Here is a 288,358-nt window from a genome sequence, read left to right on the forward strand (position 1 = left end):
GTTGCTGTTAGCTGCTATTAGCGAGTGTTAGCTGCTATTAGCGAGTGTTAGCTGCTGTTAGCCAGTGCTAATGAAATTTTCTTTGAAGTGGATCTCTCATACCATGTGACAAAGTAATCCAACTATTTATAAGAGGGAAAGTGTGACTTGAGCCAAACATTAACTGGCACATAAGGAGAAAGGAGGGTCGCATGTCTAATCTGCTGACAATAATTACATTGATGTGGGGAATAAATTAGCATGTTTATGCACCTTTTCGTGTGTTAGAGCCCTGACACCAATACAGCTTCAGGTGAGAGGGAAGAGAATGACGTGTTGTCTCTTTCCTTTGTGTTTTCACTTTGGGTACCATATATAGGATGGGTCTCTAGCCACATACATAAAACACCATTAGGTAAGAACGCAGATGTCCATCTTGGTCACTGTATTCAAGATAATTGGGCAATACTTTCGCAAATGAGCACCTGCTCCTGTGTATTTAATTCTTTATAAGAATGCATCAGTATGCTGGAAGACATAATTACACACTAATCAATCTACATTCTAAAGTACTAATTCTTTTTTCTATTAAATAACCTAAAAAATGACTAACTGTGCCTGTAACTCTAAGATGACCAACAGTCCTCAGGGAGCAAAATTAGCATTGTCTTCTTTCCCATTCATGTGTACAACTTGTGTTATTTTTGCACTATTATTATTATTTGTCATTTGGTTTGCACATCTATTCTACACTATTGTATTACATCAGCCAAAATAGATGCCCTGCATTTTTAGAGCCACAAAGCTGGACAGCCTCAAGGTTAATATTTTCAGATTTCAGAAGTCTGTCTCATTTGTGTGTACCAAGTAGGTCAGACGCTGAAATGCTAAATAGGATACTTGTGTAAAAAAAAGAATTTACATATTTTTTCACACAATATTTTTAAACCAAAGAGACAGCATGTTATTTCGGGACCGGCCCACACACTGCTCCTTTGTGAGATTTATCTTGCAGAACAACAATCTAAAATAGCCAAATAAAAGAGTGGTTCTTCCCCCCCCCCTTGGACAGTATTTACAAGAAGGCTGTCTTCAGCTGTGGAGTGGAGGTGTGTTTGTTTTCACACTGCTCCAAAGAATATAAGCAGAGACACTATCTCCATTCCCATCTGATCTGGCCAGGTAAAGCTGCAGCAGAAGTGTTGGCAGGCAAAGACTCCTCTGGACCAAATGGAGTTGAGGTATTTGCCTCTAAGGCATCTGAAGTAGGACAGTGAGAGGTGTGTATGCAGCTCCTTCAATCAAGCCCTTTCTTTGCTAAATTAACACATTCCCCATCAGAGGAGAGTAATTTAAGGTAATCACTGATTAGAATTCATCATATTCAGTTATAAGTCTCCATATGTTATAGCTGTCTGGTAGTAGAAAATCTTTACAATCTTTTTTATTGTAGGTGGGATTTATTGGGCAAACAAAATCTTCTTGTGTGGTTCACATCTTGACTGAATAATTCAAAAAATAAATAAATAAATAAATAAAACATTTTTATTGAGCTATGCTATCAGAAACACAAATCGGGAATCAATTTTGTAATTTGATCAGATTTCATTAACAGTTATTGGACATTAGCAAACAGCTTCACCACATGTGGATGCAATCATTGCTGTTTGATGAATTCAAATATGTGGCATCGGTTCATTTAACAGGAAGCTGCTGAAATTTTTGCTGAAATATTCTATGTCCATGCGAGATTATGCCAATCATACAATATGTGGATAGAGAAAATAGGTCCTTGGGGATTTTTTTAATCAACAGAAAATCCAAACAGTGTCTTTGATGAATGGATCAATAAAAACACCAGAATGACCTTAAATTACCTATTTAATGTGCATTTATGAAACTCTCATGAGAGTAACATCAGAGAAAACTGCATCAATCACTTGATTATGTGGGCATGTGTTAAAAGTAAAAGTCTAAAAATACTTAATTTCAGCAGGCGTTGAGTCAAACCCAGACCAGTGTTCCCCATAAGGGAAAGCAATAACTATGACCTCAGTCTGTTATTTTGGTAATGGCTAATTAGAGGGGGCTTGTTTCCGATTAGCTCCTAATGTTACTTACACAGACCATTGCCTTGTTTCCGTGTATATTGAGTTATCCCCCCTTGCTGCTGTGCTACAGGAATAACTGGTCTGACTGTTCCAATCAGGCTGTTTGTTTATGTCTTTGATCACATACGCAATCATGACACTGTCAGTCCATTATTCTTGCTTTTCAAACCCTTGTGTTTTAATGTATGTTTCTCATTTAATCTAATCACTTCTCTGAAGTGATCCTGAGAAGTTTCCGGGGGAATAAATTATTCTTGGCAAAGTGTGATTTGGCTTATCATCGAACAAGTCGTTCTTCTGCATCCGTTTCTACGTGTTATTTTCTTTACTGGGCGATTAGAAACTATAATAGAAGTAAATCTTTAGAATAAGTGGGACCTCCTCCCTAACGGATTTATCACTGTCTTCCAAAAGAACTTATGATCTAGCACCCAGTCTGTTTTTTATCAGTGCCTACCCAAACATGACTGTCACAGAAACCAGACCCGCCACCTTTATGACTGGGGTTTGGTTGTGTTTAGGCAACTGAAACTACTTAGGGAACAATTATCATGATTCAAAGGCAGCAGTACTGCTGCAATCATCAGCTTCCACTAAACATCTACACCAAGTAGAAAGTAATTATCAGTTGTTCTTTTGACCACTGGATATTATTCTCAGAAATCTGCTGCCTCAGACGATGCTCTTTGTGCTTTAATACAGTCAGTGTTGTGTGGAGATTCTTGGATAGCATCGGAGTGAATGTCTCCACCTCCCTGGCTGTTGGTTCCTACAGGGCACCGGGGCACCACCTTTTCTTTTTCAGTTAGTCAGATAGAATAATTCAGAATGAAAGTATAAAAGAATAATTTTCATAATTTTTTAATATATGATAAGTACTTTCTGTCCAAGTACACACATTCATCTTTTGAATTTAGTCATAAATTTTGTATGTTAACATTTTTTGCCATAAGTGCTGATAGTTTTGGAAAGCTGCTGACCTCCTCTGTGTTGGTTGCTTCACATCCTACTTTTATTGATGCTTTTTTTTAACATTTCCACTTTCCACACCCACCATTTATTCATGTCTTGTTGTAGAGCAGTTCATTATTCGAATAAACTGTTCACCTCCTGTAGTACCAAATAGTTTTTGAATCACATTTCTTCACTAATATAGTTATACTGAACCCAGAACCACTGATTTTGGTACCAATTTGTTGTCTATGTCAGCGGTACCCAACCTTTTTTGCACCACGGACCGGTTTATGCCCAACAATATTTTCACTGATCAGCCTTTAAGGTGTCGCAGATAAAACAACAAAATAAAACCAGTAGTGGTACCAAAAAAAGATTTATTCATAACAGACGGGAAAAGACCCAGGGAAACTGAGTTAACGATAAAAACAATAAAACTAATAAGGATAAAAACCCTGAAAACCATAAATTTCACACCCGAGCCTCAACTCTGGCGACCCGGTACCAAACGACTCACAGACCGGTACCAGTCCATGAACCGGGGGCTGGGGACTGCTGGTCTATGTGACTAAGCAGTGGGAATTCATGATATGCCTTTGCCAGAGTTTTTAACAGTTACAATGAGTCCATAGACTGTAAATAAAAGATGGTTGCTTCCAGGTCTGTAAAGTGCAGTCAGTGCAGAAATGCCTTAAACATGCATTCTTTAGGCAGCAGAATTTGACTCTTCTGGTTGTAAATGTCTAATTTTAGCGTTCAGTGTACTTGCCACTCGGTTTCTCAGTCACATCCAGTCCTTGCTCAGTACCCACTTTCCCATGTGTCCTTAAACTTCACTGAAATATACCATCTGCAACATGCACTACTCATTCTAAAAGAGACAGCCTGGGGAAGTTGGGATCTACAGAGTCCAAGGAATCATAGTCTAATCCGGTTTAATCACCTATTGCCATGTTGATGGCAGGACTAGTTTGCCAACTTACAGATAACAGAGATGTTCAAAGTCTTTTCTAGATGTCTTAGCTATGAGCTGTCACCAGGGGGCGGTGTAAAAAGTATGTACAATCATTATTCTTGCCCATGGTTGTGCATTCATGATTACACTCTCTGGGGGACTATAAATCCTGCATTAGGCTGAAGTTGCATTTGCATTGCAAAGTATCTTTGGACTGAATTTATAATAAATTATTCCAACATCATGCATCATGCCCATTTTTTTATGAGAAACAACAGTTAAGATTCAATTAAAAAAAAAAAAGCCAACTTTGATGACTTTTGGCGTCTAAGTGAACAAAGAAGGAATGTTTTTTGTTTGGCAGGAGAATTCTCCATTAGAAACACCATCCGTTCTCTTCCCCTTATCCAATTCAGGGTCACGAAGACTGCATAGATCATTAATGTAAAAGACACATTGTTACTGTTGTGGAAAACTGCTTTATATTTCCACAAAACATACTGAGCAAGAGGTCCCAGCAGGATGAGTGTGTCCTTATTTCCCCTTTCAACTCAGTGAAAAGCTGATCGGTGCACTAAATTTAATGGGATCCCAATATTCATCTTCAGCTGACCCATTTGGAACACCATTGCACTATACACCTGGGATATAAGATAAATGTGAAGCAAACTCAAGCCAAAACAGGCCTTTAATGCACCGTCAGAAACAAATGTGAATAATTTCTTTTGCAACTGTGGTAGATTTAATATTTAAGATATAAATAACAGAAGCTTGCAGTCAATTGTTTATATGCAGTGTTTGTCTTGTCACATTCATATATACTGCCTTATTCAAATATAGCTAATCTAATGAGCTACTTGTAGATTTGCATAATAAAGGACTAGAAATGTTGACAGCGCTCAGCTACTATATTCAGAATTGTCTGTGTTTGCTTAAAATTGCATGCCTGAGCTAAAACTCAACTGCATCTGCATGTGTCCGATCCTGTCTACCAGCAGCTGCTTTACAGAGAGGATACACTGTCACTTCCATCGGCACTGGCCCACATATGATGTGACACAAATGGAGGCAGAATGGCCACTGAACTGAGAGCCTGCAGTGTTTGCAGTGAACAAGTGCCAGAGAAATGTGACTTCCTCTCATGCCGTCAGATCGTCTGTTTCGGTTGAGTTGAAATCTGGCTTCACTTTCTGCTGGAACTCAGCAAACTCTCGCTGGATCAGCAAAAGCAACCGATAAGGATTCCACTATCAGTTTTAACCCTTCCCACAGCTTTTAAATGCGATCTGCAGCAATGCAAGAAGTCCTTGTTAGTTGGGCTTCTTGTGTGCATAATTAAGTTTTTTTTTAACTTGTGGTGTTAAAATTTAAAAAATTAAAAAAGAACCTAGCAGTTCACTTGCAAAGTAAAAAAGCTCACATCCTGTTCATGCTCCACGAATGCGTGGTTTGTGGGAGTGTGCAAGTGTGAACTATGCCTGTTGGACGACCTGTCAACACTATAGTCACAGCTTGCTGGTTCATGGTCGCTGCTCTCATTATCAACAAGCTTTCAGCATAGCAGCTTTTATCTGCAGCTCCAGCCCTGCTGTCACCCTGCTTCAGGTGTTAGGCAAGAGCAAAGAACAGCTTCTCCAACACCACACATTGTTCACTCAACAGAGAAGTTCTGTGAAATCAAGCGACACTCGTGACACTCGCCGAAAAATATGAGCATGTCTTAAGTTTATTACAGTCTTTCTTTTTGCTTTTTTTTGTGGCCACTGCGGGGCTAAAGGTGTGGAGACTACGTTGCTGTATTATTATCACCTTTTATGGCAGCTGTGTTAGCAAACAGTTGATAATTTGCACATTCAACATTACCAGTAATTTGTGTCTTTGCGATATCCACACTACTTTTGATTTCTGCCAACACCTGAGGGAAATATGTGTCTCCTTGGCTGCTAAAACCTCCCTTATATTCACCTGATGTGTCTGATGTTTGGTGTTGAAATTTGTTTAATTAGATGACTTTTCATGCAAAGATTGAGTAAATTCCAGTGCCCCCTAGAGGATATGAGGATCATTAAATACAATAACACTGCATTACACAAAAAGGAAAGCTCACTGAGTATGCAAAGTGGAAAGCTGCCCTTCTTCTAAAAAACTAACTGCGCCTAGAAAATGTGATTTTTCTTGCATCAGCCAAATGTTTGCTTTGCTGAGAACGTTTGGCTGATGCTGTTACTGCAGGAAAGATCAGGCAGAGATTGTGAATGCTGAAAGCGAGAATTCTAGTGACAAATGAGCAAAATACTTGAAAACAAAGTTTTCACCAGATTCTTTGTAGTCCTGTGAAAAAATAAATACACCCCATGATTCAACAGCTTGTAAGACCAGCTTGAGCAGGACTTGTTTTCTGTATGATTTTATCAGTCTCTCACATCATTGTGGAGGAATTTTGGCCCACTCTTCTTACAACATTGCTCCAGTTCATTGAGGTTTGCAGGCATGCATTTCTGCACAGCTCTCATAAAGTCCTGCCACGTCATTTCAATCAGGCTGAGGTCTGGACTTTAACTAGCAACACCTTGATTCTTTTTCCTTTTTTCCCTCAGCAGTTCTCTGGATTTGCTGGTGTGCGTGGGATCACTGTCATGTTGCATGACTGAGTCTGGGCCAAACTTTAACTGTCAGACCTCACTTTTTAGTCTATGGTGTTGTAGTTTTTACATACACCTAACATAAAAAGAATCCCCAGTTCAATCCCAGAAGAAGATTAAAATCCCATTGGGGTTGCAATCATGTGGCAATACCTGCTCCTCTGCATGAAGTGCTACAAACAGCATTTCATGCAGAAGAGCGGATGGTCGATTTAGGCCATGTCCACACTAATAGGTTTTTGTTTGAAAACGCATCTTTTCTCTCTGTTTTGGCCTTCCGTCCACACTGAGATGGCTTTTTTGGTCAAGAAAAACTGAGCTTTTTTAAAAACGCTCTCCAAAGTGGATAAATTTAAAAACCAACCAATTCAATTAAGACGGCGGACAGCATTGTACAGCAGTTGTTTTGTTTGGTCTCAATTTTAACAGTCCTATTAAAGATTAATATCAGTTTGTACAATGTCCAGATAGCTCAAGATAAAACTCGGCAATTTTCCTTGAAAGTTTGCTGCAACGTTTCAAAGAGCTGGCAAGTAAACAAACGGCAGACGGAAATGACGCCGGTCGAATCGTCTTACGTTTCATGCATGCGCGGTACAGCAAGGTAGCTTTTTCAGTGTGGATGAAAATGACCGAGATGAAAACGATGTTTTCGAATTTATTAGTGTAGGCATGGCCTCAGTGACTACAAGGCGTCTGCAAAACAAGCCCAAATCATCATCCCACCACCACCGTGTTTGACACCTGGTGTGAGGTGTTTGTGTTGATGTGCTGTGTTTACTTTTCACCAAATATGGTGTTGAGCATTATAGCCAAACAGCTCCATATTGGTCTTGTATATTTAAAGGATGTTTTAGCAGAAGTCTTGTGGCTTGTTTAGATGCAACTTTACAAAGCTAAGCTGTGCTGTCACGTTCTTTTTAGAGAGCAGAGGCTTTCACCCGGCATCCTTTCAAAGAAAGCCATTCTTGCTCAGTCTTTTTTAGTTGTACTCTCATGAACTTTAACATTTGACATGCTAACTGAGGCCACACTGAGAGTTATCGCTTTGGTTTTTTGCTGTTTCTCTGAGTGTGGGTTGAATTTGCTGGGACGCCCCCTCCTGGGAAGATTGCATCATTGCATTAACACACACCTGAATGCTCCAGAGCAGCCAAGTGCCCAAACATCTGCTTTTATAGAGGTGTGAACGCTTGCTGATGATTAATTAATCAAGAGTATTTGATTAGCAGCACCTGGCTGCTACTTACCCTCTTAATTGCTATGGAAGCAGTAATGGTGTACTCAGTTTTCCACAGGGCTTCATTAAAATCCAGTGAAAACTTTCTTTTTCCACGACTGTATAGCTCCTTGAATTTTGCAAATGTGTTTAAGGCAAAGTTGCCAGGGTATATTTGTACTGATCAAAGTAATGGATGGACCGAACAAGTAAAGGACAAAGCTTTGAATTGCTAGGCCCTCCGGAGTGCAAAATAAATGAAAGATATTAACTATTAAATGTGTCTATTATAGATGTAAAATCAGAACCTTTAAACTTTGTGTGGTTTATCTTTAAAGTTCCTTCGTTGAGCATTTTTTTTTCTTTAATAAGCCACAGGGATAAGATACGCCAAGTATATTTTAAATGTTATTTATGGACTCACTGGGAACAGAGCTTCCAGAAAATCAGCAGTGCTTCACAGGCTTCAGAAAGGAAGATTTGATTGGAGATTCTCAAGTGCCTTCCTCCCCTCTTCTCCCCTGCAGAGCGACTCATCTGTTCCTAATATTGCACACTTGTGCCTTGGAAACCTCTGTAACTAATGCATTATGCTAGTCCTTTTGAAAAAATGCAGAAGGCTTTTTACAAGATCTATAGCGAAACACGGTCTGCAGATAGTGTCAGGTAGAGAATTTGTGATTACACGTTCTCGGTCCTTGAGTGTATGCGCTCTGATGCTACATAAGGGATAGCTATTTGATTCACATTATTCATTGATGGCCACACATTTTACATGAGCTTAGAAAGTATGGCTCTTTCAAGAGTAAGTTATAAAGTCTTACCCTTGGGCAGACACCGTTTTTCTTAGTAACCTTAGGTTAACAGACTTACAGGAGCAAATCAAAACTTGGTCAGAATTTTAAGGATGATTTTTTTTTTTGGCCCTTCTGTGGTAAAGGCCACAGAACCCTTTGTCTGAGTGCTTCTCTTTACGTGACATTAGTAGTACAAGTCTCAAGGCTGTATTTATTCAAAGTATTTATTTTTATTTTTTTAAATCTGACTTTAGGGGCACATTTGTCCTATAGTTCTCTATTTGCATGCTAAATGTAACATCTGTATATTATACGCCATTTTCCATGTAGATTTTTTTTTCCGTGAACCCGGTAAACCTTTAAAATACCGTTAACATTTGACTGAATATTTCTGGGTGCAGAGACAAACAGAGTAAAGATAGATTGTGTGAGAACTAGCAGTAAAATGATGAATTGCTGCTCTTTATCAAGCCCCCTTTACTTTTCTTTCTCTTGGTTTTTTCCCCATCCTGGGAAAATCTGTTGTTTAGCAATGTTACCTTTCATGCAGTCAAATTAGTCTTTGGGAAACCAACTATAACAAAGCGCCAACCAACAGCACCTACACGGTGATAAAGAAACCTACATGTTCATTCATGCATAAACCGAGGTGTAGGGGGGCAGGTTTTCTCACAATGATTATAATAATAATAGCAGCATCTGCCATATTGGCAGCCAATACATCGTGTGATAAAGAAAATTATTATTTTTATTTGGTCCAAAAGATAAGTCGAGCCACAAAGGGCAAAGCCACAGAGTCTTTATACTTTATCTGCACGTCTTTGCCATGACATTTTAATTAGCTACTGTATGTGAAAGCAGATTTAGTTTGGCAGTTTGACTGAGGTCATATAAAATGGGGATTTTTTTTCCTCTCCTTGTGCAGTTTTGCTTTTGTGTAAATCTGGGTTCCACTGACCCACATCCTGTTTCTAACCTCCTTGAGAGAATTCAAAACAGGCAGCTGTGAGAAGCGAAGCAAAGCATTTATTGGCTTTTCTTCATTTACACATAACCATCTGTGATAAAGATCTTCTTAGCAACAGCAAATATTTTGCACATTGTTATCTCTACTGTAGATCTGTTTAGCCTTTTTTCCCCATTTCACGATCGATTTAGCTTGGCCAAAAGTTGGCCATGTGGCATGACGTGTAAACAATCAATCGGGAGCGCCGTGTCCGCGTACTGCTCCGAGTTAACTTCAACCACCCTGCCGCTGACACCTGTGTTGTGCAATCATTCGCACATTTACATGTTTATGCCTGCGAGGATGTTGTGACGGTTGAGCTGCTGTTCTCTGTCATAACAGTTCGACGGGGCTAGAGTTGTTGTTTGGTTCATGCCATCTGTCAGAAGTGGAGGCAACTGTAGCCTTGTTGGCTCCCAGCCACAAGCCCAGCCTACTCATGGGGTCACCGTGAGACCTCTTCCAACAGCCTTTAAAGTTACTAATCCACTCAATGTGCAGGGGCCACAAAGCTCCAGCAAACCCTTGCAAAAAGCTCAATACGTTGCTGATGTTTGTAAGAAAAACAAACCATACTATTGATGTATAAATCATTTGGAGGTTACACTCAGTTTTGACAATATTACCGACTCCCAGGGGAGTTGGAGGCATATATGAAACCACAGCGAGATGGATAGTGTATTCCTTTTGTAGGAACATCATGTTTCAGTGCAACATGAAAAGGCATCCCGAAGTGCAATAACTCATCTTTGCAGTCTCCCACATGGCCCTCATGTCTTTGACATATCTAGGGGAGAGTGGTGATGATTACTAAATGGCCCGGCTCCAAAGCCCAAGCACACACAAAACACCCTCATCTCACATGCTAAAACCTACATGCCTCTGTTGCTTTACAACAAAGGCTTCGAGTACAGAGGATTAACAATGACACCAGGACAACTCTTCACGGCACTCAGAGTGTGCATTACTCTGTACACTTTTTTTTATTTATTTCCCCGCTCAGACTATTTGTGGCTTTTTGTGAACAAAACTGTGGTGACATTATTTTAAGTTACTAATTTGACATTTGGGGCTTATTGTTATCTTGACGGCAGTTGGCAATATTGCTGCTGCCTCATGTTTGTACACTAAATACAAATCTACAATGTACACATATATCATTGCTAACATAAACAATGAGAAATATTAATACACAACACACACAAAAAAACTGCCACGACCATTGTGAGTGCTGCCCAATGTCATCTTCAGAAGTAGCGTTATTCCCTTGGTTGCTGAGAGCTAATAGTTAATAGCAGCTAAATTTGGAGCTACAGCTAGCAATCATTTAGTTTAGCCTAAGGACTGTAAGAACAGCTAGCCTGCTAAGTAGTTAGCTAAAACATTACATATAAAATCTTTACACATTAAGTTATTGTTTAACATAAAAACAATAAGAACCTGAAAAGTAACCGCAGTCTAATGTATTGTGTGTGTCTACACACTGTATAAGTGTATTGTGTTGTTTCAGCTTCAAAGGTGAGTGAAAGCTTTCCTATTATGCTAGTTAATGTTCTTTTAACTCTACCATAAGTATTCTGATTACTTATTGTTGTATTTTTGTCTTGTTTGCTGTATAAACCCTTATCTTATTTCTGCTGATGTACATTTATTGATTTCTATCTTTGTTTGAACTTCCATGCTTTTTTTGGTTGTTGTTGTTTTTTTTTGTTTGTTTGTTTTGGCTAAATTAGAAAGGTTCCCTGCTTCCTGTCTTTTTGCTAAGCTAACCTGACTCTTAGCTGTAGCTTAGCCCAGAGTTGCATGAAAAAAGTTGCTGCCTGCTTATTTTCTTATTCTCATAAGAATGAGTATGTTTCAAAAACTATTTCTTTATATAGGAATTAGGGTCACAATAGAGGCAAGCAAGTGTAAGCTTGGGTTTTATCTCCCAGCACTATTTTAACCTGGAGGCCTGGTGGGAGCATTCAGGCCCAGTCTGTCCTGATGCTTCACTCACAGTTTAGCTTGGAGGAGTGGAATTAACTCTTATCTCCACAGGGATGAGGTCTGTCTTTTGGCGCAGCCTAACATGGACTCGTTTAAACCGCCCCTGTTGCCACTTCACATTCACAAGCATTCCTTAGCGGACAAGTCCTCCAGATAGCGGCTTCTTTAACATACTGTACCATGAAAATTCCAGAAGTTGAGCTTGCCCCGGCTCCGACAAAAGCCCATACAAACAACTGTTAATTTATTCTCACTCCATTTTGAGAGCAAACATTCCTGCCAGTGAGGCAGACCAAACAACCTCTCACAGTAAACATCCACGCACAGACGGGCAGGTTGTTTGTTCCCGGACTGAAATAATAAATCACAGCCTGTAGTTTGGTCCACAGGTTGAAAACCCCGAGCGTGGCCGGCAGGTTGCTGGTTAAATTCTGCAGAGTTCCGAGCACAAGATTTAATAGCAACCTCAAGCTCCGAACTGTGAAATAATATATGGCTTTATACAGCTGATGTGTAACAGCATGGGAAAAAAATCCAATTATTCTGTGAAAACTTGCTAAAGAAACAGGTGCTAAAGTAAAACCCCAGCCCTCTATTTTTCATTTCTCATCCATTCATTTTTCCACATCTGTCTAAACATTTCTTAACTCAAAACGCATTAAGTGTATTAAAGATGATCTTTTTTCTATGAATCTATGAAATACTCAAGAGCCAACCTGATTCCAGACATCTTATCACAAAAATTGTACAATTATTTGGCGACTCTATTGTAGTGCATACCGTTGAGATTAGGCAGGCTTGGGAGAAAGAATCGGGCATGAGGGTGCCCGAATCTATGTGGAGTAAGCGTCTGTCCAAAATTCATTCCTGCTCTATAAACAGTAGACATCAATTAATTCAATTTAAAATCCTCCACCGGTTACACTATTCTAAGATCAGACTGCACAAGTTTTATCCTTCTATTTCCCCAATGTGTGACAGGTGTAGACGAGCAGAAGGTACGTTGTTTCATGCCTTTTGGTCTTGTCCCTCATTAAGAGGCTTTTGGTTTAAAATATTTGACTGGTACTCCAAGGCATATATGAAACCTTTACAGCCTGAACCTGAACTTGCAATTTTTGGATGTTCTCCGACGTCAGAGCTACTTCCGGTTAGATTGCAGGGGCCACTGGAACTAGGCCTGATTGTTGCCAAGAGAATAATACTGAGGGAATGGAAGTCCCCCACCCCTCCTTCCTTTCAGTTGTGGGTAACAGACATGATGTTCATAATACATATGGAAAGGTTCAGTAAATACTCAAAAGACTCTTTTCTGACTGTCCGGAACCCCTTTTTGGAACACTTTGCAAAAGCCAGACTGGGCTAAACTAGATTTGTAAACTTTCATTAATTTCAGGTTTTTGTGTATGTGTATGTATGTATATATGTATATATATGTGTAGATGTGTGTGTGTGTGTATATATATTTTTTTTTCTTTCTTTTTTTTTGGGGGGGGGGGGGGGGGGGGAGGTTGTTTTTGTTTTTGTTTCTGTGTTATACTTTGGAAATTTAAAATAAAATAATCAAAAAAAAAGATGATCTTTTTTAAAAAAAAATGAAGTCATGACCTGAAGAATACTGGCTAAGAAATATATAATATAATCACATGCTGTAGTATATGCAGTACAAGAATCTTCGAGGTGTTCTGCACAGGGAGTTTTTATTCCACTCCATCTAAGCCATCCCATAACATCAGTGTAGGATTACCCACGAGCTCAGACTCTCTCTATCACGCGTTGTCCATGAAGTCTTTGATAAGCCCGTGTTTTTAGTTCTGGATAACGCACATATGGAAAGGTTTTATTGAGCATGGCATTGCATAAAACTGGATTTCCGAAAGAGGAGGCAACCAGTAGGAATGGGTATCTAATCACGGCAGGGTCAGGTCCGACACAGACTGTCTGCTTTAGCAACAGAGGCTATTATTTTCCTTCTCTAGGGCGAAACCAGTGTGTCCACTGGAGTTTACGTTAAAATTCAAACGCATTCAGAGCTACATGCCCTCCTGCTGGTATTGGAAGTGGACTCAGATCAGAGTGTCAAAGTGGTAAAACAATATCACGCTTTCTTTAGGTAAGGCCTCTGGTGAGGGGTGTGTTCAAACACGAATCCCTCGGCGGCGCCTCAGATATTCATTGTCATACCTCGCATTGTGATCTGTGTTGATTTCCCCAACTTTTACCTGATCTCACCCCCTCTTAAAGTGTGTTGTAACTTGAAGTCTCTCTTGTGGTTGTACTGGGTAATGTCCTTCCAAAGATGCTTGTTTTCACAAGTGTTGTGCATGCCTGAACGCTCACCCTCTGTGTGGTGAGTAACATTCATAAACTAACATTTATGAAATGAAATGGCTGTTTATCCTCTAAATATACAGCCGTAGACTTTATAGGTTTATGGGATTTTATAAAGCATTGTATCATTGTTTTTATATAACATTTGAATGATATATTCTGTTTGTTTTTTTCTTTTTTAAACAATTCAGACTTTGTATATAAGTAAAAAAAAACCTAAAAAAAAACCTAAAGGCATTGGTAGGTGAACTCATAACCGCACAGTTACTCATTATAGTTCTTTATAATTCTTTGTATTGTTTTAAATGATCATTTATTCTATTTACCTATTTTATATGGGATTTATTTTGCTGTTTAGCGTCACGGATATCAAAGGAAGAATGTAATTGTATAGGAAAACATGTTTCTTTACTGTGCATATGACAATAAAACTTTGAAAACTTTAGTTTTAGACTAATAGTTTTAGTTCCCAAAACTATTAGTCAGACTCTATTTTTTGCAGAAATAAATAGAAATAAATAAGAAAAAAAATATTTTCACTGGTTACATGGATAAACAAATGACATCTCATCTTTATTTCATTCTTCTATTTGAAAAGAAATGCGCAAGCTACTTTTTATCCCAGTGGCTGAGTACTCTGTGCGCCGTTAGTAGAGTAGTTACGGCAGAAAACTTTCGGAATGTCGCCTTCACTGACTATCAGAAGTGTAGATTTTAAAAGCTGAAGTCACGCAAACGAAGTGAAGATGCGTTCGAATTTGATGTTTTTCATGCACTGATCACCTGTAACTTGCTCCAAATGTAGAAATAAAGGCTGAATTGTGACGGAATAAAAGAAGTTTGCCGTTTCTCACACTTTGGTTCAGAAATTGTTGCTTTTTCGTGTCATAAACGGCCCTAAAAATTGTCACCTTTTCCTGATTTCACCTTTTCCTTTGCAGTTACAAAAAACATTTTTTTGCGTGCAAAGGAAACGAAATATATCTATTTTTCAGGGTGAAAAACTTCTAACTTCTAACTTTAGAGAGTTCGCGTACGAGGCGCTCCTGAAGGCACCAAAAAGTCTCGGTCAATTAGTAGAGTTTAGACAGTGAGGAGAGCTCGGAGCAAGTAGGTCTCGGCGAACGCTCCACCAATGACCAGCTAAGAGAAAAACGCCCCACTGCTCCTCCGACTTAGATCTGCGGGGGTGGGGAGTCCACAAGTTTGTCTCTGGATTTAGGGAAACCATGGGATTCGAGTTGGACCGCTTCAAGGGGACTGTGGACCCGGATTTCAAATGCAACTTGTGCAATAAAGTCCTGGAGGACCCGCTGACGACTCCGTGCGGTCACGTCTTTTGCTCTGGCTGCGTGCTGCCCTGGGTCGTCCAGCAGAGCAGCTGCCCGGTCAAATGTCAGCGGATCTCCACCAAAGAGCTGAACCACGTCCTGCCTCTAAAGAACCTCATCCTGAAGCTGGAGATTAAATGCGATAACCATACGAGGGGCTGCGATGCCGTGGTGAAGCTGCAGCATCTGGCCGAGCACGCCGAGATGTGCGACTACTCCCCGGCGAAGTGCAGGAACAGAGGATGCAGCGAGGTGCTCAACCTGCGGGACGTGGATGCTCACATGCGGGAGACGTGCGACTACAGACCGGTGGAGGTTTGCGAGAGCGGCTGCGGGCTGATGCTCACCCAAAAGGAGCAGAAATCAAATAGCCACTGCTGCCTGAGAGCCCTGAAGGCGCACAACAGCGCGCTGCAGTGCAGAATGATCATCCTGGATAGGGAGTTCAAGAAGCAGACCATAGAAGCAAACAAGAGGGAGAAGGCTCTCCTGGCACAACTTTCCGCCGTGCACAGCGAGCTGCAGATGACAGCGCTCAAGTATCAGAAGAAATTCACAGAATACAGCGAGAGGATCGACTCCCTCACCAAGACCGTGGCTTTCTCCTGCAAGGTAAGCAGGAAAAGTTTTTGCTCTGAGTGATTCCCAGTAGCTTCTCCCTGCTGTCATCCACAGTGTGACGCCTGGAAAATCTGTGTTCTGTGAGAATAAAATAATTCCACTGCAACTTAAAGTTGATCCTGACATGCACTGCGCATAAGGCAATTGCCTTAAGGCCAACTTTTATAGGCTGTAAAATATCTTCCTCAGCATGTTTTTGTCGGCACTATGGGAGTTCTTAAAATGTTACTTTAACTGGGCCTCCTTGTTGTTTGGGTGGCTGCCTTTTTGTTTAACTTCAACCCAACTGGAAAAGGAAGTCAATGTTGTTGGCGATTCTGCTTTTTTCTTTTTTTCCCCTGGTGTTTCCAGGAGAACTTCGTGCCTTGGCTGCCTGCTTTGAGACATGGATGTCAGCTGTGCCTCTTGGCCAGCTGGCAGTAAATGTGGGGTGGGGGGAGGGCTAAATATTTACTGCAGTTCTGTACACAACAAGAACCAGGTTCCAGTTATAATGCCTCACCCCCTCACAGCATGCTTGTTTGAGGCTTTTTGTCATCGGATGTTCGCCCTTTCCCCCGAGACCATCATAACAAATTAGAATCAGGGCTGCAGCAGAGTTGCTGGCACCAAAGTTGAATGAGCTAGTAAGGGCTTATGAGGTCCCAAAAGGCCTTAAAAACAGTAAAGCTTGATCTGTGCAAGGCCCCTGCGAGGTGGGGGGGCTGAGGAAGAGCTGATGTAAGGATGTTTTATGGTTCAAATTTATAAACCCAGTGGCCCATTATCAACATCATAAAGGATGCAGGAGTTCATAAATCTGGTAATGAATTGAATTAGTGTATGGTGCTTGCACTGCTGCTGGGATTAGCAAATGGGAGTGGTCAGGGTTTTGTTTTAGAGGAGAAATAATTATTAGTAGAAATATGGATGAATGGGATGTGCCTTTAACAAAAAAAAAAAAAAAAAAAAAAAAAAAAAAAAAAAATTACACCCTTTTTATGTCCCAGAAGTTCTTTAATAAATCACCTATCAAAGATTTCACTCTCTTTTCCTCCTCCTGCTTTTGCTGGGTGCTTTCATTTGTTCATTACGGGCTCAGCTCCCAGTAAAATGTGTTCTAGTAGACTGGTAAATTGCGCATCAAAAGCACCGATGCAGGCAAATCGGGAAATCGCTCATGCTGGTATAAAGAAGCTTCCTGGGCCTGTAGCGCAGCAAGTTATCATAGCTCATTTGACAGCGGCATCTCAGTCCTGCCATTGAGCTCTACATTAAGTGTGTTATTGCCATTGTGGCTGTTCTAACGTAAAAACAGAAGGAATAACGTCTGCACTTGAGGCATGCTTTGAACATATGTATGAGATACAGGAATGGTTGAGAACTTTTCTGAGGATGAGATTTAATATCTGTGGGTGATATTGCAACTCGTTAGAAGAGGTTTCTTTATTTCTTTCTATCTCGAAAGGCCTTTCATTGGATCCAGTCAAGCAGTGAACAGGAATGAGGTTCTCTCACAAATGTGAATACGAACTGGGATTAGCTGTTAGAGGCAGTCTGTCCAAAATCTTTGCTCCCTTTTTTTTTTTTTTTTTTTCTCATGATTTCAGTAATCAAGAGCCTAATTACATCAGTGTGTTATTGGTAATTTCCGAAAAGGGATATTTTGACATGCCAAAGCAGCAAAAGCCCAGGTAATGACTTGTCTGATGGACCTACTCCTTTGAAGCCATGCTAGTGAGCCAGCATTCACAATACCACGGACCTGGAACGCGCTAAATGGAGTGCATCCAATGGGAGGTGCATTTCACAATTCAAAAGATCATTGGGGGAAAAAGGTTTTAATGCAGTTTTATGACATGCAGTACTATGCAGAAGTCTCAGGCTACCTGATATTTCTTTATATTTTAGGTTATATTAAAGAAGCCAGACTTTCTTGCAACCTTTGTGGCATTCTTCTTTTTTAAAGCAGTTTTTGGCACTGTCCAGGCTTTGTAAAGTTTTCTTTGGATATTTGTGGTATTTTCACTCGTTTTCAACTCTGCACTTGACCATTTTCAGAGATTTTGAAAGTAGACAAAGGGAGAAGTGGGAAGCCTGTTAAACTAACCAAGCAGCAGCTGAAAATCATGTCCTTAAAAAAATATTAAAAATATAACAAGTCCTGACACGGGACCTGAGAGATGCATCTGGCCCTGCAGTTAACCCATCTGCTGTTCATTGAACCCTCATCAGAAATGGTCTCAGTGGAGGGTGGCATTCTTAAGGAAGGGAAACGGGGACGAAAGACTGAAGTATGCTAAATTACACAACTGAAAAGCTGAAAATCATCTTCTAGGCTGTGGAATTCAGATTTGAAAATTTTGTTTCAAATTATTGAACCAAAAATAAAAGGTCAGGAAAGAGGTATAACAGTGAGTGCCGGTAGTTACCTGTAAAACACGCTGGGGGCTCCGTCATCGTTTGGGCTGCATCTCAGCTGGTGGTGTTGGAGATCTTGTCAAAATTGATGGAATTATGAACTCCAAAAAGTACAGTCAGATTTTGATCAACCATGCAATACCACCTGGAAAACATCTGATTGGCAACAACTTAATTTTTCAGTATGACAGTGTTCCCAAACACATACCTGGATAGAAAAACATACTGTGGAACACTGTCAGTCATGGATTGGCTACCCCAAAGCCCAGACATCAACATTACTGAAGCATCTTGACAGAGAACAGGACAAAAGGCAGCCAACATCCAAAGAAGAGCTCTGAATGTTGTTCAGGGAGCCTGGAGAACTAGTTCAGGGTGTGCTGAAGAATAAAGGTGGTCTTAGCAAATTCGAGTTTTCAAGCTCGTTAGAATTGCGCAAACTCTGTGCTTGCCTTATAAACTGTGTTTTCCTGTATGTTTGCACATGTTTCAATAAATCGCTGCCTCCTATTTCCCAATGTCCTAGCAAACAGAGTGTTGGCTCAAAACCTTTGCTCAGTACTGATCATCAGATCACTACCAAAGGATGAATGCAAGTCCATTGTTACAGCTGACTGGCAACTTACTTTAGTTTAGAGATTCCACCACTCCTCAACTTCAATGTCTTTTAATGCCAAAAACTGGGAGATGAGGAGTAACTGACTGGTATTTAAAAGAAAGATTATTTAATACTAAATGCAAGAAAGACAAATAAAACTGATGGAAAATCAATGAACAAAAAGCTCAGATCTTTACTGTGGTTCATTGCAGGGCTGTTAGAAGTGTTGTCACACTCTCCATAAAAGATTGGATCTGTGTTTTTGAACCAAGATCCCCTTTGGCTGCAGATGACAGCATTAAAGGTTCTTGATCTAATAACAAGTGTCTTTTAAAATCACAAGACATCAAACTGATCGATCCTGCATTGAATTTGATTGGAGTAATTGTGACCTCAAACTGATTAGGCTAATTGTGGACTTTTTTTTTTTTTAAAGCAGGGCTCTGTGAGATAGCTTAACAGAACAAAGGAAGCTATTAGTTATTTCACAAGCGTGGCTATCAATTGAACATGACAGATCACATTAATAAAAGCCATCATGTATTCATTGAAGATGCCCATTTCGTCTAATAAAAATGCATTAGGCTGCTGGTTCCTTTGTGTATATACATTAGCATTGAGTGATAATCCTTGTCATTGATTTGAAATAGACTTCACTACCTCATTAATGGGGTAAACTGCCCTACATTTACAAGGTCACTGAGTTTCTGTCTCTTGACCACATGCCAGTAGTTTATAAATCAATATGTTCCCTTTTTGTTCTGTATTACAGTACCTACACTATAATTAGGTGAACTATATTAAGAGTTAGACAGGGGGAAGGCAGCTTGATGGAGGACAGACTCGGAAAGTGTGACGAGTGCTGAGGTGAAGGCTCACCGTGAGTGTGCCAAGTCACAAGTGAGCAGCAGACTAAAGTTTCACTGCCAGCGTGCCATTTCTTACCTCACCAACAAAGTTTTGTTGTTTTTTTTCTCCCCACGGAGCTTTTGTTTACTTGCTGTAGCGCCCATGTCATTGTGTCTCCACGGTTTTGTTTTGGTGGTGTTTAGCACATCAGTTTTTCTTTTTAGTCTTTAATATAACTCAAGCACACCTGATGTTTTTAGTAAATTTGCAACCTCATCCTGAAGACGTTTACTTCATTTTTGGGGGGTTGGATCATTGTTAGAGTGTTTGCAGATGTGGTGAGAGGGGAAGGGGGGGGGGGGAGAAAAGCTTCATAATTGTTCATTTTAATGGTTCTTGTGGATGAAATTTGAAGACTAGTTTGTTTTGAGGCCTGTGACACATTCAGCATAAGTGAAGAGGATGGAAAAGCCAATTGCTTTGTACCTTTTTTTCATTTGTCATATTAATTCCACTTTGTCTCAACAAGCATAATGCCCAACTGTCTTCTTGTTGACAGCGACGGCTGTAGTTCACTATAATTCGGAAGCATGTGCCACTAATGCTGTCGTGACAGAAGCGCACATTCCTGCAGGGCCAGACTTGCACATGCTGGTGTTTTTAGGCTATATGGCAGTCAGGATGCTGTACATGCCAGTAATATCTGCTTTATATTTAGTCTCAGTGTTTCGCAGAATACTGGAGCGGCAGCTGAAATTATGTTACCTCATAGCTCCCCTCTAAGTCCTCCTTAAAAAAACAGATTAAGGGCTGACTCTGCGAGTTTCCCAGAGGTTTTCATGTCATGTAGCTTCTGAGTCAAGAGGCCCGCTGGTGTATTCATTTACATAGGACAACGGTTCGTGAGAGAGCGGTTCTCTTCTTTGACCTGGTCATCATTTCAGGCTGGGTGTGCTGGCTAAGCCCTGGAGAATGGTGAAATTTGAAGAAGCTAAAGTAACTTGTTACATTACAAGATTCCGGCCATTAGAAACTACATACCAGCTGTTATGTTGTAGCGAAAAATTTGTACCATCCTGTGCTCATTTATATTGTCCAGAAGGTGTGTAACCCACTGTAAATTTACCCGAGTTTGTCCACTTTAGCTCACTGCATAACAGGTTGATATAGGCAGCAGTTTGTCCACCACCTAACTAGAAAGAAACTCGCTTTTGCTAGTTTTGCAGTTCTGAACTGTAGCACCAGCATCTTAGTCCTCCTCAGCAGCGACGTCGTGGAGCTGTGCTTAGCTTGCAGGTACTTCTTCAACAAGAGGAATTGAGCTTTGTAGCAGCTGACAGACTCTTATTATCACCCTGGGTCAGGACAATGCGAATGCTCCAACTGTGTAACTGCAAATCTCTTTGTCATCTCACTAAATGACCTTCACATGCTGACCGGCTCAATGGCCAGATTCCACTCTGCACAACAAAAGGAGCAGGGAAATGTTGGAACACTTCAATAGCAACCAGTTCCTTCATTGGAATAAAATAACAGTATTTGAATTACAAAGCTGACCTTTTGACTTTAAAGTTACAACGAACAAGTAATCTATATACATGGATGCTGTAGTTCATATGTTACACCAACACTGGCTAGCACTGGATTGGCATTTTTTTAAAAAATGGTTGTGGGCCTGAGACTGAAGTTGTCTGTTTTTAGTTATGCACAACTGTTACTTGTAATCAAATCATTTATGATAAGTAATTCAGAGTTAACTTGAATAATGACTAGCTTAATTTGTAAACGGACTGGTACTTGTGAAGTGCTTCTACTCTAGCTGAGCACTCAAAGCATTTTCTAGTACAAGTCTTTATTCACTCATTCACACATATACATACACATAAGTGCTTTGCCTGAAGCCATGTCCACACTAATACGTTTTCATTTGAAAACGCATCTTTTTCTCTCCGGTTTGGCCTTCCGTCCACACTGAGACAGCGTTTTCGGTCAAGGAAAACGCAGCGTTTTCAAACGCTCTCCAAAGCAGATACATTTGAAAACGCCGTTTTGGCGTTGCAGTGACAGTGAACCCGGAGCCTTTTCGAAAACGATGACACGTTTTAGTCATGTGATGCAGTCATGTGACCAATTAAACAAAGATACCGGAGGGCTAGTGTGGATGTAGCCTAAGATTCATGCAGACACTCACACTTTGATGGCACATTGGGGGCAGCTTGAGGTTCAGGGTACTTTGACATGCAGATTGATGGACATGCATATTCCAGCAGCTGTGGCAGACTATGTAAAATTACAGAGCGAGGTTGGTGAGTCATTAACACCAGCACACAAATGGTGCGCTGGGAGCTTCATGGTGTAATGTGTTGATAGCCCGGTTCTTTTGGTCATGTGCTGAACTTTTTACACGTAAGATTTCCTTTAATAGTTACACAGCAGAAGCAGTACCATAATATACAAAGATGTCTAACCAAAAGATTCAAGGAACTGCTGAAAAGATCTGGCTACTAAGCTAACAGTGTTTGTTTGCTTTCTGCTATGTAGTGAGTATTTGGCCATTTTGAGCAGCAAGTGATATTTTCTTTTGAAGAAACCATGTTTGGCTGGATGTTAATGACAAACACGGCATGAAGAGAGTTTATTGACAATAGAGCAGTCAATAGTTTCTTATTTTGTTGTTGGGCTACCACAGAGAATTAGGAACATCTGTTTGCTTGCAGCAGTTGTAGCTGGTGAATACAACCTGAAAGTTAGACAGATGCTATCAAAATATGAGTACAATATAGCCCCTGTGTTTTGAAAGTTTCACTCTTTGAATTTAAAAGAATAAAAAGATTAATTAAGATTAATATTGAGTTGTTGTCTATGTTGAATAACTTCCTGCCATCTCTTTGCTCACGTGTGTCTCTCCTGTCTGTTTGTAGGAAGGCGAGACTAAAAGCGTGACCGTTGTCCTTCTTCGTGAGGGCGGCTCTCTGGGTTTTAACATCATAGGAGGAAGGCCATGCGTGGTAGGTTGAAAGCTGAGCAACTTGGAGGTTCCGTCTCCCCCACCCCCTCCCCGGTGATCAGCCAAGTGTCAAATGGCAAATAGTGGAAGTACCACAAGCCTCCTCTGTGCTGACTGCCGCAACTTAGACAGTCGTGCATGTTTTTTTTTTTTTGACTGTGGATAGATGGACCGCATCTATCAAGTTTTATTGTGTTTATATATTGGTCTGGTTTAGCGGATTTGGCATTACAGATTAAAAAAAACTATAATTACTTTTATGGGAGTTAAATCTGGGATTATGGCTTCCACCACAGTTGTTTTGTCTCTAATTGAGGGGATTTTGGTGGTGAGGTAAACACAGAGGAGAGGAAAGGGTCTTTTAAACCCAGACTGAACTTTTCTCAGCCGCTTTCTGCCTCGAGGCCCCTGAAGTTAAAGTCATTAATGATGCCACGCGCTCTGCCGAGTGAAGGGTTGGAAAATATCTCAACACTGGCATCTCCCATACACGGAGCTTCTTTCTGCAGCCGAGGTCTTATTGAAACGCCGTATCTGTTTCACTTCCACTGTTGCAGACTTGGTTTTCCACAGCCACAGTGACGCACTTTTCAGCAGTGACATAGATTATCGCAGTAAAACTTTTTATAGCAGGAAGCTATAAAAAGATCGACATTTAACCGTAGATTTGCTCGTGGAGTTGCTGTGACAGAGCCATGCATCAAACTTGTACGACAGCGGAGATAATACTTGGCTTTTGCTTTCCTAGTGAGCCTCAAATCATCAGGTGGTGTAAGAAGCTACTCATTAGAATTGGAAGTGGCTAATATCCTAGCAGCCTTTGAAATGTGTGTTTCATGTGGCTGTTATACTGGTATGGCATGGTGAGCGCAATCAACTGCCAGGATTTGTGGTCTCCTAGATGAGCTTGTTTGTCTGCAGCTCATGTGATAGCGGTGAGGCAAAGTAGTAGTAGGCATGTTGTGGAACTTGCAGCAAAAGCACTGCAGTGTTAACACTGTACACGATGTCCCTGAAAGAGGAAGCAGACCAGAAATTATTAATTAGCATCTGTTCTGTAACTTCTGGGGTTTCTTTAAGTACCTAGTAAAATGTAGTTGTGTCACAGAGCCCAGCAGGAGTGTGGTACACATTTACATGTGGTTTTAAAGAGAGTACTAACATAGCTGTTAACCCAGACTTAGCTCTGACTCTGGGGTCACGGCCACAGAGTCGGATGTAGGCTACTTCATGCCCCTACAGCATGTCCGCGTGTCAACATTTAGGCCCTTCTGTAGACCAGGGTCAACCCTTTAAGGCCTGGGAAGCATGTGAAGTTAAAGCTTATCCCTAAGTCCACACTCAAGGGTAGGGTTAAAAGGGCATTTCACAGAAATTGCAAAAAGCCATATTTTTTCACTTAGTCTTGTTGCTGTTGAGCCTTCCAGATATTTTTGTTTTCTGTGTGCCCTGATTTGAGATATCTGCCTGGAAATTACTGCTGCCAGTAAAAGAAACTGCTGGCAGTAAAATTTTGTGGATTCACTGGAAATCTCCCTTAAATCTCAAGGCCAAACTAAATGTTGTTTGTGTCATTTATAGGGGTGGCAGCAATAGTTTGCTTGGGATTTTTTTTTTTCTTTGTTATTTGGGTGAACTAAACCTTCAACTTTGTAGGCTTGCAAAGCGTTGTACAGACGCTCATGTGGTTTTGCCCACAACAACCAAACCCAGTGTTTCCAGTGTTTTTTAAAAGTACTTTTATTGCGCGATTTATTGAGACTTCTATAGGCTTTCCTTTCCTTAACGAGCCCTGTGAGCGCTGTGCTTCCATTAATCCGCTGAACATGCCTGCAATTTATTCCCGCAGGACGACAACGACAGCACTTCGAATGAAGGAATCTTTGTGTCCAAGATCGTGGAGAAAGGTCCAGCAGACAAAGAGGGAGGCCTTCAGATCCACGACAGAATAATAGAGGTATGTGTGTCCTCCTCTGTAATGCTTCATGTAAATGGGAGGGGGGGGGGGAACTACTGATGTAATGACTGTCTGCACCATAAAGAGGGAGAAACACCAAAGAATCACTCCATCTTTGTGTATGTTTGAGCTCTGAGCTCAAGCTGAACGCAATGCGTGACGTATGGAACCTGAATTAGCATTTTGGCCTTTTGTTGGCGCTCCCGAAAGTCAATCCTGCAGACGGTGAACGTCTCTGATACGATTCTACCAGTCGACATTGGCGATGTCAAGTAGGGCATCATTGCAGATAGGCCGAGATAAACCTGAGGCGAGGCTGTCTGTCTTTACTGTTGCTGGCTGATAGCGAGGGAGAGGAAAAGATGTCTTTTACTTCTCTCGTCCCAGCAAATAAATCCCTTTCGACAGAGCAGCCATGAAGCGTCCCCCTTTCGTCTCTAAACAGAACTTGATGTGGAAAGGCCAGCTCACCCTGAGGTCAACTTGAGGGATCCATTGAAAAACTCAGCATCACAAAGGTTGCTTTTATAGAATGGTTGTCAACCAGAATCGCTCACAACGGCTGCTTTGAAATGAGTCGTTTATGTCAATTGCAAGTGTGTATTACCGCCGGCCGCAAGATGACAAATATGGCTTGTCGCTGGCTTTATTGTTAAACCTCAGTGAAATTGCCCCCGGAGCATTTTTGACCAGCTCATTGCTCACAGAGACGCTTGTGGAAAGTGTTTACACACACGAAAAAAAGAAGACTCCCAACATCTGGACTCCGCTGATCGCTCTATCCTGTCATTTATGCAGTCGAATGCTAACTACTTGCAAAAAAAATGCCACAAGTCCTCTGGAGAAAGCCTCACGCTGTTGTTCCAAATAATATGGTTGTAAATCTGGCGACGTCGTGACTGAGAGGTTATGATGTGCTTGTCTTTGGTTTAGACCTCCTGAGCTAACACAGTCAAGTGTCTTGGTGCTCTCTGCAACTTAAGACCTCATAACGAGGGCCGGTTGAACCAAAAAAGCCACTCAGAGATCAGCGACTCGAGACCTAAAGGGACTTGCCGTGGGCTGCTAGCTGATGTGTGGGGAGATTAGCTCATATGTCACACGAACGTGTACAAGTGTGTGTCTTTGCGAGCATCTGCCCTGCTTGGCTTTATGAGTTTGCGTGCACATGTTTGCCTGGGCGCGTGTAAGCACAGGATGCATGCGTTAATGGGCCAGATGTCGCTGTATTTGGTTACTTGAGAAGGTGTATCTATGGGGTTTAATGCTGTGATAGCCAATCCGGAGCGGAGAGGACGGAATTTGCTATAGGATAATGCTTCCCTCGTGTTTTTCATATTGTTTTCGCGCTATTGTAGGTGAAGCCACAGAATCTCTCCAGTGCAGGAAAGGCCTAAGGAGGTAGCACAGGTTCCTATAAAGTAACCTTTTCTTGACGAGAAGTGAGGGATTGCCATACAATACCCAGCAAATAAATCATCAGATTTAATAGACCGTTAAAGGCCGATACTTCACATTTACGCCATTCATCGGAAGGGAAACCTGAGAGCGAGGCAGCTTATATTTCCAAGGCTGCTTTTTTTTTTTTTTTTTTTTTTGGTTGACTGGTTGAAGCAAGAAAGTACAATGTCACGGATTCCTGGACCACAATAAGAAATGTGACATCAAAACACAATTTGCTGTTGCACAGCTTTTATTCTGGACCTGAGGTGACTGGGTCTGTGAACTTTGTTTGTTCGCTGTCAAGAATCAAAGACGATGAAGCCCAAGTGCCTGAAGGCAGTTTCACGGTGTTTGGTAGAAACCAAGCAGCCTGTAACTGTGTCCTGTTTAGCATCCTGTGATGTATGCTGGAATTGCAGGAACAGTCAAACCTGGTTTATCTCATGTTTTACCAGAGATTGTTTTTCATGCACATAAAATATGATATCCGTGACTGCTGTGTTATCCTTTTTTGTAGTAGTAGTAGTAGTGGAAATCATGCTTGCTTAAGACCTTTGTTTAATTTTATCTGTGCTGCTTTTCAGTATGTTTGCAGGATGTGTAAATATCAGGCAGGGTGTGAGGTTTCCTTTTCTGATTAGGCCCACAGCTAATCATCGGCGCTCAATTTTTACGAGTAATTTTCCAGTTTATCTTTTTAATCCTCCTGCCTGCCCGAACGTTCCCCGAGGCCAAGGTGATATCTTCAGATTGGTTTTTAAATCCATGTTCTTACTTCTGAAATTAGCTCGTTTTTCTTAGACAAGTAGATGGAAAAGTGAAAAGCAGACGACAAACTAACAATCTTTTTTTTGACTGAAGTGGTCCAAGGATAACTTTGCATCAAAGCACGTTTTGATGCATGACGATGGCAACGGAACAACAATAAGAATGAGTCTGTCTATCGTTCTGCTGTGTATTTGTAATTGAATAGAATCAAGTTGGCAGTGAGACGCAATCTGTTTGTGTTAACACGGTAACTAACTGTGATAAACTGGTAAAAGCTGCCTGTTGCCATCTGATGGAAACCTGTTGCTGTGCCCACATACAGAAATTGACATTAACTTTTTCATTCACAGTCCAAGCAGCCCCTCATAGATTTGAAATGGAATAAGAGAGAAGAGGATGGCTACATGTCTGCAAAACGATGACGCTCAACAACATTACTTTTACAGAGGAATGTAACAAGAATCTGACTCAGATTGATTGCAAACCGTCACCAATCTGTCTGAGAGCGATTGCACTTACTCTGAGTTGGGATGTGTTGTTTAGAGGCAGGTTGGCTCTCAGTCGGCGAGAGCAGCAAAAAGCAAATTAGCCCAGTCACCAGGCAACCGCTAATTTATTTCAAAAGGAGGCTGCCGTCCTATTTTTTACTCTAATTGGCTGAGCCTTAAGAATATAAGTCTCACATTTGCTTTCCTTTTAATTCTGCCATCGGTCTTTTTAACTGCTTGATGCTCTGCTGTGTTCATCAACAAACCAACACTCTCATGTGTTGTTTGCGAGTCTGATAAGCTACTTGCAAAACAAAGTACTGGAGTTTGAATATCAAAACTCTGGGCTATAAGAGGTTCTAAAAAGCCTCAGTCATTCTCAGTGGGTTGTAACTATAAACGATTTTTCATAATGCACCTTTGCACATTTCCTCTGCCCTAAGAGGGGAAAAAATATTGATTAATACAGCTTTAATAAGAAATAATTAATAAATGTGGAATCCTTTATTTTTAGCATCAGTGCCCTCATTTTCCATTATAGTGGAAATGGGGGGAAAAAAATAGCTTTTTGGGGTTTTTTTTGGTTTTTTTTATCCTAACTCATGAAATCTGATTTGCAAGCCTATAGATGGGATCGTTTTGACAGCCCTTCAAAATCCTGCCATGGGGGCTCAACTGCTCTGTAAAGGACCAATCACATTACGGAGCAGTGAAATGCTCGTGCACCTGTGGAGACAGCGCTGTCATCAGCCCCGCTGTTTTTCTCTACCTGTAGTAGAAGTGTTAGTTCCAGTAAATCTATATGGATGTAACATGTACCTGATGATTCGTGGCTTGTCCTGCTATAACAGGCTCTTAGCGGGGGAGTGCGACAGCAGATGGCTGTCCTCTAACCGAGCTGCAGGCTGGTATGAATCAGCACACGAGTACCTTCTTGTTCAGACACTTCTTTTTTTTTTTTTTCTTTTTTAAAAAAAAAAACAACCTTGAGTTGTGTTTGCTTTGGCTCACCTCTCTGCAAGCTGCAGAATCTTAGCACTCTGGTCAGGATCTGCTGGGATTGTGCCAGGATTTGATAAATAAGTTCTGATTGAACCTCGCACTGGTACCCGACTTCCCTAATCATGTCTTCGGGCATGAGTTGACTTTTTAGATCTGATTAAGAATGTTTTTCTCGTGTAAATGTAATCCCAGCATTTTGTCTTCAGCCTCACTTCACACAGATAAAGAGCCTCTTGCTGCTGTGCGTTTTCCTACATAAATGAACTTCCACTCTCTTCAAGCCTCTTTGCTATTCAACGTGACTAAGCCAGTGTCACAATCCCAGGATGGCTGCCCCTGAGCTCTCAGGGTGAACGGGATGTTTTCTGTGTAGGCTCCAAAGTGTGAAGCTAGGAAGAGAACGGAGACGCCTGGGCTGCTGTTGTAAATGTCACCTTGTAAAACCTCAGCAAGGCTTTTTTTGTTTGTTTGTTTAGGTCAGAAGTTGAACAGAAACAGTTACTTTAAAATAAACAGACACTAGGATAGGGTTGTTCGATATAACGATATATATCGGATGCCGTGTAACTCCGTGTAATAAATACTCACAAAGAAAACGGCGGCCGTTACAACTTATGTCTAAAAATGTATTGTTTCATGCATCGGTTAAAACACTCGACTCCAGGTAAAGGACGCGCAGCTGGAAACACTTCCCGCAAGTAGAGCTGCACGAGATTCACAGAATTTACAGAAAATGTTACATTTTTGTGATTTATATCGTTATCGGGACGATAGAATTCTTATATCGGGATATGAGATTTTGGTCATATCGCACAGCCCTACACTAGGACATATCCGCCTCTACGTGTTACGCCTGTTGTGTTTTTGATCAGAGCAGTGGCTAGCCTGCAGGAATGTGTCCCAGCTAACACAATATTTATATGAATGTGTAACAATGTGTAAACTTGAGCACTAGTCCTAAAACACCCGTATCATATTTATTATGTTCAACACAAGCTTATGTTACTTCAGGTTGGAATAATCGATGGGCTTTGGCCTTGGAGCTGAAGTTAACTGCATCGTAGATGCTACAGCTTGAAGAATTAATTTCAGTTCAATATTTAGAATATAGAACTGTAGTGCTTATTAAGGCAGCACATCTGCAGCTTCTTACTTGGTACTAGCTGCAGGGCTCAAAGGTCTCCTACACTTTGCCAGAATTCTGGCACTGGGTTGTATAATATATGACTGTAGATCATTATTTCTATGGTAAATCTTGGTTATGTTTTTTTAACTTTCCCACAGCTATGCTATGGCTGTTTGTCTATGTATAAAAACAGGAAGTCTTTATTTTGTGAAAATTATAAAGTCCTGTTTAAAACAAATAAAAATAACATTAAAAAAGACCAGAAGAGAGAGTGGAGGTGGACGGATGGAGAAGTCATAAACTGGCGGCTAATTACTGTAGTCTTAGTAACAGATTAATAAAACATTAGAGTGTCACTCACTAGAAAATAAACACAATATGATCCAAAAGGCACCAGAATCTCAAAGCAAAGCTTCTACACATTCATATAAATATTGTGTTAGCTGGAGAGGAACAGCTAACACAATATTAGTCTGATGCTTAGGTCTAACGATCAAAACATCCACACCTCCAGCTCCCACACCTTTACACCAACATTACTGTCATCATATATGATGAACTTGTAATCTTGTTGCCGTTGTTAATGGTTGTTTCCAAAATGGGTCCAGTTCTGTGACAAATTGCAGTCAGTTTCTGTCTTCAAAGTGATTTTGGTGTGTCGGGACGGCGATAAGGATTGAGTCGGTCCGTTACAAGTTTGCAGCTGAATGAGCTCAAGTTAGCAATTACGTTGTTTGTGCAGCAAAAATTGATAATCTGTTTACTGTCTACATACATAAAATACAAACTCACTTAACTGCTTACATTCAGAGTCCATCCATATTTAAAAAATAAAAATAAATTCTTAATAAAGAAATGGTGACAACCACAATTTAACTGCTAAATTACAGACGCTCTTAGCAACCTGGGTTTTCGATAGCAACCCAAACAGTTTGCAACCTGTGGAGCGTAGTCCCCTATTGCAAGAAGACACGTCACAGATGAGTTGCGCTCGTTATTGCAGACTGTCTCTTTGCCAACGCGTTCCACTCAATCTGTCTGTGGTTATAAATTAGTCAGCGATTATTTGCAAACCTTCACCAGAGTGATTACAGTCAGTCAGGTCAGACCGTGACTGTTTGGACCAGCCCAGTCACCTTGCAATCGAACGTGGTTGCCCACATGGTGATGATGTCGCACGCTTAATCTCTGGGCAACCATAACTACTTGCAGTCTGTCACCGAATGTGAAAAAATTCAGTTCAGTTTACTTTCCTATTATCACTCAAGAGTAACCGAGCGATTAGGTTGAAGGTGGAGCAGGATCATTTATCTTATAGTCTCGAGACCAAGTAGGCCATGACCCAGTAGGGGTTTGTTAGATTAGAAGTCTCGTTGATAGCTTACTAATTAAACTAACAGGCTATGCGCCCTTTTTTTTTCTGGTTGGCTTCAGTAAGGAGGTTGAGATAAAATTGTTCCATTAAAAACTCACCCAAGACGAAGAGATGCGACTTGATAGTTTGGAACGAGTCCAGAAATCTCACAGAAACACTCTGCAGCTATCAAAGTGTGCAAGTTTAAAAGTGAATGAATGAATCTTTGACACCAGTAGGTGCTTTGAGCAAATTTTTCAAAGCAGAGGACACTAAAGAGAACAATAAACTGAAATCTACAAAAAAAAAAATCAGCACTGGTCTTCATTTTGTGATGTTCTTTACAATTATAAAGACAATTTTAACATATTTGTAATATGTGTCAACTGGTTTATTTTAATTGAGTGAAAGCAAATTATATTTTTTTTCCAAAACCTCAACTCTGATTTATTTATTTATTCAAGCATTCAGTCACATTCTGTTGTGCACACAGTGTCTGAAAGAAAAACGTCTTTGTTTTATACCCTGACCACCACCAGCACCACAAATATATCTCAGCCACAGAAACACTCCTTGCTTTAAGCCTTGACACTGTATGAGTTGTGTGCTTGCCCACAGTCGAGCATTAAACACCTAAAGCCTCCCCGCAGCTCCTTGAGTATCAAGTCACCAGGTCAGAGAGAGCATAAAACCCAGCCAGATAGCATTTAGCAGTGACTGACATGAAATGTGAAGTGAGCTCTGTTGGAGGTGAGTTTGAAGCACGGGTGTCAATGGCCCTTTATTCCTCCTTGGTGTGAGGACCAGCAAAAGCAAAATGCTGCCTTTTGTCATCGACCCTGTCATTCGTTTCCCTTCAGATACTGTTTGCTGGCAAAGCTTGGTTTCATTGGAGTTGATGTAGTAGGCGATTAAAATTGTGGGATTTGTTGGCTTGTTGCTCGTGTCTGGATTTATTTTTTTTTAAATGCCATCTTATGACAGACCGGTATGATTGGCTTGTCCCTTATTGTCTCTAACCAGTTGAAACTGCACATGGCCTCTCTAACAGGACATGTGTTAAGAAGTTCCCCAGGCGTTATTTCTGACCCGGAGGCCTATGAGGAGCAGACATAGTTATTTCCCTTAAGGGGATCACATGTTGTTTGGCATTCTGAGGCAAGAAACGGGCCTTTGTCCGGCCCTTTATTGGATTTTGGGCCCCCGTGCGGGAACGACGTGTTTATTCCCCAGATAGGCGAGCTCTGTTGCTCCTGACTGGCCCTGGACAGGATGAATCCACCACAGGCTACGTGGGCCAATCCTAGCAGCGGGCCGCATTCCTGTGCCCCCGTGGTCCAGCTGAGGCAAGAGCAGGACATTAAATCAAATCTAACTTTAAAAGAGTCCATAATCAGCTTCTGGTAGTAGCCAGTGCCCTATGCAGAGCTGGCTTTAAGAAACAAGGACAAGCACATCTTTGTTTCCACTACTCCATATTGGGGGAGAGGGAAAAAAATTAGATTTTAAGATGTGGAGTCATGTCAGTGTAGCGTTAGTGTGAGGTGTGCTTAAACTTCACTGTAGCCAGAAAGCTGCTCCCTTTGTGTGCTTTTTTTTTTATATTTTATTTTTTTTATTAATTGTATTTTCCACTTACTTTAAACAGCTTCTGCCCTTAAAGGCGAGCGGGCGCGTGATGATTTTTTGTGGAGACATACAGTCTGGGGCACACTGTAAACGCGCTCACTCTGCTCCGACACAGTCCCGACTGGCTCCCTCGCTCACAGCTACAGTGGGCTTAATTTATGGTTCCTAAAAGGTTTAAGAACGGGTAGGGACAGATAGGTGCAATTTAGACCAATTTTCCTGTCAATCAATCACTGGCGTTGTGCAAATACATCAGCAACAATCAGCTCCGGTTGCTCTGTCAGCTGCTTCTCATGTCAGCCCCTGACCCCCGAGCACAGACTGCCCACCGACTCCTAATTAACTACCCTCAATTAAACCCTAATAGGCTGATTAACAGACCCTTAGTTGTGCTGTAATGGCCCGTCGTTTCCTCCCAGTGCCCCTCTGAAATGCATCCTGACTCTAGCATGTTAATCACCGCCCACTCCCTCTCACTGTTCCTGCCAATGTCTCTCTCTCACGCTCGCATTCTACCATAGTAGAGACTATCAATGAAATTGCCTTGTTAAATAGCAACAAAAAGGCACACGAGTCACAGTAATTATACCATAACGACACACTTTTCTTTTTTTTTTTTTTTGTGATTTGCCTTTTTCTTCCCTTTTGGAGCACGACAATTTAATCATTTCTATTGCATATCAAACAGCAGCGCTCCCCCTCCAAACTGGAAATAGTCAGTCAGTTCAAGAAAACATGTAACTCCTTCCCCGGGGAGACTGCAAGACCACAGTTTAGTACGCACATTGCCACTTCAAACTTCAGTCCTCCCGTCATCCATTCAGCTGCACCAAAAATAGCGCCACGCGTCAGCGTAGCTTTCTCAATATTTGACATGATCACAGCAGGGATCTCACAAGAGAGCAGATCTGAAACAGTGGCACAGTCCTAAAACCATCAGCCTAATGAAAGCGATGACAGTCGTCAGCAGATTTATTCTTCATTGTGCAGACCACAGTTTAAAAACTTACTGTTAGTACTTTTAAGAAGTTGTAAATCTCTCTGCTTGGTTTCTGCTGCAAAGAAGCCAGAAGTCTTGAAGTCTTTGACAAAAAAAAGACTGAAAGTACTTACTGTAGCATGTAACATTAGGCCTCTATAGTGAACTCCAGTGAACTGTGATAGGAGCATTACAGCAAATAAATAATAAAATAAACGGGGACTGGCAAGGGAGGGAGTACTCCTTGCAGGGAAATCAATTAAGTGGAGAAACAGGCTGCTGAGCTCCGGCAGCAAACTTAAGAATACATGGTAAGGTGTTCCTATGCATGCAGCTTTTGTTTGTTCCATTTTGTAGAGTAGAAATTGAGCCAAACGGTGCCTGCAGTTGTTTCTTGCCTGACACAAGTCTGTTTTTTACGACCGGTGCGTTGATACACAGGGACTTTCCTGTTTTATGACATGGATTCCATCTCTTGTTTGTTGGCGGCAGACACTCTGTATATTTGTTTCTATGGAAATTGCTACTGACAGTGATTTAAACATGGTTTGTGTGGCACCGTGTGATCCAGCGTCGGTCCTCCTGCAGATTATAGGCTATAGATTTTGCTCATCAATCAAAGTGCCAGAGTATGCTTGTCTTCCTCTCATATGGAAGGATTACAGTTGTCGTTCCAGCGAGATGATGAAGTGGACTTCATTTCTTTTCCCACAGCTCTGTAGGACTCTAATCTCAACTTGCTTGTTAATCATGCTCACTTCCCTCTGTGTGGTGACATCAGAGATGTTTTTCATGCGTCTCCAAGTCTGCCTGCCTTTAAGATCTCCCTACGTTCTGAAACACTTCATCTCTTCTTAACTCCTGAAATCATTAAACTTAATGGTTCCCCAGAACTTAAAAGGTCCACGACTGACCATCAGCAAGGACAACACAGGAGGAGTCCAGGGTCAGAGGTATTGATTTTAGCATTAAGCCTCCTGGCTTTCTGAGACTTTACATTCTTGGCGAGGTGAGAGGGACGTGCCTTAGGTGGCTGCCCATTCAACCGATAACGGCCAGCAGCACATGATGAATGTAGCGTGGCGAGCTGTAGTCCACGCCTGCACTGTATCAAGTGCGTCAGTCGTGCTGTCAGTCTTGGTATTCCAGATCAAATGTGATTGGATTAAACCATTGCATTTGCCAATAATTAAAGTATGTATTCAGGAGCATGTCAGAGTAAGCTTGCAGTGTGTGATTTTATTTATTTATTTTTTAACAGTTCTCATATTGTGCCATATTCACGACTTCTATTCTCATGTTCCAAATTGCATCGAAAATTTGCTTACATTTTAATTAACCCACCAGATCGAGCCTAATCAGGCACTGCACACTGCTGCGGCACTAGGGGCCGTTGATAGCACTGCCAGCAGATGTTAGGTTCCTTTTTTTCTTTTTTTGAGGCTCCATTAGGATTTAACAGATGCAAAACACACAAGGTTGACATCACTGTGCATAATTGTCCCTCCTGTACAGACAGATGTTCTGTAATATCTGGGCTAATTGGGATATAACAACACATGCCAACTTAAAGAGAGACCTATTGTCTGTTTTTTTTTTTTTTTTTTCCCCCCCCCTATACTTTGTCACATATGTACTGTTATGAAAGTGGAGGCTCATGTTGAACATTATTTGAGTTTCAAGTAATGAGCTAATAATCCCAGGGATTATTTGAAAGGATATATCCCTAATATGGCCATCTCAGGAACTCTGCTCTGGAGCCTAGAAGCCCCACCCACCTCCTGACTAAAACTTGATTACGAGGGGCAGCCAATTGCAAGATGGTTGGTTTAAAACGAGAGTGAAGGAAGCTAAAATGGCTTGCTTCACACAGAGGATGGACTGAATGGTTGCAATTTATTCTCATCCAAGAGTGTAAGCATGAAACTTTAGGTGGAATCATTTTTCTCTTTAACAGAATTAATAGCAAATACCTACCATAACATTTTTGCGCACAGCAGTCATGCAGTGCAACATTAGCATTACACCTACACCTGTACACCTGTTTAAACTTCAACATGTTTGGCACCTCCCCTCAGTGTGAGGTGTTCAGCAGTTTGTTGTGGTACAACATGCCTTCAGTTAGACTCACAACAGTAGTTGAGAAGTGGAAGCCTGGCGTCCCTTATCAAAATGTTTTCTTCACTCTACCAGCTAATCCTGACAACACGCCCCACTTTCACCACTCCCATTCTCCCCAGCTCCTCTTTAGAAGGTCTAGCGTGCCCATCCTTTCACCAGCCGACTAGGGGAACTGGTGGCTGCTGTGCTGCCTTTTCTTATGCAAATGTGTGCAAATAGAAAGCATTGTTCATCGGCGTGGCTCTCCATCTCAGTTACGCCGCTTTGCTCTGGCCTTTCTCTTGTTCCCCTGAGAGAGATGTTCCCTTTCAAGTGTTACCTCTCTGTCTCATTCAAGACTTCCTCTTTCCTTTTTTGACAAACAGCCCGGAGGAATGGTCGGAACCGGCTCATTGAGCAAGCTTTTCAGGGACGTGGAGAAATGGGGAGAGAGAGATGTTCTGCAGGCGCCTCCCTCACACATCCTTGCTTATGTCTTACTTTTTCCCTGCTCTCAAGAGGATGAGTTATTCTATAGCGGGAAGTACAGTGTGCTCTCTCTTGATACTCCCCTTTTCTCTGAGAAAGTACAGGTGCTCTCCCTCCAAGTGCACAATTCTCTGTGCTCTGATTCCACCTGTGTTTATGCTGTAATATATATCCCACATGTTCTGTATCACAGAGTAATATATTTCTAGTGATGGCTTAAAAAAAGCACATTTAACTTAGTCACAATGTTCAAAGCTCATCTGTGAAAAGGTGTTTAGTTATGTAGTTGGGGGAGGGAAAAAAAAAAGGAATTTGGGTTGGCTTGAGTTGGCACTTCTGTTATTCTTCTTTATTAAAAGCATATGTTTAATAACTCGTCTCTTCTGTTAACCCTGATCCACTACGGATTCTGTGCTCTCCTGAAAACGGTGCACCGTGTATCTGGGGCTGAATAGATTGTATCCACAAATTCCTGTAGATTATGACATACGATAGCTCTGAGGCAGAGAAAATCACCGGCAAGCTCAGGAGAAGGCCCGGACCACCGACTGAGAGCTCAGAGCCCCGTGCCAAGGTCAACGCCAAGATATCAATAAAATACCTTTACTCCGTGTTAACAGAGCGCTTCTTTGATTAGAACCTCCGCGAGAATATGTTGCATTTGCCACATGCCAGAAGACGTGCAGTCGCAGCCATTTTGTCTGCTTGTTGGAGAGAGATCCAAGCAGTTTTTTTTTTTTTTTCCCCCTCTTCTTCCCTCCATATTCTCGCTGTGTGATTGATATATGCAGGTGGTAAAGCATATTCCCCTGGGTAAGAATTCCCAGCTAACTTGAAAGGGAATGTTTTCCCTCTTAAACCATCTTATGAAAACAGTAGTCTCACAGCAGAAAGTCAGAAAGACCAAGAAAGGAAAAAGAAGTGTAATTTAATGTGTAATGTCTCTAACGTCATGCCAATTCTGCTTGGACAATAGGCCTCTGTAAGTCCATTGTAGGCTCTTTTAACACTCATAACACCATAAGCCCAGCTGCCTTGGGCTTACTTTTAAATACTGGGATATTAAGCCTTTTGTCACTACAGTTTCCACATTTGCTCCATCTGTGAAGGTTTACCCTGAAAATAAATGGAAGGAGGCTGCATGTGCCAAGAGGGAAGATGGAAAACTATTGCAGGGTAAGGCAGACATTGTTTTTGTCTGCAGTGTTCTGAAGTATTTAGGTCTATGTGTACATCAGTGAGTCCAGAACATTGAGCAGGGATGAAATCATGTTTTACTTTAGATAGTATTTTCTTAAAGAGGCCACAGGATCTTTGGATATGCTTCAGAAGAAGACTGAATCGCTTATGTCTACTACTCAGAATGTTAGTTTTTCTCTAAGAAGTCTTTAGCATTTTAATCTATGCAAAGGTTAAGTGCAACTTGCCTAACAGCATTTCCACAAAACTAATGGAAAGAGCCACAGTACTCGTTGGTTAAGTTACTCACACAGTTAGAGAGACTACGCACATATGTAGTCATGACAGTGGATCCATACACAGTTTAGGAATTGTAGATTTTAAGAGCTCACCTTTCTCAAATGAAGAATATAAAATAACTGTTAGAGATTCATTTATCCTTTGTCATTGTCAGGGATCATTTGTTAAAAGCAATTGATGATGTTTGAAACTCGATACTGATACCCGTAGGAGAAAAAAATCGTTTAAAAAAAAATAGAGTCATTATTCATTTTTATAAAAGTCAACCAGTGACAAAATCTGGGACTTAAGTGCATGTAAAAACAAACATTGTTAGTTGCACTTAACTGTGTTATCGTGTTAAATTACTGACTTTGTTAATGACAGGTCGGACTGATAGCATTTGCAGCCTAGCTTCCACATTAACACTGTTAGCCATTAGCTATATCCAGTTCTTGCTACATTAATGAGAACTTAATAGAAGGGTAAATGCTAATAGTTAAATGGCTAATGCTAACGTATGCACCAGCAGTGTTATCATTTATGTTAATGCTTTAAATGTTTTAGTGTTGTTGAATGGGAGCTTTACTGAACTCTCAGAATTCCTTATAACATGGGCAGGGATAGCTCAGTAGGTAAAGTGGTCGCCCCATGATCGGAAGGTCGGCGGTTCGAATCCACTTAACGGCTACCCTGAGGTACCCCTGAGCAAGGTACCGTCCCTACACACTGCTCCCCGGGCGCCTGCTTAGTGGGCTGCCCACTGCTTCACTGAGTGAATGGGTCAAATGCAGAGAAAAACAAGTAATTTCCCCATGGGGATCAATAAAGTATCCATTATTATTATTATTATTATTATTATTATGTTGCTCAGTGTTGTCAGCTACTGTTAATGTGTTCAGCTACTAGTGAGGGGAGGGGCCGTGTGACTGCCTGTCTGCAGCACTGATGTGTGAAGTTATATGTCAGCTGGAGGGGATGAACACGGCACTGTTGGTATTGTACCGCTGCAAATCGTAGTGATCTAATCCAGGAGTGATTTTTAGTGCTGGTTAGCTTAATGGTATAGTGGTTTACACATTCACCCAGCAGGCAAAGATCCACAGTTCGATTCCTTTGGGATTGTGTCAGGAGCGGCATCCAGCATGGAAAAAAAAATCAGCCAAATACAACTCCTGGAGCTACCTGCTGTGGTGACACGTTGTGAATAAGGCAGCAGCCAAAAGTAGACTTTAGTATATCGAGTAAAGTTTTTGGATAACCCTGCTGGAAACTGCCATTTATGAATAATGCTGCTGTAAACTCAGAAACGATGACGGAAGCGGTGAACAAACTTCAGGTTTTTAACATTTTGTCAACACTCAACTTGTCTTTACTGGTAAACTTCATTAGTGTAGCCTGTCAGAGACACTGTGAATATTGTGGTGGTGTGGTTTAGTATAGTTTATATGTTATGGGCATTTTGATTTATCAGTGTGAAATTATAAGAGCTCAGTGAATGATACTTGAAAGATGTCTCGGCATTTTGTGTGACCAGCGATGATACTGAAGTGTAGAAAATGACAAATATACATATCCTTTGTGTAAGGGGGAAAAAACATGGACTTTAACAATATGACCAACTCAGGACAAAGGAGAGACACATGCAGACACTCGGTCTGACCTGGCAAGATGGCTGTCCAGGGTTATGGAAAAATACCGCATGAGTGCATTTGTATACGGAATAGATATGTTCACATATTGTCAGATTAAGGGAGTGCATGTCTGCAAGGGAATTTTAATTCTCTCTAGCTTTGCTAAGCATAAGGACCCGCCATATCTCAGACACAGCTTAGATTTATACCAGATATCTATTCCTCTTTTGTTTTCATATCGTACAGCATCATCAAGCCTTATTCTGCCAGGGCATGCACTTTGGGCGATAACAGAAGAAAAAAAAAAAAGGAAAATATGAGAGCTCAGGAATCCAGCCATCAGAAGCAGGACTGATGTAGATAAAGCAGAATTGGGCCACATTAAGGGGGAAACTGCCTCACTTTACTTGGCTTTGAAATCGTTGCATGGAAATAAGAAATCATTTTTTAATTAGTTTTATTTATTTATTTATTTTTTGGTTGTACGCCAAATGTGCTAGCTAACTTTTTTTCTGCTGTTGTCGTTAAAGAAGACCCTTGAAGGGAAAGGGAGGGCAAGCCTGTGAACGAACAAGGCTGGTTGTAGCACCGTGGCCTCTTTCCTCTCTAGCCATGCTATATCAGGCCAACAGCTGCTGTCTCTCAGCAAAGGCATGCTGGCTGCTGGAGCTTGGCTTCCATACACAGCGGATCTTACACAAGGCCCTTTATTTTTGGGCTTATGAGTTAGAAAAAGCACACACACAGAGGCCCAGCTCGATCCCGGACTCGGTAGAAGAAATAAAAAAAGCATTTGTTCATGTTCAACATGACAGGTTATGCTGTGCTGTCGTAGCCTGGAGTTTGAGATTCAAACAAGGTATCTCAGGTAAAGGGTATGCGTTGTGCTCCTCAACTCAAATTCCTTGAATCGGAGCCAAAGAAATGTAAGCCCTCCTCCAGCTGTCCCTTGGCACATCTAGACAAGGCCTTTATCTGATTTTTGGAGAGTTGGTGCTGTTTGAGCACTCGGCCCGTTCAGAGACAACAGGCTTGCACAATACAGGGCGAATGCCGCAGGGACGGCCTCCCAAGACAAAACTCCCCGAGCATCTGTAGTTTCTCTGTCAGCATTTTGCTGTCCTCACTTTTGTTTTTTTGGCATGCAGCAACTTTTTTTTTTTTCCACGTTCCTACCAGATTTGATGGTTGGTGTAATATTTTTCAAACATTATTGCCTGGTGCTGTGAAAATAAGAACCGCATGTCTGTCTGCATTTTGCACATAAAGGTAAACTAAAAGCTCCTCTGTCTCAAATGAACACCCCCTCACCAAAAAAATCTCTATCTTGCGAGTCAGCTTCTTTGAGGTAAGGGACCACAACTGCAGCTCTTAACTCTGTCATTCGTCCCCAGGAAAGCATTTCAGCTCCTGTGAGAAACATTTCCACGTCCAGAATTCACACAATTCAGGCAACCACCCACCCCCCCACGTTCACATTTTCATTTAGGGCTTGGTTAGAAAGAGAAGTGGTTCCAGACTTTTAATGTCTGTCACAGCAGAAGTCAGCACAGTGTGATTATTTTAGTGCAAAGGTCCAAATAAACCCTATGTGGGTCACGACCTTACTGATCTGAACCAAATGTGCTGCACTTTGTGAACTTTGTTGAAAAATTGACTGTGCAGAGTAGCTGACTGTGAGCAACAATAGGCATTTTTGTTTTGTATGTTTTCCCCCCACAGTCGCTCTCCTTCCAAACTTTTCTCTGTCCAAAAACTGTCTCAACATTGAGAATGGTGCCGCACACAAACCTGGCTTTCTCCACACTGACATTTATGTGCCGTCGCTATTTGTCAGGGAGTTATCAGGCAGGTTTTTAGACAAATATACAAATCCTTACTTGAGCCAACATTTGAAGGCTCCTTCAAAATGCGTCCAGACAAATGCCTTTGTCATCGATCACTGGGCATTTACAAGTGTTGAGTAAGTGGATTTAGTTTTTTTGATGTTGCCCGCAGCTGCATGGAACTAGCGGACATCGGCATGTACGCTGCCATTCAAGTGGACAAATTTGGTTCGTTAAATTGGGGGGAGGGGGTTTCTTTGGAGAGTGAGTAATTCATCAACTGGTGAAAGTCAACACTTTTCAAACATGTTTAAAGCCTAGAGGAATTTACCAAACATGCTTCAGCTATCCCAGCAGTTTTCTACCACTCGACAAATTACTTGGCCCTTTCAAAAAGGAAAAAAAAACCTTGTCAATATTTATGTAAGAGTGTACATTTAAGGGAGACAGACGGATCTCTGATCAAACATCTTTCATCTGCGACCTTCCTCTGACGAGACTCACAGAAGCCTTTAACCAGGCTGAGGGTAATCAGGAGTGCTCTGGGTGTTTGCTAGGAAAGTGAACTTCATGCTAACTTTTTTTTTTTTTTTTTGCATGTACCCACCCCTTTCCACTACTATTACTATCATTGGCTTGCCTTAGGGAACCAAATGCATTGTAGACTATAACGATACAACATAGAGATATAACTGCTTAGATTCTGTAGACTGCAGCTGAATTCTGTTGTTTTACTCCTGAGCAATTCAAGTGCTCAATTCTTGCTATTGTGGCTACTGCCAACTCTGGCCACCATTTATTTGCAGTGAGTGTAGGCTGTCAGTCAGCTGTTTACCACAGCCAGGTCTCCACGTCTATTTATTAAGGAGGCTGTGGTCTGAAAAGAGTAAGTGAGTCAGTGATGCTCATTTCTGTCTGGTGACATTGATACTGAGGTGAGTTGTTGAGATATACTTACCAAACTTTTCTTTCGGTAAGTGCCCACTGTTTTTGAGGCTGTTAGCTGCTGTTAGTCCCTGTTAGCTGCTGTTAGTCTGTTAGTCCCTGTTAGCTGCCGTTAGCTTCTGTTAGCAGCTGTTAGCCTCTGCTAACATTGCTGGACTTTGACACCAAAGTATGATTTTTAGGACACTTAAGTCGAACAGTAGGTGACATAACAAACAGGTGCCCACTCCTAAGAATTTTTAATGAATCAATTCAAAGTTTATGATAAACTGATATCTATCAGTTTGTTTGAAGGGTTAATTAGACTCCACTCCAAGGGTGGGGCAACTCCAGGCCTCAAGGGCCGGTGTCCTGCAGATGTGTCCTTGAGCCAATACAGCTGATTCAAATGGCTAAATGACCTCCTCAACATGTCTTGAAGTTCTCCAGAGGCCTGGTAAAGAACTAATCATGTGATTCAGGTGTGTTGACCCACAGTGATATCTAAAACCTGCAGGACCCTCGAAGCCTGGAGTTGCCCGCCCCTGCTCTACTCAATATATGTTTATGAGTACAACAATATTGTTTTCTGTTAAATAACCTAAATAGTACTTACTGTACCTTTTGAACTTTTCTAGACATGAGCCAGCAGAAGTGCATGTGATCCAATGGCAATTGAATTGGGACATTTAACTGTTTTCAATTTGCCAGCTTCTCGGTACAAAATTCATGTGATGTCTGATTGCAGCCAAGGAACAATTGTTCAGAGATTTCACAGAACTGAGTGGGTGTCACGAGTCCTGCCCTCCTCCGTGGTCTATTCCAGACAGCATCGTTGCTTAATGTGGGACTGATGTTCGTCAGTTTTACTTCACTACAAAGATATTCTTTATGTATGGTGAATTAGGTTTTCATCAAGGAAAGAGCTTAGCTTAAAGAGCCAACTCCAGCAGAAAAATGAACAATAGCAGCCCACATTTGCCAGTTCAACTTATTTTCACTTTGTAACACCTACAGACTACAAATGCACAACTGTGTCGGGACTTTAAACCAAACAGAGTATTTTCAGACCTGAGAACTGCCGCGTGTGAGAAAAGATAGCTGCAGACAATGTCCCGACATGATCCTCGCAAGATTTTCCAGTTCAGCTTGACCGTCCTCGACATTTCACTTCACCGTGACACATTGCAGTGACAGAAGTTAAATTCCTTTCAGTGTTTAGAACATAACAAGGGACAAAGACTGTTGGCAGGATTGAAACGTTCAAATCCATAGAGGACATTTGGCTCTGCTCACATTTCCAACTGTGTTTGTCCGTGTGGCCATCACATGCTTCTAAATAAATGATTCATCTAGATAGCTGTAGTTTGTCAAAGCTGTCTTTGAGCTATTTTTCTGTAACTATAACGCCATTAAAACGGGTAGGATGAAACAAATCCTTCACCATTTTGCGTTGAGAACGAGCATGCCAACCTGATGAAGTCGAGGGCTATAAAAACGGCCACCGCTGGTACAGGTATGGCACAGCCTAAATATAAGCTCTCACCGCAAGCCGTAGTTGCAGCTCATATTCTAGAAACCCATGTTTATAGACTAGGAAAGGGATTAACTTCACTATTAGAATCCCTGGAAATGTTTCCTCCAATATTTTTGCACCCATTTGTCTGGCAGTAAAAGCAGAAAATCACCGCCGTTTGTGAACAGGCGCTGCGGTTATGACTCTCTCGGTCCTGTTTGAGCCTCACTCGGGCTTGTGTTTCACAGCCCATGAATGAAATTACATGATGCAGAAACTCTAGGGGGCCAGCCTGGAGACTCCACTCACTCAGCGGTGACTGGGGCGGCGAAATAACTCTCCTGGTCTGCCTTTTCTAGCAGGATTCTCTGCCATCTTGCTGAAATGACAAGTGGCTGCTTTTGAGAGCCTCGTGCTCTCTCTCTCTCTCTCTCCTCCAGCCTTTAGTGTCTCTTTAAATGTTTTCTCAGATGGTTCACTCCTCATCTTGAGCACACATTTATTCCCACCCCCCAACAACCTCTGATTAATCAAGTATGACTCGTCGAGGAAAATATGCAACTCGGTGGTTTTGATGCCTTAGTTTGTGTCAGAGTCCAAATATGGAATGTTTACGGCTAAATATTAAGTCTGGACTTCACGGTGGGGGTGTGTGAGTGTCATCACTTTGGAGTGTTAACCGTAAATGATGGCACTGTAATCTTACATTGGAGTTGCTTGGGCTAGTACCTCACAACGCTCCATGAATTTCACTTTTTTACATATTGTGGGAAAGAAAAGCCAACTCGAGATTCAAGTTCCAAAGGCAGAGTTCATTTGGGGAGACACCCGGCTTGTGTGCTGCATGTCATTTGCATTCCCTTAAGCAGGGGTTACCGTAAGCTTCAACCCGCATCACCTGGCTATAGTGTCACTTCGCTGTTGTCGTGTCTCCCGAGGAAACCGCTAGACGAGCTTTCACAGCTGACTGAGCTGTTTGTCCAGCTCCTACACAAGAGAGGAAAAGTCAACACGCAGAGGAAAAACTGCACTCCCCTCATCACAAGAACAAGAGTCATCCAGCTGGAACCGGAGGAGGAACGCTCGCCCGCAAACACATGATTCGCTTTAGTCAATTAGCCTGTTCGCTCAACAAAGCTTTTTATACCTCCGAGAAAATATCCAGCCTTTGTGCACTTCATTCCAGAGGTTAATCTGTAAATCGTAAACAAGCGTGTCTTGAAGGAGAAGAGCAATAACCTTGCAAAGGAATGAGGCATGTCAGGAGGAAGTGATCAAGGAGCTGAAGGGGTTTCAGCAAAGATCCAGCAGCACCTGAGAATAATTATAGTCATAAAATTAATATTCAAGCAAATGAGTAAGAACACAAACCTGTTTCTTCTTTCCTTTCCTTTGCCACATAACATTCACTGTGCTCCCTGCATATAATGCACTGGTGCAGAAGCCATTGTGGGAGAGTGTAGCCCGGCTTCATTTTTCATAGCTTCAGTTTGTAATATATGGTCACATGCAGACAATCAAGAAATTACTGTTTTGAAAAGAGGATATCTAGAAGGGTGTACTCAATGAATGTGTGTGTGCCTGTTTAAAACATGGCTGTTCAGAACAGTGTGATTGTGGCTTGCGGCTTTCTCAAGAACCACTCGTCCAAACAACATGAGCGAGTGAGTAACTGATGTTATTAGTCACAGGAAACCAAAAACGCAAGAATGATTAAAATTAGGTTTAAAACATAAATAAAATTAGGGATGATTTGGTTCTAAAAATTTGAATTTTTTTACCAGCCCTCATGATTTTTACACCCTACAAAGACTTTGAATTAGGTTTAAGTGAGTATAAGGTTCTGGCTCTTAGCTTTAATGGTAAAACTGTAGGGGTAAGAGGTTTGGGAACTCATATTTGTAACATGTATATGTATATATAATGCCTCCCTCCATTTACATATATAGTGGAGCAGGTAGTAGTTACTCTAGGGGAAACACTGGCAACAGAGAGCAACTTTTAGCCAAAATATAAGCATTGCTCATCCAAACAACCTCAAACTTGGCGCTGCATGGCGCTGTGATGTTGGGTCCCCAACATCACACTTGCCATGTCTAAAGCAGATCCAATAAGCAGTTGTCAAAACAGGCAAAGAACAGATGGACAGATGAACCGAGATTTCTGAAGTTATTAGTAAGATAAACTTTGTCACAATCTTTTTGAGAAGTACAGAATACAGAAGTTTGTGCTCTTTGTTCGGCTTTTTAGGATTTGTTGGTGTAAAACATGGACTGCTTGCTTGTAGATCCACTGGAGTCTTGTTTCTTTAGATAATCTTAAAGATCTGATTAAAAGGTTAAACAAAGAATATACATTGACTTGGGTTTTGGCAAATGAAAAATAGGGCTGATAGCGTTTTGATGACTGGAAAGAGCCACCTTGTTAACATGTTCATTTCTGTTCCCTTTTTCGTTTTTTTTAAAGGTGCAACATTTCTGCTGTGAAAGATTGCACAAAGTTGTACACTGATTAGCAAGTGTGACATCACTCTCCTGTCAAGCGTGGACAAAGATTGTGTTGAAGCACTGAAAGGAGCTTTGTACACTGTAAAACAAGAAGGCACAAAGGAGGGGATAGTGTATGTCTGGTCACCGTAGAGAAGGCTTGAGAAAACATTCCTGCACAGGTTCCCATCTGGAAAAAGACTGCAGAACCATATTGGCGAAAGAAAATATGAAGGAGACAAAGAAGGGAGTGGAATTAAAACTCTTCCAGTTCCAGCTGGTCAATTCAAAAGCTGCGTTTCTTCGGGGCTGTCTGCTGGGCACCCGGCTATGCTGTATTGCTCTAAGGGGCAGATCCCCTCCGGTTCCGCTTATCTAAGCACATCCAGCCTGGTCCAGTTTTTGACCCGCTGCTCACTTTCAGGCCTGATGTTTCCTCCTTTGAGCTGGATGTGTGGTCCATTGTGAGTGTGGTTAAAGAACTGGCAGCACAGAGACCACCAAAGTGATAGAAAAGCCTTATGGCTTGTGTCAGCAGGCCTGCACCTAAAACCAAATGTGACAATATTGAACATTGTCCTCTGTCTTCCTCTTCGCCTTAATATGCGGGTTTCCACTAGTGCTGGATAAACTGAAAGGTGCACTTAACAGTTTTTCTGTTTTTTCAGTCAGCATTTATTAGCAAAAAATATCTACCTCGATTATGCTTCGTATGTTCTGGTCAGATATCGTATATCATGTGTAAGTACAACCAAAAAACACCCAAAACAAATCTTGTTACTCTCTCCAGCTAATGGGGACCCGTCATGATTTCATGAATGTAATCCAGTGTATCTGATACCACGCTGTAGTTTGGGATTTTGAGAGCACCACTAAAAGTCACATGTGTAAACATTGAGTCTTCGGTTCTTGTCGTGACCTGCTGAAGACAGACTAATGACCACTGCAGCAATGAACTTTTCCAAACATCGCCCTGCAGAGGGGAATGTGAGAACACAAATCTCAGATGCAATGCGATCCGACATTAGCTTGTCTTTAACCTACCAGCCCCCTGAGACAAAGTCTGTTACTGGATATCTGATAGTACCAATCCGCAATTAGTGCAGCTAATATTCCAGTGCATTTACTGCTTGGGAGTGGCTATCAGGCAAGCTGCCTCCTGCACACTCTATACAGTCAGCTCCCTCGCCTCAACCACAAAGTGGACGATTGCTGTTTGCTACAGAGCTACAACAACTGTGGGAAATTATACTGCCCTGGATTTTCAAGGTTTGGAAATAGGAAAGTTCAGTTGTCCAAGCTTGTTGAAGGACACTCAAAGCTCTTCTTTGGATATTTGCTGCTATTTGTTCTGTTCTGTGTCAAGATAATCCCACGCTGCGTCAATAATGTTGCGGTCGGGGTTCTGTAAACGCCAATCCCTGACTGATTGTGTTCCATTGTTCGTTTTTGTATCCAGATATGCTTTTACTGCATTGGCAGTGTCTTTGGGATTGTTGCCATGTGGAAAAATGAAAACATTGCCAATTAGACATGTTCCAGATGGTGTTTCATGTTTGATTAAAATCTGACAGTACTTTTCTGAGTTCAAAATTCCATCGGTTTTGGCAAGACATTACCACTGAAGTGCAGCCCCAAACCATGATAGAGCCTCCACCATGTTTTAAATGCTATTGTAGCTCTGTTATACTCCTTCGCCGGACATGTGCCATATATATTGAGGACAACTTGAAATAATTGGATTTACTTGGGCCTACAACTTATTTTTTTATACTCCTCCCAGAATGTCCCAGGATGGAAATAACATTGACAGGCATAAAGCAGTATTTGTGCACCAACAAACTGTGATGTCTTTGGCAAAGAAATGGGGAAATGAGTTTTTGCGACAGTGTGCTAGTAACAAAGATCCAACTTAAAACTGGTTCTTTGCTAAGTTGTCTGTTATATGTAGACACAATACTGGTTCATCTATTATGCTTTAATGATTCATTGGTCAGTGTTAGGTGGCTTAAATAATTTCACTGAAAATTGTCAGGTGCAATGGCTGGACTGAAAATGAGGAAAAAAGCAGCCAATGCCCACAGAAAAGAGGTCTTGACAAAGCCTGGAGAACTATTGCTCAAGACCCCTTAAAATATGAAGAAAGTCTGGCTCCTTAGCAAAGCAAAGGCAAAGCAAAATGTAAATAAATGAGGGCTGGCTTAAGACTTTTTCAGAGCACTTAATGTAAGGGTTATTGTTTATTATTTCCCGTATTTTATGGGAAGATTGCACCACACTGGCCAGGTCTACAAATCATGTCATCTGCATATTCATTTGTTTTCATATTGCACCCCTAGTGATCGAAGATTTAACTTGGTTCATTGAAGCCACACTAGAGAATATTAAAAAGTCATTAAAGTAAAGCCATCTTATTGTAAATCAAAGTTGAAACTGCAGGAAAGTAGTTCATCCTTGCTAATGGAAACATTGGAGATAATCTATGACATCATGTTTAATTCCTACGCCTGAAGCCATCCATACCTGATTTCCATAATAATGTCCATGCTTGTACTTTTTGGTGGTTATTGGATCTTAATATGTCAGCAGTGTACTTGGCAAGGTTACTCTCATGCTCTGTTACAGATCCACAGCCATATTCATTTTCCTCCAGCACACATGCTGACTCATCCAGCCTCCACAGCTCTGGATGGGAGCAGCTGGGAGGCTCACATGTCCCAAACACATTATTAATGTGTACAAGCAGAGCAAAACTCACATTGCCAATGGAGATCTCAGTTATCACTGTGTCCATATCCTTGATGTATCAGCTGGATCTCTTTATAGTTTTGAGTAATGGCCCTGAGACTAATGGATGTTGTTGTGGGGGGGATCAAGTTCTGTTGCCTATCTAAACATCAGATTTCATACTAGATATGCTGCAGTCTGTTCATATTTCATCAGTTTGATGTCAGCTGTTCTTGATAAGTTCATGTGATATCAGGATCTGGAATTTGCATTTTTGGAAAAGAAGCAGCTTGGCAGGGAGTTTAAGGCGCTTCATTTTTACAAGATTCTTTAAAGAGATCTATTTTCAGAACTTCAGCCCAAGTTTTTCACTCCAGTTTATTTACTAGCAGCATCGCTTTGTTTTCAGCACCGCAACAACCCCTTTAAAATTATTTAACTTTCAGACTGAAGCTTTGCCAGTCCAGTAATCCCAACCTCAGACTCAGGCTTATCTCACGTATTTCTTGAAATTGTTCTCATAGGACGCTAAAGCAAAACGGGATAATCAAAGGAAATTTTGGGTTGTTAGTAGGTGCAGAATGTGTGTGTCACCCTCCATGCTCTGCATAATCGAGACATCAGTCTCAGATTCTCAGAGACCGCAGTGATGACACGGGCCCATATGCTCCCATATGTGCCTCTGTGTGCTTTTTGTCCACAGAACGAGTGTCATTCCTCACATTCCTGAGCGGAGTCTCTGTTCTCTCGGGATGACCTTCAACTTATCTCTCCATCAGAGCATGTCGAGGAGGGAGAGAGTAGTGGGGACAAAAGAGGGGGTGGAGTGGTGGTATCTCATACACACAAACTAGCCTAGCCTGTCGGTGAGCTCAGGAGACTCACAGGACTGGCTCAGTGTTGTTTCACTGGTCCGTTTGTGTGTCTGTTACTGCTGTGCTTTCAGTCATGTGTGTGTGTTCCTGTCTTTCCATATCTTTGAGAGCCAGTTTGAGCTTTAGTCCTGTTTTTTTGAGTTGGAGTTTTATGAAGTGAAGTCATTTTGGCCGGTTCCCACTCCCAACATTTTCCTATTTTAGAACTAATCCTTTGGTTCAGGACTTCATTTACATGCAGTTTTACCACAGAAATGGAAATGAACTCGATAAGTATTGTTTTCAAGCGTACATTTAACAGCTTTCAAGGTTAATGTCAACCCCCGACGAGCAAGCTCTTGCATCATGATGAAAACTTGAGGTTCCAGTTGGGTTGAGGTGGCTCCTGTGGACAACGATCCCATCTTTAATTTGGTTTCTCTGGTCGCCCCGGGCTTTCCCGCACTGGAAGCTCGCTGGAGAACTCTGTACTGGCTGCCAAGATCGTCTCCATAGTAACAGCTCCGTCCCCGTCCATTAGAAGAGGGGTCCTGACAATTGCTTCATCTGTAATTGTAGATCAGAGCCGGTGGTTTAAGCAGCTCTGAGACTCTCAAACACGTCTGACTGAATAGGAAACAGCCGAGGCATCTCTGCTCCAACCCCTCAACTTCGGGCTTCCACTTCTCTACTCAAAATGTCAACTTCACTTTATTAAGCCATTTCAGCCGCACAGGATCCAAGAACAGCACTAAATCTGTCATTTGTCTGCAGAGCATGCCAAGAAAGCACTGAGCTTGCTTTGCTAGATTATTACCCCCCTTAAAGGTAATGGAGTCATTTCGAGGATGTTAATCGAGGTAGGGAGTCTACTGCTGGTGGCCCTGACTATAAGGTTTGATTGGCTAATCTGATCTGGTAGCTATCTCAACACATGCTAGCAAATATTATCTGCTTGTATTTTTTTTTTCTTGGCCTCACCAGATATCTCGAGAAAAACTCCAGCTGGATTATCCCGACTCAATCAGAATAAAACATTCTGGCAAAACCGTGGCTAACGTTTTAAGCTGCAAGCTCACTAGCTCTTTGACTGTGAGGATGGAAATTCCACTTTGTTTCCTGCTCAGTCAGACCAGCCTTTGGTCTGAGAGAGTCTTATTAATGGAATTCAATTGAATGTTTAGATGGCTATTGATTGACTCCCACAAGATGAATTCTAATAGCTTTATTGATGAGAGTGCCTTCTCATCCAGTGCTACTGGCAGGTCAGATTTGTCATTTACCCAGTGAAATGCCACAAGCTTTACAAAGTGAATCTGTATAGACATCCAGGATTCACAGACGATATGTCCTACCGACTTTGGTCACCCCCAGAATTTGATGAGTTGTAGTAACTTTTGTTCCCTGCAGGGGAAAGGGAGTAACCGAAAATAGCTTTATCAGCTCACCTATGCCTCCTCTGTCTAAATACAAGCTTATAGAACCACAGGCATGGCAATGTCATGAAATTAATACAAAAATAATGGCACATTGTGAAACTATTAGGATGATCAACATGAACCTGGATGAATCAATAAGTTTCATTATAAATGAATCAGCATTGAATATCTTGTTAAAATGCAATGTTCTGATTGGAAATCTTGGGTTTCCTGTGGCATCTTGTTACTTTTGACACATAAAACTATCATAATTAGAATTATAAATTGATTCGATTTGTGGCCGTGGCAACCCTGTGATGGCAGTAAACATGACAAAGGATGCTGACCCAGCCTCCAAACATCGAAACCCGACTAGGCAGCTGTGGGATACGTGATAATAAGCAATAACCACAGAGGTGCAAGCCCTGCTACCCGCAGGACCCAAAGGCTTATCAATATCAAACCACAACTCGTTACCGGAGATGTGCTGACCTACACACTTACTAAGCAGTTGTTTTTTTTTTTTAATTGTGTGACTCAGTTGTGTTTCCACACTGCAGACATTTTTTCCGAAGATGTTTTAACATTCACCAAATTGGAGCATAATCGCTACCACGCAATGAAAAGTTAGTTAAGCTGTGAAGCAGGGGTATCAGGTACTGCTTAGCCTTGTGTTCTTGTTGTTTTTCACACCACTACTCTGACTGGCAGATTGAATTACTTCACCCTCCCAGCAACAGCGTGCCTGGAAAAATAAGGTTCCCTCAGAACAATTTTGCTGTTATGAGTTCATATTTCATTTATGTAGGGGATAAGAGCAGTTCAGTGGGGAGCGGTGTAATAAAAGAGGAACGCTGTACACTCATTATGCTGTATACATCATTAGCTGTGTGGATGGAGTTTTTCAGTGAAATTCCGAATTTAAGTAGAGTTGCTGCTTACATTCAGCAATGCAAATGACAGGAGAGATCACAGCATTACTTATTCTGCACATTAATTTTACATGTGCAACTGTCTATTCCTGCTCGTGTGTGTGTGTGTTGTGTGTGTTGTGTGTGTGGGCCTGAGTGAAGCCCTGTAGACTTTACACATCACCCCCTCTTATGGCCCCTGTAATGCCTGATAGCCAAACGCTACAGGGCTAATTGGAGACTGTGCGTTTGTGTGCTTGGCTAGAGCCAAGGTTGCAGGGTGTCATAACCTAGCTAATCAACATCAACTGCTTGCAAATTACCCACACATGCTGCCTGGTTAATGTAGGTTGTGGGCCTGAGCTTAGTGCCGGAGATGTAGACTGACTGACTAATGTGTGTTCTGCAGGGTGGGACTGTATTTCGTTATCTGTCTTTTCTTTCTTTTTCTTTTCTTTTAAACTCTAGGGTTAAACTTAATTTCTGATTTGCTGTTCAGTTATGAGCCAACCGGAACTCTGACAATCCCTGGTGTCAAGACAAACATCCTGGAGAAGCAGCAGTCAGTTGGGCTCCAAAGTTGGTTGTTTTAAAGAACAGGGCTTTAGTTTTCTTTGTTTCTTTCTGTTTTTAAGTAAAACAAATTTGTAAAGTAAAACAAGTTTTTATTCATATCTTACATCTTCATCTTTAAAAAAGAAAAAAGGTATTTGTGTTTTTTATAATGCTTGATTGTTATAAAACTCATACTTCATTGTATGAGAGCTTATTTACAAAGCGCCAGTCTCCAAAAAAGACAGCCTCAAACACAGTTTCATAAACACCAGCTAACAGCAACTAACACAGACTTAAAAGCAGCAAAAGCAGCAGCTCTTACTGAGAGGAAAATTCAACATATCCTCAGCAGCTCACCTCAGCACCATAGCCTTCAGTCAGAAAGAGCCTCTTTGACTCCTTAAGCTGTACTGGACTCTTTCACAAAGTTTTACAGTCTATTTTCAGAGTAAATAAACATAGACGTTTCTCACCCGTTATTGACAGCTGAGGTCAACAGTGGACTGACAGCCTTCAACAGACAGGAAAAAAAACTCTGGTGCAGATCTGATGCAAAGAGTAGCAGAAACATGCCGGCCAGGCATGGCCGTTAGCGGTACAGTCTAAAACAAAAGGTTTTCAGTTCTCTCATGGGTGACTAAAACAAGTTTGTCCTGTAGGAACCACCATAGAAAAAATAACTCATTTGACTGCAATCTGAGATCCAGCGGTAAAAACTTTACACACTGTAACTTGAACTGATTTATGTATCGTCTTTGATTTCCTTTTTTTTTAATGTCACTTCTTTGACATGCCTTCTAAATCTTTGTGTTTCCTTGTAGATGTTTATTTGTTTAGCAATTTTCATGCCTCGCCTCAATAAACTAGAGTGAAAGATAATTATTGGCTGATAGATTTCTTTCCTCTGAAAATCAGTGCCTCCTTCATTCTGCCGCAGTGCGGATGAAAACACTTTTCTGCTGCTCTCAGTAGCATAGCAGAACTGCCATTTAACATTATGCACACATGAGTCCCAGTTCACATCACACATTTGTCGAAACCATGAACAAATAGTAGCTCAGAGCTCTCCGGGTAGCGCTGTGCCTAGTGAAATTTGCCCAGATGGCTACTTCACTATCACCAGAAGAATTTGACTTGGAGTCGAGTCTGCACTCATGTTCCAAACCAAGCTCAGCGTGGATTTCGGCACGCTTTGCACTGCTGCTAGCTACCAATCACGGCAGGGAGAGGTTTGTCGTATGAGGCACAATGCTGAGTGGTGGTGGACCTACTGAAAACCACACAGTCCCCAGGCTGCTGCTCCACCGCTCTCCTAATTAGCTCCTCGTAGCTTCAGTCATGTTTTAGGTCTGGACCAAAAATCCCCCTGTTCCCCCTCTGGAGACCATAAATCTGCTTAAAACCGGCCCAGTCAGAGCACGGGCAGCTCGCCGAGATCCGTGCACTGTAGCTGTGTTCACGTCCACACAGATGAACCTTTCTAATTTCATTAGCAGACTGCATATAAAGCCTCAGTTTTCCCCCTCCGTTTGCCCATCCCGCTGGACTCAACATGCAGTGAATTATTGCATCTTCTCGGGAGCTGATTTAGAGGGCTTCTGCTTTACGTACTGTAGCAGGCAGCCATGTTAAACTTGGCAGTAAAGGCCTGCGCTGAGCTGCGCTGGGCTCAGGGAATGGCTGACTGAGTTAAAGCTTGCCTCAGCATCCAGCTGGAGCTGAGCTCATCCCCGTGGTCTGACTCAGGTCTGAGTAAAGAAGCAGATGATGTGTTTGTGTGTGCGTGCATGTGTGGGACTACACTAGGCAGAGGTGTATTTACAGACATTGTTAATAGCTCGCTGCCCCGTGTGGTCACATTGTTGAAGTTAGGCATCATCAGTCGGATTAGGGAGAGCGATTGTTAGCAATGACCTAAATCTCTTTCTAGTGTTTCTCCAGCCGTCCCTTCAAATTATGCTCGTTACAACAAACATAAAACCAGCACACTTTGCTGCTTTATACAAATCTGGACTCTCAGAGTGTCAGTGAAGGATTTTGAAACACGACTATAAGAAAAAAAAATGATGGGCTCCTACTTTAAAGTACAATTTTCCTCTGAAGTTAAAACCATCCTGTTTGAAACTTGGAACATTTTCACATCTGCCTAAGCCCGATATTCATTCCACCAACTCCTGGGTGAAATATCAAGCTCTGTGTTGTTGCTGAGGGTGGCGGGGTGGATGGTGGGTTTGTCTGGACTGTTGCATGCTGCAAGAGAGTCTAAATATGACTAAAAAGCCCCACACAGTTACAGAGTTTGGCGATAATTCTCTGAGGGCTTCTCACCTTTCACGTTACACACGGCCATTTGATCCACTGTTGATGTAAAAATATTGATTAGTGCAGCTTCGTGTTTGGTATGCCTGCTCTAGTTGGCAGTCATCCTGGCTGCGGGACTGAATGCACTTCTTTTATTTGTTTTTTTTATTAAGCTAATCTTCAAAAAAACAAAATACAAGATGATGTGTGAAAAACAAGCACTCAGGGCTCAAAACAGCAATTTAGAGAATGATAGCCTAACACCAGCACCTGTAGTCCCTGGACATTGAGTGGTATCTATCTAAACATTAGCCACTTTGGAAAGCTCTCTCATTTAAAGCGTCTGTGATCTTTGAAAGGCGGCTTAAAGCAGTTAAAGTGTCACATTATCACGAGGCATGGAAGCTTGTTCCGTTTTTGGTCGAGGCCTTTTGGTTGGGGGAACGACACAGAATTTGCCCCCACCCACCAACAGGTGCGGCTGCTATTCTCAGCGTGCTCTCGCTCCATCGTGACCAGCCTTGCATGTTACTGCAGAGCACCCTATCAGGCCCTGGGTGCGGTTTCGCCGCCGTCAAGACATCAGCTTTATCTCCCTCGGATCCTGAAGTTACATGTCTGCGGCTGGTTCGCACGCTCTGAGGCGAGCACCGATACTTCACGTCGAACGAGTAGCTGTATATCAGCCTTTAATTTGGCACGAGAGAAACTGATCTGCGTTTAACGCCACGCTTGGACGGCACAGAGTGTCAAAGCAATCAGCATTGATGGAAACTAATAGCACTGATGAGCACGCAGCCGTGTAACTTCATCCTCCAGCCTGCACATGCCTTCGTGTGGATTTACGCTGATAACTACCTGCATAAACTAGTGCTGAGTGCATAAAAAACACATATCCAAGAGGCTGTGCAACGGCTCATAAACGGTCTTTATTAATAGGCAGGTCTTTCAGGTATTTGCAGTGTAATTGGGCTGGAGCAACCAGGAGGTATTCTGGGTAGTGTTGCCTCCTAAAACACTAGCTTGCTGTTCGCCCCGTAGAGCAGACATATAAACTTTCTTCTCTACCTCCCAGCGATATGTTTATCCTGGATTAGGTCATTTGTATCCTTACACCTCGGAGGCCCGCTTTTAGCGGCGTGGCTCAAAGTGAGAGAGGCCTCTGTCTAAGCGTTTGAAGTGTTTCTCTCTTCCACGCCGCCTTCCAGTTGGAGTCGCGGCGTGTGGTTGCTCTCTCCCATCACGGCTCAGGTTCTGCTTGCGTTGCTTGTTTATGTGTTCCTCATGAGCGGCGTGCTGCCCGCACATTCAAACATCTTCCGTGTGACACGGGGTTTTAATTATGAAAAGTCGTAGCTGTCATTTTTTTTTCTTCTTCCTCCTCTTCCAAACAGAGTGTGTGCCTCTCTGCCTCCATTCATTCCTGTGTGGGTGTGTGTGTGTGTGGGTGTGGGTGTGTGTGTGTGTGGGGTTTACTTTTAAAGGTCCACATTCATCCAGACAGGCTCAGTGGTGGCCAGGAGCTGGCCAAGTGCACAACAGAGTGCCTGTTGTGTGATAGGTCTGAAGCTGCGTCAGCTCCTTTGGGGAGAGACGTTAAAAAATGGCCTCTGTCAAGACTCCAATTTCTCTCTGCAAGAATTAGTCCACCCCAAAGCCCGGAGTGCGATGATACCAAGTCGATCACAGTGGGTCTGAGTGACGTTTGCACAGATTTGGCCCAACAGCCTCGAGCAAAGTAGCAATGTTTGTTTATTAAGTGCTTTGGTCAGCTATTAAAAACTTCCCATTGTAGCCAAAATCCCTCCCTACCTACTCTTCCTCCTTACAGACAAAAGAAGGTGCATAGCTCGTTACACTTGCGGTCATGCAGTGCTGGTCATTACTGCCATCGATTAGGTTGTGACAGCATTTAATTTTTTATTTCAAGTTTTTAAAGAAGCCAAAAAGCTGCTGCAGCTCTCACCCGTATGCGCCATCGATCACTGCTTCTCCCTTGCGTTGGCGAGACTGATTTCTCACAGCAGAGTTGTTTGTCGTCTCTACTTACTGTGTTGTCCAAAAAAAATGCAACATGAAAAAAAATGAATAAATGTAATTATGTAATTATTACACAGGAAAAATGTTGTCGAAATGAGATGTTTTAATCAGGTGGATTTTACTTGGATTAAAGAACCGACGCGACAGTCTTACCATAATTGCCTTGAAGTAGAGGTACATACCCACTCTCTAATTCACTGGGAGAACGACACAGTGAAAACAGTGGACTGTAGCAAACACACTGGTTTAAATATCCACCGTTTTTTGCCGGAGTACAAGTTGAGAGAGTGCAGAATCGTCCATATAGGTACACTCGGCTCATCTCGTCCAGGAAGTAGCATAAGTTTTTTGGGTTTTTTTTGTTTTTTGGCTGACCTAAATAAAGTAGGGCGAGATTTAATATCTTTTCTGTTCTGCATCTCCTTTTGCCTGAGGAAACATCACATCATTTTATCTAAACTGTCTGGCAACGTGCCGCTGTGTCAGTCTGCCGCAGCTCTATCTTAATTTGGTCAGATTGCTCTTAAGATGGCCGGGGAAGGGAAAGCGGCAGGGGGAGACGGATGGACAAAGGCAAGAGGAAAATAAACACGGGAGGAAAAGTAAGCAAGCCGTCTGTGCTACTTTTCCATTTCGAAGGCCAAGGGAAGATATGAGCCCTCTGCGAGAAAGTTACAAAACAAAACAAGTGAAAAGAGCTGCCTTTAGAGAGTTGGGGCAGGGGAGGGGGATTAAAAATAAAATTCCACCAAACTGCAAACTTATTCGAGTCAAGTGACATTTTCTTAATACAACTGAAGTCGTTTGGCTTCCTCTGCCTGGTTTCAAGCTCCCTAGGTGCCAGAGAATCCCTGAAATACGTGGCGAGGGAATTATTTGACCTTTTCGCAAAGATTTACAAAGTAAGAGGGAGTGAATGTCAAAATAATAACTCTGAGAAACACTGTCGCAGTTCATACCGCGTGCATATTTCCCACGAACTTATGCATTATTCAGAAAAAATGTCGCCTCGCCGTTTAATCAGATCGAGATCAAATGCACGCAAATGCAGTCGACACGTCGTACACCGTGCCTCCAAATTTTCCATCTTTTTGTTGCTGTTTTTATGAGTAGTAGCTTTTTTTTCTCCTCCTCCTCCATCACCCCCACCAGGTCCCTCTAGGTTTGAATTGTATTACGTCTCCCAAATGCACAGCTCTCTGTGATGGCATAACTCTTCATGATGGCTGGATTTGGGTAAAGCTGCTGTCAGAACGGGATATCTTGCTAATGTGTTGAGCAGGCCCAGTCCTGGCACAGTAGAGAGCGAGCAGGAGGGAGAAAGGGACAGGAAAAAGAAGGAGAACACAACAAAAAAGGAGACTTGAGACCCAGTGGGAAAGTCTTTACTGGGTTCAGCATTAGAGGAGGGTGGAAGATGAATCTGTCGGGTGATGTCTGTGATTTGATCTCAGTTGATCATTTTAGGACAGTATGGCTTTTTCATCTCCCTCCTTCTCCAACTCTTCTTTTTCCCCCCAGCTCCCCTCCTCTCTCACTTTCTCTCTCTGTGAGCAAGCAAGCTGGCCTGACAGCCATGCACAGCTGCACCTACAGCTGTGCGTCGGTCCACAGCAGACCCTGCTCTTTATCAGCCTGATTGGTCGCATCTGGCGTCATTACTTCCACCTTTGTGCTGTCCGGTGGGGAGCAGGGAAAGGGGAGTTAGGGTTAGACCCACACAGGGGCATGGCACTGGATGTAAGGCTTTAGCTAAAAGCAACATGGCTCTGATTGTGTTTGCTGGCTGGTCCCCCCTTGTTTGTTTTTGCCTTCCGTGCCCTCGAGGATTTTCCAGCAGACTGGGCCACAAGTTTCCTCACACTCACATGCATCTCTTCCTGAGGTCTCATACACACAGTGTGTTTGGGGGGGGAATTGCCAATTTGGTGAAAATAATGCAAAACGTCCTATTAGTCCACAGTAGATACCCGCAGCTGCAGTAGGTAGGACTGGTTAGTGGACATCAGAAGATATTTGGTGTGTGCCAAAATGTTTCTGTAGTATTGAAAACTGCCAAGTGTTAAAGGCTTCAATGAAACAAATGAAAGTTCTGGTCAGAATGTGCTTTAGCTTTTACCTTAATCTAGGCACAAACCCTCTTTAACGAAGAGATAACTTCTTACCCGAATATTACCATCGTTTAGACTTCAGTGAGTATCCACTGGATCTGTAGGATTGTTTCATGTTTTTTATATTTTTAACTGATCCTTTTGTGAGTTCTACTCAAATTCATAATATGCACAAACAGAACGATTGATGTTATGTTTGGACAAACATCCAATATGCTGTTAATGTTGATTAAAAATGACTGGAGCATGGTCATTGGCATTGATATTCACTTAATTCTGAGGTAGGTACAACAAAGAGCGGGGACTATACCTTCTTACACAAACACATGGCATGAACATGTGTGATACTGGGACAATTTGTCATTCCAGTTCTTTATTTTCTTTATTGGTCTCATGTTGTTTAGACATTTAGCGTTTGAGAAGCTCGGCTTCCTTGTGAAACGAACAAAAGGCTTTTGTTATAGAAATCCATCCTTAATCCATTATCTCTTCCCAGTATGAAACTCTTTTTGTTACGTGTTGAATGTAACTGCTGTCAAATTGCAACTAGTATTGCAAAACCTTTTACAGCCTTAATGGTGCATTTTGTGTGTCTGTGTGTTTTGTTTTAATTTTTCTTTATAGTGAGAACGGTTCTTGTGCCGTGGCAGCTCTCTGTGAGCACATTTACATGAAACGTGGTGCAAGACTAACAAAAGCAAGAGACTACTTGTTTTGTTTATGTAGGAAATGACTTTCCTTTGACACTGGCTTCTCGTTCCCCCTCACACGAGTTTCTCCATTTCTAAGAAAACCTCATCATAGCTCACACCCTCTGAGACACAAAAAAGCTTTATTTTCCATCATCTCCCCCCCCCCCCCCCCCCCCCCCCCCCCTCCTCACCTCCACTTACAGCTGAACTCGACCCTCGCAGTGAAGTGCCAGCAGCTTGCTGCTACCGCAGAGCGCACTGGAAGTCGATGTCACTGCGAAGCTGCCTAGAAGCAGTAGAAAAACCGAGCCAGTGACAAATAAGATCAAGACAGTTGTGCATGTGCAGAGTAGCGTGTTACATGGAGGCTAAGTAACAAAGGGTTTTTAAACCTCTGAACGCTCCGTATCCAGAGCTAATTCCCTGCACATGTGCTCTGAGTAGTATCCCTCCAGCTCCCCAGCCGAGCTGTGATGCAGATGCAGATACAAATCACTGAACTGAGCTGACCCCCGTGTGGCATTAAGGATATGCATCAGGGGCTCGTGCCCACCTCTGTGAACGCTGCAAAAGGTGACGCGGAACAGCTAGATCCATCTACACGTCAGCCATCCTAGCTCGGATGACTGTCCTCTTTCCATTTCTGATGTTTAACCCCCCCCTTCACCCCAGAGGAACCAGTTTCCTGCCATGCCTCCAATGCTGAAATCAGATCCCAGCGTCGCTCCGGCCTTGTTTTTCTTGGCAAGAGCTGCAAACAGACACTCTCAGAACCGAGTCTCCCCAACAATTTCAACCCCACCGTCGTTCCCCGGCTCCCTCCCTCCACCTCTGTTCCTCATCTGCAACGTACAAGGAAGCGTGGCCTTATTTATTTATTCATGTATTTATTTTTATCTATCAGCTTTGCCTCCAAACCAGTTTTCACACCTGCGGAGCCTGAGTATTTTGCTGATAATCGCCGAATGCGCTCACGAAGTCTGAACGATTGGGAAAAGTTTGCGACGAGGAGGAGAGATGCTTGACTCGCTTGTTTCTCCAGCCATTTCGGGGCTGTAATTTGAGCCCGGCTCCGTTCAGCCAGCGCATATTTTAATGACATTTAAACGTCTCCAGATGTAATTTGAAATGAGTCCAAACAAATGCCTCGTGATGCTTTAAAGATGATATTTTTCCTCCTTGTAGCAGACCAATGCATCATGTTTTAGAGATAATCTTTACAGTAAATTTGCTCCTTTTTTTTGTTTTCCTGACACCGAAAAACCCCAGAACTTCTCAATGGCTCGTCTTTGTGGAGCAGGGCAGCATTCCACTGAGTTCAGGAGTTTTTTCTCCCCCTCTCTCTTCCCCCTTCCTCCAGTTTTGGACTCTACTATCCCTTCAGGTCCTAGTGAGCACAAACCTGACAAAATGTGAGTGATGCAAAGTCAGTGTATTGTTTTCCAGCGTAGCTCTGCGGCTTGTGGGAACAGGGCTGTAAAGAGGCTTTGAATGACAGAAGCGTGCACTCTGGTCAGTCTGCTCATTGTTGTCTGGTGTTTACATGCCTTTGGCCCTCGCACCACTGCCATGGCCCGGGGCAGTTTAACTGCAAAACCCATGAGTTAGTGCTGTGTTGAAAAGGTGCTCTGTTTCAGGGCCCAGCGGTGTGGAGAGGCGCTGTCTATGTGTGCTTTTCATGGATGGATACACAAGGCTCACGTCCCCCCCCTCCAATTCCCTTCCACCCCTAACTTGTCTGCTTGTGTTTGTTTGGTTATGCATGCTCCAACAACAAACTGGGCTCATCGTGACATTAAACAGTCCCCGTATTTTAGGAAGAAGTCAAACAGGACTGGCTGTTGCGTTTGCAAGTCAGAAAAATTAAAAACAACCCTCCTCCCCCACCGTGCAAGGACACTCAATCCAGAATCAAAGATCGGTGACGGGAGCTTAGTTGTGTCAGGCAAGTCTCCAGCTTCCTTTTGTCTTTTTACCTACAGCAGAGCTCAGAATGAAACCCATATGCCAATCGAACAGGCAGTGTGACTTACCGAATCTCAAAAAAAAAAAAAAACAGACCTATCTATTCCTCATGCAATGTTTCCCACTCAGATGAGGGTGGGTGTGGTGGGGGAGACAGACAGAGGAGCGGAGGCCCCTGGTCGTCTGCTCCACGTCACCACTCCCCCCGTGCAGCCCGACGGAGTTATCGCACAATAATAGCTTTTTAAACACATAGACAGGCCTTGTAATGTAGCCGCCATGCTCTGACCTCAGTCCCAGCTCATCGTAGCGATCATGTGTACACCCCTCTACTCATTGCACAAGCATACAGCTGTGCACAGCTTTTCTTTTCTTTTTTTATCCTCCTTATTGCCTCGGCTCTCTAATTTGATTTTCAGCTGCTGCTATAGGTCATTGCTGTTTTTTCCCGGTGTAGAGATTTTAAAGGCCTGAGGTATGGAAAAGGAGTGGATGTTAGGTGAGGTGGGTAAGGATGAACCCCCCCTGACAATCCTCCCCCCCTGCACCCACCCACAACCCCTCCACCTGCCTCGGGTCTGCGCGTCTCTCAAGGCCAAATTAAAAGCCTTGGCAACTTGCATTCACGTTCAATTAAAAGCTCCCCCTCTGTGGCCGCGCAGAAACAGCTGCACAGACTCCGTGCTGTCTGTTCCCCTCAGTTGTTGTGGAGAAGGCCACGGCGGCTCTTCTTCCGTCACAATTTTACACCCCCCTGACACACACACACACACACACACACACACACACACACACACACACACACACACAGGCATTAGACACCAAGAGAAAACAGCCAAGATAGCACGGGGCAAAAATCACATCCAAATGTTTACATGAGAGGCGGTGTCCCTGTTTCATCATCCCCTTATCGCGCCAGCAAAATGAGGCACAATTACAGAAACGATAACACGGCCGGGACAAGGAGCAGGAAAGAGAAAGGAAGTGAGTAATAGCTTGTAAACAGATCCTCTCCTGCCGGCGCACTTTTGATGGGAAAAGATGGCGCACCTCAGAGAATGAGACTGTCCGCAATTATGCCTTATTTGCTGATTCGAATATCCGAATATCAGAAGCGCTGATAAGACATATCACTGCCTCAAGTTGAGAGTGAGTCGCTCATTTCTTTTTAAAAACTTTGTTTTTATTGTTGTCAAAGTAAAAACAATAACAATAAAAAATGAGCCACTGTTTTCCACAAGGTGGAATTTTAGAGTGGAATGCATACAGGAGGCTAAGGTTTTGGATTTAGAGGTGGGAACTATTGCGTTGTAACATCAATGCACCGACTTATGAATAGAACTCTTTAATTCCCGAGGTTTGTTTTTCATGCACCCAGTCAAGTTTAATGTTGGGTGGTCGTATCTTTCTCAGCAAGAGGTGAGGCGGCGGGGGGACGGCAGTGCGGTCGGCGATGGAACTTCCACAAGTTCCTCGTTGGCTGGCTGGCTGCGAGGGCCGAGGCGTCACGTCTCATCCAGCCTAAATTTAAACCTGTGGACAGACGAGTCTAGCCAGCAGCCAGCCTCATTCCAGCCACTGATCACGGAGAGACAAAGACAGAGAGAGAGAGACGACCTCAGGCCTTTTAAGTCCGTCTTCCCACACCTCTCACTCCCTGCCCTGGTCTCCTTCACCTCCTTCATCTGTTTTTTCTTCTGCTTTCTTTAAACTCCTGCTTTGATACGATACCTTACAATATCTCTAACCTCACCGACCCTCTACCAGTGGGTGAGACACTTGTATATATCAGAGTACTTAAAGCATCGCTGAGGTGAAATATAGTGGAACCGACAGGCTTCGCTTGCTATTCAGTCCCTTCTGGACTTTTCTTTTTGCTTTGAAAACTTGTCAGGTTTAATTAATTATTCACAAAATTCTCCAACGGTCACATCTGGCTTCTTTCAGCTACTGATGGATGTGACACCAGAGCGATTTAATTTGAAGCAAAGCTGTTTTTCTTTGTTGTGATGGGTACAGGGAAATGATGTGATGTTCCCAGTTTAAACTGCACTGGAAGTGGTGTGTTTTTATAGTGTTTAACTCAACAATTGGTTTGTCTGGAACAGAAGTAAATAAAACGAGGAAGAGGCAGAAGTGTTTGACACTGTGCCTGGAGAGCAAATAGACTGGTACACGTTTGGAAAAACTACAAGGGCTGAAAAATGAAGCAAAGTTAGATTTGGTGAAAGCTGCAATTCCTCTGATGACCACTTGGGGCCGGCTCGAGAAGTGAGTCAATCCCCATAAGCTACCATGCTAAAACGGCCAACTTAAAAGTATAAATTAACACATTTAAGGACTGGTCAAATCAAACTTTGCTCTCTATAGCTAGATTAAGCATTTATAATCACTGTACAGTAAGTGAATATTTTCAGAACCCAAATATTTGTATATTGATGAGCATTAAAATTAGCGGAACAGCTTTACTAGCTGGCAGTTTTGCTGGGGTGTACACTTGCAACCCCTACTGTAATTGCATGCTAGGCTTCCACCTAGGGTTGCCAACCGTCCCTTAAAAAACGGAATCGTCCCGTATTTAGAAACAAAAGTACACGTCCCGTATTGAGCTAATAAGGGACGCACTTTGTCCCGTAATACAGTGAGAATCAAAAGTAGTCTATAAATGTTAATGGAATTAACACTTTGTTTGAAAACATAATTCCCAGCCCCTCTCCTGCTTTGTGACCAATGAGCTGACAGCACACTTATGACAATTCGAGTATGACAATTCAGATTACCGCTCATCTCATTGGTCGAGGAAAGGTCGCTTGCGGAGAAAATACCGGAAGACAACAGATGACCACAACAAGAAGCATGGCCAACAGGGAAACAAACGCTGACACTGCGGTGCAAGTCTCGGACGACTGTACACCTAAAGCTGGGCAAACACTGTGCAATTTTTTCAGTCACGTTATTCAGCTCCTGCTCAAACTGCACGATTGACTCGCAGGGGTTAGAAGTTGGTAGGTCACGATGCAGGGTCTCACACTATACCGCCCGATGCTCTGATGCGACCTGAGTGCTCACACTGTGCGTCCATAAAATGAAGGTTATAACAGAAAATCTGTCGCTCGCTCTCTCTCTCTGTCTTTCACTCACACAGACACACAAACCACCACCATCAACTTTGCTAAATTGCTAATGAAAAACATGATCAGGCAGCTGTGATTAAGCAGCAGTGTAGATCCAACTATTTTCACGGTTGTTGTCGTGATAATTTTGTGATGCCACATCGAAAAGGCTCGGATGAGCTTTCCAAAGTTCTACAAGTTGTGCCTCCATCGCTTGTGTCCAGATCACACGCTGCACAGCCGTGCTGCTCCGTCTTTTTCACCGACGTTTACGTGTTTGCGCATGTGCAGTGTGGTGACACCCTCACGAGCGATTGATGATCGGGAGCTGGTCGTGAGGTGTTAATCACTTCTCGCCGATCACCAAATCGGTCGCACGACTCAAAAATCTTCTCAAAATGGGCCAAAAATCGCACAGTGTGAGCCCAGCATCAGAGCAGCAATGTTTGTTGCTCAGAGAAAGAAAAGAAAAAAAGGCTGCAAAAGTACGGGGAGGAATGGGAAAAGGAAAACACCTGGCTGGAAAAGTGCACGATAACACCTATAAAACGCACTGCACTGTGTGCCGGCGCACTTTTTCCATAGGCATGCTTTTAGTGGTGGGCACATGAAGAACATGAGGGGCGTGAAAGCTCGGGGAACCCTTAACCAATTTTTTATCCACCAGGCCACGGCAGAAGCAGATATGGTATGTAAACATTGGTTTGTTTTTTTTAAACCCTCTGGTTAAGGTTAATATGGGCATGTGCAGTGAATATCAGCGCTATGTGGCCAGAAGTGTAATAATATAATTTATTTTGTGTAATAGACAACTGCAAGAATAGATGATTATAACAAATAGATGACTAATACATAAAAGTAATACATAGATGAATAATGATGATGAGTTATGATGCATAATCATGGGAACAAGTGGGTTTACAAACAGGAGCAGCTGATTAGCTTTAGAAAAGCTGAAATAATACCTCAACTGAAGCCAATTGTACTAAATGCACTAAATGTGCACAGTTACAAGAATATTTTTCGTTCTATTGCTTTCTATTAATTTATATAATTTTAAGTTAAGCAGGACAGAGTTCTTTTAAAGAAAGATTTACTTATATTCTCAAAAGTTAAGCATGACAGGCTTCTGTTTAAGAAAGAGACCTGTTTTACTGTGTTAATGTTGTCATTTTGAGCTAAAAATAAATGGCTAAATGATCATTTGTTTCCTATATGGTCATATCACAAAGAATATGCATCTGCTTAAATCAAATTCAAGTCAAATGGTTAAAAAATAATTTCACACACAAAAAAAAGAGCTACCACACTGGGAAGGGTGAAGACAACTGGGTTGCCCAGCCCTGGCCACGAGGTGTCCCTTATTTATTTTTCAGGGAGTTGGCAACCCTACTTCCACCTCTGCTAATTTGTGTCACAGAACTAGACCACTTGTTTAATGTTTTTGGCGCTTTGCAACAGTTTGATATGTCCTGTCCAGAAACCAGTGGATAATCTCACAGTTGCTGTTTCTGTCATTCTAAAACAATCTATGATGACATCTAAAGAAAATCCAACAATCAGGCTTTTTAGCTTTTATTCTGCTGGGTAAGTAGACACAAACTTCTTCAGGGTTATAATAATAGCGGTCTGTTGATCTGTTTCATGGTCCCTCATGTGCTTGTGCTGCTTCTCCTTATCGCTTCTCTGAACTCACCGGCTCTTCAAATCATGTAATAGATGGAAGAGTTGAGACAGTCTTGGTGGAGGACTGGAAAATGCTCAGAAAGGCAGATGTTCGCTGAAACAGTGCTTCTATTATGCTACATTTGTCTGCGTGGTTTTATTGCCACGTTGAGAATCAGTCTGCTGCTCATGTTATGATGGAAAAAGGGCTTTGAGTGTATATGCTCGTAGCCTCAAAGGCGAGACATTTGAGCACAGTTTCACATGGTTTGCACTTTAAAGGGCTGAGCTAAGTCGGTGAAGAAGCACCAGTCGGAAGATGAGCAGATCCCCGGAAGCTCCCCTACATGGGCTGCCTTTATAGGTTAAAAGTATCGGTATCGGCGAGTAAATAAGTACTGCACAGCCCTACTTTCCACTCTGGCTCTGTCCACCTTCCTTCCCTCCTTCCTTCTTTTTATCCCTCTGTCTTTCCATTTAACCTGTTTCTCTCTCGCTCTCTCATTCGCTCTCTCTTGCTTCATTCTTCTCCTCCCTGTAATCAGGGCCCTTTGAAGTGGGCCGAGGAGACGGATTAGAGTGGGACCTGCAGGGTCTTTGACCGGGGGTGAGCCAGGGACGAGTAATTAGACAGGGAATTAAGAGGAAGCCCAGCCCCTTGCTCTGTTTCTCTCATGAATTGTACGCCTGCTGCATTGGAAACCGCCTGCTGTGTTTTTGTGGAATTGTTTTTACTATTTTGCATTCGTAATGTTGAATTAAAGGAGAAAATGGTGGTGTCTTAGCAACATAATTGGTTTTTTTGGCAAAGGGAGTCAACGGAAGAAGCCGTAAACACAGAATTGACATTTTATCGCCCTATAAAATTTGATATTGACCACATGTTCAATCTTTGCTCTCCTTTCAAGTCATGCTCAGGTCTCTCAACAAGTCCTCAGAGACAGCTGCTTACTCTCGCAGCTACTACATCTGCAGTGGCTCGGTTAGTGTCGCAGAGCTTGTTTGCTGAAAAACAAAAAACTAATAATGTCATAATTTCGGCTTCATTACACATGTCATTTCCGGTGGCTGTGGCTCAGGAGGTAGAGCAGGTCGTCTGCTAATCGGAAGGCTGGTGGTTCGGATCCCCAGCTGTTCCAGTCTGCCTGCTCGAGTATCCTTGGGCAAGCAGACTGAACACTGTGTTCATCAGGGTGTGAATATATGTGTGAATGTGTGATACAAAGCTTTGAGTGTTCAAGTAGACTAGAAAACCGCACCACACAGAGCACAAGCCCCGCCTACCTTCTCTTTATGAGAATCAACCAGTTACCCAAAAAACTGGCTTAAAGAGACGTGCACCAGCTGGTTTAGTCCTCTTTTCCACCAGCACCTACCCAGCTCTACTCTACTCTACTCTATTTCAACTGTATACCACCTCAATATGGGTGTGGTCGTTATAGCAAGGTGGACCGAAAGCCATGTATGCAACACAACACAACAATAGAGGACATTAAAGCAACCTGCTACTCGGTCTATAGCTTTTTGTCAGACTTGAGGTTAAAAAAAAAAAGTTTGTGTGCTGCTCTTTCCCTTGTTGTCGAGTCCCTAGCCCAGGGGTGGGCAATTCCAGGTCCCGAGGGCCGGTGTCCTGCAGGTTTTAATGTCACCTTGGGTCAACACACCTGAATCACATGATTAGTTCGTTACCAGGCCTCTGGAGAACTGCAGGAGCTAATTTAGCCATTTAAATCAGCTGTGTTGGTTCAAGGACACATCTAAAACCTGCAGGGACACTGGCCCTCAGGGCCTGGAATTGCCCACCCCTGCCCTAGCCAGTCAATGGCATGGAGTCTGACGTCACAGTTTTTGGTTTGACTCAGCTCGCTTGAAACATCGGCCGAGTCGGGACTATAAAAGTACCTGGTACCAGATATTACCCCCTAATAGGAAACCCTAAAAACTGAGTAGAGCCAAGCCCAGTCAATGGTAATGGAAAATAGACTTCAGACAGATAAACTCTGCTCAGAGAAAGACTTACAGTACATGGAGTAAGAAGTGAGCGTAGCAGGCAGTCTTTAATGACCTTTAATGTAACTAGAATGGAGGATGTAAGCGATAGGAGCAATATCTGTCCTTTCAAATAGTGCATTACTACCCGTAGAAAACTATTAGTAGTAATTCTCTGTGGATAACAAGAGCAGGAATAGAAGTGATTGAAGTCATAATGTTGGCAGTATCAGTGTAATTGTTGTGGTGCAGTGGTTTTATGACAGTAGTGGTGTCAAAAAGCATTATGGGTAACCATCACTTTAGTAGCAACAATAGTGTTTGACAGCAGTTTTTATTTGTGTTTATTATGCTTCTGTGGCCTGTGGTGACTGCGTGGACAGCTTTGTTGAAGATGAGAGTGGAGAGAGTGGCGGGGGGGGGGTTGTGCCCATCACCCCAACCAGCTGAGACCAGGCACTGTATTATTAAACAGAGACCGTCTAGGAGAGCGCCCACGTGGCCAAATATGGACATCCAGTCATCCTCTGTCTCTGTGAGGGGAAAGAGGAATGAACCCAATCCAACTGGCCAACAAGTGACATGAACCCTCTGTGCTAAAGAAATCCACTAAACATGATCTGTCTCTGTCTCTTTTTTTTCTTTCTCTCTGCAGGTAAGAAAGATTTTTCAGTGCTACAGAAACCTTTGTGATCTGCCAAGTAAGTAAAAAAGAAAGCCAACAATTTTAGGTTCTCTATCCTTTCTCCCCTGCCTACTTCCTGACATCCCTTTCCTGGATGCATCTTTATTTGGTGTGTGTGTGTGTGTGTGTGTGTGTGTGTGTGTGTGTGTGTGTGTGTGTGTGTGTGTGTGTGTGTGTGTGTGTGTGTGTGTGTGTGTGTGTGTGTGTGTGTGTGTGTGTGTGAGAGTGAGAGAGATATCCCCAGGGTACCTATTGTTGTGACAGGCTCTTGACTTGAGCAGCGTTAGAAGATAATGCATAAATTGTGATCTGGGAGCTCTCATTCCTGTAGCCTGTGTCATGCTAATAATGCAGCACGTCAGTCAAACCTGGCCGCTGATTGCAGGCGTGAGCCGATGCTATCTCTCTCCCTTCTACTACAGTGCAGGCGCCACAAAAGGAGCCACTTACTGTTGGCCGTTCAGCGCCAGGAGGGAGAGTATTGGCTGTGTGATAATAGCGACTTAACCTGTATTGACTCAGTCCTTTGCATAATCCCAGCACTACGAGAGTAAGTTCCGGTCGCAAGTGGCAATTTGAACAGATGAGCGACATTTGGTCACTTCTTCAAAAAGCTAATGGTGAGCATTACTCTAGACGGGGGGTTTCAAACATAGGGCCCAGGGGCCATAATTGGACTGGCAAAGACTCCAATCCGGCTCCACTGGGCGGTCTTGTGAAATGTAAAGGAGGGCGTACATTTTTGGACTTTCAACTGTATTTTTATAACTTTCATTGCTTATTTGTTTACTGATAAAGACCTCCCCATGGCTATTGATACAGCTTCAAAGTAACTAAGTAACACTTTTTTTTTTTAATCTACTATCGAAATTTATGCCTTTTAAAATAGATCCACAGTGAAGAAATAGGACTCTTTTTGTTAATTGACAAAACGTCCTGTTTTATAATTACAGGAGTAAGCCAACAGACCTTTTTCTGTGATTTTACAAGTTTATTTGTTACAGTTTAAGCTGAAGGAGTCATGCTGACTTCTTTCATTTACTACATCAGCATTTCTTTATTGTGTAGAAAAACTGAGACATACTGTTGAGATTGCACCTCCTTTCCTTCTAATTAGATATCTCAGGGATTCAATGTGTAGTTAAACTTCTTTACACTGACAGAAAGGGGAGTTTCACTGGTCTGGCCCACTTAAGATCAAAGTGGGCCGTATGTGGCCCACGTTGCAAAATGAGTTTGACATCCCTCCTCTAGACGAAAGAGAATATCTGCAAGAATATCTAAAAGAAAAAAGAGAAGGATGGAGTGGAAAGGGAGTCTCGAGGGGAGGGCGTGGGAGTTTCGCGATACTGGACCGCGGAGAATCTTAGACTCAAACACGCCTCCCACGCAAACACATAAACACTCACAGGTACACACTTCTTCTTAAGCCCATGGCTCCTGCTTACATAACCCACCTGCCTTTCCTTGACCTCAGCCACATCCTGGGAGCAACAGGGAGTGGAGGAGGGGTGTAAGACGGAGGTGGGGGCTGTTAAAGATAAGAGTGTTTACTCTAACTTTGTAGGGAAGTTGTAGACACACTGATCACGTAGAATGAACAAAGTCAACAATAGATTTTTCTTTTTTTTTTTAATGCTTTTTTTGCTGCTGTGTTTTTATCGACGGCTCGAATCGCTGTTAAAGAAAATGGGAAGCAAAAAAACAAAACAGAGGATGATTGTAAAGATGTCCGTATATTACACAGATGTTATTCTCAGTTGAAGTTTTGTTCAGTGCAGTAGCGTGTCTTCAGAGGACAAGAGTGAAAAAGAATCCGTTAGGAAACTGGCATTAAAAAAAGTTTGCGGTGCACAGTAGTGACGTGGAGGTGTGTCGCTTAAACCTCAAGAGCAGAAGCGGAAATTACAGCTTGGCTATACACGTCTTTAGGGTGCCAAGTACAGGAGCAGCAGCAGTGCACTTGTGCTGTAAAGAACCCTTCGAGATCCATCGCTTTAACCTCTGATTTTGACCACATTTCAAGCCCGCTGACCTCTCCTCACGATCAAACCCTATCCTTGCATTGCCTCCAATAACTGACATCATCACTGTTTTGCCCATTAGCTTCGCGTTTCTTGAGAAGAAACAGCTGCGTCACCCAGAGACCGTGTTGAGGGTGTATTTCGGTTCCTCGGTTAAAAAGAACATTTGAACTCGGGTTCCTCGCGCAGGCAGCCAAGCCGAACGCCGGGGCTGGGGAACGGAGCGCGTTGTGCAGTTTCACATTCAACCTCATTTCCCTTCCAAACCTTCATCCACTTTGGCCAGACCACACATCCTTAAACGTCGATAGTTCTGCTGGGTTGCTCATATTCTCCCTGAACACACAACCACACAGTCACGACCTCAGATAGGGATCACATTCAGCCTCGCTTGGCTGCTAACTACCCTCAGTCGCATTTAGGGTTTACAACCGAGCTGAGCTTGAGGTACCCCTCAGTATTTATAAACACCGATCGCATTTGCTCAATGAAAAGATCTGAAATTAGTATATTTCTAAGAAGGTCAACAGAAACACGTCTGACAAGTACATTGAATTTGCACAGCGTGTTCTGAACTCGTGCTGTTTATGCGGTTTGCTGTTGGCTGGGCTGCCAGTGGAAATGCAGAGTGGATGGGGTTGAGCAGGAGGTTACAAAGGGCTGCCGCTGCAGCCGTAATGGATCATGTGGGCAGTCGGTAGAGAGCAACCGGGCTCTTCTACCACTGATATATCCGGGGCCTGTTTTGGGCCCTTCTGTGCAGAGAATGAAAGTGCCTGTCAAGGGCACGAACAGAGATCCTGCTGATGTCTTAGATTTCCTTATGATGCGAATGCTGTGTAAAGTCAGAAATAGATGGGAGTATTCACTTTCAGATAAAAGACACAACAATGTCTTCCTCGCTGGCGTTAGAGATCCATTCTGCTCACAGTGGGGCCGTACATGGGGAGCAAGTCACTGTTTGTTATTAGATGGTGATGCGAGAGGTGGAAGGGTAGTGGGTGATGTGATGCAGAGAGGTGCAAATAAGCTTTGTCTTACTGTTCCACACCCCCCATGTCCCCATCGCTGCCATGCTATCAGTGCCATCTGCTGCTCTGATTGCGCTTCATCTACATTACCACTGACTAAGTGGCTGGCAGCCCTTCCTCTCTCCTCTGGGTCATCTCTGTGAGCATGTGTTCTTCATCAGCTTCCCTCTTTTCACCTATTGTGTTCTTTTTCTTCCTTTTTATTATCCGTCTCTCTCTCTCAAAAAAAGGCCTCATTTGGGATGCAATCTGCAGATGGAGGCAGTGAAGAGGGTTTGAGATCAGCTGATGACTTTCCCCAGGGGTCATGAGTACATGACTTGTAGCTCTGGCACATGATGAGCTAGCAGCTCCAGCTTATCAGGGAGAATGATGGCAGAGCCTTGGCATCAGCGCTTCTTGGGGGGGGGTGAAATGACGGCATGTTGTAACTGGCTGGCAGCACGATGACATTTACTGGCTAAAATGCCACTTTACCCTTCAAAAACTTCCAGATCCAGCTTCAGGAGCCCGTGACGTGTCACTCGTTAAAGCCTGATGGAAATGAATTTGGGGGTCACTGACATTTATCAGGGATACGACCACTTCAGAAACGAGCCAGGTTGTTGGGAGATCCTGAGTTTAACAAGCGTGCCAACACAGAGCGCTGTGTAGCTTTCTCTCAGTTTAACCCCACTGGACTTCTGCACAGCTGAAGGGGGAACCCCGTTCACTGGATACAAATCCTCTGCTCGTACACTGCATAAACCCCCTCCAGAGTGGCTCGCACACCGTGGTGTATTCCTGCTTTAACCAGGATGGCGATTGGCTGGACGATCCTTTACCCTATTGAAGCCCTTGATGTTCGAGTTGATGCAAGCTTTGAGTCAGGTAGAAGTTGCTCTGAGAGAAAAATCTCTTGGTTTCTGTATTTCTTTCGCTGCCTGTCTTTATTAGAACCAGATGGAAAGATGAAAACTGAAAGAAAAAACAAAAAACCCTCCCTGTCTGGACTGCTGTTGGTAATTTTCTGATCAAAGCATTAAAGTGGGTTATTATGCTGGTGAATACTTCTATTAAACATAGCCAAACTTTCAAATGAGGTCAGAGTTTGTACATGCAATCCCTGTGAGCAAAATGCTGAGGCTTCAGACTGCAGCAGCAGCTCGTTCTTCATGTATACGTTTTGTTACTGCTCGCTCTATGTGATGACATTAAAAAGGGGTATCCTTCATGCCGCTGGCTGCGAGGACAGAAGCCTCACCCATATGCTGTTTAAACATCCAACAGAGGTCCTGAACTCACTCTATCACTGAAATTAGTTTGGAGACCAACCCACTCTTTAATCCAGCCTCGCCAGCCACTTACAAAAATTAACAGATGCACAAAAAGCCAAAACGACTTTAAACAACGGCAAGGCTGAAATAGAAGCTGTTTGTTTTCAAATAGCAGATGAAGTGAGGGTTCAGTTTAAGTCAAGTAAAGATTATTTTTGGCTGTAAATCATGCAAAGCTACCCTAGAAGAGTCACATGCTAAACATAAGGAGTTAGAACTGAGCACAACAGGACCGGTTCAAACACAGAAGGTTGTCAAATTGTCATCCTGAAGCTTCCACAGGCCCGGTTTGATCACAACTGTTCAACTGACCAAATCAAGCTGACTCCAGACTGCGTGCAGTGTAGGGTTCTCACAGAGATATAAATACAGTCAATTGTTTGTGTGCTGTGCAATATGTTTTCACATGTGATTTTATATATAAGTGCACTGTGCACTCTCAGGGCTGCTTGTTAGTGCAATGTCAGACACGTCCATCAGTAGCATCCCTCGCCGCTCAGTGGGCGCGCCCCAAGCCACAACTCTGGCGAACGTTTCACCCTCCTCTCCATGTTTACCTCCTCACCCCCATCTCCTTGTCTCTTTGCCTTAGGCGTTTTCTTTTCAATTACCTTCCGAGTTTCCCATCTTCACAGTCTTGCCTCTCGCTCTGTGTCCTGGCCCCTCGTCTTTGCCTTGCGAGGTAAACTTGATTATAAAGCATCCCCGGGTTCACAAAGCCTTCACAGGTGTCTTTTTCCTTTTTTAAAAAATGCTTATTTAATGCCTGTGAGCATGCAGCGGGAGCTCCTTTCCTGACCTTCTCTTCCCGTTTTGCTATAACTGACAAAAATGACGAATCCAGCTCAAGTTTGAATCTTTTCCTCTCACACACCCCGAGTGCTTTTATTTCCTTCAGCACTGCTGAGAAACCCCAGTGGTCTAAGCTGACCTTTTTGCAATCAGAAACCTCAACGAAGAGCAAAGAAGGTAAAGAACAAGACCTTCCATGCCATTATTGACCTTTTTCTTTTTGCTCCGATATGAGAAATCAGATGAGGTTAGCTGGCATAAAGGCGGGAATTCTGTATATGACTGAGTGACATAAGGGAAGAGAGAAATCAAGGTCAGATGTTTCCAATCCAGGTCTTCCTTATCTGTGTGTGGCAGTCATCCTTTCTTTCATTACCCGAAGCTTTGCACTAATCTGAAGTGGCACACCTGACACCCCTCCCCTCAAACCCACAATCTCCCCTGAATCACTGTTACCTACCCCCGACCCCGTCCCCACCACTGGAGCTAAGTGTTGCATAATCTGGGTATAAAGGAGCCTTAATCCTAAGAAAGTCGGGTCATGTACTCGTGCACCATTGCCCGAAGCCTGGATAAATTCCCGAGCTCGTTAATTTGTTAATTGGAGCCGGGTCAGAGGGAAGGCCTGGCAGGGATCAGAGGATGAGTCAGAGTAGATGTTAGTTATAGGGGGAGTCAGTACCTCTGACCTGTGCGTGAGGGCATATGTGGCAGAGAGAGACGCACATTTACTCAGATTGTTTGAAAAAGGACAAAACATTTGCTAAAAATATACCAAAACCCGTGAATGTGACTTGTCAGTTATCCTGAGCCAAACACCATCTCGGGCTTTTCTAGACTAAACGTTTGGCACAATAGCGAGGCAATTTGTGTTGTTTTTTAACTTCTTCACTCAGAGAAATGTTTGACAGAGGGCTTCTTGTATCATTTACACAGAAGTTGTACTTGGAGTTAAAGAGTAACATCTATCCACTGCTGCAGAGGCGCCCTTCAAAAATAATAGCCCCCCTGAGTGGTTTTCACTGGTTTCTCACTTCAGGTCAAGGTTTGCATGCTCATGAAGGGGGGAAAAAGGAGGCGCTAATTGGTTGGTGTAGTCGGGTTCGTTAAAAAGCCTTTGTTGTGTGCGAAGGAGGACATCAACAAAAAATCAACAACAACAGAAGAAGTGCAAACGTCGGTGTACTTTTTTTCAGGCTAGCCCACAAAGCTTTAATGTTAACGGGAACATATTTCCATTGCCTTCCAGAGATGTTTTATTTTCCTGAGGTTAGCATGGGGAATACTTGAAGAGGTATGAGCCATAAGCCCACACGGAGCTTTCTTTCAGGCACTTCAGGTCACAGGCAGAGAGATCAGCAGATAAAACTTGGATAAGATTTCTTCTTCTCCTTCTTCTTTTTAATGCAATTCCATTGTAAGAGGAAAATGAATTTCCTCTAACTTCATTTTCAGCTCTCTGGCTCTCAGTAGCATTGGAGATGATTTGCCAAGGGCCTCTGAAATGGAGAATGTAACAAGAAGGGTTTGACTTGAGAGTGCACCGCTGGTGTGAACTCCGCTCCCTGCCCCGGGCGTTCTTTCCCTGGGAATATGTGATAGATAAAGATCGATGTGAGGGTTGGAAACCTGCCCCCCACCCCACCCCGGCCCTTTGCTCCAGCCCTCATGGCCCTGTTTCCCTCCCTCCTGGTCTGCTGCTTCTTCTCCTCCCTTTCTCTAAATCTCTATTCATCATCTCATGACCAGCAAAAACTACAGCAGCTTCTTGGTCTCACCGCCAGAATGAGCTGTTTACATTTGGCCACTTGCCTCTGGCTGGTGTGGGCTGCGCCCCCCTCACCACCGAGCACAGCGGGAGCAATTGCGCAGTCACCAAAATGTGACCAGTGCCCAGCGCACCCAGGCTCCCGCCCAGCCACGCACGCTCCGCCCCTAAAGCCACAGAACTCCATCAGTCATGTTCCCAGTATAAGCCCTTTCCTCCTCCTTTCCAGTGGCAGCTCACTACAGTTTGCATTTCCAGCCCAGCTGAGGGAAAAGCATTTAATTTATTGAATGGTTTAGTGTAAAGAGGCAGGTCTCCGAGCCAACAGTTCTACCACATGCTGCTTTCCTCTGTGTTTTCTGCGCCTGAGGGTTGACGTAGAATGAAAGAGCTCCCCCGGTGCCACGCACAGAGAGAGGATGCTTGTTTACTCTCTGGCAGTCCAGTTTAGAGCCACCGAGGCTGCGCAGGACCCCCGGGCTCGGAGTGATGAGGTGTTGTTGGGTGGAGCCGGTGGCCCCTGCCGTTCTCTGGCCCTCGGACCCAGGTGCTTCCTGTCTGCCTGTTGGAAAAGTACGAATAACCACGTGATAGGCCGAGTCAGCCGTGAGCCTTGTGCTGTTGCTGCTCCTACGGTGCCCTGTGGGACCAGCAGAAAGGCTTTAAACATCCTACTGTTTTTTCCAGTCTTCCACTGCCTGAGCTCCCTCTGTTTCTGCTGTTCTCAATCTCTTGTAATATAACATCTGCAGAGAGACTTAAATCCTAAGCAAAGAGCTTTACAATTCTCCTCTTATGCACCCCCCCTCTCAGGTGTGGCCTGTTACACTGGCAAAACAAGCAGATTTCATACTCAAACACTAATTTAGCCTGACAGCGTGTTATTCTGTTTGCTTTACTTGTGTACTGCTCTCCAAAGGAGTTCTAGAGGTGCACTCCAGTCTTAATCCCAAGACAAAGGAATACTTTGGCAGATATTTTCCCAAATGAGAAAGGATTTACAAGATTTAGTGGCAGCTGTGGCAGCTCCATAAAGTATTTTTATACGCTCCCCCCAAAATCTGCGTTTTACATGTAACTGGAGCTGTTGTCTGTGTAAAGAGCGCAGGTCAAACTGCAGGAGCTGCAGCCTGGGTTTTGAATCTGGACAGGGGCTCATTTCTATAAAGGCTTTCATTTAGCTGCCCTTGCCCTAATCTGTGAAACAGTGGAGGGATGGAGCGACCCCTGGTGGCTGCCGTGTGCACCTACAGGTCCAGAAATATTCTCCCCCTCTTCAGAGCCAGCTGTGGAGCCACAGCGAGGGGAGCACGTCACAGGTAGTCTCCACTGCAGTTGCATTCGTTGTCTTTGTTTGTGAGCAGACTCTCCTGTCACGCTTAAGACAGACCAGCAAACTCTGATTTATGACTCCTCCAAAAGCTGTAATTTAAGGTGGGAGCTCAGGAAAAAAACCCCACTGGATATCTCTCAACTGTCATATCATGCAGAGACGGAGCTGTGATTGTTTGCACCCTCTTCCCCCACACAGACGTTCAGGTTTTCCAACCTGTGGTGAAGAGAAGCGGCAACAGAATACATTAATTACAACTCTTCTTCTTCACCTTCCTTGTGCTCTGTAGCATGAGTCATCAGATGAGTCTAGGTGTACAAAGGTAATAATGGGCAGCCCTGACACAGGCATGAAAGTACATTAGCTGCTCATAAATTTAAAAAAAGGAGAAAAAAAAAGATGGCTCTTGCTTGCAGGTTTTTCCTCTTCATTGTCAAGCATTTCATTGGCCCTCCTCCCTTAGGGTACAGCCATAGTGTTGGGTGCAGTTAAGGTGGTGTTTATTTCCAGGTACAGCAGTCTCCCTCGTACGACGCCAGGAGTCTGCATCTGCTGATAAGGAGCGAGACTGGCTGGGAAGAGACAGACTCAAGGTTAATGTGCACAGTCTGGGAGACGTTTGCTTTTGCTTTAGGCTAATGTTGTGCAAGAGCAGCTTTGTTAGGCTGTTGGACAAACGGCAGCAGGGCAAATTACTGTACTTCCACACTTATGAACTAGTTCACTGCATGAACACGGTGCGCAATACTGTCAAGTCACAAATCATCATGTATGTGCACATTTTTCCTCTCTGTTTATGCATAACCTTTTTCTTGGCTGTCTAAATAGAGAGCAATACTTTAAGGTAAGATGGATCATACCCAGCTTTGACCTTAGGAGTCATCCCTCACTTCAGCGTGAGACCTGCTCACGTTTGTTTCTGTCCCCCTTGGCTGCCACTCATGCATGGCGCTCTTTAGCACTCGCCGAGGTTCAGCCAGTTCAAAGCTTCAGTGTCCTTCTGGGTGAAGGGGACTGGTGAATAATTACAGACTCACTGAAACAGACAGCCACTTTTAAGTTTTCTTCACATAGCCCGACTGTTGCAGACATACAGGCATTCAGAAAAAAAAGGAAGGAGGAAACAAAGCAGTGACATTCATGACCTTCATTTTTCAGTTGAATCCACAGAGGTATTTTTTGTTTGTTTGATTTTTTTTTTTTAAGATATGTATTATTTGGTTGTGTGTTGGGTCTAGATGTGCAGATAGGTGGGGGAGAGACACTCCTGCAGCCAGCTGTGGAAACAGAAGACAGCGAGCGAGCTGGAGAGGAAGTGAAAGGGATTTGGTGTGCAGGGTCTGCACAGCTCTGCAGAAATGGAAGTTTTCATTTCTTCATTTCCTCAGGATAGCTCTGGCTGTTTGAACAGGTGTGCGAGCCGCCTCCCCCACAGCCCCAGGGATATAAAGGCTCCAGCATCCTCTCGTGTTGTCCAGCTCGGGCCGTTGCTTTCATCAGTCCACGGCGCAGGGCAACAACCTCACACAGGGAAGCCTAAACCGACTAATGCTTTTCCAATCGCCCTCCTGTCTCGGTTGTTATTACTCCAAAACAGCTGGGCTAAGAGACACAGAAGAGCTCGTTAAATGGGGGAAAGTGAGCATCTGAACGTTCTGATTACAGAGGGCGAGGAGAGGGGAGAGCCGTGTTTGGTACATGCTTTGTGTTTTCCCCCCAAGGCAATGAATACACCCGGACTGAGTCATGCTAGACTGGAGCCACAGCTCTGGCTCCTTAAGCTCCTCTCCCTCTTCACTCTCCTCCCACTGTTGACACAACCAGCTGGGCTCCTGATGCATCCAAACACACACATATAACCCAACACATGTTGGGAGAGGTGCTTGATGGGAGGACAGAGGGAGGGAGGAGTGATGAAATGGCAGAAGGAACAGGGGCAGCCGGTGCGAGAGGCCCACACTGAGATTGATGAGCTGCTGTAGAATCTAGCAGGTAAACACCAGTGTGGCTCCTCTTCCCCCACACAGAGCTTCTCTGGGATTAAGCCACTTGTTGAAAGAGGTTTCCTGTTTGCTAAACGTCACGCTCACTCTCTCTTGTACCACCCCTTCATTTGTCTCAGCTTGTTTACATGTTTTTTCATTTATTTATTTACCGACCTTTCTTTTTTTTTTCTTCATTTCCTGCTCGACACCTGAGAAAGTCATTGCAGTGTTTCTGTGCTTTGAACGTGCAGCTCCTTTGCTCCTCAGCATCACTATGTTCATGGCCTTTTAAATATCACCAGTAGGTGGTGATATGACTCTTTAAAAGCTGCCTCAGAGATCTCCTAAATAAATAACCTCTCCTACATGGCCTTATTTGATCCCACATCCCTTCAGCAAAACAATGTCTCGTTACTGCAGTGTGATATTTTTTTCCCCCGTAAGAAAGGAACCTGGAGGTTTCAAACCGCTTTCCTTTTTTTCTGACTCTTTGAGCCGTCTACTTTTAACGAGACACATGAATATGTATTCGATAGTGGGGCATGTACAATGCTTAGGGAATCTCACCCTCAAATAATGCAGGAAGGATGAATGATGGTTTGCTCCCTTTTAGGCAGGAACAAAAGAAGATTGTTCCTGCCAAGATTGCTTGCACGGTTATATTTACAGCAGATTTCTCAAAAACGTAGCTTATTTACATCAGTGGGTTAACTGCACTGATGGGAGAATAAGGTTTTTGCCTCACTGGATATTCAAGGCGGATCACTTTTTTGGTATTTTAGAATCTATTTCAAGATAAACATTTCAAGTCAAATATGTTTGAGAAAGACTCCTGTATTCAGTTCAGTTCAGATCTTTTATATAGCGCCAAATCACAACAACAGTTGCCTCAAGGTACTTTATGTTGTAAAGTAAAGTCCCTACAATAAAAACAGAGAGCCCAACAATCAGAGCGAGCACTTGGCGACAGTGGGAAGGAAAAACTAAGAATCGTCAGGCAGAACCAGGCTCAGGGAATCAGCCTGTGAAGGGGATGTTACTGTCATTATTTGCCACAGTTTTCTCCTCTTTTTTTTTTTTTTTTTTTCCTGTCTGTTAAAGGTCTGACCTTGTGGATATAACCCTGAGGTGGTTTTCTATCGGTCCCTCTCTGTAGCCTAGATCACAGCTCTGTGAGAGTTATTTGGTCTGGACTGTGGCTGACGTCTCAGTAGGCTCACTTCCTTCTCTATCTGCAAGAATGTTTTGCTCGGGGAAGCGGTTTGTTATTTCCCCATCGATCAGGAAGTGTAAGAGAATGTGCACGCGTGTGTGTGTTGGCTATGTGTGCCATGAGAGGTGGACTCCACGGTCCAAATCTCCGTGTTACGTCCACTGGCAGCGGACAGGAGCTTGGAGCAAATTTGTGATGTAATCAGGAGTTAATCTCTACCCTGCTGCTTGCTGATCAGCCCCACAGGGGCATGCATGGCAACTCGGGCGTGCATGCACCCCCCCGACCCACCTTTGAAATACACCCACGCACATTCCATGCATCTGCAGCTCTGCCATCCTTCAGCCCCTTTAACTCCCAGCTGAACTGCTAATCCCATTACCAAAGCAAGAGAGCAAAAGCCTCCAATTCACCTGAACCCTCATACTCATTACACATCAAGAGCAGCATTAGAGCCCAATGGATGGCGAAATCACATTCCTGACCCGGCTCAGGTTGCATAACATGGCTCTGCGTAGCCGTACTGGTTGAACCATCACCAGAACTAGAGCTTTTGGCCAAGCCGCTAATGTAGGCAGGGTTGTACTTTATTGGCTAAAAGATCTCAGCATGACTTTAGGAGCAGAAACAGTTATCTAACATTTGTTGGCACATTTGAATCATTCCCTTGTTCTTTTGGGTAAAAAGTGAATGCAGATTATGACCTCGAAAGGCTGGTTCAGTCTCTTTCATTCACCCAATTACTGCAAATAATAACAATAATAATCCTAGCATGTTTGAGTTTTGTACTGTAGCCTCTGGAGAGGAATCTTCACCAACAGGACGTCATCCCTCAGAGGGAGCCTTCACCACTTTTTGGATAAAGGTTGCCATGGTGACAGTCGGAAACAGGTTGTTTCCTTGGTGACTGAAGGTCCTGCCCAGCGTGCGCATTAGCTTCATTGTTACCGTCCTCTCATATGCAGCCTTGCTCACAGTCACACACAGGCAGAGAGGTGTTCGAACCAAAAACCAAACTGCAGCACCATTACCAGCCTGCTGCAGTACCATGTTTTGTTCTGTTATTAGTTTAAAACTAGCCAGCCTTTCTTTACTTATTTCCATCTGTCTTTCAAGATGCCAATACTGAGGTCGGCTAATGTTTTTCCCTGCTCACCTGGTTCTCCCATTAGGAGCCTGTCTGTGGTCAGACGGGCAGCATCAAAGCAGAGGTGTTAGTGAGGCACCATGTCAACCTGTGGCTCACTGTTGGAGGGAAGGGGGGGAGTATTACCCTGGGATAGCTAATGATAGCCTGCTGGGAGGGGGGAGAGAGGACAGTGGTGGGGTATCTTTTTTTGATTAGCATGCTTTGATTTGGGTTTCTTTTCTTTTTGTGGAGGTTATATATAAAATACTTCTTGTGATCAGCTGTCCACAGGCATTCACTCAGCTAGCAGCACAGCCAACCGTGACTGGCACATAATACCTCCTCACCTCTACCACTCAGCTGCAAAAATCAATCTTTTTTTTCCGAGCCTGGAACGTCCACTGGCTCGGAAGCAGTCTGAATGATGGTGTGTTGGCTCGCAGATAAGGAAGTAGTCAGTGGAGGACTGAGGAGGGAGTGCTTTGTAGTGAGAGGCTTTGACTGAGATAGATGGGGCTGAAAGAGTGTGAACTTTGGTGGAAAGAAAAGCTCAGACTCTATCATCGAGTTGTGCATTTGGATGCTGCGAATGGCAGCGGTGTTAAGAGGCCTATATTGAACTGATTGAACTGGAGGAGTAAGACAATAGATTGGAGTTTAAGAGTTCTGACATATTTCATAACCTCAGTTTCTATAATGTGTTTTTCCGTACACATTGAGCTGTTGCGTTAAAGGAGCCAGAAGCTCTGCCCTTCGTTTTGTCATTGTGAGCCTTCTTTTTTTTCTTTCTTTCAAAAACAGCGGGTGGGAGTCACCTGCTAGAGGGGGATTGCCCTTTGGTTGAGGACCTCTCACCTCACTCGCCTCTTGAGGCATCCCCCAGCAGGCTGTCTGTGTCACAGCTTGACTGGCAGGTACAAAGTAACCACTGTGTGCTCATAGGTCCTAAACTCACCCCTGCCACTCAGCTGTCACAGGACAATGCTGGGCTGCCCCACCCGCCTGACCTGCCTCTTTGTGTCCTCATTGAATTACAGGACAAGTTGGTTCTGTGCACTCTCAAAGTAATTGAAAACATGTGATTAAAAAAAGGCAGGGATTTGCACCAGTGAACGTGACTCCATCCAACAGGAGCAACAGTCAGAGCCTGTGAAAGATGATATCGGCATGTGGCATCCTCATTATGAGGACTTAAACATCTCTTTGTTAAGGTGTTAAGAGTGGAGCCGGGCTCTTTGATACGGTTGAAGGGGATTGTGTTGACCTCAAAATGAAGTCATGTTCCAGCAGTCTGCTGCAGACAGAGCAGAACCTTTTAAGTTCCCTCTTGGCCTTGTCAGGGTGTCTGCTGGGAAACAGGACTACAGTGTCTTCTTACTAGCTCGTACATTTTTATGGAGGAGATACCTTGTTGTTTTTTTATTTATCCTTACATTCAACTCAGATAAAGTAAACAGATGGATATAAGCTAGCTAGTATGTAGCCAGTCTTCTTTTTTCACCTATTTTGACAGTTCCGCTCTGAACTTGGAACTGTTTATGATATTACTCAGCAATATGGTTGAAAGCCCAGCATCCCAGATCAACACGCGTCACAATTCCATGTAGATTTGAGTCATACCATCTCTTACAGTTTATTATTGTCTAATTTTAGATACAATATTTCCACTGAAACCAAAAAAAGCTGCCACGTTGTTGTTTTCAAGTTTGCATTTTTGTTCAAACAGCTTGGTTGAAGTGCTGTCTGTACGATGGTAGAAGAAAGAAATGTTCTTGCAAAGTGGGACAAAGGCTGCGTATCCCATTAATGTGCGGATGGATTTCCTTGGGCGTTTTTCACACATCTGTATCTGTCTGTAGTTGGCCCCCTTCTGTCACACGGTACAAAGACACTGCAGGCAACATCAGTGTGTAGGTATAAGGACACACCGTCTGTCCGTCTAGGAGTAGACGGGGGAATGAGGTGCATAATTGTTGCTTTCAGGGAGTATCCGCTCTCATGAATGTGTGCTCTGTTTTTATTACTACCCTTGATTACCTTAATCCGCCGTCTGAGCTCAGGCCTGTCACACACACACCGAGGGATTTGAGAGGTCAGAGATCAAACCATCCCCCTGCTTGCTCCTAAAGTCACTGTCTCCTCATTAAACTACAGCCTTGTCTTTATCCCTCCTTTTCTACGTGATTCCAGCCCCAGCTCCTGCTTTGTCGCTGTCCACCATTCCCCTCTGTCTGTTGCTCTTTTGTCCCTCTCCACTTCTCTGCTCCTCTTAAAAGAGAGCATGCTTCTGTCTGCCCGTCTTCCTTAATGGACTAGGTCCTCTCAGCATCACCATAGCACTATGTTCAGTAAAGGCAGCGTTTGCGGGGTACTTCAGCGCAAATGAAGTTGGAGCTAGATGGAAATTACAGGCTTCGGTTCCTTAAAAGCATTCTTTTCTTCCCTTCCATTTGGAAGGGGATGGGGTGTAAATGGGGATGGCGGTGAAGGGTTGGGGGCAGGAGGCTGAATTTTCAGAGAGGTTTTGTTATTTGCAATCAAATGCACTCGTTCTAAAGATGTTTTAGTGGAAACACTGCTCAAGAAATTATATTTGGGTTAATGATGCTTTCAGCATGAAAGACAAACCTGCACTATGGGCCCATTTTCCAATGCATTTTTGAACAAGCACACACTAAGAAAGGGCATCATGTTGATCCATTGAATTGGTTAATAATGGTGCTAATAGCTTTGTTTATGTGGAAAATAGACAGGAAAATGACACACAGGCCTCTTTTTTTGCAGTTTCCATTCATGTTTCATTTTAATTTCTAACTCTGCATGCGTTGCACAGCATTAGGACACTTGCTAAGCATTATACCAACGCTTTAAATGCACATTTTTTGCGCTGACGAAACCCTTCCACACAATCCTTTTAGTACATTAATTGACACGTGTCACAAATGAAACCTCCATTAGTGCTAATGGCATTAGCATTTCCTTTGTTAAAAGCCTCACTGTTTTGGGTAATCACCAAGGAAGCAGTGGAGAATCAGGGCATTGTTCACACTTGGAAATCTCAGAAGTTGATAATCAAATTAACTTTGGGCAAACCTGGTTTGTATTGTCATGAGCAGATGTGTGATGGGAAGCCTCAAGCACTGCTCATGACTGTTTTACATAATTAGAGATGGAAAATCCTGTAACATTGAAATTGTGTCATCTTCAGTCCTTAACCAGATATTTAGTATGTTTTACAAGTTTGCTGTTAAACTGATTTTGATAAAACCGGTAACATTGAGCTAGGATTTGGTTATCTTTAAAATGTTCTATAATTGACAGATTTAAACATTTCCTTCATTTATAAGCAGTTGCAGGCAAAGCTGTGGAATCGGCCTTTTGGATAACCTGGATAACTATACGGCCGTACGGATAGGATAAACGATAAAGAGCAGAATTCACCGTGTCTGTAGTAAATGTGCTTCTCAAAGACGTTTTAACTTTCAAAGTAGCCATGACGAAGAAAATGAATCTTGTAGTTCATCTAATCCAAAAGGTCAGCCTTCATCATTAAACCAGATTGTCTCAGAGACCCTGTGGGATTTCTTCGTTAATGATGATCTTCAGTGTACAACATTCACTGTCATTTCACACCACTTGAAAATTCTAAAATGGTTAAAGAGACAGTGCCCATTTAAGCCATAGTGTGCCTGCCATCACATTAAAGTTGCCCACTTTTACTGTATATAATTATTTCCGTGTCTTTCTGTGGGATGGGAAATGTGTTCTGTTATTGAAAGGCCCAGGAATTAAATGGCCCCGGGTGTTTCTTCTTCTTTTGTAACATAAGAAACTGTTCTTCTCCTGTGTATTACCTTTTTATAGAAAGGTTTATTCAGCCACATGTGAAGCGCTAACCATCAGTCAAAGTGATGTTTAAGATGTGCCATCAGGCAGCCAGTGGAGCTTGACACTGAGGAGGAGCAGACGTCTCACTTTGAAATTGCTCAGTCGTTCGGCGAGAACATCGGGGAGGCTGCGAGTCGCTTCCCCCCCAAGGCCTTAGAGGTCACTGCCTCGGCCTGACTAATGGGCCACAGGTCACGTTGTAAAGAGATTTACCGACTGGCCAAGACATCCAGTTAGCATCACTCGTAGTTTCATTCAATTTCCTTCTACTGCTAAAGACTGCAGTGTGTGTAAAACCTAATATTTTCCCCTCCAGGGTAGTGGACTCATTTATCACAGCAGGCTTCAGGCTGTTAAACTCAGCTGTCCTTCTGGGTATTGAGACATGTGAGTGATGTCAAGCAACATGTCAGTCACTTACCTCTCAGTGACCTCAGCTCCCACTCAGAGCCTTTCATTTGGGAGAGCACTGTAATGTAATGAGATAAGGCCGTAGGCTGTAAGTCACTTTTCAGAACCTTTCACTAAGAGAGGCTGATTTATTCCCCCTTTCCTGTACAGGAACCCAAACACATTTACTGTCACGTGTAAACAATGTGAGAGTGGGCACTATTATTCCCATTGCCAATCATTTTCTTGCTGAATAAAGCACTTCTCAGATTCAGAGCTTGTGATTGTAAGCACACGAGGAAGAAGTTTTCAATCCCCTAAGGCTCGATTGTGTTTCTATATCCCTTATCCAAAGTGTTTTGCAGCTTGCATCTCATTGCTATGAGTTACAACACTGACCTAACCATCAGCAACAGCTGTGGACACATGATCTATCTACCAGCCCTGCAGGTAACGGAGGATCTCCTCAGCCTTTTAAGCGCCAACTGTAATGTGTTATTGGAGAAACTCAGCTGTCAAATCCAGTTCTGATGCTGTGAAACTGATCTCCAAAGGGAAAGGCTGTTAAATCTGCACGGACACTGGGTTTTCTTTGGTTGTTTTTTTGGGTTTTTTTGTCCAACTCATCCGCTTGTCTCTTTTGAACCTCAGTCCAGAACCAATCCACTCACTGTCAGCTTCCCAGCTCTGCCTACTGTATCCTCGCTGTGTTTGCCCACACTGTCTCACTCTGCACCCGGTCTAGCTGGAGGCCTTTGTTGGTGACTTTGGCTGCCAACATGCTGGAACAGCCAGGAGTGATGAAGGCTTGGGGGGGAATTAGCTGGTGACAGGAACTCTGTGAGGACCGCCGAGCTGGCAGAGCCCTTCAGGGAGCCTCAGAGCGGAGTCACGTCGCCGCAAAGCCCTGCTCTCTCTGCAGGAGAGGGGGATGAAATATGAACTCCTTTTAATATCCCACCTAATAACTGTGTTGACAAGCGCCATGAGTTACCTTCTGCAGGAATGTCGTGGCATTTGGATAATTAGCACGTAAATAGAATTTTGTGATACCCTGCTATAACACAGCGGTGGAGACGTTTTTATAGTGGCAAAGGTTAGGCGGTAATTTTACTAGCCTTCTTGTGGAGCCAAGTACAGGTCTCTCATTGGTGGTGGTGGTGGTAGCTTACAGGCCAGTCAGCTGGGAGGGGACCAAGCCAAGAGATTCACTGCCTGCACTGAGACCAATTAATTTACACTCAAATCCATGCCTGCATCCACTTGGCACTTGTTTGCTCAGAGAACCAGAAAGCTGTTCTTTGCTCTCTTTTTTTTTTTGCCAGAGTTGTTTGTGGGATAGCTCGACAGAAATCTTTTTGGGAAAACGCGGATTCTTTCACACTCCAGCGATGCCACACAAAAAAAACTGATAATTGCTTTTGTGGCGCAATGTTTGTTCAAACCATCTCAGTGAGTGCAGCGCACCAACGAATGCCTGCCTGAAGCTGTTTTCCAAACCCTGGAAAGTGAAGGTGACTTTAACCAACCTGGAGCAAAATTATGTGCATTTTACTGTCGAGTTGTTGATAATGGGAAACCGCCTTGGGCAGCCTGGAAAGAAGACACCAGGTTTACAGATTTATATCTTCTGTTAACAAAAAAAAAAGAGAAGGAGGGGAAAAAACTGTATCCTAAAAACATCCAGTGTCACGGCTGTTTGTGTATGAAAGGGGCATTATCATAGCATTTTAGCATATCAGTCTTGTTAACATCCCCTCCATACTTAAGTAGTTACTCTGAAGAGATAGTGATGGCATTATTAATTGTTTAAGTCTCCAATTAAATCGTTTCGGTGGCTGTCATTCCCGCTGGCTCGGGTCCCTGTTGGCACGGGATCTGGCTCGCAAAGTAAATAGGAGTACAAAGCTGACAGCTGTCTGATAAATTATGCACAGCCCTGTGTTTCAGAGGTGCAGGCACACACACACACACACTCTTGCACCCACACACACACTGATCCTCGCATGCTTAGGCCCCAGCGGTACTGTTGAGAGGATCTGGAGACTCATTAAACTCCTCCACACATTTAGTTTGTTTCTGCCCCTCCTCTGTGGATTCTGTCTCGCGTGTCTGTCTTCTTCCTCTTCTTCACACCTTCTTTTAGCGTCCCTCGTGTTAGCTCTCGCTCCATCTTGGCGCTCCTGTTTGCTCATCTGGCATCTCCATTAACACGGTGGTATTATAGCTCCCTTCTCCTCTCATATCCTCTGCAGATTACAGGGCTGATATGAGGGCTCAGGCCGCAGCCAAATGGAGTGTGGGGGTGGAGGGGGTGGGCTACAGAGCCGTGGCCAAAATCCACTGAGTAGAGTCCATCTATGCTGGGCCAAACCTGTTGACAGAGAAATTTCATGGTTCAGTATAGAATTTTAATAACATGGTTTTGCGTTTGCCTGAACTTTATTCATAGTAATCTTTTCAAAAAAGGGAATTGTTACAAAATCATGTAATCCTGCAAAATCAATCAAATGGCAGCTTTTCTATGACGCTGCCATACCTGGGAATGCTCATGCCATGCTGCGGTTTATCCAGAGGACTGGAAGATGTTAGAAAAGTATTTTCACTGGTTGAGCAGCACTAATTATGATGAGTAAGCAGTGTTTCCCACAGACGTCGACTCTGATCAGCCATAATATCATGAACACCTGACTAATGTTGTGGTGGTCCCCCCAGAACAGCCCTTAGCCATCAAGGTATGGACTCCACTAGACCAGCGGTCCCCAACCCCTGGGCCATGGACCGGTCCGTCGTTTGGTACCGGGCCGCGAGAGTGGAAGCTCGGGTGTGAAATTTATGGTTTCAGGGTTTTTATCGTTAACTCTGTTTCCCTGAAGGTGTGCTGTGGTATCCGACACCAAGAGAATAATAGATCCTGTAAGTTTGTAAGTCCATGTTTGTCCAGCACATGCCACTGATGCTCGATTGGATTGAGATCCGGGGAATTTGGAGTCTGAGTGAGCACCTCAAACTCATTGTTGTGCTCCTCAAACCATTCCTGAACCATTTTAAATTTTTCAGCAGTTTGACCTACCTCTGCTCATCTGTTGAATCGGACCGCCTTCACTCCCCACCTGTATTAATGAATCTTGACCGCTGCTGACCCTGTTCCTGGTTCACCGCTGTTCTTTACTTGGATCACTTTGATAGATACCACTGCAGACCAGGAACACCCCACAAGAGCTGCAGTTTTGGAGATGCTCAGTCTTCCAGTAATAACTGTTTGGTTCTTGTCAAACTCGCTCAAATTGTCCACTTGCCCACTTTTCCCGCTTCTAACATCAACTTTGATGCTAAAATGTCCAGCCGGTTCCCTGTTAACATACCTGTGCAGCTAAGTCAGTGTGAGAAACACAGATTCAGTTTCACTTGTTGAACCCTCCACTAGATATACGACTGCTTCATATAATTTAATTTCCCTGTCGATGGGCTGCATGGTAATTAAAGCAAAATCCATTTGCCGTATAAAGAACAGGTGTTTTAAATATCCCATATCAGGTACAGTGCAGCATCGTTGACCACTGCTGCTTTTATAAAAATATGTCTTTATGAATCGGTACTGGTTTGTCTGGTGTGCACAAGGATTTGAATGTGTGCTTATTAGAAAGTGGTGTCCTGTAAGAAGCAACCCAAACAGCTCATTATCCGCTCTTGTTGGAAAACTTGAGTGTCTTCCTGTTTATGTTAGTCAGCATTTGTGGCGTCTCACCACAAAAACACGAGGAGTTACAGACAGCGGAAAGTCTTCGCCTGACCTCAAGCAACATGACGTGAAGTGACGTTAGTACAGACTCCATCGCCGCACAGAACAATGACACTTTATACAACAGAAAGCCACGTTAGTCTAGTTTTCCCCTCCATCAATCTATCATTCCCAGTCTTCCACCCCTCCTCTCTCTCTCTGTTTCCCTCATCCTGCTGTCTGGACAGCACATTAGAGTGGTGTGAGAGGACCTGGACATTATTATGCCTTTTCCCTTTGTGTTATCACTCCTAGCCATCAGTTTCCAGTTACTTCGCATGTTGCCACGTCGTCACCTTCTGTAGATTTCCTCTCCGCACCCTCTTACCTCCACTTTCTTTCTTTTTTCTTTAATCCTTTCTCTTCTCTGATGACTGAAAGATAAATGGCCAATAAATTGGCTTGGTGAGGTAGGCTGAAACATGTGGTCAGGTTACATACATTTTAAATAGATCAGCAGTGGACCTGCATATGAACCGAAACACTGTGTGCCGTTACTTCTCAGTCAGATGCAGTTTTTACGTATGAGCTTGAGACGGCGTTGGGCGGAAAAGGTCTGGACGTTGTCTCACTCAAGGAAACAGTTTAATGTCCACTTAAACCAGACATTTACGTTGTCACCTGCATGTCTTTGTTTAAAGTCGTGAAAAGTTCAGCACCAAGGTGCATGTGTGACAACTACAGTGTACAGTAAATATTCAGACAGTAAAGGGATTAAAGGTTAAAACTACAGTGTGCATTTTTGTACAGCAGTAGGTCTGACTCACTACATACTGCATAAATTGCTTAGCTTCTGGTCATACGAAGTGCAAAGCTGCGTTAGGCTTTTAGTTTATGTACTAATGTCTAAAAAATGAGATGAAGGTCATAAAGTAGTTTTAGTTTTGCTTGAAGAAAGTTAATGATAAGTTGCCATTTACTTAGATTTTGTGGTTAAACAAGGAAATAATGTCAGCAGTCATTCATTTCACTTTATAGTAACCGTGACTGAACTAATCTATGGACATTATCTGAAGGATTATTGCACGAGGTTAAAGAATACTGCTTAGTGCATCTAAATGCAATGTACTTGGATTTATATAGTATTTACTGACCCCCTAGACTGCACATTACATTCTGATCACACAGTCATCTAAAAGACAACAATAAAGTTGTAATTGATGGGTTTTTTAAGAGCAGGTGATGTGGTGGGTGCTTAAATCACAAGACTTGAGCATGGTTTATATTCAGCTTCACTTGCACTATGTTTTTCTCCAGACACTACTTGGTCGAGTTGCAGGAAAGGAGTGTGGTTTCAGTTATAACACGATGAGGTAGAATTCATTAACGCTGTGAGACGTGCATCACAAGACCAAAGATAAAGGACAGCCTGTGCAAATCGCATATGTGTCGTTGTCATCGGATTGTAATTTTAATGGCAGTAGCAGGGATAGAGTTTATTAGTGAAGCTACATTAAAATGCTAGCAGTTGCAGCTGTGTAAGCTTTAGTTTGTGATTTCAAGAACAATTGTCAGTTTCTGAAGTTATGTGAGGGGGGGGGGGGGGGGGAGGAGGAGGAGGAGGAGGAGGAGGAGGAGGATAAAGCACATAGGGATGGTGCACGCTGCAGCGATCGCCACCTGATCCCTCGGTGGCTCCGGCTAAAGTCATGACTTTTAAACTGGGCCCAGTGGGACGCGGACACACTGCCAGGCAGCCTCTATGAATATGAATGACTCAACTGAGCATTGATCAAGTGCACAGCAGCATCCGCACACTATGAAAGCAGCACGCTGGTAATTGGAAGGGGATGTGGTAACCTCGAGCCCTCTGGTCGCCATGAAAAAATGTTGATGTTTATTATAACAAACCGTATGACATTATTATTGTTTGGTCTCGATCCCGCTGAGATAGAACCTCTGATACCGTGTCATGTCTAGGCCAGTAATGAATAAAAGCTGAAGAGTGTGCGCGTGCATGTGTGTGTCTGCCTGCCGAGCCCACTGATCAGACCACCGCACACGGATGGAGGACGGCTTTGTTGCCAGAGAGGGCGAGAAATTCAATCAGCAATGACAAAATTAAATCTCAGACACAAAGACGATGTGCAGGCGCTTTTCCTGCCAGCTGTGGTTGAACAGGTTCTCAGTTGACTTCCCAACTCTATATTTCACCTCTGCTGATTGTTTATTAATATGCACATTTTTTATTTCTCCTCCAGCTGCCGCAACCTTTAGCGCAGTTGTTCGTCGCGGAGCGCTGTCTTCGTTTTGACTTGGCGAATGGGTTAATCTCAGTGTGAAAGAAAGATTATCCAGGCAACAGCGCCGGCTTGAACCCTCCACTGATCCCAGCCCCAGGCACAACAGTACAGCTAATGTGAGCGTAGAATGAGTTTTCATGCTTCTCTGGATCAACGTTTTGAGCCTATAGCACCCAGACAAGCAAAAGCCTGCAGTGATGATGAACAATTGTCAAATTTACACAGATACCTTCTTGGTTGGCCCGAGGCAAGTTTTTGTCTCTTGCCTTAAGGAACTCCTTTTAACGTTGTCCAGAGTTCTGTGCAGCTAAGATTGTGGGAAAGAGGAATTTATCTAACGCAAGGCTTTGTTTGGAAGACGCTGGAAAGGAATACAAACACGGAGATTAAATGGATAAGTCAAATCTTATTAGTCAGATTCCCCTCCAAGTGGTCGTATGTAAATGAGAAATTAGAGGAAGTGAATAAAAATGGGAAATTCTGTAAAAACAAAAATGTGAGGTTGGCTGGAGACGGTTTTGCCGAGACCAGTCGTACCATTTAACACAATACAGTGAGTCTGCTTGTAGCAACAAACTGTCAAAGATGAAAACCTTAAACTGCTGCATGCTCTTATTGTTTTGAAAAGTTTTTGTATTAGTTGATGGAAAAAATGCAGTATTCAGCTGGATGTTAGTTCGGTGTTCCGTCTGCAGGGAAACCTTGCGTCCTGCCATTCGTGTAGATGTTACTTTGACACTTACCACCTACTTAGGCATTGTTACAGATCATGCCCACCCTTTTATGGAAACGGTACTCCCTGATGGCTGTGGCCTCTTTCAGCAGGATAACACAACCTGGTTCAGGAACGGTGCGAGGAGCACAACAACGAATGCGAGGTGCTCACAACGCCTACGAATTCTTCAGATCTCAATCCTGTCGAACATCTGTGGGACGCGTTGGACGAACAAATCTGATATATTGTTATGCCTGTCAAGGTGTATGTTGTTATATCTGCAGGACGCCTGGATTAGAAAAAAAATCATCCAATGTTACTTTGTATGCACACTTTTCCAAAATAAGTCGCGTGACATGTGGGAGACGAGACAAAAGTTGAGCAGAATCTAAATTTTGAAGGTGTGGCAATATCCACACTGCTACTTCTGAATTATTGCACAAATGGAAAAAGTATTTGATAAAGAGCAAATTTTGCCCAGTCCAGGAACAGTATTTCCACGTTAACCTCTTCTCTATCCAAATTACTGCATGTTACAAACACAAAGCCAGCAGGGAAAGAGATTGAATCTCAAATGCAGTGTATGCCAACCACAACTAAGCAGCAAAAACGTGCTTTTTCTACAGGTAACAGAAGCAGAGACATACAGTGCATTTTGTGTGACGGCCTCTATCGGCTGGTTTTCATCTGCTTTGTGCTAAACAGGCTGCTAAGTAAAATCTGCAAAAGTAATGCAACAAGTACTGTAACAAATTACTTTCTCCAGGAGGTAAATAAAAAAAAAAGTAGCTACTTTCTGTTTCTTTCTTTTTTTAAACAAGCCCAGCGTCTGCTCACTTGTATTGCAGCGGTTTTGGAGCAGTGGTGAAGCTGATAGAGATCACAGGACACATCTGGCTGGAGGAAATGCCTTCAACCGCCAGCAGTTAGTGGTAGGTCTTACAGGAGAAACCCTAACTACTGCCATGAAATCTATCCAGGCTTGCGGCTTAGCGCTTCAGTCCTTGAAAATTCACATCAACCATGCGATCAGATCGTGAAGAGGTGACGATATCATACAGTGAAGTCCTGCAATGATCGTTTTTATCACACGCATGATGTTTTTCTCCACTGTGATGCCTGCAAATAACACTCGAACGCTTTGGTTGCCCCTCTTGCTGCCCCCTGTGAGCATTTATCTGTGCTTGGCTGCGTGGCACACGAGCAAACAGCAGGACAGATGCCAGGTCTGGCTTATGGAGCCATCACCCGCCGTGCGCTGGCAGGGTAGCGGACACCGTGAAGGACCCCGAGAACTAACTGTATGTCGCTACGCTTCAGATGCTCCGCTGGGTAAAGTTTGTCCAACTGCGCCACAGAGGGCCAGCATAAATATTTATCTGGTTTATTTGTTTTCACTGGCTGTGGGCCTTGTGTATATGGAAAGAAAAACACGAGGAAAGAATGCTGGATTAGTATACCAGAGGTCACCAAGTGCTAATTTAACAAGGGGCACAGAAAGGGTAAAAGCTGCAAAGCGCAGCGCTGGATGTGTACGTCCTGCTGTCAGAGATGAAGGCTTTCTCGAAGCGCTTTGAATTTCAAATTAAAAGTCTACATCTGGCTAGAAAGAAGCTCCTGGAGTCTCTTTAGTATATTTGTCCTGCCGGGATATTAAAATGCTTTTCATCACTCAGCTTGTTTCTACACAAAGGATCCAACTATGCTTATTAATTAAGACTTTATCTAGCCTGATGACCACCACTCCCCTCCTCACATTCATGAACTAGCCCCACCCTTCATGAATATTCAATGAGCAGCTGCTTAATAAACATGAGGGTCGTATAAAGCCGATCTCAGTTGCTGGCCTCCAAAAGCTGAGCAGGAAGCTGGAGAGCGACGGAGTGGGAGGGAGACATGTGAAGCAAGAAGGAAGGGGGGCGGTCAGTGTGTATGTGTGTGTGCATGAGTGTGTGTGGTGTGTGCGCGTGTGTGTGTGTGAAGGACGAGGCTGAGTGGCGAGATAGAGCCACAAGCTAGGGGGAAGTCAATCCTGTCAGCCCAAGTTGTCGTGTGGCTGTGGAAGAAAGACACATCGCACTGGAGTGGGAGTGAGTTCAGAGAGGAGAAGAAGAAGAAACAAGATAACTGCTGCTTCTCTTCTTCTTGGCTCGAGGGAGAGCGTGGATGGTGTGATCTCCTCCACCATGGGATGCAGCCTCTGTACCCTGCAGAAGCCCGAGGAGCAATATAAACTACTCTACGAAGTGTGCCAGGTACTGTGACCAAGCTTCTGCAAGCCTCAGGAGGAGCTGCTTCTTTTTTTCTTTCTTTTTATAGTTTGTTTTGTTGTTTTTTGCAGTTTCTTTAAGAGCCACAGTCTGGTTTGGTAGCTCCCAGACTTTGTTGAAGTGCAGCTCAGTTAGTTTGCGTCTCTGGGGGAAGGTCACTGGCTGAGTGGGAGTTGGAAGAGAGTGGAGTGGAGCTGAGCTGTTGCCGGCCGGAGCTCTCGCAGCTGAGCAGCCTGAACGCCGGTCACAGGGGTCAGTGAGAGGTGGCGCGCTGTGGTTTAAAGGAGGAGGGGGTGACGAAGAGGCGACGGCTCCCTCGGTGTGTCTGCTAGTGTGTGTCGATCGCTAACCCACCTCCTCATTGTCAGTTGAATGCTGACTCGGAGCTTTCCGAGCTTTAACCCCAGTTTGACTTTGACTAAAGTTTATGTTTAACACTCGGGTGCTTGTTGTGCATTTTTTCTTCCCACCAAAGAAACTGGACCAGGCAGATGCATCATTAACAAGCAGGGAGAGCATTTTCTCCCAAGAGCCCTGAACTTGTCTGTTTTTTAGCACTTTTTATGGCTCCAAGTTGCTCCTTAACATACTCAGGATTTTCCCACTTAAGTATCACTTCCAAAAAAATAAGCATATGCTACTTTTATTCCATCTCATAATGTTGTAAATTATCTATTTTTTGGCTGTTGGGCTGAGAAAAGGGAAGAATCGATGAAGAAAATAAAGTTGCCTCAGTGCTTTTGTAGTGTTAAACTTTTATTGGTTTTTTGGGTTCATGTGGAAAAAGTATGCGAAACATAACTTTTTTTTTTTTTTGTTGAAAGTGATCTAAGCAATTCTGCTCGTCTGCGGCATTAAAACAAACAAAAACAAAAACAGTACCGTTGTGAAATTTAGCCGGATGTATCGTGTGAGTGTGTTTGCTTGTTCTTTGAGCAGAGAAGCTGTTCACGCTTCGGGACAAAACCCTACAACATGTTGCCGTTCTCTGATCCCCGCGAGCTTTCCTGCGGTGTCGAATTCAATTGAGACGACACATCCAGAGTGCTGGTGTATTCATGTGAGAGCGTTTGGATTCAAGTGTCAGTCTGCTCTAATGAGTGAAAACACTGACCCATCTGACAGCAGACAGTGCGCGACTCTGACAGACTGTGTTGAACATCTTTGTGAGCGCTGCTTTCTGTAACACACTCAAATCTGCTTTTTTGTTGTGTTTTTTTTCTTCCTCCCTCCCTGACTGTCTTTTCATCTATAATGGAGCCCAGCCAAGTGTTATCCTCCTATCACACCAAATTACATCTCCATTTACTGCACAGGGTGCCGGGTGGCTAGCGGCTGCTTTAAATGAATGTAATGATCAAGCTCTCTGTGGATCTCACTTATTATCCTCGCCTTTTTTTAAATTCTTTTTTTCTTTAAAAAAAAAAAAAAGCTCCCAGGGTAGATAACAGGAGGGAGTCTTACATTGTGCCTGCAAATAGTTTGGCTTTGATCAGGTTTGTTCTGGGGGAAAAAAGACTAAAAGGTTTTGATTCTCTGAAAGGAAAAAGAAGGAGGGGGGGGGGGGTTGTATTCAGGGGTATAATAAATGGATTATGAGTGCTAATACTGAGGTCAGAAAGCCCACCAACCAAAAACACAGTTTATGGAAATGTGCATCACTTCTATTTCTTCTTTAACTTCCATCCTTGTGTCATCTTGCTTGGAAGTTGCTCCGGATCGGGAGAGCGTTCACCCACCTTTCCGACTCACGGCTCTCATGTCAGTGAGTCAGTCTGTGGAGAAAGTCGGCGTGCCGGCTTCAGCAGCACAGATCATCTCTGTTTCACTGAGGCGTCTGTGCCTCTAACAAGCCAATCGGCTGCCTCACATGACAGCACAGATCTCACCTTTTTTCTCCTTCTTCTGGTGTACATCATATTTTAAAATGTGAGGAATACTTTTTTCTGTGGTGTACTGAGACTTTGCTTGCTTTTTACAGGTTACTGTTGTTTGCAACTTTAAAACAAAAGGGGAAAAAATACATGTTTTTGTGTTTCGTGTTGCCTCACCAGTGGCTCCAATGTCAAAAATATTAGTTTTATTTTCACCTACAACAGACAAAAAGAGCCAAGTCTCACAGTGCCAACATTGCTTAAACAATCACTGACTGTAAATGCTTTAACCTCTATCATTAGTACTTAAGGAACTTTTAAGAAGAATTGCTTGTCTGTCCTGAAACTAAAGAAAAGTCGATTGTGATCGGGTCAAGTATTTATTTACAGTACAGACAGACTTAGTCCAACCCCCCGTCCCCCCCGTCCCGACACATTTAGTGTTTAATCATTACATGTGTCCTACTGGCGTGGGGGGATCCACTGTCTTTAACTTTCCTTCTAGCATTAGTTAATGATAGCAAAGCTGAGACACATGCTACCTGACTGCAGGCTATTGCAGGGGTTAAATCATTAAATATGCATCAGTGTGATGATCTGCTGCATGAATGATCATCACACTAATCCTAAACTGTCAGAATGCAAGATTTTTTGGGGGGCTTGTTTTGTCCTTTTTGGTTTTCTTCAAAACATATTGTAAATTTAAGCTTACTTGTCACTTGTTACCTCATGTGGTTAACAGTGTTTTTTAGTTTTTAGTGTCAGTCCAATTAGTGTGACAGTGTCTCATGAGACCTACCCAGCGTGATGCATAGACTGGTAATGGAATGGTATTTCATGCTTGCAGCGTCCCTGTAATAACCATTTTCGTCTTTCGCTGTGAGATCAGATTATCTAGTGTCATCTTAGGTTTAAAGGCCCAGAAAATGTCAGGTTTACAACATCAGATATCACTTTTGGAAGGAGAGAGTGTCGCTATATCAGAGTGTTTTCAGTCTGTTGACTAAAAGCGAGCGTTTCAGGCCCTAAAATAGTGTTGTGTTTGTCTCTTTCAACCTGCAGCTTTTTTCCTGAAGGCTTGTATGACTTGTTTTGCTTCCACTGAGTAAATCAATTCACAGCTAATAAAAACAAGTTTACAGCTTCTTGAAACGCCTTTACTGCAGAAATGAAGAGAGGGTAAAATCTGTCGGGCGGAGAAGAATTACGTCTGTCACAGACGATGAGCTCCGAAAGGCGGTCTGAGAAACGCTAGCTGTCAAAACGAGTGATTCAGACTGCTTCGGTATTGATTCAGTGATTCAGCTCCTCTCCTCAGAGTAATGATACCTCTGGTAAACATCTCCACCGGGATCAGACCACAAGTGGACTTTGTTTTTGATTGAAATAATTATCTGCTGTGCAACTTGTTTAATTTTTCTTTTCTTTTTTTCAATTTATTTACTTATTTATTGCAATATTTGATGTAAAGTGTGCAGATTGCACTGAAGCCTGGTTTCTGAATGTTTTGTCTCTGCAGTCTGATGGTGGCTGCGAGCTCATTAGAGCTTAGTCTCACTGAAGGCGGGCACATAGCTCTGGCGCTCATGCATAAACCATTCGGTAAAATGAATATGTAGTGCATGTTTGCGCTGCATGCTCTTTCATAGTACAGTAGAAGGCGATGAGTGAAATATTATATGTGAGCAAATTCTCAGCTTGTACCTCTGGGGGCGATTCTGGGAAGCCGTTTTTTTCCTCCCTCTCCTCACTGATAACACACAGGCAGATCCTCTTGATCAGCGGCCCTGGCACGGCGCCCGCTCCACTCTGCTCGTCATCTCTCCAAGGACTTAATAATCCATGAACACTTGAAATCTTTCCAGTTCATTAAACACCTTAGCTCTAAATCCCATGTTGGGAGTATGAGAAATATGGTTTTGCACTGTTCTATAAAAGTCAGCAGAGTTGCACATCTTTTTTTTTCTGCTTGTTTGTTTGTTTTTTCCTACCTCGAGGCATTTTTAAGCAGTCCTGGCAGGATTCGAAACACTCAGTTGACTTGGTAACTCGAGCAATCTGTTTGGGAAGAATTCATTAAGAGGATCTGCATACATTACCGTCTCCAAGGAATTGCAGATTTTTTTTTTTTGTTTACAGTGCTGACTGTCAATAGAGCCATTCTGGAGATCAAACACGGTTAGGGTCTATCAATCGCAGCCAACGCTGCAGTCTGTAGAAGTGTTTTCCCTTTTCGTCACGATCATTAAAGGCCTGAGCTGCAGTGGGCTCAGCGCTCCCTTTTCAACTTGACCCCTCTGACAGCGCTGAACCCTCGGCCCCTTTCTTCAAAGCTTCAAGGTAAGCGCCGTGTGGAGATGTAAGCTCAGCTGCTTTTGTCAGAGACTAGAAGGTAGAGGCCTTGGAAACTCTGTTTGACAGTCCTACGGCACTTAATCTCTCAGAAGCGCTCCGTAATGGCTGTGGCGCCGTGCAGCAGCTCTTATGAGACCCGAGCTTAATTAGAGCCTCAGCACAAACTGCCCACTGTGGCTCAGATCCATGCTGAACTGATCTGGACTGTTGTTTTCCTGCTAAATCTTTTGCTTTCTTAGCTCTCGCTTTCTGTATTTTTTTTATTTTCCTCTGTTCCATGCATGTTAAACCAAAAGCGACTGATCTGCTGAGCAAAAGAAGTTTGCAAATGAGTCCGCTGGAACATTTCCTATCCGGAGCTTTCCACGCACCGCTGCCTAATTAGCCACATTTCTGATTGAACGCTGCTAAGATGTCACGCTCGGCTCAAGAAGCCAAGTTGTCATAGCGCCAGATGGTCTCAGTGCGACATCTTCTCCACCAAGCAGACAAAAAAATGAGATGGAAATATTTGTACAAAACACTTTCTTCATCCAGTCAGTCCTCCGCCCCCCTTGTCCCGCTGTCAGAGACCCCCTCTGTCTTCAAAGACCCAGCTCTGCCTGCTCCTTGGCACCCCGTAACGAAGCCTGACACGGACAGCGTGCAGAGACAAAGCAGGGACCGCCAGCGCTTGAGCATGGCCGGCTTTTAATAACGGCGAAGATCGGTCCCGGTGTGCCGTCACATCTGTTACACACTGGAGCAGGTGGCTGACTGCCACGGTGGAGCGCTCACAGGAGCCTGTGTACTTAGTGTGAGCCTAAAGCAAATGGCAGAGAGGGATCACAGAGACATAACACGATGCTGACAGTACAGCAGTATAACACTGCGAGCCAGCTGCGAGTCTCTCAAACAGACCTTTAATGGACTTTGACAGAATATTGGCACACTTAATAGGTGTAGCATGAGATGGTGTTAGATATTTCTTGAGAGATTAACTCAACCAGTCTCTGCCACACAATTGCCGAAACAATTTTTCTTTTGTTTTTTAGGTGCAATTGTCAAAGGAAGCACAACAAACGCACAGTCTTGGGTTAACCTGATATCGTTGTTATGTTAGCTGATTTCTTGGTGGTCTGAATAAACCAGAAGGGATGTATTAGCCTGCCAACTTCAGATTTAGCTGAAACTGAACCTACAAGCTAATCCCCTACAAAGCTATCATTACTTTGATGTAGCTTTTCCACCAGTGGAAATAACTGACAAGTAAGTACTAATTAAAGTCATGCTCTTATGCTTTTGCCAACCCCTACTAGAGTGGCTTTGTGTGATTCACAGTTCAGAATAATCCTTTTTTATCTTATTTGCAGTCAGGGTGAAGTCTCTCATTTCAGCCACGAGCCCATTTTAGCTTCCTTCTGAATGCCTTAAAGCAAGTATACGTTATTTGTTTGTCATTTGCAAACAGAAGGTTTGAACAGCAGGGTAGCAAGGCTTCCAAAACTTTAAAAATCGCGCTTATGTCTCATTTCCTGAAAAACTCCCATCTCCCACAATGGCTTAGATCTATTTCCTGTCAGAAAATCAGCATTTTCTGCCCAGTTACAGTTAAAAGATTGACTGATTGACTGCGAGTGTCATGCAAAACACCAGGCTATGTCTTCACTGCAACTTTGCCGTGTTTCACTTCACCAGCATCAGTCTTTGCACAGATAGTGTAAATATGTCGATTCACAATTTTATTGGAGTTTACTGTCTACCGCAGCATATTTTCAAAGAGTTTTTATGCTATAAAATCCAAAAAAAGAAGTTAGGCAAGAAAAATCTTATTTCCATCCTCAGTTACTTTGACAGAGTAGCATCTTCTGTAATATTTACACCTCTGATTAAGTCTCACAAGTGTGGCTTTATTTTGATACAAAGATTTTTTACACAGTTTGTAATTGCAGAAAAATACTCTTCTCTTTTAGTGGCATGATGTTTTTTTTCTTCTCATTTAAAAAGACAAGGACCAGTTACCAAAAGCTTCGACAAATTCCTCACAACTATAACTCCATATGGTACTTAAAAGCTATAACCTATACACATTATATAAAAATATAACAGAGTACACAAACCTACATAGATTTATATTTCAAGCACATTGTGTTTTAGTACAGTGACGTTTGCTCTATAAAGAAAATTGATACTGACTTTGACAAACAGGTAAAGTTTAACAATTTTGTAATTTTTTTCTTTTTTTTAAATGACTGTTGTCTTTGCTCACTCAATAATGACTTAAAGTAAAACCTACCAAGTTGAACTGGCTTAAACTGTCGTCATTGTTATGGACAAACACTAGCCACAGACCCGATGCCATTATAAGACGATAGAATAGGTCCTAGTCAGCTTTGAATAGGTTGTCTTCTAATTAGTTAGGTGTGTGTGCTCATAGTAAAGGTCTCCTAATTAGTTTCACTCAGCTGTTGTTTTATAGGAGCAGCAGTGCTTCACCCTGATTGTCACAGCGGGTACATGATTAAAAGATTGGTGATTATATAATAAGTGTTCATGAACCTTGTAAGCAGAGCTTTATTCATGTACTTATATACAGCACTCAGCCACAACAGTTAATACTGTTGCCCACTTAATACCCACTTAATGCTGTTAGCCAAAACAGCTCTGATCCCCTCAGGGTCACGCAGATCCTCTGGAGGTGTCTTGGTATCCAGCACCAGGACCTTGGAAGCAGATGTTTGATTTCTGGGTGTTTTTCATTATCTGGCCTCTCCCAGCATGACGTTGACTAAGAGCTCTTTTTCTGATTTAGTGTCCTAGTATAATGTAGTTATGGCCATGGATGGCTCCAGTATGTCCTATCTCGACGCAGATTGTGGCTTTTCGTATTTACTTTTCTGTCCCCCACCCCCTCCTCTCCCCTAAGAGCAAAAATGTCTTTGCTGCCATGGACAAATAGACTTGGCCCTGGCAAAGAGCTGTGATGGGGTAAGTGTGTGTTTATAGTGTGGGTCGACATCTGTGTAGCTGGACAGTTAGGGGGCGCCTGAGGCACTGGTGTGAGATAAGTGCGTAAATGAAACATGGCACAATCCTTAGGTTTCAACCTGACTGCTGATATGAGCAGCCCCGTGAACCTGACCCTTCACTTTGCCTTATACCTGTAATTTCATACATGTGCTGAGGGGCAGAGAGCGATGTTCCCCACACTCTGCTCAGGTAGGCCGGGCTACACAAGCACACAGTGGGAGATACAGGCGTGCAAAAGCTATTTAAAAAATTATGTCTAATAGTCTATTTGAAAAGAATTTATTATAAAGAGATTGAAAGCAGAAGACAAATGGAGTGCGGTGAAGTTCAGCATCTCCATCAGACACACATCACACCTTCATTTGGGCTCATTAGGCCTGAGATGGGGAGCAGAAAGCATACTGAAGTAATCTGTTTTATCCACAGCTGATCAGTTAAGAAGTCAATGTCCCATGCTTCAATCAGATTAGGTGAAAGTAAACAGCAGTATCTCTTTCAGCCAGCATTAAGTTTTTAGCTGTTTGTTCTGTAATCCTCTGTAAGCTCACAGGCTGCTGTAAATAAAGACTGCTGTGTTTCTAAGCCTCCTGCTGTGGAGAGTTTCCTGCCTGGTCAGTTAAAAAACAAAATGCAGATTTTTAAAGACTTTAAAAAAAACAAAAAAAAAAAACACTAAGTGTGCACAAAAATCATCAATTGCTTCTCAGTTTTTAGGTTTTTCCTCTCATGAAGAGGTCCTTGCATGTGCTTGCATGTGAGCTGTCATGTCCTTGCATGTGAGCTGACTGGACCCATTCCCACTATCATAGCTACTGTATACCGCCCCCCCAAACCTAACCCTGTCTTCCTCAGTGACTTTGCTAATCTACTAACCCATCTTTCATCTCTCTCCCCAAATGTGATCTTGGTGGGAGATTTCAACATTCACATGGACAATAATGACCTTCTGCTCACCAGAGACTTTTCCTCCTGTCTCGAAGGCTCTGAATTTAAACAATTTATCGACTTCCCCACTCACTCTAAAGGACACACCCTGGACTTGGTCTGCTGTTCTGGTCTTACTCCCTTGAATCTTTCTGCTACTGAAATCCCCATAACTGACCACTTCCTCCTTTCATTTAACCTCACTCTCTGCTGCTCTTCTACCAAGCCAACCCGTCTCATCTCGTTCCGCAACATCAAGAACATTGATATGGACATTCTCACTACCAGTTTGGACAATGTTCAGATTCCGGACTTCTATTCTACTCCTGATGATTTGTTGTTATATTATAATAATTGTCTACGCACTGTCCTTGATTCTCTGGCTCCTGTAAAAACCCACTCTGTTTCCTTCACTCGCTCTGCTCCCTGGTTTACCTCTGACCTCCGAGCTCTGAAGGCCAAAGCTCGGCAGCTAGAGCGTAAATATAAGAAATCTGGTTTAACTGTTGATTCAGAAATCTATAAATACCATGTACTTCAGTATAAAAACTCCATTAACAAGGCCAAACAAAGCTTCTACTCTGGTATTATCAGTTCTTGTGAGGGTAATGCTAGGACTCTGTTTTCAGTTTTCAACAAACTAATTCAACCCCCCAACGCTTTACCACCGCACTTCTATTCCTCTGAAACATGCAACTCCTTGATGCTGTTCTGGACTACGAAAATCGATAACATCCACCAGCAACTCAGATCGAATGTTGTGTCTACGCCCTCTCCAGAACCTTTTCTCCTTTTTGAGCCGTTTTCCACTTTTCATCTTCCTGATTTATCTGATATTTCCGAGTTAATATGTAAATCAAAGCCTGCCACATGTCATCTTGACCCCATGCCCACGGGGCTTGTGAAATCCCGCCTCTCTTCTTTACTCCCACTCATCTGTGCTATCATTCACTCTTCTCTCACCACCGGTATCGTTCCCTCCTTATTGAAGACTGCTCTAGTCACTCCTATACTGAAAAAACCTTCTTTAGATCCTAACAACTTTAACAACCTCCGTCCGATTTCCAATCTACCCTTCATTTCTAAGATACTCGAAAAAGTGGTTGCAGCTCAACTTCATTTACACCTGGTTAATAATAACATCTATGAGAGATTTCAATCTGGTTTTCGCTCATGTCACAGTACCGAAACTGCTCTACTTAAAGTCACTAACGATCTCTTAATCGGAGCTGACTCTGGTCTTCTCACCATTCTCGTCCTTTTAGATCTGAGCTCTGCCTTTGACACCATTTCTCACTCTGTCCTTCTAAGCAGACTTTCCTCTCTCGGCATCTCTGACACACCCCTCGCCTGGTTTCAATCATATCTCCTCGACCGTTCCCAGTTTATTCAACTAAGATCATTCCGCTCTCGCCTATTCCCCATCACCTCTGGTGTACCCCAAGGTTCAGTTTTAGGCCCTCTTCTCTTTATAATATACATCCTCCCTCTAGGTACCATCTTCCGCAAATTTGATCTTCAGTTTCACTGTTTTGCTGATGACACCCAGTTATATCTCTCTTGCAAACCTGATTCCTCCCTCCCACCTTCTTCCCTTACAGAATGTCTATCCGAGTTAAAATCCTGGTTTACCCCTAATTTTCTAAAGCTCAATGAGGATAAAACTGAGATCCTCCTTATTGGCACCAAATCCAACCTTTTGAAGGCAAACCATTTCTCACTTACCATCGATAACTCCACAGTTTTCCCTTCTCCTCAGGTTAAGAGCCTTGGTGTCATCCTAGACAGTACACTTTCTTATAAATCACACATCAATAACCTCACCCGTTCTGCCTACTTCCATCTACGTAACATTAACAGATTGCTTCCTTCTCTTTCCACCCAGTCTACGTCCATTCTTGTACATAGTCTTGTTACCTCCCGTATTAACTACTGCAATTCTCTTCTGCATGGTCTCCCCCAAAAATCCCTCCATAAGCTTCAACTGGTTCAGAACTCTGCTGCTCGCATTATCACCAGAACCCCCTCCTACCAGCACATCACCCCTGTTCTTCAGGAACTTCACTGGCTCCCTGTGAAATTCCGGATAATTTTCAAACTTCTCCTGCTCACCTTCAAGGCCATTCATAACCTCGCTCCTTCTTACCTTTCTGACCTGTTAACCACCACTTGTTCTGCCCGTTCACTTCGTTCTTCTTCTTCTGTCCAGCTTACTGTACCTTCCTTCCGCCTCACCACCATGGGAAGCAGAGCTTTCAGCTGCTCTGCTCCCAGGCTGTGGAACTCTCTGCCCCCTGAAATAAGAAATATTGGTTCTCTCCCCCAGTTTAAATCCCAACTCAAAACTCATCTGTTCAAATCTGCATATTCACTGTGAATCCACTGTTTGTTCATTTTATCTTGTGCTTTATTTTATTGTTCTTATTCTGCCATTGTTTTACTAAGTGTTTTATTCTATTGTAAAGTGTCCTTGGGTGACTTGAAAGGCGCTCATAAATAAAATTTATTATTATTATTATTATTATTATTATTATTATTATGAAGATGCTTTAAAGTGAAATAAAAGAGGGATTAGCTGTGCTTTATGAGTAGAATGACCTACATTCAGGCTGCCACTCAAACGTAGTATAGGCCCCACTGAATATAAGCCTTCATGCTCTCTATAATGTCAGCGCTCCTTTCTGTTGGGAAATAGAGATTTGGAAGAATTTGTCTAAGAAGTGTACCCAACCAGAAAGACGAGTGCTCCGGCTTTCAAACTGCTTGAAAATGCTCGACTATAGAGTGAAGTTCCCAGGGTTTCCTCTGCCACACTGTCAAAGGCACCGTGTGTCTGGCAGAGTTTCCACTCTGCTCACCTCGCCGCATCTCCCCGAGGAACAGAAACACTGGCTGTCCTCTTTATTAAAGGATTATGTGGTGATTCAATAGCCATATCAAAGACTAATGCTACATTCACTTAATATCCTGCAAAGCCTTTCCTGTATGATGATGATGATTAGAACTGGTGGGAGGGGGGCTGTCTTACTGGCATTGTAGTGTATCGGGCTGGTTTAGTCTCATTTTAGCTGATTCAAAATGCTCCTGTTAGCATACTGTTAGCATAGCGTTTCCATTTATCATTAGCTGCAGTAGACTTTGCCATGCTGGTGTCCAGTGTTGGGATTATTATTCAAAAAAAAGTAATGTATTATACATTTCTTGTTACTTTTATTAAAAGTAACAAAGTGTTAGCATGCTGTTTGTGCAGAAGCTTGCAAAGAGCCAAAGTCGTGTTAGCATCTTAATGCGGTTGTTTCTATCTTGGATGCAGGTTGCAGTTAGCATCACACTCCTGTTCTTTTGTGCAATAAAAATAATAATAATATCAATTTCCTCCTCCCACATACAAACTCAAATCGGCTGAATGTAATGTGAGCCTGCAGGAAGGGGGAAAAAAAGCATCACTACTGGTGTCATTCCTACAACATCAGTATTTATGTCATTGCAACCAGCCACTTAGAGCAAGCTGCTCATTGTGTGGATGCTTAAGCATCCACACTATTGAGTTCCTGTTTCTCTTTATTCTTTATTATTATTGTGTGGATGCTTTAAGCATCCACACTATTGTTTTCCTGTTTCTCTTTATTCTTTATTATTGTGTGGATGCTTTAAGCATCCACACTATTGAGTTCCTGTTTCTCTTTATTCTTTATTATTATTATTATTCCGGGTGTTTCCGTACACTTTTCGCCGTAGAACTACTTCCACAATTTTCAGCCGATTTTCACCATTCAAATTTTAAACTATTCTGCTATTTTTGCTCTTTCCGGCTATATCTTTTGGTATTTTTAACTATTATACTTTTTAAAATATTCCACTTTTTTCCTTTAATTTGTCCCATTGAAATTAATGGGAAACTTCAGCAATTCTGCTAAATTTTGCTTGTTTTTGAAACTTAACTACTTCCTCAAATTTTCACCTAGAACAACCATTCAAACTTTAAAATGTTCACAAATTATTGGGCTATTCATGTATGTTTCAGCTTTTTCAAATATTTTACCGTTTTACTTTTATGCCTCTTAAAGTTTTGAGTTGCAAAATTGTGATTTTTCACAAAATACATGCGTTGTTATGGTTGCTATGCTCTTGGCTTCCAGTGTGACACTGAAGCTTTTGCAGCCTTCTCTTCATGTCCGAACAACTGTTTGCTACTTCCTCAATTTTCACTCAACTTCCACAAATTATACATCAAAACGTAGGTATTTTTGCTGGCTTTCAGAAAATGTCACTATCATTGTTGTGGGATTTATAGAATTTTGGCAAATCTCCTCAGACCAACACAAGGTCTCAAAACTCTGCATAGAAAGTCAATGGAGAGCTTGTTCAAAATCATCGCTGGATTTCTGTAATGAGAGGCATATTCGAATCGTCATATCTCCTTAACAAAGCAAAGTTAAGACATGAGGCTTGTCCCGGTATATCTTCAGACACTCCTGACACTCACAATTCAAGAATTTCTTTCTCACCTATTACCGTTCTGAAATGAGTTGGACTTGTTTGAGGGTAGGAAATTCGTCCTTCGCTCAGATTTCTTCAGATTTCAAACTGTGGAAATGAACCACTTTTTTCTCTCGTCATAACTTTTTGTTGGATTTCCACAGAGACCTGAAAATTTCCATGATTGTTCACCAAAGCCTGCTGTCTCTTACGGTGAAAGAATGATATCGATACTCCAAATAGATTTAGAGTTACAAAGCGTTGTTTGAGGGCAAGTCAAGGCAGTTTTTGCTTCGCTCTACTCAGTTATGGTGCATTACAAGTCAAATATCTTTAATAATTCATATTTTAATGATAAATTGTAAACACTGGAAGATTCCCCCATCTCTTCTGAACAAAACGGTGTAAGAATGACGGCTCTAGCCCCTACGGTTAGGAAATTATGGTCATTTGTTTGAGGGGAGTCATCACTATGAGAAATAGGCTGCAATAATCCTGTGCCTCTCTGTGCTGCGTGTGTAAAAAGAGGCACATGTTTTGGCGGGAAAACGTAAACAGCCACTCTGATTGGTGGATTTAAATTCGGCAGCTCTCTCCCTCTGTGTGTGTGTGTGTGTGTGTGTGTGTGTGTGTGTGTGTGTGTGTGTGTGTGTGTGTTTAGTGGGAGAGAGAGGACCCTGCCCTTATTTGGCAGCATGTCATTGTAGGATTTAAATTGAATATAGTTAGACTGGTTGACTGAATTGGATCTTGTGTGTGTGTCTCTCTGTGCATGTGTGTTTCCTCATGTGTATATATTTGTAATTGTGTGGCTGTCATAAATTTTTTTTCAGATTTTTGTCATTTAACAAGTATATTTGAGGGACCCTCAGCATGTTCAGCATTTTTTCAGCTGTCCATTTTGCTTTTCCAATTTTTCTGTTTAACTTATTACTATTGTGCTAAATCATACTATTTCTGCTATTTTATAAGATTTGTGCTTAATATACTATTTCTGCTTTTATAGGATTTGTGCTTAATATAGTATTTCTGCTTTTTATAAGATTTGTGCTTAATATAGTATTTCTGCTAAATGTAGTATTTATGCTTAATATAGTATTTCTGCTAAATTTAGTATTTCTGATTAATTATAGTTTTTCTACTAAATCATAGTACAGTATTTCTGCTTTTTATGGGATTTGTGCTAAAACAAAGTATTTCTACTAAATGTAGTATTTATGCTTAATCATACCATTTCTGGTTTTTATAGGATTTGTGCTTAATATAGTATTTCTGCTAAATTATAGTATTTCTGCCAAATTATAATATTTGTGCTAAAACATAGTCTTAATTTAAAATTACAATATTCATAGTTCATCACAGTGTCTCTGGTAAATCACAATATTTCTGCTCTGTTGTACTATTTTTCTAAATCATAGTGTTTCTGTAATGTTTAAGTATTTTTGGCTAAATATATTCTTTCTGTTATCTTATACTATTTCTCCTAAATTCTTGTATTTTTGAGAAGTTATCATGTTTCTGGTAAGTTACAATATTTCTGCTAAATTCTGCTATGCTATTGTATCTCTGCCAAGTATTATGTTTCCTCTAAGATATTGCAGTTCTGCTAAGTTATTCCATTTTAGCAAACTTCTTTTGCTTCTGCAAAGTTTTTACAATTTCTGCAACTTTTCAGCTTTTTCAGCTACTTTTTGCATACAGCTTCAGCTTTAAGCATCCACACTGCATTTTCGCAGGAAATGCAAATTTTTCTAGTTGTGTGGATGCTTTAAGCATCCACACTATTGAGTTCCTGTTTCTCTTTATTCTTTATTATTATTATTATTATTATTCTAGTTGCTTCCGTACACTTTTTGGCACTTAACTACTTCCACAATTTTCAGCCGATTTTCACCGTTCAAATTTTAAACTATTCTGCTATTTCTGCTAATTTACGCTATGATTTTTGCTATTTTTAACTATTATACTTTTTAAAATATTAAGCTTTTTTCCTTTAATTTGTCCCATTGAAATGAATGGGAAACTTCTGCAATTCTGCTAAAATTTGCTTGTTTTTGAAACTTAACTACTTCCTCATATTTTCACCTAGAACAACCATTCAAACTTTAAACTGTTCACAAATTATTGGGCTATTCAGGTATGATTCAGCTTTTTCAAATGTTTTACTGTTTTACTTTTATGCCTCTTAAAGTTTTGAGTTGCAAAATTGTGATTTTTCACAAAATACATGCGTTGTTATGGTTGCTATGCTCTTGGCTTCCAGTGTGTCACTGAAGGTTTTGCAATTTTCACTTCATGTCCGAACAACTTCTTGCTACTTGCTCAATTTTCACTCAACTTCCACAAATTATACATCAAAACGTAGGTATTTTTGCTGGCTTTCAGAAAATGTCACTATCATTGTTGTGGGATTTATAGAATTTTTGCAAATCTCCTCAGACCAACACAAGGTCTCAAAACTCTCCATATAAAGTCAATGGAGAGCTTGTTCAAAATCATCGCTGGATTTCTGTAATGAGAGGCATATTCGAATCGTCATATCTCCTTAACGAAGCGACTTTAAGACATGAGGCTTGTCCCCGAATATCTTCAGACACCCCTGACGCTCACAATTCAAGAATTTCTTTCTCACCTATTACCGTTCTGAAATGAGTTGGACTTGTTTGAGGGTAGGAAATTCATCCTTCGCTCAGATTTCTTCAGATTTAAAACTCTGGAAATGAACCACTTTTTTCTCTCGTCATAATTTTTTTTTGGATTTCCACAGAGACCTGAAAATTTCCATGACTGTTCACCAAAGCCTGCTGTCTCTTACGGTGAAAGAATGATATCGATACTCCAAATAGATTTCGAGTTACAAAGCGTTGTTTGAGGGCAAGTCAAGGCAGTTTTTGCTTCGCTCTACTCAGTTATGGTGCATTAGAAGTCAAATATCTTTAATAATTCATATTTTAATGATAAATTGTAAACACTGGAAGATTCCCCCATCTCTTCTGAACAAAACGGTGTAAGAATGACCGCTCTAGCCCCTACGGTTTGGGAATTATGGTCATTTGTTTGAGGGGAGTCCTCACTATGAGAAATAGGCTGCAATAATCCTGTGCCTCTCTGTGCTGCGTGTGTAAAAAGAGGCACATGTTTTGGCGGGAAAAAGTACACAGGCTCTCTGATTGGTGGATTCAAATTCAGCAGCTCCCAGGCTGACCTAGAAACTTACTTCTCTCTCCCTGTGCATTTTTTTGCTGATTTTTTCATTTAACAAGTATATTTGAGGGACCCTCAGCATGTTCAGCATTTTTTCAGCTGTCCATTTTGCTTTTCCAATTTTTCTGTTTAACTGATTACTATTGTGCTAAATCATACTGTTTCTGCTATTTTATAAGATTTGTGCCTAATATAGTATTTCTGCTTTTTATACTATTTGTGCTAAAACATAGTATTTCTACTAAATGTAGTATTTATGCTTAATCATACTATTTCTGCTTTTTATGGGATTTGTGCCTAATATAGTATTTCTGCTTTTTATAGGATTTTTGCTCAAACATAATATTTCTACTAAATGTAGTGTTTATGCTTAATCATCCTATTTCTGCTTTTTATAGGATTTGTGCTTAATATAGTATTTCTGCTAAATTATAGTATTTCTGCTTTTTATAGTATTTGTGCTAAAACATAGTATTTCTACTAAATGTAGTATTTATGCTTAATCATAGTATTTCTATATATTTCTATATATTTCTGCCAGGTCCCCAGGCAGCCAATCCTCTGTGAGGACTTAGACATTCAAATTTTCAAATCAGGGCCTGCACGGTTTCCCAGCCAATCATATATGTGTCCTGAGGCATTCAAATTTGCATATTGGGGCCTTCATGGCTTCTAAGCCAGCCAATCATATCTGAGGGCTGAGGAATTCAAATCCACAAATCAGGGCCTGCACAGCTTCCCAGCCAGCCAATCATGTATGTGGGCTCCAGGTATTCAAATTTGCATATTGGGGGAATTCGTGGCTTCTAAGTCAACAAGTCATCCATGTCATATATCTCTAAAAATTCATATTTTAATGATAAATTGTCAACACTTGAAGATTCCCCCATCTCTTCTGAACAAAACGGTGTAAGAATGACCGCTCTAGCCCCTATGGTTAGGAAATTATGGTCATTTGTTTGAGGGGAATCCTCACTATGTGAAATAAACTGAAAGAAGCAGGTCTATGTCTCTGTGCTGCGTGTGTAAAAAGATGCACCTGTTTTGGCGGGAAAACGTAAACAGCCTCTCTGATTGGTGGATTCAAATTCAGCAGCTCCCAGGCTGACCTAGAAACTTAGTCCTCTCTCCCTGTGTGTGTGTGTGTGTGTGTGTGTGTGTGTGTGTGTGTGTGTGTGTGTGTGTGTGTGTGTGTGTGTTTAGTGGGAGAGAGAGGACCCTGCCCTTATTTGGCAGCATGTCATTGTAGGATTTAAATTGAACATAGTTAGACTGGTTGACTGGATTAGAGCCTGTGTTTGTGTGTCCCTCTGTGCATTTGTGTTTCAATAAGTTATTACTATTCTGCTAAATCATAGTATTTCTGGTACTTTTCGGTACTTGTGCTAAATACAGTATTTCTGCTAAATCATACTATTTCTGCTTTTCATAGGATTTATGCCTAATATAGTATTTCTGCTAAATTATAGTATTTCTGCTTTTTATAGGATTTGTGCCTAACATAGTATTTCTGCTAAATTATAGTATTTCTGCTTTTTATACTATTTGTTCTAAATTATAGTATTTCTGCTTTTTATAGGATTTGTGCTTAATATAGTATTTCTGCTAAATTATAGTTTTTCTTCTTTTTATAGTATTTGTGCTAAAACATAGTATTTCTACTAAATGTAGTATTTATGCTTAATAATAGTATTTCTATATATTTCTGCCAGGTCCCCAGGCAGCCAATCCTCTGTGAGGACTGAGACATTCAAATTTTCAAATCAGGGCCTGCACAGTTTCCCAGCCAATCAAATAAGTGTCCTGAGGCATTCAAATTTGCATATTGGGGCCTTCGTGGCTTCTAAGCCAGCCAATCATATCTGAGGGCTGAGGAATTCAAATCCACAAATCAGGGCCTGCACGGCTTCCCAGCCAGCCAATCACATATGTGGTCTCAGGCATTCAAATTTGCATATTGGGGAATTCGTGGCTTCTAAGTCAACAAGTCATCCATGTCATATATCTCTAAAAATTCATATTTTAATATTAAATTGTCAACACTTGAAGATTCCCCCATCTCTTCTGAACAAAACGGTGTAAGAATGACCGTTCTAGCCCCTACGGTTAGGAAATTACGGTCATTTGTTTGAGGGGAGTCGTCACTATGAGAAATAGACTGCAAAAATCCTGTGTCTCTCTGTGCTGCTGCGTGTGTAAACAGATGCACCTGTTTTGGTGGGGAAAAGTGCACAGCCTCTCTGATTGGTGGATTCAAATTCACCAGCTCCCAGGCTGACCTAGAAACTTACTTCTCTCTCCCTCTGTGTGTGTGTGTGTGTGTGTGTGTGTGTGTGTGTTTGTGTGTGTGTGTGACAGAGAGAGAGAGAGAGAGAGAAAGCCTTTTAATGGGATGATCCCATTGTAAGATTCAAATTCAATATATTTAGACTGGTTGACTGAATTGGATCTTGTGTGTGTGTCTCTCTGTGCATGTGTGTTTCCTCATGTGTACATATTTGTAATTGTGTGGCAGTCATAAATTTTTTTGCTGATTTTTGTCATTTAACAAGTATATTTGAGGGAACCTCAGCATGTTCAGCATTTTTTCAGCTGTCCATTTTGCTTTTCCAATTTTTCTGTTTAACTTATTACTATTGTGCTAAATCACACTATTTCTGCTATTTTATAAGATTTGTGCTTAATATACTATTTCTGCTTTTATAGGATTTGTGCTTAATATAGTATTTCTGCTTTTTATAAGATTTGTGCTTAATATAGTATTTCTGCTAAATTTAGTATTTCTGATTAATTATAGTTTTTCTACTAAATCATAGTACAGTATTTCTGCTTTTTATGGGATTTGTGCTAAAACAAAGTATTTCTACTAAATGTAGTATTTATGCTTAATCATATTATTTCTGCTTTTCATAGGATTTGTGCTTAATATAGTATTTCTGCTAAATTATAGTATTTCTGCCAAATTATAATATTTGTGCTAAAACATAGTCTCAATTTAAAATTACAATATTCATAGTTCATCACAGTGTCTCTGGTAAATCACAGTATTTCTGCTCTGTTGTACTATTTTTCTAAATCATAGTGTTTCTGTAATGTTTAAGTATTTTTGGCTAAATATATTCTTTCTGTTATCTTATACTATTTCTCCTAAATTCTTGTATGTTTGAGAAGTTATCATGTTTCTGGTAAGTTACAATATTTCTGCTAAATTCTGCTATGCTATTGTATTTCTGCCAAGTATTATGTTTCCTCTAAGATATTGCAGTTCTGCTAAGTTATTCCATTTTAGCAAACTTCTTTTGCTTCTGCAAAGTTTTTACAATTTCTGCAACTTTTCAGCTTTTTCAGCTACTTTTTGCATACAGCTTCAGCTTTAAGCATCCACACTGCATTTTCGCAGGAAATGCAAATTTTTCTAGTTATTATTCTAGTTGCTTCCGTACACTTTTCGCCGTTAAACTACTTCCACAATTTTCAGCCGATTTTCACCGTTCAAATTTTAAACTATTCAGCTATTTTTGCTAATTCCTGCTATGATTTTTGCTATTTTTAACTATTATACTTTTTAAAATATTCCACTTTTTTCCTTTAATTTGTCCCATTGAAATGAATGGGAAACTTCAGCAATTCTGCTAAAATTTGCTTGTTTTTGAAACTTAACTACTTCCTCATATTTTCACCTAGAACAACCATTCAAACTTTAAAATGTTCACAAATTATTGGGCTATTCAGGTATGATTCAGCTTTTTCAAATCTTTTACTGTTTTACTTTTATGCCTCTTAAAGTTTTGAGTTGCAAAATTGTGATTTTTCACAAAATACATGTGTTGTTATGGTTGCTATGCTCTTGGCTTCCAGTGTGCCACTGAAGGTTTTGCAATTTTCACTTCATGTCCGAACAACTTCCTGCTACTTGCTCAATTTTCACTCAACTTCCACAAATTATACATCAAAACGTAGGTATTTTTGCTGGCTTTCAGAAAATGTCACCATCATTGTTGTGGGATTTATAGAATTTTTGCAAATCTCCTCAGACTAACACAAGGTCAGAAAACTCTCCATATAAAGTGAATGGAGAGCTTGTTCAAAATCACCGCTGGATTTCTGTAATGAGAGGCATATTCGAATCGTCATATCTCCTTAACGAAGCAAAGTTAAGACATGAGGCTTGTCCCCGAATATCTTCAGACACCCCTGACGCTCACAATTCAAGAATTTCTTTCTCACCTATTACCGTTCTGAAATGAGTTGGACTTGTTTGAGGGTAGGAAATTCGTCCTTCGCTCAGATTTCTTCAGATTTCAAACTGTGGAAATGAACCACTTTTTTCTCTCGTCATAACTTTTTGTTGGATTTCCACAGAGACCTGAAAATTTCCATGATTGTTCACCAAAGCCTGCTGTCTCTTACGGTGAAAGAATGATATCGATACTCCAAATAGATTTCGAGTTAGAAAGCGTTGTTTGAGGGCAAGTCAAGGCAGTTTTTGCTTCGCTCTACTCAGTTATGGTGCATTACAAGTCAAATATCTTTAATAATTCATATTTTAATGATAAATTGTAAACACTGGAAGATTCCCCCATCTCTTCTGAACAAAACGGTGTAAGAATGACCGCTCTAGCCCCTACGGTTTGGAAATTATGGTCATTTGTTTGAGGGGAGTCCTCACTATGAGAAATAGGCTGCAATAATCCTGTGCCTCTCTGTGCTGCGTGTGTAAAAAGAGGCACATGTTTTGGCGGGAAAAAGTACACAGGCTCTCTGATTGGTGGATTCAAATTCAGCAGCTCCCAGGCTGACCTAGAAACTTACTTCTCTCTCCCTGTGCATTTTTTTGCTGATTTTTTCATTTAACAAGTATATTTGAGGGACCCTCAGCATGTTCAGCATTTTTTCAGCTGTCCATTTTGCTTTTCCAATTTTTCTGTTTAACTTATTACTATTGTGCTAAATAATACTATTTCTGCTATTTTATAAGATTTGTGCCTAATATAGTATTTCTGCTAAATTACAATATTTCTGCTTTTTATACTATTTGTGCTAAAACATAGAATTTCTACTAAATGTAGTATTTATGCTTAATCATACTATTTCTGCTATTTTATAAGATTTGTGCCTAATATAGTATTTCTGCTTTTTATAGGATTTTTGCTCAAACATAGTATTTCTACTAAATGTAGTGTTTATGCTTAATCATCCTATTTCTGCTTTTTATAGGATTTGTGCTTAATATAGTATTTCTGCTAAATTATAGTATTTCTGCTTTTTATAGTATTTGTGCTAAAACATAGTATTTCTACTAAATGTAGTATTTATGCTTAATCATAGTATTTCTATATATTTCTGCCAGGTCCCCAGGCAGCCAATCCTCTGTGAGGACTTAGACATTCAAATTTTCAAATCAGGGCCTGCACGGTTTCCCAGCCAATCATATATGTGTCCTGAGGCATTCAAATTTGCATATTGGGGCCTTCATGGCTTCTAAGCCAGCCAATCATATCTGAGGGCTGAGGAATTCAAATCCACAAATCAGGGCCTGCACGGCTTCCCAGCCAGCCAATCATATATGTGGTCTCAGGCATTCATATTTGCATATTGGGGAATTCGTGGCTTCTAAGTCAACAAGTCATCCATGTCATATATCTCTAAAAATTCACATTTTAATGATAAATTGTTAACACTGGAAGATTCCCCCATCTCTTCTGAACAAAACAGTGTAAGAATGACCGCTCTAGCCCCTACGGTTAGGAAATTATGGTTATTTGTTTGAGGGGAGTCCTCACTATGAGAAATAGGCTGCAATAATCCTGTGCCTCTCTGTGCTGCTGCGTGTGTAAAAAGATGCACCTGTTTTGGCGGGAAAACGTAAACAGCCACTCTGATTGGTGGATTTAAATTCGGCAGCTCTCTCCCTCTGTGTGTGTGTGTGTGTGTGTGTGTGTGTTTAGTGGGAGAGAGAGGACCCTGCCCTTATTTGGCAGCATGTCATTGTAGGATTTAAATTGAATATAGTTAGACTGGTTGACTGGATTAGAGCCTGTGTTTGTGTGTCCCTCTCTGCATTTCTGTTTCAATATGCCTCCATATTTGTAATTTTGTAAGTTATTGCTATTCTGCTAAATCATAGTATTTCTGGTACTTTTCGGTACTTGTGCTAAATACAGTATTTCTGCTAAATTATAGTATTTCTGCTTTATTATACTATTTGTGCTAAAACATAGTATTTCTACTAAATGTAGTATTTCTGCTTTTTATACTATTTGTGCTAAATTATAATATTTCTGCTTTTTATACTATTTGTGCTAAATTATAATATTTCTGCTTTTTATACTATTTGTGCTAAAACATAGTATTTCTACTAAATGTAGTATTTATGCTTAATCATACTATTTCTGCTTTTTATAGGATTTGTGCCTAATATAGTATTTCTGCTTTTTATAGGATTTGTGCTTAATATAGTATTTCTGCTAAATTATAGTATTTCTGCTTTTTATAGTATTTGTGCTAAAACATAGTATTTCTACTAAATGTAGTATTTATGCTTAATCATAGTATTTCTATATATTTCTGCCAGGTCCCCAGGCAGCCAATCCTCTGTGAGGACTTAGACATTCAAATTTTCAAATCAGGGCCTGCACGGTTTCCCAGCCAATCATATATGTGTCCTGAGGCATTCAAATTTGCATATTGGGGCCTTCATGGCTTCTAAGCCAGCCAATCATATCTGAGGGCTGAGGAATTCAAATCCACAAATCAGGGCCTGCACGGCTTCCCAGCCAGCCAATCATATATGTGGCCTCAGGCATTCAAATTTGCATATTGGGGGAATTCGTGGCTTCTAAGTCAACAAGTCATCCATGTCGTATATCTCTAAAAATTCACATTTTAATGATAAATTGTTAACACTGGAAGATTCCCCCATCTCTTCTGAACAAAACGGTGTAAGAATGACCGCTCTAGCCCCTACGGTTTGGAAATTATGGTCATTTGTTTGAGGGGAGTCCTCACTATGAGAAATAGGCTGCAATAATCCTGTGCCTCTCTCTGCTGCGTGTGTAAAAAGATGCACCTGTTTTGGCGGGAAAAAGTACACAGGCTCTCTGATTGGTGGATTCAAATTCAGCAGCTCCCAGGCTGACCTAGAAACTTACTTCTCTCTCCCTGTGCATTTTTTTGCTGATTTTTTCATTTAACAAGTATATTTGAGGGACCCTCAGCATGTTCAGCATTTTTTCAGCTGTCCATTTTGCTTTTCCAATTTTTCTGTTTAACTTATTACTATTGTGCTAAATCACACTATTTCTGCTATTTTATAAGATTTGTGCTTAATATACTATTTCTGCTTTTATAGGATTTGTGCTTAATATAGTATTTCTGCTTTTTATAAGATTTGTGCTTAATATAGTATTTCTGCTAAATGTAGTATTTATGCTTAATCATACTATTTCTGCTTTTCATAGGATTTGTGCTTAATATAGTATTTCTGCTAAATTTAGTATTCCTGATTAATTATAGTCTTTCTACTAAATCATAGTATAGTATTTCTGCTTTTTATAGGATTTGTGCTTAATATAGTATTTCTGCTAAATTATAGTATTTCTGCCAAATTATAATATTTGTGCTAAAACATAGTCTTAATTTAAAATTACAATATTCATAGTTCATCACAGTGTCTCTGGTAAATCACAATATTTCTGCTCTGTTGTACTATTTTTCTAAATCATAGTGTTTCTGTAATGTTTAAGTATTTTTGGCTAAATATATTCTTTCTGTTATCTTATACTATTTCTCCTAAATTCTTGTATTTTTGAGAAGTTATCATGTTTCTGGTAAGTTACAATATTTCTGCTAAATTCTGCTATGCTATTGTATTTCTGCCAAGTATTATGTTTCCTCTAAGATATTGCAGTTCTGCTAAGTTATTCCATTTTAGCAAACTTCTTTTGCTTCTGCAAAGTTTTTACAATTTCTGCAACTTTTCAGCTTTTTCAGCTACTTTTTGCATACAGCTTCAGCTTTAAGCATCCACACTGCATTTTCGCAGGAAATGCAAATTTTTCTAGTTATTATTCTAGTTGCTTCCGTACACTTTTCGCCGTTAAACTACTTCCACAATTTTCAGCCGATTTTCACCGTTCAAATTTTAAACTATTCAGCTATTTTTGCTAATTCCTGCTATGATTTTTGCTATTTTTAACTATTATACTTTTTAAAATATTCCACTTTTTTCCTTTAATTTGTCCCATTGAAATGAATGGGAAACTTCAGCAATTCTGCTAAAATTTGCTTGTTTTTGAAACTTAACTACTTCCTCATATTTTCACCTAGAACAACCATTCAAACTTTAAAATGTTCACAAATTATTGGGCTATTCAGGTATGATTCAGCTTTTTCAAATCTTTTACTGTTTTACTTTTATGCCTCTTAAAGTTTTGAGTTGCAAAATTGTGATTTTTCACAAAATACATGTGTTGTTATGGTTGCTATGCTCTTGGCTTCCAGTGTGCCACTGAAGGTTTTGCAATTTTCACTTCATGTCCGAACAACTTCCTGCTACTTGCTCAATTTTCACTCAACTTCCACAAATTATACATCAAAACGTAGGTATTTTTGCTGGCTTTCAGAAAATGTCACCATCATTGTTGTGGGATTTATAGAATTTTTGCAAATCTCCTCAGACTAACACAAGGTCAGAAAACTCTCCATATAAAGTGAATGGAGAGCTTGTTCAAAATCACCGCTGGATTTCTGTAATGAGAGGCATATTCGAATCGTCATATCTCCTTAACGAAGCAAAGTTAAGACATGAGGCTTGTCCCCGAATATCTTCAGACACCCCTGACGCTCACAATTCAAGAATTTCTTTCTCACCTATTACCGTTCTGAAATGAGTTGGACTTGTTTGAGGGTAGGAAATTCGTCCTTCGCTCAGATTTCTTCAGATTTCAAACTGTGGAAATGAACCACTTTTTTCTCTCGTCATAACTTTTTGTTGGATTTCCACAGAGACCTGAAAATTTCCATGATTGTTCACCAAAGCCTGCTGTCTCTTACGGTGAAAGAATGATATCGATACTCCAAATAGATTTCAAGTCACAAAGCATTGTTTGAGGGCAAGTTAAGGCAGTTTTTGCTTCGCTCTACTCAGTTATGGTGCATTAGAAGTCAAATATCTTTAATAATTCATATTTTAATGATAAATTGTAAACACTGGAAGATTCCCCCATCTCTTCTGAACAAAACGGTGTAAGAATGACCGCTCTAGCCCCTACGGTTTGGAAATTATGGTCATTTGTTTGAGGGGAGTCCTCACTATGAGAAATAGGCTGCAATAATCCTGTGCCTCTCTGTGCTGCGTGTGTAAAAAGAGGCACATGTTTTGGCGGGAAAAAGTACACAGGCTCTCTGATTGGTGGATTCAAATTCAGCAGCTCCCAGGCTGACCTAGAAACTTACTTCTCTCTCCCTGTGCATTTTTTTGCTGATTTTTTCATTTAACAAGTATATTTGAGGGACCCTCAGCATGTTCAGCATTTTTTCAGCTGTCCATTTTGCTTTTCCAATTTTTCTGTTTAACTTATTACTATTGTGCTAAATCATACTGTTTCTGCTATTTTATAAGATTTGTGCTTAATATAGTATTTCTGCTTTTAATAGGATTTGTGCTTAATATAGTATTTCTGCTTTTTATAGAATTTGTGCTTAACCCCTGGAGGGTCCTAGAAAAATGCATACACTATTGGTCTTAGAGCCACAAATCGACCACGCCCAAAAAAGCACTATAAAAAATTTATATATTAATATTTTTTTCCACTTTAAATTAGCCAATCTTTTAGACCTACTTCTCCTTGAAATATTCATGTCAAGTTTTAATTACATTTCGCGGATTTTAACCCTTTATATCCCGGTTTCGTCACATGAGCGCACTGCTTTTTTTGCCCCAAAAAACAAAAAACTTGAATATTTTCCAAAAAAAACATTTGAGGTAATATTCAATTGTTATTATAATTAGGCCTTTGGATGGACTAAAGATTGGCACCAAGAGTCATTTCGATCGCCTTTTATTTTTTTTCCAGGAGCGCATTTCATAAAATGCACACTATCGACCACGCCCAAAAAGTGCAATAAAAATATTAAATATTAATTTTTTTTTTCACTTTAAATTGGTCAGTCTTTTAAAACTACTTCTCCCTGAAATATTCATATAAAGTTTTAATTATATTTTCGTTGTTTTAACCCTTTAAATGACAAAAAAACAAAAAAAAAACTAAAAAACTAAATATTTTCCCAAAAAAACATTTGAAGTAATATTTGATTGTTATTATAATTAGGCCTTTAGATGGACTAAAGATTGGCACAAACAGTCATTTCGATCGCCTTTTATTTTTTTTTTCAGGACCAGAAAATGGTCTCCAGGCGGCAAATGCTCCTCCTCTAGCCCGGAATCGGTGCATGCTCCCGGGTTGACTCGCGACGATGACCGGGGCATGTTGCGTCGGACCCCTTTTTCCAACACACACATCCGGTACCACGTCACAACAAATACGTCATTTCCTGTTGATTTAAAAAAAAAAATCCAACCTCAAACGGTCCTGGGGCCGAAAATTGTCCCGCCCGATCAGCGGGCGAAACCGCTGCAGCACGCCGGAAAAGAGGCGTCATTTCCCGCAGGTCTCTTTAAGCAGCCCGCTGTTTTCCAGCCCCGGGTCAAATGTGGAGCAAGGGCGCCACCCGGTGGACAAATAAAAAAATTACAACTCCAAGGCCAGTACTGCAAGCGGAAGCGGAAGCATTACCGATCGAGATCGATTTGACCGTATTTTTTTTGCCGTGAAAAATAGCGTTTATAATGGGTTTCAATGGGGCACAAATCGACCCTAGGATCAATAGCGTAAGTTTATCGCTAGCTTAGCCCCTGAAGCTAATTTCCGGAAGTCATACTGAAATTTTAACAGTAAATGTGACCAAACTTTTTTTTGCAGACTTTCGCTATATTCCATTCAACACTGTGCAAATGGCAGGTAATCAAAATTTGAAAATAGCCGAAAAATAGCCACAAATCGACCCAAGACCCTCCAGGGGTTAATATAGTATTTCTGCTTTTTATAGAATTTGTGCTTAATATAGTATTTCTGCTTTTTATAGGATTTGTGCTTAATATAGTATTTCTGCTAAATTATAGTATTTCTGCTTTTTATAGTATTTGTGCTAAAACATAGTATTTCTACTAAATGTAGTATTTATGCTTAATCATAGTATTTCTATATATTTCTGCCAGGTCCCCAGGCAGCCAATCCTCTGTGAGGACTTAGACATTCAAATTTTCAAATCAGGGCCTGCACGGTTTCCCAGCCAATCATATGTGTGTCCTGAGGCATTCAACTTTGCATATTGGGGCCTTCATGGCTTCTAAGCCAGCCAATCATATCTGAGGGCTGAGGAATTCAAATCCACAAATCAGGGCCTGCACGGCTTCCCAGGCAGCCAATCATATATGTGGCCTCAGGCATTCAAATTTGCATATTGGGGGAATTCATGGCTTCTAAGTCAACAAGTCATCCATGTCGTATATCTCTAAAAATTCACATTTTAATGATAAATTGTTAACACTGGAAGATTCCCCCATCTCTTCTGAACAAAACGGTGTAAGAATGACCGCTCTAGCCCCTACGGTTAGGAAATTATGGTCATTTGTTTGAGGGGAGTCCTCACTATGAGAAATAGGCTGCAATAATCCTGTGCCTCTCTCTGCTGCGTGTGTAAAAAGATGCACCTGTTTTGGCGGGAAAAAGTACACAGGCTCTCTGATTGGTGGATTCAAATTCAGCAGCTCCCAGGCTGACCTAGAAACTTACTTCTCTCTCCCTGTGCATTTTTATGCTGATTTTTTCATTTAACAAGTATATTTGAGGGACCCTCAGCATGTTCAGCATTTTTTCAGCTGTCCATTTTGCTTTTCCAATTTTTCTGTTTAACTTATTACTATTGTGCTAAATCATACTGTTTCTGCTATTTCATAAGATTTGTGCTTAATATAGTATTTCTGCTTTTAATAGGATTTGTGCTTAATATAGTATTTCTGCTTTTTATAGAATTTGTGCTTAATATAGTATTTCTGCTTTTTATAGGATTTGTGCTTAATATAGTATTTCTGCTAAATTATAGTATTTCTGCTTTTTATAGGATTTGTGCTAAAACATAGTATTTCTACTAAATGTAGTATTTATGCTTAATCATAGTATTTCTATATATTTCTGCCTGGTCCCCAGGCAGCCAATCCTCTGTGAGGACTTAGACATTCAAATTTTCAAATCAGGTCCTGCACGGTTTCCCAGCCAATCATATATGTGTCCTGAGGCATTCAAATTTGCATATTGGGGACTTCATGGCTTCTAAGCCAGCCAATCATATCTGAGGGCTGAGGAATTCAAATCCACAAATCAGGGCCTGCACAGCTTCCCAGCCAGCCAATCATGTATGTGGGCTCCAGGTATTCAAATTTGCATATTGGGGAATTCGTGGCTTCTAAGTCAACAAGTCATCCGTGTCATATATCTCTAAAAATTCATATTTTAATGATAAATTGTCAACACTTGAAGATTCCCCCATCTCTTCTGAACAAAACGGTGTAAGAATGACCGTTCTAGCTCCTACGGTTAGGAAATTATGGTCATTTGTTTGAGGGGAGTCGTCATTATGAGAAATAGACTGCAATGATCCTGTGTCTCTCTGTGCTGCGTGTGTAAAAAGGATGCACCTGTTTTGGAGGGAAAGAGTGCACAGGCTCTCTGATTGGTGGATTCAAATTCAGCAGCTCCCAGGCTGACCTAGAAACTCACTTTTCTCTCCCTGTGTGTGTGTGTGTGTGTGTGTGTGTGTGTGTGTGTGTGTGTGTGTGTGTGTGTGTGTGTGTGTGTGTGTGTGTGTGTGTGTGTGACAGAGAGAGAGAGAGAGAAAGGCTTTTAATGGGATGATCTCATTGTAAGATTCAAATTCAATATATTTAGACTGGTTGACTGAATTGGATCTTGTGTGTGTGTCTCTCTGTGCATGTGTGTTTCCTCATGTGTACGTATTTATAATTGTGTGGCTGTCATAAATTTTTTTGCAGATTTTTGTCATTTAACAAGTATATTTGAGGGAACCTCAGCATGTTCAGCATTTTTTCAGCTGTCCATTTTGCTTTTCCGATTTTTCTGTTTAACTTATTACTATTGTGCTAAATCAAACTATTTCTGCTATTTTATAAGATTTGTGCTTAATATACTATTTCTGCTTTTATAGGATTTGTGCTTAATATAGTATTTCTGCTTTTTATAAGATTTGTGCTTAATATAGTATTTCTGCTAAATGTAGTATTTATGCTTAATCATATTATTTCTGCTTTTCATAGGATTTGTGCTTAATATAGTATTTCTGCTAAATTTAGTATTTCTGATTAATTATAGTTTTTCTACTAAATCATAGTACAGTATTTCTGCTTTTTATGGGATTTGTGCTTAATATAGTATTTCTGCTAAATTATAGTATTTCTGCCAAATTATAATATTTGTGCTAAAACATAGTCTTAATTTAAAATTACAATATTCATAGTTCATCACAGTGTCTCTGGTAAATCACAATATTTCTGCTCTGTTGTACTATTTTTCTAAATCATAGTGTTTCTGTAATGTTTAAGTATTTTTGGCTAAATATATTCTTTCTGTTATCTTATACTATTTCTCCTAAATTCTTGTATTTTTGAGAAGTTATCATGTTTCTGGTAAGTTACAATATTTCTGCTAAATTCTGCTATGCTATTGTATTTCTGCCAAGTATTATGTTTCCTCTAAGATATTGCAGTTCTGCTAAGTTATTCCATTTTAGCAAACTTCTTTTGCTTCTGCAAAGTTTTTACAATTTCTGCAACTTTTCAGCTTTTTCAGCTACTTTTTGCATACAGCTTCAGCTTTAAGCATCCACACTGCATTTTCGCAGGAAATGCAAATTTTTCTAGTTAATATTATTATTGACATATTTATCCACCTTGCCCTCTTCCTTATGCAAACTTTGACACTCTTTAAACTCCCTGAGCTGACTCCCCTAAAGCGAAAACCCCTGAAGGCAACGCTGACAAGCAAGCATTTAGTATTTTTCCAGCCTTTTCCCTGAATTGCAGAGCTATGACATCACATCAACATGATTGGCGAGTTGAAATTATGAGTGATAACAGTGTCCGATTCAAAACTACGACTATAATTTGCGGTGGAGTGCCCTTTATGTTTTTTCCACCACAGCAAAAATTCATAAAGCCACTTTTTACTCTGTGTCTTTAAGCCCACAAACACACCCCTCACTGATGGATGCATATGGGAAAGTTTGGAGTTTAGTATCTTACCCGGCAACACTTAGACTGCAGAAGCACCCACCGTTCAATTAGCAGATAACCCATTTCACCTTATGAGCGATGATGTGGTGCAGTACACATGTGGCAAGCATGAACTAAAAGCTTGAGTTACAGCAGAGCTTAGAGAACCGTCCTGTCTATTACATTTATTATCCTTGATTACAGTTATTTCCCTTGTTTTTCATCATAATCATTCTCGTATTTAAAGAAGCTCGATTTCACTGGGGATATCTGATTAAATAAAAACTAAATAGAAATGGAAAACAGAGGCCGCCTCGCTCCATGCAGTGTAATATGAATATAATAATCAAAGAGATGAAGCCCACTGCCTGGCAGATAAGCATTTCTGGCAGCAGGTTGCCAATCACTGAAGAGACAATACACAGAGAGTCCCACATCAACATCTCAATCCAGCCTGATTTGCCTTCCAGAGCATCTGAGCTCGATGGCTCACACCTGCTGCCCCTTATTATTACCCAGCAGGCTGAAGACTGACACAGCTACCACACGAAGCACCGAGGAAGAGCGCTCCGGAGCACGAAAGTCCTGTGATACAGGTCGTCCGCTCTGCTTTTGCTTCAGATGTGATCATTTATTGAAGGAAAATCGGTGAATAACAAAGCCACAGCTGTGTAAATTCCACCACTGCAACGGTCGTTTGATTTCAAACTAATTAGTATTCCTTTAAGTGGGGCTTTGCCGCCCTCTTGTCATTAAAACGGATTTAAGCCAGGCCTCTCAGAGGATGCGCCGGAGGATGACGGAGTAATTTCTGCATGTCAGTCATCGTGGTGTCAGCGTGAAGAACACATCTCAAGGCGAACTTGGCCTTCAGTTGCAGCTGAGCAGCTGCTAAACCTGTTAAAGTCTGGCTTGTTTGGCTGTGCGTGTAAACGGAGTTGTGCGCTCTGAACTGCGGCTGAGTTGGGGCTTGACACGGCGCAGTTTGGGGGTCTCAGCGGTGCCGAGGCATTGTGTATTGTGTCGGGAGAGTGTTGTGGGTTTTTTCCCAGTGTGCCGCAAAGGGTCGCTCCGTGTCAGAGGTGAGCCTAGTGAATGGAGGCTGTGGGACCCCCTCCACAGTTGGGAGGACACTCTGCCCCCCCCCCCCCTCCCCCATTGAGAGCACTGAGGCAGAATGCTGTAGGCACAACAAGAAGGGGACTAAAGGCTTTGTCTCTGGTTCACTGCCTTCAAGTAGGCTCGGGATTCCTGGCAACCAGGTTTAACTGCTGGAGCCTGCGTGCAGAGGGGAGAAGGCACAAAGGCGCTTGTTTTCCTCAGCTGATGTGCAACATCGTGGCCTGCTGTGGGAAACAAAGATCAGTCCAGACATCAGGTCTGGACTGATTGAATTTCTTACATTAGCATTTTCTGTTATGATAAAACTTTTCTCACTGTTGAATTATTCTGAGCAAACCCAAATTAGCTATTAATTTTTTTTTTGGCCAAGTTTTAATGTAGAAAAAGTTTAAAGTCCACTGTGATGATCCAATTATCCTGCAAACCCAGGATTAGCATTAATCTGCCCTGGTTATTAGCAGGCACATGGCCTCTCCCCACAGCGTTTCCTCCGTTTTCCAGCCTTTCTCTTTCAGCACATACTCAAGCCTAGCGCTTTTTGGTATACGTCCTCCTTTTATAAAAATATACCTTCACTTTTCACGTTCTGTGGGTCAAAGTCGGGTTGTGTGTATATACCACCGTTATCCCCCTGGAGGTGTTTTAATATTGCTGCTACTTCTGATGTGTCGTACTACAGTTAAGTCTGCAAACTGTGCTATGAATTGGAATGAGACTACTATAGCTGGGGGCAGGCACAGCAACCACCTACATGTTTATCAGAAAATTAATCCTCAGACGGGGACTTGCACGTGTGTCAGATGTGAAGAAGAGTGAAGAAGGGATGCTGGAGATTCATGACATGCCTAATGACCTGCAAACTAGATACTGATGTGAGAAAGTACCTTCATTCTAGGTAGAAATGAGCATGTGTGTGCGTGTGTGTGCAAACGCAGCAGAGAAGCAGGAGGAGGAGACCTGTGAAATGAGAAGACCCTCAGGCTCAGATTCTATCAAAGCTCTCAACACATCCGGGAATCACAGACCAAAAAATTCCACATGACGTGGTGATTGAGAGCGGAACGGCAGCTCTGTGTAAACCCCGATAAAGTGTACTGACCCAGGCTGCGGATTACATGCAAGAAACCTCAGCTGTTAATAAAGTTTAGCGAGCCGCCGCTTGTTTTGGATTCGCTCCCAGTGTCGATCCTCCAGTAAATTTCCTGTAAGATTTAGCCTATAGCGATAAACCACAGATCTAATTTGTACACCCAGCCGTGACCTTCTTGGACAGCGTAGATCTGCGTGCAAGTCACACTGGGTCTGGTGACATGTTCTTTTGAGGGTCTGTGCTCATCTCTCATCAGCACTCAGACACTTTAAGTGGCTCAGCCACACTTAATTAGCCTCTTCTTCGCGACTCGCTGCAGCTTTTTTGCTCAAATTAATCTTCTCAGGTTAGCGCCTGGCACCCACTCCACTGTCTCTGACGGGAGGTCAAATTTATCCTCTGCTAAGAAATTACTTAGCTAAACGAGGGCTTCTTCATGCAGCCACGGATAATAACCTCGATTAATTAAAGAGAGACTCTTCCTAATTAAGGTCTTACTCTGCGTGGTCCAACTGTGACCCTGTAAAACAAGCTGAAGGCGGTAATGAGTCATTTCTCAAACAGAACATTGCTTCTGATTTTGTGTGGGCATAGTGTGACGTGAGCTTCACAGAGAGAGCTCGGCAAATAGAAAAATAACCTTCTCCATTATTATCATGGTTATTGACCTTGGTGTCTCCTTCCTCCTTCCAGGTCAATGGAAAGGACCTCTCAAAGGCCACACACGACCAGGCGGTGGAGGCCTTCCGCACCGCCAAGGAGCCCATCGTGGTCCAGGTTCTGCGTCGGGCCCCTTACCCCAAAGTGGCCAACCCTGCCGTTGACACCCAAGTCACAGACATCAGCACCCAGACGGACATCACCCTCCAGCACATCATGGCCCTCACCAATCTGCCCCCCTCTTCACCCCCAATCTCAGAGCTGGAGGAGTATCTGCTTCCAGAGGAGTAAGTACCAGCTCGGTTTTTTTTTTTTTTTTACTCAAGGAGTTCAACCTTGCAAGTTAGTGAGCACAGAACGGCACAAGAACAACTGGAGGCAGACTATTTCAAGAGTAGTCAGAGAACTCTTGTTTTAAATATAGAGAAGGCAGTTTATTCTGTAAATTATGTGTGGGACACACATTTGAACATTAAATAACTGTACATGTCAATGAAACTGTGTTGCTAACAATCTCTTCCCCTGTCACCGATTCAAAGTGTTCAAGTTACACATTAAACTAATCTCAAATTTGAGGTGGTTAATTAAACCGTCTACCAGTGGTTTTAAAAAAGGACACATTTGAAAGGGTCTCATAAGCCTTTATGTGTCGCCAGCCTTTCTGGACCACGTTTCTTCATCTTCTTAAAAGCTTCTTAAGCTTCTCCTGTTTCCTTAGTTTAAAGCAAGGCCAGCTGCAGTTAAGCACACTCACCCTCAGTTGCTAAAGACCCCTCACGCCTTTTTCACAACTTGCTTGTTCAGAAATTCCTTTTGCCAAATGGAGAAGAGTGTCGAAATCTTTGTTGTTAGAACTCGGCAGTGTTGGAAAGGTCATGCCAGTTTTGGTCACCGTCCAACGTTTTACCTCAAATGCTAATTGAAAGAGCTTATCTTGCTCTGCAGAATGCACCGCTGCGATCGTGTAACACCAGTGTGGAAGTTTGAAGGGAAAATGTCCCTGTCACTCACAGGAGATAACAGCTCCTCCGGGGCACGCAGCCACATTAAAATGATGGCCGTGCTCATTTGCACATTCTCAAAATGCATCTTTTGTTTATGACTCCGTGTGTGTGTGTGAGCCCTGGAGCCTGGCTATACTTTCCACTCTGTGGCAGCAGGAGTCGCCCTTTAATGAATAATAGCGATTTAATTGATTTCCGAGACAAATTAATAACACGGCGTTAATTTGTGATTAGCTTCAGGCTGCAGTTTCAATGAATCTGATTCAAGAGTGATTTCTTCATTGAATTCTTATTACTTTCCCACTACTTCTCCATTTAATTTTCCAACTCTGGGGCAAAATTAAATCCAGATTGACAAACGCGTCACTACTTCTTGTTTCCTTTCCTAATGTGTGTGTTCAATTTGACTTCCACTCTTTTCCAATTTATCGTATTCTCTTTTTTTCCTTTCCTCAGGCATCCTCCTGGGCACGTGTACTTTGACCCTGATTTCCTTGAGGGTATACAGCAGGACATAGAGCGGGAGGAGCTGGAATATGAGGTAAAAACACCATCTCCGTTCTTAGTCGTCCACTCAATGAAGCTCTACTTTTGGGCAGAAGTGCATTATTGCTCCATAAGCAGACCTGAGGTCGTCTCGGCGTCTCCGCTCCAATGGCCTTGTTAGCGACCCCAAGCCCTGATATATTGCACTTATTGATGGAGCAGTCTCCCTATGCGGAGACACTGAGATGCATGCCAGACAGGAATCGAGTTGCTGGTTTGTTCCAGCAGATGCACAACGGTGACATCATTACTTATTAGTGACAGGGCCTAATAAGTCTTCCTCTGCTCCTACGCAGTGGAGATGAGGCCGAGCGGATAATTAGATGGCACAAGATAATAGGGCTGCGGTGATGAATCTGACGATGCTAACAGAGGCTGGAAGAGGCCACGATCAAACCTCCATCGTGCACCTTCGTTGACCTCTGCCAACCCTCGCTCCCCCTCTTATTAAACCTCAGGGACCACCTGCCTGATATTAATAATATCTGTGGAGGTGCTCTTGAAGAATGACTCTGCTTCATAATGTTTAAATTCACACAACAGCAAATTAGCGATTAAATCAAATCCGACAGGTTGACCGCTAATTTGTTTATATTAATACCAGAAGCTTTTTTGTTTACTTTACTTTTCTTCCCAAATCATATTTATTGTTTTGTTTAGTTGTTTTTTTGCTAGTTAAAATAATAGATTCACACAGTCAGTGTTATGAATCCTGTATAATATAATCCAAATTAATGAATCCTATAGGTATCCCTGTGATTCAGTTCAGTTTTATTTAGCACTAAATCACAGCAACAGTCACCTCGAAGCACTTTGTATCGTAAGATGAAGACCCCAACAGTCATACGACCCACTATGTTGCGCTTGGCAACATTGGGAAGGAAAAACTCCCTTTAAACAGGAAGAAACCTCTGCAGAAGCTGCAGGTATTTAATAAATCCAGAAGAAAGACTGCTACAAACAGCTAGAAGCAACAATCTAAACTTCTAGTGTCGGTTTCAGCCATTCACGAGGATCACCCCTGCTTACCATACCTCACTATAGCATCATATTTACTGAATAAGAATAGTCATCTAATTCTTGGTGTTTTCCAGAGGTTTTTCCTCAAAGATGGTCTCCATTTTTTAGCTGCGAGTTTTTTAGAGTGCTAACCCCTTTCAGAATCTGCCCTCTGCCCCCAAAAACGAGCGCTGCTCATATCTTTATCTGTATCTGTGAGATTACACGTGTTGACAAGTGAAAAATGGCACTCTCCGCAACTGCAGTCCACTGCATCATCTCTCATTCTGTCAGAGGGCTTTGTCAGGAGCCTGTGGCCTTGCTGCCTCCAGCTGAAAGATTCATTACAGAGATTGATGGATCACTCCTTCTCTGGTGTCCCAGTTTTGATCCCATTTAGATAGTCCTGGGACACAGACGTATAAATACAGTGTTTCTCTGCTCTATGGGCCAAAATAATTCCAGCTATGTAGGTTATTAATCTGTGCATGTGTCCTTCCAGGAGGTGGATTTGTACAGAGACAACATTCAAGACAAGCTCGGCCTGACTATCTGTTACAGGACTGACGATGAGGATGAGGCTGGGATCTACATTAGTGAGGTATGTGGCGCAGGCGGACAGCGATTTCTTTGCCTGTCGGCGTCAATAACGCTCACTTTAACTCACAAATGTAATGTGTGCTCTCTTTAGATTGATCCAAACAGCATTGCAGCAAAAGATGGCAGAATTAGAGAAGGTGACAAAATCATACAGGTATGATTTCGTGTGTGTGTGCATGTTTCTGTGATCTCATATCATGACAGTGAACAAAAACAGCTTTTTTTTATTTAAATGGCTCTTTCTGTGTCAATAAGATCAACGGTGTTGAGATCCAAAATCGAGAGGATGCCGTGGCACTGCTAACCAGTGAGAGCAACCAGAACATCTCCCTGCTGGTGGCCAGGCCAGAGATCCAGGTAATTTCACAAACTGTTATTGGTGTTAACTCAATAAAGGTTTTAGTTTGGAACCAAATGTGATTTCACATCAAATTGATTCAAATCTGAAAACAGCACTTGGACTTTGAATAGCAGATGGTCTTTTTTGTGTGTGTGTGTAAAACTTTGCATCTAATGAGGCGTCTCTTCTCTCCGCCGCGTCTCAGCTGGATGAGGGCTGGATGGATGATGACAGGAACGACTTCCTGGATGACCTCCACATGGATATGCTGGAGCAGCAGCACCATCAGGCCATGCAGTTCACTGCCAGCATGCTGCAGCAGGTACGCGCACATGTGCGCAGCGTGAAGAGCGTGAGCACGCACAATCAATCTCCACTAACACATATGTCCATCAATAGATTATGTCGGCCGAGCCCGTTCTGGCGAGGTGAACAGATGCTCCGCGGTTTCCAACTGTTTTTTTCCATTAACAGAAATTGTCTTTGTTATGGAGAACCTCAGGCTCAGCGACACAGCCTTTGTTATTCGTCCATTTGTGACTAAAAGTGCAGTGAATGCTCATAATTAAAGCAGATGTGATATTAACAGTTTTGCACATATTTGTCCAAATGTGAAAAACAGTTGTGAAACAGTTACGCTTATTTCTTCCCCCTGTGCGGGCTGTTTGCTTGTTTTGTTTAGAAGAAGCACGAGGAGGATGGGGGCACCACAGATACAGCCACGCTGCTCTCTAACCATCACGAGAAGGACAGCGGCGTCGGCCGCACGGACGAGAGCACGCGAAACGACGAGAGCTCTGAGCAGGAGAACCTCGGCGATGACCAGACCACGGCCTCCAACACGCTGGGCAGCTGCAGAAAGCTGACCTACAGCCAGGACACGCTCGGTAGCACCGACCTGCCCTTCAGCAGCGAGTCGTTCATGTCGGTCGACTACGCCGACGCCGACTTCCTGGGCATTCCGGTTGACGAGTGCGAGCGCTTCAGGGAACTCCTGGAGCTCAAGTGCCAGATGAGGAGCAGTGGAGCCCAGGGCCTCTATGGGCAGGGCGGTGGAGCGGTGGGTCAGGACCAGGAGGGTGTGGACAAGGAGCTTGAGATGCTCAATGAAGAGCTGCGCACCATAGAGCTGGAGTGCCTGAACATCGTCCGCGCCCACAAGATGCAGCAGCTGAGGGAGCAGTGCCGTGAATCCTGGATGCTGCACAACAGCGGCTTCCGCAACTATAACACTAGCATAGATGCTCGCCGCCACGAGCTGTCAGACATCACGGAGCTGCCAGAGAAGTCTGACAAGGACAGCTCCAGTGCCTATAACACTGGTGAGAGCTGCCGCAGCACCCCTCTGACTCTGGAACTGTCTCCAGATAATTCACTCCGTAGAGTAGCAGAAAACCAAGCTGGGCCGTCGGGCTCCAGCGGCAGGATGCTGAAGCCCCTCCTGTCTCCTGTGCAGGAAGCTTGCAGCCCGAGCCGGAGCAGAAGCTCATCCAAGGATCCAGATGGAGCACTGCAGGCAGAGGGCAAAGAGAGAAAGCCCGGAGAGTCTAGTAAGAGCGGGCGAGGCTTCTCTCAGCCGCACTCACCTTACAAGCACGCTCACATCCCCGCCCATGCCCAGCACTACCAGAGCTACATGCAGCTGATCCAGCAGAAGTCAGCCGTAGAGTACGCTCAGAGCCAGATGAGCCTGGTCAGCATGTGTCGGGATCCCATTACCCCCAGCGACCTGGAGCCTAAGATGGAGTGGAAGGTGAAGATCCGCAGCGACGGCACACGTTACATCACCAAGAGGCCCGTCCGGGACAAGCTGCTGAGGGAACGCGCCCTCCGGATTCACGAGGAGCGCAGCGGTATGACCACAGATGACGACGCCATAAGCGAGCTGAAGATGGGCCGCTACTGGAGCAAGGAAGAGAGGAAGCAGCACGCGGTGCGTGCCAAGGAGCAGAGGCAGCGCCGCGAGTTCATGAAGCAGAGCCGAGCCGACTGTCTGAAGGAGCAGGCCACCCTGGAGGACAAAAAGGAGCCGAACATCATCGAACTCAGCCACAAAAAGATGATGAAAAAGAGGAATAAGAAAATATTTGACAACTGGATGACCATTCAAGAACTTCTCACCCATGGTACCAAGTCACCAGATGGCACGAGGGTGTACAACTCCCTCCTGTCTGTGACTACGGTCTAAGTCCTGTTCAGGCCTGCTAGAGGAGAAGAGACTTGAGTGTAATGGTCTGTACATAGGACTCTAACAGCTGGGGTACAGATTCCTGCCTCGTTCAAGGTGGCAACACGTGTAAATAGGAAATAAACACCTTTTCTGTGTGAGCATTTTCCCCACTGCAGTGAAAAGAGGGCTCCTGAAACAACGGTTGGACCTCGAGTGAGTTGGATTAGGAGACCGTGTATGAGGAAGATTTTGGAAGCATAATTCAATAATCTCTTCTACCTTTGTGCCTGCTTTTTTGAAGATTTTTTTGAAACACAAATACAATATTTGACTTTTTGGAAGGTTTTGAAAGTGTGTAAAGACAGTGTGCCATACATTAAAAAGCCAGCATTTACACTATTTTACATTATTTTGTTCGTACTATATATCTCTTCAGTATTTTTGCTGTAATGTGTACGTAATGCTTTTACCAAAACAATATTTTCCTGCGAGGTGAAACGCTTAACCTTTTCAAAAGGACTTTTTGTAAATTAAAAAAAATCCAACTTTTGTATCAAATTCACTTTGTTGTTTTGCTTTCCCTTGAATGGTGCTGATCTCCCAAAGTTTAAAGCCACCAGCGATGTACCGTCTGTTACATAATGTAGAGAACATCATAACGTGATATCACCATGTATGTACGTATATTTAGAGAAAGACATTTCTCACGTTGCTGAAACTGAAATGTCTGTTTGTTCAAGCACACACTGTAGTTGCTTTGGTAGGGTTTCATGTATTGGTCAGAATAACAGCTTAAGCAAATCTTTAGTTAACCACCCAATTTGATGTCTTGTAAAATGAGAGAAATAATAAATTATTGTTTTATATATGACGAGCTTTGAAAACTTGTGAGAATTTTGTCATTTATAAGAGATGTTGTTTATTTCCTTCTGGCATTTTAGCATTTAAGTATTTTTACTCAATAAGGGGAGGTTGGACCAAAGTAGATGGTGCAAGACTCCAGTCAAAATATTCATGTCGATTAAGGTTTTTGAACCAAGTTTGAAAATGCACAGAAAGTGTTTTTGTTCAAAGACATGAAAGAAAACGGGACATTTCCACACAACAGTACGTGCTACTCCCTTTCTGGCTCTTACAGGTGCCTTTCAATAAAAAGTTACCATTTGGAAAAATTAACGAGGCATCTTTTTTCTCAAACTAGAGCCTGGATGTTCCCGTCCTCATGCTCGTTTTTGTCTCCCCCTCTTTTTTTCCTGTGTAGAGCCAGTTCTCTACACAGCTCTCTTTGTGGAAGCAAAGAATTTTTGTTTTGGTGATATTCTTTATTAAAAGGTCCACTAATTAATAACGTATAGCAAAAACACTCTGACAAGAAATGTTTTGTTAATTTTATTCATTTATTTTTTAGTTTTTGAGGTTTTTACCGATGGGGTATTGTCGTTACCCCACCACACGGGCGGACAGGTTGGTGGTGTGGAGATCAAAGTTTGTGAAAACAATAACTCAACAAAAGGTGATGTAGGATTTTGAAATTCCTACCATAGATCAGTCTACTAAAAATCTCAGACAGGTTTGAATCTCAGTGACGTCGAGGTCAGAGGTTGCATTTTCCAAAAATCGTGTTAAAGGAAGTCACGTAGGATTTTCAGATTTATACCACACATGCATCGGCTAGAAGTCTGACTGGCAGCACTACGTTTGTTCTTTGTTTAGTTGAGTTTTTTGGTTTGGAGACTGTAACCTACAAAGGCTACAATAGTTTGTTTAAACAGCACATGACTTTTATTTTATTTAAAACATCTCAGCCCAACCTAATTTCTCACCAGTACAGAGTGATGTTGCTACAAATCTGCTCCTAAAAGCTTGAGTAGCTATTTCACTAAAGTTGTTAATGATTTGTGAACAATGCGTCTGTTAGTCAGTAACTGTAATTTACATTTTTCCTTGTGATATTAGCGATGATAGTGATAGCATTTTGATGTTTATACAAAGAGTATCAGAGACATTTCAACTTCACGGCACACAGCAGTGCATTTAGGCTGGAGAGCTTAATAATCCATCAGATCTCTCAGGCTGCAACGCTGCTGAATTTCATTCAGTTCAAATCCAACTTTAAATAGATTTCTTTGCTGTGCTGCTTAGTCCGTTTCAATATCTCGAGTAACACGTTTTTGATTTTAGCATGTGGTATCAAAGGCACCCTCCCTCTCTTGGAATACTTTTTTTTTTTTTTCAATCTAGGATGAAGTCTTACTGGTATCACAGAAGCATCCATTCATCTGCCAGCCAGTAGTAATGATAGCAGAAGTCCTGAGGCAAAAAGTGTTTTGGCTGTGTCTGCGTTTCATATCAGAACCCAAGTAGGGCAACAGCATGACAGGCTGGCATTAACATAAAACAGTCCAGTCAGTAGAGATCCCTGCTGTCCAAGTCTGACGGGGCTCAAGGTTGACAACAAAGATTTACATACTGACAGCCTTTTCTACATATCTCACAGTGGCTTCCCTCCATTATCTTTTCCTCAGCCAAAGAAAAGTGGTCCATCAGCTCGTAGCTCAGATCTGATGGGTCGTTTCACGCTGTCTGTAATGCTGGCAATAAGCTTTGTCTTATGGTGATGTCCCCATGCTGGGCTGATGGTTTATTTATCTGACGCCGGACTCCTACCATCTGTTACAGAGACCTTGTCGCCTCAGTCCCGTATGATCCTTCAATTATCAGCTCAGCGCCTCGTTACCGAGGACAAAAGCAGCTCACCCTCTGCTGATCCACTTTGTCGTCACCTTAGTTGTTCAGTGCACCGTTGTTTTTTAATGAGACGACAACAACAAGGGCAGGAGTAACATGCATTTAACGTGTTTACTCACAGATGAGTCCATTTAAAGACTGATCAATTTGAGGGTTTGGACATTCAATATGTAGATATTTTTACTTTAGCAGGTCAATTAATTATTGTGTAGGGTCTGAAAGTGAATACTAGAGCCCATTTTCCTGCCATTTGAACTCTGTTCGCTTTGTTAAAATGTAGATATTTATTCAGTTGTAAGCTGTTTTGTGCAGCAAGTATCTAATAAACATACAGTCTTGTCTGATGAACGTAGACTACATGATTTAGAAAAAATACTGAGTATGTGTGTTTTCGCCACTGTTTCTTCCAAAGCTATGACACCTCTGGCACAGTCAAAGCAGCTGGAGGAGACTTCATCTAAACAATAACTTAAAGAAATTTCTTCCATTTGGGTTTAGATATGCAAACATTCAGCTTGTTGTGCTGGTCCCAAGAGATTTAACAAATATGTATAAAAGAGTGCTCAAAACTGCAAACAAAGGTTGTAATATCTTCTTTTTGTTAGGGGATCAAATATTCGTCAAGCTCCAAAACTTCATATATACCCCATAGTATGTCCTGCCAAACCCTGCTTAGTCAGTGTGTCAAGCTAACAGAAACATGCACATCATGGTGATACTGATACAACCTAATGATACCGATTATCTCTACATCATGACCCCTGTTGGTGGAGGTGGGGGAATATATGGGGGAGCAAATGAACATTTTGTCCTCAAATCTCATGTTAAAAGCAAGAAAAATGTGCAGACGTGAGGATTTGAACAAGTTTGACAAGGACCAAAGGTTGGTGGTTCAATTCTTGGCAGCTCCAAAGTAGCGCCAAACTATCCTTGGGCAAGATACTGAACTACAAGTTGCTCTCTGATGCATTCATTGGAGGCATCAATGTGTGTGAGGACTTCAGGTATAGAAAAATTGCTTGGAGGGATTGGGCGAATGAAGCTTGTATGAAATGCTCGAGAACAGTAGAAAAGCAGTATAAAGGAACAAGTCTATTTACCATTGGTACTCCCTGATGGTTGTGGCCTCTTTCAGCAGGATAGTTCACCCTGAGGTGTTGACTTGGCCTCCATATTCCCCAGATCTCAATCAAGTCGAGCCTCTGTGGGATGGGATGGGCTGGACGAATGAGTCCAATCCATAGAGGCCCCTCTCACAACTTACAGGATTTACTGCTATCATCTTGGAGGCCAGCTACAGGGTTGTTTTGGCAGCAAAAAGGGGCGGGCAGACAGGCGGTCATAATGCTGTGCCTTATCGGTGTACATGTTCCTCCCTTCTGTAGCCTATCACAAAAAGACTGACTTAAAATTCCTTTATGAACTGGCAGTGCTGTCTTCAGTTTGTATTATTAGTCAGTCTGGATAGTTCATGAATCTCTCTCGTCTCCATTCTTCAGTCTGCATCACTTATGAGGGATGATTATGATAATGAGGGGTGCAAGCTCAGCCTCTCCCTCTGTGTCTGGTAGAGTATAATTGATGACTCCAAGCTCTTTACGCTTGACCGAACCCAAGCCTCTTGATTTATGTCTGGGTACAAATCTCCGTGCACACTCTTTTAATAGGAGATAACAATGTGGCATGCAAGGCAAACTATAAGATATAGCATCAATTCTGGGTTGCCCCACCACCAGCATCACAGACTCCTTGGAGATTATCTGATCACGTACCTGTTTTGCTACCTCCATGTGTTTTTATTATCGTTGGGATGAAAGTGTTGCTCTTCCCCTCCCCACATGGTTTGACAGTCCAGTGTTTGGCTTGGACTGAGGGACTCATCAGTTTAAATGTCAGCGTGGAGAAGAGGCCGACATTCCGGTGCACTTACCCATTAACTGATAAGGAGGCGGCTCCTCTGCTTCCTGCGAGCGCTGCCGATCCCAATGCTGTCTCACTATGGAGACGAAAATGGTCATACCTGCTCGATAAGTCTGGAAACTCCACCTCAGCTTGCCAATATTTACAAGCAGACTGATACTGCCTCTATATGAGATTTGACACATAACAATAGAATTCATCTCATTCACGTCTTGCCAAAAAAGAACACACACAAAAACCATGTACTTGACCTACATTAACATGGCCAACTTTTTCCATCTTTTTGCTCGGTGTGACGATCCTCGGAGGCACGGCATCGCTCCAGCGAGTTCAGCATGTGCTGAGACTGTGTTTGCACATGTTGGATTAAAGAGAACAAGCTGCTGGATAAACAGGAAGAATCGCTGAACCACATGTTTGTGTCTCAACATCAGTGGAAAAAAGGGAACGCTCAATTGTCGAATCGTGCCCTCTGGGACTTTGATTTTTCACAATAAAACTTAAAACTAAAACCCCAAAAGTACTGCAGATGTGAAACTGGAGCCCAGCAAAATTTTTTGGTGCTTTTCTTTTAAATTAATAAGTAGGCATCCGTATTGAGAGCGATTGTTCTGACCTTGACTTGCATGACTGATCATTAAGATTACCGCGCTAACCCTGGTAGATATTAAGAAAAGTGGATTTATGGTTTCATGTGGGTTCTTTTTTAGTTATTGCTACTATGTACTTTGACGGAATGACCTGTTTTACCATTAACTCATATGTAGTTTTTTAGACAGGTCCCGGAAGCCAAAAATAAGAAGAACACACACACGAGTGGATTTTTTCTGTGTAAAAACTATAACCATAATTTTTCTGAGTGAGCTGGGGAATTGCGAATGACATGTGTTTGTGTGTTGCTTTTAAATGCATTTTATCACTTCAACGCATCTGCTGTGAAATCATGCAGTATGAGACAGTCAGGAGAGATGAATCACTCTCCATACGGTGGACAGTGATCGGGTACATAAAAAGAATAATAAAATCCACAAGGATGTATGTCATTTACCTCCTCAGGATATGAGCTCAGACAGCATCCAGGAACCTGACAGTTTGATTTCGAGCTCTTTTCCACAGTGTATCCTGCCCCCCTCACCCCTAACCGGTGGCAGCAGATGCATCCCCCTCCCCGAGCCTGGCTCTGGTTAAAAGGGAGTTTTTCCTTCCCACTGTTGCCAAGAGCTTGGCCATAGAGAGCTGTCTGATTCTTGTGTTTTCTCTGTAATGGTGTAGGGTCTTTACTTTACAATATAAAGTGCTTTGAGGTCAGCGTTGTTGTGATCTGGCGCTATATGAATAAAACTGAATGGAACTGAACTGAAATATGGGAACGGATGTTAGAATGTGTGCTCACAAAGCAGTAACACCTACATTTTATTAACTACAAACATAGACGTGAAGTTAATTCATAATGAGTTCATTAAACTGAATTATAAGACGCCCTGGAGAGGTTGCCGATCCATTGCGGGGGAAACGCAAATAGGCAAACATTTACGCTCACAACCACACTGATGGCCAATTTAGAATCACCAATTAACCTAACAAACTGGAGCACCCAGAGAAAACCCACAAACTGCTCTTTGAACCCGGGATTTTCTAGCTGTGAGGTGAGTCGCCCCATCACTCCCACACACACATGCACTTTTTGTTCTCCATGCTAATGACATTTGTAGGGAATTTGGAAGAAACATCATCTATTCCCAGTGTAATCATTGGTTTATCTCTTATTATGTGACTTTAAAAAATAAATTTACATTAAAGTGACATAAAATGTTCGTTTTGTTCAAAAGAATGTGTCTAAAAGTTCATACAAAAAGTATAAACCTATCTATGCATATCTATATTTTATTATCTATCTGTATTTGTTTTATTGATCCACCCACCTCTGTTGAAAAGCACTGCAGTAAGAATCGCAGTCCCCCACTTTTAGAGGCTCAAAGGGACCTGGATAATTGACAGAGAAGCAGTTCCATGGTCAGGTGAGACCAGCTCCCTCATCATTCAGTGGCAAACTGGGCAGATAATAAATCTGGAGTTGGTTCAAATTGTTGAATTTGTGTTATTTTACATACGAAAACCTAAGGAATTGTCTCTTTATTGAGACTGAAAATATAAGACAATAAAATATAAACCTACTAAAGAGACAGCAAAAATGTTAGAAGTGGCCAAATCAGCAATGTTGTACTTTCTTAAAAAGAGCAACAAGTTGCAAACTGCTGGTTACACTCAAGATTAGGAAATAAGATCAGATCTAGCCAGAAAACCAAATCCATCCAGTCATGAAAAAAATACTTTGGAGGGATGAAACCAAGGTCATCTTGTACCAGAATGATGGGAAAATGTGTAGAAAAGGAAAGGAACAACTCACGGCCCAACACATGATCTGTCAAACATGGTGTTAATAAACTATTATGGACTGGTCATGTATGGCTGCATGGAACTGGATGACACAGATCGAAGGATGAATTCTGATGTATACAGAGTTATACTCTGCTCAGATTCAGCCAAATGCTGCAGAACAGATCAGCCACAGCGTCACAGTGTAGATGGATATTGATTCAAAGCAATCTGTAAAAGCAACCTGGAGTTTCTCAAGGCAAACAAATGGGTTTTCTTCAATGACCAAATCAGACGCCTGATCTCAACCCAGTACAGCATGCTTTCCAGCTACTGAAGACAAAAATCAATGCAGAAAGTCCCATAAACAAGCAGCAACTGAAGGTGGCTATAGCCTTAGCAGGTCATCTCAAGGGATGGAAAACGGAGCATTTTGGGATGTCCATGGGTTCCAGACTCCAGGCATTCATCAGTGAAGACAAAGGAATTTCATCCAAGTCTGTACATATAAATTATGAAAATCCTCAACAAATTCTTACTTTACTTGGTTAGCTTTAGGAAAACATTGTGGTTTGGGTTGAAATATGCTCCTTTCTCAGCACGAAGAGTGGATGTGGAAAGATAACACTAACCCAATGTGTTACCAAAAACAAATATATTAACAAGTGTTCATATGTAACGATTTAGGAGTGACAGATCCTCTTGCTATTACTTAAAGCCATAAATTTTACATGCTTGGAATGAAAACTAACTTACTCACACAGTAAGTCAAAGAGGCTGACGAGAATGGAAGGCAATATTTTGCAAAACCCTGGATTCTTATATAAAAATCCAGCAGCAAGACAGGGCTGTCAAGAGACTCGCAGAGAAACAGGAAAAGATAAAAAGTAAGTTGTATGGTTTGAGTCAAAGAGGGAAGGAAGAATATTTTGAAAGGTTCTTAATTAACTCTAAGAAACCTTCACCGGGGTTTGATACAGCTGCACCGTGGCACCATCACTGCCTGCTGCTCCTGCTTCTGTCTTCAAGTCATTTCTTTGCACTTTTGCTAAAAGGTCAGGACGGGCAATAAGGCAGCAAGTTCCCTGTCTGCTAAAGCCGGTGTGCCACCTAATCTTCTCTTTAATTAGACAGACGGCCGGCAGAAACAGGACTGACTTTCAGAAGTGACATCTACTATCAGGGGTTGCCAATGAACCTAGAAATATAATTTCTTCATTTAAGAAAAAATTCAGAACTTAGAATGAAACACTGTATTATAGCTTTTGGCCAAATGAGAGCTTTATAATGTGAAATGTATCTTTGCTTTCCATCTAACAGCCTTTCCTCTTCTGTCCTTTGAATGAATACGAAATGTGGGCCAACTCTTTGAATACTAAAGACACATTAAATTCCTCTGAGTACGTTTTTGACCCTTGCGTGGTCTTGTTAGCTTCAAAGGCCCCTTTTCCTGTGTTTTGTTTATGGCCCGGCAGAGCCGTAACTCACTGCAGCCCGTCCTCCCACAGCCGCTAAACTATTCTCTCCGCACAGTTTCCTGGGTCAGATCGCATGAACCTCTGTGGCTCCCTTTTCTGCAGATTTATTGGTTGACAGCTAATTTATCCATTATACACATTCCAAATTATAGGCTTCGGTCAACAGGATGGCGGCAAAAGAGCAAGGATCAAGAGAAAGAACGGGAAAGACGAGCTGTCCACCACATTACCCACTGGATCCGAAGGACTCATCTCACCCCTGAGCAGGGCCTGATGTTTGCAGGCTCAGCCAGTGAGGTTTTGGCTTTGGAAGGAATCAGAGCTTTTGATCATTGCCTGAGTCATACTTGTTAGAGAATCTCTACTTGTGTTTTTCTTCTACCACCCACTAACATTACTGATATCATCTTCATGCACATTGTAGTAACAAATGCAAGATCATTCATCAGCAGCTCCGGGGTTCTTCATGACCCTGGAGCTTCTTCAGTGGTTCTTGATGTTATATGGGGGACAAGCGGGTATAATGTCCAGTGACTAAAGTGTTAATGCTCCCCACTCCATTCTAGATGTTCAAAAAACTTTGTGTGATAGTTAGGAAGTTAGGAATAGTTATATTTGCAATAGAGAAATGTTGACATTTTTGCCATTTTCGCCATCAGGTGGTGAACACCTGATTAGCCCTGAATGATAAGAAAAAAAGGAAGAACGTGCAAATTAGTGAGGTTTAGAGATGCCAGTAAGTGTATTTTTTTTTAACTTGACCTAGCTAATTAGCCTCAGTTCCACCTCCCTGCAGTTCTGTACTTGACACCGAGGCTTTAAAGTTTCATCTAACCCTAATAAACCCAAAAAAACAACTAAAAGCATTTATCAAAAGTCAGCAAACTCTTTTTCATTTTTGTCAATTTTCCTTAAAACCAAATTTAATTTAAACAGCTATTCTTGAGCGCTATAAAGCTTCAGATACGACCCTCCTAAAATTCTACAAAGAACTAACATTCTTTGCAGTGCTACGGCCCCTGAAATAGAAATTAGCAAATCTGATTCATGAAACTAGCTAAGCTAACAGCTATTCATGAAGCTAGCTAAGCTAACAGCTATTCATGAAGCTAGCTAAGCTAGCTGCCCTCATATTACTCCTGGGTCGAGCAGTTTGATGCAGGTTACAGGTGGAGGTTTGTCTAAACGTTTGTCCCTGTACAAACTATTGCTCAGCAGGGTAGGTATCGATGTGTAACCACTTCACTGTCTATTGTACTAAAAAGTAGAAAAGTAGACCCCCAATACTCCAGTGTCACAGTCTTGCCACTGTAGTCTGTAGAGGCTGTTAGCAAGCCTTTAGAATTTCAGTCTTGTTATGTCAAATAACATTGTTTGATCAGGTCAGTTCAGAAAGTGCACTTTGAAGGAGTCCACAGATACAGTAATTTTGTCTTGCCAAAAGACAATTTAGTCACAAGTACCATACAGCTTTGAAAAAACAAAGCCTTAAATATTCCAAACTCCCAAAATGATTGATGAAATAATGATGGAATTAAAATCCACCCCACTCTCCATCGTTAAACACTGTTGTTTTTGTTCTCTTAGGAACTATGCTAGCATTTGGCTTTGATTCTGCACATCTGCGAGCTAAACCAACAGCGCCACTGTACTAAATGAAATGGTGGGAAAAAATAAAATTAATCTGTTCTTCATTTTCAAAGCATTTCCCCTCCCACATTAAGAAGCACTGCAGTAAAACAAGTAAGAATTTCAGCATGGTACGAGTGGTTATTGAGAGACGAGACATCACTTTAAATTCAGACTGTTGAGTTTACATTTTAAATTCAACCTCAAACAGAAAATAAGCTAAAAAGAGAAAAGTGTGTGTGTGTGTGTGTGTGTGTGTGTGTGTGTGTGTGTGTGTGTGTGTGTGTGTGTGTGTGTGTGTGTGTGTGTGTGTGTGGTTTGCTTATATAGGCCGTTAGCTTTTATTAATCTCCTCTGAAAGCATGAGGTAAACCTGAAGTTCACATCTTTAGAAAGGTTTGATTCTTTTAATATTTGCACCCTCCATCTTGTGCATTCATTTATAATGTATATGCCATGTCTCAGTAATTCATGTCCCGTACACGTTAGAATGCAGCTCTCTAGACCTTTCCAGCAAGCTCAGTGAGTCCTGCCTGTTGATTTAAAATAGTGACAGGAGATCTATTCTTGTGTTGAAAGCACGCTGCTTGTGGCACGGGATTTTTGTTTTTTTCTGGCCTCCCACAGCAGCAGTTTTCAGCCATGCATAGCATGTTCTCTCAAGCTACATTTCAACTTTATGTTCTTCCAGCTGAAGCTTAAATCAATAAAGCTTAAGTGGCCACAACAGAGGAGCTTGTGTTATTTAGCTGTTTTTGAAGGCTTCAGACAGAGAAATGCTGAATGTATTTATTTTTCAGAGCTGAAGTGAAGCGCGCACTCAGTTTGTTGCTTATTTTTGCTTTTGGCCATTAGAATAATTACTATATGTCTGTTTTTTTGCATGGACAGGTATCTCAGGCAGATCCTCTCCCATGTGCCTCTTCACTGTGGCCAAACAATCCATTATCATCCTCATAAAGCATCCAGGCAACCTGCCTCCTCAGCCACAGGACGCACACATGCACAGACCCACTCAGAGGCAGTATCACCGCATACACACACACAATCGCTATAATTGCACCTTTATTAGTCTCCCATTCACACTTTTTACAACCCGGCGCAAAGAGCAGGTCGCATCTCTGGAAATGGCCTCTAAAAGCACGGGACTGTTATAAACAAGACCCTCCAGCGCCATTAGGCTGAGTGGCTCAGGGAAGCAGGCAGGCCCTATGCTGCCAGCATGGTGAGTAAAGTCAGTAAGTGTACTTCATAGGAGTGTCACATGCAGAAAGGCTATCAATGAAACTTTTTTCTATTACACTGGATGGCCCGTGATGCTTTTTTAAGGTAAAGAACTGGATGTCAGCTGGTGGCATCTTAGCTGAAGTGCTACAGATTGGACCGAGAACCCATCAGGGTCATAAGAAAATCATAAAATTCTATCTATGTCCATCTAACCAGGATGTAGCACATCCTAGATGATGATTTTAATTGTGGGCAGACCTCCACTTCTATAAACATGCATATAAGACATGGGTGCCCCATAGCAAATATGGTGGTTGCACGGAAGCAAATTATAGATTTGTAGTTATGGCGCTAACAAAATACAGCCTGGTTGCAAGTGAAGGAAAACTTTGAAAACATCCACTCTGAATGAGGAAAAAACGTCATGCTGGATATATATACTGATATACAGACTAAGTAATGTGTTAGGAACAAACAAATAGAAAATAAAATGATCGACCTACAGAGGGCAGAATTCAAAGACATGTCAGTGGCCTTCACTTGTAAAACCACTCCTGTTTTGGGGGTTGCCCCCTCTATGTAGACTTCTCGTGAGCTTGCAGTGTACGACCAACGTTTTTCCCATGAAAGGTTTACCATCCATACATCACACCATGTTTCTGTCTTTTTGTGGGGTTGTGCCACTCCAGGGCGCCCTTTAGTTAAACAAGTGGCCCAAGTTTTCTTCAACAAATTGTTTTCAGTTTTGTTTCTATGACTTTTTGCCAGTAACACCCCATGTGACCTTACTCTGCAGTGCCTCTCTGGACTGCTTATCAAATATTGTAGAAGACAGCTCAGGTCGTCAGGCACAGGCCTTCAGACTGTTTCAAGTGTTACATAAAAGATTTGCGAAGCTGCATCATTGTTGCTCAATATTTCTCAATATTGCAGTGTCTATGGGACTAAGACGCACAGCTTTCAAACATAAGGTTAAGCGCTTCAGTACGAGTCAAATCGACAATCTCTTTTTTAACACTGACCTGATTTTCCCCAGCCAGGCTCACTGCCAGCATTTTATCACCAGCCATAAATGTCACCACTTCACATAATGTGTAATGTCCTACAATTTCCTGCCTTGGCGTTCTTGACAGAACTTGAAGCCGATCAGAAGGATGATGCTGAAAGGCGCTGACACAAATAGACTGGCTAGATCAAAGCATTAACCCCATATACTGTCGCTTTGTGATGATGCCATTCTGACAGCAAAGTGGAAATTCAAACAGCAGCCACCTGAGGATGGTGCCCTCAGAGTGCACCGCCTCCACGAGGAGTTGCATAAAACTCCACTCCGCAAAAACCCCCAGTCTGGGCATCAATCCCTACCTTTTTCAGCACACCCATTCAGGACATTACATAGTATTTCTCAGTGTCCGCACTTTGCTAAGCGCTTCTTGTGAAGTCTGTCTGGAGGCCTCCTGTGGTTGAACCAAATCCATTTTTAGATACGCCTCGTGTTCTTGAAATACGGAGAGACTTTATGTTTTTTTTCCCCAGCGACTTGTCTAGTCTGCCAACACACTGAACAGAGTCCCACCACTGCTGCTGCATGCCGTTTTGACAGAGGGGTTCAGAATGTTAAACCCTGCTGTGCATCAAATAATGCAACCTGACATTGACACCAACCTGCAGACCAGAAAATCTACACTAACTGTTTACAGAAAGTCAAAAAGACACCGAACTAGCTACAAGCAGCATATTCAAATAAAATATTTGAATATGCTGCTATCAACACATGGGAGTTGATCTGATGCGGTTCTCAAACAGGCGTGATAAACGCATCGGTAGAAGGAGGCAGCAAACACGCTGTCTGGCTGTTAGACGGTGAAGAAAAAGACAGCTGTGTCATCTTCATTCACAAGCAATCGCAGACTGAGCACCCACAGAAAGAAAATTAGACGGGCGAGGGTTCATTGTGCGGACAGCACTGGATGGAACTGAAAGGGGTCATGATGATTCAAGGCAGTGTATTAGGAGGCATACTGACTATGTCACCATGAGCAGCAGCAGCGAGAGGACGAGGGGGAGGAGGGGGAGAAAGAAAACCTGGGCTGCATTCTGATCTTAGAGGAGGATATAAGCATGTTTGGTCTGCCTGCGAAACTAAACAGTACCCTCTATTGGATGAGACGGAGATTGCGTCTGCCGGTCTCTTACTGGTCAGGAAGGACGTAGTGATGCTGACACTGCTGCTGCTCCATCTGTGAACTTTCAATCCTATTGAGCCACTCGCATGCTCCAATCTGTTATAATGACTTTCAAAAGACTCGGTATATTTCTTCTTTTAATCCTGTCTCTGTCGCTGACTGTATCCAACGCTGAACTCCTTCCACTTAACATGACGACTCAAGGGAACGATTATGATTTGACAAAAACTTCCAAAGACACCCCAATCCCCAGTGGGGTGCAGAGTGGGTTGGATTTTAATTTCATAGTTATTTTACTGAGGAGTTTGATCAAAGGCTCCACTTTATTCGCTCCACCTATCACTCCAACCTCTACATAAACTCTTATAATTACTTGCTAACAACAAGTCTGCCGGCAGTGAGACAATTTACACCATGCGAAGGGTTTCGAAATATATATTTTTTATCTGAAAGGTGTTTTCTTTTCTTTTATTCCAGCAGTTTAAATAATGCTAACACTAATGGTAATACTACTACTATTGTTGTTATTATGACTATTATTGCTGATTATGTGAGACAAAGTTTTTACAGGGGCTTTGTGATTCATATAAAATGAATCAATAGCCTGTAGAAGCACTAGTATTTGAGAGTAAGGGCTGGACTGCTATACCTTCATTCATCGTTTTTTGGCCTCACATTTGACTTGAATACTTTGTTATACAGAGGAGTTCTTGTTTGAGTCGATGACTGCAAGTCGCCCAAGTAAATGAACCCAAATCATCAGGCCTCCGCCACCGTGCAGGACAGTTGGTATGAGGTCTTTGTGTTGATATGCTTTTGCTTTATCCTAAATGTGATGCTGTTCATTATGACCAAACAGCTTCACTTCAGTCTCAACGGTCGGACAGTATTGTTCCAGAGGTCTTGTGGCTTGTTCAGATGCAAGTTTGCAAGCTTAAACCATGCGACCAAATTCTCTGGAGAGAAGACGCTTCCTGCTGGCAACCCTTGGCAGCCGTACTTGTTTTGTATTTTTCTGTACTGTCATGAAATTTAACATGGTAACTGATTCCTTTAATATCTGAGCTCAAGGGCAGGTTGCCATTTGGGGTGAGTAAAGTTCAAGTATTTTATTAGTGTGTTGCTTAACATTAATTACCAGATAAATACTGATGCAATTTGCTAATACCAGCATTTGTTAACAATAAAAGGCTCCAGTCTCACTTTTAGCTCCAAAACTCATAACGGCAGATCTTAAAATGCTGACATTGATGTTTCAAACTGTCAACAACCAATGGGTTACATGACGGTGGTTATTCCAACATTTATATACAGTCTATGAGAATAACATATGCACTAAAGAGTAGTTATGAAAACCACAAAACCTATGAAAACTGCCATCTTCCTCTGTGGACAGCACCTGCCATTCATGAATCTCGGGTCAGATTAAAAATCATCTTGGGTCAAAGCTGTGTTTAATATCCCTCCGGATCTGGCATTTGTCTCCCTGGAGACTAGTCTTCAAAGCCCACCGTTTAATCAGAGCTGCACAGATTAATGCAGTCCGCTCTTTATTTCCTCTGTGAGCCTGGATAAATTTCAGCAGTGAAGGCAGCGGCAAAAGCTGATAATATGGACATACAGGCAGAAGCATCTCTTATTCTTATGGGTTTACCGAAGAAAGAGAGGTGAAAGGTCATCTTTATTTAAAAGTCAAAGGTTTACTCCTTTTTATATTTCCATTGTAGCCATAGGCCCAGAAATGCTTGTGAGCTTTAACAGAAAACATGTCTTTAATATCTCCAAAGTCAAACAGATCATGTTTTTTTCCTCTTTTATGTAAAATGAAAAATTCCATCCATTTTTTAACATCATTATCCAATTCAGCGTTACAGTGGGGGCAGGAGTCTGTCCCTGCTCTCACAGGGCAAAGAGGAAGGGTACACCTGTGAACAGAAAACATGATTCTTGTACTTGGCCTATGAGGAACCTAACAGAACTACAAACTACACTTCGTACACCATGTGCGCATGATGGCATCAAAGCTGGACATTAAAGTCGACCGCTGCGCATGTAACGGAGGAATAAACCTAACAAAGCAACTGCTGGAGGAACAGAACAGCTGCATTTCATTACAGGCTGTTGTCATGCAGGCTACGTGGCACGTTTTACCTCGGCTCATAAAAGGATTAGAAGCTCTGTTAAAGTTCTTAGCACCAGCTGTTTTTCATGATCCCAGCATGTTATTGCATGTGCAGCCTGTGTTGAGGCTGAATTGCATCAGTCAACATGCAATAATGGGAACAGAGTTGTGTCACAATGCAGGGTAAACAACAATTTTGATTTTTTCTTCTCGTTTGTTCTGATGAATTTACATAAGTTATCATTACATGACTATCTTTAATACTAAGTAGTGCTGTGTAATACTTTAGTTAGTATTGATCTGATACAAAGTAAATACAGGGCCAGTATTGCAGCTTATGTAGAGAGAGTGTGCTGTGATTTATGAATTTGACTTTCCTCAATAATTAGTTAACGCAACAAAACACACCTTTCAGCTTTCCACATATTTTGAAAACTGGGTTCTGATCCAAAGCAGTTTGGATCATTGTGTTGTTTAAATGTGATATAGGCTATAAATAAAATAAGAGGACAGAACGAAAGTATCGATCTGATACAAATACCACCGTTGGAACCAACTATCAACATCTGGACTGATCCACCTACCTTTAGTGTTAGAACTATGGTATGCCATTGTGTGTGTGATGCAGAATTAGAGTACAGCAGAACTTTGTATGGCTAGGAAAAACCAGGGTACGAAAATTATTTCCAAATCAGAAACTACTGTAAAACCAGGCATCCATGTGCATCACTCATTTTAGTTCGAGGGCCACACGTCTGATCAAGTGTTTTTATATTATGTATAAAAACAATTGTTTTGTTTTTTGATCTTAAGTATAAACACATTCTGAACAACATTTGCCTCAAGGCACTTTATATTGTAGGGAAAAGACCCTACAGCAGGGGTGGGGGAGCTCCAGGCCTCAAGGGCCGGTGTCCTGCAGAGTTTAGATCTCACCATGGATCAAGACACCGGAATCAGATGATTAGCTCATTACCAGGCTTATGGTGAACTTCAAAACATGTTGAAGAGTTAATTTAGCCATTTAAATCTGCTGTGTTGGATCAGGGACATATCTAAAACCTGCAGGACACCGGCCCTTGAGGCCCGAGTTCCCCCACCCCTGACCTACAGTATTGGAAAGGAAAATCAGCAATCACATGACTACACTTGGTGACAGTGGGAAGGAAAAACTCCCTTTTACCAGGAAGAAATGTCCAGTAAAACTAGGCTTGGGGAAAAAAAAAAAAAAAAACCCAAGTGGAAATGTGCCAGGATTTGCTTAACCAACTTATCACCAACACTCTGTGGCAATCTAAGCCATAGGTAGCAACTTCATTATTAAAAGGGCTGTAAAGCCGACAAGGATTCAGACAGAAATAATATACGGACAGTGTTAAGTCCAAATATTACACAACCATTTAGTGGGCTGGACTTCCTGCTCATTCACAAATGAGCACGCGCACACACCCAAACTGGACCCTGGAAAGAACTCGCCCCTAAATTAACTAAAGCCATCAAATATATGCTTGTTGTTCACATCATCTACATATTCCTAAATAATTAATGCACAACATGAATGGTTAAGTGAGCAAGACCACCAACCATAAAAATGTTAACATTTATTGCTGTTTCTGAATACCCCATTGAAAGCAAAAGCATTCAGAGTATACACAGAAATTGTACAATTAGATATGGTTTCACAAAGGCAGTGAACACATACTGTATTACAATCTACAAAAAAATCTACTTTACAGAAATTTAAAATTCTAAATATCAAAAAGTACAGCTGCAGAAACAAGTGTAGAACTGGAACCAGAAAACTGCTCTGGATATCGGTTGGTGAAACAACATGGTGACATCACAATACAAAGAAAGCATCTGATCTTTGTACTTACAGCTGGTATTTGGAAACTACAACTGGCAGACGAAACTAAACAAAAAACAAATATACGTCAAAATAACTCATTGAAATGATCATAAATTATGTTGGTTTTATGCATCCGAAATATCATTTTACAAAGGACGCCTCTACAAGGTAGACCGTCATAGTACTGTTCAGTAGGATTGGTAGTGTATCAATGTGGGGTGGGTTAAACAGGACACGGGGGGGGGGGGGATCTCACATCTCTGGTGGAACACACGTTGGTTAGTTGGTTGCCATAGTTTAGGTCAGGAACAGATTTGCTGGTTTGTTTAGCTTACATGTGAAATTCTTAAATAATGAAGATCTGATGCAGCTCTGTTCTGACCCTGGCAGTGTGCTACACTACGGTTAAAGACTACCAATCCTGTAATAATGTCAAAATGGCTGGAGTGAGTGGCATTAAACAACCAGACCACCACAGAACTCAAACAACCCCAGTGAAAGAGACAAAAACCAAAACACAGCTGCAGAAACCAACCCCTTTTAGGGGAAACTTAAAAGCAAACTTAAAAACAGAAGAGAGGAAGATCAATAAAATATTCCAGTTAAAAAGAAGGAAAAGAAAAAAAAAAAATTTTGGGATGCCCACATCAGTGCCAGGTAGCCATTTTGGAGGAGTGTCCAAAGCGTAACGAGGCGTTCTTCTTGTGTTTGAGGTGCTGTCCTCGTTCCCAGTGACAGTCAAGCTGGAGTCAAGGACAAGCTGGTTTATGGTCACACATGGCTGCAAAGGGAGGGGGAGGCTCTCAGTCTAGTCCTGCTCCATAGGCTCCTCGGTGTTCCCAGTGTTTAAGATGGCACTTCCCATATCGCCCTCTGTAGGAGGTTCACTTGTACTGCTGGAGGGAGTGAGAGCTACATCTTCACTGGCCGCTTCTGCTCTCTCCTCTATGCTACAGCTGCTATCGCTGCTGCTACTGCTGCTGATGACTGGGTCACTGTTGCTCTCCTCACTGTCTCTGCTGGTCTCGGGGCTTTCCAGGTCGCCTGTGGGTGCCTGCTGCTCTGTCTGATCCATGTCGCTGCCCTCGTCCTCTGAGCCACACGGCACTTCCCTCTCGGCCTGCTCGGCCTCCTGGCCCGAGTCTGCACATGCATCGGCCGCCGTGCTGCTAGTTGGTTCTGTAAAAAGTGAAAAAGAGCAGAGGAAAAACTAAATCAAAAGTAGCTCCAGAGGGGGAGGGATGCACGCGATCCCAACATTACACTGGCGAGTACAGTATGAAGATATTTACAGAAAGAAAATTATATATTCTTGAGAATTCACTCTCACCTCCAATAATGCTTCTGCATTATAATAAATGAAATGTTACCTTTTGTATCAGTAAATGAACTCTTTATGTGGTTTACATCATTTAAAACTATCCTTTCGTGCCTACAAATAATTCCTTTTTACTTTACTTAACCATCTGTTCAGGTCTTGCTCTACGAGTACACATGCAGAGGTATTTGTAGGCCACTCTGGTCTAAACTACGTAATGCAAGAACCACAGCCACCACATTGTCATTGCAGTAAAAGGTACTGACAGCATCTTCAGGTATCAGCAGACCTGGCCTCTTAAACCTGGATTATATTGTGCTGAGAATACAGCTGGAGACCCAACGGCCAAGTGGTCATTCGTATTATACTCGTTTGATATCTGCTTGAAGTCCGATGCCTGGATTGTAATGCAAGTTCACCACAAAAAAAAAAAAACAACAACAACAACAACAACAACAGGCACAGAGACGTCTGCATGAATCCTTTTGCTAACTGCGTAATGACGACATTTACACCAGTGGAACTCGCAGACTTGCGGGTGCAGAGTAATCCCTGCTTCATCGTTAACAAATCCAGCACCACTCGGCCCTCAGCTCGGCTGTCCCTCTCTTCTGCCAGCTGCCCAAATTACACACACTGTGCATCAAATTATATGGTATTAATAGGACATGGGGTCAGTTTTATTTTCAACGCTATTCCTTAGTTAACTAGTTAAATTACAGCTTACATCAATGTAGCGACAATTTGTGAAACTGGACTGGAAACTGGTTACAATCTATATCAATTCCTCAGTCATGATGTTGAATATTGGGCAGTAAAGTCACACTTTACACAGAAAGTACTGCTTGAATTGTTCAACAACCAACAAGAGACACCAAAACATGTGTTTGTGAAAAGTACCCTTGAAAATCTAAAAGCCACAAGTTGTCCCTTTATTGAGATCAAAGAAAAAGTACCAGATGTTCACACCTTACGTGTTATAGTTATATATGTCAGAGTTTAAGCCAACTCTGACTTTGATGCTTCATGTTGCAGTGTAAAGTCAGAGCAAGCATGTCATTTGTAAGAAAGTGAGTAGTCTCGCTTTTCTTTTCTTAAAACATAAAAACAATTACTTTTTAACCAAAATAGTGACAAGCTGTTTTGCCGTACCACGACTTGTTCTCCAGGTTCCCTATGGTAAAGTTCTGAAGCATGTTTTTGAACAAGGTAAACTATCACAAAGCATCTGAGCTGTTTCTGTTTTTAAACTCTGCAATCTGATTGTTAACTGGGGTTGGTTTAGTACGCTAGAAACCTGAACAGCCAATACAGCCAGCACATTTGCACAATCGCTTGTATTTTTCATTATCTACGTTTGTAGAGTCAGCTCGACTTTGTAGCCTCAAACTGCTCAGTACTAAATTTATTGCCTTAACGTCCACAACCAATGAACAAACAGCACTGAAGAACACCTACCTTGGTCTTCAGTGGCAGCAGCACTGCTAGAGGCTTCATCCTCCTTATATGCAACCTTTTCTTCTTCTTCCTCTTCTTGGACCATGGCTTCTGCTTCTTTTGAGTGGCAGGTGGCATCTGAAGGCCTCAATGCATCCACCCCATGCTCCTCCTCTTCATCCTCCTCCTCATCTTCTTCCTCTTCATCCTTGCTGAACTTAAGTCTCTTCACCTCTTGCTGTTCAGCTTCCATGTCCTCTTCTGTTTCATCGTGTTTGTTCTTTACAGAGCTTCCCGGGGATCCGCCTGATGCCGAAACCTCACTAAAAATGAAATAAGAAACCAGAGATACACGTGAGACCAGCAGCTTTGATTGCGCTCCTGGTGTGTTAAGAATTCGGACATACCTGGAATCTTTGTCGCCATCTGGGTCCGTGTCAGTGTCTTTGTTGTCTGTGCTGTCTGGCAGACCATTAGCTGTTAGTGAGCTGGCCAGAGAAACTTTCGGTCTGTTCAGTGGTCGTGGAGTTCCTGGACCATTCACTTTCCTATCACAAAAGCAAACCAAAACAAATAAATAAATGAAAATACATATTTATTTTTTTAAATCGGGTCAATAATCTGTCCTCAACACAACCTCTCTGTAAACGCAGATGTGCTTCCAGGAGCCATTACTCCATTCATTCTATTCACAGCACTGCATCCATTTTTTCTGCAAAAGCATGAAAGAGAAAAAAATATTAATGCATTATTAAAACCCTCTGCATGGACACTGAATGCAGATAAATATTCTATTAAACTCTAAACTTGAACACATCACTTACTCTGAGATTGGATGGACACAGCTTACCACCATTACGTTCTAGAGGGAAATAAAAATTTCTAAAGTTAATCACAGACATTATTAGTTGAAAAATACCTAACTTTTCTGTTCACGTCTTACCTTCTCCACCCCCCGAAGAAACTTATCTGTTCCTGTATAGTTCCTCTTAGGTTCTGTAAGTAGCTCACACAGGCGCTGGATCGTGAATGGGATTCTACAAATGGAAGCAGAGCAACAGATTCACCATACAGTGACCAGGACAAGTGTCCTTCAGAAGGTCCATGAATCTATTTTATGTGGTTCGTAAGTGGGAAGTCACCAGTTATAAAAATCAACAGGGAAGGACAGATAATATTGAGAAACACTGTTCTGAGCTCTAATAGTCTCCCTTTAAGAAATGAGATTCAACTCGGTGTTGATTGATATACCCCCAAATCACAACAGTCACCTCAAGGTGCTTCATACTGTAGAGTAAAGACCCTACACTAATACAGAGAAAACCCCAGCAATCAGGCAACCCCTTACGAGCAAGTTTTATGGCAACAGCGGGAAGGAAAAGCTCCCTTTAAACAGGAAGAAACCTGTGGCAGAACCAGGCTAAGAGAGGGTCCAGTTGGGCAACCAGTTGAAGAGGAGATGAAGAGAAACAAACTTAGTTGGGTACAGCTCTAGTTGAATCAGGTTTTGAACAATCTTTGTACTCTGCTAATTTAATCTAGTTTTACAGCATGGTTTTTCATCTAGAACTGGTCTTATGTGGTCTAGATGGTGCTGAAGGGTTGGAGGTGGGCTAAATCCCAACTCTGAAAGTAGGTTATAAGTAGTAGCATGGTTCCTTTAACTATAGGTTTAACTGCAAAATTGTGCAAATAACTGAACTAGTTGCTCAGTACACTCATTTATTTAAAGCTGCCAACCACAAATTAACTTGAAATGTATCCAAAATTGATGAATAAAAGTACTGTTGACACACATTATGCAAAATTCTGAAAGAAAGTGCAAACTGACTGGCCTGAAAAGACTTGGGCAATAGGAAATGCTTTCACAACAAGCAAAAAAAAACACGAAAGAAAGAAAAAGTGTATATGTGCACATATAACACACAGTGTAACCTTGCTTGGCTTCTCTATTGATACCACTTCTGCCTCACGTGTTCCACTTCAGCTCAGTACCCACCCATTGTATCCCTTCACAATCTTTAGAATTCTCTCTTTCATATCTTCAAATGGAACTGACTCCACATTGGGATTTGCAGGACCTCTTTGCTCAGGTGCTGAGGCTCTGAAGTCATCCATCACTTTCTCCAATTTAAACAGGAAGTAGTTCTTAAATTGAGACCATTGAACCCTAAAGGAAATACAGTGAATAATTAGAAACAGGTCAACACACTGGCAGAAGACATGTTAGAAGCTTAAAACAAGTCAAAGTTCAACATTTCCACCACTGTGACAAATGGCAGATAAATTAGAAACTGCAATGTTGTTAAAGTTAACAGACCTATGCTATATGAAAGAAATGGACCCTTCCACTGTATTTTTACAGTCTGAAATCTACCCCACACTTTTGTATTTTTGCGATTATCTAATAAGACCAGGTAATGTCAGATACCACAAATCATTTTGGAAATCAAATGCAATATTAAAAAAAGGGTCATCCATCCATCCATTCGCTTCCGCTTATCCTTTTTCAGGGTCGCAGGGGGTGCTGGAGCCTATCCCAGCTGTCATAGGGCGAAAGGCGGGGTACACCCTGGACAGGTCGCCAGTCTGTCGCAGGGCTAACACATAGGGACAGACAACCATTCACACTCACATTCACTCGCACATTCACACCTAGTGGCAATTTGGATTATCCAATTAACCTATCCCCACAAGCTGCATGTCTTTGGACGGTGGGAGGAAGCCGGAGTACCCGGAGAGAACCCACGCAAACACGGGGAGAACATGCAAACTCCACACAGAAAGACCCCGGCCTGATGGTGGAATTGAACTCAGGACCTTCTTGCTGTGAGGCAACAGTGCTAACCACCGTGCCACCGTGCTGCCCAAAAAAGGCAAAAAAAGGTCAAAAAAAAAAAAAGGGTCAAATAAACAATTTTTAAAAATGTTAAAAAAAAAACAAAACTTTATTGATTACTCTGTGAAAAGAGTAATTTTAACATGGCCTTAAAAACATGTCACCCCTAGACTGAATATGTGTTTATGTGTGTAGTACAATTTTTCCAAGGTTAGGTCTAGCTGCAAAAAAAAAAAAAAAAGGCATTAGGCAAACACTGTGGTTGATGTTTATCTGTTGTGTCAAATCAGTTTGTACAAACTATAAATGTATGAAAGTTAGATACTCCAAAACATCTTTAGCTTGACACCAAAACTACAACCACACACACTGACTAGCTGCTTCAAATCCCTGCAGAGGGCCCTGGACATCTGACACCTCCGTTTGAAAAAGCTCTTACAACACTTACAAAAAGAAAGCTAGTGGTCATTTTGTGTACACCTCTTGTCATTTGCCACCGTTTCCTCCTGCTGGCTTGAGGGGCTGCTGTCTGCACCAGCATGTGGAATTTCTGGTAGCAGGTCAATGCTGACCCACCACAAACAAACTCACTTACTATCCCCAAAATACAGGTGAATTCCCATCATAGGTCTTTGTTAGTACCTTAAACTTTTCTCATTACAATATTTTAATAATTGTTCTGTTTACCATTTCCTTTTTAATCACCCAACCCCACGTGTTTATTTGGCCCATTTTCTTTAATCTTATGCCTTATGTAAGAATAACTCACTTAGATTTCAACAGTACTTACTACAGGATACTGCAGTAAGAAACCCTTATGATTTTAAATGATCCAATTATAAAAACACATGTTAACTAATATAACAGCAAATTGAAATTACTTATAGTCATGAAAGCTTTGAGCCACACATACTTTAGGCTGTTATCTCAAGTCCAAAAAGTCTATAAAATGTCATCATACAGGGCCTATTTAAAATGATAACACTTGTGTATTTGTGTGTGTGTGTGTGTGTGTGTGTGTGTGTGTGTGTGTGTGTGTGTGTGTGTGAGAGAGAGAGAGAGAGAGAGTAAGAGAGAGAGCAAAGGGATACAATAAATAGGTCTGTAGTTTTCACCTACATGGCATCGCCAGTTTTGGCGATATGGCATAGAAACTGTTCCAGTAGAGGAGATGGCTCCTTCTTTCCTTTCTTGTCGAAATCTGTTAAGATGAAAAATAAAATAAAAAACCCTGAGTGGCTTAACATGACCATTTAACTAGTGGAGGTGCACAGGCTTTGATTTACCTCAGCTTTCCCAACAGTTTTGATAACTCTGCCAATAAACCTGGATATTTTGTTTACTTTCAGTTATAATCTACTCTAGCCGACACGTAAAAAGCTGGTACCAGATCCCTGAGGAGTCACCCTATCTCGTTAAAGTTATCTATTTACATAACCAGTGTTGCTAATTCGCTGGCTAGCCTAAGTTTAGCATGTTAAGTTAGCCAGAAGACCATAGCCGGCAAATAACTGTACAAAAAGCCGGTGACAGTCGTCATATACTTAATACATATCTGTGAGAATATTATCAGTTACTGAGGGCAAATACATAAGAACTTTACAGTAAATCCAAAGGAATAAGTTGTATTTTCTCGTCGTTCTTTCATGACTAAACCATTTCCGTGAAACCGCTTATAATGCTAGCCTTAGCTAACGCTAGCCTCGAGTATCAGCTAGCTAGCGCCATTAGCGTGAGAGATACAATCCGATCATTTGTTACAAAAGAGTAATCTGGGCCGGACACAAATATCGTGTGGTCTCGGCCGATGAAAGAACAAGAGGAATAAACTGAGTATAACCTCTGAGAGCTTCTTGAAGCGAATCAATTTCCATCACGTCGTTGCCCTCTGTCAGTCTTGTAGATGTAAAAAAAAAGCAGACTGGCGGCTAGCTGCGGCTGCTAAGCTACAACCTCACAGACAGGCAAAGAGGAGGAAGCATTTTAATATGGCGCCGTGAGGTCACTGCCTGTTCGCTGAAACACACGGGGGGAGACAAGCGCTCCACTTATGAATGGAGGTGGATTTACACAAACAGACGGAGAAAATGAGACAATGTTTTAAGGGGCGACATTCTTTTAACACAATATCGACTTAAAACAGAATTTATACCAAAACAAATTCATCTTAAACATAAAAAAGTATATCAGAAAAATGTGAACCAAACTTGTAATTTAAATGTCTTTATCAGCACAAGTTTTGGATTTATGCTATCCAATACAATGCATGTGCATTTCTTTTTATTCGTGAAAAAAGGCATGGTTGGCTGAATGCCAATCTATTTGCGTTATGTAACATTATGATATACACATTTAGACGTGGGAAATTCAAGCTCAGCTGTATAATTTTTTAATAACAAGTGAATCAGAATGATTTCTATAAAAGTACACTGAACATAAAAAGATGCTGCATGTGAAATATGGATACATTAAGATGCTATGCACAGATACAATCTGGGACTGAGAGGCACTCATCACCATTTGCATACAGAGAATATTTACAAAGATATTTTTCTGAATCATTAGTTATGATACCTGACAATTTAAAATGTCGATTCTAAATATAGATTTTGTATCTTAAGTTAAATTTAGACTAAATTTAGGAGGGGTGTCAAATTTAGGTTTACCCACTGTGAAGCTGTGAACACACGGACCAGATGTGTATTATGTGAGTTTGACAGCTGACATTCTTTAATTAACACCATCCCTGCCAATGACAATATATTCCAGCAATATGTTTTGCATATTCTGGGAGGTCTTGGATGATTACTGATTCATAAGTCACTGGAAGGTTTGAAACAATACTCTGACTGAGAAAAAGTCCATAATTTAAGAAATCCTTGATAATATTGTTTATTGTCTCATATATTCTTCCTACATCCAATTGGTCTATGCACACAATGGCCTCTGTAAATAATTTTCAACATATTGCTTACCATTATATGATTTATTCAAGAATACCAGTTACCATTTACAAAGTATGGGAGGTAAAGAAATATATCCTCATGTAAAAACAAAATAATCTTTATTTCTTTACATATTTGTTAAGGGCCCAGACATGGCATCTCAACTCTTAAGAGAAACTGCCTTTTAAAAAAGAAAAGAAAAAAGATATTTCATCGTGTAGACGCTTGTTTACATATTCAATATAGCCTTCAAGTGTGAAAAAAGGCACATGATAAGCAACAAATCACAATCTACTTTTTTCAGGTTTCTGGAGCCCTGATAAGTGGGTTAAAAGGTCTCCGGGCCTTGAGTTTGACAGACACGATAGAGAGTTAGGTGAGTGTTAGCTTCACTTTCAAATCGCTAAGATTGGGCTGTATTATCATATTTGGATCAAAATATACTGACATCTGATACTTACTGATCTTGTTGAAACAAATCTTCAGTAACCATCGTCTGTACTCTCTCTGTCACCATTTAAAGAATATAATTCATCCCCGTTTATTGTTTCAAACATATTAAAACACAATTGATTATTATGCAGTCATGGTGAAAACAAACAAACACACACAAAAAAGCAACAACAAACATTTGTATTAGGACATAATTAAAACTATCTGGTCTTTAATAGGTCTTAAAATGAGATGAACAACAACACATGACATATTATTATACCGTGTTATTAACAAAAATAAGGCCAAAATGTAGACGCACTGTATAAAAACTAAGGACACCCTTACTGCTTTCTAGTGGCCAGGTGCTGCTAATGAAATGCATTTGATCATTGATCATCAGCAACCTATATATAAGTTTTGGCAGTTTGCTGGTCTGAGATCAGCAATGTTCTTATAGTAGCAATTGGTGCTCTCCATCAGTCTTGGAAGGGGCCATTTACAAATAATTGTAAGAAAGATTATTTACCAGTGGAAAACATTCATTACAAATACCAGTCTTCCACTGAGTGCACATCCCAAATTCACCCCAAAACAGAATGTGCAATGCTTGGAGGAAGTTAAAAAAACCCAAGCTGTATCTCTACAGGCCTCAGTTAGCATGTTAAATACTAAAGCTCATTGCAGTACAATTAGAAAAAAACACTTGTTTAGTTTTTTTTTTCTAATTTTTCTGCAATGAGTTTGTTTGGAATGATTGGCAGGAGAAAGTCTCCTCTCCATAATAAAAACCCCAAAGAAAAACAAGGCAGCACAGCTGATGTTTGGAAGATTGTATCTGAACAAACTATAAGACTTCTGGAACACTGTCTCTTAGACAGATGAGACCAAAGTGGAGGTTTTTGACCACAAGGTACAGCAAACACCAAACAAAGCACCTAATACCAGCTCTCAAGCATGGTGTTGGAGGGGTGATGATTTGGGGTTGTTTTGAAGTCCCAGTCATTGAGCAGACTGTTAACTCCTCTGCATACCAAAGTATTACAGAGTCAAGACCATCTCCAACAACTGAAGCTTAGCCTAAACTGGATCCTGGAACAGGATCAGAGAATGGCTGAAAGAGAAAATAATCAAGGTGTTTTAAATGCCAAGTCAAAGTTCAGACCTGAAACGTACTGAAATTAACAGAAGTGTGCAAACCTCTGAACTGAAGCAACACTGTAATGAAAACTGGGCCATAAGTCCTCCACAACGATGTCGGAGTCGCACAGGAAGTTATTACTGCTACTCAATTTTTTCCACACACCTTCTGCCTTTTGGCTTCATTTTTGTTAAATAAACAACACAGAGTGATATGTCACATGTTCCTGTCCTTACTTTAAGACCTGCTCAGAATTAGATACTTTTTTTTCCTTTTATGATGTTGTGATGTGTAAAAACCTCAGAACTGACAGATGCGGTACGTTCTTTTCACCAAGACTATATGAGCATAAATGAGGCTAAGGTAAACTCAGGACATTGCATTGTTTTATTAAGAAACACACGCTGAGTGTACAGCTATTCAGTTTCCAGGTTGAATGATTTGATACATTTGGCGCTTTATACCCCTTTAAAAGCAACTTTAAAATATACAGCCCATGCGTTCATCATTGATCACATGGTACGTACACCACACATCAGATTACAGGCTCGGAGACTCTCAAACACACAAATCTACAGCACTTATTTTCTTCTGCCAGGAAAGAAAACGTCAGACATGAATATTCATACGGTACATGATCTGCTGTGGTTTGACACCTTTTTTTTTTTTCTTCCTTTTTTTCCAAAATCTAGCACTTTTGGTTTTGATTTCAGTCGAGTCGTGTTGTATCTAATGGAGACATATGTGCAACAACAACAACCTTCCAGTCCTAATGTCAAAGTGCATTGTGACATTCAGTATTCAACACAAAAGTCTACATTTCTTCTGCTGTGCTGTGTGTAATACTGTCAGCGGCATTTGGCAACTGCAAAACAGACCACAAACTCATTTACACAGATTCACACTTCAAGTTATTTGCTGATAAAACATTCACAATTTTAGAGGAGTGGTTTATAAATCTACTACTTCAAGGTAGTAACGCTGTCCAAAGTTGACTCTGTGTAGCACATACACATCTCCCTAATGGTTAGGAGGAGAACTTCAAATGCTTGAGAAGAAAAGTAAAAAAAGACAAGACACCTTTGTACAAATCTTGACAAAAACACGGCTTAAATTTGTCTTACACACTTGAGATGAGCTGATACTTTCTAGTTTTCCAACATTCTTATACGTTACATCACTTGTGATGTCAAAATAAAGACGGTTATAAGGCAAACTTATTCGGCGACGTCACTGACCAGCACTGTATGCATAGGGTGATTACTAATTACCAGAGGCTCATAATGTTCATGAGACCCTTATTCCAGAAAGTGTCATGCGCTGAACACTGCAAATGCAGAGCCACCAGTTTCATCTGAGAATCCACAGGGACACCCACTTTCTCCATCAGTTATTTATGTGGCCTGACGTGGCGGACCACTTTGTCCTCAAACACCTTCCTCATTGTCTTTTCGATCTGCTTGAGGAAGACTTGGGGAATCCGACCACAGAGCGTGTTGACCGTCTCCAGGAACTTGGTCTGGATGGGGTAGAAGAGCGACTGGAACATGTTGTCCTCAAAGGGAAACTGCAGAGACGGAGACATCGGCCCATGTCAGTTCCAAACCCAAAGTTTTGTGCGTTTGCGCAGGTTTTTTTTGTTTGATCTAGAACATATCATAGGCTAAATGATATTTACACATTCGGTTGGCAGGGGTGGGGCGGGCCTCGGTATTAATCATAAATTACGACCCTGCTCGTCTTTAAGAGGCTTATCTCAGCAGAGCAGGGGGGGAACCGACTCTGCTGCCGGAGAAAACAAATTCTAATTTTAAACTGACCCAGATTGTTTCATGAGTGCAAGGGGAGAGATTTTGAAATCACAAAATAAATAGTCATAGCTGTTCTTTTTTTCTGAGCTAAACAATGCTGCTACAGAAACAGGTCTACACACACTTATATGTAGAATTGCTCCTTTAGCAGCTTGTTGGGACACATTTTCATTTGCATGACTTCCATTCTGTATTTTAGCAGCTTTATCAGAGCTAAGCAAGTATTCCTCCGATCATGACGCCAAGCTATGCTACAGCTTTCAGGCCTTATTGCAGCACAATGGAAATTTGTACTGAGCAAGTGCATCTACCTGAATGTGTGTTTTGCTCCAATGAATTTGAGGTATTTTCCAACAACTACCCACATGAGCCTGTGGTGGAAGTGCTATGACCTGTCATTGCTTCAGATCAGATTCAGCAACATTATGTGCCCCAAAAATGAGGTCAGCTGATTGCCTGCACATATTGACGGATCATGTGGTTAGCACCGTTGCCTCACAGCAAGAAGGTCCTGAGTTCAATTCCACCATCAGGCCGGGGTGGAGTTTGCATGGGTTCTTTCCTGGTACTCTGGCTTCCTCCCACAGTCCAAAGACATGTAGTTAGTGGGGATAGGTTAATTGGAAAGTGTAAATTGCCCAAAGGTGTAAATGTGAGTGCGAATGGTTGTCTGTGTCTATGTGTTAGCCCTGCGATTCACTATGTCCAGTTACTACTGGACATAGTGTTCCAACAGAGGGCACTGTGCATCACTGCCATACTGAGTCAGTAAAGCTTGATTTATATGTGTGAAATCAACATCCTAACTAATGTAGGAACTGGAAACTCCTTTTAATCCCCACACCACAACCTTCCATGCTATTCAAACCATTGTGGTATGCTGCAACCTGATGTGTAGCTACATTTCTCAGGAGGTGCACGTCAGGTTCCTTCAAAACACCAACATGTCCCAGTCTCTCAAGACTGCTAAAAAATTTTTTTATTAGTTATCAGTTATTTATTAGTTATTAATCATCTCTGGCTCTCTTCCACAGTGTGTCTTTATTCCATTCCTCCCCTCACCCCAACCGGGCGCGGCAGATGGCCGCTCCTTCCTTAGCCAAATTCTGCTGGAGGTGTCTTCCTGTTAAAAGGGAGTTTTTTCTTCCCACTGTTGCTAAAGCTCTTGCTCACAGGGGGTCATTGTTGTTGTTGTTGATTGTTGTTTTTTATTTTTCTGGTTTTCTTTGTATTATTGTAGGGTGTTTACTGTATAATATAAAGCACCTTGAGGCAACTGCTGTTGCGATTTGGCACTATGTAAATAAAACTGAACTGATAACGTTACGTAAGAGGTTGTGGCGTAGGGATAAATGTAATTTAAGATTTCCCTCAGAAGCATAAGTCACACATAACTTTCAGATCCTCCTGGGATACTCACATCATGGATTGCATCATAGACTACTTTAAACGCTGGCTGCTTGTCATCATGATATACGCCACGGTTGCCATGGAGGATGGACACGCCTTCCTCTTCAGCCCCTTTGCAGTTACTACCGTACATACAGTGGTCAGGTCTGTAGTTCCACTGGCATGGAAAGATGAATAGACGCTCTGGAGGGGGGAAACGATGAAATGGTTTATTTCTTAATCAGGTAATTGCATCAATGTGTTTCTTGAAGGGAAAACTAAATATGCATCCAGACATACCAGAAGATTATAGAATAAACAGAGTTGGGAAAATAGATCGTTTTAATGTCAGCACAAAGAACAAAAAACCTGCTTCTGCTGTAATAGAGGAGCTGATCATTGAATTGCATGATAAAAATCAATAGAAAAAGAAACACAAATATTAATTAACTTATTTGTTCTGAACCCTCAATAGTGGTGCATTAGCTTAAAGAACATGAGGTCCTTGATTGGTATGTACGCTACTACCAGGAGAAAAAGTTTCCTCACCAAGAAAAACACAGATCAGAAAAACGCTGATGGACCAACATGAATATATGAATATACTCAGACAGCAGAGAACACAAAGCGCTTAATATACAAAAACAAGACACTCCATTTGGCTCTGAGCAAATGCGAATGATGCCAGCTCTGCTGACGGCTCTGAGCATTTGATGCCTACATCTGGCGGCTGCAGCTGGATCTCAGTCTGCTTTCACCTGCAGCCACAGCCTTGGTGTTTACACAGCCAGATTCATGAAGCAGACTTTAGCAAAAGTGAAAATAAGATGCAATTTTTGGAAACATGTTGATGGTGAGAAGCTGTTGTTTGGGCTGTCTGCAGACTGGTATTTCAAAGTGCACTCATATGCATGGATAAGCAGTTTGGATTAGGCCTTAAACATAACGTAACATAGTGCAATTAATGCATTTCTTATGTATACAGACAAACACACACACACACTTGAAAAAGGAGCTTGTACCTGGGTTGTAGTGGAAGATGATATTGAGGAGGTCCTGATCTCCCCAGGTGATATGGTTCTTGTATTTCTGGTAGAGTGGATGAAGAAGATCCTCCCAAGACAGGCCAGTAGGGATCATACTGTTCTGAAATACAAGGATTAATAAAAAGAACAGCTTAAGAGGAGCATTAAAAAAAATAAATAAAAAAATCATCAAAGGCGGAGCACATTTACATTCCCGCTTCCATGTGCAATCTGCTGCCAGTATTAGAGCTGTTAAATTGAGTTCTGAGGGCAGAAGTCTGTGATGCTGTCATGGTAATCTGGAAAGCTTTAATCACAGCCCACTCATAGCACTCTGCCTGTCACTTGAGCTCAAGGAAACAGCCCTTCAGAATGCAAATAGGAAATTGCAGCCCACTTTAGCTTTCTACCGATCAGAGTGTGGGGAAATAGTACTGTTTTGACCTTACTTTGAACAGCGTGCTGCGGATCCGTGTGAGATTCATCAGCATGACACCAGAGTTGACGCCCGTGACTCCGTAGAAAGGGTGGCGGGCAAACCGGCTGTACCAGCCAATCTTGGGTACCTCGTGCTCTGGGGCCATCGCTGCCAGCTGCGTCCTGTTGAAGGACTTCAGTAGATTCCAGATATCATCCATAGGGCGCAGAAACAGCACATCAGTGTCCACATAGAGTAAAGAGTCCACGTCCTTCAAGATGACCTGGAAGTACAATTTTAGACGTAAATACAATATTTATGCCAGCGGTCCCCAACCTTTTTTGCACCAACGGACCAGTTTATGTTCGACAATATTTTCACGGACCGGCCTTTAAGGTGTCGCGGATAAATACAACAAAATAAAACCGAAAAAAAGATTTATTCATAACACACGGGAAAAGACCCAGGGAAACCGAGTTAACGATAAAAACGACGGAAAATTACAATAAAAACTGATAAAAACCCTGAAAACCATAAATGTCACACCTGAGCCTCAACTCTCGCGGCCCAGTACCAAACGACTCATGGACCAGTACCAGTCCATGGCCCAGGGGTTGAGGACCGCTGGTTTATGCCACACATTATCAATATGTACTAAAAAAGAATACAGGGAAAATTAACCCCCAAATTCAATTAAATTTTATTTATATAGTACCAAATGCTAACAGCAGTTGCCTCAAAGCACTTTATATTTTAAGTTACAGACCCTACAATAATACAGTTTGTTCGTTTGTCCAGTTGGGCTGGAGGAAAATTACTGTTAGAGCGGTTGCAAAAAGACTTCGGGTCCTTACAGGTACTCCGGTGCAGTGGTTTGTATCATGTATATCTAATAGTCTCCAATTTGTTTATGTAAATGGAGAGTCCTCTTCAAACACTGAAGTTAACTATGGAGTACCACAGGGTTCTGTGCTAGGACCACTTCTGTTTACATTATACAGGCTTCTCTTAGGCAGTATCATCAGACGGCACAGCACATATAAATGAATGTCAGTATTAATGAACCCCAACTATCCCAACCAACACGTGAAGATAGCTATTTCCTTCAAAACATACTGTAGTATCTGCTCTGTAGCAGCAAAACAGACTACTGCTTTATTTTTTCCTGGCTCAGCTGACAGGAAGATGCAGAGGAAGAACGCTAAAGAACAAAGTGGAGGATGCAGTGCACAAGTTTTAGTTCTTCAAGAGGAAATCTGGGTTTCATTACACTGCTACAGGAATGTTGCGAAGTCAAGCAACGTTACTTGGAAAAACAATTAAACCAGCACCAATCCAATCTGTACAAACTAGAGTTTACATGGAAGGATAAATGAAACAAAACACAGAACCTGTAAATATTTTTTTCCCTTTAAATACCTCATCCATTTGGATACTGGTAAAGATATGTAGCTGCTTTGACTGACACGTGCTTAAAGAAGATGCTGTAGTTGTGGTTAGACTTGAACCAGAGCTCTCCACAATGTTTTTTATGTTGCTGCCTTTTGAACCTTTTTGCACGGCGACCCTGAGCGGTCAAACGGACTGCAACTTAAGAAAATGTCCATAAAGAGAAAGATGCTAAAAAACTTCATCTTTTTCTCCCCAACAACATCAGTGAGTCCCCTGCTTATTCTAAGCATGTCACAGTGCCATCCTTCGTATGCCAAAATTGCTTCAATTGTGAGGTTTTTATATTGAACTTCCACTGTGCTTTTGAGTCCTTTTTTGCAGCCTTTTCTATTTGTTTTAATGCATTTGACCTCTCAGGGCCACTGTACATTTGAGCAGAATTAATTGACAAATAGTACAGTTTGCTGTGTGTTCCAGCAAACCCTACTAGAGGATTATACAGTGTTGGTGGGTGAAGTCCAGATATGGCAAGTTACGCCTTAACCCCCCCCAAACCTCCCAAAATACAGGAGACATGATGCGGTTATGTCCATACAGTCTGACTCTAGTAATGAGGGAGTTCTACAGCATTAACTGTAACATATATGGAAATATGTGATAACACTGAATCAAGAGGCATGTTCTATTTAATTCAGATTATTGACGAGGCAATAGAAAGGTGCTCAGTAGGTGTTCCTAATAAAGTGAATAGTGAATGTCTATTGATTGCCTTGCAGCAAGACAAAAAAAAAACACCTATTGATCTGCCACATGTTCATTACATGGTAAGAACGCTGACTGTTACTGCAATGAACCGTGTCAGAAAAAGGAAATCAATAGGCGGCATGAGCCTCACTTGATGGAATTACTGGATTTGTTCTCTGGGGAATTCTTATTTGTTACATAATTGCTGCTGAGAAGGTATGAAATCATCAATAAACAAGCCAGTATCTAGCTGTAATCATCCAGTGAAGAGGGTAATAAGATTGTTTAAGTAGAAAAGAGATGGATTAACATTTTTTCTTAACACCGGCTAATGACATTAAGCATGGTGGGGATATTAGGTGAGATAAGTGTGGCAGGCTTACGGGGAGGAAGAGTCTCTGAGCAGCGCAGGGCTTGAAGAGCTTCTTCCACTCGTCAGCGTTTCCCACCGAGAAGGAGATGGAGTAGATTCTGTACTGGAACTTGGCTGCGACAGAGCGAGGCCACTGGTTCAGCTGAAAGTAAAGCAACATGCGGTGTGTTACGCCAAAAAAAGCGTCTAACTGACTTTAAGTAAGGCAGGCTGCGTGAGAAAGAGTCAGGATAAACAACAATTAGACTGAAAGCTAATCTCCCTTTTGCTTTTTTCACAGACTTGTGCAGGTGGCCATTTCAAACAATGAAGTCACGTCTCCGGCTGCTGATTGGGTCTTTTTGGTACGCGTGCAGCAACCAGCTGCTATTTTATTAAAACGCAATAATCTAAACAAGGGAAGGCACCATCTTAAAGCATGGCGAGGTTTGCTGAAGCTCGCGTTATCTGACCAGTTAGGCGTTAAATCTCTCCATAATCACCAGTTCAACAGTTTGGCCCTGGGAAGAGCGAGAGAGACAGAGAGAGCGCCACAAGCAGGAGGAGCATAAGAGATCAAGGGAGGTGAGACTAACCTTTCCTGTGGCTCCTTTCTGGCATATGTGTCACATTATTACAGGCCTCAGCTACCACGACTCCCCCCTCATGGGAATTTTCAACACATGGCAGTGATTCACCGCATACAGGAACGCTGGCTTTTAGGATTAAGATTTAAAGCTGTTTAAAGGTACTTCTGCTGATATTTGTGGCCCATCAATTGAAGCAATGTTAAAAGGCTGTTAGTTACAGTATCAGTGGAACTAATCAAAGTCACGCCAACGCACCTCCGTAAAGGTGACTTTGAGGCGGGGGGAGGCGGAATAACGCAGCGTGTCTCGGTGATATATTACGCCCCGGCCTTGAGATAAAAGGGTACAAGAGTGAGTCTAAGAGAGGCTCCGAGTTACAACTGCTGTGATCTCGGTGTCATCTATTACAAAGAAAGGAGGAGTGTTTAACATGTGCTGTGGTAGCTCAAAAATCAGAGTAAGATCCTGAACAGCAAAGCAGACAGCAAGGTGCATTGAAAATACAGGTTTTTGGCTCAAAACACATTACAGGGTTCTTACCCTTTCTTTAAACTGCAGGGCCAAGGGGTCCTCAGCAAAAATGTGAAACTTGATCTTCTTTAAGCTGAACAGGAGGGCTGACTTTACCATGGTGAGGGTCTCGTTCAGACGGTTCCCACAAGCCACCACGGCCAAATGCATGACGTCCTCCGCCTTGGTGCGCCTGGTTACAGGTCGGGCTACATTACTCCGTGGTTTACTAGAAAAGAGTAAATGTAGAAGATGAAGCACTGGCAGTCTTGTATAAAAGAAAAACAATAACACCTCAGTATAATGAAATTACTATATCGAGATCAAAAGCTGGCAGTAATTGCAACAAAAGATGTGCTGGATGTCGAGTTTTTCCTCCACCTAGCTGTCCGTTTTAGATTTCAATGGGCCAAGGCCACACGTTTGGGCGGGGTGGGGGTGTATGTGCTGACAATCACAAACCTTGTTCCCCTCACTCATCGCCAGCAAATTGGCCTGCAAGCTGCAGAACCTGTGAAGAGCAATTTGTGCTCAACAGATGGACCACAGCACAGTGGAACCAAAACATACACAGAAAAATGAAATTACTGAAACGGACGCCATAATTTCAGACTTCCACAAGAGCTCCAACCCATATGGTCTTTGGAAAGCTGGCACCTATATTTATATTTCTTGTAAGCCAACATAAACTGATGGCTTTTGGTTATAACTACACATATATCCCCATGAACACCATTTATGAAAATACCCCAAAATAATATTATACTTAAGCATGACACTTTTTACTTTTTACTTGGTGGGGAAGCCCATAAGTGAATAAACAGATAATAATTATTAAGATAATTCTACGTTTTTTTAACCTTTTAAACCCTACGTAATTGTACTGCTAGAACATAGTTCATCACCAAGACAATTTGATGCTAGGTTTTTGTCCAGCAAGATAATATTCACATTTATGCCTTAAAGCAAACGTTGTTGTGATTTGGTGCTGTATAAATTAAAGTAAAAATGTTAAATTTTCAATGAAATATGCAAATGCCAGAAATAAAATGCTAACCTCGAGCTTTAGCGTCACCTCCACTTAGCTCCAGTGTTTAGCATGAAGGCTGCTTCAGCAGTTTGATTTAGCCACACTGGGCATTTAAAAATGTCCTTTATGTTATAGAAAAAAGCATTTTTTAAAATGTCTAAATATTCAGGGCACAATAGGGTCTGTTAACAACAGAGTGGTTTTCTAATATTTCACAAAGAAGATTTGCAAAACCCGACTTTAAAACAAATTTAAAAAAAACAACAACAACAAAACACTGCATATGTAAAATATCAACCCAATTTGAGATTTTTAGATTCATTCTGTCATTTATTTAGTCAGCGAAAGGTTTTTACTAAAGATATTACCGTTTATTTTCTACCAGACTCAATGGCTACCAAGCTAGCTGCACACAAACCACACCAAAAAAAAAAACTTGAGAGACCCACAGTCAAGTGAAAAACAGCGTTTTCAAAAGATGTACTGTGTAGTCCTGTTATAAAGAAAACTAAGTATACCCTCACTGCTTACATAGGAGTTGTTTACATTTGATTAGCAGGTGCTGCTAATCAAATACATAGCGCGGTGAGCGCCTCTATAAAAGCACAAGTTTTGACAGTTTGCTGGGAGCAAACATTCAGATGTGTGTTAAAACAATGGCACAACCTTTCCAGGAGTCCACACTTCAGCAAATTCATCCCAGGCTCAGAGAAAATACAAAAAACCCCAACAAAAAAAACCCAAATTCAGACACTAAAGGCCTTGGTTAACATGTTAGCACATTTATCAAAAGACTGAACAAATCAAGGCAAATGTGAGGCCAACTATCTGACAGCTAAAGCTTGACTGAAATTGGGTCATGCAGTAGGCCGGTGACCCCAAGCACAGCAGCAAATCTACAACTGGCTGAAAAAGAAAAGAATCAAAGTGTTGCAATGTCCCAGTTAAAGTCCAGAGCTCAACCTGACAGACCTAGACTTTAAGAGAGCTGTGCATGAATTAATACCCACAAACTGAACTGAATCAATAATCAAAGCTTTAAAAAAGAAGCTAAGCAATAACATCACACCATATAACGTTTAAGCAAGGTTAGGTTCAGGTGAATGATGCAAGCGTATTGAGTAAAAGGTTGTGATTCCACTTTCCCTTCATTACAGCGTGTTTTGTTTCTATTCCTGCTGTTATCTTTTTAAAGTCGGTGCAAATCGTCTGGGTGATACTGGGAATAATTATATCTGTTAAAAAACAAATGCATTCAGCCTTAAGCTCTTTTTGCCACTTGTATGGATGTCAGTATTAATAGTACCGGCTTCTTACTTCAACAACAAAAACATCATTTGGGATTTATATGGATGACAACAGGAGGAAGTGAAGAATTTAAAAAAAATAACAAGCAGCCATCCTCCTATTGAAATGAAAGGTCAACTATTTTTCTCAGTCATGTTACATGTGCGCCTCAGTATATCATTTAACAAACACCTTCACACACGACTACCTCTGCGACTGGACTTTGCTCTTCCATGTTCAAAGGGAAGGGGGTTCTTTATCGGGTTTAAGCGCTCTCTCTGCAGAGCAGCGCGGCCTAGCCTGCTCTATGATAGGGAAACATTTATGTAATGGGGCAGCCTAAAGTTAAGGTCAACATCATCTATTTTTCTTCTGTGTAAGCACTACATGGGGCCGCTTGTGATAACAATACCTTCAACATGAATGTTGACCTAGCCAAAGAGGAAAAAGTCTGGCACGAATAAAAGAACAAAGAACCTTTTGTTTCAACATATAGCTTTTTTTGCTTGTTTTTTTTCTTTGAGGAGGAGAGCTGGGGAAGGCAAAATGGAGAAGACCGTTGTAGAAGACATGCATTTCCTCTGCGTCTGAAACAAGCGGGAGCCTAGCATAAAATGGATAGGAAGGGAGAAGAGTGAAACTCGACAGGTGGGTTGCGGGGCAGTCCTCAAGCGTGACACTTCGTTTTCTGCATGGGTGCGGGACAATGATGAACTGCAGATTAGGATGAACGAGAAGGTGCTGAGAAATCTGTCCGCCACGCTTCAGGGGCTGATGTTCTGTCAAGGTTGTTGAACACACAACCCATTTCCCCACAGAAAAATGCAATCCCTATCCCCTGCAAGGATGCAATCGCGTTGCACTTAGTCATGCAAAATAAATAAAGGCTTTTTTGCATAAACCTGAATGACAAGACAAAAAAAACCCCACATAAAAAATACGTTAATAATGTGTTTGCCACATTAAGCATGGGCTGCTCACATAATGGTTTGTGTCATGGCACCGCTCCTCACATCTGGAAGCAGTCAAAAAGCACAGACGAGGTACAAAAGGACTTGAATTCCTTATCGGCTGCATAGCAGGCACAAGAGGAACCCTTCGCCTACAAAAGCACCACCACCGACCCTTTCAAAGCACGCAAGGAGAGGAAAAAGGCAGCGCCTCTAGAGATAAAAGAAAAATGTACAAGCGATGTCCCAGAGAACACCTTGAAGACATTTAATTAATCCGAATGTAACTCTGTTTGGTGGACTTCTGACCGATGTGTTCGCATTGGTTTGAAGAAGCCCGTCTCAAGTGGTTAAACAGAATTCAGCTGATTAAAGTTGAGACTATACGACAGAGAGTGCCAGAGCTACTTCTCGGGGCTGATCCGCTGGATTCTTTGCTTGAATGTTATTCAGCTGGGGCACAAGAGAAAACAGAAGAAAACCTCAGATCGCATGTGACCACTCATGAACAATCACTGACGCAGCTGCCACAAGAATCTGGTTTTATGTGTTCATTTCAGCTGCCCTCTCAGAACATTTGCATTCATCAGCATGCTGAGCCGAACATGCTAAAATAAACATGCAACGTGTCAGCGCAGTTCTTAAACGACCAAAACGCGCTGACTCAGGCCGGAGATATTCACTTTCACAAACTCTAAAACCCAGTAAGAGATTCATCAGAGAGGCCGATGCAAAGAAACCCGAACAGAGAGCGGCACGCACGCACTGCTGCCATCATCATATCCTCTTTTCTGTGTCCACCACAAACCTTGACCAAGTTCTCTAAAGTTAAATTGCAAATGCAAATCAAAGTATTATACAGCAGTAGGATGCACTGGTACTAAATATGGACATTTCTAATAGATTAAAAAAAAAAGTGGGGACATTGGGACTGTGATGTGATTCCCACACATAGACGGTTAAAAAGAAGGAAACGGCTTCTGGGTCTGAAAACTGAAGCCACCTCACAAATGTCTAATAACCAAAATGGCAAGATGGTTGCAAAAGGTGGTTGAAAAAGGACTTGGGGTCCTCGGATTGATGTCTGTAAACAGTAAGTTGCTTATTTCATGCCATACTGAATCTTCTTCTTCATATTTTATGAACCACGTGTTTGATATAGCTAAGATTTTATGCCAAATGCACTCCATGACACAACCCTCTCCATTTATCTCTGCTTTGGACTGGTACTAAAAGTACACTGCCATTCTGCCTAATCATGTTTTATATACGCGCCTACATGCAGGTCAAATGCGTAGAACACCAAAGGCGGAAGAGAGCAGAACTTGTAGGCGTTTGTGTGCATGGAGGCAAGTTTTAATGCAAGCCTGCACCTTCAGACTCAAGATACGAAGGATCATACCAATGGTTTATCATCTGAAAATCAAAATGCAAAGGACAGAAACAACATGGCTGGCATCTGGATAAAACGTCACGCTCTTCCTCCTCACCTCAAGCCTCATCTCCTGAACTGAAGTCGGGGCTCTAACACACGAAAACGACAGTTATTGTCAGCAGATTGGACATGTGACCGTTCCATCTCCGAGCAGCTGACGTTAAGTCGGCTAAATAACAAAAACAGCTTGATTACAACTGTTTGATTACATTCTCATACTGTGTGAGTTCTTGAAGTTTCCAAGTCCAGCAATGTTAGACCCACTAACGCCAGCTAACAGCAGCTAACACTGACAAAAACACCAGCGCTTACTGACAGAAAACGTTGAGGATATCCTCAACATCAGTATATCTGTCAGTGCACAGAAGCGAGCTTCGCTGACTCCTCGACTCCTTTTACCTCCTCCAGACTAAAAGGGCTCACTAAAGAGTAATGGTGATCCTACTGTAGCTACGACTACGCTCTGTAATCTATGGACGTCTAATGGTGAGATTTTCCACACTGCACTAAACGTTGGAAATACACATCTTGTCCCTGGCCTATAGCTTCAGGAGATGAGGTGGTAGTGATAGATATGTCATGGGTATGCTGCTGCTTCCTTCAGCAGAGTGATACGGCTGATGGATGTTAGTGGAGAGTTTAGCAAATGAGTGTTTGGTGAGATCTTTACAGCAGGTATCTCCATCTCATATCAGAACATCCCAGATCTTTAAGCATATATGAAATGTTTATTTAACTTTTACCAGTAAGAGAAACCAGTGGTATATAAGAACCAAAAAAGCACCACGCAAACACCTCTTTTACAGTGATATCAACCATCAAACACCAGCATGGTAAGTTCCTATGCCATGACTGCCTGTGTATCATACACCCCTGCAGCTCAAAGACACTTTGGAAATGAAGTGAAAGTGGGAACTACCACAAAAATCCATTTTTCTAACTTTGGCATGTGTAAATGCGATTAACAGCGTAGTCAGTCATGAAAATAAATGCAAATGCGGGGTTGACGTTAAAAGATAAAGGACTTTCTGTGAAAGCTGGAATGTGCACACGAAAACTTCCAAAAATGAGTTGAATACACCAATCACCACCTCCCTGAGCCCAAAGTGACATCTTCAAATAGCTTTATTGAGTTGTGTAAAGGTATAAAAGATTTTTTTCCCTATAATGTCAAGCTGCCAGAAACGAATACAAAGCAAACATCTGGCATCAGAGTCCTACTCATCCCAGTAGATCAAAGTTTTTGCAGCTTGGCTGATCAATGAATCAGCTTAGTGCTCAGTAAATGCTTCTATTATTAATCATTTATTATCTTTATTTTTGTTGTTGCTGTCAAGTTCAAAGCTATGACTTTCAAACCCAGCTCTTTACAGATGAGGGATTTTACCCAGCCCCACGCTATCTTTCTGCCTCAGAATGACTCATTTACTGGCAATTTAAAAGTGAGTTAGCCAAACTAAAAGAGAAGCAAAACTCCCTCCGATGAGGCTCACACAAGCACCCTCTCCAGCCACGTCGGCTGCACAGGCAAGCAGGGAGATTTCAAAAACCACTCCGAGCTGAGTGAGTGCTCAGTCATGCAAGATGACATTTTTATAGCTATGCATAATGCCACCGCGAGGCAGTGACTTCTTTACTGGGAAGAAGGCTGCTTAGCTATATCTGAAGTGACAGGGCAGGGGATTTGTTTCGACACAGAGTATCAACACCAGTCTCACCCTGCAGATTCACGCTTTAACGCAGTGCAACAAAGCATCTGGAACACACGCTGACGGTAATGAAGACATCAGAGTGACGGAACGGGAAAGTTACAGGTAAGGATCGTAAGTCACAGAGCCTGGACCTAAACCCTAATTCTGTTTTTAATTAAGCTGAGGGTGGGGAGCACATTAACCAATCACGCTCTGTTTAAAAAATCGTAAAAAAAAAAAGGAAAAACACTTCACATTTTGGGTGTGTGGACCTCGCAAGCGTTGGGCGTTTGAAGTGATAAAGACAACAACGCATTATAGCCTCCAGTACGTGTGGGTTGGGGCGACATAGAGGACGTTCTTCGCTATTTTTGGCCACAGGAAACGGTGTGATGTGTCAAGAGGAAATTATATGATTAAGAAAAAAAAAAGGCATGTTTGTCTAATAAGAAAGCTGCACAGGAAATCTGTTCAGCGGTTCAGACTCGCAAACAAAGGGAGAGATACAAGTTATGAAGCATGGATTGAACAGACAGTTGTAATAAAAGAGAGTGTTAACTTAACTCTCCGTTTGTGTCGTTATGATTCACTATCAGAGCTTTACAGTCTGCAAAGTGTGTCTGCAGACCTGAAAACGACTCCCAATTGTTCCCAGTCCTCTGGTCTGATACTCTCAGCTTGAGCAATGAGACAAAACAAAGTTGTTTTTTTAGAGGTTCTGGCAAAGATGCTCAGTGCTCTTCCCCTAATCGCAGCAGTCAGTCTTGAGCATTTTCCAACCTGTTCGTGTTTGTTTAATGGCCACCGGTGACCCCTTCCACCCCATCTTCCTTATCAGCGTGCAGCACACATGGAGGAGCGTGGTTTCTGCAAAGACGCAAAGGTCCTTTCACGGCGTAACGCCTTGATGGCGTTTATCTGCCGAACAGTGTCCCCAACCTTGAGTACGGCTATGGAGTGGAATACATATTACAGCAGCCTGCCAGCGTGGGTAATCTCCACGGCCACATAGTGGCCATTATGGCACAGCTGGCATGCAAGACAGGAGGAAATGCAAGGCTGAAATTAGAAAGCTGGAAGACAAAATGCCCTCAATCTTAAACACAAATAGCAGCTGCCGATATCTGAGATACTGCCACGGTGCTGATTTATTCAGGTCATCTGTCTTTGTGGCAGCTTCTTTGTAACGAACAAAAATAAAAATCACACCCGATAAGCTTTTCTGTAAATAGTTCTAGCAGACTACTTCCCATAATGTCTGACTCATGTTCAAGTGAAACCAAATGGGAGCCCGAGCTGCTCCGTACACAGTAGCAGCCTTTATGAAGTGCACTTTGTGTCTTTCAAGGTGACCTTTTACCCCCTTTAACACCAACAGAGGACTGAGACCATGCCCTGCTTTCACACATAATAAGGCACAAATGATCGAGATGTTGAGCTCACGTGACAATTCATCACCCTGTTGTGCTTTGTGTTTGATCTCCTCTTTGCAAATACTGACAACACTTCCACCTAACCACATCAGTCAAGCTCTCTGGCCATATTTCAGCCACATACTTGAGAAACTCATGTTTGCAACAGCGAAAAGCAGCCCAGCAGATGCATGATGGGGTGTCCCTTAAAAGATCTGGCTTTTGTGAAGCCTGCGTCCTTGAGCACAACGTAGGCAGTTTGATAGATGAGGATAAGGCTCACTCAAAGCACGATTATAACCCGACACCCTCACTTTGAAACTTCCCAGAGGCTAGGAAAGATGGGGATGAGAAAGCGGAGACGTTCATTTAGGGAGAGCCTTGAGGAAATCGGCTCTTAAACGGAAACACCCCCCACCCCCCTCACTCCTCACCTCTTTGCATTCACGCTGGCCCCTCTACTAATTGGTCTCCCCTGTTTTCGTCCCTTAAGAGGCTCTTCCGGACGCACGCCGACTCCTGCGGGCGATTTCCTCCGAAACTTTGCAACAACGTTGTGCTCGAGCTGGGAGGGCGACTGGGAAGAGCTGCTGTCCTCCTCCGGCTCCTCTCCAACTTCTTTCAACAGCGGATCATCCGCGGCGTTGCCCCCCAAAAAGTACAAAAGTAAGAAAACTCCAAAACACACGGCGATCACAACTACTTTGCAGTGGATCCGCATGGTGAGAGCAACTTGTTGCGGTTGGAAGAGGCGGTCGGGACTGCGCTCATGTCTGCGGCGGAGGGAGGGCAGCGCGAGCTGACATTTTCTTACCGCTCCCCGCTCGCATTTTTCCGCAGATGATGATGGAGAGCGGAGTGCTGCTTCTCATCGTCCATAGAGGATTATACGGCGGAGGCGTGGCTTCCCCAGCCTTGCCGTAATGATTGAAGTAATAGCGCCACACGATAGTTCGACCAGACCGAAAGTATCTGAAATGTTTGTCTGTTTTATTACGCCACAGCTTACCTTCCTAAGGCAATGCTAATGCTTATGCTTAAATCTTAATGAATGCAATAGATTAACGATGGTGTCAGACTAGCTGCTGATTTGGCCATGGGAATGTGGAGAAGACGAAGGAGATTGTTGTGGACTTCAGGAGAATGCACACCCAACATGCTCCTCTGACCATTGACGGAGCGTCTGTGGAGAGAGTGAGCAGCACCAAGTTCTTGGGTGTGCACATCACAGAGGATCTCTCCTGGACGTACAACACCACAGCACTGGCCAAGAAATCACAGCAGCGTCTCTTCTTTCTCCGCAAACTAAGAAGAGCAGGAGCTCCAGCCCCCATCATGTACACTTTCTACAGAGGCACCATCGAGAGCATCCTGTCGAGCTGCATCACTGTGTGGTTTGGAGCCTGCAATGCGTCCTGCCATAGATCCCTCCAACGCATAGTGAGAGCTGCAGAGAGGATCATTGGTGTCTCTCTCCCCTCCCTCCAGGACATTTACAGCACCCGTCTCACTAAAAAAGCCCTTTGCATAGCGGCTGATCCCACGCACCCAATGCAAAGCTTCTTCAAGCTGCTGCCGTCAGGGAGGAGACTGCGGAGTCTCCAGGCCAGGACCAGCAGACTGAAGGACAGCTTCATCCATCAGGCTGTCAGGAAGCTAAACTCCCTCCCGATTCTGCCCCCCTCTCCCCTCTTCTCCACCACGGTCTCACTGAACTCTGTCACACACACACACACACACTCACTCTCTGACGCACTCACTGGCCTGCTCCAGTCACTTTGTGGAGCATTGGACTGCTTAAGCATTGGACCTCATAAGACTCTGTTGTTACACTATCTCTTACCGTACACTACTAAATCCCCATTTGCACTATTTGCCTATTTTGCACCACTATGCCTTCTTACTTGAATATTGTATATTGTATATTGCATAGCTTTTTTTTGTTATACGTAAAATTGTATTGTATTTATTTAAATTTTTACTTTTTAATTATTTTATTTGCATTTTTCTAATCACTAGGGTTTGAGAGTAACGCAATTTCTATTCTGTGTATGTCCTGTACATGTGGCAGAATTGACAAATAAAGTTGACTTGACTTGACTTGAGTAATTTCATTCAGGGGATGCGAATTTTCAGCGAATTTAACTCGCTGTGCTACACTAGAACTGAGGGTTAAATATTCAATTTAAAGATTCGTGCTGCTCTCTTTCTTGTGTATGATCGGCAGAATCCTTGTCTTTGTGTTCGTTATTTATGTATTTATTTTACATAGACATTTAATGTAAAACCATTAATGAAAGTTAAATCAGCTCTGACTTTGGGTTTCACAGATCCTGTATTTAAAACCACGCTTAGCTAAAAGTGCTTCAGATGACTGGGGATAGAAGAGGACAAACAAAAATGATCTGCTAGAATACTTACAAGTTTGCATTGACAAGGGAGTGTTTCTCTTTGTGTCACACCACCTACAGTGGAGGCTTTCATCATGTCCAAAATTAAGGGAATGAAAAATAGATAAACATGTGCGTCACTTAATAATAATGTAACTGCTTATTATTATTATTTATTTTAATATTTGAAATAATAATATTAATTAAAGTATCAAGAGTGGCTAAATGTCCTCATTGTCCCCAATTTCAGCATATATCTACTAATATATAAGTTATAAGTTATAAATGATTTTAAATAAATTGATTATTATGTCATCTTCTGATAAAACCTTAGATTTTTCATTTCAACTGTTGACAGTAATGATTTTTTAAAATCAGCACTTTTTAACTGCCGTTTTCAACTCTGTATTACGGTAAAAGATGGACGCCACATCAAAGAGCTGCCAGCACTGCTTTTTGGGATAAGTCACAGTATTTGGGGTGAGTGTGGCTGCGTGTTAACTTTTTTTCAACATGCGTTGTATCAGCGATTTACTTGAACGTATTCGCAAGTCAATTTTCAATAAATACAGCAGATTAAAAGTCGTGTTGTAGCGGCTAGTACTGCTGCGTGCTACAGCAGCCCCAGACATGTGTTAGCTTGCTATACAGGCTAGTAGCATGCTAACCACGAGCGGAACTTCGTTTAAAAATTTGTTTGGCATAAAGATTATCAACACCGCACTCGCCTCTTTGACTACCACTTAATGTCGCGTAATTGTTATGGTGTGAGGTTAAATTCGGGCAGTTAGAAAGCTAATAAACAACAAGTTTTTGAATAAAAAAATGTTTATTGTTTATACACTATATGTACATACCCAATTCATAATTTCGCTCTTAGACTGCGGTAATGTCACGTTAATGAATTGCTTACAGATGATTAAGAAATGAATTTCAGCTGTCACACCGGCGACAAGTTTTTCATTCCAGCTTCAAGAACATGATAAGGCAAAATGTAGAGATCTCACGTGTTTGCCAAAAAGCAGTACCAGTTTAAATGTCCAGATTTCTTTAACGTAGTTTGGTGTGATACTGCGTCTAGGCGACCGAAAACATGAAGGAGGACTTAAAAGCTAGCATTAAGCCACCATAAAGACCCCTTTTGTAAGTTACTAAAGATACAAGAAGCTGCCCGTTATGTTTGACGTGACCTGTGTTGACAGTTTTCACCGTCAGTGGGACGTACGTGGTCTGGTCACGTGGTCAGCAACATTTAATAGAGTTATCCACCAGGTGGCATGCTATAATCAGCTGCCCCGTGTTAACACGGTCGGGCATGCATTCCTATACAGTGAAATTGACGCTTATGTCATTTCTGTAATTTATGCTGCAGAGCAGTATTACATCATCATTCAAGATGATAACGCCTGCGTTTGACCTGAGCCAAGAGCCTGACCACCTGATCCTCAGCATCCGTGTGCCCTACACCAGAACGTCAGACTTTGACCTTTACATTGATGGAACAGATTTAAAGTTTTTTGCAAAGCCCTACTTTCTGAGGTGAGTTAAGCAATGTACAGTTAATTGTTTCAAATGGCACCACCTACACCGCGCCTAAATTAATATTCAGAGTGTTTGTTTGTTTAATCGCAATGTTGAACTTAAAAGGGACGCAATATTTGATTTTCAGGCTAACTCTTCCTGGAAGAATTATAGAGGATGGAAGGGAAAAGGCAAAGTTCGACATAGATAAAGGTAGGTCGCACGGCATTAACAGTATGAGGCAAATCAAAAGCTTGCTTGGGTGTTTTAGCTGCTTTAATTGGGTACCAGAGGACCACCTCCCCCTTTGTAAAGTTCCTGCTTGTGAATGTCTCTCACTCTGCAATGAATAAAATATCAGCACTCGATGAGGCAAGAGGGGGAAAAAGCAACTGTTGTCTTTTCCATTGTTTAAAAAAAAAAGCTTCTTGTTAAAAAAAAAACATGCAACATTTCTTTTCAGTATCAAACATCTAACCTGCTGATATTAACCACTGAATTATACCATAATTTCCAATAATCCAGAAACTGAATAGGAGCTGCGAGGAGGATTCGTAGACTGAATGACGATTCAGACACAAGACCTCTGGTATGAAACACAGTGTCCCTGTGTGGAGGGATACACAGAGTGTTTCAAGTACTTGGGAGAACCTGTCACTGTCCCGTTGCACATATTCACTTGTTATATGGCCCTGTTTTTCTTTTTGTAGGAGCCTGGCTGTGTGTTTGGGTGCTTTGTCAGGCTGCAGATTTTATTTGTGACCAATTAACTGCTTTCCAAGTTTAGCTGGGATAATGTTAGCTCATAACCAGCTGTTGTTGTTTAGCTGGCTTGTTGTCAGCTGTCTGGAGACAGGAGGGTCGCACGTCTAATCTGCTGACAATAAAAAAACAAAAAAAAAAACTGCAGTAATATTGGGAATACATAAGCACGGTTTTATGTGTTTCAGCCCGACTTCCGTTCAGGACATGAGGCTTGAGGTGAGGAGGAAGAGGCTGTGGTAGAGATGAATGAGAGAGACATGATGAGAAAGAGATGATGAAAATATGCACAGATAGATGTTAAATGGTCATGTATAGCTTGAAATGGATACTTTTCATTTAAAGATCACAAATAACTTCTGAGTCATACTATGATTGTGGCCGGTGTATAGCTACATACATAAAATGCGATTAAATGGAACGGCGGTGTCCATCCTGCCCACTGTATGCGAGATGTTGGGGCAGCACGTTAGCTTTATGGATTCTTTCTAAGTTTATTAAAAGGCATCAGTTTGCTGGAAGATGTAATAATGCACGAATCAATGTATAAAAAAACCAAGGAAAACTTACTGAACCTTTAAGATATTCACCATGGGGAATGAAATATCAAAGCAAAAATGTGGCAGCAGCATGCTATGAAATGTCTGTTTGAGGTGTCTATGTGAACACAACTTACAAGTGGTACTTTTGGTAAATGCTAAGGTTGTAGACTGTATTATGTATGTACATAGTTTACTACAGCCATGCTTTCTTTGCATTTACTGGCCTTACAGAGCCTTAGACCCTAATCAAGACTTGTGGAAATCTGAAATAAATTGAGGTGCACACATCCTGGTTGTCTGTGTGAGTTTTGCAAAGGGGTCAGACAAAAGTACAGACAGCATGACAGCAGTCTGCATGTTTCTGACAAAGAGGGATTGTAGCCGTAGAATATTTGTAGACACAAGCTATCTGTCTGCCATGGTCACAGAATACATTCAGAACGTCATGTACAAAAGATAACTTTTAGAAAATGTGTGATGTATCTGAAAGATAACATGGAGACAGAATAAGGCAGTATGGAGCTTTTCATTCAGCAAGGTCAGCTTGACACAGAAGTAGTGGTCTTACGATTTTTTTATTGGAGACATAGTTGGTAACACGACGTCTGTAGTTAATTCAGGATGTGATTTCTTTGTTTCTGCTTCAGAATGTGAGCGCACTTAAGGGGTTTTGACACATTGTTTGACCCTTCTGTCATGTATTTGCTTTACCCCTTTAGTGTGATTGTTTTTTAAGGATAACTCAGAAATTTGAGCAGAAGAAGAGGCTGGATTCAACATATAATCACAGACACAGTTCTAATTTAACATGGAAAACGTGGGAGTGATTGTCTTAATGTTCCCAGGAAAATGTTGTTTTGGTTTTATTGCTTGAGCAGTGGTGTTTCATGCATTAGAGCTCAGAAAGCCTCATTTAAACACGTTATGAATATGCAATTTTTCCTGTCAGCTGAGATCTAGATCACTTTTAGAACATGTGATTCTGTGACAATGTGGCACTTCCTGTAGATTTTAAACCGAACCTCTGTGTTCAGCACACGTTACCTTGTTAATCTTTTTAGGTGGAAAAAATGAGATTCACAGTATAAATGTTCTTGCTTTAAACCTGCTGGCTCTTCCTCCCACAGCCCAAAGACATGCATGCTAGTTTAGTCGGTGAGTCTAAAGTGGCTGTAGGTGTGGCCATGAGTCCGCCTCGCTGTGTTAGCCTTGTGATGACTGAGCAGACAGACCTCACATCTTGTGCTGTGACAGCTGGGATAGGCTCTGACCTTCTCCTCTCTGCATCTCCTTTTAATGACTCCAGATTGGGTGAAGAAGGGTGTTAAGTGGATATCAAAAATAACATTTTTTTCATACTTTAGAAAACCAATTTTGTTTATGTTTGATTGTATTTGGACTTCATATTGTGACAAAATTATTGCTGTGTTTGCTTCACATGATGTTGGTGATGATGTTGCACTGTCACAGTTCCAGTAGCAGTCACCGATTGTACCTCGGGGGCATCTCCCCTTTATGCTTCAGTCATTCGATAAATGGTAAATTAGCCTTAGCTGGTCATGTTATTTTATCCCATTTAAATGGATGCTGGAGCCATGTTTAATGTCATAATGATTACAGAGTGCAGGAAGCTCTGTTGCACTGACTGTGACAGCTCATGTGGGATTTTCTTTAACTCTTTAATGAGCAAATCATAATGCTTATGAGTGTGACGTTGACTACTTCCCATCGCTGTGGTCTGTCTTTGACGTTCCCTTGCCCATAATCAGTCATAATGAAGCCGTCTTTACGCAGACATCTGCCTTATGGACTCTGACACCTCGTTGCCTGTCTGTCAGCATGGCCCCAGTTAACACGCAGCGTCCAAATAAGCCTGTAACATCTGCTAATAAAGCTCCGCTAATGAGTGTCCTTGTTTAGACTTATAATGAGCAATCATTAAGATCCCTCTTCCGGGCTCTCCATTCTGCAAGGCCTGCAACTCGAGCAATTAGTCATCTCCCATTGTAAAGCACTTCAAAGCCCTAACGCTTGGGTGTATTGAAAGTTTATGAGGTCTTTAGGCAACCATCAGATTATCTCTGCGTTGTTGCCAAGCCGTTCAAATCATCAATCATGTGTTGCCTATTTAGTTTTAATAGCGGTTCTGTGAAGCAGCTCCTGGAGTATGAGGCACGGTGCGGACAGATGGCCTGGTTGATCAGCAATGGTTTGTTGTAGAAACATGCATGGAATCATTGACTTCAGTAATCCATGATTTGAGTTGGATTTGATGCTGTATGGTATCAGGTATTTGTCATGTTGTTATGTAGGACTTAAGATCTTCTCTGATATTTATTGTGGTGTCTCTTTTAAAATGTCTGTGATCTAAATTCTCATCTAAAAGTTACCCCAGCGCAGTGTGAAGTCTAAAAGCAGCTTTGTTTGGCTCATCAGCAGTCGCACACACTCAGTCTAAAATGTTATGAAATGCAGGAAAGCAAGTAAATACTCATTTGAGGAATGCTAATTATCTAGCTTTGCGGGTCAGCTAATCATAGCTACAATTTTAATCATTCCTTATTATGATTTATTTTTTTCCCCAAAGGAAACTGCAGGTTTTGAAAAATCTTAAAAAAACATTGAATTAAGGTACAGAACAGTCTCTCTCAGCCTGGGTAGGGAGTAGTGTCGGTTGGAAAACAGTTTTTGTGTCTGGCTGGAGGCTGTTTAGATGTTGTGTACTTCTTGTGATCTAAAGTATGGAGACATTGGACTGTGTGGGCAGTGGTTGCCTTTCCACTGCAGGGTGGGAAAAACAGTCTGCTTGCTGCGACTGTGGAGCCCTACTCAGTGAGTATTTCAGGCATGCTAACAAGTACATACCCCACAGTAGGTGCTTTTTCCTACAGCGGCGGTTCAAGCAGCTGAAACAAGCTACGTATTTCCTACCCCTTTCACACACTCTGCCAGATGCTGGGGGGGGGGGTCTCTGCTCGCCAGGAGGGTCGTGAGGTCAATGTATGTGCAGGTGCATCTTTGCGTTTTGGGTATTGGGTGGTTCTTGGGTACCTGGAGCCCTTGGACCCTGATCTCTGTTCACACCAGGGAGGGAGGCCCCTAATGGAGTCGGCTGCACATTGCCTCTGGGACTAACACCTCTTGGCGCCCTTTTAGGTCCTCCCTCCTTCTCCTGGTGGGATGGGTGCACAGATATCGCAGAGATGTGTGGTCTTAGGTCTCCAGTCCTCTTGCATCATGGATGGTGCAGTCCTCTCAGATCTATTTCTGTCTGCCTCTGGCTCCTGGGGGGTGTTATTGCTGCTTCCCGCCTTCATTTTCAAGTACATTTCATGACAAAGACACACACAATACATTAAACATGTGATCTCTTACACGTGCTATGTTGCTATAGGTCTTTTCACTCTTTGGGTCCCTAAGGAGACACTGGGAGAGCACTTCGAAGGTCTTCAGATGCTAACAAGTCTCCTCGCCCCAAAGGGCTCCCGTTCAGCCAAACCATTGGTGGAAGAAGTGAGTACTGGTAAGTCATTTATTCATTTGCTTACCTCGCTTGTCCAGACAGTGTTCAGTTTGTGCACACGGGTGGAAAAGATGGCATACAATCTACAATGTGGTGGCTTTTTATCATTTCTAAAGAGTGCAGTGAAAGGGTGGGAGATAATGAAGACGAAGATGAAGAAGACTTTGATTGGCAAGTTGAGCAGGAGATTTACACGGAGAAGTCTGAGGAAGAGCTGAGAGCCCTGCAGAAATACGGCTTTGGCAATCAGAGGTGTGGAGTATTTGCCCGACTGCAGGTAAGATCCATGGATAGATGAAGGTGCGTTACAGATTTGGACTTTAACTCACCCGTGCTGTAAATGTTCTTCAGAAAGAGCTCAGTGACGTGATCGACATCAAGAACCCAGAAGGAACATCAGCAGCAGAGAGGAGGCAGGCTCGGCTGGAGGCAGAAGCATCAGCCTTCTCTACTGACCATTACCTGTAAGTTTAACAAGGCTAAAAACCTCTCAGGTAAAGCATCTTTAATCCTCTTCTGTTTTTACTCAGTTATAGCTGCGTGTAATTGCAGGGCTGATTGGTTTGAGGATGGTGAGATAAAGGGGCTGCTGAAGTTTAGGCCATGGTGGACAAAGCTGAGCCCTTCTTCAGAGCAAGAGGGCGAATCTGGTGAGTTTATGTCATCATCTAAATCTGTTTAATTACTGTTGTTGAGATAAGTCTCTGCTTTGGCTGTTTCTAAAAAGGAGACATAAATTAATAAGATAAACGTGCTGTAATAAGAAGCATTGGGTGACAAAGTACTCATGTCAGCAAGTAAATCTCCTGCCTTTGAATCAAACTAAAGTAAAGGAACACGTGCATTACTCACTAAATGCACTTAAAAGTATTAAAGAAAGATGACTTGCTCTTGAGAACATGGCATGATACTGTTATGGAAAATGTTAAAATGTTCTTACTGATACATAACGATGTGTCAGCAGCGTTTCAGGATTGTAGCTGGATGACACACAGTGTTTTTTGTCTACTGTAGAGAAAGTCCTGCCACACAGATTTGTTTACATTTGTCTTTTTAATGTTAGATTTATTGTAAAATATGACAAAACCAGAGTTTTTAGTTGGATCAGGATCAATAATCCCACTAACAAATCCTGCAGATCTGTTGTGATTGGCCCACATTGGACATTTTTCTGTGATTGGTCCAAAGTCACAAATTTCATTTTTACATGGTGTGAAAGGAAACGAAGTTGGAAAATAAACCAGTAAAAGTCCCAGTTTTGTCACTGTACGGAAGTTTAACTATATATTTAATACTTGAGATATCTTAAGGCAAGGAACAGAGGTGGAGTTTTAACAGTTTCTATCACTCAGCCATACGATGCTGATGGGGTATTGTCATCACCCTGCAGAGCGGGCGGACGCATAAGTTTGTGAATGCGATAACTCAAGAACGAGGAACATAGGAGTTTGAAACTGATACCATAGGTATGTTGACTAAAGGTCACAGACTGGTTTGAATCTCAGTGTGAGACCCCTGCTCTAGGAGATGTAGTAGAGTGGAAAGGTAAAAAAAACATTAAACTGAAATACTCTGCATAGTAAAATCTGAGTACTTTAAAACTGAACCTGCATGTGCATTTTAAATAAGTACTGAAAGTATCATGTTAATGTTTTCAGTTACTTTCCATCACTGATCTAGAAACACTCAGACCTGATACCCAATGTTTTGTAGTAGTTTAGTGTGCTGTAATGTGTTTGCAAGGTAATCATGAGCAACTCACATCTGCATTTTTACATATGCAGTGCATGCTTTACCGCCCTCAGTCTGCATCCTTTATGTCCAATTACTTAAAACAATGTCACACACATTCTGTGACCTGAATGCGGATCATTCATCAAGCTATTGGAACAGCAGCAAAGTAATTACTGAATGCTACCAGGAGGTGGCATGACATTTCAAAAATAAAGAGAGCAATCGTGCATTGTTTATTATATAAGTTTAACCTCTCACTGATCATTTTCCCATTCGCTGTATTTTAAATCGTCTCCCCAGTACTTCTGCGGATTGAATCAGGGCGAAAAAGAGTGTTACTGCTGAGCTTGTCAGACACTGACAGTATATGAAATCCTAAAGGACGCACAAGTCTCTGCAGCGGGCCCTTCTAACAGAAGGACAGACCTCAGCTTGTGCTCCCTGCTAAAAGTGCCGCGGGGCACTTGAACAGGAAAGACACTTGTCATTATGAAGGATTGAACTTGGACTTTCCCTAATCTCTCCATCTGTCTGCTGCCTGCTGACTAATTTAAACTATCATTTTTTTTCTCCTTTCTAAACATTTCCCGTCTGCTTACATTAATAGTCTATGAATTTGGTTTGAGAAGAGTTGCTTGTTGTCCGGAGGGGTCCCGGTTTCCTCTCTTTGTTCAGCCACTTCCACGGGAGTGATAGCTTGTGAACCCTAGCACTCTGAGAGACCGTGTAATTGTGCCATCCAGCCTCACTAACAGTCTGCTAATTCCAGACCTTTCACTGCGGCTCACAGCTACAGCCTGTGTGCAGTGAATGGATGTTGTACGCTTAAGGGAGGATTTAGATTAAACAGATAGCAGCGTTGCTGGAGGGAGTGCTGCCGGCCGTGCTTTTACCAGCGCTGACGAGCAGCCATCAGTCAGCGCGGCAAAAGCCATTAGCCTCATCTTGGAGTTTAGCCTCTGACGAACATTACGGTTCACTGTAGCTCCGCCGGCTCCCTCTCCTCATTCTGCATTCTAAGACAGAGTGGCTCAGTCGGGAGCCTGGGCGTAGATAAATGGGCCAAATTAAACTTAATGGCTTGATTGACAGCTCGAATAGCATTAGCCTCAGCCGAGTGTGAAGAATGGCGTCAGTCAGGAGATTTAAGCAGCTTGCCGTCAAATCTTGAAAGCGTGCTCATGATTTTAACTGTTTGCCATATTTTTCAAACGGAGATCTCCAATTCCTCTATCTGGGTTTACTAGACACACCCCCCCCCCCCCCCCCCCCCCTCGCTTCTGCTAAGCCTGATATATATATATATATATATATATATATATATATATATATATATATATATATGTCACCTGACAGATGGATGTGGACCCAAGTGCTAATGAAGTAGAAAACAAGAAAACCGGCCCCTTTGTGCTCTCCAGTGTCAGGGCCAGCGCGCTGACAGGCCACAGCTGTCCACTGGAGGCCTGTATTAACGCACTGGTCCAGCTTAAATGCTCCTGACAGCTTGGCCTCTCTCTCTACCTGACACTCTTTGTGTCTTTGTTATGGCTAGATGTAGAAACCGGACCTGTGACCAGCTTAGATGGTCTTCTGCTGATTTAGGCCGCAACACTGCTCACGTCTGAACAGACTGATCATTAAATGTCCCTTTGATTCGATCTTTGACATCATCACAGTGTGAGTGCGCAAAATTAACCGACTCTCGTATGCACGGTCAAACTTTGACCTCTAGCATTTGTGTGATTCTGAGCATTTTCCAGCCCTCAGCAGTATTTTGACCAGGCATATTTGCTCCATGCCATCCGGCCATCTGGACCTGTAGAGAGCAGTGACGAGCCAGGCTTCCGTTCCAACAGGAGGATTTAGGTCAGAAATTAATTTGCAATCAGCAGAGGCCCTCATAGGCTGTGTGCTAATACCCACTAGAATCGACTGGCTCCGTAGTGGAGATGAATGAACGTGGCGGTGGGTAAATCGGGTACGCGGAGTTAATAGAAAATATATCAGCAGCATGAAGCTGCTGGGTCTGTGCTGAAGGAGAGAGAGGCTGCTTTGTTTTTCCTCAAGTGCTCACGCATCCTTGCATTTGCACGCACGCATGTGTTTGAGCGACACAGATGCGCATTCACTTAGATAGCTGTTACTTAAGCTAGTGAGTCACTTTGGTGTTTCATATTTATAGCTTCTCCCCTTATCTCGGTGCCTGTACGGTTACGTTAAAAGCGCACATGCACGCAGATCTTTGTGTCTGAGCTCTCCCTCTGCAGCTACACTGACGAGGGACTCGGGTAGTGTCTGCAGGGAGCTGAAACCTGACGTAATGCAGCAGGAATCTCCTTCGCAGCACAGCCAAGTTCCCACTGCAGCCAAGGAGATCACTCTGAAGCGCTGCCTGTGCGTGTGTGTCTGTGTGTGTTTGTGTGTGTCTGTGTATATCAAATGTGTTTGTGTGTGTGCATTTGCTCCAGCCAGCACACACCTTGCACACCAAGGGCTCGGAGCAGGGACTCTCTTTTTCTCATGCAGAGAGAGGGATTGCTTTCAGCTGTTTAATAAGCTGCTTGGTGGGGGGAGTTGGAGTTACAGCATGTTTCCGCAGACATTCAGCATGCCTTTCAATACTGAATGATCGCAGATCGCTTAAAATGGGATTGAAGTCTGTTTGTGTCGCCCCATTAGGCTTGCCACAGATCCCCATTAAGCAGATGTCTCTTTCAAAAGACAACAGTTAGCGAATTTGCAGAGAGAAAGGAAGCTGAGGTTTGGAGATATTTTCATGTTACAGAGCTCCAATTTTTCTTAATGCAAAGCCACTTTGAAACACGCACAGTACTAATAACATCAGCTCTGCTAATTTAGCTTATTTAATATGGGCCTATTTGTCCTATTTTGCTTCTGCTTTTCAACACAGAATCTAATCAACAATCACGCCACAGCCATGGACTGGGCAACAGTCAAAATGTGTGTGTGAGAAAACAGCGTGCAAACCTTCAGTCTGGGTTTCATCCGAAGACACCGTCACAGATGACAGATTCTTTTTCTCTTGTATAACCTGTGCACAGTTATTAGGCATGTCGTATTTTGGGGGATTAATTTGATTATCAGCAACTACAGCGCTCGCGATCAATCCAAAACGTTACATAAAGTCAAACCTGATTATTTAAGACAGTAAAAGTTTTGGCTTTTGTAGAGAATATCTGTGTGTACGTGAATGTTGGGCAGTTATTGGTGTTTAGAATTATTGTGCAACTAAATTACATTTTACAACTACATTCCACAAAGAAAGGACATGAGATTTTGGATATGTTGGATGTGAAATTGTCATATAGCATTGCAATTTTGCGAAAAATGTATCCTCAGAAAATGCATGAGAAAAAAATGAAGTCGACATCAAGCCATCGTGAGCTGGTCCTGATGTTTCCGAAGGAAAAAAGGAAGAAATGGAGATTCTGGATTCATTTATTTGTCGCAAGAAAGCAGCAGCATGGAGAATTTCACCGTTTGATCCAGGAGTCGAAGCTTTCGTGCATATTTCAGGATGTCAGTCTGAGCTCTTGCTGGTAGAGTTGGGACCACATTTGTGGAAGTGGAGAAATGCGTTCGGAGAGAAAGAGATCGACCCGGAGCAGCGTCTAGCCATGTGCTTGAGGTAAAATAGTTATTTTACTGTGAAAAACGTGGTTGGTGTGAACGCCCGCGTTGACTCTAAACTCTAAATTTACAAATAAACATTTAAAACAACATCTGTGACCAGTATAGCACCCCTTTTTTTTCTGTTTTTTTCCAGTCATCAGCCTTCCATTCATAAAGCCTGTCAGTTCTCGATAGGATTTTAGGTGAGGTGAGGCAGGGGACTGTGTCATTATTCTTTCATCTTTTTGCGATGGAGCATTGTCCTCCATAAAAACCACTCTCTTCTTGACAGATTCAGATCTTTTCCTGCACCTGCTTGAAGACGGTGTCTTCTAAAAACTGGCAGTAGTTTGTGAGCTGATTTTGAGGCGATCTTTAATCCAAAAGGTCGATTTTAATGACACCAAGATGTACCAGTACCCTACCTCCACCTTGCTGGCATCTGGCGGAGCTCTGTGCCTGTTACTGATACTGATCTGGCCTTTCAAGAATGATTCTCATTTCTTCAGTCCATAAAACCCTTTACAAAAATCTGTCTTCAGATATTTCTTGGCGCAGTCTTGATATTTTAACTTAACTTGGTCAGTGGTGGGAAGGTTTCAGTCTTGGACATGAACTAGAGCTGACCAATTCACACCACGAGCCACTGCTGTTTATATTGTTAGGATTTGGAAGCTACACATTGAAACTGATGATATAGTCAAAATGCTTACTTGCCTTATAATTGTGCGCACAGCGTTTATGCAACGAGACATAACTGTATATCAGTTTGCGGTAGGAAGACTATGACTTTTCTTGCCCTGACACAGTGGATGTAGTAAGACAGGGAGAGGAAAATCCATTTGATGCAGTCGTTTTGTTGTGTGGATTCTGGGATTTGAGGAGGTGGACAATGGTTCCTGCTTGTTAAGACTATCATTTGCTCTTGCTGTCCGATCTTATTGAGTGGCACACTACACTGTGATTTTTATTTTTATTTTTTTTTTGGTTAATAAAAATGGAAATCTAATCCAGCATCATCTGAATAAGAATAAATAAGACGGGTGTTTTAGTTTTCATTGACATATTCTCACACACAGCTGGACTGTAATCTCCAGTATTTCGGCGACGTGCTATGTCTATCACGGACGTGCGGTAGTGTGTGTATTTTATTTTCTCTTAAAATGCGTCAGGATTGGTCACAAATCTGTCCATATTTAACCCTACCTCACGTCTCATTGTAATTCAAAGGCTCTCTTTTGTGTGTTCAACACGACTACAACACGAGGTTAGCAAAATGGCACGCAGCTCATATTTATCCGGCTTAGTGTGGACATAATCTTAAAGACTTACTGCACTAAACCTATTTTTATTAAGCTGTTTATCCCTGCAGTGAGACTATGTGCCTCACCTCGATGCGTGCTGGTTTCGGTATGTATTTGATGTGAAAAATCGTTAATTTGCGTCTTTGACTTGTGGCCGAGGAGCTTTCTTAAATGATGTGTCTGTTGACTGTTTGTAAAGTCATTTACTGACAGTACGTTGCAGGGAGCTTACCTGTGAGAAGGAGCCTAACCACTGTGACCTCTTCTCACACCCACAGCTGGATTCTTTTTGTCTGCGCATTAAAAACTAGACTGCTTCGTGTGTTTTGACTGTCTAATCTTTGGTCTCGTGCAGCTGTACCGTTCACTGATGATGAGAAAGAGCAGCTGAGGAAATTCACCAACCGCTCCTACCTGCTGGACAAGGCGTCTCGTTACCAAGCGTGGCTAAGCCTCGTGGACATCCTGCTGGCTTACACCTACGAAGTGCGCTCGACGGAGGGGGAACACAATGTGAGTGTGTGTGTAGATATGTGTGAAGAGGAAACTCCTCCTGAGCAGCACTTATCCTTGGATAACAAGGCCCTCTATCCTCACATCCTTTAGACCGCCTTCCATTTTGTTCAGAGCCTTAAGAGATTACCAGCAGATCCTAAAGCTCAGTCCAGGTCTCCCTGTGTCACTTCACTAAAGGTAGCTGCTGCAGCAAGGCGAGAGGAACAAATCTGATTGCCTTGTTAAACCATGTGGTAAATATTTGATACAGCCTTAATGTTGAATTAAATCTCAGCTATGAAAACAAAATCTGTCATAGGTGAATATTTTAATTCCACTCGGTATTATAATGTGGAGCCTCCCCCCACTTTATTTCCAATGGTTCGTAGCCTGCTCTTTACAGAACTCTGAGCATCTGCTTCGCTGTGGTGCTTTCACTTTATTTCAGTGGATGTTCTTGTAGCGTTTCCTGTCTGTTATTGCACCGATGACAAGTTTCTCTCTTCTTCCCTGGAGGTGGAAACACCGTGGACTATCAGAAAACTCAGTGGGACTCTGTGCTGGCTGGAGGTGAGTGAATTATAACGCAGCAAGAAGCACTTCAAGAGCGCAAACCTTCACCAAGACAACTCACTCTCTGGCCTGTATTCATTTTTGAGGGAACAGTATTTATTTTGTATGTATTCATTTTATTTTCTTTGTTTGTTTGTTTTCTTTAAATGCACTTTAAGAAGTTTGCAGTGCAGTAAAAACCAGAGCAGGGCTTTTCTTATTTAGCCTGTTGAAACCCATTTCATATATTTGATGAAGTTGGCAGATGTGAAACGTTGAAAATGAGCTCAAAGGTTAATGTGATATGTAGAATCCCCGTATATCATTCTCTATATGCTCTCAATGCAAACAATGGCAGTAGGAATAGCTTTATATAGCTCTATGTAGCGTTATTATCACTTTGACCTTCAGATCACACCTTGACCTTGAAGGAGAGGTCAGAGGTCACGCTCTATATGTTGACGATACCACACCACACTTCTGATTTATAAGGCCTTTTGTCAATTTCCCACCAATAAATCATGAAGTTGACCTTGGAGACCTCGGTTGCTGTAAGCTAAATTTTGTTGGGTTGCTAACATGACTCCACTCTGCACCCCTACAAAGTTGCATCAGAGTTCATTCAAAACCTTTTGAGCTGTCGTGTTCACAGACAGAACGATTGGTTTTGAGATGTATGCGGTGCAACCTTCAACCGACCGCTGGACTCAACCCCAGTACTTTTTTGTTGTGCTAACCGCTGCGCCTCTATGCTACCCACACCCTCGAGAAGCACCGCATGCATTTGTTACACAACGACTGTCTGTAGCAGTAACAGTTGCTTCAAGGTGCTGTATGTTGTAAGTAAAGACCTGACAATAATACAGAGAAAACCCCAATCATCAGACCACCTAAAATGAGCAAGCACTTGGCGACAGTGGAAAGGAAAAACTCCCTTTTAACAGGAAGACACACTAGCAGAACCAGAAGAGGGGCCTGAAAGCTAAAGGCTCTGACTCCCATTCTACTTTAAAACTCAAGTAAGCCCACAGTCCAAGAACAAAGCGGCAGAAATCATGGCACAACTGTATTTCAGGTTAGGGCTGTTCGATATAACGATATATATATTGGATGACGATATAAAAACGTCTATCGTTTCATTTTACGCTATCGTTTGTTTCGTGGTGTCGCAAAATAAACTGTTTACGGCAATATTTTTTCATCGTTCTGATGGTCACTGTAGTGGCTATATTAATTTCTTAAAGTTCTCTCTTTCTCTTATATTTAATATAACCACACTACGGACGGACAAGCACCTGTTTTTATGCGTTGTCATTTGCAACAACGACGGTAACACCATCGCGTGTCCGCTTGTTTATGTTCCATGTAAACCTTTCACAATAAAGCTCAAGATCCTGTTGAGACTTTTCAAAATAAACTGAATCACATGAAAGAGCAGATTATTTACGGATGAGAAGTCAAAAAGAGCCGCCAGGTGCTAAAAAAATAAACCTTAGACTCAAACGCTAGAACAGGCTTTTCCCCGCAGCACGCCGTGTAATAAATACTCACAAAGAAAACGGCGGCCTTTACAACTTATGTCTTAAAATGTATCGTTTCATGCATCTGTTAAAACACTCGACTCCAGGTACATGACACGCAGCTGGAAACACTTCCCGCAAGTCGAGCTGCCCGAGATTCACAGAATTTACAGAAAACGTTACATTTTTGTGATTTATATCGTTATCGGGACGATAGATGTCTTATATCGGGATATGAGATTTTGGTCATATCGCACAGCCCTATTTCAGCTGCTATTTGTAGCTGTGTCTTTGACCAGCGGTCCCCAACCTGCATTGGGCCATGGACCGGTTTAATGTCAGACAATATTTTCACAGACCGGTCCTTTAAGGTGTCGTGGATAAATACAGCAAAATAAAATGATACGACCAAGACAAAAACTGTGGTATTTGTAAATATAATAATAAACGTGAATTCACTGTGTAACCGGTCCATGGCACAATAAAGGTTGGGGACCGCTGGTAACTTTTATCAGCAGAGTCCTCCTGAAATGCACCAACCACATTGAGAGTAACATCCTCCTCTCTGCCCCATAATGCTCTCTGGTCGCTATGGTAACGCTATGGTAAGTTAATAATGGCATTGAAGTTTTCTTGCAAACCCTCCTCCTGGAAAGTCAAGTGTTAAGAAAAAAGAAGTGACAGGCCAACCTTGTCTGGCATTTTCTGCAGTCTTTGTAAAACGATTAAATAAATAAATAAAATGCTGTGCCTGTATTGAACCACAGGCTGTTGTTGAAACAACACAATTTGGATATAACTAAGAACGCCATAAATAAATATAAAAGTTTAGCTCCTCTTGTTATCCTCTCAGGCTTGTAGCTCCGCAGCAGCTACTGTCTGGCGGGTAGGCTGGATGTGGTAAAAAGTAATTAGACTCTTGAGGGGAATGTCAAAAGGTTTTCAAATGCATCTGCGAGTCTGTTGCATATAAAGTTTCACTTTGTGTAAATATATTGATACCCTGGCTGATTTTTCTTTTCTTCTTCTTCTTCTTTTTTTTTGCCTTTTCCGTTACTGATATTTGCACTGAAGTAAACAGAGCGGGCCCAGGCTCCATCTATCTGTCAAACCAGAGGCATTTACTACAGCAGCAACAGGCGCTCCCAGCTGAAATTCTGAGTGTGTGTGATCTGTCTTCTACTGTCTGCTCTCACAACCTGCCATGAGACCATCGCTTTAGTGTACAGAGGGTGTTTGAACAGCATCAGACACAGGAGTCTAAGTTGTCTAAATTGAAAATCTCCATCCAGTCTGTTGTTTTCTGACAAGTTTGCTCTTCACATTGACACCGCAAAACAGCAGTGAGTGCATGGCAGGGTTTTAATAGCTTTGCAATTTTCATTAGTTTTTATTTTTATTTAGTTTTGACTTCAGATTTTCAATTTTATATCAGTTTTAATTAGTTTTTACCAATTGTTTGCTAGTTTAGTTTGTATTTTTTTTGAAAATCCTTAGTTTCAGTTTAGTTTTGATTAGTTTCAGTTATAGTTTTAGTTGTTTGCAATAATTAAGTGTAACAAAATCCCAGTTTCATCATATCAGTCATTCTCTTCTGCTTATCCTTGGTATGTTGCTATTCCAGCTACCATACCCTGCACCCTGCACAGGTCGCCTGTCTGTCGCAGGGCTAACACGCAGAGACAGACAACTCACATTCCCACCTATGGGTTCTTTAAACAAATAAATAAATAAAGGCAGATGAACAACCATTGATACCAGGCAACTATAAAATGTATATCTTGGCCCCAATGAGACTATTAACTCTTGCAGCACCAGGTGTTTGTAATTTTGGTTCAAGTGAACTGATAAACTTTTTGAAGGCAATTGACTCACACAGTTATGTAGATATCCCCATCCTGTTGTCTCGGGATGCATCACGCTGCCTTGTTAGCGTCTGTTTCTGGGGATGAGGGTTGAGTGTGCTCCCTTACCTTCTCAAGGTAAGCTAGGTTAGCCTTCTTGTGTGAGCTTTTCAAGTGCACTTTAAGGTTTGTGGGATTTTTTTCCCTTTAGAAATGTCCCTCATAATTTGTCTCTTTCCACTACAAGACACTTGCTTTATCCAAAACACAGTCATATTCAAAGTAATCCCAAATTGGACTCTGGCGCTTTCTCCCGACTTTTCCTGACATGATTCTGCGCGTGGACGGAGCAGCAACACAGACGACTCGACTAACGTACTGCCACCTGCTGGCATAATGAGACACGGCAAGAAAAAAAATCTGGAAACTAAACTTCATTTTCACTCTATTGTATGACACGCACACATCAATGAAAACTAAACACATTTTTGCTATAAATTCAGTTAATTTTAGTTAGTTTTGTGAACACTCATTACAGTTTTAGTTAGTTTTGCTTTTTTTTATTTTATTTTTATTTCCGTTAACGAAAATGTTTTTTCACTTCTAGTTTTCAGTATTTCGTTAGTTTTCGTTAACGATAATAACCTTGGTGCATGGTCCCTGACAACCCAGCTCGGCCATGTTTGGGCAGAAATTCCATTTGCTGTATTTTGCGTCATGCAGTTACACCACAGTTAGTTATGTTGCTTTCTGGGCTACATTATCATATAAAGTATTTCTGTGAAATTGTGCAAATTCTAGATGTCTTTGTCTGTGTGCAGTTTAGACTTCACAAGTATGATATAGTACAATACTCTGTTAACCACTGATTCTTGATCAGACTGATAAAGTCATTAGAGAAATGCAAAATGGTTTTGACTCATTTGGCTTGTTTAAAGGAACCGGTTCACTGAGAAGTGTGCATAGATTTGCTGAGTAAATCCTGACCTGAAACAGATATGCTTGCTTCAGAGCTTTCACATTTTACTCAGCACTGTTATCCAGATTACACATTAACGCCGCTTCTTGGAACAAGATCAAGTATTTTGTTGTGCAATATATTGTCAAATGGGAAGAGGTGGAAGTGACCAAAAAGCCTCTTCTGTGAGGAGTCATTTTGAAGGTATAGTTATGGGTGCACACAAGTTAGTGTACTCCTAGTGCCTGGATAAATAGGGGAGGTTGTTTCAGGAACGGCATTTGGTGTGAGATCTTTGCTGAATCAAGCATGTGGATCATCTGAAACGAGATTTCAATACCGGATTGGTTGAGGCTTGGTAGGTGCTGCTGGAAACTGTGCTACTGGATGTGGCTGAAGGCAGCCAAGAGGAAGAGGAAATGGGGAAGGCACAGCTAGTTTGGCTTTGACACCTTTTCATAAGTGACCCGCTTTTTCGAAATTTTAAGAAATGAAAGTCAAAAAGCATTTCAGGTCATATTAATAAACTGCTAGTACATACGCCTCCCATGATTATAGGACCAGTTTCTTGTCTGTGTGTTGAACTAGCTTTAGATTAGACACCAGTGCCACGTGAAGGAAGGCGCTTAACAATGACACAGAGAGACTGTGGACATACTTATATTGCTGCATGCAGCTACCTTGTTTCACCTCATCTCATTACTCAACGTGAGACTATTCCTTTGCAGTTTCAGTGATAGGTTTATTCATTCACTGAAATGCAAAGAAACCATTGTGCTGAGATGGCAGAGATCATTCCACGGAAAAGGGAAGTCTACTTACTCTTTTTTTTTTTCAGCGCACTTAACATTAGTGTGACTGCAAACAGGCGGCAAATCGTGGTTGTTTGGCTTAGATGTGGGCCGTGCTGAAGTTCATTTGTTTATTACAACATTATTACAACATCGCTAACACAAACCTTGAACTGGCTTCTTATTAACAACCAGCAACTATTTTACTAGTAGAGCCCGTTCAAGGAGACACTAACCAGTGTCTTTGCAGCTGCAGATATGCTTTAAATGCAGATACTCATAACATTACTGTGTTCCAAAGGGGACGTCTAGAAGGATGCACTGCTGTTTCTGAGACTGTTCCTGTTTAAAACATGGCTGTTGTGCATAACGAGAAGATTGCGGGTTGCAGCTTTCTTGCAACAGTTCTTCCAAATAACAGTGACTGAAGTCACTCGCCACAGGAAACTAGAGACAAAAAAAAAGTACAATGGAAACCTGTTCCGTTGACTTTACAAGAACCAGTTTGAATTTTTAGATCATCACAGCGATCAAGTTTTTGGAAAAAGTTGGAATTTTTTTTTTTTTTTTTTTTTTTTTTTTTTTGCATCCGTTTAGGTGTGTTGTTTCAAACTTTGTATGGCTCAAAGTAGGGTTGGGTTTAAACGTTGTTATATGGGGGCGAGAGCTTCATCAGTCAGTGCCCTCAGAAAGACACTCTAGGGGAAATGCCCACTCTCACTCAGCAACACATGAGCCAAGTTTGAAGTAGATTGAATAAATGTTTGTCGAGACTGGTAAATTATTAGTTAGATTACCAACAGTTGTTATTGTGTTAGCTTTGTTTGGCATTTTGGTTTGAATAAAGCGATATCCATCCATCCATCCATTCACTTCCGTTTGTCCTTTTCAGGGTCGCGGGGGGGTGCTGGAGCCTATCCCAGCTGTCATAGGGCGAGAGGCGGGGTACACCCACATTCACACCTATGGGCAATTTAGATTTTTCAATTAACCTATCCCCCGTAAAGTGATATCGATTCAGTAAATCCTGAATCGATTTTTTTTACAAATGTATTTTGCCAGAAACACCAGAATCTCAGGTTAAACTCACAAAAAGACATAAAAATGGACACAAAAAGCCCCACGGCATGTACATGGACATGCCGTCAGGGCTGAAAGGTTGTCTCTCTCCAACCAAAATTGACTGAACCAGCAGCAAAAGAAAATCAAAACTGTGCTTCACATTCGAGAAACATCTTCATTAGTTCCCTCTTACTTTTGCTGTTTTGTTTCCACCATGATAAAATCACACTTCCTGCACAGCTCTCTCGCTCTCTCTGTACGTCAAGAGCAGTTTCTAATCAAAAATCTGTTTTCTGCATTATTTGCTTATTACGCACCAGTCTACCGTTGTGTGCAGCTATGTTGGCCGCACCATTTTGTTTTTTTACAAAATTACTCCTTAAAAGAGAACAATTTCTGCTGTTCAATACTGAAGAAATTTAAACTTTTTAAAATTCTGCCAAATTACAAAACACTTGGCTGTGTCTCTAATAAACCTTTGTAACTTTGCTCTGCTCCATTTCAGCAGCATCAGGTAATGTTGATTCATGGTTTTTGATCTACTGCAGAATATTTTTAAGGTGGTTATCTGCTATAAAAAGCCAGGCCAGGAAAATCTCCTTCATGTTTTATCCTCAGTTACTTTGACACAAAGACATCTGCTGTGATGCTCACACCTCTGATGAAGTCTCACAGTGTCAGCTTTGTTTTTATACATAGATATAAAAATATGGATATGTAGTGAGAAATGATCAGAATTATTATATTTCTGACTGTCTGAGTCAAAACTGAAACGAATCAAATCGGGACCTTGTGAATCAGAATTGAGTTTTAGAAATCGGTGGTAATATCCAGCCTTACTAAATACCCACAAGCCACTTCTTATTGTTGCCACAGAGAGTAAATTTAAAAGTTTGTCATTACATTTGAGAACAAAACAACAACACCAAAGAGGTATATAATATAAGTTCTACACAGCCAGGTTTTCTTTGCATTAGCTGGTTTGACAAATCCTAAAACCCCAGGTGGAGATAAATGGTACCACAACAGTGGCTATCAATGTTAAGTCTGGCTCCTTGGTTCTGGCTCTGTGTGCACTCACATAAAAAAATAACTCTTCCTCTATATAAAAATGGTCCCTATAATTGCAGCCCACTCAGACAAGTTATGATGATGTATGATCATATGACAATGATAAGAAAATGGTGATTGAAAATCTCTAAAGAATGTAAAAAGTATAATGGAAAAATACACTGCAGTTCCAGCAGATTAGAGTACGTTTATGCTGTCCCACAACAATGTGACACTTCACTCAGTATTTTTTAGTAAGATATGGCTTAACAGCTTGCACATATAAAACACATTCCCCCTGCAGATAATCTGTAACACACTTAAAACCTGCTGTAAATAAAAGAATCAGTGACAACGGGATACTTTTAAGACGGTTTTAACTAAAACTCAGAACATAACCTGGTCCCGACCTGGTTATATCCTCACCGTGGTGATTTAACCAGATGAATAGAGAGCCATTCTATTAAAAGACTCAGCGTAGCTCACAAAAAACTTAATCTGACCTCACAGTACACCCCTCAGGGCAAAGTGAATAGCATATTTTAGTTTCTGTCCACCATTAACAGGACACATGACTAGATTTAAAGACGGAACTCTGTTTCTTGCTGAAACGTTGTTGAAGTCCACTCTAAATTGTAGTTGGTTTGTACTTTGGATTAGAGGTGGGCGATATATCAAAAATACTCGATGTATCACAGGTTTTTCCACATATGATGGTCAAAATGGCTTTACCGTAACCATCGAGTATAAATTGCCATGGCAGTATTAAGTAGAGATGGACCGATCCGATATTACGTATCGGTATCGGTCCGATACTGACCTAAATTACTGGATCGGATATCGGAGAAAAATAAAAAATGTAATCCGATCCATTAAATATCACGAAAGCACCTCACAAAACTTGCAACACGCCGTAACTCACCTCAGAACGTTAGCATGTCGGAGCAGTATGCATCACGTGATAGAGCGGCTGTGGCATGCGGGACCTGTCGGTGGTCTGGATAGCTTCGCTAGCAGCCCGGCATTTCATCTCCGACAAAGTTATCCCGAGAGAAGTAAAGCCAGTGTGTAAGTCCATCTCTGAATGTTTGTAAAGCATTCCTGCGTTAAGCTTACCAAACGATATATGGAGCGACTGCCTCTTCTGGCTGCTACTTCAATCATGAAACTGCTTAAATGATCAGCTGATCGGCTTTTCTGTCGCGAGTCCGTCTCTCTGGTTTGTTTTTGGCCCACTTTGCACCAGAAAGAGGAAACCAGGGGCTGAACAACAGCAGCACGTTTAAGCTTGATCAGCTGTTGTTAGAATGTATTTAATATTACTTTCTACACCAGGATCTTTTTCTACGTAGCTGACGCTGGTAACTGTGCAGGGGCGGATCTAGCAAAGTTTAGCCAGGGGGGCCGATAGGGCATTAACAGGGAAAAGGGGGCACAAAGACATACTTTTCTTTCTTATTCTCATTTAAAATGTCTAGCTTTTAATAAATAATTATATATAGTAACTATTAAGTCTAATATACCCTAGTAAGCTATAGTACTTTTTCCTTTGGGAAGGTACCATCTGTGCAGTCTGCAATTTTGTTGAAGAAAGATGTTGAATCTATTTAATATTTCTTGAAAAAGAATTGATTTCTGTGCATTTTTTTTTTCACACTGCATCAAATTAAGGTTGATTACGTTGATTAAGCATCATGAGGTGGAGCGTGAGGGGTGGTTCCCTATTTTTTATTTATTTATTTTTGTTGTTGCTGGGAGTTGGAACCCTATTAGTTAGGTTGCTTAATATTTACGCTAAGTACTCTTTAAAATACCAGAATAGGGAGGATGGTGCAGGTTTAAGTTTATTAGATTGATCAGTATTGCTGAACTATGAAACATTTTTTTTGCATACAGGTATAACAGAATAGCTTTAGTGTAGTTGTTGTTTTAAACTTGAGTATGAACTTATACAAAATGCAGCAAGATATTTAAAAAACAGTTTTGTTGATTAAAAAAACACTATATCGGATTCATATCGGTATCGGCAGATATCCAAATTTATGGTATCGGTATCGGACATAAAAAAAGTGGTATCAGCTGTCTCCATGTAATTCACTGTGAGGTTTTATTTTCTCCCACATTAATGCATCATTAATCACCCCCTCCCAACTGGAAAATTTCTACCTGGCACACTGCGCTGAGCATCTGTGTGTGTGTGTGTGTGTGTATGTATGTATGTATGTATGTATGTATGTATGTATGTATATATATATATATATACACACACACACACACACACACACACACACACACACGACCAGATTGGGAGGTTATTTAAACATATTGTGATATATTTCGTGTATCGCGATATAGCCAAAAAAAATATCATCATATTAGATTTTCCTCATATCGTCCAGCTGCTCTTTGGATTATTTTCTTTTGAGCTCTTAAAATTTTTCCACCACTAATCAACAATCAGAACTCCTAAATTGTCACTTACATTGCCAATGGAGGGAAGAAAAATGCAACTTTATTTTAAAGTTACAGAGTGGAAGGATGTTATCTCAGTTGTCCAACACTACAGAGATAAAGTCACATTTTTGAGGAGGTGCACATCTGCTCCACTGTTATCCCTTCACACACAGCTATAAATCAAGCTTAAACCTCGACTGACAGTTGCTGCTACACACCCCGAGAGCTGCTCAGTCATTGTTATTGCGCATAGGGCCTGTGGGTTGTTCTTGCCAGTTGTCTCGCACTTAGGGCAACATGCTTCTATCCTACATCTGCCAAAACAGATGATGCACTTGAATATACGATCCTTCATTAACGCTAGGGACACACTACACTGCACATGTGGTTAAAGGGTCCCAGAGGGCATTTGACTGTTTAGTGAGTGACGGGATCCCAGAGCGTCCTCATTAGGCTTCAGGCACGCACACATGATTACCACTTGTGATCAAAATGCAGTTCTAAACAAGTCTTGTGGGGGTTCTTGGAGGCGTTTGGGAGCCTAGACCTAGACCATGGTTTGAGAGGAAGTAGTTTCCCTGTTGTGCTGACAGGGAAGCACAGAACAGTCTTCACCTGCACGACAGCCCTTTGCTGCTCGTCAGTCAGTCAGTAGAGCTGTCAGCTCCCATTGAGGGGCCACCTCACTCAGTCTCCCCCTCCTCCACCACTTCCTCGCTCTGTTCTGCTCTACAATGGATTCCTCTCCGTCTCTGACTGCCTGTCTATCTGTGTGTCACTGCTGATACAGCTCTGCTGCCTCACTCCATTCTGCTGTCTGCTATCTTTTTTTAATGCTCTGACTTGACTCGCTCTCTCTTTCCTCGCTTATGCCAAACATTCCTCTTTCCCTGCCACCTTATCCCACCTCCCCACCCCCCATCTGCTGCCTGTTTATTTGTCCTCAGTCGACTGTGCTGGTGTGACTGTGAGTCCCCCCCCCCCCCCCGCGGCTGCAGCAGACCTTATTTACACTCTTGCTAAACAAGCCCAAGGGAAAGCATGATCCCCAATGACATGCACTTGCAAGCTTGCAATACATCCTTAACAAGCCACAAAGAAAAAAACGAGGGAATTTGAGGGTGGGGGGGGGGTGGTGATAAAAATCTCTCGTTCTGTCTCCAGGCCATGTCCATTAGTGCAGAGAACATCAGAGAGTGATAGCAGTGATTAAAGAGAGGCAGCAATTAACAGTCCAGGGCTGTGGAGGTGTTTAAGAGTTGCAAACCTCTATTTTGCCAGCTCTATAAATGAGTAGTTGTTAGGAGTAATTACAGAACCATCAACTGCAGTTCTCACCAACAAGGGCCAGTGTTCAGTCTAAGAATAAGAGGGGATGGAAAAACCTCAAGCCCTTTCAGCCAATTGCATCTTTGTTTCCCTTTCTGTGCTCTGGCTCTGTGCAGGATACTCTTACAAATGTCTTGTTCAGGGGTGCTCACACTTTTTCCGCATGTGAGCTACTTATAAAATGACCAAGTCAAAATGATCTACCCACTACAAAAATCCAAAACATATACTTATTTATAAATATATTGAGGATTCTTTATATCTACAATGTATATACATGCATAACCGCAATATCCAATATTTCACAACACAATTAACTATGTAAATTTTTTGTCATTACCTGAGTTTACTCTGATGACTTGCACTGAATTGAATCAGCCAGGGATGCATAGTCCGGACAGTAGCTGCTGACGGCCAGGTTTAAGAGAAAAAACCGAGAGCTAAAAATTGGAGTTAACTCGCTGACTAGCTTGTCAGTTTTACTACACTTCGCGCCGCTGTTTGCGCATGCGCAGCGACCTAAGCGTCAGAAAAAATCTGCTGTCATCTGACTGGCTTCCCTGTATCAATCAAGTGACGGGATGGATGATAGGCTGGCATCTATTTTTTTAATGCCATGCGATCTACCAATACTACCTTTGCGATCGACTGGTCGATCGCGATCGACGTATTGAGCACCCCTGCTCTTGTTCTCTTTCCTGCAGACTTACAGCTCCCTGCAAGAGGTCCTGGTGTCATTTGGACGGAGGGTTTTGTGCTACCCGCTCTACAGACACTTTTCGTTGGTCTCTCTTGTGATTCATGACACGGCTAAAATTCTGCATTCAGGTGAGACACGCTTACCAGACCTACACCGGCAACACGCACACATATGCACAAAAGCTCATAAAGACCATTATTACCTCTGCAGACTGGTAGTGACCCTTTGACATCTGCCACATGATCTGCAGTGTTCTTTGTGGGTTTTGTGGTTTTGAGTTAAAACTAGAAGCTAAATCAACTCTAATTTCTTTCCACTGTGAACACGGGATCTTGGCTAATTAGTGTTAATTGATTCTGCCCACCCCGTGGTTTCTGCAGAGCAGCGCTTTCATATGTAAATGAGTTTTGGCGTGTGCAGTCAGAGTCTGCTGCGCGTCCGTAGCCTGTAGGATGCTGCTCGATCGAGAGTGCGTGCTGCTGAAAAGGCAGCCTGATAGCCAGCGTGCTTTGCATGGAGTATTGTTTAGCAGAAGCAGCCTGCCACTGATGGAAAGTAGCCCATGAGAAGACAGCAGCGAGTGTTTGAAAATGATATTCCTCCAGCTACGCGAGAGAGCGAGAGTGGCCGGGCTCCCACCCCCTCAGGGAGCGAAATGTGGATTAGAGGAAAACGGACTGTTGACTTTGATATCTCAAAGCTGCACGTAATCTTTAAATCAAAAGCCCCCGCAGACAGCTGAGAGTCAGCAGTGTAAACATACTCAGGATGTGTGAGGGCTAAGATTATCCAGCTTGTGATGATTTTAACACTAGCAAACGACAGAAAATTAAAGGCCTTTTAAGCCCCAGATTAGCATTTCCTCGCCTCATTAAGTAGGAAGATGAGTTGATCAGGAGAGCCAAGGAAACAGCAGTTAGACTCGCTCTTTCCTTTCTGTCTTTTACCTCAGAGCAAAGATTTCTCTTGTTGAGCCCAAACCTGGAAATTGTTCCATCTCCTTACACCTCAAAGAACATCTTATTCCAACTCCACTCTGTGCATAATAAGAAGCCAAAGCGTCTGTTTATTTGTTTAAATTTAGAGGGGGGAGGGATGGGACTTAATTTTTTAATATGCAATAATGTTCCCTCCCGGCTCATAACCTTCATTATTTACAAGAATTATGAAGAATAAGTAAAAGGGCTTCTCCTTAATCAACTGTAACACTACAGTAATTCGTTCTGTTGCATGTGTGAGGCTGCCTTTCCTCCCAGCATTACTTTAGACACTAATTAATTTGTCAGGATAAGGCGAATGGAAATGCACGTTCCATTTTCGAGGTACTTCATTTAACTGTCTGTACAAGCAAACATTCATATTAGCAAAACAAACCCATTAATGGCAGCGAGCAGATTAAGGCCTCAGAGGAAGTGTTATCCAGGGGTAAATATTTAAACAACCTTCTGGCAGTTTGGTGAGCATTCTCAAGGAGCTCCTCCACCTGCTTCCTAAGAGGCTGTAACTAAAGAGCCACCGGGCAGGTATAGAAGAGCAGAAAGCCAGTCGGAGTTAGGAAGTGTCGAGGTGGGCACCACTGTCGTGCTGCTGTCGTGATCAAACAGAAAGGGCGGTACAGGAAATGTCAGATGTGTCCTTCGATAAAGGTCCGCCATGTTCCTGTGTTGTTCATTCACAACAGCACCTTTACAGCCAACGTTTCTTTGGAATTTCTTGGGAAAGTTTTACATTTGTGGAAGTCAAGTTTTAGGTCGAGTAAGGCGCTCTGGTCTGAGTAATGAAATTTTACATTCAGGCCAGGGTGATATTTTATTGGATGAGATTCAGGCTATGTCCACACCAACGCATTGTTTTCTCTCCGTTTTGGCCTCCCGTCCACACTGAGACGGCGTTTTCCCCAAGGAAACACGCAGCGTTTTGAAAACGCTCTCAAAAACGAATACATTTCAAAACGGAGCTGTTCCATTGCAGTGCGGACACTCGAAAACGCAGACTTGCTAAAACGATGACGCATTTTAGTCATGTGATGCAGTCATGTGACCAAATAAACAAAGATAGCGGAGTGCATTATACAGCAGTTGTTTTGATTGCTCTCAATTTTGATGAATATCCGTTTGTACATGCTCCAGATAGCTTTTCTTCAAATTCTTTAATTCTCACTCGCTTTTGCGCACGGATGTTTCAATGTGGACGCACAACTCTGTAAAACCAACTGAAAACGCCAGTGTGGACACGGAGCGTAGTGTGGACGTAGCCACAAGAAGTGGATATCCACATGTGTCTGTGGGGGTGGGAGGAAAAGTGCCATCAGGGATGAATTGTCCCAGCACATTAGACCTGCCACAGGATGAAGCCTTTCAAGCATATCATCATTAGTGGTAAATCTGACAAAGGCAGAATGCTTCCGGCTGCTTTTGCTGCTTTTCCTGTTGCCTCTGCTCTTACTCTGAAAAGTTAAAAGCAAAAAAGATATAATTTAAATGTTATTGATATGAGCTAAAGAACCTTTAGTAGATTTCCTTTTCCCCCAAGTTATTCATGATGGCAGGTCTGTCAAACAGAGAAAGTATTTACCCCCTTCCTCATCATTATTATTATTATTTATTTATTTATCTTGTCACACTTGCATTTTTCATATAATTAAACAAATTTTCATATTTGACAAAGATTCCCTGAGTAATTACAAATGCAGTGTTTAAATGTTGACTTGATTCAGGGAAAAATTATTTGAACCCCTGCTGATTCTGTAAGTTTGCCCACTGACAAAGAAATGGTCATTCTATCATTTTAATGGTTGGTTTATTTGAACATTGAGAGACAGAACAATAACAAAAAAATCCAGAAAAATGCATTTCAGAAAGTTATAAATGAATTCGCATTTTCATCAATCAGTAGGACTTCTAGCCCCCAGGTCTATCTTATACAGGCAACGAGCTGCGATTGGGAGCCTTCACAACTTGTTATGCGTATAAAAGAATGCTGCCCATTGGAGCAATTAATTTCTCCACCATGGCCAAGACCAAAGAGTTTTCCAAGGATATGAGGGACAAGATTGTGGACCTACACAAGGCTGGAATGGGCTACAAGACCATCACCAAGCAGCTGGGTGAGAAGGTGACAACAGTTGGTGCAATTTCTTTCATGAAAATGTGACTTAATTTATAACTTTCTGAAATGCGTTTTTCAGGATTTTTTTGTTATTGTTCTGTCTCTCACTGTTCAAACCCAAAAAACTTAAGCAAGTGTTAAAATGATTTTTTTCCTCTGACTGTATAAAGGGAAACCTATGTCCAAATCTACCTGGCTCTATTTAGGGAGCAAGTAATTACCTCCCTTGTTAAGTCATTTTACTTTTTCACAGCACAGTAAAATATCCACCTGCATAAGGGACCACTGGATGGCTTTTTAGTGTGAAAATTGCTGAGAAGGAGGGAATACTTGTTGGACTTTCCCAGCGGAAAATACACTGGGAACCATTGTGTTGCAAAGTTAAAATGTTTAATGTAATGAGTGTTTGTTCCAAGCCACAGGTCTGAGTCTTTCGACACAGTCTAGTTTTTCAACTTTCGTACTGGCTATGACATCCTCTGTAGCTGCCATACGACACCAGAGTAAGGTGGTTAAGCTAAGGTGCTGCACCAATTTGCCACTGACTTTTGACATTAGTGCTTCTTTATAATGCAAAAAAACAAAACAAAACTGAGACATGGTGCTGAAATTGCACTCATTTTCCTTTAGATATGAAGCTGCTTTGTTTTTAGTTGAAGACAAGGTGGCGAGGACCATTTTTAGGTTATCATGCAGTGGTTTTACTGGTCTTTGTGAAGTTTTACTCAACATGTTTTAAGCAATAAATTAAAAAAAAATGCTGTGGGCTGTCAGTGTCCTTCAAGATATTTGAAAATAAGAATACTTTAAATTCCTCATCAGAAAAGGCTGTGACAAAGATGGCTGAGGTTGTGTTTCTCACATACATCATTAAGTGTTTATGTAAAAAACATAAAAACTGTTTAAAAAAAAAAAAAGATTACTTTGCTGCTGCAGTGTCTAGAAAACACAGCAGGCTTTTGTTTTTGGTCCACTTCACACCCACCACCACACTGCATGCCTGCCCAGTCTGCAGCCATGAAGGAATTACTGCTCTACGTTTTGAATGCGTCCCCCTCCCCACTCATTGGATAACCCAATGATACCTAATTGAAATGCCTCGCTCACTTGTGCTAAACCCTTCACCAACAATCAGAATGTTAAACTCAACCTTTGCTCCAGTTTTCTCCAAACAACTTAGAAAGCTTCTCTCTGGAAAAAAAAAATCAAATCTTGGAAGCAAGACCTTTTTTTTTTTGCTTCACACAATCCAAGCCTTGATTTTTTTTTTTTCTTTAAAAAAGAAAAAAAAAATTCTTTTATGTTTTTTCCTTAGGCCACAGTTCCCTGTATACAATGCCATGCTTTAAATGAGGACCAAATGTTTGTTCAAGGTTTTCCTCGCTGTGAGTACGCTGTTTATTTTGATTGGTCTGGAATGTCTCTGGACAACGCCAACAAGCTCTCTGGAGGTGGAGAGGAGCATTTTCTCTTGCCCTCAGCGGATTGTTGGCCACATCATATGGCTATTTATATGCCTGATTGAAGGATAAGTGCTGCAGCACTAGCTATGTGCTTCAGGAGAAAATTCCTTTCAGAATAACACACGTATTCAGTGTATCGTCTTGATGCATGCTCAATCATGCAGGTAATTAAATCCAAAAATTTGGTTCTGTTCATCTGGACGTTTTCAGTGGGAGAAACATTTCGTCACTCGTCCGTGCAACTTCTTCAGTCTCAGCTGACTGCAGGTTTCCCCAACCTTATAAACAGTATCTTTGCACAATGACTGAAACCAGTCCACTGAATAAACAATGGGCTGTGAGGTCAGGATCCAGGAGAGAAGGACAACTGCTGCCTAAGCGAAAACCCTTAGTGATTCCCTATGTGTCAGGAGTATCGGAACAGTTGAGACGCATTTTCTCCAAAGACTGCGTGGCTTTCAAACGCCAAAACACACTCCGCCAAAAATGGTCCATGCCAATGATCCCTTGACACAAACAGAGCAATGTAGGTACTGTTAAGTGCCAGGAGGATTGCCATGACTTATACATTGGGGAAACCAAACAACGTCTGGACACATCCTGGACAGGGAGGAACGCTGGTTTGAGCGGGGAGTCAAGGAGGCCATTTACGTGAAAAGGGAAAGACCGTCTCTGAATCGAGGAGGGGGCCTAAAGGTACGTCTTTTTCTATCAGCTCACTGTGGATGGTACTCATGGTCTTTGATCAGTGGTTGTTAATCAACGGCCATGGCAATTTGCAAAATAAGGAAGGAATCAAGGAACTGACCTCACATCCCATTGTTCCTTCAGTGGTGCTAGTTTCAGTCATTATGCAATGGACTGTTTGTAAGGTTGGGGAAACCTGCAGTCAGCTGAGACTGAAGAAGTCACTTGTTAGAGTGACGAAACGTTTCTCCCACTGAAAACTCTACGTCCAGATGAACCACTGTGGTTCTGTGTGTGATGCAGTTGGGGTGTTGAAAGAGGAAACGGTTTTTCTAAAACAATTTCAAAACACACTGTCAAAAATGTCAATAAGGACTGAACGTACAGATTCTTTAGTAGATAGTTTGACAGTAGACATTTTCTGTCACCATCTGTATGTTTTATCATTTGCATTAAATAAAGCACATGGTATCCTATTGGCTTAACATTAACAAATGAACACTTAAAAAGTTTATATTAAATTTAAATAACACGTTTAATGTGTTGTGGCAATAGTTATACAGTTAAGTGTATGAAGGCAAATAAAGAGCTATGAGGTGCTGCTATTCTTAGACATCAACTGCATATTGGGACTTTGCAGCTTACACAGCTCTGGTGGCTTCCTGGTGGATATTTCTGGTGGCTGTAAACATACATCTTCTGTGCTCTTGCTTTGATAGATGAGAGCAAACATTTTTCCAAAGCAGCCTCTTGGGATGAACTCTGCAGTCATAATGACACACAGTCCTTCTCTCCAACATTAAATCAATCACTTAAATCTCTCTCCTTGTTGCTGATTGGCTTATTGTTTGTGGGTACCTCAATCCAGTCACCTCCTCTTCTGTCTCCTCTCAAAATAAACCAAGAATATAAAAATCAGTATATTTACGCACAGAGAACAGCCACAATATTAAACTTTTTTACTGTGTGTTGCGGTGTCTGACCACATTAAACCATTAAAAATGCAGAGTTTGTGAAGTCGGCATGTTGCCCTGGATTCATGAACAGTGACCAAGATGGACTTTTATATATGTGGCTAGAGACCGGTCACATCCGTAATACATCAAAGGTGGAAAAGAAGAAAGTTAGGAGCCATTCACATGCTGTGGAGACGTGTTTTAATTTGTCTCTTCACCTTTAGACTGAAAACATGCCTTTTGTTATATCATCTGATTAGGGCTCCCCTTCACAAAGGCAAAAGGGCCAACACGACCGGCATCTGGATAAAACATCATGCTCTTCCTCACATCGAGCTTCATCTCCTAAACTGAAGTCAGAGCTCTAACTGTACAAAAACATACATAAACATTGTTGTTTATTAACAGTATTGTGACAGTTATTGTCAGCAGACTGGACGTGCGACCCTCCATCTCCGGACAGTTGACAGTGGCCAAATAACAATAACAGCTGGTTATAAGCTAACATTATGGCAGCTGATGAGATTTTTTTTCCCCCCCCTCAAATAACGAGAACATATGAGAGCTTATTAGCACTAAGCATCAGAGTCCAACAATATTAGGTCCACTTTTAAGACAGTTCTGCTTACAGCGGCTAACACGGGCAAAAACAACACTTCATTCATTCTCACCAACTCACCTTTCATCAGACAGGAGCGAGCTTCACTGATTTATCGATGCATATTGGACTCCTTTTACAGAGTAAATAGACGTGGACACCAGCTGAGATAAACAGCGCACTGACAGCCTACACTCATTACAGATGAACGGCGTTTAGAGTTGTTTGTGCAATAACGACCACCATAGCTGGGATTACGGACTTGCATCTGGAATCTACTGGCATCACTGCAACTTTAATGTTGTTGCCGCTCAGTGTTAATGAAAGCACCACAAGTCATTAGTGCAAATAAATTATTTTTGTGCCTAATTTTAAAATCTAATTAAGCATAAGCTTTAGTGTCATATCTGTTTTTCAGTGACATTTCTAAAGTTTTGCAAAGACAGATTTTTATGAAAGAAATTAGGAGAGAAAAATAAGAAACAAACAGGATTAGAAGGAAATGAACGACCACATCTGCTGTGTGCATGAAGAGCTGCATAGACGCGACTCCAGTGTCTCCCCCTGCAACCCCGCCTCCCCCCAGGCCCTCGGGCTTGTTGTAGTTTTCAGTATGAGAAATGTCAGTTTTGGAAGTTATAGCATTTCTAAGGTTAGAAATGTAAATTAAACCAAATGTACTGCCAACTGCCAAAGAAAGACTTTGAGAAAGTGATCCTCCTCCTTTAGGACCAGGCAGGATTTCTTGGAAAGAAATAGTTTTTCGAGCGCTGTGGAGGAAAAAAGGGGGGAAAAATCAACAAGATGCAGATTTCTAAAAAATTCAGCTTTTACATGCTACGTCTAATTAATTGATGTAACATCAAATCAGAAGCAAAATGGATACAGATAAGGATGCAGCGCAGTAGCAGAACAGGCAGGCTTAAGATTTATGTCAAGTGGAAAATCATCAGAAACATTCAGAGCTATTTTTGATAAATGAAGGCAAAGCAGTGTTTGACAGAGTTTGAGCAGAAACACTATTAATTTGACAGACTCCAGAAATAGAGTTGTCATCTTTGTCTCAGATGAACCACTTCTTTTTCCTAAAAAACAAAAAACCCATATGGATGAAATTACTCTGCTGCTCGCTGGGATTTCCCTCTGATCCTGTATCTTGGCTTTTATGTATGGAACAATAACTGCAAGCCTTAAGACACATGCTGCATCTGCCAGCAGCTGGAGTGCATTGTCATCCTTAATAGTGAGCACGAATAACACTGTTTTTCCATTTGCCTACCCCGGCTGTGTTGCCGTGCCCAGGGAAAGCCTGCGTCCTCAAATGCCTGCTGGATATTCACAGAGTCTTCAGAGAGAACGAGCCGGCATACATATTGAACGATCTGTACATCACAGACTACTGCATCTGGATCCAGAGAGTCAAGTAAGTCCACCAGCACACACAAATCCATTCACACACACATGCAGACACCTCAGAGGCCTCAATCTAGATAGAATTGCCTTCAGAGCCATGCACTGTGCCATTCAGACTGCCCCCTCCCGCGATGCTTCAGTGTCATTTTGTCACAGCAGGGCCAATTGCACGACCAAGCCTGCGAAAGATGCAGTTTATGTGGTCAAAGTACCATCAGTGGGTGTTAAAAGAGCCAGCTGCACTCAGCGGATTCACTCTGTACGAAACCTTTAGGAGCTCATGCGCGTCTGCGTGGGCTTCTCCAATCTATGGCGGATGCGACCTTTTCCTAGAACTGCAAGCCCAAAGATGCCAGATCTGCACTTTCTTCCCAAATGCCACAGGTCTGATGGCTCTCTCCTCCTCCTCCCCTCCCCCCGCCTAGTTCATATTTAACAATTAGTCACATTTTAAATGCGAGCCTGCGAGCACATTACAGAGTAATGAGCTCAGTTTTACTCCTGGCCAAGGTTCAGCAAAGTGGTGTGCTCGTCTGGAAAAAGCCCAGTTGAAAAATGCGCGCCTGATGTTGTAGGCTCAGTGCCCAGATGCAGACACGATAAAAGGTCTGCAGGGATTTAGCGGTCTCTACCTCCCTTCCTCGCATTCTCATTTCTGCATTTTTCCAGCACAAGTCTTGAATGCTGCTCTTTTAAAGAAATAGAAAATGCAGCGGATGCTGCGTTCGTAAAGGGTGGGAGGAATAAGGAGTCGGGTTCAGGGCTGTTTGAGACACAGAGCAGAGAGAAGACGCGCACTCGATCTTAGTCTGTAAGCGCACGGAGCTTCTGAAGCTCTTGTCAACTCACAGAGAAAGTCGATCAGTCTCTTCCGAGGCACACCGGAGCACTGCTCCTCCTCCCTTCCCTCCCTGCTCTACTTTGGAACTAAATGTCAGCTTGGCCAAACGTGCTGGCTGCCACTGCACCCTTCATCGATCATTAAACGGATTGGCCCCGTGATCTCTTAGCACTGACCTGTGATTGAATCATTACATTTCTCTTGTCTAAATAAAAGTGTACAGTATTTATTTTTTTTGTCATGATGTGAAAAAGACAGTAGAAGCACTTCTATCACCTCCTGCCACTTGAGAGAGCAACCAAGCGTGAACAGATTTTTGTTGTTGTCGTTCTTTATGTATGAGCGCGCTGGCTCACACTCAATAGAAACCTCATACAGTCTTCTCTCGCGGTTTATGAAACTATGTTCCCATGTTTGCAGTGTAATATTAAAAGGAGCCTGCAGTCAGAATGCAAAGCAGCAGCGCAGGAGAGCGAGGCGGCAGCGGTGATTTCCACAGACCAACCTCCTCTATCATACATGCGGTTTGTTGTGGCGGCCCACTTTGTATCATCTGACAGGTTTGATGACAGATCGTGTAGGCATTGTTTTCCCACAGTGCGAAATATTCCCCCGCGCAGGATTTGTCATCCTCCGCTAAGTGAGTCGTCTCTGGGAGCCCAGGCGGTTAGATGAGATGCAATCTATATACCCCCCACCCCCCGGTGCAATCCCCGTATCCTGTCGCTCCCTCTCCGCTGCTGCTGCCGGGGCATATGCGATCAGCTATACGTGATGGACACGGCGATTAATGGATGTTTGCTGGCTGCAGGGGGGGTGGTTGATTTATTTAATCTCCTCACTGTGTCCCACATGCGTTTCTACTCCTAAAGTTCATCTGACTGCTGAGACATCGGTCTCAGATTTACAACCTCGTAAAGACTTCATCATGATTTAAGCCACGGGGCAGGCGCTCTCCTCTACGCTCTCAGACACTCGGAGCAGAACCCCTTTGCGCTGAGATCAAGCGTGCAACCTCAAAGCAAATTGCGCTTCCCGTTGTTTCATTAATGAGGAACTTTTTTTGTTTTGTTTTGGGCTATATTTTTTTTCCCCTCACTGGAGCGGTCACCATTTCACACAAACACACACAAACATCCTTTTGTTGGGTATGGTTTTTAATCCGCCCTCACACATCCGTCCAATCCTAATTATCTCTGAATTGTTAGCAGACAGTATTATTTCAAATGGAGCAGCAGCCTCTCCAGTCCATTAGTTTCACTGTATGCTTTTGAAGGTCTTCAGCTGCCAAAACCCCCGCAGAGTTGCTGGACTGCACAGGAAAAAAAAGAGGGGGGAAATAAGCGAGTCGCCTCACTTTCTTTCTCTTTGTTTTGCCTGCCTTTATCAAAAAGCTTGGAGACAGGCCAACACAGATCCACGGCAGCCAGCGCACACGAAGCTTTATAAGCCTGTTGTTGTGTTACAGTACCTCAGAGAATCAGAAGGGCCGCAGCTTCCTTTTACCACACAGGTTTCTCTCGCAGCCACCCACCCACCCTTATTAATTGGGTCAATTATAGTCTATAGCAGGACAAAAAAAAAGAAAAACGCGGAGAATACAGAATACAAGCGCTTCAGGGTTAGTCTGAGGAGAGGATGAAGTGATTAGCAAGAAAATTTAGTCTTTTTCTTTTGTGGAGCAAATGTGTGAATTGCCTCTGAGATGTGTGAAATGGACATTGACACATTGCTGCAAAAACTGGAAAATTGACAAGAAGCGGCTTAAGGATGGGCCGAGCCTCGCACCACAGCAGCTGAATGGACAGACTCAAATAATTGTGAATGGTAGGTGTGAAGTGAGCAGTCCTCAGAGACACAATGGGTGTTGTTTTCAACTGTAGAAAAGAGAGTGCATCACAGAAAAGCATGAAAAGCAACAACGGGCAACTGTCGAAAAATAAAGTTGTAGGCATTCTCTTTCCTCAGACCAGTCTTTTGTTTTTAGACAGCGGAGCAGCCCCTCGCTGGCTCTACGCGCTCGCAATGCCTCCCTCGCCCTGCCTCCCTCACCTTGTTCAACCTCAGCGTTGTGTCCTCGGCGGCGGCCGTCGGGGAGATTTGTCAGCAGCTCTGACAAAAGCTCCCCCGCGGGTGGGGTGGGGGAGTTTCTGGAGCTCTAACAACTGCAAGTGTCTCAGGGCAAGGAGGTCAAGCGTGGGGTCAGTGTGTCAGCTGAGGCGTGTGGGTCAAACACCTTGAAAGTGCCCTTGTGCTCAGTGTCAACACTTTCTCCCCACGCTGCCTAGGACGACTGGTGGTTTTTACCTCAGCGTAACTCTGTGTTATTGTAACACACAAGTCAAATACTACCCAGGTTTCCCCTTCAGCCTTTGACCCTTACAGATGTTTTTGTTTCACTTGTGCTCAAAGCTTTTCTGTTCACATTAACACAGCTCACGTGTCAATCTCCCAGCTGATCTGACACCCAAATGTTTGTTGGGAAGGGACTTCCAGCAGACAGCACCACACAACTGTCAAACAGCTGTCCTGAAAGCTTTGAAACAGATAATGGAGCTGCTCTATCTGCCGTTAGCCGCATCACTGAACGAGATCCTTAGAGGCCCCACCGGGCAGAACAAAGACACCAATGTCTCCCAGCTAACAGGGATAAGTAGTACAGATTTCCTCTCAGCAGGAGTCCACTCCAGATTTTTGTCTTGAACACACAGCTCATCATAAACACAGAGTACTGTGTTTGCATAATTTCCTAAACCCTCGTGTGGAGTGTTCACTCCAGTTAATTCAATTGATTATTGTATTTTTTTTTTTCTACAGGCGTATCAGAAAAGGATGTCTAACACTGAATTGTGTCACATTGTGAGATACTAGAAAGAGATGTTAGCAGTGGGATATGAAGCAGACAGGCTGGAGAAGTAGAGGACTTGAACGTTTTTTGTGATTACACAAGTCAGATGGTAAGTGAGGAGACAGTAAAAGCAGAGAAAAAGTAAAGAGCTGAGCATTTGTAGTAAAGATCCCATAATCCCAAAAGTAGAGAGTAAATCCAACTGGAACATTCTGACAAAAAGTTTCAAAGTCAATCCTGAGGTCTTTAACTTCTTTGAGCTCAGACCAAACTAAAGCCTGCAATACTTGGAGCTTTTTAAAAAAATCCTCCTTTTAAACCTAAGTGATGATGTAGGAATAGAAACTTGTCACTTGAGATGCTTCTTTTTATCTGCCACCAAATCCACAAAGGACTAAGAAAGAGTAAGAGAATGCTTTTTCTAAATCTGCATCTTGTGATAGATTAATTCTTGAGATTTGGGAACATGACAACCCAGTGAGAATCCTTATGGATTCTAACTGGTTCCGCTTTAAGAGTCACCACCATCTCTAAGCAGTAGATCACAGACAAATTAATTACATCCTGTGCGGTCTAATGTTTGTGCATGTTGATGCTATTTAACCTTTTCGTTGTGATCAGTTTTGGTGTCATTACTCAAAAAAAGTAATATTTAACACCATTTAACATGAGGCTACAGTCCGACACACCAACACAAATCCCTACCCAAGTGAGGACACACGATCTTTCCTTTAGTATCCTGGACACAAAGCCAACAGTACAAGCAAAGATGCAAACCAGCACAAAGACTATTTAAAGTGATCGTCAGGGCGATTTCGACTTTAGAAACATGAACAGGCAGAAATGGAGGCTGCAGCCTGACTGTTACTCAGTTTTGTTACCTGTTGAAGTTCAGGCTCTGGCTGCTGGATTTGGTCAGCATTCAGTCCACTTTGATGTCACTCTTGGGTCTTGGCTAGCTTAGCGTTAGCACGCTGTCCATCCAGGTGCTTGCAAAGAGCTGAAGTTTCTTTAGTAGTGTATTGTTTCTGCATCCTGTTCCTGGATGCAGTTTCTACTTTACCATTGTGCTGTCATCTTCTTGTGGAATAAAAATAGATGTAATGTCCATATCAGATTAAATCAGCTGATAGTAGTACAAGTGGAGCCAATAAGCTGGATTGATAGGTTAGCAGGCCAACAACTCCAAGGAATTCAACTACTGGGAACTGGTTCTCGATTGCCATCCCTAATGACAACCCCCAAAACCTTCACAAAATAGTTTCATCATTGGCTGATCTCCCTTTCAAGATGGAGTCTTTGTGCAGTACTACACCACTCCCAACGATCCTGCGTTTTTTGTTTTTTCGTTTTTTCATTTTTTTTAAATCCCTTCCTGTGCTCTTGACCAAGTGGTCAGAACAGGAAATAATTTTCCAGCTGGATTTAGAACAGGATAGAATCTTTCCCACCTATCACGAATGTGTCAAACCAATGATTTTCCAATATGAATTTCAGTTTTGGGAACATGATGTAAATGGATTATTTGCACAGAATCTTCATTGATGTTGGAAAAGAAACTACAAGCATGCTTCTGATCACACTCGTGACCTGAGGGATGTGATGCACCACCTTCGGGCTCGGACGCTGGGGGCTCTCCCACTAATCGACTGATGTTTGGTCTCAGACTGTGACATGGAGACCAACCCTCGCAACCACGGTCGGTTAGAGGAAAAATGCGTATACCCTGACCAGCTGTTGAGTGGTTGCTGACTCACACTTGGTGAAATTGCCTCCTCTGTGACACCAACCATCAATACTTTCACATTCCTGGCAAGCATTCCTATTGTCCTCCTTGTGATTGCTTTAGTTGTTAGCAGATTGCTACAGTTGGCTGTAATTTGCATGGAAGATGCCAGCATGACTCTTGATGAGTAACATCTGAAAGACACAAACCAGAAACGGAGACCGCAAGTCAAAGTTCTGTCTTACCACTGACACCAACATGTTTCAGAAGGTGCAACTTTTACTTTGAAGGCAAACAGTCTCTTTTTCTGGTTTTTGCAGAAACGTTGGTGACTTTCCTACCAACTATGGGCAACTGTGGCAATCACAAAAGGGTTTTCAGGGCAGCAACTTATACCTGTTTGCAAGCAATTTGACATAGCAACCACAAGCAAGCAACCACTCGCCAACCAGCCATGAAATGCAGTGGAATAGTTACCAGGCAGTTGCAACCAGTGTTTAGGGTTGAAATTTTCTGTTCCCAGTTGATACAATTCGGTGGAACCTTTTTATGATGTCAGCATCTGTTGCTCTGCTCTTCTCACATCCTTGCAGTAAATATGTTGTCTTCATAAGCATTTTAAGCCATTATATGACCAAAGAGAAAGAAAAAGGCAAAAATAAAAATTAGAAAAAGTTCCTCCACACCTGTCTCAATTGTGTGAACCATCTACCAGTGTTTCAAGGGTCCTCAGGCAGCTGTAATTGGGGTCTCAAACACTGGTTCCCCGGATAAATACATCTGTGTTTCTCGTTTCTGGAACGGGAGAGGCTACAGCGCCTCGGACCGTTTCAGCATTCAGTCACACTGACGGATCGCGTCTCCCAGCGTCGGCTTTTATCCCCCCCTTCAGCCGGTGAATGATGCGTTTGCGAGTTACTCTGAGGAAATCTGGTGCTTATATTACCGTACACAGATTTCTGCGTCTGAGGACAAGCTTTATCTGAGATGTTTTCAAGAGCACAGACATGCTGAATGAGCTGCTCTTTCACTGAACACAAGCCTGATGAAAGAAATGTCAGATTGTAATTTAGCTCGGCTCTTTCACAGACAACGCACAGACACACACACACTCTCTCTCCCTTCACGTTCTCATCTAAAGACTTTGGCAGATGGAGGCGTCTTTGTCTCGCCAGAAGTTTTCCAACCTTGAAAAAAGGCGCCCCTCCTCAGTTTAATGAAGGCAAGCCACAACAGCAGTATAGTAATGACTGGATTGTGTACAACATTATCCCTCCCCCCTCCTGGACAGGGCCTTTGTGTTCACTGCAGGCCGAGCTTCTCCCACCACAGAGCAAGGGAGGGGAGAGAAAACAAGCGCGCCTCTCCAACGCTAACGCAATAATGACTTCCCACGGGGGAAAGAGAATACAGGGCAGTCTTTGAAGTGGCTGTGCTGCAGGAGGCTTCTCTGCCACAGTCTCACTACAGGAAGCGCTCACGTGGGTTTTGCAGAACCTGGGACCCTGAACAGGCTCCATCATCATCATCATCATCATCATCATAATTATATGAGGTTACATTAAGTTATTTGTGATTGTTTAAAACAAAAACAGTTACTTTTAAACTCGGCTTTCCAAAGAATGCAGTGGTTGTCTGTGTTCACACATAAGTGACAGCTTCAGACAGCGTATACTTAGAGTGAGCAGTGCCCACAACAAACAGTTTCTGGTGCTCGTCTTGATTTTTTTTTCAATTTTCTAAACGCTTGCATGTATTTAGAAGCTCTTCTCGTGTGGTGCGTTTATGTGCTACTGCCCAAACTGGAAAATCATCTTCAATTGCATTAACCAGACTTCAGTCAGACGCTTCACATTTGAAGTAATTTATTAGTTACAGCAGAAGAATACAGTTAAAGTTTGGCATGTTGGCTCCTAGCTCGTCACTTTTCTACGTGTCTGTGTCTGTAGATGGCAGCTTTAGTGAGTTAGACCCAATCAGCCTTGAAAGTTTGTTAAAATGGGTACTGAAGCATTTAATATGTTACAGGTGACATTTGTTTAGTAGGATCACTTCCTAGCTGGGGTTTTCTTTTCATGCAGCTTTCTTGACAGTGAAGATCATCACGCAGCTGTCTTGCGCTCGAGTTGCAATATCCGCATCCACAAGTGTTTTAGGTCTGAGTGACGGATTTCATCATCATCGGAGGGTGAACGCGAGGCTGTGTGTGGATGTCTGTAAACTCCAACTACACATGCTAACTCCAAGACGACAGGTGGTCATCCATGGTTTCCTTAAGCGATTTTTTTTTTAATTGCACCTGGATCTTGAAATTCCGGGGACTTTTATTAATGAACTAAAAAGACCCTTCTGATAGTTTGCCTGCGGCTCCTCGGTGCTGTGAAGATGAGGCGAGTTGAGACTACACAAAAACAAAACGATGGCATTACATCTGCCGTCTTGTCTCTCTGCTCTCTGTGGCAGAGCTGTGGGTCCGTGTGTCTGTCTGGTGGGTGGAGCTGAGACACATCTGGCAATGTGGTGCCTTCTCACAGAGATGTGGGGTGGTGTGGCTGTGTTTATTTGTGATTTGTGGATCTGAAATGACACTTATTGCCAACACCACTTCTATTCTTAAGCAGCCAAGTTCTGTTTATGAGAAGAGTCTCTCAGCATACGTTGGCAAACTGATTTTTGCGAGGTATTGCAGAGATGACCGTGAGACGAGCTGAAATGTTCAACCAGACTGTCACCTGGCGAAAGCCCCACTCGAATGTTCCTGAACTTTGACATTTGCCAACATGCTGGCACCAGCTGGGCATAATTGCTGGGCTCAAAGTTGGAGCCACTGACATTAATGACTCTGGGATGGGCTTCTGCAAGAAATCCACCAATGATCACAGCCCTCAGAGTCTGTCCACCATGATTTTCACTCCATTGAAATTAGAACAACTTCTGTTTTTAAACAATCAGTTTAAACGTTACCTAAGTGTGGACTGGGAAGGTGCAGCTGAGAACAAGTGGATCACTTATCCCACCAATCTGCAGTTGATTCTCTTCTGGCTGTCGTGGTGCCGAGAACGGGTGTCCTCATGCTACAGCACAACTATGAGATCTGTTAACATAGTTCCTCCTGAGGTCCTAAATGAATGCAAAGCCCCTACATGCTGCTTCCATAAACACTTTACTCACCAGAATGGGGAGCTCATTAGGAGTGCACGGTAATGAGGAGCCATCCTGGTGCTCAGCAGTGGGTTAATTGGGCCAGAGAGAGCAACAGCAGCCGTGTGTGAGAAAAAGAGTAGCCCCTCTAAACATACACACACACATGGTTTCTCCCACCCTGAATGGACATAGTCTGAATCGCAGTAACCCGCAGAGGTCAGCTCGTAATCACCATGGCAATGAGAGGAGGGACAGGGGATGGGGGCACACACGCCCTAACTGCACCGGGGAGCCCAATGGCAACCACTTAAGTTTTTGGCAGCATGGCATGCTTTCCCAGCGTGAATAATGTGCAGGCTGGGGCCTCCACACAATCGTATGCCTTTACACAAACGGGGCCTTGTAGGAGGACATTCATCAGCAATAAAAACGCGTCTTTCTTCAAGCAGTCGCAACTATAAAACTAAAGCGGCGGGATGGGAACTCTGTTAAATGTACTGCTTTATGAGGGCATTCTCTTCATCTTAATCTTTGGCGACATTTAGCTGTTTGGGCCTCAGCCTGCGCGCTCTCTCTATCCACGCTTTTATTGACTGTATTGCAGTGTGACTGGGAGCACAACTCCACCGTCTTTAGCCTCTTAGGGCTGATTTGCTTCCGCACAATGCACAAAGCGCTCGTGTTTATTCTGGTTTGTTCCAGCTGCAGCATTATTATTGGATGTTTCGGGGGGTTTTTTGTTGTTGTTTTTTCCTTTTCCTCTCCAGCATCGAAACACTCAGGATATATTGACCTCATCTCGACTAATCGTGCCATACGCAGCGGTTGACTTAGCCATTTCATATTTATAGGTGGAAGTGTGCATGTGATTTTTTGCATGCACGGACTGAGGTAGAGAAGGAGGAATAGGAGGGGTCTGCCTCCCTCTGTAATCCCTCTCGGTCTCTTATCACCTCTTGCAGAGAGCGCAGCAGTTGGGGGAGGGAGGAGAAGATCCCAAGGCTCGTGTATCAGCAGCGCTCATCTTCCTACATTATTAAACATCCATATTTCCATATTTCATTGAGCCCCCGTCGCCTCTGCAAATCGCGGTCTACTTAGCATTCATATGAGAATGGGCTTTGGTTAATGGGTATTAGATTTGTAGATGGTTATCCTGTGGCTATGTCTTTAGTACGCAGAGCCAGTCGATCAGTCAGTTGTCATGCCGCTCTCTCTCCCAGGTACCACTGATGAAGTGGTAGTTGGATCTCTCTCTTTTTTCCGTTCCCTTCCCTGTGTGTAAGTGTCGTATTGAGTTGAAACTTTCTGCCTTCCTAATTACTTTTTTTCCTCATCTTCACAGGTCCAAGAAGGTGGCAGACTTGGCAGCAACGTTGGAAAAAGCAACCCTGCAAAAAACCGACTTGGAGCTGGAAATCGACGAGTTAGAGGACGCTGCGAGGATCGTGGCGGTCGAAGAGGAGCAGCAAGCTTCCAAGAGGGCTCCCGTATCCAGCGACGACAGCAGCAGCTCTTCTGACAGCAGCAGCACTTCCAGTGACAGCAGCAGCGAGTCGTCTAGTGAGAGCGAGGAATCTGAGGCTGAAGAAGACTGCACCGAATCCAAGGAGGGAGGAGGAGGAGAGATGTTCAAGGACAACCCTCCAGAACCCCAACCCTCCGCCTCCGTCTCTCCCACCCCCCAGGCACCCACGAGCTTTTCAGCAGAAAAAAGGAGAGAGGATGCCCTTCCCTCAGCCTCAGAAGGCTTCAGACAGCTGATTCAGGTGCTGGGAGAACGGGTGACGGAGGAGCTGAGAATCTCTCCAGACTCCAGCCACAAAGGAGCGAGACAGCCGAGCAGCGCTGCGACAGAGACTGAAGGCACGTCTGGGAGGAGCAGCGGCGGGACTTTGTTAGAGCCGAGTCCTTGTAGAAACCCTCTGCTCATTGTCCAAACACAGCAAGATCCCGATGATCTTGAAGGGGACTCTATCAGCTGATGGAAAGGAATTTGAAAGTTCCAGGATTTCATTTTAAACTCCTTGTCAGATGATTTCAGGAAGTGTTTTTGCTTTTAAGGATTTCTTTTCTGTTTTTGAAATTACTGCGTGTTGTTTTTGTCGTGTAATTTTAGGGTCTTAACCCTCTTAAAGGAATATTTTTGTACAGTGTTTGTTTTTTGTTAATGATAAAACTGCAAAGTCTCAATTCTTCTTTAACGCTGCAAACGTGCAAAATAATCTTGTTTTATTAGGATAGTTGCAGGCAGCCGAACCTACTTTTTATTTTGTTTGTTTTTTTGTTTTTGGCCTGTTATCTGTCTACTATCCAAGCGGCACACTTGCTATACAAATACATTCGTGCTCTCTGAACATAGTGTGTGATTTTATATGAATAATTTCTGCTTCTTTTTAATTATTCATTAAATTTAACAGCGTCTGCGAGCTCAATTCAGTGCGCTGACATCTGCTAACAGTGGTCTCTATTAACCATGTATATTTACATATTTACACAGTCAATCTGCATATTCCTGTCGGGCTTGAATAAACAAAACACTGCAGGAAACTGACAAACTTTGTGTGTGTGTGTGTGTGTGTCAGTCAGCCAGAGCTGCTTTTTGAGATCTTTTCTTTTCCTAACAAATAGCAGGAAAAGCGCTAACCTCTTCCTAAACCCTCGGCATTGATTGAAGTGGAAAAGACTCTGCCTGCACTAAACAGGGCAGCGGAGCACGCCGGAGTGATTGATTCATCTGGTGTGAACGGAAGAGTGCCGTCGACACAGCTCAATATCATCGGCCGCGTCTAACAGGCGAGACAAAACAAACAGGGAAGCACATGTCATGCAGATAGATGAGGTCTGCGAGCGGGGCTGCGGCACAGGAGCTGTTTGTTTGAGAGATAACAGCACCCTGGGGCCAGAGGGAGCTGCAAGATAGAGGGGCAGAGGGCCAGCGGAGACTAACTGACGCTCCGGACTCTTAGCCCTGAAGATGTCCGCATGCGGTGTCCTCTCTGCTTTAGCGCTCTTTGTGTGGAAATAAATTTCCCTCGAGTGGGACTTGATTAGTTTAATTGCGGAAGAAAAAATGCAGGAATGACCCACGTTAGCAGAATTCATCAGGCTTTGTGATCCTTTCGGATTATAACTGAGCAGAGTGACTGATGTGGCACAGCTGCAGCGTTGCCCGAGGCGATTTCATGAGGAATCTCATCCAGTGTGATTGGAGGCAACTCTAGAGCCACCGGTGCTGGTGGCTCCTTTGGTTGGAGCTGTCTGTAGTATTATGTTACAGAGATGGATGCTGTTGTTAAGCACCTCCCAAGACGGCATCGCCTCCCTCGCAACCACCCCCTTGGGGACGAGCGCCATCATCACTGCGACTGAGATGAGTTACGGTGTGAAATTGGGCCCATTTTAAACACCCCATATCATTCTGGGGACATGAGACCTGGGACCGCGTGGCCCCTGCAGGCGGTGGTTTCCTTCTCCCCACTGGCTTTTTCATATTGATTAAGTGACACGGGGCTCTGTTGCCATTTTTCATCTTAAAGTGGCCTCCGTATTCCTCCATTAGTGCCGCCGTTCTGGAGCCTGACTGAGAGACCTGCGGCTGAGCTCGCAACTTCAGTTGGTTCTTTTTGCAATTAATACTCTCGGCCGACAGACATTTTTCAAGAGGCTAGGCCGCGGTTAAGTGAACGGATCTGATTAATTAAACAAGGCAATAATTAATGTGACACGTGTGCTTTATTTTGACTTGAATTTGATGAATCAGCCACTTACCAGTGTAGTAAGTGTGGCCCTTTGACTTGCAGGGCTCTAAAAAAACCTGCAAGACTAATTAGGATGGTCTGTGTAGAGCCAATTAGTAACATCCGATGACTAATAGTGAAGGTAACTCTATTAAAGCTAGTAGTATAAGTTTAAGTAAGAGGATCTTGCACAAGCACCATTTCTCATGCCCTTATCACTCGACTTATCTTTTTAAGTAAAAAAAAAAATCATCTGTTCACAGTCCAGACCTGCTAGGCTTTAAATTATTATCCCAACATGAACATGAGCAGTAAATGGGAGTGGGAGCTGATTCTAACGCACAGATGTAGTCTTGAAGGAAGAGGTTGCTATTTCTGTTTATTCACTCTGTTTCTGAGCTTTAGAGGGTCACACTGACCTGTCCAGTGCTTCCCATCCAGTGATTGCGTTCATTGAGCCATCAATGAAAAGATTGAATGTCTTACTCGAGTACACCCTTCCTGTGCAATCATTGGGAATGACTCGTCCTTCACGTAGTCTAAGACGGATGGCAGATAACATCACGTTCCAGATACCTCAGGTGTTGGAACTTGGGAATAACAACACTCTGGTGTTAAATCCATCATCTTCTGGAGCCGGCTGCCTGGATTCACTTAGCTGGAGGTGTCAGGGGTGAGGCCTAGACTAGGAAGTATTTTCTGATTGCAAAACTCATGTAGCAGGGGCAAATATCAGTGTCTTCTTGCTGCAGCCTTCAGCAGGGGCAGGTACAGATGGAGCTTCCCAAAACCTCCATCTGATCTCCTGTTCCCAAGCTCATGGACTTTCTTCCCAGTAATCAAGTGCCTGTCTTAACTTTAACTTAAAAACATGCCTGCCTTTTTGACACACTCATCAGCTTAGTAGTTGTTCTCCCTGCTTCTAGTCTTTATGCTTAACCATCTCCTGGCGTTATATTTGGGGTAGCGTTATATTTAGTGGGCAGATATGATGTTGGACTGATCTTTCCAAGAGCAAGAAAGGAAATTGAAAGTTCTTCTCCAGAATACCCCTTAAGGATGAAGTCGCAAAGGTAGGTTTGGAGCTTAACTCCGATATATGTGGAACTTAAATGCACCATCGTGTACCTTAGTTCCTGCTCACATTGACATCATGCCTTGACATTTCATGAAAAGTGACGCAAAGGCTAACAGTAAGTGTGAGAACCCTAGGTGCCCTCTGTAGAAGACTAGAGCTAACACGTGAATTAATTTGCAGTTTAATCTGTGAAGATTAAACTAACCATGTGGCATTTTATATAAAGAAGCTCTAGAGCAGCTGGTCGTCAGTGACCCTGCTTGGCCTTACTGTGAATACAGATATAAAAATAATCTCACTAATGTGGTAGGGATTCCTTCCCTGCTTTTTGTTTTACGTGGGAAAGGCAGCGCCAAGGACAGTGTTGTCACTGGCCCCCCTCTCCCCGTGACACACTGCCTCTGGCTGATTGTAATAGAAAACTCAATCTCCACTCCTGCTCCTGAGAGGCAAAGCGATTCTGGTGCTTGAAAAGATTAATAGCCCTCTAGAAGAAATGAATCAGGTGCTCCTCAGGGTATGACTCCTCCAGTGGGCGTGCAAATAGAAACCCCTTTTGTGTACCGTCTCCTTTCTGTCTCGCCCGGCCCACCGCAGCTCTCCCGTTTGTGGCCTTCCATACTGACTGGTGTCGCTCCGAGGCTTGGCAGGCGACGAGAACGGGAACGGCGGTCGGACACTACCGCAAGAGAAGCATTTCCCCTTCGGCTGAGTCTTCCGGCTTTGTGCTCGGTCCTCTTAAAATGACTGGCGTATGGTAATGAGGGAATGAGTGCATGGGATGTGTCTCTCAGGCTGACAGTGCTGACAGGGAGGGATTATCTAAATGGGCTATTTTCATGCTCTTAATCACAAAAGAAACATTGAAACACCCCCCTTTCCGCAGTGTGTGGGAGCGTACGTGTGTGTGTGGCTGTGTGTTGACAGCGCCGGCATCCACTTGTCGTCAGTAGCGTTGCCTGGCTGATTCACTCTAATTGGTGTGAGCAATGTCCGTTAAATCACTCCCTAACTCTCAGTGGACATGTGCTATCAGGCAGCTTAATGCTGCAAATTGCCTCTACCACGCCAGAGCCGTGTTTGTGTATGTGTGTGTGTGAGAGAGAGCGAGAAAGCCTCTCATCGTTGTACCACCTTGTTAAGTGCGTTGGGGTTGCAGGGATGTTGTTAAGGTGTTAAGGTAGAGGAGAGTTATCTGGAAGAGTAGCCAGGCACGAGGCTCGACTCCGACCCGCTGATACGCGAACATAAACGCTCGACTCCTCCGCTTATTGCATTACAATGCTCCCCCCAAGGACATGACAGCTGAGAGACAGTACAGCTTGTCATAATTTCACACTTGTAAACAACAGCACATTCCTAATGAGGCTGCTTCCACATTGTGCTGTCTCGAGCCTGCTCCTTCTTTTGTCCACAACAGTTGTTCCTTATCTGAGCCAGTCCACGCTCGTGCACATGTCTCTGCGCTTTCCAAAAAAAACAAGCTTCGGTCTTGTGTTTGTTTTCGGAGCTAAAACAGCTGTCAAACACGATTAATATTTCAGCGAGAGACTGTGCCTGAGGGAAAGTCTAAGTGCTAGGGGAGCTGGAAACAACAAACCAACACTGTTGCTTTCTGGTCTTCTCCCGCTTTGTCTGCTGTATGCGTTCGCCTTCGACCCCCTCCTCGGTTCGGCTTTCATGGAGTTGAGCAAGTCTTTCGTGACTCCCCGAAACGAAGAAGTGATGTGAAATCAGAATAAGCCAGGTGTATCACTTCATACGCTGTCGATTGAACGATCACAGGTGGAGGGTCTTTGATATTTCCTTCCAGAGATGAGGTAAAAAGAACTTCTGAGCTGAACCCCACCCCCACCGTCGAAACCCCTTCCACAAGACGGTGTTTGCTCTGTTCACAGGACGTGCCCTTTGGCCTCTCTGTGATGTCCGTGTTTCTTCCCCGTCCCGCTTTAGAGCGGAGCGAGCTAACAATGCCTCACGGATATAAGAACGCTGACAAACAGACGAGGAACAAAGATTTCTCATGATTGTACTCCGAGACAAGCTCCCCTGCTATTGCCTGCAACAACATCTTGACACAGATAAAAGCTTCTGCTTACATGTAAACACAGAAACACACTCAGGTACTTTTTTAAAAAAGAAATTCCCCGTTGGTTCCAGTGCCTCTGCTAGCATGCACCAAGCGAACACGTGCATAGACTGTTTGGCCTGAAAAATGAATGATTCACAGTTCAGAATAATTGAATATTTAATATTGATCAAAATCTGATTTTTTTTGTTCACTCTACAAATAAAATGTGACAGCAAACACACTCTAGTGTGAACCCTCAAAGCGGCCTGCATGCGCAAAAGAAGACGTCACACACAACGCGCTCTGTTTAGATCCAGACCAAACACTATTGTTTGACTGATGGCCCTTAATATAAAGACTTGTTTCAGACTTCACGTTTCCCAATTTTGCTTTAAGTTATAAAGTTATTTTGTTCTTTACATATGGCCTAATAATGATCCTTATTGCTGTTTTAGAGGAGCGGTGCTTCAAAGGATAGTTACAGATTTCTGTCACAATCTGCAGATTATACAGTACAAATAAAATGTTCACATTCCTCCAACGTTGTCTTCCCAACAGTTTCACTAAAATCTACACTGGATGGCCAGGAAGCGTTCGCAATGTCTTCTCGGGCGCTGATAATTGGCGTCTGTCTTGTGTCAGTGACGTAAAAGACGGATTTAATGCGACATGACCGTTCAAACAGCAGTCGCTTTCTAAAACATCAGATATGTATCAGATTCGGTACCACATACGAAAGTGACCCGGGTCGGATTTGAAAATACCAGATTTGCGCTGTTCACACTGTCATAGCATGATCGGATATATATGGAAGCCCGTTTCCGCCACTAAAAAAAAAAAAAAAGGATCCATAACTCAAAATTTCGAGTTATTTTCTCGAAATTTCGAGTTATTATCTCGAAATTTTGAGTTTTTTTCTCGAAATTTCGAGTTATTATCTCGAAATTTCGACATATTAACTCAAAATTTTGAGAAAAGCAACTCGAAATTTCGAGTTAGCGCTGCCAATCAGTAATCTACGTGAATGACGTCATTTCCATGTTACCCGGAAGCTGAAGCCCTCAGCTACAAATGCTACAGCTAAGCTACCGGTATTACATCCAGTCGTGAATGCACAGATTGCTGAGTGTTTTCAGCCTGGCTTCACAAATGATGAAATCCCTGTGTTATTAGCTGAATCACATGGTGTTACTATCAGCAAACATACTTTAATTTGTTGGGATCCGTTTTTGAGTGCGCGGTCCTGCGCCATATGCTTCCGGGTAACAAGAAAGCGACCTCATTCACGTATATTTTTGATTGGCAAAGCTAACTCGAAATTTTGAGAAAAGTAACTCGAAATTTCGAGTTATATTTCTCGAAATTTCGAGATAATAACTCGAAATTTCGAGAAAATAACTCGAAATTTCGAGTTATGGATACTAGCTTTTTTTTTTTTTTAGTGGCGGAAACGGGCTTCCATAGATATAGGTCGCACAGGGTCAAAAAAGTCGAATTTGATGCGCTTTCGCCTGCAGTGTGAAGCTGCTTTGACTTCTCTTTAAGTCCCTCCCACTGCGCGGTGGACGGGGCTTAAATTAGGAGTTCTCTCTCTAAACCCATCCCACTTCGTGGTGGGAGGGGCTTCTGGACTGACAGTTCACGTTGTGTAATCACTGCGTTAAGGACAGCGCCTCCTATTGACATCACACAGATGCAAGACAAGAAAAAAAAAACTCCCTAAAGCCAAGTGACATTACCCGCACATGAATTTGACCCAAACTGTGACGTGTGATCCATTTGAGCAGGAATAAAATAGCAAACAGGAATGAGCTGGCCGACCTCCCAGAATCCACACAGCAAGCACGATACACTGTCAGCTTTTGCCATAGGCTCCATGGCAGGTGGGTGTGGATGTCAGCAGAGACTCTCAAGTCAAGTCATATGACATCTACTTGCTTCACTGCTGAAAGTTACACAGTGAAATGGACCGTCACAGAAAAAGAGACCATAGCGAAAGAGAGACTAAGGGTGTTTTCACGCCGGCTATGTTTAGTCCGTTTAAATCAAACTCATTTTCCACTCTGGTACGCATTGCAAGTTCGAGATAAACACCTTCCTGGTTTAAACACATATGCTTTGTATTCTGGGATGCTGCAGGGTACCGTAGATGTGCAAAGGTCAGTACAGACTAGCAACGAGCCGTGAAATAAGCGTAAATGTTCTCCATGTTCTTCAGTAGTCCAGAACACAGTGCCTTCTTCCTATTTATATTTTTTGCTCCAGCCCAAGACTGGCCAATGAGTGGACTGGGCATTCTCACATGGTTTCTAGTGACGCACTTTGGTTTGCTTGGTGTTCACTTGGATTTTTCTCTTTGTGAAAAGCAACCAAACCACAGGATAAAACTCCAGACTTACAAAGCCTGAGTCAGTAACGGTAGTTAAAACAAGATGCTTATCTCCACTACAATGATGTAGCATATGTTCGCTTTAATTAAAATGTTTTTGTGAAGTTGCTTTTTCTTTAGGCTTCTGCTTCATGCTCAGTCATGCTCATTTAAGCTTTGTGTGTCTTGTAGGCTATCCATGTTAGTCTAATAACTAATAAACAAAGTTTTTTTCCAGGTTCAACTACGGACTGGCGACCTTTCCAGCGTGTACCCTGGATGGATCAATAGCTAAAGCATACCTTGAAAATTCAGCATTCGTATAGGTTTCTTGGTCAGTCAAATTATTGTTTTATCATCAGGATAAGTTTCTTCTTACAAAACATTGCAGACAAAAGTATAGGTAGTCTTGCATCAACCTCAAGATTTTTTTATATAACTACACATAACCATTGTTAGAGAAATGTGTTAAATCACTAAACATCTGTAACAGCCTTACAAATCTTATATTAGCCATGCTCTATTAACTAGTGAAGATTAGTGATTGATATTTCACAGTATAATACAGCTGTTTCCTATGGCGACATTAATTGTGTGGTAAAATCAATGCATAGATTTAGTTCTACTGAATTACCAGTCAGACTGGCTTTGCGTGGACTGCTTGAATTCCTGTTGCAGGTCCCTTCCCAGAGGGTTAACATTACCGTTTCCAATTTTTAATTATCATGAACACTGTGTTCAATTATTGCGCTTTTAATAACTTGCGGTAAACACTACCCTAAGAGCTTGTCAGTAATATAAACTGAAGCCTTCATTGTTCCCGGCTCATAAAAACAGAACATCTCGGTCTGCTGCTGTATGCCTTAGCTGTCTGCAGGCTCTGCTCCCCCGTTAGCGCATCATAACACATTACGTAGTTTAGTCATTCTAACAGTATATTTTGTTCATTAAAAACTGGCGGTCTCAATTCAATTGGTTGCAAAAGTGTTTCACGCAGATAAACACGGCAGACTCCGGAACAAGACCCCTGTTAATATTGATTATATTAAATGTGCAGGGGATTATTTCATGTACTTAAATCCAGCCCATTAGGAGAAACAGAAAAGACTTGTAGTATATGTTTGTTTTCTATGATTGTCTCAAAACACTCATGTATCTAATACCACGATTCACTCATAAAAGTAGGCCCTCTTGCATTTTTCTCACTATAGCTGAAATGTGATGGACTTCATCTCTGCCTATGGCCTCCTTACTTATCCTCTTCCATCTTAAATTCGCTCTCGTTCCAAATATCTGTAACACTGATGTCAGGCGAAGCATGTGCAGTCCCACCCAGTTGTGCAGCACCTCTTCCTTTCACCGCTATCGCAATGACTTGGCCTCCCCCGGGATGTGTCGCATGAAAGCAGATACCCACATGTGCTGCTGTGCCGATCCTGTCAGCATGTCACGGATCGGCAGCCCGCCGCGTTTCTCTGGCACGGAGAGGTGTAGATTACATCGTCGTGGTATCGAGCCGTGCCTCCCAGTTGACACGCGGCATCAACGTAGGAAAAAAAGTGGGGGCTTAGGTGGGGGGGAAATCACTGTCGGGGTTGCACGCTTTAAAAAAGACATTCTTGCCTGCACTTTTCTTGGAGAGAAATTTTGCTGCTTCTCACAAATGATTTGATTTGAGGCTAAAACATTTCAGAAAGCATGTTAACAAAGAGCAGAGCATCACTAAAGTGTCATTAGGTTTGCAGACTGTGGCGCTTTGGCCCTGACGAGATTTCTACACTTGTGTGAGTGGCAGCTTGCTGGACTGTCCTGCGGTTGAGCTACAGAATATGCGTGTTGCACGTTAATGCTGTGTCAACTCTGGGAACAGCGTCTGATCAGATAAGAAATGATAATGTGGTTAAAATGACCTACAGGCTGAGTGATTCAGCACTTAAAAAAAGATAAAGGCTCCATTTACTTGGATCCATTTACTTGTACACTAGGAGGCTGTTGACCTTTGCACCCCGGCAGAGTGTCTGCTGTAAATGACCTTTAGCTAGTCCAAATGGCGTGGGATGATTATAGAGTACCTGTGTGTGTGCTGAGTGGGGACTTTGATCTCTCTGAAAGTGTGCTGAAAGATTTGATCTGATAGCAGCTGAGTGTTTTGCATTGGTTTTGTGGGAGTTTGAAATGAAGAATTATCTCCGTCTTTATTTTAAGAATTTCTAACAAAGAATATAAAAGCTAAGGTGATAGTATAAAACAATCGCTATCATGTTGGAAATCTTTAACTACATGCTCCAGCTGAAATTGCCCTCATTTCTTTCCAACGTTGGAATTAATGTTGAGATTGTGTGCGCCTGTTGAAGTGAAAAAGTAACCAGTAGTTGAGCTTCTCTGAAAAGCTCGTGTGTTTGATTCTTCACATTTTGTCACCTTTCGCCTGCACCCCCGAGGAGCAGCAGCACGAGGAATGGCTGAAAGTGTTCGAATGACTGCTTTGCCTCCATGGACGTATTAAAGAGAAGCAGAAACCAATTATGCTGTAATTTCTAATTCATTCAAATGGCTTGCTCGTGGGCACATACCCTAGAGTTTACAAAGCTTCCTACACGAGGCGCCTAGATGTTCAACACGCTTTGCAAATTTGGGCCGTAAAGCTCAAGCCCATGCATGACCAAGTCTGGCTGACTTCCCATTGGCTTCTTGCACACATGGATGGACTGGTATCAAATATCCATAAACGGTGTCATCATAAGGTTCTGAAAGACTCAAAACCTCCCTGATTTCAACTTGTCCAATGTTGCTCGGTGTTTCCCTTTTAAGATCATCTTCTCTCGCACCTCTAGACTGTTCCCAGTGCTGCTTGAAGACTGTTCTTTACTCTTCTTCATCACTGCAGACCTTAAACCTGTGAAGAAAACCGGTTTTGTGTCACACTGACCTGGTTTCCAGTTTCCAAGTTTCCAGTTGAATGTTCCAGATGTTTGTGGGGGCAGAGTTTACGGTTGTACCTCCGATGGCTCGTCTTCACTTCTCATTAAACTGTGGGGTTTACAGAGCTCAGAGAAATGCTCAGAGAAATGGATTCACCAGCTACACCTTCTTCTTCTATAAGTAATGAATGCAGATATAGATATAGTAACATGTTTTGGCCCATATGTTAATGCTACCACACAACCCTGCACTTTTTCTAATACCTCTATATACTGTTTGTTTTTTATTCTCATCTTTCTGCCTTTTCCACCATTTTTTCTTTTCTTTTTTTATTAGTCAGTCAGTATTTTCAGTTTATTTGCCTTTTACTGTTCATTATGTATCTCTGTCAGTTGTCTCTGGAAATCAAACTTGTTGCAATCAAGTTATCCAGTCACTAACTCAGTTTGAGTCCTTGTTATTTTCCTAGTTTATACCCTCAGTTTGTTCCTCACTCTCTTCTGACGATAACTTTTTGATGCGTTTTGCTAATCTGGACTTTTGGACAGTTTCTGGTTTTTGCCTCTTTGGCTGCCACGTTTGCCTCGCCGACTGTGTTTGATTGTGCCTTTGGCCAATAAAGTTTTTGATTTTGTATTTAATCTCCCTCTGGTGTGTTGTGTTTGGGGTCTCCTCTTTGAACCACTGCACACCTATCTGTGATGTTGAGCTCTTTGCACCACGTTCAAATGTGGGCATGTGGAGCAGCTACAAAACATGCATGTCTTTGATGAGACTACATACAAACGTACGCTTTTGAAGCATAATGAATGTCATACAGATGCACTGCCTCACATGCCAGAATTCTGCTTCAAAAGCAACATCATATTTTGTGTAAACCAAATTCTAACTGAAATTTCCACAGCAGCTGCACAATCTAGTTTACCCCCTTGTTTTTACTCCATTTTTATTATCATGGCAAAAGAGTGAATGAGAAAGCAAATGCAGCGAACATTAGTTTTCAGTAAGAACCAGACCAAAAGTTTCATGTCCCATTTGAAAACAGTATACAGTCTTCCAGGTTAACAGTGGGGTTCATTGAGATGGTGCAAGTGGTTTTGCGTTACCCAGTCATCCATAACATCTATAGAAACCATGGCATATTAACAGGGCATTGACGACCAGGAAGCGCAAGCTGTTTAGATTCAACATGCGAAGTGTGTTAAACACACCACCATTCCTGTTTAGAAAAAAACTACTTACTAGGGCTCAGCGTAGGTCTAGTAAGGAAGAACTCCACGACCTAATTATTCACAACCACCATAAAACAACATCCATGCAAGACAGAGTTAGAACTTTTCCCCATATATGATTTTACTGGCTGGTGCTCATCGGCTTTTCAATGACCATTTGCTAAATGAAGGTCATAAAATGAAAGGTCTGAACACTGCTAAGTAAAAGTGTAGTGTCCTAAGTAGCTGTGATAATATCTGTTTTGCACCCAAACAGGATGCGACTTGTTCAGCCAGCTTGCTACTCGTATCCAAATGTTATCACTTGAGAGTTCAAAAAACACCATGGCCATGTCAGTAACAATGAAAGTCCAGAAACCAGTGGGTGACATGACAACCAGCACTGGGGTTATTACCCAAAATAAGTATTTATTGCCTATATACTCCATGGGAAAGTAATTTATTACACTACTTGTCATATTACTTTATTGCCTAATATGACCTGAAATGCACTGTGACATAATTGCCAATTGGCAATATAAACCCTGAGCTTCATAGTTTAAAAATAAGTTAAATTTTTTTATCATAATGAGGACACACATAGATTTTTCTGTAAGTGTTTCAGTTTGAACACAAAGCCAACAACAACAACAACAACAACAACAACAACAACAACAACAACAACAACAACAACAACAACAACAACAACAACAACAACAACAACAACAACAACACAAAGTAAACAAATCAGCCCAAGGAAACAATCAACAGTACGATTCTACTGGAGAAACATTTACAGAAGAAATGGAGGCAACAGTGTTGCAAACCTGACTGCCTTTGTTACCTGTTGAAGTTCAGGCTCTGGCTGCCGTGCTGCGGTCAGCATACACTCTGCTTTATCTTCACTCAAAGCTGCTTTGTGTTAGCATGCTGTCTGTGCAGATGTTTGCAATTAACCAGTATTGTGTTAGCAGTATAATGCTGTTATCTCTTTCCTGGACAAAGTTGACACTTGACATGTTTAAAGTTTTTTCCCCTTTTTAATTGTCTAATTTCTCATTTCTTTCATAGTTGTAACCATAATGTGGCAACTGAATTGATTATTTGTTTACTTACTTGGATTAGAAAAAATGTAATGTGGTTAAGGGAATGTATTATTTTATGCAGTGTTACATCCAACATATATATATACATATACAGTGGATGAGATCATGTCTATGTTTGTTTAACCTATTTTGTTACATTTACTCTTTGCAAAGGCCAGAGAGAACGCATCATGCCCAAAGGATCTCATTTTAAATGAGACACATGAGAATTCAACCCACATTTTCTAACATTAGCATTCACTATTTGATCAAAAGACTTCAAAAGTATATTTTTGGTAATCCATCTACTTGCAGCCTGGTCCAACCAGCCTCTGATGTCAGTGAACAGAGAGGAAGGCTGATGGGCGTGCAGGATTCAAACTAAAAGTATATGCCTTTTTTAATGCACCCCAGCCCTCGTGTGTAACGCTAACCTGCACTAATCTTACCAACAGAAAAATCAATGAGGCACCCGCCCACCATTCATCCCCGCTGTCAGCTCAGGAGACTCCAGCCTTCACGTATTGTGGGATGTTAGCGTCACTCGTGGATTTACTAGGATGCCAACAAACCATGCACTTTCATTCACACACCTCTCCCGAGCCTGGGGGTAATATCAGGACACACTGCATACTCTGCTGTGAATCTTATCAGAAGACAACAGGACCTCCCTCAAGAGCCCACAAATATGAGATAATATGTCACTTCCCCAAGTGGAACTAACGACAAATGCTGATTATTTAGAGCAAACCGCTGCTCTCTCTCATCCATGCAAATGCGTAGTGCGGCAGGGCGACCTTTTCTGCTATTGAGCAGAAGTAAAGGCACCGTGCGCTGCCAACTCCATGGCAGTAAAAACCAGCAAAATCACCACAACATAATGACTTATGCAAATGAAATCATTAAGCTGATGAATGACCTACTGATGAGCTAATATTACCTTGTCAACATACTTATCCTCATTTAATGGGTGAGGAATGGTTTGACACACGCTTGTTTTTATTGCTTTTCAGCGTTAGAGCCAGGAGGGCTGGAACAGCTAGCCTGGCTTGCTTGCACCAAAGGTGTTTCTCAGAGGACGATACCCTTTAAGTGTTACTAAAACCGAAATTTCTCCCATCCACACTATTTTGGATCTTAAGACCTGTGTGACGTTCCTCTCTGTACATGCGGGGGAGTTCGATAAGTGCTCAGCGTTGAACTCGACCAGAAGCATTCCTTCACTCTGAAGGGTCAAGAGGCTGCGGTGAATAAACACGGGAGTGGATGATTCTCAGTATTTATCTGAGGGAAGGAAGGAGAAAGGTGGAGAACAACATATAGTGGGGAATCTACTGCTAGCACGATCGTTCTTGGAAACGTACGTCTTGACAAATTTATCCAGTATGCTGGAGGTTTCAGGATTGTGACAGAAGGCATCGTGACAGCCTCTAACTGAGAACAGACCCTGATTTTGGACAGTTTTGAGTGGAAAAAGAAAAAACGTCTTTTCGTCATTCAAACTGTGAGATTTCTATTTAGAGGCTGTTGGAGAAAGTGCGCTGTACTCGTGTCAGCTTGTTAGTGTTTGTTCAGCACGATTATTATCAGAAAGCAGGTAGGCTGCTTGGCTTGTGGGCACTTCTTTATGAGCATATCGTGTGGCCACTGTGTTGGAGGTTCATTTCTCCTGACAGCATCACTTAGCAACAATATCGAGAAAAGCTGTTTCCTTTATGACTTGGCCATTTTAAAATTATGACTCAACCGTGTCAGCAGCGTGCAGTAAAACATAACACTCTCTGCAGACTTTGAACGGATGGTTTCTTCACCCATCCATCACTTTGATTTTATGTTTAGATGAAGTTGTTTAGCTGAAACTTGGTACATGATTAAAGGCTTTCAGGGCACCAACAGGAGCTTGTCAGAGGCAACCAAGTCTGCAAAGGACATGTTTAAACAAGCCAATAGCCATCTAGAGCGGTTTGTAGGCACTGTGATACACTGAGCATGCCACAGTGTCACTGCAGTGTGTTCACCACCTGTTTGTTTGCTAACTTGCACTAAACACAATGCAAAGCTGATCTTACGTGTGGCAAACCATCAACCAGAACAACACATTCTCACTTATCTGTGAGAACGCTTCATAACCCCCTTTTTTCACGTTTTATTATACTTATTTCTTTCAGGTTAGTAAACCTTTAGCTTCACTTTTTGAAGATGTCAAATACCAACAGAGATGTCAGTGCAGATAGAACAACAACATGAACTCCCGCTGCTATTTTTACGCGTCCATTCTACTTCCATTTTTACTTTTGACTTGTCTGTTACTGTTTAGGCATCAGAAGCACATGGTTAGGCTCAACAAGTACTTGTTTTAGGCTCGGGCAAAAACAAAAAAGAGCACTACCTCACACCTTTAACCACGTGTTATAAGTTGAACATCTCTCATCTGCGACAAGCATCTTTGCCATTTCCTTGATTGTCAAAATTCTGTGACAGTGACAACAGCAGCAGTGCACTTTAGCTTACACTGTTAACATTGTATTATTGTATTACATTGTGAATCCTAACCAGGCATCAGTGTGTGACAGGTTTGTAGTGAGAACAGGCTGACCGTACCTGAGGTGTGCTGGAGATAAAGTACTTAGGACTTTGTCTGGTATGAATGCACTCAGTAGCTTAAGTGAAAGCTTTGACCCATTTGTAACACTGGAGTAAAAGTCAAAGGATCAACATGTACATTTTATTTCATCCTCTGGACAGGAAGGATGTCAGAAGCACAGAATCTAAAACCTCATCCCAGTTGCATCATTCAGTTTTAGAAAGTGGGAGCATAGTGTCCGTACCTCTCTTTCTGTGCTGTAACACATGCAGCTCTCCTATTTGACAGAGCTTACAATGGATTTGTTGATAAGAAAGTCATCCTGCCAGATCGTAATCTTCACCCTAATGAACTCTAACCTGACATAAAGCCCTACTGGTGGATGCCTTCAGAGTAGTTGCTAGGAGATGTCTGATTTAACTTACATCAGTAAGGCAGTATATATATCTGTGCTTTCAAATGATCAAATGATTTTTCCTCATGTCATTGCATACTTTGCATCCAAATGACGATTGTGTCGTCTGCGGGACGAGCCACGCTTCGTGTGCTCGGCACAAGCTTCGCGGCGATAACGCAGAGATCTCGTTCCACCGTGAGACTGCGATTACATCTCAGCCACATGAGCCTCCACGCTTTACACTTACTCACAGGGCAGAAAAGTAGAAGCACCGTGGAGGATTTTATGTGTTACAGTCACATGGATGAGTGGAGCACACGCAGCATGCCCTGGGCCTGTTTCCACTGTGCTAACACTCGCTTCAGTGGACAAGGACAAGCTGCAACCTTCTCGTACACGAAAGCAGCGGGCAGCGTAAAAGTCTGATCTGACACAGCTGCTTGAATCTTAATGGTGCATTTCACATCGCGACAGCCCTTCACACAATGTTATGACCACAAATTGTTCGTGTTATGTGAGACCATTAGAGGGATGCACACATACTGTATGTGGAATTACCACAATGACCTCTCTGGTGATAAGCTATATGTTTTGTGCTATGTACAGAAATGTGCAAAAAGCTTATGGATGTCTTTCCCCTTGAAACAAAACTCGAGAATCTATTCTGTGTGGGAATCCTTGTAGTCCAGTCTTTGATCTGGATGATGGAGGTTTTCTAGACTGTGAAGGTCCCATAAGATAGATTCTATCACCTTATCTCTATCATCAATATGAGGCTGGCATTGATTGTGTTTGATTGTTGAGTGGAAAACCACTGAAATTCATCACTGGCTTTTTGTCCGTAGCCAAATGTTAAGCTACGATTAAGACACAGAAGGTTTAAAAGAAGGTATAAAAAGAAAAAAGTGGGAACTACTTTGAAACAGAGGACACCTCTTGTGACTGATGCTAGTCGTCAGCAATAAGCATACTCTGAATAACTCTCCTCTCTGACTCTACCAAGGACCATAATTTACAAAATGTATGTCATTTTTTCTTCATTATAACCTGGAGCAAGCAGTCAAAGCCATAAACTTATTAGGAAAATGTCTACAGCGGTCACAGTACAAGGGCGCCAAGGGCTGTTTTCCCAAAGGCTTCCATATAACCAGAAGTCTTGTTGCAATGTGGTGGTACTGGTTAGCTAGCTTGCTACTCTGAGCCTGTAAATTTAACATTTCTCATTTTCTTCCCCCCAAAATGAACTTCTCTAATAAAAACAAAACAAACAGAAGAAGAACAGAAGAAAAGTTATTTAGGTTTGACGTAAATCTGTGACAAAGCCAATAACGCAAAGCTTCCTCTCACCGAGTCATTTCTTGTGTGATTTCAGGAGTCAAAATGTCAAGAAGCTGCCTCAGAAACCGAGTTACCAGTTTTGGTTTTTGGCCTTACAGTTTAGCTTTTTTAAAGGGTGTTCAGACTTCTCAAGTCTACTGCAAGTTGTCAACACTGGACGTTGACAACATGAAGCAATAACTCGAGAAAGAACAGCGAATCGAAGCTGAGCTGCCCAGTTCTTCAGTGAGGCTTCATCCAGTCATAACTTCCTTGGTCACAGGAGGTTTATGCCAACGGGAGACGTGTAGGCATGTGGATCCCACAGAGTAACTGAACAATGAGCCTTACTTGTTTAGAACGTAGTGAACACATGCTACATGGACAAATATACTGGTAAACACCACACCTTGTTATCTTTTAATTCAGTTTCTCTCAGTCCCATAGCCACAAGTGTAGAAAATCAAGCACCTAGCCATGAAATGTGACTTTATGAACATTTGTGAAAGATTGAATCGATCTTTAGAGCTTTGAATTCGAGCGTGGTAGTGTAATAGGATGAAATTTGTTGTAAAAAGTCAGTTATTCGACAATCCGCTGGAAGTTGTATTATTACAAAGTAGAAACATTTAGGAACTCAGATAAGAAGGCAGACCACGTAAAGTTACAGACTGTAAAAGAAGCCAATGCTCTGCTGACTCAAGTTTGTTCCAAACTGCCTTATTAAAATCAGCACATAAAACTGTGGACCAGAGACTTCACAGCACGGGTATCCACGGCTGAGAAGATCTTGTAGACGTCAAGTGTAGGTGGCCCAGTATTTCTGTCTTGATCAGTTCTCTGAAACTGATTTAAAGTGCTTCTACTGTTGTTGTCAAAGAGATTGTTGAGCTAAAACTCCTAAAATGTGTATTATCTTGTAGTTTTTTATTAGTATTACCAATAAATACACCGGCAAGCGATTCAGAATAGCTTATAGTAGGCAAACAATTGAGTCGTTGAAGTAGTTGAAGAGGTCTGCTGCACGGCAGTGAACAGGTTTGTTTTAGCCTGGATTTGGTAAAATCGTATCATTTATTTAATGAGTGTGCACACATAAAGAAACGTGTATCAGTTCACATCAAACATTACTGTAAGATAGTTATTAGTTATTTTAATCTACAGCTAATATTAGTCTGACAAGGCAGAGCCAATTCCTAAAGGGCGGATAAGAACACGCAACCTCCGATGGGGATTGAAGCACTACAATCTTCTCTATATTGATTTGTTTTTGCCACTTGGCTTGTTAATGCCGTTAGTTTTATTTACATGCACGATTAACTCAAGCGCAGAGTGTTATCAGCAGCCTTTTAATTGAATCAAATCCACAGTAGCCACGTGGTGCACTCTCGACTACCTCTCACCCCTGGCAGACAGCAAAGGGCAAACTGTCACCCTGGGCAAGGAAATCAGGTGTATTAACAAGTCAATGAGAAATTCATGTGTGTATAATTTCACAGTGAGCACATCTGACCTTTGTTAATGATGCCACTCAAAGCTGCAGGTGGTGTTTTTCAAATGAAGTCTCAGGGGAGCGGCGTGCACGGCTGCCGCACTAAAGCGGCTCATTGCTCCTGACTGGTAGGAAGGGATGGAGGAACACGCAGTCAATCAAAGGACAAAAAGTGAAACTATAGGGAAAGCACGGTCCAAATCATTTTACATCAAAACTCAGCGGGTGCTCCCTATTGATTTTTTTTGTTTGCGCCATCAAAATGGAGACCATGTCACCGAATTCCTGCGTGGCATGATAACATGTTTTCATTGGAGAGCGCTCATCTGTGCATATACCCCCACCAGCAGCACCACCTCCCACCAGCAGTAAAGACAGCTGAGAGGGGGAGGGGTGTGACTATACTTACCCTTTCATAGGCTGGCTTTCTTCTCCACCAGCTAGTGCGGAAACAGAGAAAGAGAGCGCCGGGCTTTTACACTCACAGTTGAAATCACTCATGTGCTTCCACTGTGATGTATCACTCTTGAGATCCCCCCCCCCCCCCCCTCTGAAAATTACCCTTATATTGTGTCTACTCCACGTGGAGTACTGTTGGTTTTTGAGGTAGCGCTCTTATTCAGGGGGGTTAGAAAGTCCTTGAAAAGCAATTTATCCTCTTCCGTTCACAGCCACCTTCCTACCTGCTCGCTCTCGCAGCTATTTTCAACCATCTCCTCCTCTCATCTCCTGGAGTCCTGTTACTCCATCTTAATTTTCTGCTCCTTTCATCACCTGCTGACTCACCCTTTCCACCTTACAATCCTTACCCTCCCCACCTTCTGTGCCTCCTATATTGCTCTTTCTCTCTTTCGCTGCATCGCACACTTATCACATCCAGTATCATAAGAATCAAATGTGAAGGCCGGCCACGCTTTTCCTGCTTAAATCTCCCCATAATGGAGCCCAAGGGTATCTGAAATTGAGTGTGAAGACTGCATCAAGGTCATTTACTCCACCCTATAACATAGTGATGGATGTCTTGTCTCATTGCTCGATTTGGCTGCCCTACTTGACGAAGGGAGAGCGTATCCCATTGCACTCTGGAGAGAGTGTTGCTTTTGCGTGGAAAAGTGGCTGAAAAGTCGTTCCAAAGAGGTGAGGAAAGAAAATCAAAGATGAAAAAAGGTGAGAGAGATGGAAGAGGTGTAACAGGAGGATGCAGGTACTGTAAACATCCAATAGGAGGCTGATGAGACAGATGTTCAGTGTCCAGATTCTTGAGAAAACAATTGAAGGGATTAAAATAAAACATATTGATTGCTGGATGGATGGCTCACCATCTGTCAATACACTAATCTGCCAAATTGACTTCACCTCCCAGAGCACTGTGCGCTTCCAAACAGCTGGAGTCAGTCATAGAAAACCATAAACACCAGCCATAGTCAGCTGAAACCTTTCCCAGGCGCCTGTGATTTATAATCCCTTGGATCATGCGTATGTGCACACTTGTGGGAATTACCATAGCCCGTGGTTGAACATGTAGGGCTCAACCCATGTGCTTGTATTGTAGGGGTATAAAGGGTCGTACACTCTGATAAGCTTGGTCAGAGAGTGGACTCAGTCATGTCTCTGCAATTTTTCTTGCTCCATCTACTTTCTCAAAGGCTGCACAGCAAAGCTAGAAGAAATGACCCATGAAGACCTTTTTATCCGATCAGTCATTTGTCAATTGTCGCCATCTTTTTGCATGACAATTATGAAGTCTTTTTCATTTGATTTACTTTTAATAGACTGCTGAATGGCATTTGGCTTTCAATCCTGAGTGTGTGGTGGCACATTTCAGGTTTAAAGTCTGTTTTTTTTTTTTACGGGCATATAAACAGTTTGTGAGGCAGCGCGGTGGAGCAGTGATTGGCGCCGTCGCCTCACAGCAGGAAACTTCCTGGTTCAAATCTGCCGGCCAGCTTGGTTGTTTCTGTGTAGAGTTTGCATGTTCTCCCAAAGACGTGCATGTGAGGTTAACTGGTAATTCTAAATTGGCCACAGTGAGCTTGCTGTGCTGCAGGCATCAGTGATTGTCTGAATCTCTGTAATTAACTGGTGACCTGCCCAGGGAGTTCCTAGCCTCTTGCCCAAAGCTCAAAAACTTCTTTGACTCTGAATTTGATTGGAATTTGGATGGATGGATGGATGGATGGATGGATGGATGGATGGATGGATGGATGAAAATTCCTCAGATATCTAGCTCCTGCTTCTAGGTACTTCACCAGCTCCTGTGCTGATTCAGGTTTATATACAAAATACAAAGAATCAATAAAGCAAGACGTGTTATTATTGTTTAAGACTGGATTCACCAGGGAAAATTACAGAAAGTAATTAAAATTGTCCCCAAAGGCAGCTGCAGCATTAACGCTCATCCTTCCAACATATTTAACATGCAAGGACTGCAGTCCCCGGGGACACTAAGAATTAGCTACTGAAAAAAACACACAGCAAATAAAACTATATGCACACAGTAATAATCTGTTATTCTAAATACTTAAAATATCTTTAAAATGACAAAACACAGACTGTGAGTTAACATGTCACTTGTCAAATAAATACATTAGTAAAACAGAATAATAATATTTAATATATACCTTTATTTTCTTGCAGAAGCCCAATACATTACTAATTTTTAAGTTTATATTCAGTATTTTTTCTTTCAATCTAATTTGAAAAACAAATGTGAGGAGAAGGTTAAAATAGTGTAATAATTTAGAAGCTTTATCCTCAATGATAATTTCCATGTTGCTTTTACACATTTAGAAAAGCATTTCTTTAACCAAAAACTAGCACACAGGTGAAATTTCCCCGGTGAGCATTTCAAACTGCTGGAACAAAACAGCCAATCAGAAAGTACCCACTGCAGCTCTGATTGCACACTCTGAGGCAAGCAAGATGAAGTTACAGCAGACACGTCAAGGCAAAAGGACGGGGGGCATAGTTATTCTTTAATAGATAACTTCTTTATGAAAGATAATGTCTGCAAGTTAAGCACAAATCTTTTTCAGCCTTTAGTTATCAGAAGACTGAGACATGAACGCAATGCTGTAAAACTCATAAAAAGCTTTCAAGGGGATGCAGCGCAGCCGCCAGACGCCGTGTCCTCCAGTCTGAGGTGTTGAGCTGTCAGATTTTTAATCAACAGGCAGGTAATTGACAAGTGAGGTGTGACTGTCTTAGTCTTTATTCAGTGTTATGTTTGAGAGTTAACAAAGCGTGAGATTGGGCCGTGCCTCCACGCTGCACATTCTCAGCTTGCAGGCCTTTTGTTCTGCAGCCCTTTGTGGAGACTGCCCCGGATTCATTGAAACTCTCCACTGCTGAGTGAGCTGAAGGAGCTGGAGCTTTTTTTTTTGTCACACTCTCATTCTCTCCTCTACACACACACACACACACACACACACACACACACACACACACACACACACACACACACACACACACACACACACACACACAAAGGCTGAAGCTCTGCCAGCATTTCGTGGGATAATCTACCTTCCTGAACATTTGCTAAAGCACCCCTGCTTCCCTCCCTCCCTTCCCATCACAACCCCACTTCTTCTCTTCCTCCCCTCTTCTCTCCTTCTCCTCCTCCTCCTTATCGGCCCCAGTGTAAGCAGCATGTGGTTTCCTGCCAACTTCTGGGAGCTGTGAGCAGCCTCTCCAAACAGGAACATGAAGACATTCCACCACTGAAGGAAACAGTGTCCTCAACCGCAGCTCCCCTCTCACTCCCCTTTTTTCCCAGCCCCTCCCAACCAAGAGTCTTCCACACAACCCACACAGCCCCGCCGGGGCTTGACCATCGGACAATCAGCACACATAAACACACACAAACAAGCACAAAAACCACAAGAGCGGGCACAGACTACAACCATTCAGCACAGGCATGGAGATGGAAATGAAGAGGGCTGCAAGTCTGGGTGTGTGCATGCATCTGTGTGTGTGTGTGTGTGTGAGAGAGATAAACAGAAATTGTGGGAGACAGAGTATGTGCATAACTATGCATGAGAGGGGTGGGAGAGAGTATGTGCATGGGAATGTATGAGAAAGAGAGAGCATTAACCAGAAGGATTGAAGATTAATGTTGTAAAGAAATCTGTGATAAGCTTATTCCACATGATTTATCACCATGTGCTCACACATCAATTTTTTGGCTTGAGAGCAGGAGTCTCAACTTTTCTTTAGTGTGCTCATTCACCCCACTTGCGTGTAAGATGTTGGAGAGGTTCTTCCACTGTATGTGTTTTTCAAAATTTATTTCTTTTTTATTAGTAGTCCATGAAAGCGCTCGCAGAAAAGCAAGCATTACACTGAAGAGCGCTGAGAGAGCTGTTGGAGGGCTGTTATGCACCTGTTACAAGAGTAAATTTGTTTAACATCGCACGAGCGCTCTTTAAAACCAGACGGCAGATCTGGGTAAAAGCAGTAATAACAACGGCCGTGCTGCCGGTAATTTTGATAAATGGGGCGAGTTAAAGAGAGAACAATACAGAAGCAGAAACAAGACTCACCTGGGAACTGCCTGCAGGTGATGGGTCAACTACATGCAATCGTGGTAACATAGTGGAAATGGAACAGACACAACAGGAGTCCAAAAGCTGTTATGGCAAAGTGGGAAGAGGACTTGTGGTGATATCCATTAAGGAATCTGCACTAAAGGGAGGTGGGGAGCAGAAAGAAGGCTTTAAATCACTTAAATGATTATGTACTAGTGCAGAGCCTGTTTGGAGAGTTTACGTCTGCTTAATTTAGTATAGCCACAATTTACAGGTGCGCCCTAAACGCATCACGTGCAAAAAACGTGAAGTTAGTTTTTTGAAAAGAATACCGCCAGAAGCATACACTCACTGCATGCATGTTTGTACTTTTTCTAAGTGCGATCGTGCAGGAGATTGTGAACTGCAGGTTTCTCAAGAGCCTCTCGTCCAAACTTCATGACTGAACTAGAAAGTTGATTCTGGTCATCTGGATGTTCACAGGGAGCAAAGTTTCGTCACTCAGCTAAGTGGTTTCTTCAGTGTCGGACTGAGACTGGACTTTTTTCTTCTTCAGTTGCTTTGAAACGCTACGTCCAGATTACCAGAATCAATTTCCTGGGATTTCCTTCTCTTGAGCATGCATCGAGACTTTTAGCAGAGGAAACCAAGGATAAAAACAATTAAGCACAATCTAATAAAAACCTATATGTATTTTCTAAACCTATATTTTCACACCTCTTCAAAGACCCGTTTAAATGCTAAAACTGGCCACTCACTCTTTGCACCCTTGGCTCAATTTCCTCTTTTAAAAGGCTTAACGCAGCTTAAAAGTCATCCCGGTCAGACGGGTATAATTTTTATGTTTTGTGTCATTTGGCTCAGTTTGTGTGGTTCCACTCTGCTTTTTGGCATTGGCTGGTATTTGTTGTAAAACACTTTATGACTTCCTTCCCCTTCAGAAGTGCTATGTAAAGAACCTCATTACTAAAGCTTGTATTTGATGTTATGAAATTAGAATTAGGTTTAGTATAGGTTTAAAGAAAGGACAAAAGGCTTGAACTTCATTTAAGTGAACATCCTGCGATAGCTGAACACGTATGTGTGTATGTGGGCCCCTCCCCCACACAGAGAGTGGATCAGGCAGCAGTCACTGGTAACAGAGAACAACTTTTAGATAAAATTTCTTGAATTATGAGTAAAATAAAGTTCTCTTCAGGGATGCAAGGTGTGGATGACTGAAGGAATGTTAGTAGGGAATTCTGTGATAGATGATCATTAGTCACTTTTCTCCTCTATGTGAATGGAACAGTGCCAATGCGAGAAAGAGAAGAGGTGTCCTTAATCTGCAGTCCCATGGCCTTTTTTTTTATCAGCCATTTCTCCCACTTTGTCCCTCTATCTCAATCTTATCTTTTCTCCCACTTTCAAAATGTTCTCAAGGAATGAGTAAACAGAGTGAAATGGCCCATACAGAGATTTTCAGAAACTGATTTCTGGTGTGTTTTCCTGTGTGGCTGTGCTCACCAGCGTGCACGTCTTTCTGTGTGCCCACACATAAACGGTTCAGTGGCATATTGAAATTGCACAGTGGGCTCCTGTGGTGAAATTGCAGAGGAGTTTCTGATCCTCGATGCAAACCGAAGTGCTTGAGACAAAAGAAGGTTTATTTTTCACTAAGTGCAATTGCAGTTGTTGTGCGATGGTGTTTTACTGCTACTCAAGCTTTGGGCAGGTTTCCTGGAGACATCTGATTTGTTTTTGTCCTGTTAATAAAGGTGTAATCTTTCAGCTTAAATACACCGTGACACGCAGGATAGTCTAAGGATTCAGTGAACAGGACTTCATCTCCAATATTTCTTTTACAAGTGAGAACTTGTTCTGTTTTTCTCTCGTGCACTGATATCTTGTCCAGCCTTGAATTGACATGCAGAGCTCCAACCATTACATCATAGTACACATTCACCTTCACCCTAACGGTACCACTAACACACTTTGCAAAGCTGTGGATTACATTCGATTTCAACATGTTTTACTGCAGCCATGCCAGTTTGTTTTTTTATTCTCTCTATATGCAGTATCTGGCCACAGCAGCTACTATTTGGTGTCCCGTAGGCTTTCCTCTTGTGTTTGTTGGATAGCGGAACATCTGAGATCCCTGACCCCCGTTTTGGTGTTTGAACTGAAGCGTTTTTCACTTTTCAAATATCCAAATGGGCAGAATATTGTGAATGCCTATGAGGAGAAAAACCTTCTGACAGTTTATGCTTTTATCCCCGTTTAAATGCATATCATGTCTCACCACTCTCTCTGACAGCAGGGTTTTCACCCTGTTTTTGACTGTGAGCCATTTGGAACAGCTATAAACATCTTTTTCTTAAGATGCGGTCGGATGACACACTGTACAAAGTAGTTCACTTCAAACATGGAGAGACCTTTAGGGTTAAAGGAAAACTGTTGCATGATGATTAGATTAGAGCTAGGCAATCACAACACCGGGTTAAGGTCTGACTGTGGCGAGGGGAAAAAAAAAGGACAAACGAGAACAGCAGGTTTGTGCAAACTAGAGTTTTCTGGATGAGTGTGTTTGGCAGTATGCTTCACGTGAGTGATGGCTGGTTGGACGAATAGCTTCTAAACCACACTCAAATCCACATTTTCAACAAGTCGGTTGGCTGCTATCTGATAGGTGAGAAAAGAGCCAGGATTCAGAGCTTTTTCCTTTTTTTTTGGTCATAATTGACACAACTGTTTCTTTCTTTTTCCATTTTTACAACCTCTTACACTGCTGTGAACAGCACAAGAGACATCTACTAAACAGAAGGTTTGTGGTTTGCTCCCTGGCTGCTCCAGTCTGCATGCCAAAGCATCCTTGAAGATACTGAACCCCAAGTTGCTCTCCGATGCTTTTGCTGGAGTGTGAATGCGTGTGAATGTTAGAAAGAAAGCACTTAGGTGTAGATAAAAGTGCTTGGGTGAATGAGGTGAATGAGTGAGTTGTATAAAATACTCTTGAGTGCTCAGGTGGAAAAGTGCTATATAAGAACCAGTCCATTTGCCCTTTGGATGGTCCAAAAATGTGCCCATTATCCATCCATCCGTTTTCTTAACCATTTATCCAGTTTAGGATCCTAGCAGGGCTCAAGCCTATCCAAGCTGTTATAGTGTAAAAGAGCGGGTACACCGTGGACAGGTCACTGCACTGTTAACCCTCTATCCCATGTCCTCATCTTTCTATCGTGGCTATTCAGTCCACTTTAAGGATGAGTATTTGCATCAAAAAAGTAGAACATCAAATCTTACAAGTGACTTTTTCATAACCTATCATTCCACCTTTTTACATAGAGAATACATTGATTTCAGCCATGGCAAGAACTCTTAGTGTTAGAGGTAAACAAAGAGGTGTGGAATTCTTCAATATGGACATCGTTGTTTGGGGGTTTGGGCGTGTATGTGTCTTTGTGTATTGTGTCACAGAGCAATGATTTTTGATGAGCATGTTGGCTGCTGCAGAGACTGAACCCGTGATTCCTCCAAACACCCGACATTACTCAGATTTTACACATTCATGCCTAGAAGCAGTACAACCCCAATCTTTTACTCTCAGACGCTCTGCAGCTCTCTGGAGTTATTGGAATTCAAGGCTGCTTCACGCTTCAAACAAAGTGCTTGTTTGAGATGAGGGATGCAGTCAGATCGAGTCTCAACAGTTCTGAGTTGCAGGTAAACCAACAATCTGACAGCGATTCGCACTTTCTTCGAGCCTGGTGGAATTAGATTTCTTGCAGTTTTGCACCGGCGTGATTGGCATGACTGTCATCCTCCTCGGCATCATAAAATGCCTTCAAAGTTCTTTCTGCGTAGCTCACCCCTGATTTGTTTCACCACCTTAATGCCATGCTGTTCAAACTCGGCTCCTCACCTCTCATAAATAATGGATGAGGGCTAACTGTTTGTTTTGTGAAATCGTCTGCGAGTAATGCAAGCGCCTTGCTTAAGGTTGCAGTTGATGAGGGAAATTCAAATTCAAATTCAAATTCAAATTTTATTTGTCACGTACACAGTCATACACAGTACGATATGTAGTGAAATGCTTGGACAACTGCTCGTGACCTAAAGAAAACAAAAAAAGGAAAGGCTATGAATAAGATAGGAAATAAATATGCAAAATTAAAAAGGGTAAATTTAACTAGGAAGGAATAAAATATAAATTAAGGTTAAAAATGAAATAACTGTACAACACAAATTAGAATGAAGGGTAAATTTAACTGGGAAGAATAAGATAAAATATATAAATTAAAGTTGAAAATAAAATAACTGTACAACAAAATACACAATACACAATATAGAACTATATAAGAATGTATGAAGAAATCTAAATATAAATAAATATATACACAATAACAGCAGCTGTACAAGTATTAACTGGAAATGAAGAATATAGTGACCAGGTTGTGCAAAAACAATGTCCAGAAAGTCCAGTGTGTGTGTAAGAACCATATGTGTGGGTCAGTACTGTGTGGTGGTGTGATTGTGATTGAGAGACCGTATCGCCTGCGGGAAGAAGCTCCTCCTCAGTCTCTCTGTGTTGGTCTTCAGGGAGCGGAATCGCTTTCCTGACCTCAACAGAGAGAACAGTCTGTTGTTGGGATGGCTGAGGTCCTTCACGATCTTCCTGGCCTTGGTCCAGCACCGCCTGCTGTAGATTGAGTGCAGGTCAGGGAGCTCGGAGCGGATGGTGCGCTCAGCTGACCGCACAACCCTCTGTAGAGCTCGTCTGTCCTGCATGGTGCTGTTCCCGAACCAGGTTAAGATGTTTCCCGCCAGGATGCTCTCTATGGTGCACGAGTAAAAGTTCCTGAGCACCTTGGAGGGCAGTTGGAAGTCTCTCAAGCGTCTGAGGTGGTAGAGACGCTGTCGGGCCTTTTTCACCACAGTGTTGATGTGACAGGACCATGACAGGTCCTGCGTGATGTGAACTCCGAGGTATTTGAAGCTGTCCACTCTCTCCACTGGGCACTCGTTGATGACGGGGGTCTGGTAGTTCCTCTCCTGCTTAGTGCTGAAGTCCACTATCAGCTCCTTTGTCTTACTGACGTTTAGAAGGAGGTTGTTCCTCTGGCACCAGTTCTCCAGATTCCTAATCTCCTTCAGGTAGGGAGGGAAGAATCTGCATCATAAGAGCACTTCTCTCACCTTCAGGCCAGATGTTCTGTTCCTAAACACCTCCTTTAATATGCTCTTCATCTGTGTTGTATCAATAAATTAGCTGGGCCTGCACAAATGTTGTGGTCTTTCCCCCCCCAAAAAAGAAAAACGTTGCTCCAAGGAATCATACAGTGAATACAAATGAACTCGACTCACTACACTCTGTGCGAGTGAGCGGTGTATAACTTGCAAGTTAAAACAAACAAACAAAAAAACCCCAGTTTTTTTCCAGGAACTCATTACAGAAGCAGCGAGGCAATGCGTAATGTTGTTTTGACTGAATTGTAGTTATCAGTAGGCCACCGTGATGAAGCTCAATTAGAGCAGCATGCTATGAGCTAAGCAGAGGTAATCACTGGGCGGAGGGCAAACTAACGTGGAGGAATGGATATTCACTCCAAACAGAAAAGGCGAGGGATTCACAATAGGACCTGGAGTCGTGGAGAGCAGCTAATGAGCCTACATGATTCACGCTTGGCCTCCCCCACAGAGAGCCTTGTCCTGGGCAGAGTGGAGGCGCGCAAGAGGTGCACTGCTTGCTCCAGCACATTCCAGGATGCAGCCTGTTAGAGCCGGGAGGGTACAGTGGATAAAAGTTTCTCTTGTATAAGGATTCTGTGTCTTTGTATAGTTTAGAATCAGTCAGGAGACCCAGAGAGTTACTTGTGCCTGCATGAGTAAACAGTAACTTTCCCACTTAGGCATTTTCTGATGAGGAGTAATACGGTCCATGAGACTGAATGATCAAATGTGGCTATTCACAGTGGATGTATTTTAAATGCAAGAGCATTGCTTTTTGTGACAAACAGTGCACATTTAAGTGGACATAATGTATGTGAAAACACTTTTTATAGAGTTTAAGTGTAGGGCTTAATTACGTGATGATGTTTGCGTGCCCATGGAGATTCACCTGCACGTACCTGGGCTTCTTCATTCAGATAACAGCAAGCAGTCCTGGTGAAGGTGAAAACTGATTGAAATGGAGCAAATATCAAATTGTTGACATGATTAAAGAAAAGAAAAAAGAAAAAACACACATTTGTCTATTTGGCAAACCTATGTCGTGTATATATATGTTTTTTTCTGTGAATAGCTTCAGTGTAACGTTTCTTTCCGTTTCTTTATTGTTTCCCTGTATTGTTTCTTTCCTCATTTAACTTCTGAAGCGCTTTTAATGCGCTTTACAAGTTCTGTGTATGTTTGTTTAATCACAAGAGTTGCAAGCTGTATCAGCGCTGCAACGCTGCAATCTGTAGATATGTATGTGTGTGGGTAAAGGAGCGGTCTGTCAAATATCTGTAGTAGTTATTAAAATAGCTACTAAATATCCAAGCCAGACTTTTAAACCCATGGAAGATGTGATTGGCTGTTTGCTGGTCACGTGCTGAAGTGCAGTCAGTCGCTGTGCCGTGCCTCGAGCCAGCACTGAGTGGAGACTGTCTGCCAACAGCTTCAACAGCGGCTCTACCAGGACCATACTACACTCACTGACAATTAAAGGAGGCCCTTTTTCTTCTTATTTTCGAGGACTGTTCTTCACCATGGGTGACAAAAAGAGCCCTACCAGGTAATGCGACCGCTCGCTGTCGATTTCGACTTGTTTTGAGCGTTTTGAGCTCGATATTTGGATGCGTTTCTCTCACACGGGGATCGTTTCTCCCTTTTTCAGTTGGTATGCCACAGCTAGCTAGAATAGTGCAGTCACTATGGCGGCTACTCGCTGCTTTACAGCCCAGTCAGTTAACAGACAAAGGGAATTTTTTCCGAGGATACGCCTGGCATTCCCTGAAACGCTCTTGCGTCTCGACGAAGCCTTTTGCAGGGTCAATGTCGAAATGGGCATTATTTGATATTGGTTTTGTTAGCCGACATGCTAAGCTTCGATGCCGAAATTTTTAGCAGTGCTTGCCTGCCCGCTAGCCTAGCTGGCGATTCAATCGGACGTTGTGGATAGTCGCTCGCTCCGCCGCTGTGGAGATTTATGAACCAAGGAGCTCTAACTGCCGGGACTCGAACCCAATATTAATGACAACACCACCATGCCCCGGGCTTTGCTGAGGAGCTCGTTTATTACACAACGCGCTCTGTTTGTCACAATCCCCTTTCTTGTTTATTCGTGAATTATATCTGTGGTATTTCAGAAACTAACTTGACCTTAACATTTGTGTCGTTTGTAAGGCCAAAAAGACAAGCCAAACAAACCGCTGATGACGGCTACTGGGACTGTAGCGTCTGTACCTTCAGGAACACCGCCGAGGCTTTCAAATGCAGCATCTGCGATGTGAGGAAGGGCACATCCACAAGGTAACGTAGCTCTCGTTCTCCCTCGCTCTCCCACTCGTCTGAGCGTCTCGTCTCCCCCTCCTCCCCCCCTTGCCTTGCCTTGCCTTGCCTGGCTGCAGCAGCATTGCATCGCAATTTATGGGAATGACAACTTTGATCGACAGCCTATTTGTCCGTGAGTGAATGGGGACTTGTTGATGGACAGTCTTTGCAAACACATCCCGCTGCTGTCTGGATTATCTGTAGTTTCTCGTCTTATGCGTGCTAAACATTGTATTTCGCGTTTTTTTTTTTAATGCATCCGTCTAGGTAGGCTGCGTGCTTCACTAGCCAAAGGGGGTGGGGTGGGGAAGAGGGACCGTCCTTGATGATAGCTGTACAGCTACGATGCATCCACAACATCGAAGGAGCTGTATTTTGTTTTTTTCCCTTGTTAACCCCCCATCGAGTCAAACAAGGTGAATGTGTCTGCGCGCCTTTCACCTACCTGTAGGATTGCAGATTGTCATTTAACACTCATACAGTTGGATTTATTGAGCCTGAGACTGATGGGAAGTTTATTTTTGTGGTTATGATTGGCGTTTGGATGCAAACTAAACATGAATTTTTGGCATTTCAAAAGTCTTAACAGACTTTTTTTACTGCCTGTGCCAAGTAGTTTAAGGCACTCTGATTTCAAAGCATGGCCTTGTGTCTTGAAAATCATATTTGTCAGTCTAAAACATGTAAATTATTAACCAGAAGTCAAACTTGTTTTATTTCTCCTTAATCTGCTCTCAGATATTGCTCTAGATGAATGTCAACATTTATAGTAACGGGTTTGTGTGACTGTTCCAGACATTTCCCCTAAGTTTAACTCAGAATAAAATCTGTGATGTCAGCAGAAGGCATTGTTTTATGGGAAACTGAGATGAAATCATTGTGTAACTTGAATTTCTTGACGGGATTCCCTTTCGTTTTTGTGTATACTCACGCCTACTCTTTCTGTTCTGGGGAATGTTTTTGATGATAAGTTGCGTGTGCCGTGACCTGTGTTTGTGTGCTAATGTCACCAGTCGCATGGTGGTAATGGAGAGACAGATGAGTCATTTGTGGGTTTGTTGACAAGTTCCCTCGCATTCTAACCTTTACAGCTGTGGTTTACCATAAGCGGCTTGTCTGACACTCCTGGCACATATGGGGAGAAAACACTAGACTGGTTTGCTGAGAATCCAAAAGATTGAGCCCGATCTTAATTGTAAGTCTCCCCTCCCCCCTGATCTTTTTTTTTCCCAGCAGCGTGTAGTTTAAGACCACAGCTGATGATGTAGGCTGAGCACGCTGTATGAAAGCAGGAAGCGGAGACGAGTGTGTCATAGCCTTCCTGTTCCATCCCCATTTACCAAGCTTTGGCAACAGTCCAGTTTTCTCTATTTGGTAAAGCGCATGACATCATCGGTGTGGTTGTCACACATTCCTGTTTGATCTGAATAGTTAACCTTTGATTAATGCAGCTGTGTAGTTGTGGGGCTGCCTCTTATTCTAATGAGTACTAATTAGCCATCTTTTTCTTCACTGTTTGATGTATTCCGGCAAAGCTCGGGACGAAGCAAAATGCTCTCAGCTAAATGATTTACACTTAAGGCTGTGTGTGGATGTTTGTCTTGCTGCTTTTATCTGGGGCTCTACTTTGGATGTGTGTTTATGCATGAGGACACACGTGTTTGCTAATTAGAGCTCCTCGCTGCTGAAGTTTGATTTGGATCGCCGGTTTGTGTTTGCTACAAGATGAGCGAAGCTGGGTATTGATTTATTCAGTCAGTGTGACATGATTGTGTTTTAAAGCAAGTTTGAAAAAGCTTGTTCTGCGCAGGGTGATTGTGCATAAGCTGGTTCTTTTCACTCCTTCCACGATATAGAGTTCCTTTTCTGTGTCCTGGCCATCAACATCTGGTCAGTCACAAAACTCTGTTATTGAATATGTTTGGGTACAACAGGTAGTAACCAGCTAACAAAGTATCTATTTCCTAGTTACGTATTGAGTCTGGGGGGTCTGGGAATCCAGTATCAGAAAAATTCATTCTGTTGAATTTGATGCATCCTATCCTCACAGTGTGCACGAAGCCAGACACCAGAGGGCTGTACTACAAAGCAGTATCGATGTTGGGAGTTTTCAGTGTCATGCACGTGTTTCTCCTTTTGCCTGCTTAGATCACCATAGCAACTTGTGCTGAGCATGCAACCTGGTCCAATGCAGGTTATATTCAGAGTTTCAGTGTAAAATTCAGAGATAATATATGTGTTTACGTAGATTTTTAATTTGCTGCCAAGTCCATTTTACACTGCAGGAATTACAGCTCATAAAACACAGATTAGAAATTAATCAGTTTGTTTATAGGCTATTTATCAGCAGGATTTATAAATCACTTTAAATTATTTAGCTACGATCTGGCAAAAAAAAAAACCTTAGTGATTTCTACATCTCTTAACATTCAGCTATAAGACCGTGTTAGAGCTGAATGCACTGATGTTTAAATGTGTCAGTTTGAAAGTGTCAGAGCTCTAATGTGCAGCTGTCAAATCACAAATTAAAATCCAGCACTGACAGTGCACTGAGTGAAGATATAAATATATTTACGTATTAATATTTTTTTCTGCTCTGTTGCCTTCTTTCCTTACTTGCAGTACCAGTGTTGGCTTGGCTTTTGCCATTTTTTTTTTGGGGGGGGGGTAGGCTATTCATTATAAATCTGTTAAATACGCATAGTTGATCCATTTTGTGTTACTTCTGTGGACGAGTAAATGACGCATAAGACAGCCCCATTAATGTGAGCACCCACAGACAGTGAAGAAGAGTGCCTGGGTTAACAAAGTTATTAGTCACTGTTGTGATACATGTTATTGCACATGTGGTTTTACGGTTTCGTTGAACCGGCTAATACAAAAAATCCTGGCCGTGTCAATCATGTTTCGTTATACACCCCTCTGGTGTTGATGGGAGACACACAAGTGACATGGGTCTTGCAGATTTGGAGATGGTGACCTGAATCACACTTTGTCCCCTGACAGCGAAAGGAAACGTAGTTAGCTGTGAGATATTCACCTGTGATTCATGCTAATGGAGACAAAAATGTGCATTAACAAGAGCAAGACTGTGGCATCAGCATGCAGGGAGAGGCCCCGTCTTCCCCAGTCGAGTACTCGAACCTGTTGAAACATGATACCCAAGTAGGCTAAATGTACCCTCTGCCACTCTTGACTCTTAAACAAAAAGCACCCCTGCTTTTGCACCTGACCTTCTGCTAATCTACAAGTCCAAACAGCCCGGGTGTTCAGCCTCTGCATTCAGTGCCCGCTCCTTTGGTAATTGGAGTAGGTCTTGCATTAGCATCCCTTGTGGTGGCCGCTATCATATTTAAATGTTTCTGGCATCTGAACCTGATCACTGTGTGAATGTGACACTGTGTTGCTGTGCATCAGTTTGCTTTGTGGTTGTGTTTGGTATGAACCTCTGGCAGCCCCGGGGCCTAGAGAGAAACCATTAGGAGCCCTCTAAAGTTGATTGATGGTGGAGATCACAGGAAGTCTTGAGGTACCTCAGTCTCTGACTGCTGCGCTGTTATCTCCACTCTGTAGTCAACCATTTCAAGCAGCTTTCATCTCTGCTTTGTATAAAACAGGATAAATGGGTGTCTCTGACACGTAAGCAAAATGCAGTACTGCGTTTTGGTTTAAAAAAAGCTTAAATGCAAATGTGCAGCTTATTTGATGCGTAGACTCAAGCAAGGCGGCAGAACCTGAACCTTTAAAAGTAGTTTTCAAAGGTCTTACAAGTTAATTCTCAAACTCTAATGAATCATTTTAAAAGAAAATATTCAACTTGGGTTAAGTCTAGTTAAAACGCAGCGACTGCAGATGGACAAGTTAAAGCATGAAAGTAAAGAAAGTATAGCACTGTAATTAAAAATTTCATCCTTTGTGATGCGTTCCAAGTAAAACATATCTTTGAGTCTAGTAGCCAGGTATTTAGCCTAAAATGTAAACTCTTTTGAACACTCCTGTTTTCTTTTAATTTGATTTAGCTAAAAATATGACACACCCCCACACACACATTTACAAGTGAGGCTCTAAGTGAAAACAAGCTAATTCTCTCCAGTCAGCTGCATTTCATGTTACCTCGTCTTGTGTCTTATGACTGTTGCAAACATGCTGCATTTAAGTCAAATGTTCTCAGTTATTGTCCTCAAGGAGATTCAGAGTGGCTGGAATATAAATGATATCTAGCTCTAAAATCTTAATATAGGGTTAAAAAATGAGGAAAGTCCATCAGTGTTTGTATATGTATATGTTATACACACATAGTATAATTATGTCAGTGCGTTTGCATGTGTCTCTGTGTGTGTTTTGTCTGTCTTATGCTATGACGAAATGGTTATTATAAAGCGTGGATTTTCGCACTGTCACATTAAGGCAGATTGTCTGGAATAATGGAATTACATAAGAGGGCGCTCAATTTATATCCGCACTCCCTCGCACAAGCCCCCACTGCAGCCCCCACTCAGAGGAAACTGCTTTTGCTTATCCAGCATTATCAGCATCTGCACCAAAGCCCTGAGCATGAGCGGGTAGCCCTAATCTTTACATGTTAATTGCCGGATTTAAAAGTTCTTAATTACTTCATGGGATTTGGCAGTGTGAGTGATTAAATACAATAGCCAATTTGGCAATCTGACAAAACGGAGAAATGTTGAGAGAGCTGTTGAATCCAGGGGCTCCTCCCACTCAGGAAAAAGACGAGGCACGCAAATGACTGTGACAGTGAGGGAGCGAGGAGTCCTCTGAAAATACAGGAATGAAAGCATGTGAGGACAAAGAGAGGGGGAGTTGTTAAGTGTAAGTAAGGAGAAGGAGAGGACAGGAGAGAAATGGACCAGTAAAGGGACAGAAGGGGAGCGTTTTGTCTGGACATTTATGTGTGTGTATTAAGAGAGAGGGGGTTTGGCTGTAAGGGGGATGTGCTCACTGAGCCAAGAGTGTCCGGGGGATAAAGTAGAGTGAAGCGCATCATTACCCAGGGAGGGAAAGACTGGACAGCCTATTCCATTTCCACTAGCACCACTATTCATCCATGGGAAGAGAACAGCAAAATTTTACGAGTTTGAGAGCGAATTAGGAATCGACTGCCTTACTAGTGGTTTGATCTTGTTGATTGTTTGGTCTTGCCAAGCCACGGGTTATAGTGCATAATAAATCCTGCAGAAAGAGTCCTGGCTGCCGTGCTTGGCAGAACCTTTGCCCTCTTGATGTCGGGTTTCCCTCACATCTTGTTTTTGTTTGCTTGATAACTGTTGTTCCCTTTGTAGAACACAAGGAGAACACAAGCCTGCTGTGAAGGTGTTGTGTCCCCTTTGGCAGCGCAGTGATTTTTTTTTTCCTCAGGAAATTCCAAACCAGGCTGTGTTTTCTCTAAAGTGAATGGGTAAGAATATGATAGGACAGCAGTAATGATACAGTGATCCAGTTGACGGGTAACAGTCGTGGTAAAGCAACAGAAGAGAGGTGAGGTGAGGAAGAGACGTAGTTAAAGGCTGCAGGATTTATAGAGGATGGGAGGGGGATAATGGACGAGGAGAAAGTGACGAGGAAGTGGGGAAAAGAGCAAAGAGAGAATGATTGAGAGGTGGTGGAGAGGAAAACAAATGAGTGATACAGGGTAATGTGACAGTGCTGCTGATGGAGGAAGCTCATATGTGCTCAGTGCTTTTGTAATGTCTTGCTGTCAGTCTGCTTGATGCCTCGCTGTTCATAGCCTGAAAGGTCAGTCATGGAAAGGCTAGTTAAAGTGAAGATAAAGCATTATTTGCACATATTAGACTTCTGTGCTTTAAATTTGTCCATTATATTATCTTTTAAAACACACATAAAGGTATACAGACTCTCTTTGGGCTGTTGGGAGAAGCAGAAATGCATGCCCACAGCAGTCAGCATGGTGCAAAACACTTGTTGGAGAAAAGTTGAGACATCTTGGAGTGATTTCAGTGAATTCTTCTCAGAATGTCATTTCTTGTTGTTGTATGAGGATGAAGGTGTCAGTGCTTTCAAGAAACCCAATGTCTATATAGAACACCTAATAAAATTAGATAGAAACACAGTGGCAAATCCACAGAGGACCATGAGTAGATTATTTTTTTAATTCATAGAAACTAGGGGGGTAATGTCTGTGGTTCTGAAACTGAGACCAGACCCACAATAAAAGCATTCTTTGTTTCACTGTGTGTACACATATATATGTGTGTATATACACAGAAAACAGCAAATCTTCAGGTATTTATAGCAAAAGAAAATACAGGACACTTTTAAAGTTTTCAGTAAGGTGAGAAATCTGATTTTAATTTAAGCTATAGATTAAATTTAAAAGAAACTAGAAAAAAAATGCTGATCTGTTGCTCTGATTTTCCAAGTAACAGATTTTCTTCTTCTGCAAAGCTCTTTTGATTTTTTCCTTGTTATAAATCAAGTGCATGCCTTTCCTTCACAGAGGTGTACTTTGCCCCCTACTTAAAAGCCTAAACGTACTCTATTTACAGCTTGAGTCAGGCTGACTGAAAGTTAACAAGATGAGTCTAGAGGAAGTAAAACTCTCAGGGTTTCGTAGCTGAACCCGAGGAAGGATTTGTAGCTGCCTGCAGCTGTCTTTGTGTCTGGATCGCTCAGGGTCTCTCATGCAGTCCAGTTTAAGTGGTGCGCAGCAGTTGGCTGCCGGCTCATCTCTTTCTCTTGCCCCATGGCTACAGTGCAGGTCTCCTGAGGAACACAAGCCTTTTGTAGCCTGGGATTCTCATCATTCTGTCTTTACCCTCAAGACTCCCCATAACAGAAGCAGATTGGGTGGGATAGGCAGTTGCCCTTAGGAGATGCTCTTTACTGTCAAAAAGACCTGCTAATCCAGGACTAAAGCTCTCTGCAACCATAATCCATTCATTTACTTTTCATTTTAATTATATTTAGAGAATTGTTTAAACATCAGTAACTGCCTGAATTTTAAGTTTATGAAAAATTGTGCTATATCATACCATTTATGTTTTTTTGCCAAAAACAGGCAGCCTTATTCTTAATGCATGTCTAATTGGGCTTTTGTGCTAATTTATCTCCTAGTTGTGAATCAGAGGCTTTTAAAATTTAGATTAATGGGTTGTGTAGAATTTGTTTGCAAAGTCTGTATGTTCCAGCTTAACTATCAATAATTAACATTTCATATCTACTGCTCTTCGTGTAATTTCAGATTGTAGCTGCAGGCTGTAAAATATCATTGCGCTAGCTAAATAATGTTGGGCAGTTCTTTGTGTGTTCATGTTATTAACAGTTATCACAGTGTTCTGCAGGAACGTTTTATTCCTCCCTTTTTATTGTCTTCTCTGTGTTTATTTTTCTAATATAATCAAACAAAACTAGTTATGCTTTATGTGCCAACACAAAGTGTGAAATTTAAAAGTAGTTGAACTGAAAAGTAGTTTTAAGTAAACTGAATAAAAACAGGTATTCACTGTATTCAGTCATGTTCAAATCTGAACACTTGCTTGTGTACACACACACAAGCTAGAGTCAAGTCAAAGCTGACTGAAAAACAAGTGGGTTGTTGAATCAGAGTTCCTTGTGATTGTTTGCAGCCTGTAGTTTAACTGACATGATATGGCATTATATGGTAGCTACCACTGGGAAAAATACTATTTCTGGCTGCTTGCTTTTTCTTAAGATGTTTGTGGTAGAGACAAGAAGTGAAGAAGTGATTCGAACATTAAGCCCTCAAAATCCTGAGTGGAAGGAGCAGATGAAGGGCTGAATGCTTAATGCTTCTGGTGGGCAGTGAGAATGATTTGAGAAGTGCTATAGCCCCAGGCTCTTCTTGAGGTGCTTCGGCCTCTGCAGCACACTCACTTACACACATTACTTTACCCATGGATGGCTGGAGGTGACAGCACTGCTCCAGTCTCTTCAGGTGCAAAATTTCATCACTGGGAGCCTAAGCTCTGCACTTCAGTGGAATTTGTATATGTAATTTCTCAATTTAAATTCACATTAAATAAGGTACGTACTGTATTTGGGTCAGTTAAGGCCAGTGTTTCTCACACATTCTTTACCATGGTGGGCTATGAAGCTATATTAAAAGGAATCAAATTATATTCAGTGTCCCACTTTCACATATTTATGCAAGAGTGTCGTGAGCCAAAGGCATTATTTTTCAGGTTGCTGATCATTCTTGTCAATGCAATATCTCAGAAACGCCTTGAGAGAGGTGTTCTTGGCACCAAGGTTCACTTGTACTCGCAGGCAGGGAGGTGCCGCCCACTTCCAGTTTCTGCTGATAAATGATACTGTCATGTTTTTGATAAATCTGTAAGGTCAAAAGTCACGTTCTTTGTGAAACTTCACTGGAATAGCCTTCCAGGGATGCGTGATCCAACAGTTGGATTTACTACAGCAACTAAGGAAAACTACATATTTTGCAATTGGTGACAGATCTTGTGATTATTTAGACTGAAAATGCCATTTTTAGTGATTGCATAGATTTTCTGATCAGTGTTTAGTCAGCTGCCTCTTCAGTCGGTCTCCGTCTGGTTACTGAAAACTTCACTGCTTCAGAACCTCTGAAAGATTTGCTGTGAGTTGCAGTTCCCGTCTTAACCTGTAGCAGGTTGGGTTCTGGTTCATGTGGTACCATGCAGTGCTCAATGGGGGCAGCTGTGCGGAACAAGAACACTATAAAGCATGAGGTGACTTTAATAAGTGCTAAGCAGTGAACGTCTTTGGGTTTTGTTCTGACATCTGAAGCTGTCGCCCTGTACTTTTACTTATTTATTACACATTTTTGTAAATGTTTTCTTTTTCTTTTTTGCCTGAAGGAATTATTTGCTAGTTAAAGTAAATTCTTTCCAGCCAAACAAAGTGACAGTTCATTAAAATAAAAAAAATCTTGCTGATAGATTTTATGTTTGAATTTGCTTTAACTTTCCTTAAATATAATGGTGGGATGTGCTATAGATGAATAACATGCAATCCACAGGAATTATGACTTTTTTTCACCTTATCACCTTAGACATGAAGATACCACTTTACGCATCATTTCAGAGAAAATCTTATTAGCAGTTAGACCAAACAGTTTAGTAGGCAGGTCCCATGAGCTGCTTGTCATAGAAAGTCTAGAGAGACTGACGAGCATTAAACAACAGACTGAGAAACTGTGCAGACAAATCACCATCTTATAGTAACCACATTCATGGCAGCACTGTCACCTCTTGGCCTGTGCTTACTCTAGTCAGGGGTGGCAAACACTGAGTCTACAGAAAGATCCAAGCATAAAGGAACTGCTGAGAAATATGTGTGCATGTAGAGCATCAGTAGGGCTATAATTTCCAGGTCTTGGGGTTGATTACTTGGCAGTATGCTGTCATAAGCTGTTATTAGTCAGACAGTTGTCCTTCTCATTTTCACAAGAATAAAATGGATGGAGCCTTGCAGGATGATTGTGTTACTTTTCATTTTGGGAGGAGCACAAGATTTTTTTTTCTCCTGTCAGTGTGGCTGCATTTTGTTAAAAGGGGTTGTCTAAAAAAAATAAATAAACTAATGAATAAAACTTTGCAAGCAATTTGCATGCTACAGTCATATCATCAGAAACCTGTATACTAACTCATCTACTTTGAGTGTGAACATCCTGTAATTTGCATATTTGAATATGCTTTGGCTGCAGCAGCTATCCTCAAACCATACTAGTTCGAAGCCTCCTCTCCCATCAAAACGCGAAGGTGATGTCACAGGATGATTATTGGAATTTGTTGCTCAGGACATGAAGCCTGTTGGTTATTACTCTGTGGTTATAGTGCTGGGATAACCAGTTGATGTAGTTTTTATTTTTATAAAAGCACATAAAGATGTGCATTCGACATCTTGTTAGTTCTGGGTCTATTATCATTTATGTATAAAATAACTAGAATAATATGATTTAACGTGTAGCAAATATCAGCCTCTTAATTGTGTTTGTGAATCATTTAGAATAATGAGGTTAACAGAGTGGGACAATCGATTACTTAAAAATAAGGTGTGATTTCCATTGATCGAGATGTTAAAAGCCCGTGACATTCTCAGATGCAGGATCTGAAACATGTGCTCCAGGCTGAGGCTCTCTAGTCTTTCAGCTGTGAGTGGAGAAACTCAGGTTGGCCATGAATGTATGCAGGATTCAAGTTGCAGAACAACTTTGTAGATCACTGAAGAAAAGGAAGCCCCCATTGTTGCTGCGCTGATATCTGAATGAGGGAGTGGGTGACGTTTAATAGCCTGGCTCTTTAGCGGGCTGGCCTTGGCCAAAGAACTCTGTTGTCTCTTAGTTGTCTCACTCTCTCTCTCCTCTTCGCTCAGCTGTCTGCCGCTGCTTTCACTCAGTTTGGCAGGAAATAATTGCTTGTCCTCCACAGCACTTCAAATAAAAGAGCTGTGTTAATGAGGGCTTTCCTCCTTCTCTCTCTCACTCTCTGTGTCCGTCTGTATATCGCACTCTCCATCGCTCATTCCCTCTCTTCATTAGTCTCTCTCTGTGAAGTGCTCAGGCTCATTGTTTTTAGTTTCTGTAGAAAGAGTTGCCTCTGAAATAGCAGCCTCAGCTTTTGCTCCTGGCTGGCAAGTATCGGCTGCTTCTGACCAGTGAGAGCACCAGCTGAGCAGAGGTGTGTCTGCCTCTGTGACAGTTCAGGCTGAGTGGAGCAGTCTAACTATGGGTGTCAGTCTGACTGAATTAGGAGCTTTTAAGCATGATGATAGTTATTTCAGGGCATCCCGTAGAGGGAGGCTCCCCATTCCTCCCTCCCCCCCGGTCTGTGGAATTTGGAGGCAAGCATGGGAGGAGCTGTCAATCACAGCCTATTGTTGTGTGAAGGGGAGGTAATATGCTGTAAGCCCTCACAGTGGGAAATGATTCAACAGCAGGCTTTACACACTTGACACCTACGCGCACGCGCGCGCGCGCGCGCGCACACACACACACACACACACACACACACACACACACACTTTACCAGGAATATATTGGCAGCAGTGGGAGGTTGGAGCAATTTCTGCAATTGGACCCTGGGGTTTACTTTTGGTCCTACTCCCAGTATCCATTTTCCTTTGTGCTATATAGATGCTTCTTATTTGATTTGGATATTCACTTGTAAAAGTAATTTTAGCGGTGTTGTAGTTTAATTAGTACACTCCCATGTTCAACAATGTGGAATAATTCAGTAATGAACCGTAATGGTTTTTAAGCAGGAGACTTTTTCAGGGCCTCTATTATTTCATGAAATCCAGTAGCACACACCGTAGTGTCATGCAGAGCGGCGTGTTAATGAGCCACAGAGCAGCAGTGTGCAAAGTCACGATGTATGGTCAGTGAATAAATAATGGGGTAAAGAGAGCAGTGGCTCTGTCATGCCAGCAACAGCTCATGGCTGACTTACAGCTGGCACTGAATCACCGGCTAACCAGCAGGACGGCTTCTGCTGCCACCAGTGCTGTCGACACAAATCTCAAGCTCTGACCAGGGCATCAATTCTGCAATGGGCTTATCAGTCACTCACTCATTCACCACCTCCTTGACTCACAGCACTGGCTGCCACAAAGAATGATATCTGGTCCTGTTGGATCCTGTCTGTTTACTCGTGGCGGTGGGTTAAAGAAGTAGATTTAAAACCTTCAATACGTTCTCATATTTTGTTAGCTGTGCATATTTCCAGCATGATGATGATACTGAATGAGGTCCAGAGATCTGTTGAATTCCCATAGAGAGAACCATCGAGACAGGACAAGGAAAATCCTATGTCAGGAATTCATGTTAATGTCATCGAACATTACGCTTTATCTCCTTGGAGATGTGACACACAACATCCAGTCCATTACTGTAGTTACTAAATTCATCACTTTGTATTTAAAAGCTTTGCTGAGTTTAGTTTGGCTTTTCCAATTAGGACCTCTCATACTCAGCACAGGAAGTAATTACTCCAAATTAAAGTGGAATTGGGATCTCTTTGATGGGAATAGGATAGGGTTGGCAATTATAAAGATGAGATTTCTCCCAGCTTTAATTTTCACCCACAGAACACTCCCAAAACAAGGCCACACACAGGGGCAGCAGGTAGGAGGGGAAAGAAAACGGGCTCCAGAGAACCACAGCAGCTAATGGATCCTGGATCAACAGCCCAGGGCTCATCAGCATTCAGCACAGCTGCTGTATTGATTGAAATGTAGTGCAAGCATTACAACATGATGCTCTATTATACCCCAATTGATTGTCTTCTGATCAGCTGCGGGTCCCCACCCTCTCCTTCTCACTCTGTAATAGTTCACAGCAGGAGGAGAATAAACGAGCTTGATGGAGCAGTTGAGGATTGGGAGCGAATCAGCAGAAAAAAAACAGAAAAGATGGACACAGCTCTGAGTTTATAAGCAGCGGGCCACTAAAAGGTTGGGAGACTTGGAGAGCGGAGATTCAATTGTGAAAGATGTGCGAGGATTTAAGTGCAGAAACAAGAGTAACAGGAGTGGCAATATGATGTTGCTAAATTGAAACACTGAGGCCTGCCACTTAAGCTGCTGTCTGAAAACCACTCTCTACTGCAAGCCACTTAAAACAGTCTGACACACTACAGCTTCATTTTCCAGCAGTAACCCTTGTTTGTCTGGACTGATACTTGGACCAGCAGAGTTTCTACAACTTTCAAGCCTCACTCCGTGACCACAGGTTTACTAAAGCAGTCAGAGGTCAAGGGATGAGGGCTGCCTTCTGCTCTGCTGGAGTATTGTTGCAAAAAAAGAAGAAAGAAAGAAAGAAACTTCCTGCCAAGATTAGAAATGGTTTTGGAAAGGTTGGGTATACACATCTAACTAGTAGAACTTGTTCCTGTTGAAAGGGCCCCTGAGCAGCCATTAAGCTGTGCCCGGCTGTTTGTTTGCACGCTAAGCTTTTCGAGTGCATGTTTGTGTGTGTGTGATCGTACTTGTGGTTTACTCCTCACCACGCTTGCCCAGTGCTGGCTTGTGATTATGCATGTTGCTGGCTGCGGTTTGGTCTCTGCTGAGTCTCTGGAAGACTACAGGCATCTTTCCCTCTCCCCCGAGTGCCCCCCCCCCCCCCCCCCCCAGATGCTGTCAGCTGATGTTCATCATGCAGCAGGTGTGTGTTTTGGCTCAGTCCCTCCGACTTTGGGTTACCTCACAACTTCCCTATTCAGCAGTTCTGTGGCGTGAGACCACAGAAAAGATGTTTTCAGGAACAAATTGTTTTATGTGAACCTCCCTCTCTGGTTAATTAGAAGTTGCTTGTGACATTTATCTTCCTTGTGTTTATTGTCTCTGCTGAATAAGAATGCTCAGTCAGATTGCGGTTTGTGATTATTTGTGTTTTCAAATGAGTTATAAAAAAAGGGCTCTGTGGTTGCTGGTGAGCTCACTGAGAGGGAGCAGCAATACCACGTCCAGCTGAATCTCAATCTGTGACAAATTGGGCCAACCCTACAGTAATCAGATTAGAGGACCTAAGTGACGTGCTGCAAATGTCCCACCTTGTGATCCTGTGCATTCATTTTATTATGACCGTGAGCTAATGAGATTAGTCCTAAAATAGAGCTGCTCCGCCAGGAAGCGGCTGCACAAACCTGCCTGTGCAGCAGCTGGGAGCAACAAGCCTTCCCCCCCGCTGACCTCCATGTTCAGTCGCTTCTCTTCGTCAGCTGTAGCATGACCATGTTGGTCTGTGGCCAAAGTCAGTTCACAGCTCTACTACAAGGCTAATCCATGTTTGTGCCTTGGATCTCCTCCACAGGAAACCCCGGATCAACTCCCAGCTGGTTGCCCAGCAGGTGGCTCAGCAATACCCGATGCCTCCCCCACCCAAGAAGGAGCGGAGAGAGAGGAGCGAGCGCATAGACAAGGAGCGCCCGGAGGGTGAAGGAGAGCGAGCCAACGGAGAAGGACGCCCACAGGTCGAACGTCCAGAGAGAGTGAGGCCAGAGGGAGACACTCCTGAGAAGGAAAAGAGCGACAAGGAGCAGCCAATCAAAGACAAACCCGACAGAGAGAAGGAGATCAGCCCAGCTCTGACGAAGAAGCCCAGCAGCAAAAAGACCAGGTCAGCGTACGAATCACAGCGCATGTTTCTGCATGCCTGCAGTGGTGCTGATATCAATCCTCACTTGTGTGCGTTTGTTTTCCTCCAGACCCAAATCTGACAGCCATCAGAGTTCACCCAGTGACAAACACAGCATACAGTCTGGCAAATCAGCAACCAAGACCAACAAGAACTCTCACATTTCCAGGTGCGTAGCCCACTCCCCTGCTCTGCATGTGTTTCACAGAGCACGTGGTTTAACTTGTATGACTATGCAGTAGTTCTGGTCAGAGAAACTCATCTAGCACAAGGTTAGTGGGAAAGCTCAGCTGATTCACAAATGATCTTTTACACTAAACGCCCACTCTTACTTTTGATGCACTTGTTCTGACTGTGCATGTGTCACCCGATGAATTGAGCAATTTAGTGTAACCACCCCCACAGTGCTGGAAGCCTCCCATTGTTGTTGCTGAGATGCACATGTTGTAGTTGGCAATTGTGACTACTAATATTTAGTTTTTCTCCTTCTCTTCTCCTCAGGCCCAAACTGAAGAACATTGACCGGAGTACTGCCCAGCAGTTGGCTATCACCGTAGGGAACGTCACGGTGATCATAACAGACTTTAAGGAGAAGACCCGCTCCTCCTCCACATCTTCATCCACCGTCACATCCAGCGCGGGCTCCGAACAGCAGCACCAGAGCTCCGGTTCCGAGAGCATGGACAAGGGCTCGTCACGCGCCTCCACCCCAAAAGGGGATCTCTCTGTGGGGCATGACGAATCGTTCTGAGGTCCCGCTGCCATCCTCCACCACCTATGACCCACCCTTGCACCGCTCCCCCCTTTCCCCATGTTTCTGGACACTATGGATCCCACAGGGGGAGGGATTTCACCTTTTCCCATCGCCGACCCGCCTTCATTCCACGATCTCCCCTGGATGCTAAGAGGAACAGTGAGGTGCCATCTTTTACGGAAAACAAGCGCCCCCCGCTTGGCGAATATCCCTCGTGGTTACACCTGTGGCACAGGCGAGGAGAGGTGGCCTACACGGAATAACACCCTCATTCCTTCCCCTCAGCCCCCTCCCCAGTAGCATCCAGACACTTGTATGTATTGTTTTATATTTGTACGTGGATGTGAGGCCAAGTCAACTTTTTTTTGTTTGTTTGTTTTGTTTTGTTTTTGTAAAGAAGAATTCTCCGCTGGGCACAATAACCACCACTTTTTTTAATAACTTTAAAACTATTATTACCTTTATTTATTACCTGTTGCACCTGTATACTTTGATATTCTCCTTTTTATGTTGAAGCTTTGCTGTGTAGCTCTGCAGATCGATCGTTCCTTCAGTGTTTTTACTACAGTCTGAAAACAATAGGACAACACACACACACACGTCAGATACAACACACATATACACTCACACACATACACACACTGGTGCTAGATACACTGTGAAGCGGTTTTGCAGATCTGGGATTGCCCATTCGCTCAATGTGACAAAGTGCTGATGAATCAAATTCTCATTCACTTTTCTCAACAACACTGTCTCGCTGAACACTGTCGGGACCTCCAGGTCCGTCTACTTTTTCTGTACAGGTCATTGTGCATCAGAAGAAGGTCACCTAAAGTTCAGACACCTGACTTTTTCAACTAGATTGTCTATGATTTAGTATGCTATAGCAGATCTCTTATACAGTATCTTATGTCTTTAACTGTACAGTGTAGGCTGTTGTGTAAAACACTAAAAGCTGTCAATATTTTTCTGCATTTGGTACTTAAATATTGAGTTTTCTGGCTGCAGGCAGAGCTGTCCTCTCAGCTGGTGAGGAGCCAGAGCATTTTCTGTTGTGACTGAATGATGGTTAAAAGCAGTTCCACTTGGTAAAACCATATCGAGCTGTAAAAATAGACCTGTTGTGTCAAGCTGTTGTGAGTCGATTTTATTTTATTTTTCCTCCTCCACCTTCTTTCTTTTCTTTTTTTGTGGTCCTGAAGTCCACCCAGAAAACAGAGTGCAGAGACGAGAACAATTTACAAAGACTGACAATTCAATTGACTTGTTTTTATTTGTATTAATTTAAGACTCCTGTCATTGAAGGCAAAACAATATTGCAGTAGTTAAATAGAAGACAATTGTTCTTTCAATTTTAATGCAGCAAGGCTTATTTAAGGGTTTTAATTCACGTTCACCTTAGCTGATACTAGACCAACATAATTTCCTTTTAACTGTATGAAATTGTATAAAGAATAAATGTGTATATGATATCTTAGTTTTATTTATTGAAGGACCAAAGGAATTTCATAATGACATGATACATAGACAGATGAATAACAATTTGAAATGCAATTATCTAATGTGTGAGATGAATAACAGTTTAAATAAAGACTAATATAATCCATGTAAATGGTGTTCTTATTGTCCACTCATCTTTGTGCGTGGCTAAATTGGGGCAGAGGTCATCATGCTGTGAGCGGAGTCGAGGGAAAACCACAGCTCCACACGCAGTGGTGGATGTTGCCTCGTCGTGCACACAGTGAGAAGCAGTGTGGGCGTGGGAAGAGCTCTGGGTCTTAAGACTTTGGCCTTAGCGAGCCCCTCTTCGCTCTGCTGGACTACCATTGTACATGCAGCTCCCCTAACGGAGGCCCCAGCTCACAAACTGAGCCGCTCCCAGAGCAACTAAAAGCCAGGTTACGAGAGGTAACCGTCCCCTCCTTTACCCCCCCTCCACCCCAAAACTAAAAAACCCTCCTAGGAAGTGAGGGGCAGGATTTGATCTGTGTACACTCAAACGCTTTCCAGAGTCACACGTAGGGATGATAATCATGTGTGTTGTCAGTCCAGGAGATGTGTTTATTTTTTTCTGCTTCTGAGCGATGGTTAATATGTAATTACCGGTATGTACTTTATTGCATTCAAATATGGAATCAGTGTTCAAAGTGAGGAAAAGCAATGTGAATAGAACTTTAAAAAAAAAAGTGGGACTGCTGGTCAGAGGGGAAATGTTTTGTCCAATTTTTACAGAGAATGAAACCCTGCTTTGTAATGCAATCGGTTAGAAATGGGCCTAAAAAGCCATCTTTTCACCTGCCTTATCTGCAACCACATTCACTTTGACTGAGTACTCCCAACAGAAAGGATTCATGGTTAAATTATTGACAAATGGGCCATTTGCTGAGTATATGAATTATTGCTTGTATATAGAATTTTAAAAAGGTGCAAAAGCAAACACTATGAATACTGGCATTGGAGCTGAAGTCTTTTTTTTTGTTTCCTGTTTCCTTCCCGCGCAAGCAGTTCTGTTCTTGTGTGCGACCAGTAACCTTAATTTACTGTGTAAAGATGGTTACATTTTTTAGCTTTGTTTGTCAGACCCAAATATAGAATGCTTGTTTACTGACTGTATAAGCTTAACCGTGAATTCCACTTACGTGTATTATACAAACTCATTTCTTCCTATAACGATGTCTTGTACAATGCTTTTAAAGTTATTGCTCTGTTTAAAAGAAAAATTAAAAAAAAAAAAGTAGGGAGAGAACAATAATCCATTCTTTGTTTAATCCAGTTTTAGTTTTTTCTTTCTTCTTTTCTTTCTTTCTTTTCTTTTTTTTTAAACTTATAGCTGATGTGTCATTGTTTTCCCTTGTGAAATGGTCACATTATGTTCCTGGTGTGGAAATGTACTCAGCATTTTCAGCAGATCACAGCTCCTTGTCTAGCTTATAATGTTGAACTAATACATGTTTCTGGCATGTGCACGACTTTGCGCTTATAGGCTAACCCGATCATTTTCCTCTGCTTCAAATAGAAATGTCTATTTATGAATTTTGCTTGTAGTTTTTCACAAATAAAATTGTTAAAGTTATCTATTTTCTGGCTGTTCTGTGTCCTTTGTATAGTGTTCGGGGTTACAAAGCATTGTAGTCACGTTGCAGTGCTTATGTTACAGCAAATGCACGACATTGCTTTTCCTTAAGTCAGTAATCAGATTTCATTACATTACTTACTGATCTAGTGATTATTCAGTTTTTTTACTTACTGGACATTAAAAAAAAACCTTTCATGCAAGTTTGAGCAAACGTCAGCAGATCTTAGTTTGTTCACATGACGGGAACAAAGCACTCTACAAACTCTGAAGAGTGGCAATATCGAGTTGATTGGAATTTCTTGAGAAAGAACAAAAAAAAAATGTTGGCTCTTTGAACACATTTTTAAATGTGAGAAAAGCCTAAAAGTCATTAACCATACCAAACTTAAACATTGGCCAGTCTGCCATTAAAGATCATCGTTTTCAGTGCTGGTGCTATCTTTAGATGTGCCTGTGGAAAGCCAGCGTCTTCCTTGTTAACTTGTTCCTCTGCACTGTGTCGCCTCCGTTGCCTCAGAATCCTCCAGCTTCCTTTTATCTTCAAGAAGCAGACAAAGTTGCAGGGAGGCAAATCTGGCAAGTCCAGCAGGAGGAGAGCGAACGTAGCAGTGGTGTGGCCAAGAAACTCCAATGCACTCACACACTGCCTCAATGACACGCACCCCATGTTCTTCCTTAAATGCTTCAGGACATTACAGCAGAAATCTGCTTGATAGTCTTGGCCTGAGGGATGATTTCATACAACACATACACGCAAATATTCTCCTGGTCTCCATCCTCACGTGATGGTGCTGCCTTCTGGCTTGGAAACTGAAAACTGCTCATGCGTAACTGGAGACCAGCGCTTCCATGAACTCCACATGAAACTCGAGTGGGTTTTAAGCACACACCTTATATTCCCTCTCTGTACAAGTTTGCAGTTTGTGGTGGTAAAACGGTTCTTCCAGGAAAAGACCTAAAAATAGCAGCGGTGCTGGAATTCGTCTGGACGTGCCCATGAAGGTGACCCTGACTGTGAGACCGGGCCGATATATTTCAGTCTAGGTTCTTGATTTTTATGAAGATGATCCTAAAACGTTTTGATCGCACCTACTGCTTTGTCAAAAACATCAAATGATGTGATATTTGAAAAATAAAATACACCCTTGGCTTCAGAAGCTTGTAACTCTGCCCCAGTTCACAGCAGTAACTTGTAGGTGCCTCCCTACCAGTTGCGATATGTCTGACGATTTTCAAGCATGCACCGCTGTTTTCACTTCAAATCTGTTTTTTTTCTCAGTTTCTTTTCTGTGTTTTCTTTTTTAAGCGCACCTCTCATGTGGTTGAACTCTGTAAAAATATCTTTGTGACTGTAGATGAATCACCACCAAGATCAGCTGTAGGAGTTATCTGCAGATGCTCTAATGAGATTCTGGGATTGTTGCAGACTTCTTTTTATAGTCTGCGATTGGGCTAAATTTGTTGCGGCAACCAACCAGTCCTGAAAACGGTCACGCTTGTGAAATCTTGACCTCTAGTAGTTCCTTAAAGTTATTTATTTCAAAATATTCTGAGATCTTATAAAATCTCATGGGCATTTGCAGCCTTTTCTGAGGGCCTTAGAGAGCTCTTTGGATCTTGGCATGATCAGTATCTGCAGTGGATGTGAGAAGAATCCCGCTGAGTGTGAATATGAGCAAACCTGCTGGGCATGAAAACATCTCTGGCTGTGTACTAAAAACATGTGCCGATCAGCTAGCTGATGCTATTGCCGGCATCTCACCTGCTTCCAGGCAGTCACCATTATCCCTATACCTGGAAAGTCTGCAGTGTCTTGTCTAAATGAATACTGCACTGTGGCAATCACCTCAATTCGGATGAGTTGTTTTGACTGGCATCCCAGCCAGCCTGGACCCTCATCGCTTTGCATTTATAAACAATCGATCCGCAGAGGATCCAACTCCCGCTGCCCTCAAATCTATAGTCCCGCGCTTTGAAAATAACACCTATTTCTGAATACAGTGATTTGAGCCCAACATTCAATAGAATCTCCCTGAAGAAACTAATTGGCAAACTGAGTGCCACACTTCCTGGTGTGACAGTTGGCAGTCACACCTCCCCCACTGTGGTGCTCAAAACTGGAGCTCCCCAGTGTTGTGTGCTCAGTCCCCTCCTGTTCATGCTGCACACCAATCACCGCATCCACAGACATAGCGAGAACATCACAGTGATTTTTGCAACTGGATTGCAAACAGCGGTGAGAGCTCCTGGGAAAGAACAGTCTTGCTGAGGAAAACTTGCTGCTAAACGTGGAGAAAAGATAAGGAGCTGGTGGCTGATTTTGAGCAGGTGTACAACAAATTCCAAGCAGTCAGTATGACACAGAACATCTCATGGTTGTCACACTTCTTCGTAACGGCACAGCCACATGGCATTTCCACTTGATTGATCTAAACAGCCAAAAAGTCTTTCAAAAACAGCGTAGACATTTGTGCAGCTGTCTCGGGATCTCCTGGGAGCGTTACTATCAGTTATAGCCTACAGAACAATTTCAGGATCTGGCAACAGGGGACTATGGGCATCCAGCCTGGTCATCTTCTCTAAGCACCGTTTTTTAAGGCCTAACCTTAAACAGAGACTTTAGAAACTAACTCCAACCTGACAGCTTATCCTAACCACTAACCACAGGATCTCAACGCCTAATCTTAACGGTGGACATTTGGAGGACTACACCTGAGCATGTGGGTTCATTTGTTGACCCTCCCAGCATGACCTGTGGGCCTGCCCCAGGACAGTTATTATCCAGTGCTGAGGTTCGACCAGACAAATGCATTTAAACTGAAACGAGGATGAGTTTTAGTTATTTTACTTTACCAGGACAGCTTAGTTTAGACCGAGTTGAAGAGGAACGTTCATGCCTTTATCTCTCATGCAGGCCATGATTGACACGTGCTGGTCTGTGAATTATCTTTGGCCCTCTACTCGAAACCAATATCAGTTGATGAACTGGATTGCAGAGGGTCTTCCTGACAGTCTAAGCCTAAACTCTGTTATTTTTGGAAACTACAGCTCAGTTATGATGCTGCCAAATGTGGGTTTTATGGCAAATGCTACATAGGCCTGATATCACCCTAAATGCCATAACACCCCTGACATCTGGCCTACATTATGTAGATCTGTGGCAGAGTTGAGGCATCCAGACTCTGAGCCAGCGCTGACAGTCATGGCCAGATGTGACCCATAGATAACTGCAGATGTCAGCCTCGTTCGCTGCCAATGTTGCTATCTGGTCTGATTCTAATTTCAGAGGTTTGGAGATGTTATTCGGGGATATTGCTGCTTCTTTTTTCGTGACGTACATCAGCTCTGTTTTATGTATTGAGAATTTGACTACTCTGTATTGTTTGTTTGACTATATCAATATTTATATGTAGACACTGTTCAGAGATGTCAAACAGTTTCTATGGGATGTACTTACCTGCTCACATGACTGCATTGTTTCATTGTTTGGACAGGGATTTCTGCTGACGTGTGGGTACCTGCATGTCGCAAATGCAGGGCAGAGTGTGCTAACAGAATACTGCATAAAGTAATACACACCTTTTTAAAAAAAAAAAAAAAAAACTGCCCTGTGTTTACAGGTGCTTCTTAGTCCACGTCTTTAGTTGCGCTCTCTGCCAGATAATGGGACGTGTATATGGATCAGAGTTGGCTACTATTGATTGAGATGTCGCAGGGAGTGTGTGTTTGTAAGAGAGGAAGCAGCTCCCACTGTGTAGCGACACATGACTTGAGGGAGCCCTCATACTGACAACAGCTTTCAATCTCCATCTCCCTCCAGGGGCAGGTTAGCAGGCGTCTAATGTAGCATTTAAAAGCTCCAGCCCACGACTGCTTTCCTCTGTCACTGCTGGTGATCTGTACAGATAAGAAAGTCAGCTGAAGTGAATAGCTCACGTTTGTTTTAAGGGTAGATTCACTTTGGTGATGAGATTACCCATGAAGGGAACATGGCTCATTCCCTCTGGGTAATGCAGAGCAATGTTTGTCCAAAATCTCTTATTATTTTGTTATTACAATTTTTTGGGTTCCTTAATATTTCTTTGTTAAAAAAAAAAAAGTTACATTCAAAAACTTAATTTTCTCTTCATGAAATTTCATTTTTTATTACAATAGTTTGTTTTTATATAATACAAAAAATCTCTAGTGTTTCTACTGCTGTCCTGGGGTCAAATTGAATGTTCTGTTTGAGGGCTTACTGATCTGCATTATGCTGCAGTCACACTGGTGAAAACAATGGTTGGAGACTGCAATATGGAAAAAATGATTGCAACTGTTTCCCGTGAACTTACGATCTCATTGCCTTTAAATGGTTGCTTCAAAGATGGGGCCCAGGTCTGGAACCATGCAGTCAGTTATCGTCTCCGAACAGTCTTTGGTGTGTGAAGACAGCAGTTAGCCAGAGCCAATCAGCTATCAGCTTACAATTAAATGGGATCACGTTGGCATCTCACATGTAGCGATGTAGTTGCTGAAAAACTGCGATTAACCTGCCACATGACATAAATGCTCTGAAATCGTGATGTTTATGGGAATATAACTAGAACACAACCAGTTGAGCAAAGTGAAGCGTTGCAGATGAGTTGCCCTCGTTAGTGTTGAATGGCTCAGTTTGAGTGCAACATGGTGGCAATCTGTCTGCACTTATAATTCACATGGCAGTTATTTACAGACTCCCTCAGTCTGTGGTTGAAAGTGGTTGTTCAGAGGCTGACGGTTTTGCATGCTCAACCTCGGAGCGATCACTTGGTTGCTACTGCTATTTGCAACAGTTTTGCCTAAAGTGAAAAAATGCAATACAGTCACCAGGCAACCACTGATTTCTTCTGCTCGCTGTCCTGCTATTACTCCAGTGTTATTAGGCAATGTTTAAAATGATTATATAATAAAGTGTTATCTAAGAAATCGTTAAGAACAACATGATGATACTAACACCCTCTCATTCTTTTTTTAAATTTAAATTTTTTACTTTCTTTGTTTTTTAATAATTGGACACCTCATTATAATAGACATGTTTCAGCTGCAGGCAGTTCAAATGAACAATGAAATTAGCAGCTGGTAAGTGTAATGGCACCCACAGACAAATAGAACCAGTTACTGCATGCAGCAACAAATACCATAAATCATCGAGAGGCATCGTAGAGTAACATGACATTAGCAGATTTGAGAATCACAGTTTTCATGTGCTCCTGTCCCTTTAATCAAGACCACTTAAATTCTGAATATTATAACCTTTGTATGTAAAATCATCCTCGAGCCCCAGTGCCTAAAGAGAGCTGTTTCTTCCTCACTAGTTTCTATGTTTCCAGTTTGTATGAAAATACTCCATTAGAAAGATTTTCTTAACAGAAAACCTCATTTTTGAAATATGCAGTCTGGACTAACAAGGGTGTTTCTTCTTTTAGGGTTTTTTGGACCTTTTTCCACAGAGCCACAAAAACAACTTCTCTCTTTGATCTTCCCATGAGCTATCATTCATACTGAGCTGTTTTCTCCACCTGTATCTCAGGCATTGTTTATCAGAAATTAGTTTATGCAGTAGTGGCATTTATTACTACACAGAGTGGAGAAGAGCTCAGTTAATGATGGAAGGTCTCCTGGGAGACCATGGCAACATAAATAAGGTGCGTGGTTCAGGATAACCTAATCCAACCGTAACTATAACCCAAAATGTAAAAGTACAGAGGGTGTTTAAGGCCAGACTGGAAGCTGGATGCACCAGGAGAAGTAGCTAGATAGCTTTTTATGACCTGATATTTTTTTAGTACCTCCTTCATGACCTGCTTTTTTCAGCCTTTTCATGACAGTAAATTTCATGACATAAAATGTGATTAGAGTGTCAGTTCTTCAGCCAAGGCAGGATAGATTTTTGGTATTCTTTCCAATACCAAAAAGCTATATATACGAGCTACATGTGCTCATCTATCCTTGAGCCTTGAGTCTTAACCTACCTGCTCCAGCGATGCTTAGGAAACAAGACTCCCTTGAGGGATAAATGGAGTATTTAATAAAAACATTGCTCTGAGGTCACTTCCCAAGCAGCAAGGGCAAAAAGTGAACATGGGATGTGCTTTATTTTGATGTTGCTTCAGAAGATTTTTCCCTCACATATTGCAAAATGTATCCAAACAGAGCAGACAGGATATTAATAATCCATTTGTGTATTCTCTGGAAAGCAAAAGAAGAAATATGAGGTGGCGAAATCTAGGTCTTAATTTTTTGGCTCTTATTTATCCCCCTCTGTCTTTCTTTCTTTCTTTCTTTCTTTCTTTCTTTCTTTCTTTCTTTCTTTCTTTCTTTCTTTCTTTCTTTCTTTCTTTCTTTCTTTGCTTCAGATCAAAGACCTTCTTTCAAACTGTTTCCATTCAGGTCAAGGTCCAAGCAGACTTAAACCGGCTGCCAGCTCAAACTGCCATACTGTGACTAGATCCATATGTTGAGGAAGGGTTAAACATCAGCAGATAAGCAAACCACTTTTATGTGAAAAGGAAATCAAGACGCCTGGTGCAGAACACTGGCAATGTGTGAACCAGAAGGTGAAGCGAGCCATGTTTCCTCTCACACCACAGAATCTGAGATGTTTACAGTGGTTTCTGCGCTCACGCGCCGGAAATACTCAGGAAAATAGACGATGTAAATAACTGTGCAACATCATCGACGACTTCAGTGCACTGCTGTTTATTCTTATTGAGCCGCAGTCGGGAAGAGGAAAATTTGAATGACTCATTCAACCCACTTCTTACTCACTACGCTACTCTAGCTGTACACCACTGAACTGATATTGAAAAATTTCAAGAATCAGGTGTGGTACGGTTCTAGTTGTGCATTACACGGGAAAATTCGAACTACAATATTTCCAGGAAGATGGTAACCAGCACCAACAGCTGTCAAAGCTTGTGCTGGTGCATTTTTGTCAGGCAACACTAAGAAAGAGAAAAACGCGCAGTTCTGATCTTTGCTGCACTTTCATCTTTCAACCAAGCTGAACGAACAAATCAATATTTCCTGTGTTGAACTGTCAAAATCATCTGAGGAACAGCTGACAAAGCACCCATAAACTGTATATAAAAGATGGACATAATCACTCTGGCATGAGCTACTAGATTCAGGACTCCACAATTTAAAGCATCGACAGTGACATGTTGGCATTTCTTAAACCAGAAGTCACACTAGATGTACGGTTATCACATTTAGGCCAACAAGATTAGTAAACACGCTGCATATATAAACTGTATGGATGCCTGTTTTTAGTAAAAACTTACAAGCTAATACAGTACTTGAATTTCACTCACCGAAACTGGAGCAGAGACGCCTTGGATGGTCTGTACTGCACAGAAACTTGTGTTATTTTTCAAGTAATAACACTGTAGCCTAGCAGACAGCGATCAGCTACAGCTGCCTGTGGATGCACGTCCAAAATGTCCTCGCTACATGTGTTACAAATGGATAATTAGCTACAAAGACCCTAAAGATAAACCAGACTCTAAATGCGTTATTTTCATAGCTGAAGTGGAAGTGGGGATTTACGGCATTGTACAGCAGCTGTTTTGTTTACTCTCAATTTTGATGGCGCTATTAAAGATTAATATCCATTTGTAAATGCTCCAGATAGCTCCAAATAAACTCGGCGCTTTTCCTTAACATTTTGCCGCGACGTTTCAAAGAGCCGGAAAGTAAATAAACGGCAGCTGGAAATGACGCAGGTCGAATGGTCTTACGTTTCATGCATGCGCAGTACAGGAACGTAGAGTTTTCAGCGTGGATGAAAACAATTGAAAACGACAGAGCATTTTTAGACATTTTCAGATGTATCCGGATGGCTAACGCAGCAATGCAGAGTCAAATGAGAGCTTTAGCTAAGTTCCTATAAAATGTGCCGCACCTCCTTGTTCTTAGTCTGTGTTCTTTTTCTTCCACTGTATTCTGCGTTCACCTGCCTCTGTCATCATATTCAGTGTTAGTCTACTCGTGTCTGTTATTTCTTGCTGATTTAAATCGAACATTAGTGTTTTTCTATGTATTGTTTTGGTTTTACTCTTAGACTTTCTATCCCGCCCTCACTCTTTCACCTGTGGTTCATTGTTTCCAGCTGAACCAACTGTTTTGAACACTTCAGGGACTTCTCATTTGTGACACTTTGAAAGTTGAGCTTTACTACTGGTTCTAATCTCAGCTCCACTTGTTCACTTCTCCCAGTACTTTAGAAAACGTTAAACAGTCCTCGCACAGGTCCAGTCTGGGTTTGCTGGCAGATTGGCAAGATGTGACATTTATTGACGGAGGCTACGGAAACCTTGGCAACAAGTGGTGGTAAAAATGATGGTCGCTCTGTGGGCAGAGCCCTGTTCATGCAAATTTGCATGCACGTGGATAACCAGTCAGCGTGTGCGTTTTCAACACTGCAGGGTGTACCCTTGTGAAAGGGCAGCACTGACCCCTTTTTGTCAAAGCAAAACTAAACCAAAAAAGAAAGAAATAAAAATGATAAAGCAGCTCACCTTGCTGTTTTTAGGCTTTTTTCCGATGCTGAAAGGAAAGGTTCCCTATCATTTACGCCGTCCGCGCCTTCCTTATCAGCGAGGTCCAGCTGTCCAGAAGTGCCACAGCAGATCCACCACTTACAGTCAAACAAAAGAGATCTATGTTAGTGATGAAGAAACGAATGATTCACTGCTGACACAGTGGAGTCTTCAAAAGTTTCAAATCTCCCGGTAAAATTTGTGTAAAGATATCGTGAAGTGGACACCGCTGCCCTGCCTCTGAGGGCGACGCTAACTTCTGAGTGGATGCTTTGGGTGTTGCCACAGCGTGTTTGTCAAGTAACCGCTGTTGTGCCTGATACTGAAGCATCTTAGCTGTATGCTTGCTCACAGTTATGAAATACAAACACCCCAGGAATACTGTTAGGTAACAAAAACATTTGCAGACTTCTGTTGTGTTCCTTCTGTTGTTGAAATTGATTTTTCTTTCCTTTTTTGGGGGGATATTTCAGCAGGTAGCACCAGCCAGCCTGGCACTTCTCTCCTCTTTAGTGTTTTTCTATGTATTGTTTTGGTTTTACTCTTAGACTTTCTATCCCGCCCTCACTCTTTCACCTGTGGTTCATTAAGTGCAATAAGTGTAGTAGTTTCTAAATAAAGCAGGGATGGGAAATAAACTAGTATTTTAAAAAGCCACATTAAAAGTTGGATTTTTGTTCTATTTCACATAAACTAAACTTAAAGTTTAAGGACTTTGAATGTGCCATGGTTGTTGGTGCCAGTCAGGTTGGTCTGAGTATTTCAGAAACTACTGATCTACTGAGATTTTCCCCATACAATCATCTCTACAGTATCCGGAGAATGGTTCAAAGAAGTGAAAATTTCCTGTGAGCAGCAGTTCTCTGAGTGAAAGTGCCTTGTTGATGTCAGAGATCAACAGGATAATAGCCATACTGCTTCAAGCTTACAGGAAGGCAACAGTAACTCAAATAACCGCTTTTTACAAGCAGAGTATGCAGAAGAGCATCTCTGAGCACACAACACACGGAACATTGAAGCAGATGTGCTGCAGCAGCGGAAGACCTCACCTGGTGCCAGTGCTGTCAGCTAAGGCAAGGAAACTGAGGCTGCAGTTCACACAGACTAACCAGAATTAGATGATAAAAGACTGAAAAGGCAGAAGTGGACAAAACAACACATCCAGCCTTGTATCAACAGTCCAGGCTGCTCCTGGTGGAATGGGGGATTTAATTGTTACAAACTATCTGAATGTTGTTACATCTCCATCCCTTTATGCCCACCATGCACCATCTTCTAATGGTGGCTGTAGGATAACCTGCTCTGTCACAAAGCTCAAATCATCGGTTAATAATAGTTTTTTTTTTTGCCTTCACTCCTCAGTGGATGTGGTGGAACGGGAGATTCACAATCTGGATGAAGCTAACAAATCTGCCGCACTGTCTGATGCTGTCGTGTTAATATAGACCAAATTCTCGGGGGAATGTTTACAGCTCCATGTTAGATTTGTGCAATGAAGAGGACCCAAATGCTGTGGAAGTACTAGCAAGGTGAATGTATTCATGTGTTGGGAATCTTTTGCAATTAACGTGAGCATAGATGATGATTCAAATAGGCACCCAAAGGCACTAAAGGGTGGCTTACTTGCAGATGGACTCTGATGCAGGTAAAGAGCAAAAAAGGATGACACTTGGAGATCACATCCATAATCACAGGTTATATATAATGGCTATATAAAATGGCTTTTCAAAAAGTACCTAAATTCATAACAATGATGGTTTGAAAGTGTTGATATCAGCTGGCTACTCCAGAAGCACCAATATCAGCCATTGTGCCCAGAGGAGCATCAGCAGACTTGCAGATGGGTTCCCAGATTAGTTATTCATAAACCCACTACTGAGTTTGTTCATACTACAGCAGACTTTTATTAAACAGGATATTACTTATTAGCAGCTGGGATGTGACCATATTTTCCTCTACCCTCGCAGCATCTGGCAGGTGTAAGTATATACTGAAAGCGAGGAACTCACTTGTGACGTGAAACCCATTTTTATTTGATAACGTGCACTCATTTAGCAGACACTCGGGTACCAGTCTAGGTCTAAACCTATGAAAAACTCAACACTTTGTACACATTAAAGCCTGCCCAAAGCCAACCCACCCACCTCCATAAGAGGGCCAGACCAAAACAAGCTAAAACATGTACTACTTTCCCCTCTCCCACTGCCAATCTTTTAATGTTTTATGATAAAAATAATAATAATAAAAGGTGGAGGAGCAGTGGATTCTTCATGTGAGGTGGCTATTGTGACCAGCAGCTTGTTTGACAAGCTTTATATGGTACTTAAAGGTCACATCAGTGTGTTTAAACCATTGAAATCAGCCCTTCTTTCTGTCATTGAGGATCAATGTTGTGATAAGCAGATTCCCAATAAAGATAAGCTGTAAAGATCACACATATAATCACTGCCATTGTTACCAGGCTCACACGAACCAGCTGATATAAAAAAGTGCATTGTGAGACATAAACCTCAGCTGTCCCTGTTTAACCTTTACAGCTGTAAACAATAGAGGGAAACACTTATTTGGCGTTCATCAATCAACGTGACATCGACCTTCATTCTGAGGGAACGGATCTCTCATTGCAAACAGCGCTGTGCAATTGTGGCTGAGCAGTGATGATAGCTCATCCCCGAGATGTCTATTTATGGGCAGACGTCTGACTAAAGAGCTCCGTGGTGTAATTCTATTGACGTTGTTATGACAAAGCCCGTGAACATGTCTCAATCAGTGACACACCGTGCCGCGCACCGGAGTCCAGGCGTTAAGTCGTGCGCTCACGGGGGTCCACGGGGAAGCTCCAGCTTCAGCCGTGATTGCTCACCGCATGAGTGAGCATCGCTCAGCCGTGAGTGTTAACCACACCGACACGATCAGAGTGGGCTGCCATGTACGATCGTGCGCCAGTACGCGCGCGAACGACGCAGTAGCAGAACAAAGAGAACAAAGTCAGACTTTTTTTGTCTGCTGAGATCAAATCTCACAATAAAAAGTGGACGATAAAGGATTTATTGAGCGGCAGCCCGATGCTCATAAAGTGGGACAGTAAATCTCCGCTGAAGAACTTTCCCTCTTGTGTTTTCCCCTTCAGCCTGTCCACGGGTGGACATCCCCCCCCCTTTTTTTTTTTACAGCTGCTACATATTTTCTTGCTGTTTAATGCCAAGAGCAAAACAGAAATGCTCATTGCAGGCAACTGTGCACATGAGGGAGTATTCAATATACCACCACCACACACACGCACAGGGACACACACCCCGCAAGCTTCACTGTAAACGCTCACAAGAGCGATCGGCCTGTTTGTTATTATCTGCGGTTTGTCAAGATGATACAAGATAATGAGGATCATTTTATAACCTCAGACCGATATTTATATGTGCGTATCCATAAGCGTCTGCGCGCACATATTGAAAGTGTGTGTGTGTGTGTGTGTGTGTGTGTGTGTGTGTGTGTGTGTGTGTGTGTGTGTGTGTGTGTGTGTGTGAGAGAGAGAGAGAGAGAGAGAGAGAGAGAGAGAGAGAGAGAGAGAGGGGGAGAGCACATAATGAGCACGCTTAAGGATAGTGTTAACATGACCGGCGGTGCAGTAAATTATTGATGAACCCCGGAGCTTTGGGAGGCTGGTAGAGACGCTTCACCTGGAGGTCAGAAATTCAGCTTCTGATATGTCACAGCTCGCCCTCAGGGCCTGCTCGCTGCTCTCTGACACCGTTTAGACATGATACTGAGGCGGGAAATACATTAAACATGACCGCTGTGAGTTTTATTTGGATTTGACTGTAGGGTTTGTTTTTCTTCCTAAGATCACATGACAAACTATGTATGCATCTGAGTGGAGTACGCTCAGATTTAAGCAAATAAACCCTTAAGCTGCACGGGCTGTTGTGGGTTCCTGTGCTTTTTTCCCCTTCTCCTGGATGCTCGATCTTCTCTCCCTTAATGGGGCTATATTACTTTATCATTTAGGCTAATTACTGCTGAACAAATGGTTTCTCGCTGCCTGTCAGCCTGCAGTGTGTAATCATTCTTGACCTACTCACTGAACTCTATGTTTTAAGTATGCGAACTGTATAATATTCGCCCTGCTTAATTATTAATAGGATCAAACAGCGTGGGATGCGCCATCCATTTAATCTGTGCTCCTAATAACTGCAGTTGCACAGCCCAGTGAATTCATGGGAGAGAGGGGGGGGGGGGGGGGGGGGGGGGGGGTGAATTGGAGCCAGGATGACGGAGAGCTGATCCAAGCAGGCTTCTGTAATGAAATATGATAGACAGAAACACACGGGCCAATGCAAAACAGTATGGAAAAAGAAACTCATTTCTGGTGGAGCATCTAGGTTTTCCACAAATAAAGGGACATTTTTATTCCTACCTGCAGTAAAAGGTCACATGCGGACAGGTTTCCAAACACCAGAGTGCTCCAGGAGAGCTTATAGGGAGTTCACCCCCACAAGTTTGTTGCCATATACACGAAGAGTGGGGACGGCCATGTGGAAAATGTTCAGTATCACAAAAATGAAAACTACATGTTAGCTTAAGAGTGCAGAATTTATCTGCAGGAAATTAGGAATGTGGCCAGAAGGAGTTGCTTTAAACTGGGAATATTATCTGAATCAAATGTATGCTAAAAGTGATGCTTAATTGAGGTCTGATCAGAAAGTTCTGGGAGCACATCTCGAAAAACACAGTTTCAAATTTCTCATCTCCAATTCAAGGTAATCTTCTCAGGCATATCCAGGCAAAGTCCAGCATGCTCACTGTTTCTGCGTCACAAGTGTGTTTCTGTTTCAAGCTGGAGAGCTGGGCCTCCAGTTGTTTTAAAGAAGCCACTGGTTCCGAGCCCAAAAGGCAGCACATCAGCTAAGGAGCAGCCAGTGTCTGATTTTTCCAGGCTTCATTTAGCTGTTCACAGAGAATTATTCCCCCCGGGGTGAGACTGATTTCGTGGACTTCTGGGGAGTCCTGAGGAGTCTGGAGAGAACATTGAGCCAAAACAGGGTGAACTGTGGTGTGCAGCAAAGTCCTTTCAGGTGCCAGCTCAGGGGCTTTTGAAAATTCTTTGCTCACCACCTGGACCACATGCCTGATTTGCCTCCCTGCCACTTCTTCCACTTCTTGAAAATGAAATTCAAGTTGAAGGATAAGTGTTTTGCCTCATACAGCAGAGGCACGAGTCCGAAGGGACATAAATGGAATGATACAGAGGGACCTAAAAATAGCAGTGATGCTGAAAACACACCAGAGGCGAACAAGAATATGACCTTGAACTTGAGATCAGCCAAACTCATATCAGCTATGATGTTTGTTGGAAACAGTTCCAACATTCAAATAAAAAATAATATATAAACATCAAAATATTGATGAGTATTTCCCTGTAGATCTCATAAATGTGGAACAGCTGCCTGGGCCCTGGACTTACGCTTTCATAGGAATTCTGAACATTTTGTGGGATAAACATTTTTTTCTCTGGGATTTTTCATGATCTTGCAAATAAAACTGTATGTTCTATTTTTGGATTTTTATGTGTTTTGAATATAGTAAAAATACCTCTCTGTAAGTATTAGGGACTCACAGAAACAGCACGTTGCTGTGAATGTGCCATTTTGATTTCACGCATTAAATGAGCAGTTGTTGAGAGTTTGTAGCAGCAGCACCCTGGGAGCCACAGCCAGCTGCTGCTTATTCACACGCACGTTTCCACTGTGATTTAAATAGTAGCACTTTACATTGTTAGCTTCTATTAGGTTTTAACATATATAGTTGCTGCATTCAAATTGAGCACAATGAAGTTCATGTCAGAAATCCTTAACGGGCCACTCTTTCTCAACAGACTCTGTAAGAAAAAGAAGTTATTTAATATTGACAAGACTCACTGATGCACATGGGGAGTGAAGGCTGGCCTGTGTGGTCCGACCCATGCCAAAAAAGTTCATGCTGGTTCTGATAGAAAGGTGTCAGTGCATCACAGTTTGTTTTGGACTGCATGGCTGCAGACCAGCCAGGGCGCCCATGACTGGTGTCCTCCAATGGGCACATCATCCAAACTTAAACATGGAGCAATGGAAGAAGGTGGCCTGGTTTAATGAATTGTGTTTTCTTTGCATCATGTACTCTGTGTGTGTGTCCGTCACTTACCTTGGGATCACCTGGCTTTAGGATGCACTATGGGGAGAAGGCAACTCAGAGGGGGACAGTGGAAGGTTTTGGGTAATGTTCTGCTGTGAACCCTTAGATCCTGTCATCCATGTGGATCTTACTTTGACGTATAGCACCTACCTAAGCACTGTTGCAGACCACAAGACTCTTACATGGAAACAGTATTCCCTGATGGCTTTGGCCTCTTTGAGCAGGATAATGCTCCCTGCCGCAAAGCAAAAATGGTTCAGGAATGGTTTCAGGAGCACAGCAACGAGGTGTTGACTTTGCCTCCAAATTTCCCAGATCTCAATCCAATTGAGCATCTGTCGGATGTGCTGGACTTCTGCCAGATTCCTGTACAAGATTAATTACCAGTTTATACAACTGCTTTTATCTGGATGGGTCATAATCTGTAGACACATATAAGCATGCCCATAGAAATAACAAAGGTTTGTCCTTGTTAAACTTTAACATCGCCACCCAAAAGTGTTTGTGGTTTACAGACTAATGAGACAACACTTTCATGCGATTCAAGGCAATGTTATGAACCCATTGTTGTCAAGAACCGTAGTTCTAACACGCAAGCTGGACCCAGAAGCAAAACACAATACGCAGGAATGCACGCAAAATAAACGTTATTTTTTAACTAAAGGTAACCTGGAATAACCAAAGAAAACACGCTATTTTAGTGTTACAAGAAGAGACCGGGAGATAAAGGATTCGGGGACGCTGTGATCAGGACCGTGGGAGGCTGCAGCAGAAAAGGGAGAGAATTACCGGGGAGCAGGGAGATAACAGCATACAACGGGGGTAGAGCTATTCTGAGAAACCATCCTACTCTGACAAAACATCCTACCCGTATTATAATTTGACGGTGACTTGCGACTAAACCTAACCCTACCCCCAACCTTACCCCTAACCATAACCCTAACCATAACCTTAACCTCTTAAGCCCCAAGCCTAACTGATCTCCTGCCTTTTGCCCCCGTATCAGGGGGAGTTGGGGCTTAAGAGGTTAAGAAGTATTCCGGATGGGTGAGAGAAAAAGTAGTTAATTTGGCATTGGTGTTGTGCACATGCGCCGCATCTGCGCAGAAACATTGGGTAGGATGTTTTTCCAGGTAGGATGGATTCCCAGAACA

General features: G+C 42.2%; 5 protein-coding genes across 10 annotated transcripts; 3 read left to right on the forward strand and 2 right to left on the reverse strand.

Annotated features, from left to right (window-relative positions):
• The first annotated feature begins 15,059 nt into the window (after positions 1-15,059).
• On the forward strand, positions 15,060-134,479 carry pdzrn3b (PDZ domain containing RING finger 3b). Of its 2 annotated transcripts, XM_085405669.1 has the most exons (10): positions 15,060-15,926; positions 22,704-22,790; positions 24,639-24,746; positions 127,970-128,223; positions 129,397-129,481; positions 130,988-131,086; positions 131,177-131,239; positions 131,341-131,442; positions 131,631-131,747; positions 132,108-134,479. In XM_085405669.1, the coding sequence occupies exons 1-10, from the start codon at positions 15,213-15,215 to the stop codon at positions 133,611-133,613; spliced, it is 3,135 nt and encodes a 1,044-aa protein (XP_085261795.1). In that variant the 5' UTR covers positions 15,060-15,212; the 3' UTR covers positions 133,614-134,479. The 2 variants fall into 2 exon arrangements, with proteins under 2 accessions (XP_085261795.1, XP_085261796.1); XM_085405670.1 differs by lacking the exon at positions 22,704-22,790.
• Positions 134,480-150,862: 16,383 nt separating this feature from the next.
• Positions 150,863-158,723, reverse strand: ppp4r2b (protein phosphatase 4, regulatory subunit 2b). Its single transcript, XM_085405671.1, has 9 exons — positions 158,565-158,723; positions 157,844-157,925; positions 155,885-156,055; positions 154,829-154,922; positions 154,710-154,747; positions 154,523-154,597; positions 154,293-154,433; positions 153,907-154,208; positions 150,863-152,309 (listed from the first exon to the last, which is right to left on the reverse strand). Exons 1-9 carry the CDS (start codon positions 158,596-158,598, stop codon positions 151,939-151,941), a joined length of 1,308 nt encoding a protein of 435 aa, XP_085261797.1. The 5' UTR covers positions 158,599-158,723; the 3' UTR covers positions 150,863-151,938.
• Positions 158,724-159,812: 1,089 nt separating this feature from the next.
• Positions 159,813-178,343, reverse strand: gxylt2 (glucoside xylosyltransferase 2). Its single transcript, XM_085405672.1, has 7 exons — positions 177,713-178,343; positions 169,504-169,702; positions 168,405-168,536; positions 165,917-166,168; positions 165,465-165,588; positions 164,474-164,646; positions 159,813-162,809 (listed from the first exon to the last, which is right to left on the reverse strand). Exons 1-7 carry the CDS (start codon positions 177,997-177,999, stop codon positions 162,633-162,635), a joined length of 1,344 nt encoding a protein of 447 aa, XP_085261798.1. The 5' UTR covers positions 178,000-178,343; the 3' UTR covers positions 159,813-162,632.
• A 1,734-nt stretch (positions 178,344-180,077) lies between these two features.
• On the forward strand, positions 180,078-224,769 carry shq1 (SHQ1, H/ACA ribonucleoprotein assembly factor). 5 transcript variants are annotated; one of them, XM_085405674.1, is made up of 13 exons: positions 180,078-180,148; positions 181,041-181,207; positions 181,338-181,402; positions 185,888-186,016; positions 186,133-186,293; positions 186,368-186,480; positions 186,569-186,666; positions 193,046-193,203; positions 193,297-193,383; positions 193,702-193,755; positions 205,450-205,573; positions 213,560-213,680; positions 223,575-224,769. In XM_085405674.1, exons 2-13 carry the CDS (start codon positions 181,065-181,067, stop codon positions 224,212-224,214), a joined length of 1,893 nt encoding a protein of 630 aa, XP_085261800.1. In that variant the 5' UTR covers positions 180,078-180,148; positions 181,041-181,064; the 3' UTR covers positions 224,215-224,769. The 5 variants fall into 5 exon arrangements, with proteins under 5 accessions (XP_085261800.1, XP_085261802.1, XP_085261801.1 ...); XM_085405675.1 differs by having other exon boundaries at positions 180,086-180,148; positions 181,046-181,207; XM_085405676.1 differs by lacking the exon at positions 193,297-193,383.
• A 28,851-nt stretch (positions 224,770-253,620) lies between these two features.
• Positions 253,621-271,014, forward strand: rybpb (RING1 and YY1 binding protein b). The gene is made up of 5 exons (XM_085405679.1): positions 253,621-253,777; positions 254,389-254,514; positions 268,325-268,630; positions 268,719-268,817; positions 269,150-271,014. The coding sequence occupies exons 1-5, from the start codon at positions 253,752-253,754 to the stop codon at positions 269,397-269,399; spliced, it is 807 nt and encodes a 268-aa protein (XP_085261805.1). The 5' UTR covers positions 253,621-253,751; the 3' UTR covers positions 269,400-271,014.
• Positions 271,015-288,358: the final 17,344 nt, after the last annotated feature.

Source organism: Rhamphochromis longiceps, linkage group LG5, assembly GCF_057381845.1.
Source record: "Rhamphochromis longiceps isolate RC_006_pf linkage group LG5, R_longiceps_female_GT1.1, whole genome shotgun sequence".
Lineage (NCBI taxonomy): Eukaryota > Metazoa > Chordata > Actinopteri > Cichliformes > Cichlidae > Rhamphochromis > Rhamphochromis longiceps.

Coding starts and splice junctions, on each gene's coding strand:
- pdzrn3b (XM_085405669.1), top strand. CDS start 15,213: ATGGGATTCGAGTTGGACCGCTTCAAGGGGACTGTGGACCCGGATTTC. Junction 128,224..129,396: donor GAGTATCTGCTTCCAGAGGA/GTAAGTACCAGC, acceptor TCCTTTCCTCAG/GCATCCTCCTGGGCACGTGT. Junction 131,087..131,176: donor CTGGGATCTACATTAGTGAG/GTATGTGGCGCA, acceptor TGCTCTCTTTAG/ATTGATCCAAACAGCATTGC.
- shq1 (XM_085405673.1), top strand. CDS start 181,032: ATGCTGCAGAGCAGTATTACATCATCATTCAAGATGATAACGCCTGCG. Junction 181,403..185,887: donor AAAGTTCGACATAGATAAAG/GTAGGTCGCACG, acceptor ATGTTGCTATAG/GTCTTTTCACTCTTTGGGTC. Junction 186,017..186,132: donor GGTGGAAGAAGTGAGTACTG/GTAAGTCATTTA, acceptor TCATTTCTAAAG/AGTGCAGTGAAAGGGTGGGA.
- gxylt2 (XM_085405672.1), bottom strand. CDS start 177,999: ATGCGGATCCACTGCAAAGTAGTTGTGATCGCCGTGTGTTTTGGAGTT. Junction 169,703..177,712: donor GCCAGCGTGAATGCAAAGAG/GTGAGGAGTGAG, acceptor ACTCTTTTCTAG/TAAACCACGGAGTAATGTAG. Junction 168,537..169,503: donor CCCTGCAGTTTAAAGAAAGG/GTAAGAACCCTG, acceptor CTTTACTTTCAG/CTGAACCAGTGGCCTCGCTC.
- ppp4r2b (XM_085405671.1), bottom strand. CDS start 158,598: ATGGAAATTGATTCGCTTCAAGAAGCTCTCAGAG. Junction 154,748..154,828: donor TTCTTCGGGGGGTGGAGAAG/GTAAGACGTGAA, acceptor ATTTCCCTCTAG/AACGTAATGGTGGTAAGCTG. Junction 154,598..154,709: donor TGTGTCCATCCAATCTCAGA/GTAAGTGATGTG, acceptor ATGCTTTTGCAG/AAAAAATGGATGCAGTGCTG.
- rybpb (XM_085405679.1), top strand. CDS start 253,752: ATGGGTGACAAAAAGAGCCCTACCAG. Junction 253,778..254,388: donor GACAAAAAGAGCCCTACCAG/GTAATGCGACCG, acceptor GTCGTTTGTAAG/GCCAAAAAGACAAGCCAAAC. Junction 268,631..268,718: donor CCCAGCAGCAAAAAGACCAG/GTCAGCGTACGA, acceptor GTTTTCCTCCAG/ACCCAAATCTGACAGCCATC.